The 255,957-nt window shown below is 46.6% G+C and overlaps 8 protein-coding genes across 18 annotated transcripts; 6 read left to right on the top strand and 2 right to left on the bottom strand.

Moving 5' to 3' along the window:
* Nucleotides 1–13,048: 13,048 nt before the first annotated feature.
* On the bottom strand, nt 13,049–16,601 carry GAL3ST3 (galactose-3-O-sulfotransferase 3). The gene is made up of 2 exons (XM_047824051.1): nt 16,477–16,601; nt 13,049–14,219 (listed from the first exon to the last, which is right to left on the bottom strand). Exons 1-2 carry the CDS (start codon nt 16,599–16,601, stop codon nt 13,049–13,051), a joined length of 1,296 nt encoding a protein of 431 aa, XP_047680007.1.
* Nucleotides 16,602–23,533: 6,932 nt separating this feature from the next.
* Nucleotides 23,534–39,967, top strand: SF3B2 (splicing factor 3b subunit 2). 3 transcript variants are annotated; one of them, XM_047879230.1, is made up of 22 exons: nt 23,534–23,700; nt 23,880–23,926; nt 24,227–24,304; nt 25,034–25,282; nt 25,499–25,549; nt 27,492–27,609; nt 28,117–28,217; nt 28,525–28,621; nt 28,803–28,894; nt 29,276–29,491; nt 29,641–29,778; nt 29,945–30,025; nt 30,241–30,468; nt 31,251–31,400; nt 32,332–32,421; nt 32,534–32,641; nt 34,143–34,250; nt 34,530–34,672; nt 34,756–34,857; nt 39,023–39,122; nt 39,213–39,398; nt 39,719–39,967. In XM_047879230.1, the coding sequence occupies exons 1-22, from the start codon at nt 23,568–23,570 to the stop codon at nt 39,788–39,790; spliced, it is 2,688 nt and encodes an 895-aa protein (XP_047735186.1). In that variant the 5' UTR covers nt 23,534–23,567; the 3' UTR covers nt 39,791–39,967. The 3 variants fall into 3 exon arrangements, with proteins under 3 accessions (XP_047735186.1, XP_047735187.1, XP_047735185.1); XM_047879231.1 differs by having other exon boundaries at nt 23,877–23,926; nt 25,502–25,549; XM_047879229.1 differs by having other exon boundaries at nt 23,877–23,926.
* A 1,733-nt stretch (nt 39,968–41,700) lies between these two features.
* On the top strand, nt 41,701–197,571 carry PACS1 (phosphofurin acidic cluster sorting protein 1). 3 transcript variants are annotated; one of them, XM_047877866.1, is made up of 24 exons: nt 41,701–42,198; nt 154,984–155,071; nt 166,100–166,189; nt 166,884–167,009; nt 172,487–172,631; nt 172,910–173,001; nt 173,098–173,178; nt 176,350–176,409; nt 177,395–177,555; nt 177,928–178,021; nt 182,478–182,558; nt 183,969–184,084; nt 184,262–184,397; nt 185,650–185,754; nt 186,483–186,589; nt 187,294–187,448; nt 187,584–187,694; nt 188,469–188,571; nt 189,276–189,318; nt 191,488–191,530; nt 191,789–191,924; nt 194,397–194,623; nt 195,841–195,960; nt 196,114–197,571. In XM_047877866.1, exons 1-24 carry the CDS (start codon nt 41,849–41,851, stop codon nt 196,227–196,229), a joined length of 2,886 nt encoding a protein of 961 aa, XP_047733822.1. In that variant the 5' UTR covers nt 41,701–41,848; the 3' UTR covers nt 196,230–197,571. The 3 variants fall into 3 exon arrangements, with proteins under 3 accessions (XP_047733822.1, XP_047733823.1, XP_047733824.1); XM_047877867.1 differs by lacking the exon at nt 41,701–42,198 and adding an exon at nt 53,763–53,961; XM_047877868.1 differs by lacking the exon at nt 41,701–42,198 and adding an exon at nt 54,348–54,370.
* Nucleotides 197,572–204,545: 6,974 nt separating this feature from the next.
* KLC2 (kinesin light chain 2) lies at nt 204,546–218,432 on the top strand. 6 transcript variants are annotated; one of them, XM_047877590.1, is made up of 16 exons: nt 204,601–204,662; nt 208,695–208,933; nt 211,929–212,159; nt 212,298–212,367; nt 213,141–213,363; nt 214,071–214,158; nt 214,257–214,358; nt 214,451–214,624; nt 214,713–214,812; nt 215,507–215,556; nt 215,664–215,731; nt 216,165–216,273; nt 216,376–216,534; nt 216,609–216,733; nt 217,001–217,058; nt 217,431–218,432. In XM_047877590.1, the coding sequence occupies exons 2-16, from the start codon at nt 208,706–208,708 to the stop codon at nt 217,512–217,514; spliced, it is 1,869 nt and encodes a 622-aa protein (XP_047733546.1). In that variant the 5' UTR covers nt 204,601–204,662; nt 208,695–208,705; the 3' UTR covers nt 217,515–218,432. The 6 variants fall into 6 exon arrangements, with proteins under 6 accessions (XP_047733548.1, XP_047733546.1, XP_047733545.1 ...); XM_047877589.1 differs by lacking the exon at nt 204,601–204,662 and adding an exon at nt 207,766–207,827; XM_047877588.1 differs by lacking the exon at nt 204,601–204,662 and adding an exon at nt 207,788–207,827 and having other exon boundaries at nt 208,658–208,933.
* A 686-nt stretch (nt 218,433–219,118) lies between these two features.
* RAB1B (RAB1B, member RAS oncogene family) lies at nt 219,119–226,454 on the top strand. Its single transcript, XM_047877595.1, has 6 exons — nt 219,119–219,257; nt 220,913–220,985; nt 221,241–221,336; nt 221,449–221,544; nt 224,761–224,892; nt 224,988–226,454. Exons 1-6 carry the CDS (start codon nt 219,244–219,246, stop codon nt 225,180–225,182), a joined length of 606 nt encoding a protein of 201 aa, XP_047733551.1. The 5' UTR covers nt 219,119–219,243; the 3' UTR covers nt 225,183–226,454.
* A 629-nt stretch (nt 226,455–227,083) lies between these two features.
* Nucleotides 227,084–233,357, top strand: CNIH2 (cornichon family AMPA receptor auxiliary protein 2). Of its 2 annotated transcripts, XM_047877597.1 has the most exons (6): nt 227,084–227,522; nt 231,260–231,328; nt 231,801–231,848; nt 232,107–232,219; nt 232,359–232,502; nt 232,700–233,357. In XM_047877597.1, the coding sequence occupies exons 1-6, from the start codon at nt 227,442–227,444 to the stop codon at nt 232,725–232,727; spliced, it is 483 nt and encodes a 160-aa protein (XP_047733553.1). In that variant the 5' UTR covers nt 227,084–227,441; the 3' UTR covers nt 232,728–233,357. The 2 variants fall into 2 exon arrangements, with proteins under 2 accessions (XP_047733553.1, XP_047733552.1); XM_047877596.1 differs by lacking the exon at nt 227,084–227,522 and having other exon boundaries at nt 230,318–231,328.
* Nucleotides 233,358–233,746: 389 nt separating this feature from the next.
* YIF1A (Yip1 interacting factor homolog A, membrane trafficking protein) lies at nt 233,747–237,994 on the bottom strand. The gene is made up of 8 exons (XM_047877594.1): nt 237,774–237,994; nt 236,868–237,079; nt 236,599–236,703; nt 236,384–236,462; nt 234,821–234,878; nt 234,490–234,645; nt 234,054–234,147; nt 233,747–233,954 (listed from the first exon to the last, which is right to left on the bottom strand). Exons 1-8 carry the CDS (start codon nt 237,802–237,804, stop codon nt 233,808–233,810), a joined length of 882 nt encoding a protein of 293 aa, XP_047733550.1. The 5' UTR covers nt 237,805–237,994; the 3' UTR covers nt 233,747–233,807.
* A 2,313-nt stretch (nt 237,995–240,307) lies between these two features.
* Nucleotides 240,308–245,241, top strand: TMEM151A (transmembrane protein 151A). The gene is made up of 2 exons (XM_047877593.1): nt 240,308–240,543; nt 242,787–245,241. The coding sequence occupies exons 1-2, from the start codon at nt 240,469–240,471 to the stop codon at nt 244,110–244,112; spliced, it is 1,401 nt and encodes a 466-aa protein (XP_047733549.1). The 5' UTR covers nt 240,308–240,468; the 3' UTR covers nt 244,113–245,241.
* Nucleotides 245,242–255,957: the final 10,716 nt, after the last annotated feature.

Raw genomic sequence — 255,957 nt, 5'->3', positions numbered from 1 at the left:
CTAACCTCTTTTTTTTTTTTTCCTTCCCCTCCCCCATGGGTTCCTGTTAAGTTTCTCAGGATCCACATAAGAGTGAAACCATATGGTATCTGTCTTTCCCTGTGTGGCTTATTTCACTTAGCATAACACTCTCCAGTTCCATCCATGTTGCTACAAAAGGCCATATTTCATTCTTTCTCATTGCCACGTAGTACTCCATTATGTATATAAACCACAATTTCTTTATCCATTCATCAGTTGATGGACATTTAGGCTCTTCCCATAATTTGACTATTGTTGAGAGTGCAAAGCAGCATTATTTTTGAACTTCATGTGCCCTGTGATGGACAGTCTCTAAGCAGCCTGAGAAACCACTAGAGGTCGTTCAACCCCATCTGGCAACGCACAGTGGAACTGTGTTCATCCAGGAATCTTGCCTGAGTTTTCAAGGTGAGCTCAGGAAATGTTGATCATTTGTGAACACTGGGTTGCCTGGACAGGAAGAGGTGAAGACTGATGCCATTAGCCCTGGCCCTCCTGAATTACTGCTCCCAACCTCCCCTTATGCACAGATGACTGACTTACAGGAGCAGATAAGCTTTTTGGTGTGATAGAAAATCAGAGGAGGGGAGCCTGGGTGGCTCAGTTGGTTAAGCGTCCGACTTCGGCTCAGGTCATGATCTCACAGTGAGTTTGAGCCCCGCGTCGGGCTCTGTGCTGAAAGCTCAGAGCCTGGAGCCTGCTTCGGATTCTGTGTTTCCCTCTCTCTCTGACCGTCCCCCGTTCATGCTCTGTGTCTGTCTCAAAAATAAATAAACATTCAAAGAAAATCAGAGGAAATCTTCCTTCTAAATAAATAATTTTTACACACTCTGACTCAGTTGCTTCCCTGCCACTTTGCTGTTGACGTACGCACTATAAAACGTGAATTATGCAGGTTAGAAGTGAATTTTAGCTTGATTTCACATTTTTGCAAGTTTCTTGTTTAGTGACTTATTATGCCCTACTATTGTGTATCTTATTAGCATTTGTGTTTTACAAATATGTCTAATGGTCCAGTGTGGTGATTTTTTTATCATGAGGTATGAAATGAAAGAGGAGAAGTTTAGGACTATGGACAAATCTGTAGTGTTAGTAGTAAAGAATTACAATGTACAAAGGCAGCAATGGCTTCAGCAATATTGAGAAGAACTTAACCACAAATTACAGCCATTTGACAAGTAAATGAGCTCATTGTTATCAATTAGTATCTCAAAGCAAACAGTAAAGGCTTTTATTTTAAAGGTCACATACAGTAAAAAGGCTCAAAGAGCAAGTTATTTGGTAGCAGAACTTACTGCCTAGAAAAGAGAACTTAATGCCAGCACATGAAATTAGTCAGTGAAATACTAGCACATGATACCAAATGAAAGTTGATGCACCGATGATGTCACATGATGCTGAAAAGCTGTTTGTTTGTTTGTTTGTTTGTTTGTTAATAAATTGAAAAATAAGGGTGCCTGGCTGGCCCAGTCAGAAGAGCATGTGACTCTTGATCTCCAGGTTGTGAGTTGGAGCCCCATGTTGGGTGCACCTGGGTGGCTCAGTCAGTCAAGCATCTGACTCTTGATTTCAGCTTAGGTCATGGTCCCAGGGTCATGGGATCAAGCCCTGTGTCAGGCTCTGTGCTGAGCGTGAAGCCTGCTTGGGATTTTCTCTCTCTCCCTCTCTCTCCGTCCCTCCCTGCTTTCTCTCTCAAAATAAATAAACATTTAACAAACAAACAAACTGAAAAAAAAACCCAGGTATTTGTCTAGGCTGATGAGTCCATGATTTCACCTATAAATGCTATGCTATATAGTACATGTAAGATTTGTAAGGGATGGCGATAATCAAGAGAATTTTCTGTGCTGTGAACAGCTTTGACAAACAAAGAAATAAACAGCCAAGCTATATTTAGCATTTTCTTCATATATGGACTCAAATGGTCTGTCTTAGAGAAACTGTCTTAGTGTTTGAAATGATGGTATTCCCATCAAGGATTTGCTCCATAAGACTTTTCACTGCTCTTGTTAAAACAAAACACAACCCAAACCCAACAAACAAAGGCTTGGTGTTGTCATACCTATTGCTTTCTTCACTGAGAGGCGCTGGTGTAAAAAACTCTTGGAAGGAAAATCAGTGGTGCTGCAAAATGGTTCACTGTATCAAACAAAGACCATTTTACTTGAGAGTGTTTAAAAAAACTGTGATATGATCCAGAATTCTACTTCTGTGTATGTACCAAAGAATCGAAAGCAGGGACTTGAACCTGTACCTGAAAACCCATGTTCATAGCAGCGTTACGCACAGTAGCCCAAGGCGGAAACAACAGAAATGTCCATGGACAGATGGGTGGATAAACAAAATTGGTATGCACATGTAATGGAATGGTACTCAACCTTAAAGAGGAAGGAACTGTGGACACCTGCTATAACACTGATGAACCCAGAAGATGGTAAGCTAAGTGAAATAAACCAGACACAAAAGGACAAATATTGTACGAGGTACCCGGAATAGGCAAATTCAGAGGCAGAAAGTTGAAGAGTGGTTATCAGGGGCTAGAGGTAGGGGATAAAGGGGAATTATTATTAAAAAGGCTACTTTCCCTTTGGGAAGATGAAAAGTGGGGATGAAGAGTGATGATGGTTACACAACATTGTGAGCGTACTCAACACCCCTAAATTGTGCACTTAAACATGTTTCACTGGTAAATTTTGTTACACATATTTTACCATGGTAACATTTTTTTAATTTTAAAAATTAAAAACAAAAAAAACCCCTGTAAAATCTGGGGAAAAGAGCACAGAAAATCTCCCGTCACATGTAGAAATCTGGTGGCTTCACACTTTGTACATGGGTCCATCAGGAAAGCACTCATTTGGTTGGGGAAAGCTGCTGAATGAATCTACAAGATGGGTTATCTTATCTAATTGGTGAGGACTCCTCCAATTAGATTGCCTTCTAATAGGAATTTACATGGGACACAAATGTCTTCCCATTCTGTGAGCATTTTAAGAAGCCATCCACACACCTGTCTCCCAGACCATCAAGTTATCAAGTTCTCAGTTGTGTTTTTTCCAAGTCTCTGCAAATGGCCAGCCCATCGTACTGCTCATGAGTGCCTATAAGTCTGCACCTCGGGCCCTCTTTCCTTCCCACACAAAGTGGATAGCATCTGCATTGCCCAACGTTCTGCCCACTGGGAGGCAGACATTCTGCCCACCACTTTCAGGGCCGCTCGTGAATGGGGTTGTGGTGAAACAGCTGACCACTTCCGGCTGTCACTAGCCTACTGTGCAGAGCCTTCTGTAAAGCAGGCTTGTACTTTTCCTTCATCCCCTTGAAGCCTTTGAGTATAAACCAAGGGAAAGGAAGGGAAACAGTAGAAGGAGGTGCCATGGGAGTCTGAACCACCTGCTCATGTGGTTCATTTGTACCTTCTGGATCTGCTCGGGCCCGGGATCATATACACCGCTTCAACTTCTAGTGGGATGCAACTGTGAAAATCCAATTTCATGAGTCTGTGGGCCAGATGACACCCGCAGAACATTTGGGTTCCAGATCAGGCATTCAGTCTTTACCGAGTCCCAGTAGCAAGCCAGAAGCTGCCTTTTAGAATGTAGACTAGTCATTAGTGGAGGATAGCATGGCCAACATTCCAAAGGTCTTAGCTGCAATGCTCCCATTTGGGGCTTCGCGTGGGTCTCCGCGTGGCATCTATGGCCGACACCTAAGCTGGGCAGCTTACATCACAGCCCAGACTTTTGAAGAGCCTTTCTTCGATCCAAACCAAACATTGTCGGATGTGCAGGTTACCTACTAAATGAGTCAGAGCAGCATGCCCAAATATGATACGTGCGGGCTCCAAAACCCAGAAGGCGCACATCATGCATCGCTCCTTGCTCCTCTTTCTTCATGATGCATAGTGGAAAGGGCAGCCACTGGGGTCTCTCTTAAAGACATAGGCAACATGCTCCAGACCTCTGGACCTTTAGGAACTTTCCTGATGTGCCAGGTCCTCGAACTTCCACAGGGTTTATCTCTGGCACACATATGTCTAAGGCACACAAGGTGTACCTTACTCTCTCCTACTCTCAGCATCCGGTTAACATATGGTGTCAACTGAGTTTATCAGCATGGTGTTCTCAAGACCGTCAGAGTCCCTCTGGACCTTGCGGTTTGTGGGAGGATGGCCTAAGCCACCAGGGTCAAGACAGTAAGATACTGTTATAACAGACACTGATGTGGCAGATACTGTTATCCCTGCTATGGACACGCAAACTCATTTTCCATACTCACGGGAATCTAAAAGAAAGCATTTCCTTTCTTATATATTTGCTTTCATATACCAGTTGTTGGCGTTTATATTGATTTTCTGCAATAAAAATATCAAATGTAGGGGCGCCTGGGTGGCTCAGTCGGTTGAGCGTCCGACTTCGGCTCAGGTCGCGATCTCGCGGTTCGTGGATTTGAGCCCCGCGTTGGGTTCTGTGCTGACAGCTCGGAGCCTAGAGTCCGCTTCAGACTCTGTGCCTCCCTCTCTCTCTGCCCCTTCCCCGCTTGTGCTCTGCCTCTCTGTCTCTCAAAAATAAATAAACATTAAAAATTTTTTTAAACTGTCAAATGTAGGATTGCAGCTGTGATTAACATTGCCACATCATTAAGTTTGCTTTTCTCCTGTCAAATAGGTAAGTGACTTGCCTGTCTCAAGTCACTAATAGTGGCCCTGATCTCTGCACTTTCTCCAGCTTTGGTACTGTTTTTGGTTTATAACTTCTCAGGGCTGGGAAAACAATTCCAGGGGTTTCCTTTTGCCCCGCCCCCACTTTTTTTTTTTTTTTTAACTATAATAGCTCACACTAGAGCAGCAGGAAACCATTGAAAGATTCTGCCAGCTACTGAGCATTAATATCACAACAAATTCTGGGATGGGGGAAATAACTATAGCACAAATCTGAGGGCCTTAGGAATGTGGCCTTTAACCTCTAAAGGCCTCCAGTGCTAATTGGTCTCCATGGGTAATAATAATTGAATTAACATCTGAAACGACAGTGAATTTGTACAGTGCCATTGTAGTGAATCTGGAACTATGATTCCCAGACCTCTCTTCCCTGCATAGTCCTGACTTAGTGTGGCCCACAGGTGACATTTGATGCAAGATTTGGAAAGTGGAAGTGAAACAGGAGCTATATCCTTTTTCCACTAGGAAGGTTGGTGTGGGGGCACCAGACATAATTTGCAACTCATCCGCAATGACCCTTATCATTTAGGGGGTCACCTTGTTGACGTGGGGCAGCGTGGTCTACAGCTCCTCTGGCTTATGCCAGATCCTCCTTCAACTTCTGTCACTTAAAAAAAAAAATTCATGTTTCTTTTTGAGAGAGAGAGACAGAGCATGAGTAGGGGAGGGACAGAGAGAGAGAGGGAGACACAGAATCTGAAGCAGGCTCCAGGCTCTGAGCTGTCAGCACAGAGCCCTACGCGGGGTTCGAACTCATGAACCGCGAGATCATGACTGGAGCTAAGGTTGGATGCTTAACCGACCGAGCCCCCCAGGTGCCCCATCTTCTGTCACTTCTGTTCTGGTGCAACTATGGCTTCCTGACAGAGTGCCATCTTCTCCTGTAGGTCACCTGAATCATCAAAGTTGGAAGCTTACACGCAGAGAGGAACTGATGTGGGTTCTGGTCTATCCTGTGGGTCTAGCTCAGCCTCACAAGTGCTAGTTTATTCTTACTGCCCCCACCTTACATTCATCTCAACTGCCTGCCTACTGTCTTTTGGCTCCAGTTCCAGATAAAAAGACACCAGTCTTATATAATCAGCTCTCACAATTATGTAGGGTCTCATCCTTCTAAGACATCTTCATTGTATATAATCACTCCCAGTAATTCTGTTTCTCTGATAAAATCCTGGCTGATAGAAAGTATCCCTTTTAAAAGTAATTTTGAAAAAGTCATTTTAAAAGAAACACAAACTGGGGCACCTGGGTGGCTCAGTCGGCTAAGCGTCTGACTCTTGGTTTTGGCTCAGGTCATGATCTTGCCATTGGTGGGTTCGAGTCCTGCATCGGGCTCTGCACTGACAGCGTGGAACCTGCTTGGGATTCTCTCTCCCTCCCTCCCTCTCTCTGCACCTCCCCTGCTTGCTTGCTTTGTTTCTCAAAATAAATAAATAAATAAATACATACATACATACATACATACATACATACATAAATAAGCATTTAAAAAAAAAGATACACAAACTGCCATTTTCTTTGTTAGAAGAAACTTTAAGTTCAGTCCACGTCTCTTGTCCCTTTGTAAACAAAGGTAAATAAATCAATGTCTCTGTAGATTTCTTATTTTAACAAAGCACTTTGGACAGGTTTTGTTTTGGCTTGCTTCTTAGCAGTGCTGCATGAACACAGAATCAGGAACAGCTCCTTTGCTTGAGGAAAGAGGGGAAGGTAGTGTGATAGATTGAATGTAAAAATCGCCCCCTCCTTCTATCCATAAGGCCCCTTGAAATGGGACTCTACACCATGTATTTCCCCACCCCTTAAATCTGGACTGGTCTTGTGACTTACTTTGGCCAATCAAATATGGCAGAAGTGATAGAGTGTCTCTTACAAGCCTCAGGACAGTTTTGTTTTTCTCTTGCTTTCTTGAACCCACACTTGGACAATGAGAACATGTCCAGGCTCATCTGCTAAAGATAAGAGAGACCATATAGAGCACAGCTGAATCATCTTGGTTGAGGCCATTCTACAGATCTCAGCAACCATGCCAGCTGGCCATGGACTGTGAGTGAGCACAGTTGAGGTCAATCAAGCCCAGCCCAGATCAGCAGTACCACCCAGATGAACAATAATCTAATGAATAATAAGTCTTTTAAAACCTTTATGTTTTGGAGTGGTTTGTTACACAGCACATTGCTAACTGATACAGGAGCGTGGGAAAAGGGACATGTTAAAAGAATGGGTAGGAACTCTCCAGGTGGATCAAAAGAGAAAAAGCATTGTGGTCAAAGGGGAGATCATGTGCAAAGAATGGAGGTAGGAATAGGCCCATCAGATTTTAGGCAGTGGTGTGGTGGTAAATGTTTAACACCATCTCTCCATGTTCAGTTCTGATGTGAATATTGGTTGATATTTTTGTTGTTGTTAATGAGAAACAAACTTTTTCCACGGAAGACAAAATAGTAAACATCTTAGACTTTGGGGGTCAGAGAGGCGCTATAGCCACTACACAGCTCTGCTATCGTTGTACAAAACAACCACAGAATAATAGGTACGTGAATGAGTGTAGTTGTGTTTCAATAAAACTTTATTTACAAAAATAGGTGATGGGCCAGATTCAGCTTGTAGTTTCCTGAACTCTGGTCTAGGTGACCAACAAAACAATAAATCAACTTGATTTGTAGTGTTTGTTGACTTGTAGTGTAATTATTCCTACCATGGCTGATTTTACACTGCCAATATAACATTTGGAAGAAATGTGCAGTAAGTAACACATCATTCTACCACCAGGCAGATAAGCTAGACATAGATAACCTTAAAAACATAAGCAATAGTAAAATATAGCAAACTAACTAGAAAGTAGTGAGTTGTCAGTGTTTATTAATTTTGCTCTTAAAAAACCCTTTGATGATAATTCTATAGAATTTAATAATTTAATTTAAATATTTTATTTTGGGGGGACACCTGGGTGGCTCAGTTGGTTAAGTGCCCTACTCTTGATTTAGGCTCAGGTCATGACCTCGCCATTGTAAGATCGAGCCCTGTTGATCTCAGCAGATTACTTTTTTAAAGTAATCTCTATGCCCAATGTGGGGCTCGAGCTCACAACCCACAACCCCAAGGTCAATAGTCATAGGCTCTACTGACTGAGCCAGCCAGGCACCCCTAATAATTTAATTTTAGTCTTTAATGTAATTTTATTGTGCTCAACAACTGGCTGACAAAGTTCAGCTTTCAAGAGCCAGTAAGAGTCAGACTTGGCATACCATTGCATTCAGAGAATGGTGTATAATCCGATGTGGCTGGAACATGATGGGGATAGAGGAGCAATGGGAGATATAGCTGAAAGGTTTTTGGGTAGGGGGATCAGACTAGGCTGGGCCCTGTGGGCTGGTAAGGAAGGCAGTGTTTCAGATGGGGGAGTGATAAGATCAGGTTGCTTTAAGAAGGATCACTCTGGATACAGAGAGGAGACTGTGTTTGCTGTGAGAAGCCTGAGGCAAGTAGGTCACTTAGGAGGCCATTGACATAACCATAGAGAAACTGATGGCTTGGACCAAGGCAGGTGGTGTGGTGAAGGAGATGTGGGTAGATTCTAGCTATACAGGAGTCAGAATCTGTAGGATGTGGTGACAGGTGGTATGGGGGAAAGTGGGAGGGAGACGCCAAGGAGACCCCAAGGACTGAGACTTGAGCATGTGCTTGAATGGACCGCCAGTCCCTGAAACTGAGAGCACTGGAGACGCTGGTTTGAGCAGAAGGTGAGATGTCTGGTTTTGAACATAATGCATTTGATGAATCTGGGGAACACTGAGGAGGGGAGTTCTAGGCTAGACTCAAAGTTGGGATAGAAGACCCAGGATCCTGCCTCTTGTGGCTCCAGCTCATGGGACAGTCCCCACTCTATCTCTGCCCTGGCTCTAGGCCACCTCTGGAAGCCACATGCCCACTCTGGGACTCAGTCTTCCCTTTTTTTTTTTTTTTTTAATTTGAGAGAGAGAGAGAGAGAGAGAGAGAGAGAGAGAGAGAGCAAGCAGTGGAGAGGGGCAGAGGGAGGGAGAGAGAAAATCTTAAGCAGGTCCACACTCAGTGTGGTGACTGATGCAGGGCTCAGTCCCATGACCTGAAATCATGACCTGAGCCAAAATCAAGAGTTGGATGCTCAAACGACTGAGTCTTTCCATTTGTAATGGGGTATTAGGCTCGGACTCCTGCTCCCCTGTTGCTTGAGTGTTGGGAAAATCCTATGAGATTTGTATGGCAGTGGAAAGTGGGGATGGAGGAGGCTGGTCTCATCCTGTCCTTTGCCCACCTGAAGGTGCAGGGGGATCTTTTGGAGAGGAGAGGAATGGCCAGCCTGGGCCCTCAGATTCCTGTAGCCGTTCTGGGTCGGAGGAGCAAATATCAGGTCTCTGAGATTGAGAATGGAAATGTCATGCTCACCTCCCTCCCCCGCAAGGCCTCTCCTTCTCCCGTCCTTCCTCTCATCTGGGTGCCCCCCGGGGGCTGCCCCTCTCCTCAGGTGCACAGCCCTGTAGTCCCTCTCTGCTTCTCTGGCACAGCCTGAGAAGCTGCCCAATCATGTTGGCAGGTTGCCACCTTCACCTCAGGCACCCAAAGCGCTTGGGCCCTCTACGTCTGTCTCCCACTCAAGCCTGCTCTCAGGAGGCTTCTACAAGGAGGCTCTTGAATAGAGCCAGTGGGACTCCTGAGTGTGTGTTTGATGGGGTGGGACAATGGATTCCAGTGACTGGGTGGTGCTTGGGAGTTCAAGCCCTCTGGGTTCTGTCCTGGTTCAGCCTCTCCCGGTCCAGTGAGCCTGGACACCACACCTTTTTGTACCTCAGTTTCCCCTTCTGTGAAAGGGGGATAAGAATAACACCTCTTTCCCAGGGTTGGTGGAAGGATCAAATGAGTGAAAACACATAGGCACAGAGAAAGGCACCCAGCCCATTGTAAGTGCTCAGGAAAGTTAGTTGGTGTCCCTGTTCTTAGCCATGTCCCTCTTCCCAGTAGCATTTGCAACTGGAGACCCTTCTCCTGCCTGTTTCAGTGACTCCTCTCCATCTACAACAGAGGTCCCCACCTGTGTGCTGCTGTGCCAGCCAGGAAGGGACTGCAGATGGGGAGAGATCATGACCCCTATGCTCTGGGGACAGTCCAGCCTCCCCTGAAGTTCATCTCAGCCATTCCATTCACTCCAGAGTCCCACATGGGACAATCCAAACTTCTAAGCAGGACATTCAAGGCCTTTCGTAAGTTGGTGCTGGTGTGCCTTTCCCACCGGGGAGCCCAGCACTCCCTGGCTCACAAAGGCCCCAGCTTTCTTACACCCAGTGCACGTGTGTGGTTCTCTGCGGGTAGCTGCTTCCACACCTGTCCCAGACCTTATTGTGAGCTCCTTGAGGCAGCGACCACATTTCACCCACTGCCCAGCTCTGGAAACGTGTAGAGTGGGCACAGAGTGGGTAGTACCACATGTGTGTTGATGGAAGAAGCCTCTTTGCAAGGCATTGGGACCCAGGGGCTGTTCCCTGTAGCTGAAGCTGGAGATGTTTGGATCAAGGAGTCCCAGAGGGCCCCTCCCCACCCCACCCCACCCCTGCTTAGTCACTGAAGGCTAATATTTGATTTGGTGCCTACTTAGGGTCTGCCTTTGCTTCTACAGAGAAACCCTCTCCCAGGACCTGATGATTCCAGATGCTTCCAGTTAGTTCTTGAATCCTGAATTGTGCTCTCTGCTGAAGCAGGGCAACGTTGATTAGAGAAAAAAAAAAAAAAAAGGCCTACCAGCCTGACGGTCTGGGAAGGCAGGAGAGGTCTATCAAGACAGATCTTACAGGCAAGTCTGAATTTTCCAGGAGGGCACAAGACAAGGTGAAGGATGTTCTTGGGAAAGGCATGATCAGAGGCTAGGGCCGGAGGTGGACAGACAGAAGGGCCGGAGGTAGCAGACAGGCACCTTCTTGGCCTGGGGGTCAGTCCATGCTTTTCTTTGGATAGACGACTTTGAGTCGAGTATAATTCTTTACTGCTGCTTAACGCCCGAAACCTAATTATGGCTTTGCATGTCTGTATTCTTTTGCCTTTTCCAGAGCTCTACTGGTAAAAAGTGGGGTGCGATAAAAGCAGCCACTTTTCCAGCCCAGAGACTGTCATCCAAACTGTCAACTAACCATTGCAATCTCTATTATCCAAACAGGTCAACAATGGTCTCTGTGAAAAATAAAATAAAGAGGAACTGATAGCAATGTCTTGGTTCCTTCACCTTACGTTCTTTTGGGGGAAGGTCCTGGAAGTCAGCCTAGGCTAGGGTACAGGAACTTCTTTTTTCAAATGGCAGTGTGATAGCACTTAGGGAGCATAGATTCTGAAGCTACACCGTCCAAGGCTTAGCTGTATGACCCCGAGTGTTAGTTAACCTTTCTAAGCCTCGGTTCCATCACCCATAGACGGTACCCATCTCATAAATTAGTGTATGTTAAAGTCTGTAAACTTTAGTGGCGGGCACACAGCACACCGTGTTAGCTATTATTTTTATTACTTGTCCGGATAGGTCAACACAGCTCTAAAGAAAGTAACAGAAAAAGTTGATTCTCTGCTAGTCTTGAGTTCCATTTTATTTAAAATTTTTTTTTGAGTTTAGGGGTGCCTGGGTGGCTCAGCTAACTAAGCATCCAACTTCCACTCAGGTCATGATATCACAGTTTGTGAGTTTGAGCCCCGTGCCGGACTCTGTGCTGACAGCGCAGAACCTGGAGCCTGCTTCGGATTCTGTGTCTCCCTCTCTCTCCGTCCCTCGCCTGTTCATTCTCTCTCTCCCTCTCTCTCTCTCTCCTGAGAGAGAGAGAGTCCCAAGTAGGCTCTGCGCTATCAGAGCAAGCCCACGTAGGCCTCAATCTTACGAACTGTGAGATCACGACCTGATCCTAAATCAGGAGTTGGACCTTAACCAACTGAACCACCCAGGTGCTCCTGGAGTTTCATTTTAAAGTGCTGGATGGGGCATCTGGGTGGCTCAGTCAGTTGAGCATCCAGCTTCAGCTCAGGTCATGATCTCACCATTTGTGAGTTCGAGCCCCGCATCAGTCTCACTGCTGTCAGCACAGAGCCTGCTTCGGGTCCTCCATCCCCCCTCTCCCCTCAAAAATAAATAAACATTGAAGTGCTGGATGTCTTGCTGTGCTGAAGAACACCAGGGGCGGGGAATGGACTTTATCTGAGACAGGGTGTCTTTTCCTTGTGGGGAGGACCCGTAGTGAAGTTGGTGACTCAAAAGGGGGAGTTGAGTACCTCCTTACTAGTATGATCCTCCATCTAGCCCCCGCTCAGCCCGAAGTGTTCCCCTCTACCCAGCTCCAGTCCCTCCTTCAGCTTACATGTCCCACTCCAGTTCCAATGTCTCCCCATGAGCCCTATGAGGCCCATGAACCCTATCTGCCTTGCCCACCTATGTCCCCAAATAAGAGACGACGTTCAGTACGTGGGGCTGAATTGAATGGAAAGGAATGATTTGGATTTTCTCAAAGGAAAAATAAGTCGAGCTGAGGTGGCCAGTCTGCACCAGGGAGCCCAGTCAAGAGGTTGTTGAGAATTGTAAGCCTCTGGGAAGGGCGGTGGAGGAGCTTGATTGAGCCTGGGCCCCTTCCTCATGGGGACAGTCACAGCTGCTATTCTTGGGCATCTGCCTCATCCTCAAGCGTGGGAAATCTGGCTTTCAATGACTGACAACCAACCTGTACCTTTTGAAAGTATTTTATTAAAAAAAAAAAAAAAGAAAGAAAGAAAGAAAGAAGGAAGGAAAGAAAAAAAGAAAAAGAAAACCCAACCAAACAAAAAACCCAACCCAAGAACTCTTGGTTCTGGGAGTCTGGGAGCAGCTTAGGTCTTTGGGGAGGGTGGAACCTGGAAGACAGATGGTGTGGGGGGTCTCTGACCCCTGAGAGGAAGAGCAGCCCGGGAAGCTGAAAAAGCAGCCTTTCCCAGGTCTCAGCCTCCCTCTGAGGCCTGGGCTCACCCACTTGAAAAAAGACAGGTGGGGCTCAACCCACAGAAGGCGGCAGGGTGGGCAGTTCTGGTCAGGCCTCAGACCTCTTGTCAAAGTTACCAACCAGTTAGGAAGGAGAAGAGGGTGGCCCGGGGCTCGATCGGGCCTATCAGCACCCACCACGAAGATGGGGTTCAACCCACCCTGGGGAGGCAGGCTCAGGTTGGGAGACAAGGCCCCAGGTACTGAGCAGAAGAGGCCCCGATGAGGCGGAGGGCCCGGGGGCAGTCCCAGGCAGGACCCCGGACGGGCAGTGTAAGATCCAGACTCTTGAGAGCTCAGTGGCCCTGGAGGCCGCGGGGCAGCGCCCGGATGGGCCGCGGCGGGGGATTGTCCAGGACCGGTTCCGGCCGGGCCCGCACGCCGCCCCGGCGCTTTTGCTTGCGCAGCAGGTAGTTCGAGTACTGCACCTCGGGCATGGCCAGCTTGAGGCAGGTCTCGGTGGCTGGACCGGCGCCGCCGCTGGGCAGGTCGTAGCCCATGATGTCCACCTTGCGGCTGGGCTGCCACGGCTGCAGCTGCTTGGTGCGGATCTGCGCGGCGGGCCGCAGCACGGGCTCCGCGCCGAAGCAGCGCCGCAGCAGGCGTTCGCGGGCCTCGCGCAGCTCGCGCGCCTCGCGCTCCACGCACGCGCGGCCGGCGCTGGCCACGCGGCGCCAGAACGTGGCGTTGAAGTGGTCGTAGAGGCCCGCGTCGAGCGCGTTCCAGGTGCGCGCGGCCCGCGCGAGCGCCGCGGGGATGGCGGCGAGGCGCGAGCTGGCGGCGCGCGCGTTGAGCTTGGCGTAGAGCACGTCGTCCAGGTCCCAGGCCAGCAGGCGCCGCAGCAGGACCAGCGACTCGTCGAAGTACTCGGCGATCATGACGAGCGAGAAGACCTCCTCCACCTGGCGGATGAGGCCGGCCAGGTAGGCGGCGTCATCGCGCGGGCTGCGCTCGTTGTCGCCGCCCAGGTCGTAGGCCAGCGTGTTGTGCGCGAACATGGCGAAGTGCTCGCCCGCGCGGTAGTAGGCCTCGGGCGCGCGCAGGAAGGCCTCGAGCGACGCGTTGGGCACGCGCCGGAAGGCCGGGCAGTACTGGTTGTAGTAGCTGAAGAGCGACTCGAACATGGCGGCCGGCTCGCGCAGGATGGTGACGTACACGGTGCCCGGCGGCATGAGGCGCTCGAGCTCGGCGCGGTCGAAGCGCAGGTGGCTGGCTAGCACGTGCGGTGGCCGCGTGGCTGGGTGCACGAAGTGTGCCGAGAAGTTGCGCGGGTAGCAGAACTGGTGCTCGCAGCTCGGGTGCGGCAGGGCCACCGTCAGGTTGTGGCGCTCGGCGAATCGGAACAGGATGTTCTGGACGGTCGTGCCCGCAGTCTTGTGCGTCTTCAGGAAGGCCACCGTCATGTGCTTGGGGCGGGGCGGTGAGTCTCGCAGAGGCGGGCAGCTCAGAGGAAACAGCTTGGGGTACCTGCAGAGTTCGGGAGGTGTGCGGGGCGGGGGTGGAGGGTGTGAGAGGGATGCTTCTCGACCCCTGCCCCTCCCCAAGGATGGTGAGATGGGCCACAGAATGGTCCAACCCGGACTATACCCATGAACCAGTAGAGGGATATGCCAGGCGGCCTTTAGTATGACGTCACCCCAGTGATCCCTGCTGGCCTCTGGGTATTCACGCCCTTGTGTATTTCCCTCCCCATGAGTATGAGCAGGACTTGATGCTGCTCGGGAATAGAATAGGGCAGAAATGATGGGATGCCACTCCTGAGATTACATTATAAAAAGACAGTGGCTTCTATCTTGGTCTCTCTGCCTCTCTCTGGGATGACTCATGCAAGGAGAAGCAAACTGCCATACTGTAAGCAGCTGTATGGGGAGGCACCGGGCTACAACAGTCCCTGAGGAACCGGGCCTCATTCTTTCAGCCTGCTTGAAGAACTGAATATTGCCAGCAACCACGTGAATGAGCTTGGAAGGGGAGCATTTCCAATCAGACCTTCAGATGAGACCGCATCCCTATCAGCCAGCTTGATTGCAATGCCATGTGACCTTTAGCCAGAGGAACCCAGGTAATCCACACCTGGATTCCTGGCCCACAGAAGCAAGATAATAACTGTTTTTTAAAATTATTTTTAAAGTTTTATTTATTTATTTTGAGAGAGACTGAGAGAGAGAACATGAGTGGGGGAGAGGCAGAGAGAGGTAGAAAGAGAGAATCCCAAGCAGGCTCTGCACTTTGAGCACAGAGCCTGATGCAGGGCTTGAACCCATGAACCCGTGAGATCATGACCTGAGCTGAAATCAAGAGTCCAACGCTTAACTGACTGAGCCACCCAGATGCCCCAAGATAATAAGTGTTTGATGTTTTCAGGTGCTAAGTTTTGAGGTAATTGGGTTACACAGAAACAACTAATACAAGGACAGAGGCCCTTGGAGATCTTTGAGAAAGTCTCCTCTACACATGTAGAAACTGAGGACCAGAAGGAGAAAAATCATTTACATTGTCTGGCAACTAAATAAAATCACCATATTCTCTTGTTCTCTAGCTTTTTTCTCATTTTTACTCTTTGGCTTCTCATCTTGTAGGTGAGTGGCACGGGCTTTGAGGCAATCTATTTGATTTGTGATTCTGTTAGATTCTCTGGAGCCTCATTCATTCAATAAGTTGTTTTTGTTTTGTTTTGTTTTGTTTTGTTTTGTTTTGTTTTGTTTTGAGCACCTACTATATGCCAGGCACTGTTCTAGGTTCAAGAAATATACTATAGTATAAAAACCAGACAACAATCCTAGCCTTCATGAAGCTTTCATTTGTTTCCTTATTCCTGAAACAAGGGTGTTTGGGATGACAGGTGACCTGTAAATTCCCTGCATATTTTGAGTTACTATTGTTTCTTTTCTACCCTAAGCATCATGTAATGAGGAGAACTCTAAGCAGCTCTGAGAACACCACTGAGATTTCTTATCTGTGGCCCATTTGGGCTCAGGATAATATCTACACAGATGCCCTACCAAAAGACTGTTAAATCATCCAACAAGAACTGGGCCTATTCACACCATTCTTATGGGCAGACCATGTAGAAAATGGGAATGAGGCCCTGAAGGGTGCAGGGACTTGGGTTCACACAGTGAATCATGGAGCAGGGTAAGGGCTACTGCTAGTCATCACGTATCCTGTATCACGGTGACTAACTGGGTCACCCATAGCATCATCCCCATTTTATAGATGAGGGAACAGGCTCAGAAAAGTGACGGGATTTGCCCAGCACAGCAGAAGTAATGAGAAGTTGTTGGCAGTCCTCTGGGGAGGCGCTCAGAATGTGATGCCACGGGAAGCATTTGGACGGGATTAGAATCCCAGTTGAAGTCACTAACTCTAGGACTTCAAGCAACCTTTCCGTGAAGACCAGTGCCTGCCCAAGCAGGTTGTGTGGATCTAAAGAGAATATATAGAAAGCACAACTCGAATGGAGGGAAGGAGGGGCGCCTGGCTGGCTCAGTCAGTGGAGCATGCGACACTCGTCTTTGGGGTCGTGAGTTCAAGCCTCATGTTGGGCATAGAGCCCATTAAAAAAAAATAAGTTTAGAAAAATGGAAGGAACAAAGCCCAGCAGAAGACAGAACCTTCCGGCAGATAGAAGGAGTAGGAAGGAGAGTTCCCAATTCCGTTGCCCACCAGGCAAGAATGCAACTCCCCTGGGTCCCGCCCATGCAGTGAGGCCCTGCCCCCTTACCAGCTGAGCTGTGCCCCCTGGTGGATGAGGAGGCTTAAGGTGCTGCACCCTAGCACCAGCAGCAGGATTTTTCTGCGGCTCATCATCTTGGAGGCCTGCTGCAGGTGCTGGAGGATGGGTGGCATGATGGGGTACCCACCCCTGGACCAGCCGGGACCTCGCTATCCAGGACTCCCTTCGCCAGCACTCATGGGGGCTCCTGGGGCTCTGGTAGCAGGGCCAGTATTCCTGAGAGGCCTGGCAGGAGAAGGAGGCAAACAGGTTTGCGGCGGGCAGAGGAGATGGACTGTGGGCCCCAGCAAGACTGGTGCAAAGGAGAGCTCCAAAGGGTGGGGTGCGCAGAGAAGCCAGAGAAGATCGGATTCCTACCTCCCGTTTCCAAGACCCTATCTCCGCACCCTCTAGATAACTTAGTCTTGGGTGGAATTACAGGCTCTGGGGTGTGGCCAGCCCTTCAAGCGGTAGCCACTCCTCCCTGGAGCCCTGTCTCAGCTTCTCGGCCTGCCCCTAATTCGTCTTTGTCTTGTGGTTATTTGTTTCTGTCTCCCCGCCCCCAGTAGACTTGCCTTAGCACCAGTGCTTGGCTTAAAGCACAGAAGTCTCAATTCAAGGTTTCCCTCCTCCAGGATTCCTTGCCTGACTGCTTCAGCCAAGAGTTGGTCTTGACTCCCCAGAGACCGAGCTCCTCAGAAACCACTGACTGGACCTATATCTTCTTGAGTCTCTTGACATGCGTAAGGCATCGATAGTGCAGGCTTACTACATGTACCACACTAGTACATACTTAATGCCGTTTAATCCCCACCACACCCTAACACAGGCATTATTCCCCATTTTATAGACAAGGAAACTGAGGCTCTATGACATGGTGCTACTTGTCCCTGGTCACACAGTTGTTGGCAGAATCAGGATTCAGACCTCTTCTTTCTGGTTCCAAAGCCCATCCTTCTAGATGCAATGTGTGCTGCTTCCACAGAACACGGATTTCTCCATCCCTGCTCTGGACTCTGGTAGTTCTACGTGTTTCTCAGCCCCGAGCCTTCCTAGCTGGGCTCCTGCCCTGAGGGCCCAAGACCAATAAATCCATGAGAGAAAGAAAGGAAGGACTTGAAATCCCAGAACCCTATCTGGATTCCATCCCTAGACACCTGAAACCTTGGCCACTTTGTCAGCTGACTCTGCAGTGAGAGGTGCCTGGCCAAGGCCATGACATGGTAGCCGGGGAGAGGGGAGTGGGGTGGGGTGTGGGGAATACAGAGGGGCTCCTGCTTGTTTCCCCGCTGAGATTCTCCAGAAGAAGATGGGCCTCCATCCCAGGTGAGTGGCAGGAGTGAGAGGCAGAAGCAGGGAGGGCCTGTTTTCCAGCCAGTCACCTGTCTCTGCACAAATGCCTTGGCTCAAGGGCAGCCTGGCCTTTGGCAGTCCTGGTGAAAAGACAGCTTCAGCAGCAATGTCTGTCTCCCCACTAGGGTGGTGTCTGTGTCTCAGGGGCCTTAGTCTCCAGGTCTGGGTTCAGCGTCAGCCTCACATTCACACCTCTCGAAAGGGGAGAGGGAGCCTGGAACCCTATGGGCATTTGCACTTACGTGGAACTAGGACACCTGGGTCCCAGGAGGGATGAGGTAACGTAAAAACTTTTGACCATCACTTCCTGCTGGGGCCTAGAGCTTGGTTTCTTTTTTTTTTTTTTTTTTTTTTTTAATTTTTTTTTTCAACGTTTATTTATTTTTTTGGGACAGAGAGAGACAGAGCATGAACGGGGGAGGGGCAGAGAGAGAGGGAGACACAGAATCGGAAACAGGCTCCAGGCTCTGAGCCATCAGCCCAGAGCCTGATGCGGGGCTCAAACTCACGGGCTGCGAGATCGTGACCTGGCTGAAGTCGGACACTTAACCGACTGCGCCACCCAGGCGCCCCTAGAGCTTGGTTTCTAGTTCCTCTTCTTTACCACTACCTTCCCCTCTCCTCTCATTAATCCTGGATTACATTTAAACCTGCTCGGGTGGAATGATGTGATGGTTAGGCCTTTCCTTTCTCTCCAGGCCGCATCACCTGGTTTCCTCCACCAGCCTGCAGACAGACTTAATCTGCCTGGAGCCGAGGGGGGTGAAGGGTCCACCACAGAGGGCAGCCAAGGGCATAGCAGAGAAAGCCTAAGGCCCTGCTGTCTTTTCAAGGATTGTTAAGGGCAGAGAAGGGCTGGCTATGCGAGGGTGAGGAAGCCTACAAGGGAAGTCAGAGCCTGTGGCCTCTGCCACTCGTCTTGCCTAGAGGAGTTGGTGACAAGATGGGAGTTTCCCAAGGGGGCAAAGTGGGAAGTCAACCTATTCACATCACTGCTAAACTCGCTAAAACTATTCTATTTTCAGAGGACTCTGGGTCAGCCAAGGAGGTTGAGCCCGGAGAGAGCACTGCGGGGACCTTCCCTGGGAAGTGCTTCAAGCAGGCCACACAGAGAAGGACAACAGGGTGCTTGGTGGTCTCCTCCGTCCCACTCCCCTCCATGTCTTAGCGCTGGGGACCCAGTCAGCCAGACCCTCGTCTAAGGTCCCCTTGAAATAGGGCATCGTTAGCGCAAGAACTTCATGGACACCACCTCTAAGGTGGGCACTGGTTTCTGCTTGGCCACCACCAGTGTCGGGAAGCTCACTACCTTCAGATACAGCCTGGTCCATTTCTGAGCAGCCTCAGCTGTTCAAAAGTTGTTTCTGGGACAGCTAGAATCAGCCTGCCACTATGAGTGCCCTGCTCAGCCTGTCCCCTTCCACCTTCCATCTACATGATTGCTAGTGTTGCTGTCCTAGACCACATGGATCATTTTTCTCCATGACAGACCTTCAGGTATTTGAAAGCAGTAACCTTGTCTCCTCTGGGTGGGCACTCGGCCAGGCTAAACATTCCAGGTCCTCAGAGAGGGTGCTGCTTGGACACTGGAAGCGGCCTCCCTTCCCTTGCCAAGTTCTCTCCATGATGCCTCCTCTGGAGATGGAGTCAGGGCACTGGCACCCGGGGAGGGGGCTGGCCAGGGCTGGATCTAACCTCTGTAATCTCCAGGCTGGTGTGGGGTGGGTGGTGGTCTCCTGGGGCCCTGGCTCCTGCCCCTTGTATTCTTCAAACTCCTCTGCCTCCCCTGTGTCTTCTCCATGGAGAGAGTTTCCCTCAGCCGTCCCAGACAGGTCAGGATGCCCAGCCTCATCAGAATATCAGTGCTAATTTTAGTCAGAACAATTTACCTCAGGCTGCTGCCTGGTTTTGCTGGTTTCTCCAGGGAGCCAAAGGAAAAAATGGTATAGCTAGGCAGAGCTTTGAAAACGGGCTTGGACACCCACCCACTCCCAAATGAGCCCTTTTCTCTCTCCCCTCCAGCTCTAGGGCCAATATGGGTGCCCTTAGAGGGGGAGGGTGTCCCGGCTTGGACCACCAGCTCTGACCATCAGGTGACCTGGAGACTCCGTCCTTACTAGAGCACGGCACAGCCCGGTGAGCAGGGAAACTGCCCAGGGCACTAGAGAGGAAGGGGCTGAGTGAGGGCTGAGGGGGTTGCCGATTAGTGGCTCAGGAGATCAAATATCTTTCCACCTCTCTCTTTTCCTGCCTTTTTCCTCCCAGCCTGCTGCCAGGTCCTCCCCAGCCCCCTCTCCCTGCCATCCACCCCCACGTCATCCCTGCCTCCAAATTCCCTTCATCCTTCTCTCTCCATCACTACCGCCCCTTCAGCCCCCATTCCCTCAATTTCATCCCCACCTACCCCAGGGATCCGGTCACTAGGATCTGGTCACCACAGGGGATAGGCCAGACTCGCCCTCTCACCCCGGCTTCTCTCGTTCCCCAGGGGGGTAGAGCGCCCCCCGCCCCCATGCTCTCCAGGCACCAGGCCCCCGCGACACTCTCCTGCCCACCCCTCGTCCCCTGTCCCGGCCCGGTCCACCCCAGTCCCCCTGCCCCACGCCGGCCACTGCAGTACTTACGCCGCGGGCTCTGCCTCCGACCCGGGTTTGGGGTGGTCGCCGCTATCTCTAAACCCTTGTCCCGAAATCCAATGCGGATCGCAGGGCGCCGGGGACCCTGAGCGCCGAGCGCCGGTTCGCTCTCCTCTCCGAGCCTGGATGGGATCAGGTGGCGACTCCGCTCTCCTCTCCGCTCTGCCCGCCGTCCGCCCCCCCATCGCACACCGGAGGCGGGGCGGGGGCGGGGGCCGGCAGCGTGCAGGGGAGGGGGAGGGGAAGGGGAGCGGGAAGAGGAGGGGGCAGCGCTGACTTGAAGGCTGCCCAGGAACAATCTCCGGGTGGCGTCTTCGGATGCGGGCATCGCCCGGCAGCCTTGCAGAGAGGTTCAGCAATGTGGCCAGCATCTTGCCCTCACTCTACAGAAGGGGAAACTGAGGCCTGGAAGGTACCTGGATACTCTGGCATTGCTGGGCATTCCTGGGCTCTATTGGGCGACCTTGGCCTAGTGGGTCCTAGGGGAGTTAGAGACACGGGTACCTTTACCAGCACCCACATACTCCCTCCCTCCTCTTCTCTGTCCACCTCCAGCAGAGAAGCACAGCTTCAGCCTGGGGGCTGGTCCCATTTGCCCTCCCACCCCTGAAGACCCTTTCCTTCCAGCCCCTGAGGCAATCCCCTTGCTGCTGACCCACTCCTACCCTACAGCAGGACTCCAGACTCACTTGTTCCTGACCAGAGCCTTAGCACTTTGTACTGGGAATCTGAGAACCCAAGTTCAACCCTTGTTGAACTTAAGACCCAGAGTCAAGAGCCAACTCCGTGGGCCTGGATACTTTCAGCTCTAGGATAGAGAGCTGTTCTTAGAGCTGCTCGGAGACTGCAGAGGTGATATGTGTGAAGGCTCTGTGTAAACTCCTGTGTGTCTGTGTGTGGGCGTACCCGGGTGGGGGGAGGGGGTGGTCCTGAATTTTCTACTCCCTTCTTAGACCCTAACTCCTACCACTTGGAGCTGGGCAGCAGCACCTCTCAAAGTCATGGCAGATACCAACAGCCCTACATTTAGTTCATTGGTTCTCATGGACTTCGGCTTTCTCCTACCCTCTTGACCTGTTAGGGCAAGAGCCTGGAGCTGGGACAGCCAGCCAAACTGGGACTGGAAGGAATTGGATTCCATTCTAGCCCCACACAGGTAGCTATTGTGCGAGGATCCTTGTTAAGAGGGTGAAGGGAATGGGGACTCTCGGAATCAGGAGAACTGCTTGTGCTCCAAGTTTGGCCTGTTGGGAATGTCATCTTCTCTCTGCCCCTCAGTGACCGCCTCTGCACAATGGGAGGTTCTGTCCTGCCTGGGTCCCAGAGCTGTTATAATGAGGTCCCACTTGTCCCTTTCTGGCCATAGCTACATTACCTCCTCACTTATCAGACTTCAGTTTATCTTGTCTCAGAGACCCCTATCACCGTCCCCAGCACATACACATGTCTAGGGCCCTTTGGCCTCAGGTGACCTGCGAGCAGCTCTCCAGTTACAGGAAGCAGAAAGATGCTTCCTTTGGGTCAGAATGGCTCTACCTGAGTGGGCTGACATGCTGGAGGGGAGAATACCACTGGTACTTCTTCTGCCCTTTCTGGGTTTGGCTTTTCCTTTGGGAGTGTCAGGAGACTGGGGTGGTGATGGTGATTTTAAGAGGAAGGATCAAGGCTTGGACAGGAGGAAAGAGAATTTCCTATCCAGGGCTAAGATGTGAGCAACCTTCCTGGCTCAGTCCTTTTCTGTTTCTCTTGAACCCACCTTCCCAAGACTTGGCACCCCATTATTTTTTCCTCGCCCTCAGCTACTTCTCTTTGGGGGGGGGGGGTCAGTCAATGACATGGAGCATGCTAGAAAGAAGATATGAAGGGTGTGGGTGTGGGGGGAAAATGAGACCATTTTATTTGAGTTTTCCAGCTCACTCGCCCAACACCACACACTCACACAGGCAGTGAGCCTGTCAGTGAGAGGGCAGGGCTAAAATGGGAAGGGGACCTTCAGAGCTAGTGGCGGAGGTGAGGACAGAAACTGAATTGACTGACAGATTAGGATAAGGAAAGGTGGGAGCTGGACAGGCAGGGGGCATCTGCACATTCCTCCCTCAGACGCACAGGCCACTGGTGGTCGCAGGGTGGGTAAGTGAGGCAGCGTCGACTCCTCTGGTAGGCCGGTGGGGATGAGGGGACAGAAAGTCCTCAGTTCATTTTCGGGACTAAAAATTACGCAAATCCTGTTGCCCAAAAGACCGTTTCGGTCCCCCTCACCCCCCATCAATCATTACGATGCAGCTCTTGAACGCCAGATGTTGCGAGACAGCAAAAAGACGAAGTCCCTGATCACGTTCTTGCGGAGGAGGTGGAGAAAAGGGGGCGAGGCTTTAAAACAAATGGTAGATGTTTGTACATGTTGTGGGAGCTCCAAGGAAGGAAAGGAAAGCGGGAGAAAGCTTAACGGAGACATTTGAGCGGAACTGGAGAAAGCTTAACAGGGACATTTGAGCGGAACTGATAGGTGGAAAAAGGGGCTTTACTGTGGCCCTTCCCCCAGGTCGGCAGCTGGAGCTCAGCCCGCTTCTTTCCCGGCTCCGATCCTCTTTCAGCCCATTCATCCCTCCGTGGGCCGGGGGTGGGCGGGCAGACAATCAGATACTGTTTTATCACAGGCATCGGCTGCAACCTCCCGCTTGGCGCCCGCAACCCGGCGGCCGCCGGGGAATGAGTCCTTTAGGACTCCCTAAGGAACGTAAGCGTCCGGGCCTCTCGCGCCTGAGCTCGGAGTCGGGCCGGAAGGCTGATCTGCGCTTGGGCGGGTCAGACGCAGATAGCACGCCTTTGGGCGGGGTCATCTTCGTCCATAGCCCCGCCCTCGCTCCAGCCCCAGTGTTCCCCGTGCTTCAGCTCTGATCATCCTCCCGGAGTCGGACCCTCAGAAAACGGGACCCGAGTACTACGACTCCCAGAAGACTTCGCGGCCAGGCCGCCTGGGGACCTGGGGATCCGAAGGGGCCTGCCAACCCTCCCCCGGACGTGACGTAAGACGCTGCCGGAATTTCCGGGAAGTGGGCACCAGGTCTGGCCCGAACTTCCGGGTTGGTCGCGCGCCTTCCTGCGGCTAAGATGGCGGCCGAGCATCCCGAGCCTCCCAAAGGAGAGTTGCAGCTGCCGCCGCCGCCACCTCCTGGGCATTATGGCGCTTGGGCTGCCCAGGAGCTTCAGGCCAAACTGGCAGAGATCGGAGCTCCGATCCAGGGTAAGGAGATCGGGAGGTCAAACGACGGGGCAGCGTAGGCCTAGCGAGAAGCGGAGCTTGGTTACCCCGGAGACCCGGAGGCGGTGGGGAGGGGCGGAGGCGGACCACTGGGGCTCGACTGGGTCAGGCGGGCCTGCTCGGCCTGACCTACCCCATTGATCCTTTGCTTTGCCCAGCAGGGAGTCGCGAGGAGCTGGTGGAGCGGCTGCAGACCTACACTCGCCAGGTAGGTGTTGGCGGCGGGACGTGGGGTTAGGCCGTTTCTGGAGGCCTTCGCGATCCGTCATGACTCGGTCTTAGTTTCTTACGTACCAAAACACAGTAAGCAAGGGCTCGCTGTTTTTGCCTGTTCTTGCCATTATCTGACGAGTTGTAATCGTTTCTGTATATGTATTAGTTCTCTTCAGTACCTAGCCCAAGCTCTGTCAGACAGGCGCTGGTTAAATTTTGTCGAATGAATGGAAGTGAATGTCGTTTTATGGAACAGCTCTTCTTGGACTGACCTGGAGTTCTTTCTCTTTTGCAGACTGGCATCGTGCTGAATCGGCCGGTTCTGAGAGGTGAAGATGGGGACAAAGCAGCTCCTCCTCCCATGTCGGCACAGGTAAGGAGGTTGTTCTGCTTTATAAGATGCCTTCTGTTCGGGCAACTAACAGATTGGGCAGAGAGGTAATGCAAAGACAGTTGGGAGCTCTTTAGTTTTCCGTTGGTCATGATCCTCGCCTCCTTCCTTAATCAATGTCTGTTTCTCCAAAGTCTGTCTGTCTTTTAAGATCCCAGCTTAAATAGTCTGGAAGCCAGACTTGATCCTCCTTCTACTGGAAATAACTCTTTTTTGCCTTTCCAGGACACAGTTCTTGTTTTATTTAACGAGACATTATGGCTCGCTCTCTGATTTGGTTTCATATCCTTTACGTTTAGTGAGTCATTGGGACACACTGTCTCCTGTGTTAAGTCTTCTCAACTTCCATGTCCTTTCTGAGCCAGGATGTGACTTTTTCTCTAGGACAGTGGCTCTGACGGGTTTTGTTGATTTTTGTGTGTGGGATGAGGAGTTCCCAGGTGGACTTTAGAGGTGTTCTTGAATCTCCTGAAACGGTATGCAAAATTTGTGTTCATGTTTTTCTGGGGAGAGAGTCTATAGCTTTCGTTGGTTGGTGCCCCAAAGTTAGCATCTTGTTTCGCCGATACTGCTATAGAGTATTCTCTTTTTGAGCGCAAGAACTATTTGTTATTTGACTTTGAATCCCAGCACCTGGCTCACAGTAGATCCCCGGCAAATATCTGCAGTAGAGAAATGTTTCCTAGTTGATGTTCACATTTTTTTCCACAGCTCTCTGGGATTCCCATGCCGCCACCACCCATGGGACTCCCCCCTCTGCAACCTCCTCCGCCACCCCCACCACCTCCACCAGGCCTTGGCCTTGGCTTTCCTATGGCAGTTGGACCTCGCCCACCAAACTTGGGACCCCCGCCTCCTCTCCGGGTGGGTGAGCCCGTGGCTCTGTCAGAGGAGGAGCGGCTAAAGCTGGCGCAGCAGCAGGCAGCATTGCTGATGCAGCAAGAGGAGCGTGCCAAGCAGGTGGGACAGGGGTCAGCTTGGGCCTGGGTCTCCTCAGGGTCCTAAAGGGGAAATGGAGCCTCAGAGAGAGTTGGATCCTGGGGCCAACTCCTCGGGGCAGGTCTGGACCAAAGACTAGAACATAGACCCTAGCCTGGAAGAACCCCAGGAAGCAGAGCTGTGGCGGTGTGGCCCGTGGGGTGGTGGTGCCAATGTAACCTTGTTTTGTTTTTTAAGCAGGGAGATCATTCACTGAAGGAACATGAGCTGTTGGAGCAGCAGAAGCGGGTAATGCCCCCCAACCTTTGGCCCCATGGTCCAGTCCACTGGCTGTCACGTTAGTGCTTAGTGTCCAAAACATGATGCACCATTCAGATTTTCCGTGGAGGTCATCTCATCCTTAAGTTCTAGTATCTCCCAGATAATCCCATCTTTTCTAGAGCCCAGGAGTTGATCAACTACAGACTATGATCTGTTTTTGTAGGGCTTGGGAGTTAAGAGTGGTTTTTCTCTTCTTTCTTTCTATTTACTTATTTATTTACTTATTATTAAAAAAAATTTTTTTTAAGTTTATTTATTTTGAGAGAGAGAGAGACTAATGGAGGGACAGAGAAAGACAGAGAATCCCAAGCAGTCTCTGCTCAGTCAGCACAGAGCCCGACACAGGGCTTGAACTCATGAAACTTGAGATCATGACTTGAGCCGAAATCAAGAGTCAGTGGCCAAACTGACTAAGCCACCCACTTGCCCCTCTTTTTTTTTTTTTTTTTAAAGTTTATTTACTTTGAGGGAAAGAGAGCATGTGCATGTGGGTGGGGAGGTGCAGAGACAGAGAGAGAGAGAGAGAGAGAGAGAGAGAGAGAGAGAGAAAATATCAAGCAGGCTCCATGCTGCCAGTGTGGAGCCCAACATGGGGCTCAATCCCACAAACTGTGAGACCATGACCTGAGCCGAAATCAAGAGTTGGACTCTCAACCGACTGAGCCACCCACCAAGAATGGCTTATCTGTCTTTAATTTTTTTTTTTTTATGTTTGTTTATTTTTGAGAGTGCCAATGAGGCAGGGGCAGAGAGGGGGATGGAGGATCCACAGGGGGCTCTGTGCTGACAGCAGTGAGCCCGATGTGGGGCTCGAACTCTTGAAATGTAAGATCGTGACCTGAGCTGAAGGTGGGTGCTCAACTGACTGAACCACCCGGGTGTCCCAGCTTATGTATCTTTAAAGGATTATTTAAAAAAAAAAGGAAACAAATCAGGAATATACTGTAGTCTTTTCAACAGTCCTTATAGCCTAAGATATTTACTATCTAGCCTATTACAGAAAAAAGTTTGCTAATCTCTCTTCTATGTGATGTCGTTTTTGGTACCTTGGGGAGGACTTTAGGTTAATTTTGCCATTTATTCGTATTTAGACTGTGGTAGGTGTAAGTTAGGGAATGATACATAAGACATTCAGTCCCAGAGATGGGTTTTATCAGTTGTTCCCAGTGGGTTACTGTGAGTATTAGAAAATAAGCATTAATAGGAGTGAATGTGGAATTGTTTACAAAGTGCTCTTTTTCCCTAGATTGTGCTAGATCTTGAGGAGCAGGTATAAGAAAAGTATTTATTGTTCCTTAAAGATAACTTAATGCCTTAGGGCACATGGGTGGCTCAGTTGGTTAACTGTCCACCTCTTGGTTTCAGCTCAGGTCATGATCTCACAGTTTGGGAGGTTGAACCCCGAGTTAAGCTGTGCACTGACAGCAAGGAGTCTGCTTGGGCTTCTCTGTCTTCCTCTCTCTGCTCCTCCCCCACTAGTACTCTCGCGTGCGCTCGTGTGTGCTCTTTCACTTTCCTTCTCAAAATTATAAAGAATAACTTCTTGGGGGAAAAAACCATTGTTAGAAAATAGAAGATAGTGTGTAGCTATCTAAGTTCTCTTAGGAGAAGTGTTAAGTGTTAAGCTAAGTGTTAAGTTCTCTTTTAGGAACCAGGAGTTTCCTGGGCTTTTTTGTTTGTTTGTTTGTTTTTGTTTTTTTATTTCCAGGGGTTTCCTTTTCTGACGGGAGGGGAGGCCTCCTCCGTGTGGATCAGTAGTCTAGAAAGGTGCAGGTGGTGAGGATGTCCAAACTCAGCCGTACCTGATTGTTCTCCATGGGCCTGTTACTTGACTTAAAGAATCCACTTGCCAGAGGCTGTCTGTTCGATGGATTTCCAAGCTGTGTCTTCACTCCCATGTCTCTGGCAGGCAGCTGTGCTCCTGGAGCAAGAACGGCAGCAGGAGATTGCAAAGATGGGCACCCCAGTCCCTCGGCCCCCACAAGACATGGGTCAGATTGGTGTTCGCACTCCTCTGGGTCCTCGAGGTAAGACCTTGGAAATGGAAGGGAAGGGAAAGGAACACGATCGAAAACTCTTGCACGTAAGTACATACCCCGTAAAGTGCATATATTGTAAGTGTACAGTCCAATGAATTGTTTAAAACTGACCGCTCATGCAACCAGCACCTGGACCAAGAACCAAAATATTACTAGCACCCCAAAAGCTCTCACTGACTCCCTGTCAGCCCCTCCCCCTAAGGGTGGCTATCACACCTTTAGCAAAGAAGATAATTTTTTTAATGTTTATTTTTGAGAGAGAGAGAGCTCACACTTGAATGAGTGGGAGAGGGGCAGAGAGAATCCTAAGCAGGCTCTGTGCTGTCAGCGCAGAGCGCGATGTGGGGCCCGAACTCATGAACCATGAGATCATGACCTGAGCCGAATCAAAAGTTGGGTGCTTAACCAACTGAACTGCTCGGGTGGCCCCAAAGAAGGTAATTTTTAAAATGGGTGTTTTGTCTCTTTTGACCTTGCATTTCTTTCTTCTCACAGTTGCTGCTCCGGTGGGCCCCACTCCCACTGTTTTGCCCATGGGGGCCCCAGTTCCCCGGCCTCGTGGTCCCCCACCACCCCCTGGAGATGAGAATAGAGAGGTGAGATTGGTGATTTCTTTCTAGGGACAGGAGAGGGTGGTTTAGGAGAATTCTGGGAGATGGGAGGACTTCTGGGGGTGGGAGGGTGAAGGAGGAAGCCATGCTTCGTTAAAGCATATCAAGATATGGGAGGAAATAGGGCCTGGGAGACATTTCTGGGGCAGAGGTTCACTCTGAGGGGCGCTGAAGGATGATTTGACGCAGTCAGTGTTGCTGTCTGCTGTTGACGTCCCCTGGCTGGCAGCCTTTCTGGTACAAGAGGCAGAAATCCTGGGATCATCCCCTCTGCCTGGGTTGTCTGTTGCAGATGGATGACCCCTCTGTGGGACCCAAGATCCCCCAGGCTTTGGAAAAGATCCTGCAGCTGAAGGAGAGCCGCCAGGAAGAGATGAACTCTCAGCAGGGTGAGTGTGTTGTGTCCCACGGACTGCAGGGACAGAGAGGCTGCGGCCGAGTCTGCATCCTTCCATCCCTTCCCCAAGGAGGGTTTGAGAGAGAAACTGGCTCTCGGTAAAGAGGAGTTACTGCGGGCGAGTGGCAGGGTACCAGTGTGGGGAGTCTGATAGCCACCTTCCTCCCTTACAGAGGAAGAGGAAATGGAAACGGACACTCGCTCGTCCCTGGGCCAGTCAGCGTCAGAGACTGAGGAGGACACAGTGTCTGTATCCAAGAAAGAGGTATGGGATGGAGCTGAGTCTGGAAGGAACGTCAGGAGACAGTATTTGGGCACTAAATTAGAACACCAGTTCTAATGTGTAGTAGCTGCTATTTTGTGCCATTTTCTGTCCTACGCATTTTAGGGATTTTTTTTTCATTTAATTGCCGTAAATCTTTGGAGTGCAGAGTACTGTGCATGCTTTTGTTTTATAGCTGCAAAAACTGAGGTTCTGAGAGGTGCAGCAATTTACTGAAAGGCACACAGCTTGAGAGGGGCAGAACTTTGGAGCCTGACTTCAAGGCCTCTTTTCTTAGCTCTTTGGGGAAATTGGATGAGGAAATTAGGCAGCAGGCATGGTACTTGGATTCTCTGACCAAGTTGGTTTTCCTCATTTTGGCAGAAAAATCGGAAACGTCGGAACCGAAAGAAGAAGAAAAAGCCCCAGCGGGTTCGGGGCGCATCCTCTGAGAGCTCTGGGGACCGAGAGAAAGAATCAACCCGGTCCCGTGGCTCTGACTCCCCGGCAGCTGATGTTGAAATTGAGTACGTGACCGAAGAACCTGAAATTTATGAGCCCAACTTCATCTTCTTCAAGAGGATTTTTGAAGCTTTCAAGGTACAAGGAGCAGCATACTCTGAAGGGGCAAAGCTGAGCGGGGAAGGGGCAGGGATGGGGAAAGACAGTAAGGAGGGCATCTTTACAGTGCTGGGTTCAAGAACTAGGGAGAGACACAGCTGGGGTTTCCGTGGTGTCTGTCTCCTCAGCTCACGGATGATGTGAAGAAGGAGAAAGAGAAGGAGCCAGAGAAACTTGACAAACTGGAGAACTCTGCAGCCCCTAAGAAGAAGGGCTTTGAGGAGGAGCACAAGGACAGTGACGACGATAGCAGTGATGATGAACAGGTGAGGTCCCCTCCACTGTCAGGGAGATAGGGACTTGAGATGGCTGAGATGCAACCCGTGAGGGACCATGGTGAACTCTTGGAAAGGAGAATCCCTCTGGGGTGAGCTGGGCAGTGTGATTCGCTCCTAATAGTCCTGCTCAAAAGAAGTGGTGGTTTTGTTCTAGGAGAAGAAGCCCGAGGCCCCCAAGTTGTCCAAGAAAAAGTTGCGCCGAATGAATCGCTTCACTGTGGCTGAACTCAAGCAGGTGAGACCCTAGATGATCCAGCAGAGCCCGGAGCCTGGCCGGGAGACCCCATGAGGAGCTCCTAGAAATCCATAGGGGTTTTCTTTGGGGGATAGGGAGGAGGGTTTTGAAGGAGGCCTGGGTGACTTAGGTATGTGTCCTTTGAAGAAGAGAAAGAGAAAGTTTTAGATTTGAGAGGTTGGGGCTTTCTAGCGGCACGTTGCTATGGTTTCCAGCTCGTGGCTCGGCCTGACGTTGTGGAGATGCATGATGTCACCGCACAGGACCCCAAGCTCTTGGTTCACCTCAAGGCCACCAGGAATTCTGTGCCTGTGCCACGCCACTGGTGTTTTAAGCGCAAGTACCTACAAGGCAAACGAGGCATTGAGAAGCCTCCCTTCGAGCTGCCAGACTTCATCAAACGCACAGGCATCCAGGAGATGCGGGAGGCCTTGCAGGAGAAGGTAAGGGACGGGGCAGGGCTCAGATTTGCCCTGCAGGATCCACATCCTTAATATCAGCCTGTTTGAAAATCAGGAATCTTGTTCCCCAAACCCGTCTACTTCTTAACTGTCTAATTATCTGTTCTCCAGAAGTCAGCACTGCATATGACACAGGATGAGAGGGAAAGACATCAATTCGTGAAGGGTAGACAGAGCTTGCCTCAGTGTTCCGAGCTAGGTGTCCGTCTTGTCTCCTCGTTCGTCCCCTGCCTGTACTACCAGCTCTTTGAGCTGTCTGCACACAGCGGCTCCTTTTCCTGCAGGCTGCCTTTGGCTGTGTCCACCGTTTTCTGTTACCAATGTGAGCCTGATACATTTTGTGGCTAGAGATCCATGGCAGCTATGTAACTTCTTAGATCCAAGTTTTTAAATTAAATTAAATTATCTACCTTGAGTAGCTAATACTTGTGTGTACTGCAAAAAATTCAGGAGGTACAGAAGTACGCGATGAAAACTGCCTCCCAGTTAGACTGCGGTCACCCAGTTCTCTCCGGAGGCAGCTAATGAGGTCAGTCTCTTGATCAGATGGTTTAAAAGAATATTTATCGACGTTCGTAGCCAAGGATGATTTTATAGGATACATCGATTTTGCGCAATATGGATTATGTAAGTTTGAGAGGTTTGAACGGGAAGGATTTTGGTGTGACTTGTGGAATGACGTAAATGAGGTTTTTCTTTATTTCTTTGGAAGTGTCAAACTTGGTGAATACCTTTTATGACCTATCTTCTGCCACTCTCCGCAGGAAGAACAGAAGACCATGAAGTCCAAAATGCGAGAGAAGGTTCGGCCCAAGATGGGGAAGATTGACATTGACTACCAGAAACTGCACGATGCTTTCTTCAAGTGGCAGACCAAGCCCAAACTGACCATCCACGGGGACCTATACTATGAGGTTCGGGTGCGGGGGCTGGGGAGCAAAGGCTGGGCCGTTGGTCATGGCTGTGTGACTCTTGGTTGGGAAGGCTTTCTAAGCTGGCGCAGTGGCTCCTACCCTCAGCCTTAGAATTGTTCATTAACTCCCCTTGGATGGAGTAGAATTTGAAATCTTAAAATGAGGTAGTTTTGGGGCGCCTGGGTGGCTCAGTCAGTTAAGGATCCGACTTCGGCTCAGGTCATGATCTCGCGGTCCGTGGGTTCGAGCCCCGCGTCGGGCTCTGTGCTGACTGCTCAGAGCCTGGAGCCTGTTTCAGATTCTGTGTCTCCCTCTCTCTCTGCCCCTCCCCCATTCATGCTCTGTCTCTGTCTCAAAAATAAATAAACGTTAAAAAAAATTAAAAAAAAAAAAATTAATTAAAAAAAAAAATAAAATAAAATAAAATGAGGTCGTTTTTTGGGAGGAGAGATCCAGACCATGTCTTTAAAAAGTGGTAATTGGTTAGGGACAGAGGGGCCAAGTGGTGGATGCTTGTATAAAACAATTAGGACCGAGGGTGGGAGAAAAGTTTTTATTTTTTTCCTGATCCTTGAAATAGTAGTCACCGTGATATTAGGGAATTTTCAAGGTGGAAGGATCTTGGAGATGATCTTGTCGAGTGCCCTCATTTTACAGAGGAGAAAGCAGGCCCTAAATCTGGCCATGTTTTTCTAGTGGGTTAATGTCAGCACTGGAAATCTTGGTTCTCCCCTCCTTCCTGGCCTTTCTTTTTCCTACGTTAGCCAGGGAAAGGAGTGCCGAGAATCGACAGGCACTAAGCAGCCCTCAGTGGGATTTTGTATCTGGTGTGGATTGGGACTTCTCATCTTTGTTCTCTTGTCCTCTTGCCATTGAACTCCCGGTGTGTGTCTGGCATTGATAATACAGCGTGCTCTGCTTTTTTTCTCAGGGGAAGGAGTTTGAAACACGACTGAAGGAGAAGAAGCCAGGAGATCTGTCTGATGAGCTGAGGATTTCCTTGGGGATGCCAGTAGGACCAGTGAGTGCCAGTTACCTTGACTGGGGAAGCCAAGAGGAGGGTGGGAATTAGGACAGAAGGGAGACAAAGGACAGGGTTGGGCAGATGATATCCTGTTCTCTTTTTCCTGCAGAATGCCCACAAGGTCCCCCCCCCGTGGCTGATTGCCATGCAGCGATATGGACCACCCCCGTCATACCCCAACCTGAAAATTCCTGGGCTGAACTCCCCCATCCCTGAGGTGAATGCTGTCCTTTCTTTCATTTTTAGCTGGCCCTGCTTGTTAACTAGAGGATGATGTAGTTTTCCTTCTCTCATCCCACCATGTCTCTCTTTCTCTTTTCTCTTCCCCCAAAAAAGGGTAATAGTTCTTGTTTTTCAAAAAATCTGACATGCTCATCATAAAATAATTAATTAGATTTAACAAGTTCAAAGATGAAAATAAATCACCCATAATTTCATCACTCAGAAATAGTCAAGATTTAAAATTTGGCGAATGTGTTTCTGATACATACATTGATAGAAATAATTTTATCTCAAGAATGGCATTAAGTTTTCATTTTTAAACATGAAGCGTTAAATTAAAACAATTTTAATGGGGTGCCTGGGTGGCTCAGTTGGTTAAGCACCGAGTTCGGCTCAGGTCATGATCTCACGGTTTGTGGGTTCGAGCCCTGCACTGGGCTGTGTGCTGACAGCTCAGAGCCTAGAGCCTGCTTTGCATTCTGTGTCTCCCTCTCTGTGTCTGCCCCTCCCCCGCTCATGCTTTGTTTCTCTCTGTCTCTCAAAAATAAATAAACGTCAAAATTTTAATAGATAGCAAACTCATTAAAGTGAAAAGAAGGAATTGTTAAACTTCAGATAAAAACTTCTGCCTTGGCTCAGTCGGTTAAGCATCCGACTTCAGCTCAGGTTATGATCTCACGGTTCGTGAGCTCGAGCCCCGCAGCTCGAGCCTGGAGCTCTGTGCTGACAGCTGAGAGCCTGGAGTCTGCTTCAGATTCTGTGTCTCTATCTGTCTCTGTCCCCCCTGCTTGTGCTCTGTTTCTCTCTCAAAAATAAACGAACATTTATTTTTTTTTTTTTTTTTTTTTTAAATTTTTTTTTTCAACGTTTATTTATTTTTGGGACAGAGAGAGACAGAGCATGAACGGGGGAGGGGCAGAGAGAGAGGGAGACACAGAATCAGAAACAGGCTCCAGGCTCTGAGCCATCAGCCCAGAGCCCGACGCGGGGCTCGAACTCACGGAGTGCAAGATCGTGACCTGGCTGAAGTCGGACGCTTAACCGACTGCGCCACCCAGGCGCCCCAAAAATAAACGAACATTTAAAGAAATTTCTGTTTATCTTTAGAGAGAAAGAGGGAGAGCACGTGAGAGCCCAGGAGAGGGAAAAGGGAGAGAGAGAATTTTCAAAGTTAGGAAAAAATCAGGTAGAAGTTAGAGTTCTGTTTTTTAAAGTACTTTTTTTAGTTTGAGACAGCATGGGCTCTACCCTGAAGGCTGAGGTTATTAGTCTACTTTCTGCTTCCCATCTTCCCATCCTATTGCCTCTGGATTTTTGTTGCTTATTACTTTTGCTTTATAATGCTTTATGATGTTTAATTCTTCTCTGAAATCATAGTTTCCAGAGTTACCGAGTGCTAGTTTCTATTCTTTGTAGTGTGACTTTTCTCCAGGGCTTCAGAGCTCCAGGGTTTTGGAGCTTAGGAGCAGAACTGACTTGCATTTCCTGTCTCGCAGAGCTGTTCCTTTGGGTACCACGCTGGTGGCTGGGGCAAACCCCCAGTAGACGAGACTGGGAAACCACTCTACGGTGATGTGTTCGGAACCAATGCTGCCGAATTTCAGGTATAGACCATGACTGTCTTACTTGAGGTCATGAAGTTTAGAGACAGTTGGTTTATAGATTCATTATCAGGGAGGAGCTGGGTGTTCTGAAGTTTCAAAGTCTGAAAAAGGGTATGCATTTCCTGAGATGTGTTGCAGGCTCTCCACTAGACTATGAGCTCTCCTTACACGGAGGCTATTGTCTGTCTGTTTACTTTTATATTCTTTCAGTTTGCAACAGCTTGACACATGATAGGCTTATAGTAAACATTTGCTGAATGAATGAATGATCTCTTTCAGACCAAGACCGAGGAGGAAGAGATTGATAGGACCCCTTGGGGGGAGCTGGAGCCATCCGATGAGGAGTCTTCGGAAGAAGAGGAAGAGGAAGAAAGTGATGAAGATAAACCAGATGAGACAGGCTTTATTACCCCTGCAGACAGGTGGGGAGAGCAGGGTCTGTCTCTAAAGTAGTCCGGCATTGCGGGCCTTCTGCTTACTTCAGAGCTTGTTTCTGTCTTCACAGTGGCCTCATCACTCCCGGAGGGTTCTCATCAGTGCCGGCTGGCATGGAGACCCCTGAGCTCATCGAGCTGAGGAAGAAGAAGATTGAGGAAGCGATGGACGGGTGAGGGAGCCAGGCAGGGCTGAGAGGGAAGGACTTTTCCCTTCAGCCTCTGGGTTGGCCAGCTGACTTTCCCCCCCCTTTCCTTCCCTTGTGAATCAGTTATTGAACACCAGGCACTGCTCTAGGCAGTGAAAAACGCTTGGTAAGCAGTTCTTTAGAGAACAAAGTAATTTCAGGTGGAGATAGGTGTAGCAACATAAGCTAGGGAGTGGGATGTAGAGAGATTTGGGGGGTGGGGAGGTCTTTGGGAAAGCCTCGATGAGGTATTTGAGCTGAGAGCTGAATGTTAGGAAAGAGCCAGCCACAGGGTGATCTGGGGCAGGAGGAACCAGAAGTGCCTAAGACAGGCATGGGTTTCACATGGTCCTGCCATGGAACTTTTCTTATTAGGGACATAAATGTGTAGGATTGTCCAGTCTTCTTGGTGAGTTGGTCCCTTTTCCATGAGATAATCTTCTTTTCTGCCCGTACAGTTCTTTGTTCCATCTTCCCATTTTCCTATGTTTTAGATTGATAGAATATTAAAAACATTTTTTTTAATGTTTGTTTATTTTTGAGAGCAAGAGAGGGAATGGAGAGGGACGGAGGGAGAGAAGGAGACACAGAATTTAAGCAGACTCCAGGCTCTGAGCTGTCAGCACAGGGCCTGACATGGGGCTTGAACTCGTGAACTGCGAGATCATGACATGAGCTGAAGTTGGATGCTTAACCGACTGAGCCACCCTGGCGCCTCAATAGAACCTTTTTCATGACTCCATTTTCTCTCTTTTGTTGACTTACTAACTGTAAAGCTCTGTTTTGTTATTTTTAGCGGTTGCTGTAGGGTTTATAGTATCCATCCTTATCACAGTCTGCCTTCAAGTGATATGCCGCTTCTGGAGAGTAGCAAGCACCTAACAACCGCACACTTCTATTTCTCTCTTCCCAACCTTTGTACTGTTGTCACGCTTTTTACTGTTACGTGGTATAAATCCTACACTGTGGTTATTTTCGTTTAAAAGGTCAGTTATCTTTTAAGTTATCTTTTAGAGAGATTTACATAATTAGTCATATATTAAGCTATGTAATTGCCATTTTCAGTGATCTTTCATTTCTTTGTGTACAAAGGCTTCCTTCAGCATTTCTTGTGTGGCTGCTGGTCATGAATTCTTTCAAGTGTTGGCAGTCTCAAAACTTCTTCACTTGTCCTTTTGAAAGATTTTTTTTTTTTAAGTGTTTATTTTTGAGAGAGAGACAGATAGAGCCTGAGTGGAGGAGGGGCAGAGAGTGAGGGAGACACAGAATCCAAAGCAGGCTCCAGGCTCTGTGCTGTCAACACAGAGCCTGATATGGGGCTTGAACTCACGAACTGTGAGATCATGACTTGAGACGAAGTCGGATGCTTAACTGACTAAGCCACCCAGGCGCCCCAGAATTTTTTTTTTTAATGTTTATTTTTGAGAGAGACAGAGAACAGAGGGCGAGCAGGGGGAGGGGCAGAGAAAGGGAGACGCAGATTCTGAAGCAGGCTCCAGGCTCTGAGCTGTCAGCACAGAGCCCTTTGTGGGGGCTCATATCCATGAACCGTGAAATCATGACCTGAGCCTAAGTCAGAGGCTTAACTGACTGAGCCGCCCAGGTACTCCTCAAAGATTTTTGGAAGATTTTGACCAGGTATAGGATTCTAGGTTGACAGTGTTTTATTAAATTTTTTTATTTCTTTCAGTATTTTAAAGATGTTGCTGTGGTGACTTTCTTGCATTGTTTCTGAGGAGAAGTCTGTTTTCCTTCCTTTCTTCTTTTTTTTTAAGAATTTTTTTTAATTTTAATTTTTTAAAATTTACATCCAAATTACTTGGCATATAGTGAAACAATGAAGTCCTCATATGAGTGAAGTCCTATGATTTTTGTCTTTCTCTGACTAATTTCACTTAGCATAATACCCTCCAGTTCCATCCACGTGGTTGCAAATGGCAAGATGTCATTCTTTTTGATTGCCGAGCAATACTCCATCGTATATATATCCCACATCTTCTTTATCCATTTATCCATCGATGGGCATTTGGGCTCTTTCCATACTTTGGCTATTGTTGGTAGTGCTGCTATAAACATGGGGGTGCATGTGTCCCTTCGAAACAGCACCCCTGTGTCCCGTGGATAAATGCCTCGTAGTGCCATTGCTGGGTCGTAGGGTAGTTCTATTTTTAGTTTTTTGAGGAACCTCCATCCTGTTTTCCAGAGTGGCTGCACCAGCTTGCATTCCCATTCCTTCCTTTATTCTGTATATAATGTGTCCTTTTATCTCTGGCAGCTTTTAAGATTTTCGCTTCCCCCATTTTGAACAATTTAATTCTGTGTGGTATGGTGTAGTTTCTTCATGTTTCTTTGTGCGGGGTTGGGTAAGTATCTTGAATTTGTGAGTTAATCATTTTTATGAATTTTGGAAAAAATCTGATTATTTCTACAAATATATTTTCTGTTCCCTTTGCTTTCTCCTCCCCTTTGGCAAGTCCAATTATACATGTATTAGGTCTGTTTGAAGTTGCCCTCCTGCTCATGAATGCTCTGCTCATTTCAAAATACCCCTTTTCTCTTTGTATTTCATTTTAGAAAATTTCTATTCCTGTTTCTTCAAGTTTTTTCCGTGGGTTCTAATCTGACAGTAATCCCATCCAGTGTCGTTTTCATCTCTAGCTGTATGATTTGGATCTTTTCATATGTTCTGGGTGTCTATTTTTGAACCAGATGGCAGGCAGTTATAATAACATGCTGGTTCTGGGTTGATTTAAATTGATTAATTATTTTTCTCATTAGGATTGTGTTTTCTGCTGCTGCTCATGCTTGTTTACTTTTGTTTGAAGGCCAGACTTGGTGAAATTTACCTTGTTGGGCCCAGGTTCTTTTATATCTTTTTTTTTTTTTTTTTTTACTTAAAAAAATTTTTTTTAATGTTTTAAGCGGGGGAGGGCAGAGAAAGGGGGAGACACAGAATCCTAAGCAGGCTCCAGGCTCTGAGCTGTCAGCATAGAGCCTGAGGTGGGGCTCGAACTCATGAATGGTGAGATCATGACCTGAGCTGAAATCGGACGCTTAACTGACTCAGCCACCCAGGTGCCCCTCTTTTGTATTTCTACAAATCTTCAGCTTTGTTCAGGAACACCATCAAGGTACTTGGAAACAGTTTGATTATCTCAAGTCTTGCTTTTCAGGTGGGTGGTTCTTTCCCTGGCTCTGGTACTTTCCTCACACAGAGTACTCCCTTGAGTACTTGAGGAGGGCCCTCTTTAGGTCTCTTGAGTTCTCAAGTCTCTGTTTTGCTGTCTCTTCCCTAAGACTCTGTCCTGTGATCTCTAGCTGCCTAGGCCTTTGTGGACTTTGGGGTTCATCCCTTCAACTCATGAAGTCCTCTGGGCTCTACATGGGTTCCCCCTCCTTGTTTCATGGCCTGCAGACTCTCTCACTGCAGTAGACAGGGCAACTGAAGGACATACCTCATTTGTTTCCTGTCTCTCATGAGTCGCTCCCCTTTGTTACCCCATGTCCTTTGTTTCTTGTGTTCTGCCCATTTTTTGGTTGTTTCAGGTGGGAGGGTAAATCTGGTCCCTGTTACTCCTTCTCCAGAAGCAGAAGTCTCAGGCTTTGCATATTCAAGGAAGAAAAGAAAGAAGGGTACTATGGTTGGAGTATAGGGAACAAGGATTAGGTAAGACTGGCTTGGATGGTTCTTGTACCCTAGGAAGTATTGGAAGTTTAAGTTCTCTGTGTTAGAACCCCAGGTACAACTTTGGGCAGGAGCTCTTGTAGTGTCTTCTCTCCTGCCATCTTCTGTGTACCAGAGTTCTTTCAGAAACTTTAAGCCTGACCCTTAGCCCTTCTTCACATATGGGAATCTTGGACTCTGATCTCTAAACTTGGTTCAGGGGATCCCTTAACTCAGTCTCTGTTTTCCTTCCAGGCTGTATTTCCTAGAATCAGTGCCATCCCACCCCTCTCCCCACTGACACAATCCTTTCTTCTTGTGGGTCTCCATAACCTGCAGAGGCGGCCTAAGCATTGTTTTTCCCCTGGGTGTCTTGGAATCTCTTCCGGGAGCTGGGTGGAGGTGCTGCTCATGTTCTTTTTGCTTCCTCTTCTGGAAACCCTTTTATCCCTTCCTTTTTGGGCCTGATCCCATTGTCCTCTGCAGAAGTGAGACACCTCAGCTGTTCACTGTGTTACCAGAGAAGAGAACGGCCACTGTTGGGGGAGCCATGATGGGATCAACCCATATCTATGACATGTCCACAGTGAGTATTCTTTTGGGGGCTGGAAAAGGGGGCGGAAACTAAGTCTTCTAAGCCTCTCTGTAGATGACAAGACTCTGATCCCTTTTCTAGGTTATGAGCCGGAAAGGCCCAGCTCCTGAGCTGCAAGGTGTGGAAGTGGCCCTGGCACCTGAAGAGTTGGAGCTGGATCCCATGGCCATGACCCAGAAGTATGAGGAGCATGTGCGGGAGCAGCAGGCACAGGTGGAGAAGGAAGACTTCAGTGACATGGTGGCTGAGCATGCTGCCAAACAGAAGGTAGGAGGTCACAGGGGAACCCGGCTGGGTGTGAGCCAGGAACTAGGTACCAGGGACTCCTTTTTCAGTGGAGTGGTGTCCTCTCTGTCTGCTGCCCTGAGCTTCCCTGGTGCTGGAAACCTTAGAAATCCTCTGGTGGGCTGCCCTCTTTAAGGATGATGAAACTAAGGCACAGGGAGGGGAGCTCATCCAAGTCTGAGAATCCAGTTTTAGCACTTTTTTCCACAGATCTGTGTGGCTGAGTCAGGCTGCCCACCCTTGTCTTGGGGATCAGTGGGTTGTTTCACTTGTTGTAACCTGTTTCTCTTTCTCTCCTCCAGCAAAAGAAACGGAAAGCTCAGCCCCAGGACAGCCGCGGGGGCAGCAAGAAATATAAGGAGTTCAAATTTTAGGTCCCCCTCGCATACCTGGCCCTCCTTTCAGCTCTTTGTCTGGATGCTTGGGCTTCACACATGGTCCCCGAGAGCCAGCTCTCCCACAGTTCCCAAGGGCTTGTCATTTCATGTTCTTATTTTAGATCTGTTTTGTAAATAAAGCTGTTTCCCAAGGAAAGAGATGCATATGCAACACTTCTGATCCTCCTTCGTTTTTTTTATGTGTTTTTTTTTTTTTTTTAAGTTTATTTATTTATTTTGAGAACAAGAGAGAGGGAGGGGCAGAGAGAGAAACTCAGGCAGGCTCTGCACTGTCAGCTCGGAGCCTGACATGGGGCTTGAACGGTGAGGTCACGACCTGAGCTGAAATCAAGAGTCAGATGCTTAACTGACTGAGCCACCCAGGTGTCTTTTAATCCCCTCGGGCAAAAGGACTAAAAAATGGGGGCAAAAGGACTAAAACATTGGCTTTTTCTGCAACCTCGGGGCTGCCCCAGTGCCAGGGGCATGCACCTGGGTCAGATGTTGCAGTTGAGACTGGTGATAACTCCAAAGCCATGCTGAAATTGTTTCACCACTACCTGCCTTTGTAGGAAGGCTCTGGGGCAAGTATCTCTAGGTCTGGTTTGACCTTACTACTTTGTCCTTGGGGACTAAAAATAGCCAGCTTAGCACCCTGGCTGGGCTGAGGAGGTGCAGTGGGCTTGGGAAGTAGGCCAGGTCAGGCCTTCCTAATAGACCTGTGGCCGAAAGAGTCCCAAGTCCTTACCTGGGAGGGAACACAGCCCCAAATCTAGATTGTCTGGAGTCCCCGTGAATCCCTGGGTGGTTTCAGCCACCCAGCCTCTAAGTTTGGTAGGGGGAGGGAGGGGGAGCTTGCTTTCTCCAGGTTCTAGTCTTCTGGTCTTCAGAAGTCTTCCCAACAGGCTAGACTAGGTTGGACTTAAGGGGCCCAACGGGCATTTGCCGGGTGCTGGGAGAGAAGTTCTGCTGTGGTGCTACTGGTGTTGCTTTGCTGGAAGTGCAGCAACTGAGATGTCGATGTCAGGAGATTTCAAGATGGTTTCTGGAGGTGATGGATGTGGGTGGTAGTGTGGGAGATCCCACGTTGGACGTGGCAATCGGGGTAGGCCTTGGGGGAGTAGGATTTTAGAAATTAAACGGTGAAGCAGAGAAAACGTTACAGGTGGAAGCAATTGAGGGCAGGGATGGGGGGCTTGGGACTCTATAATGCTTCATGGGGGGAAGGGTGGCTCCAGGTGGGCCAGGGCTTAGGTTCGTAATTCACCCTTGCCAGGGCCTTTTGGACTCCAGGTCCCTGAGCCCCCTGCCTTCCATGAAGAGCAGCAGGGACGGAAACTTCACGGCCCACAGACGCACCGGGCCGACGGTGGAGTCGCCACCCGCTCCCTTTGTAGGTTGTGAAGAAACCCCGGGGCGGCAGAGCAGGGGCCAAGCAGGATGCCGCGATGCAGGCTTCGGCCTCTCTGTAGGCTCCGGGGACCCAAGGGGCCCGAGGCGCGCTCCCGCGTCAAGCCCCCCCCCCCGCCAACCCCAGCCGGGGCCGCGCCCCGGAAAAGCGGAGTTTCCGCCGGCCTGGCTGTTGCTGCAGAGAGCACGACGGGGGAGGGGAGGACCGGGCCGGCTGGCTGCCGCTCGCACTGCGGATTTGAGGGGAGGGTCTGGCCGAGCCAGCCGGGGTCCAGGCCTCCTCTCCAGGGAAGCTAGAAGAGCGCGCCCACAGGCTCGCCTGGGGCGCGAGCGCGAGCGCGAACCCCGCCCCTTGGCGCTGGGTGGGGCCGGCGCGAGCCAGAGCTCCCCGCCCCCCCGGACACGCCCACCCAGTGTCTCGGCGGCGCGAGCCGCAACAGGCAGCGGCGGGCGAGCGCGAGGACCGCGCGCCGAGAGGCCCCGCGCGTGCGTGCAGCCTCTCGCTCGCTCGCTCGCTCGCGCGCTCGGGCGGGCGGGCTGAGGAGACGAGTCGAGCCCTCGCCGCCACCGTGGGAGAAGCCTGGGCGTCCTCTCTGCGTCGCCCCGATCCCCGTTATCCCCGCGCCCCCCACCCCCGGCCGGGCCATGGCGGAACGCGGAGGGGCGGGCGGTGGTCCTGGAGGCGCCGGGGGCGGCAGCGGCCAGCGGGGCTCTGGGGTCGCCCAGTCCCCGCAACAGCAGCAGCCGCCGCAGCAGCCGCCGCCTCAGCAGCCGACGCCCCCCAAGCTGGCCCAGGCCACCTCGTCGTCCTCGTCCACCTCGGCGGCGGCCGCCTCCTCCTCGTCCTCGTCCACCTCCACCTCCATGGCCGTCGCGGTGGCCTCCGGGTCCGCGCCTCCCGGCGGCCCGGGGCCAGGCCGCACCCCCGCCCCCGTGCAGATGAACCTGTACGCCACCTGGGAGGTGGACCGGAGCTCGTCCAGCTGCGTGCCCAGGTGAGCGGCGGGCGGGGGGACCGGGCCCTCGGGGCCGCAGGGCCAGGTCTGTGACAGGCCCCCGCCTTCTCATTCCTCTCCGTCCCAGCGCCCAAGGGAGCGCCCCCCCCTCCCTGGATTCCCCCCGGCTGCCCGGCCTGTTTCTAGGCGGGCCTCCCGGGACTCCTCTTGCGGGGACCCCGCCCTCTCCTGGCAGCCCCACCTTCTGCCTCGGGCCGGGACCACCCTCTTCCTCTCCCCCGATTGGGGCCTCCTGGACTCTCAGCCCTGGGCCTTCTCTCGTTGATCTGACCGAATCCGGCCTTCCTGACGGTCAGTTTCCCTGCGAATGTCACGGACTCTTTCCCCTGCCTCGTTGGCGCCCGTGGGCTGTACATATGTTACATAGATGTCCTTTGATATTATTATTTCCCAATATACTCAGCGTGTGCCAAAGTCGGTTGTCACCTTCTGCCAGATAAAGCCCATATAGTAAGTAACCCTGGAGGCTTCTAGTTGGTGTTCAGTACACACACACGTTCATTTGTGCTTCAGATTACACACATTCTGCCCCGGCCTCTGTGCGCTTGTAAAAGCCCTGTTTAGTGTGTCTTTAATTGTATTTTTCATCCCCTTCCTCCTCCCCAGTAGCTAGTCACAAATTCTCTTAGCCTTGCAGGGCTACATAAAATTACTGCCTTGTTCCTAAATTCAATCCATTCCTCTGCCTGTTGGAACCATCTGGGGACTTTCCTTTCATTGGTAAAATATGCCTGAGTTTGTGATGTTTTCTGTTTCTGTATTGGCAAAGCAGTCTTTCTCCAACTCTTTGGGGACAGTGTGCGGTGTCTTACAGTTTAGCCCTTGAGCAGACACTGTGGAGCTGGTTTCGCCTAGGAAGCCCAGAAAAGTGCCTGGAGGTGATCTTTTTGTCACCTCTAAACTGAGTTGATTCTGTTGTCTTGGAGTTTTGGACCCACTCCTTATTCTTTTAGCCCAGCCTTGGGTAGGTGGACGTGTCAGTAGGGGGTTAAGAAGCATTGTCTGGTTCCAGCCTCAACTCTATTTATTTCCCTCTCTCTTTATTTTGAATCATTTCATGCATACAAAATTATACACACACACAAAAATATATCTCCTGGTTAGGGCATTTTACAAAATGATGAAAAGTACATTTCTATACTTGACTCAGTTTAAGAAACAGAACATTATAAATTATGTTGAATGAGGCCCTCAGGATGCCCCTTCCTGACCACATGCCCTGCTTCCCTCCCCCCCCCCCCCCCCCCCCCCGCCCCAAAGGTAAACACTATTGTGTGTTTATTATTTCCCTTGTCTTTTAAAAATAGTTTTGCTGCATACATGCATCTGTAAACAATATGGTTTAGGGTGTTTTTGAAGTTTATATAAGTGCTATCATACTGTATGTGCTCTGGGACTTAGTGCATGTGTGTGTTTTAATTCAACATTAAGTTCGTGGGACTTGTCAGTGGGGTATGGTAGCTGTAGTTTAAATATTTTCACTAACGGATATAATTTCATTTTATGACTATATCATACTTCTTTTTTCGGTGAATATTTTGGGTTGTTTCTTGTTAGTTAATAGGAGCAGTAATGCCGTAAATAGTTTTGCCCAGGACTCCTAGTGATCCTTGCAAAAGTTTCTTTCTGTTTTTATATGTAGGGGTGGAATTGCTATTTGCAGGGTATACATCTGAAACTTTTTTAGATAATGCTAAATTGTGCCCTGTTCGTGCTCCTCCTCCCTCACTCTTCATGTCCTTTGTGTTTCAGCATTTACCTCACTGACTTACACTTTCTTTTTTTTCTTTGCCCTTCTTTTAGGGTAATCAGAAGCCATGTTAGTTTAGTTTGTTTTGGCCAGTGCCCTAGCACAACACCAAACTCAAGTGGGAGTTTAGTGTGTAATGGTCCTTAGCAGGCCTCTTTCTAGGTAGGTCCGTCTGTAGCTGAAGTATTCTAATCTACTTTCAAACGTAAAAGCACTGTGCCCCTTCCCACGTTGGTCCAGTGTTAGTAATACATGCTTGCCCATTCTTCATTTACATCTATCGCTATGTTTGACAGGTGACATCTGGACAATTGCCTTCTCTAGCTTGTTAGATTGAAAAGGCATTGAGCCAACTGGGAAGAAGCTGCTGTGCAACAGAGGGAGATAAATAAAATCACTGATAAATAAAATCTTTGATTTTTTTTTTTTCTGCACCTGTTGGTCACTGAGAAGTCTTATGTAATAAGTTATTAGCCAAAGAAACTGCCCATCTTCCTGAGTAAATCGGTAATTACTATGCTAACTTGGTGTGAGAGGCTTGGTTGGCTTGTTGTTTGCCCCTGCTGAGAGCATGCAGTTGTCATGTCTACTAACGAGTCTTTGAGATTGTCAGCTGTCCTGCTCTGACTTTGTTTTTCAGCTATCACCCTGTGCCTCCCAGCTCCTTGTGGAACACTTGTGCTCTCTGGAGCATGCTGTTTTATCTGCAGGATGGAAAATAACACCCTGTGGGGAGAAAATGTCCGCTATTGGCCCTTCCAATTACTAGAGTCATCTGGTTAATTTGAGGTCTCCTTGTTTACTTGTTCATGTTGTTTAAAATATATTGGCAATGTGCAACCTGTGTACATCACTCTGTAGATAGTCTAAGATTAATGTTCTTGTCTCATGTAACTCAAGTGAGAAGCGTGTGAAACGTGCACTTAAGAAATGTGAGGGGCGCCTGAGTGGCGCAGTCGGTTAAGCGTCCGACTTCAGCCAGGTCATGATCTCGCGGTCCGTGAGTTCGAGCCCCGCGTCAGGCTCTGGGCTGATGGCTCAGAGCCTGGAGCCTGTTTCTGATTCTGTGTCTCCCTCTCTCTCTGCCCCTCCCCCGTTCATGCTCTGTCTCTCTCTGTCCCAAAAATAAATAAACATTGAAAAAAAAATTTAATAAAAAAATTAAAAAAAAAAAGAAATGTGAACATGATTGTGGATCTAAGGCTATATATGTGTATATATATGCTGTGGGACTCAGTTTTAGCAAATGTGTTCCTCTACCTAGTACAGAGAAGAGAGAGTTGAAAGTTGTGTGTTAGGAAGGTCACTTTCCTTTTCTTTTTTTTTTTTTTAAATTTTTTTTTTTCAAAGTTTATTTATTTTTTGGGGGACAGAGAGAGACAGAGCATGAACGGGGGAGGGGCAGAGAGAGAGGGAGACACAGAATCGGAAACAGGCTCCAGGCTCCGAGCCGTCAGCCCAGAGCCTGACGCGGGGCTCGAACTCACGGACCGCGAGATCATGACCTGGCCGAAGTCGGACGCTTAACCGACTGCGCCACCCAGGCGCCCCTGTAGTATTTTTTAAAAACGTTTTATGGTTGGAGAGAATACTGATAGTTGGCTTTAAAGTAACTAAATTGGGGGCACCTGGGTGGCTCAGTCAGTTGAGTGTCGAACTCTTGATTTTGGCTCAGGTTGCGCTCCCAGGATCGTGGAATCAGGCTCCGAGCTGCTTGGGATTCTCTTTCTCTCTCCCTCTGCCGTGTGTGTGTGTGTGTGTGTGTGTGTGTGTGTGTGTGTGTGTGTGTGTGTGTGTGTGTGTGTGTGTGTGTGTGTGTGTGTGTGTGTGTGTGTGTGTGTGTGTGTGTGTGTGTGTGTGTGTGTGTGTGTGTGTGTGTGTCCGTCCGTCCCCGTCTCTCGTGTGTGTGTGTCCTCTGTGTGTGTGTGTGTGTGTGTGTGTGTCCGTCCCCGTCTCTCGTGTGTGTGTGTCCTCTGTGTGTGTGTGTGTGTCCCCGTTGCGCTCCCAGGATCGTGGAATCAGGCTCCGAGCTGCTTGGGATTCTCTTTCTCTCTCCCTCTGCCGTGTGTGTGTGTGTGTGTGTGTGTGTGTGTGTGTGTCCCCGTCTCTCGTGTGTGTGTGTCCTCTGTGTGTGTGTGTGTGTCCCCGTCCGTCCCCTCTGTCTCCCTCTCTCGTGTGTGTGTGTGTCCGTCCGTCCCCTTTGTCTCCCTCTCTCGTGTGTGTGTGTCCTCTGTCTCTTTCTCTCTCCCTCTGCCGTGTGTGTGTGTGTGTGTGTGTCCCCTCTGTCTCCCTCTCTCGTGTGTGTGCGTGTCCTCTGTCTCTTTCTCTCTCCCTCTGCCGTGTGTGTGTGTGTGTCCTCTGTCTCCCTCTCTCGTGTGTGTGTGTGTGTCCTCTGTCTCCCTCTCTCAAAACAAAAAAACAACAGAAAAAACAACCCACTAAATTGTTTTATTCATTGATTTAAAAAAAATTTTTTTTAATGTTTATTTTTGAGAGAGAGAAAGAGTATGAGCAGGGGAGGGGCAGAGAGAGAGAGACGTAGAATCCAAAGCAGACTCCAGGCTCCAAGCTGTCAGCACAGAGCCCGATGCAGGGCTGGAACTCATGAATGATGAGATCATGACCTGAGCTGAAGTCGGACTCTTAACTGACTGAGCCACCCAGGCGCCCCACTTTTTTTTTTTTATAAGTAGGCTCTATGCTGGGCATGGAGCCCAACTTGGGGCTTGAATTCATGGCCCCGAGATCAAGACCTGAGCTCAGATCAACAGTGAGAAGCTTAACTGACTGAGCCACTCAGATGCCCTTATTCATTGACATTTTTATCAACATTTTTTTAATTAAAATATTGATACATGTCCATGATTAGACATTCAAGCAGTACAGAAAGATGGGAATTATGAAGGAAAAAGCCCTAGTCTTGTCTCTGTTTTTGCTTTCCACAGGTGATCACTAGGAAATACAGTTGGCTTTTAAGATTCTGTTACAAGCAGGTGGATCTATTATAGCTCCTTTTTAAAATTCACAGCTTTAGATGTTGGCATTGTTTTCCCTCTGTACTAAGTAGTGCTTCCTCTCCTATGGCCCATGTTTTGGCTAGTGGTATGGTGACATTTGGCCAGGTGGCATGTTGTTTGATGTTATCTTTTTTTTAATGTTTGTTTATTTTTGAGAGAGAGTGAGCTCGCTTGTGAGAGTGGTGGAGGGACAGAGAGAAAGCGGGAGAGAGAGAATCCCAATCTGTGCTTTGTCAGCACAGAGCCTGATGTTGGGCTCAAACTCACAAACTGTGAGATCATGACCTGAGCTGAAATCAAGAATCTGATGCTTAACCAACTGAGCCACCCAGGTGCCTCAAGGGAAGAGTTTTAGAGTCTCATTGTTGATCTCTTCTCTTTGGTTCTTGTGTGGTATATGGTGAAGTTTCCCCTGGTGTTCTTTTCTCTATTTGAGATACTTCAGTAGGAGAGGCAGAAAAATCATTAAATTTCACAGGTATACAAAATGTCCTCAGTGGATTTTGTAAAACCAATTATTAGGAGATAAAATGTGCTCTGCTGTATCACTCACAAACTGTATCACATTTGTCTTTGAGTACAAAGCATATTTGCATATCCTTATCTGTATGTACACTTAGGGAAAGAGTTCAGGAGTTATGAGTCACATTTCTCCTTAGACCACATTTTTTTTTTTAAAGGGGGTACTGAAGTTAAGCCTGCTTGGACAAAACTGTTAGAACCAAAGGAGGTGGTCATGGCTAAGTTGGCATTACTAGTATACAGTAGAAGTGTTATTTTCATCAGGACACTTAGGGGCAGTTGCCCCTCTAACCACAAAAGCACTAGGCAAGCCAGGATATATTACCCTTGTATTCTTACTGGATGCCAAGGCAAACTCTTCCACACTTTAGTTTTTTTATCCATTAATTGGGAACACTTTTACTTGCCATTCATTCTAAAATGTGGGTGAAATAAATATATAATAGGACCTATAGATTGTAAGAGAAGGTACTTCTTAAATGATAGATATGAAGTAAATGAAATTGGTCAAATGAGAGAGACCTGGTGAAATTTCTATTATTGCCTTAGCATTAAAAGTCTTAAAAGCATCTTTGTATCTTAGATTTGAGTTTCACATTGTGAGTGTTGTAATAGAATATCTTCTCTATCGTGGTAATATTATCCATTGTCCCTGTGGAAGCTCAGATTCCTTGTCAGAAAGAGAATGACTTTCACAAGTCCGCTTTACAAGTATTGATTTACAGATCTTTTGGGCACATTAGTGGTTATGTGATTTCTTTTTAAACTAGTTTTCCAATTTCTTAGCTGAGCCAATAAGCTGTTACTGGGAGTGTTTGTCTCAGTGTGCATGAGGGAGGTACAAGTAAGAATATGGGCTGTGTCTTTTCACTGCTTCAACCTAGGAGGCTTGTCTTGTTTTGGCCTGGACTTGAAGGTTCAGTGGGTCCTCTGAAATTTGGAGTTGGCTTTGCTTGCATCTGTGGTGTCACATGCTGCGGGTACTTTAGACATCTAGAGTAGCTGTGGGAATGCTCACAAGAGCTGGTCTTTTTCCATTATGGATTCAGAGTGGTATTAGGGCTCTTGAGAAAAGAGAGTTTGAAGTTGGTCTTAGAATGTCTTTCAGAAGCCCCTTGGGCTGGATTGAGTGAGGTGGTTTGTTTCTAGATTGGCAAGCACTGATAGAATCCTCCATTCCCTAGGCCTTCCCTAGGCCTAGTTGGAAGAGCAACCAGCATAGCTTCTGATGGTTTTAGGGAATCACGATGTTTATGCCTAGGCACCAACTCTATAGAGTATTTTCCTTTTCCTGCCATTCATAGGGCAGTTGTCTGGTTAGAAAGCCTGCTGGACCTGTACTCCCTTTTTCCTTTTTACAAACCAGAGAATAGCTGTAGTCACAGCTCAGGTTGTCTCTTAGGCTGACCTAAACCTGGCCTCTACCTTGGGTAGAGAAGTAGAGTAGAAGAGCAGTAGAGAAGGCCAGTAAATGATGATAAATGGTTTCTTAGCTTGTGTATCTTCTAGAAAACAGTTTCTGAAAGCATTCCATTTGACATCCAATTACATCTTAACATCATAAGCTGTTTTCTCTTTAAAGCTGTGCTGTTCAGTACAGTAACCACTAGTTGCATGTGGCTATTTAAGTTAAAATTAATTAAAATTGAATAAAATTTTAAATTCCCTTTCTTAGTTTTATTAGCCACATTTCTTGTCACACTAGTCACATGTGATTAGCGGCTTTTGTATTAGACAAGGCAGATATAGAACATTTTCAGCACCATAGAAAGTTCTATTAGCTAACACTAAAATTTTTTTTATTTTTTTAATGTTTTTATTTATTTTTGAAGGAGAGAGAGAGACAGAGCATGAGCAGGAGAGGAGCAGAGAGAGAGGGACACACAGAATTTGAAGCAGGCTCCAGTCTCTAAGCTGTCAGCACAGAGCCCAGTGTGGGGCTCGAACTCACAAACTGTGAGATCATGACCTGAGCCGAAGTCAGACGCTTAACCGACGGAGCCACCCAGGTGCCCCAGCTAACACGATTTTAAAGAGAAAATTGCCTGTGATATTTCTAGTATTAATATCTGTGTGGTTTCTCCTTATTCATTTAATTAAACTGAATTCTTTTGTCCTCTTCCAAATTATTTTAATATGCCCCTTTTCTTCACTATTTCAAGGGCCTGTTAGTTTTCTTCTGTTAGTTGTTCTCCTTTAAAGATTTTTACCTTTTAATCTGCTCACTTCTTCCTGTAGGGAATTGCTTCCTGATGCCTTCCTGCCATTTGTTTCCCACAATTTTAGGTATTAGTCAATACCTATTGAGAAAACTAACTGGAGACATTAATTTTACAGACTTCATTATTATTTTTTTAATTTTAATTTTTTAAAAAAATATTTATTTATTTTGAGAGAGGGAGAGAGAATGAGTGCATGCATGGGGGAGGGGGAGAGAGAGAATCCCAAGTGGGCTCTGCGCTTTTTCCCATGAACTGTGAGATCATGAGCTGAGCCAAAATCAAGAGTCAGATGTTTAACTGACTGAGCCACCCAGGTGCCCCTGGAGTCATTAATTCTAAAATGACTTTAGATGATTGGATTATGTATGATAATAATTTTTGGCCTTATTTTTTTTTGTGTGATTTCTAAACTATGTAATAAACATGTTACAGAAAAGACCAGTGAATATTGTTTTAAAAAATATATATTTAAAAATACCTATCAACTGTACTCAATTGTATACCTTAAAGGAGTGAACCTTACAAATTTTATATTGTAATAAAGCTGTAAAAAAAGAACAGCTTTGTTTTTTAATGGATGAAGACATGGGGGACTAAAGTTTTGCTCTACCCATTACCTTTCTTGGTTCTAGAGTTGCGTATTTCTTTTTACTGATAGCAAATGTGGTAAATGGGGAATGTTCTAGACACTCATGGTGAGTGGATGATGAAGCATAGCTGACAAAGTAGTATTGTAAATGACACATTTATTTGTTTAAAAAAATTTTTTTTAATGTTTTATTTATTTTTGAGACAGAGAGAGACAGAACATGAACAGGGGAGGGGCACAGAGAGCGGGAGACACAGAATCCGAAGCAGGCTCCAGGCTCTGAGCTGTCAGCACAGAGCCCGCTGCGGGGCTCGAACTCACAAACTGTGAGATCATGACCTGAGCTGAAGTCGGACGCTTAACCGACTGAGCCACCCAGGCGCCCCAATTTATTTATTTGTTAAATATTTATGTAGATTCTTTTAGATAGTAAAGTGTTTTAAGATATACTCAAGGTGAGAATCTCTGAGTTTAGGTGCAGCTTCACACATTTTCTGGTCCTGAGTACTGTTTTTCCCTTTTTCTTTTTGGGAGCAATGGTCCAGATAAACCCACTCTTCATTCACCCTTTCAGCCCTCGTTGTGCTTCTAAGTTCTGTGAAAATGACACTAGGTAATATCCATAGAATGTTTTGGCCAAAAAATTTTTAGAACTGTGATGTGGATCTTAGTAGTTACACTGTAATTTACCTTGTATGTATTTTTTAGTGGCCTGATACAGATAAAGGTAGATACGAAGGGAGTGATGTTTTCAAACTTGATTCCTACCAGAGGAATACCTGTTCCTCTTTTTGTGGACTAACTCTTCCAAATGACAGCTTGCCTCTCAAAACCTTACTGTGAGCAAGATTTCCCCTAGGTCACATTGTGGGTATAATTAGCTTATGACTTGTCCCTGAGGAAATTTAGACTGCTTATTGTGCTTAGACATAAAAAGGTGTTTTTTCTTTACAGTTGTTCTCCAAAATATTTTGTGTGTGTCTTGAGTTTCCTTTCGTTCCTCTTTTCATAGGTGAGATAGAGATTCTTTGATGCAGTTTCTTTCTTTCTTTTTCTTTCTTTCTTTTCTTTCTTTCTTTCTTTCTTTCTTTCTTTCTTTCTTTCTTTCACTACAGAAAACACAAAAGGCTTAGGACATCAATTGTCATTTACTTCTTCCCTCCTCACTGACCTTTTCCTGTCTCTTGTTTAAAAACAACAAATGGCTTCAAGGTTTACAGAGCTGCTTTATTCTTCCGTTTCTTTGTATTACCATACCTCTCAAACCACACTGCACTCTGCTGTTTGTAATTCCACCCATCTTTTGCCACCTTAGTTTCCTCCAGAATGTAACCACTAGTAGTAGTTCAGGGTGATGTTTCAAAGGAAAATCAGCTTATGCCACTCCCTTCTTCATAATCTTCCCAGTTCATTCATTTAGCAAATGCTTATAGACCAGCTGGTGTGTTTCACAAACAGAATCCTTGATTTCATAAAATATACATTCTAGTGGGTGAAGATTAGTGACACTATCAAATAACTGTTCATCATACTTAGAATAAAACCCCTTTTCATGCCTTAGGAAAGACTTTAGGATGTGACCTCTTCCTGTGTCTTTGACCTTCTCTTCTGTCATTCTCCACCATGCTCACTTGGCTCTGGGGAAGCTGGGCCTTAGACAAGGTCATCTCCGCCTTTGGGCTTTTGCACTTATACCTGGGATGCCTTGTCCCACATCATCATATGGCTGGCTCCTGGGTATCATTCAGATCTCAGTTAATCCACCACCTTGGAAAGCTCTCATAACCTGCCTAGTCATTCTAGGAGTTTATAAATCTTCACAACTAGTTACTATCATCTGAAATAATCTTGTTCATTTATTAGTTACTTTATAGGTGCTCAATAAGTACATTTGTCACATAAACAGTACCTTTTTATTTATAATGTTTATTGAATGAAAATCTGTTATACACAGTTCTTTCATTCAGCAAATACTTACTGAATATTTCTATGTGCCAAGCACTGCTATGGGTGCTGAGGAAGCAGTAGCAAACAAGTTGACAAAATTAACTCTCTCCTAGAGTATACATTGTGGTGGAGGGAGAAAGATAATAAACAAATATATTTATAATAAATAGGTAATGAGTGAGTACCACGATGAAAAATAAAGCATAGTGAGGGAATTGAGAATGTTGGCAGAAGGGCACTTTTGGATAGGGCGGTCAGAGAAGGCCTCTGGGGAAGCCATGTTTTAGCTGATGCCTGAATGAAATAAACCTAACTAATTGAGCATTTACTGTGTGTCACAATAACCATCAGAGGCAGGTACTGAGATCCCTTTCCCAGAAAGGAAAATCAAGGCCCAGTGAGGTGAAGGCATTTTGTAAGGCTACACAGTTTAAAGGTAGGTGGAGCTGGGATTTGGCTCATGATTTATGATTATCTGACACCAGAACGATTTCTCTGTTTAAACTTGGTGTTCCCCGAGCCCTGGCTGGTTCTCATAGTTGACAAATAATATTTAATGTTTATATTTTGTCATATTAGAATTACAGAATGCTGCTCTATTACCAAATCATAGATAGTAAGAAATTTAATACTACAATGGCTATAAGTGCCAGTTCTGGAGCCAGTTAGCCAGGATTTTAATCCCGATTCTATCCTTTACCATTTAGTGATTTGGGCAAATTATTTAACCTCTCTAATGCTTTAATTTTCTCATTTGCAAAATAGGCCTAATGTCCCTACCCCTCATTAATTATGAGGATTAAATGATATTAATACAAGTAAATGCTTACGTAGCACATAGAAAACACTTAAAAATAATAGCTGTTACTACTATTACTATTGCTGTCTTTATTGCCAGTCCAGCTTCTCTGGTCTCTCCCTAGTACCCCTCCAAAGTCTGCTTTCTTTCTGCAGTCAGGGCAACTTTGTTGATATTACGATTTCCTCAGTGGGACTATCATAAGGTGTTGGATTCACTTTAGACACAGATCCTGCCAAACCCCAAGCTTAATAGTCTAGAAAGTCAAAACAAAATATTTTGGTTCTCTGAAGCAGTGGCTGGATCAGGATCCTGTTTCTACATCCTGCCAGCTTATATGAACGGAAGAGATGGTGCAGGCCCCGCCTGCAAACCACAACTTTGTTTTGAGCCAATTTGACTTGACAGCTTCCCTATTCTACCTGCTGACTTCTTTAGCTCTGGTTTGGCAGCCAGAAGAGCAACTAAACCGGTTTACAGCTAGTCATTTATTACCAATAAAAGCTAAGTGACTCCTAAGAAAATGAGGATTTAAATGGGGTTGATATTTTTTCTCTTGTCTCTTTAAGCTTTCTTTTTTATGTCTCAAACTATAGAAAAATTCTATTCTCTTACAGGAGAAACCTGATAATACATTTAAGGCCTGTCATGAAACATTTGGATGTGTGTGTGTGTGTGTGTGTGTGTGTGTGTGTGTGTGTGTTAATTCTCTCCTTTAATAATTACCAAGACTCTACTGTCTCATTTTAGTTGGAAATCTACAAATATATTAACATGTTTCTGTTCTTCCTTAAGAGTATGTAAAACACAGATTAACTTCTTTTCAAATGTGGATCATCATGATGAATGAGATCCTCATGGTTAACAACAGGGCTTGAGCTGAAGAGTGTAGACTGGTATGTGTTGCATATTTTTAAACTAATGTGTTTGCTTTTTTAGTTTTGTTTTTGTTTTATTTCCCCCATTGCTTCAATATGCCTTCTTTCTGCTTTACTGCTTTGATTAGACCATGGGCTAAAAACCAGACAATCAAATATGTTAGGAGTGAATGGCTCTGTGTTATGAAGGCTAAGAGGAATGGACAGTATCATTTGAATATGGGAGATTCACAGCCGGAGTGTTTTAGGGCTAGAAAGAAACATTTTACCTACTTCTCCGTCTGGGTTGTACTCCAAGGATGGGATTGCTGGTGAGTTAGGGTAGAGAGGGTTAATCTTCTAAAGTCTTAAGGAGTCAAAAACCCTTTTGAAGATGCAGTTCGAGATACAAGTCAAATTTTGCGTTTGGTTGGAGAATTATGAATTGGTAAGTAAAGCCCTATATCTATTGCTTGGTTAAATTTGTTTTGATTACATCTAGGCAAGTCACTTTTTTTCTCGTTTTTTAACAGCGAATACACCTTTTTTTTTTTTTTTTTTTTTTGCCTTGCTGATTTGTTATGAAGAGAAACAAAATGTTTGTAAAATGTTTGAGCATTTATATTCATAGAAATCATACCATTTTTGGGTAATGTCAGTGAAACTGTGAATTTGATGGTATAATATTTGTTGACCTGTGATAGACTGTGATAGATACATTAGTCATCTTTTACATTGTCTTCACAAGTAGGTTTTTTTATTTTTTTTATTTTTATTAAAAAAAAATTTTTTTTTTAACATTTATTTATTTGAGAGACAGAGCATGAACGGAGGGGGGGTCAGAGAGAGAGGGAGACACAGAATCTGAAACAGGCTCCAGGCTCTGAGATGTCAGCACTGAGCCCGACGTGGGGCTCGAACTCACCGACCGTGAGATCATGACCTGAGCCGAAGTCAGACGCTTAACCAACTGAGCCACCGAGGCACCCCTACAAGTAGGTTTTTTTAAAGTGTGTTTATTTATTTATTTAATTCGTTATTGAGAGAGAGAGAGAAGGCCCCCGTGCTGTCAGCACAGCCTGACACAGGCCTTGAACTCCTGAACCATGAAATCATGACCTAAGCTGAAGTCAAGAGTTGGATGCTTAACTGAGTGAGCCACCCAGATGCCCCACAAGTAGGTTTTTGTTTGTTTGTTTTGTTTTATTGTTTAATAAAATTGTCTCCTCAAAACTTAAGTATGTGGAAAGTAGTCTACAGAATTTGTCGTCTCTGCCATACACCATTTTTGCTGTGGATGAAAATGAATAAGCAACTCTGGAAACCAAGGTCCTTTGGGAACATAAAAACTCTTGTAGCTATTAATGGATTTAATTGTATTTCCTCTCTGTCACCAAAATGTGCAATAAATTGTTTATGCCCTTGTCTTTAATGGGGAGAAGTGTTCATTAACTGTATGTAATTATCATTATCGCTTTGTTTTTATTACTTGTAGATAATCCCCTCTATCTTTCCTTTAGAAAAACTTATAAAAAAAGGATAGCTATAATACTATTAAATATTACCCATTAATCTTTTTGGTGAGCTTTTTCTCTCCATGGAGAAAAAGGAAATTATCATTTCATTGTGGGGTGAATTTGGGCTTGAAATGGGACATGATCTCCTAAACTAAGATTTGTCATAAAATTAGTTTGGCATGCTTTGGACTTAGGCCAAGTGATATGTTTACTTAAGTTCAGCAAGGGCCTCGTTCTCAGGCAGCCTCACTGATGAATGAATGCATGTCTCAGTTGGTGAGGCTTCATCTTATTTGAGTCCATTTAAGATAACATTTTTAGAAAAATGTTTGGAATGATGGCTCTCTTTGGGTTTTGTTTTGTTTTGCTTTGCTTTGTTTTGTTTGATGCTCATTCAGGTATTTCCTCCTATTCTTATCACTGTAGGAAAGTCAGCAAATTGCTATAATCTGTTTAAAACCATATGCCAAAAATGTTTTGACTTTAGAATTTGGTTTCTTATTTGGCTTTACTTCATCATGTGGATTTGGATAAGTCTCTTTAACTCTTCCTCTACCTAATAGTCATGTAGTCAGCAAATAACTGTCGAGTATACATCATATGCTGGTCACTATTTCAGACACTGAGGAGAGAACAGTTAATAAAAGAGACACAATCTCAGCTCTTGTGGGGGTTACCTTCTAGGTGGGCAACAGACCATAAGCAGATGAATGAGCAAATGATAGGGTATGTCTGGTGGGGAAAAGTAAGGTAGGAAAGGGGGTTAAATGGGGCAGAGAGAGAGATAGTTTTTTTTTTTTTTTTTTTCAACGTTTATTTATTTTTTGGGACAGAGAGAGACAGAGCATGAACGGGGGAGGGGCAGAGAGAGAGGGAGACACAGAATCGGAAACAGGCTCCAGGCTCTGAGCCATCAGCCCAGAGCCCGACGCGGGGCTCGAACTCACAGACCGCGAGATCGTGACCTGGCTGAAGTCGGATGCTTAACCGACTGCGCCACCCAGGCGCCCCGAGAGAGATAGTTTTAAATAAGGTGTTCTACAAGATCTCAGAGAGGGGGAACAGTCCTTGTGGAGCACACATTTAAGCAAGCCAGTAGAGGGGACAGCAAGAACTGGTAGGTTCCAGAAACATCCAAGAGGCCAGTGCACTTGAGCCAAATGAATGAGGAGTGAGTAAGCAAAGGGGACCCAGATCTTATAGACCATTGTAAGACTTAGCTTTGACTTTGAGTGAGATGGGAAGCCTTTAGAGGTTTTAGCCACAGAAGAGGCATGATAATGACTTTCATATTAAAATACCCACTGACCGCTATGTATAGAATAGTCTATAAAGAAGGGTAGGGTGAAAGCAGGGAGTCTAGGTAGAGGTGTTGTGATGATGTCGTGGGAGCTAATATTGGCTTGGAACAGGTTGGTAGAGGTGGAGGAAAAGAGAATTCATCAGATTCTAGGTATATTTTCAAGCCTAAAGGATTTGTTTATGGGTTGGATTTGGGGTATGATGGAGCAAAAGGATTCAAAGATGACTTGAAAATTTCATTAACTTCCTTGTGTTGGTTTTCTGATTTTTATAAAAAAATTTACTATTATTGTCACCACTTTATCTTGCTTAAGTGACATTATATAAGAATGAGATCTGTATAACTGAACTCGTCAAGGTTCTTGAGGGAGTTTGTTTCTACTTTTTTTTAAATTATTTTTTTAATGTTTTATTTATTTATTTATTTTTATTAAATTTTTTTTTCAACATTTATTTATTTTTGGGACAGAGAGAGACAGAGCATGAACGGGGGAGGGGCAGAGAGAGAGGGAGACACAGAATCGGAAACAGGCTCCAGGCTCTGAGCCATCAGCCCAGAGCCTGACGCGGGGCTCGAACTCACGGACCGCGAGATCATGACCTGGCTGAAGTCGGACGCTTAACTGACTGCGCCACCCAGGCTCCCCTATGTTTTATTTATTCTTGAGAGAGAGAGAGAGAGCATGAGTGAGGGAGGGACAGGGAGAGAGCAGGACACAGAATCCGAAGCAGGCTCCAGTCTCTGAGCTATCAGCAGAGCCCAATGTGGGGCTCAAACCCACAAGCGGTGAGATCATGACCCGAGACAAAGTCGGACGCTCAACCGGCCGAGTCACCCAGGCGCCCCTGTTTCTACTTTTGCCATTTGCAATTAATTGGGAATAAATTTCCTTGGGAATTTACTGGGAGATGGAATAATCGATAGACTGGCAACTGATTGTGTTAATAAGTTAGATTAATTTCTTTTAGTGCTTAGGTCATCATGAAGCTATGATGGAGCAGCTGAGTCTCAACATCCCTGATTTTTCTGCTGTCATGCTTGCTTGGTCTGGTATCTCCTCTGTGATCCTTATTTATTTGATGGGTTTTAATGAGGGAGATCTGTTGCAGAAGCTATTGATACCTATAGCACATGTTCTTTGTCACTAACCCAGTGAAACTGAAAAGTCAAAAATATGTTTTTGTTTTTTGTTTTTTTTAATGAGTAATGTTCAACAGCAGACAGCCTGTCTGTGCTTCCTGGGAGCTGCTCTGTAAGGAGGAATCCTGCTGCAGAATGATCTAATTTGTATAATCTTGAAGGTGGAGCTATTTTTAAAAGAGAACAGGAAAATAATGGAGTCCTTTGCTTGTGAATGCCAAACTGGATCTTACTGATTTAAAAGGAAAGAAGCTTAGTTAGATCTTGTAGTTTGAACTCTTATTTCCCTTTTATTCTGTTTACCATGTCTAGATCAAATTTATGATAGATATATTTAGGAACTGCTTTTGGAGTGGCACCTGGGCACCCTTTTTTTTTTTTTGACATTTTAGGTAAGTATATTACTTAACTTGTGATTTGGATAATGTGAGTCACGTACAAGAGCAGATATTAAACTCAGGAATTAGAACTTATGGCCCTTTTTCTATCCTGAAATGAAATTCCCGGATAATAAAGCTTACCAACATGTCTACGATATCTTAACTGCAATATGAAGGAAAGATAAAAGGAAGGCTCTTTGTAATGCAATCTGTATTTCTATATGTGAATTCTCAGAAGACATTTGTAAATGGCATGGCACGTCAGAAACCATAGCTGTCAGGTGCTTGCAGGTACACATAGTTTTTCCTCTGTAAATATGACACCTATAAATAGAGACTGATACAGGTATATTGCGTGGGTGACTCAGATAATATGTGGCAATGCCATTGGTGATATGATTTTCTAGAATTCTGAATAAATCTTCATAAAGTTCTGAACAGAACAATATACAGCCCTTCCTGTATACACATAGTAGTTACATTCCTGGAAAGTTCCTTATAAAATGATGAAAAAACTGAAATTTCTGTGCAAAATCTATTTAGATACAGACTTAGGTCATTATAAGATAATTATTTACATATATATACATATATGTCTGGTGGGACCAAAGGCAAATTTATTATGAATCTAATGAAGCTTAAGCTTTAAGGCTTTTCGTGTGCACAGGTTACCTCATGGCCCTATACCAAATTACAAAAAAATACAACCTTTTATTGAAGTATAATCTATACTTAGAAAAGTATACATAATAAGTACAGTTAATGAATTTTTACACACTGGACATACCCACATAATTAGCATCCACATCGGGAAACAGAACATTGCCAACAACCCAAAACATTGCCTTGCCCGCTTCTAATCACTACCTCTCCCCCTACCAAAAATGACAAGTATCCTAGCTTATAGCAGTGTAAGGCAAGTTTTGCCTGCCTTTGTACTTCATATGTGTACACTCTTGTATCTGACTTTGTTCAACATGATGTTTGTGTGATTCATCCACATTGTTGCATGTAGTTGCAGTTCATGTATTCTTGTTGTGTAGTGTTCCCTGTGTGAATATATCACAGGTTATTTAACCATTCTGTGGTAATGGTCATGGAAAATTTCCAGTTTGAGGTGATGATGTATGGATAGTGCTGCTGTGAACATGCTTGTACATGTTTATTGGTTGATATAAGCACTCATATATTTCATTTCCTTTCCTTTGAGTATATAAGCAGGAGTGGAATTGCCAGATCGTGGGGTATGTGTATGCTCGGCTTAGCAATATGAGAGTTCCAGTTGTACCACATCTCCACCAAAAGGTGGTATTCTTTCTTTTTTGTTTTAATCCTTCTGGTTAGGGGTAAAATGGTTTCTCCAGTGTTTTTAATTTGCATTTCCCTCAAGATGTTGAATACTTTTTCATAAGCTTATTAGCTATCTGGATATTCTCTTTTATGAATTGTCTATTCAGGTTGTTTGCCCATTTTGCTATTGGGTTGTCTCTGTATCTTATTGACTTACAGTTCTTCTTCTTACAAATATCTGCTTATACCCCCATGGATTGCCTATTTATTTATTTAGCCTTTTTGCTCTTTTAATGGTGTCTTTCACTTAATTTTTTTCCACTTCATTTTTTTTAAATGTTTATTTATTTTGAGAGAGAGAGGGAGAGAGAGAGGGAGGGAGAGAGAGAGAGAAGGAGAGCATGAACAGGGGAGGGGCAGAGAGAGATGGAGAGAGAATCCCAAGCAGGCTCCATGCTGTCAGTGCAGAGCCTGATGTGGGGTTTGATCTCACAAACTGTGAGACCGTGTTCTGAGCCAAAATCAAGTTAGACACTTAACCAACTGGGCCACCCAGACGCACTTTCACTTCATTTTTTTTAAGTAGGTGCCACACCCGGTGTGGAACCCAATGCATGGCTTGAACTCACGACCCTGAGATCAAGACCTGAGCTGAAATCAAGAGTTGGATGCTTAACTGACTGAGCCACCCAGGCACCCCAGTGGTGTCTTTTGATGAACAGAAATTATTAATCTTAATTTAGTCCAATTTATCAATTTTCCCAGTTACATTTAGTGCCTTTTATGTCCTCTTTAAGAAATCTTAGCCTACCTCAGTATCATGAAGGTGTTCACTGATGCTTTCTTTTAAAAGCTGTATTGTTTTACTTTTTACAGTTAAATTTACAGTCCATATGGAAATGATATTTGTGTGTGGTGTAAGGGTTAAGATATATTTTCTTCCACATGGATATTCAGTTAACCCTGCAACATTTATTTAAAAAAATTTTTTTTTAAATGTTTATTTGAGAGAGACCAGAGACAGAGCGTGAATGTAGGAGGGGCAGAGAGAGGGGACACAGAATCTGAAGCAGGCTCCAGGCCCTGAGTTGTCAGCACAGAGCCCAGAGCGGGACTCGAACTCATGAACTGTGAGACCATGACCTGAGCCGAAGTCAAACGTTCAACTGACTGAGCCACCCAGGCGCTCCTGAATCATTTATTTTTTTATGACTTTTTAAAAATGTTTATTTATCTTGAGAAAGAGATAAGTAAAGACCGAGCAGGGGAAGGGCAGAGAGAGAGGGAGACGGGGAATCCCAAGCAGGCTCCGCACTGTCAGTATGGAGCCCAATGCAGGGCTCAAGCTCAAGAACCGTGAGATCATCACCTACATTGAAATCAAGAGTTGCATGCTTAACTGAATGAGCCACCCAGACACCCCCACCCTCCCTGCATCATTTATTTAAAAAGATTATCTTTTTTCCACTGCTCTGCATCGTAAATCACATGATGTTTTACATGTGGGTCTATTTTAGACTTTCTGTTTTGTATATGGGTGAGTCTGTCCATGCTTACACTAATGTTCCATGTCTCTATTACTATATCTTTATAATAGGCCTGTTACCTGGTGGTATAAGTTTTCCAGCTGTGTGTTCATGATTGCCTTGACTAGTCTTTGCTCTGTTGCATTTCCTTAGAAATTTTAGACCCAGCTTTTCAATTTCCTTTGTTTTTGAGAATTGTATTAGGATTGCTCTGAATCTGTGGATTAATTTGGAGAGAGTTGAAATCCTTAAAATATTGTCTTTCAATTAATGGATATATGTACCTCCATTTACTTAGATCGTCTTTAATTGATTCTGCACTTATTTGTGTAGAAATATTGTACATCTTTCTTTAGATGTAGTCCTACATATTTGGTATTTTAAAATTCTAGACCTAATTTTGTAATTGTGAACTTGTATGCTTTTTCTTATACAGGACCCTTCAAATGAAATAAGCTTTAGGCACTCTGAAACCTGGTTCTCCCTTTAGGTGGAATGCTTTCACTTACATGAATGTTGGAAACATGTAGAAGGTAGTCATATCTTAGTTGTGCAAGACTCACAGGGATTATGGGTTGTAGGATGTCTGGCATTCTTGGTTTTTCCACCATTAAATGTCAGTAAAGTTCCCAATCATTGTGACAATCCGGAAAGCACCTTAGAGGCATTACTACCATCATTACTATATTAAGACTCACTTAAAAAATTTTTTTTGATGTTTATTTACTTTTGAGAGAGACAGAGTGCAAGTGGATGAGGGCAGGAAGAAAGGGAGATACAGAATCCGAAGTAGGCTCCAGGCTCTAAGCTGTCTGCACAGAGCCTGACGTGGGGCTCAAACTCCTAAACCATGAGATCATGACCTGAGCCTAAGTCAGATGCTTAACCTACTGACCCACCCAGGCATCTCAAGACTCACTTATTACAACATTTTGTGTTTTGATTATAGTTATCATAGCCCATAAATGTAAGTGTGCTTGAATGTCCTCAAATATGTTGACCTTTTGTTTGTTTAGGAAGAGACCTAAGCGAACAGTTTCTTTTCTTTTCTTTTTTTAAATATTTATTTATTTATTTTGGAGACAGTACAAGTAGGGGAGGGGCAAAGAGAGGGGGAAAGAGGATCCAAAGTGGGCTCTATGCTGACAGGCTGTCAGCACAGAGACCAACGCGGGGCTTGAACTCAGGAACTGTGAGATCATGACTTGAGCCAAAGTCAGATATTTAACTGGCTGAGCCATCCAGGTGCCCCAAGCCAGTAGTTTCAAATGTTGCCATCTATAATCTAGACTTTAAAAATTAGCAAATGATTCATCTTCACAAACTTCTGTTTGCATAAATATACTGGTAGAGTGGATTGAACACTGGCTGTGGAGCCAGAAGAATTAAGTCTTCCTTTAATGAAAACTCTGTGATTTGGGATTAAGTTACCTTTTAATCTTCAATCTTCTCATTAGAATGGAAAGAAATAAAATAACTGCCTAGCTGACTATTCAAGATTGTTGGGAAGAACAGATGAGACAGTTTGTCTTAGAGTACAATAGAAATGCCATTGATGTTGATTTGTGAGTTTGGGACAGTTAGCACAGTCACCAAGGTGAAGCCTCTTAAATAGGCTGGATCTGCTCCACTGGGGTTCTTCTCGCATGGTCACTATAGCAATAAGTTGGTGGAAAGTGGTGTCTGTTTTCTAAAAGCTTGTGTGTTTATAGGAAGGTAAAAAGATCACTACTCTGTTGTGATTCCTATATCTTAATTTTGGTTTTCAGAATGAAAGTAGGCAAACCACTCACTTTCCATTTCCTTCATGATCTTACTGCTTAGAAATGCTTTGAAGATTATGGTAAAATCAACGCAAGTTTTATGTTCCTCAGTGAAAGTTTCCATGTGAATATAGGTGATACATTATTATAATTAAATCCTTATCCATATTAATTCACTATATGGTTTTCTAGCCAGTGGATTGAGAAATGCCTGGCCTACTACTGAATAAAAAGGTGATAAGACCTTGAAATGTAGTTGTGAGAGAGGAAGGATACTATCTCTGCGATTTTAATATGGAATATACATAATACTCAAATGATGCTGAATTTCAGTATGTTTCCCCCATGGTTAATATTCTCTCTAGACTGCAGCTGCTGCTGCTGCTGCTGCTGCTGCTGCTTCTTCTTCTTCTTCTTCTTCTTCTTCTTCTTCTTCTTCTTTTAAATGTTTATTTATTTTTGAGAGAGAGAAAGAGTGCTGGGGGGGGGGGCAGGGAGGGGCAGAGAGAGGGAGACAATCTGAAGCAGGCTCCGGGCTCTGTGCTGTCAGCATGTGGGGCTCGAACCCACAAATTGTTGAGATCATGACCTGTGCCAAAGTCGGACACTTAACAGACTGAGCCACCCAGGTGCCCCTAGACTTCTTATACAGTTAGATGCTTCTTTTAGTTGTGTTTTGGTTTCATTTAAGTGTCAGTACTTGATTATTTTCCTGTTTTGTTATATTTTAGTTTAGTTTAGATATTTTGAGAGAGACAGACACAGATCAAGTGGTGGAGAGACAGAGAGAGAGGGAGAGTGTGGATCTCAAGCAGGCTTCATGCTGCCGATGCAGAGCCTGATGTGGTGGGGTTTGAACTCGCGAAACCACAACATCATGACCTCAGCTGAAGCCAAGAGTTGGATGCCTGACCGATAGAGCCACCCAGATACCCCTTCCTACCTGGTTTTATTAATTTTTTAAAGTTTATTTATTTTGAGAGAGAGAGAGAGAGAATGTGTGTGCACATGTGCGTGTATGTGAGAGGGGCAGGAAGAGAGGGAGACACAGAATTCCAAGGAGGCTCCATGATGTCAGCTGTGAGATCAAGACCTAAGTCGAAATCAAGAGTCAGATGCTTAACTGAGTGAGCCATCCAGGCACCCCAGCCTGGTTTTATATTTTAATAGTCCACTTCCCCCTAATAGTTTTTTTTCCTTGTTGTATTTATTTTTAATCAGTGTTATACATATATTTTGGAGAGTCAGGTAGTTCTACAAGCCTTGTTTCTGAGACAGTCTTTTTTTATGGTGAATTCCATATGTGGAAGATCGCCACCATCACCACATTCTCCCAATAAAAGTGTAATTTTGGTTTTTATTATTATGACAATAGAAAGGCAAGTCACTGTTCAGTCATGTAGTAAACTGTGATTTTCCTTTCCTGGCCAACTTTTAATTTTTCCTAACAATAATTGTTTTTTTTTTTAATTTTTGTTTAATAATAGCTAACATTGAGTGCCTGATATATATTAGGTGCTGTTCTAATTGCTGTGTGTGTGTTAACTCATTTAATTATCAAATAGGTAGAGAGGTTAGGTAACTTGCCCAAGAAAGTAACATAGCCAGAGTCTAAACCTTGGCAGTGCAGCCTCAGAATCTGTTCTTTTAATTACCATGCTAAACTCTCTTTTCTATTAATATGTACATGAGTATTTCTTTTTTAGAAGTAAATTTAAGTGCAGTAAAATGCACAGATCTTGAGTTTATAGCTTGGTGAGTTTTGACAAATATATACATTTATGTAATCAATACTTGAATCAATATATAGAACATACTGATTACTTGCAGTCAGTCCCCACCTCTCATAGGCAGTAACTGTTCTGGTTTATATCACCAGAGATTAATTGGTATGTTCTTGAACCTCATATAAATGGAATCATATACAGTAAGATGTGTTTTTGTGTTGACCTTCTTTTGTCAGATTCATCCATGTCATGTGTGTTAGTAGTTCATTCTTTTTTGTTGCCAAGTAGTATTTCATTGAAAAAGAGACTACAATTTGTTTATATGTTTTTCTGTTGATGGACACAGAGGTTGTTTACAGTTTTTGGCTTTTATGAATAAAACTGCTATGAGTTTTCTTGTACAAGTCTTTATATGGGCATATATTTTCATTTCTTTGTGGGTAGATATGTAGGAGTAAAATGGTAGGTCTCAGTGTAGCTATTTGTTTAACTTTATAAGAAACTGCCATTTTACCAAAAGTGATTGTGTTAGTTTACATTCCTACTTGGTGTGGCAGACAGATTCTAAGGTGGCCCCCATGCCCCATCTCTTGGCATTTATGCCTAATGTAATTCCCTCCCCTTGAATATGGGTGGGACTTGTTCCTTCCTAATAGGCTATGACAAGAGTGACAAGATATACATCGTTATGTGTATGTGATGATGTTACATCAGATTGTAATGGCTATATTGTGAGGACACTCTCTCCTTGCCAGCTTTGAAGAAGCAAGTTGCCATGTTGTGAGCTACCTATGGAGAGGGCCGTATGGCAGGGAGCTGAGGGTAGCTTCAAGTTCACAGTCAGCAAAAACGCATGGTCCTCAGTCCAGTAGCCCACAAAGAACTGAATGCTGCCAATATCCATGTGAGCTTGGAAACTTAAGCCTCTCTTGAGACCATAGCCCCAGCCAACAGCTTGGTTGAAATCTTATTGAGGACCCACTTAAACTGTGCTTGGACTTCTAACCCATTGAAACTGTGAGATAATAAATGCCTGTTGTTTTAAACTGCTAAGTTCGTGGCACTGTTATTACACAGCAGTAGATAACTAAGACTAGTAATGTATGAAAGCTCCCATTGCTCCACATCCCTACTAGCATTTAGTTTGTCAGTCTTTAAAAAAATTTTTTTTAAATGTTTATTTATTTTTGAGAGACAGAACACGAGCACGGGAGGGGCAGAGAGAGACGGAGACACAGAATCAGAAGCAGCCTCCAGACTCTGAGCTGTCAGCACAGAACCTGACGTGGGGCTCGAATTCACGAACCGTGAGATCGTGACCTGAGCCCAAGTCGGTGCTCAGTGACTGAGCCACCCGGGCACCCCAAGTTTTGTCAGTCTTTTTAATTAGCCATGGTCATGGGTGCGAAATGGTAACTCCCTCTCATTTAATTTGCATTTCTTTTTTTTATTTTTAAGTTTTTTGTTTTTAGAGAGAGAACACATGCATGAGCGGGGAAGGGGCAGAGAGAGAGGGAGAGAGAGAGAGAATCCCAAGCAGGCTCTGCACTGTCATCATGGAACCTAATACAGGGCTTGACCTCCCAAACTGCGAGATCATGAGCTGAACCAAAACCAAGAGTTGGATTCTTAACCGACTGAGCCACCCAGGCACCCCTAATTTGCCTTTTTTTTTTTTAATTTTTTTTTCAACGTTTATCTATTTTTGGGACAGAGAGAGACAGAGCATGAATGGGGGAGGGGCAGAGAGAGAGGGAGACACAGAATCGGAAACAGGCTCCAGGCTCCGAGCCATCAGCCCAGAGCCTGACGCGGGGCTCGAACTCACGGACCGCGAGATCGTGACCTGGCTGAAGTCGGACGCTTAACCGACTGCGCCACCCAGGCGCCCCTAATTTGCCTTTCTTTAATATGACAGTGAGTACCTACTGACTGGCCATTTGGACAGATACCTTTTCTGTGAAAAATCTGTTTAAATCTTCCCTGTTTTATAAATTGGCATGTTTGTCTTTTAATAATTTATTTGTAGCAGTTATTTATATCTTACAGATCAGGTCCTTTTAGATACGTGTGTGTATATGTGAGTGTGTGTGCATGCATGTGTGTGCATCTGATATACACAGGCATATCTCAGAGATATTGTGGATTTAGTTCCAGACCACCCCACTGATACAAATATTGCAAGAAAGGGAGTCAAATGAATTTTTTGGTTTCCCAATAGATGTTAAAGTTGTGTTCATAGTCTATTAAGTGTGCAATACCATTATGTCTAAAAAACAACGTAAATACCTCGATTTAGAAATACTTTATTGCTGGGCGCCTTGAGTGGCTCAGTCAGGTTAAGTGTCTGACTTTAGATTTTGGCTCAGGTCGTGATCTCACAGTTTGTGAGAATGTGTTGGGCTCTGTGCTGACAGTGAAGAGCCTGCTTGGGATTCTCTTTACCTCTCTCTCTGCCCCTCCCCTGCTCAAGAGCGTGCGTGCACGTGCACTCCTTCTCTGTCTCAAAATAAATAAACATTAAAAAAAATACTTTATTGCTAAAAAAATGCTAACCATTACCTGAGCTTTTAGCAAGTCATAATCACTGATTACAGATCACCATAACAAATATAATAATAACAAAAGAGCTTGAAATATTGAGAGACTTACCAAAATGTGACAGAGACAGAAAGTGAGCAAGTACATTTGGAAAATGGTATGGACAGACTTGGTTGACACTGGGTTGTTACAAACCTTACATTCGTAAAAAATATTTTATCTGTGAAGCGCAGTAAAATGAAATATACTTGTACTATTTTCTTCCAGTCTGTGATTGGGAGGAACTTCCACATTCCTCTCACTTCAGCCAGATTCCCAAACTGTTAATATTTTACCATATTTACTCTATTAGACTATCTTTCTCTAAATTGGTTTTTCTGAGCCATTTGAAGTTTCGTATGTGTTGTCCTGTGATTCCATACTATTTCTGTGTGTATTTTCCCCAGTCAAGGGCACTCCTAATTAACTACTACATATCTAAGTCAGATAATTAACATCGATAAAAACCTACTCCTTTAGCAGCAGGCCCTGTTCACATTTTGCCAGCTGCCCCAACAATGTTTCCTTTTCCATTTTGGTCCAGGATCCCAGTGCAGAACATGCAGTGGACTTCATTGTCATGTCCTCCATGTCCTTCAGCCTGCAGTAACCCCTTAGTCTTTTACTGTCATTTTTGTCCTCAACAGTCCTATATTCAGGAGGATGATCTGCAAGCTGAATCCATTAATATTTCCTCATGACCAGACTCAGGTCATGATTTCTTGGCAAAAATATCATAGAAATGATGTGTAATATTCTCAGTACTTCATATCAAGGGACACACGATATTAAGCAATCCCATTACCAGTGATGTTAACCTTGATCATCTGGTCATGTTGGTGGCTGCCAGTTATCTCTGCTTTTCTTCACTGTAAAGTCATTGTTTTTCTTTTTATAACTGACAAGTATTTTATGTGTAGACAGTTTGAGATTATGCCAGTATATTATTCCTCATCAGATTCAAGCTACCAGCATTACTGTCCTCCCTAAATCAGCAGCCATGATATGTTTGCCAAGTGATGATTTTTGTTTGTTTCCATTATGCCTTCTGCATTTATAAATTGGCCTTCTGCTGTAAAGATGAGCTTTCTCATTCCTTCCCTCCCCACCTTTCTTTCAGTATGGACTCAGATTTATGATTTATTCATTGAGTTGTAATTTGTTAGTATTATTATTTATTTTGATGCTCAGATTACTCCAGTTTTGGTCAGCTGGAGCCCTTTCAAGCTGTTTCCCTTTTATATGTCCTTATCATTCTTTGAGCACTTCTAGATTTCTAGAACAACAGGATGTTCCAGGGTCATCTTGTATTTTCCCTGCCCTATCCCTGGAATCAGCCATTTCTCTAAGGAGTCCAGGTTCTTTTCATGGAGGATGGTATTTAGAAACCAACATTTGAGGGTTTGTTGTGCTCAGTGCTTTAGGATGTCATTGCTTTTAGGTGCTCTTTGCAGACAGAGCCCAGAAATATAGGTATGTATGTACAGCTCTCTCTCTCTCTCTCTCTCTCTCTCTCTCTCTCTCTCTCTCTCTCATTTCTTTCTTTATCTATTTCTGTATATATCTTTAAAAGCCGTGCATTCAAACTAGTATCTTATTTACTTGTTTGTTTAATTAGAGAGAGAGCATGTGCAGAGGGGGAAAGGGGGGAGAGGGAGAGAGAAAGAGAATCTTAAGCAGGCTCCCCACTCAACATGGAGCCCAATGTGGGGCTCAATCCCACGACCCTGGGATCACAACCTGAGCCGAAATCAAGAGTTGGATGCTCAACTGACTGAGCCACCAGATGCCTGTCAAGCTCATATCTTTAATTTCAACATAATACCTTGGGTTTCTCTCTAGCCTTACCACTTTTCATGTTTGTAAGTACCTTTTTTCAAGAATGAGAAATCTGGCTTTCATTAGTCTCAGAATATTTATTTATTTGCTCAATTCATTAACTTATTTGCTTATTGTAATTGACCTCCCAACCACCCTGGCCTTCTCCATTTGCCATGTATGTACCCCACTTGAGTACCTTGTGTCCTTGAACACTAGCAGACAGAAGCAGGAAAACAGAGAAATGGTAAACTTCTTTTTTTTTTTTTTTTTTTTTCTAATTTTTTTTTCAACGTTTATTTATTTTTGGGACAGAGAGAGACAGAGCATGAACGGGCGAGGGGCAGAGAGAGAGGGAGACACAGAAACGGAAACAGGCTCCAGGCTCCGAGCCATCAGCCCAGAGCCTGACGCGGGGCTCGAACTCATGGGCCGCGAGATCGTGACCTGGCTGAAGTCGGACGCTCAACCGACTACGCCACCCAGGCGCCCCGAAATGGTAAACTTCTTAACATGACTCCTAGGACAAAGAGGTGGAAAGTGAGAAGCAACCTAGTTTACTCTGTAAAATCTTAAATAGTATTTGTTCCTGTTATCTATTGTTATGTAAAAAAGCCGCTCCAAAACTTAGTCACTTGAAATATGGACAATGTTATTTTGCACACAAATCTGCAGTTTAGGCAGAGCTTGGCAAGAATTCTCTGCTCCGTTCAAGGAGCAGAATGGCTCAAAGGCTGGGTGGGAGCTGGAATCATATGTGGGCTCTTTCACTGCCATGTCTGGTGGCTAATGCTAGCTTGTTGGCTGGGACCTCAGCCAGGGCTGTGGCTAGAACATCTATAGGTGGCCTTCCATGTGGCTTTTTTCTTCTTACATCATAGTGGCTGGGTTCCAAGGGCACACATTACAAAAGAGAGCCAGGTGGAAGCCTTGTTGCCTTTTCTTACTTAGCCTATGAAGTCACAGTATCATTTTCACTGCATTCTGTTCCTTAGAAGTAAGTGCCTAAGCCCAGCCCCATATTTAAGGGGAGAGGAATTTGTTTCTACTTTTTCTTTCTTTTAATAAAAAAAATTTTTTTTGAGAGAGAGAGGGCTCAAGTGAGCGAGGAGCAGAGAGAGAATCCCAGGAGGGGCAGAGAGAGAGAGTGGAGAGAGAGAGAAGTGGGGCTTATCTGACTCAGGGCTTGAGTTCACCTGATGTGAGATCTGAACTCACAAACTGTGAGGTCATGACCTGAGCCCAAGTCAGATGTTTAATGACTGAGCCACCCAGGTGCCCCTGTTTCTACCTTTTCATGAGAGGACTGTCAAATAATTTGTAGACTTTTTTTTTTTTTAAGATTTTTGTAATTTTAAGTAATCTCTGCATTCAACATGGGGCTTGAACTCACAACTCTGAGATCAGGAGTTGCATGCTCTACCGACTAAGCCAGCCAGGTGCCCTGTAGACATGTTTTAAAATCAGTATCATATATTTTTCTGAATGAATAGAAGGTCCTTTCATTTGTACATTTGAATTTGTTTAATACTTTTCATTTTGTTTAAAACTTTAAAAAATAAATATATATATTTTTACACAGATACATAAAAGGGATCATATTTTCTATATATATTGTTTAGTGAAGTCTGTTGTTTTCTCTTTTGCTTGCCTTATTTCCCCCTTCTCTTTATTTTCTCATTTTGAATTATCTCCCTACCATGTAACTCATATCTTCATCCTTCTATATATTTTTTTCTTGTATAATATAAAAATGTATATACACATCATATAGTGGATTGGGGATATTGTTTTAAAAATAGCATCATATTGGGGAGCCTGGGTGGCTCAGTCAGTTAAGTGTCCGACTTTGGCTTAGGTCACGATCTTATGGTTCGTAAGTTTGAGCCCCATTGGGCTTGCTGTTGTCAGCACAGAGCCCGGTTTGGATCCTCTGTCCTCCTCTCTCTCTGCCCCTCCCCCCACTGGGGTGCGTGTGCATGCGCATGCGCTTGCTCTCAAAAATAAACATTGAAAAATAGAATCATAGGGGCACCTGGATGGCTCAGTCGGTTAAGCATCTGTCTTCAGCTCAGGTCATGATGTCATGGTTCGTGGGTTCAAGCCCTGCGTCAGCTCTCTGCTGTCAGCACAGAGTCTGCTTCGGATTCTCCATCTCCCTCTCTCTGCCTCTCCTCCGCCTCGCACATGCTCGCTCTTGCTCTCTCTGTCAAAAATAAACATTAAAAAATAGAATTATATTAAAATTGATTTTTGCATCTTGCTTTTCTTACTGAACACCTTGTAAAAATGCCTGTAAGTCAAGAGATTTTGTTCTACTCTTTTTAATAGCTGTGCACATATTCTGTTTTCTGATTTGGTTATTTAATTATGAAGGGATAAAGATTAGACTCAGAGAATAGGAACAAGAATAGGAATGGAGAGGGACAAGTTTTAAAGAAAAAGTGGTCAGGAATGAGGAAGAGAGAGGAGTACTCAATATTCCTGGAGTCTTAATTTTTTTTTAAATGTTTTTATTTATTTTTGAGACAGAGACAGAGCATGAGCAGGGGAGGGGCAGAGAGAGAGGGAGACACAGAATCGGAAGCAGGTTCCAGGCTCTGAGCTGTCAGCACAGAGCTCGACACGGGGCTCAAACTCACGAACTGCAAGATCATGACCTGAGCCGAAGTCGGCCGCTTCACCAACTGAGCCACCCAGGCGCCCTAATATTCCTGGAGTCTTAAAGCAGATGTGCCATCAAAGGAGACAAGGAGGGGAAAAATGGTAATGGGAAGGTGCATTGATGGCTTTTTTTTTTTTTTTTTGGAAATAAGTGTTTTTGCATTATAGTAAAATTGCCTATCAGGAAATTGGAGACACTTGGAGACATGGTAAGCACATGAGTCCATGGGCAGGATTGGAACTTACAGGCAAAGCTATAGGATAGATGATCACTTGAAAGAGTGTGGTGTCTTGCTCATTGTTTGCTATTTGTGGTAGACCCAGCAAATGAGATTTCTTCATTCCAGGCCAGGATCCTGGGTATTCACATTTTATCCATTAAGTTTTGTTTTTTTTTAAAGCTGGCCATCTTTCAGAAGCAGAGTTTTTATTTTCATTTTATATAATGTGGGTTGAGAGAACCTTTTGCTAAATATAGCAGTGTGTATTTGCTAGTCTTTCAGAGGCACTTAGGACATTTAAAATCTGAAGCCAGAGCTACCTGATTGGAACTTCTTTAATCTCTTTCACATCAAACCAACCTAGGTTCTTTGTGATAATTAGCATCATTGAATGGCTGAAGGAAGATTTTTTTCTCTCTTATGTTAGAGAGAGGATTTGCAGTATAGCTAAGTAATGGATGCATAATGAATAGGACAGACACATGATTCCACTGAAACTCTTGACCTGATAACCACTCTGATTTCATTGGGATGATGATGATGATGATGATGATGATGATTGAAAATACTAGTGGTGTTGAGGCGCCTGGGTGGCTCAGTCGGTTAAACATCTGACTTTGGCTCAGGTCATGATCTCATGGCTTGTGAGTTCAAGCCCCCCGTCGGGGTCTGTGCTGACAGCTCAGAGCCTGGAGCCTCTTCAGATTCTGTGTCTTTCTCTCTCTCTCTCTGCCCCTCCCCCGCTCATACTCTGTCTCTCAAAAATAAAGAAATATTAAAAAAAAATTTTTTAATAAAAAAAAAAAGAAAATACTAGTGGTGTTGAAGTCAGTAGTAGAGAATAATAATGCCATCTCCTTTTTAGGAACAAAAATCGTTCCCTCCCTGCCCTCTCCCCAGGCTCCAGGAATGTTGAAGGGAGTGATTGCAATTTTCTACTTGTAGTTTGGATGACTAAAGTTCAAAGCTACGGATAGCCCAAGAGCTCTATGTAAATGATCCAGTAGATATGATAAAAGTTTTTCAGATTGAATTTTGATCTGGAGTGTAAGGTGCTCCTGCTATTGTTTTTCTTTCTGGTCTCTTTGATTTTGGTCTTTTTTTCAGATAAACTTCAGCAGACAATAAAAGATCTCAATTATATGTAAAACATGTTGGGAAAGTTACAAAGATGAATGTGATATGAACCTGTCCTTAAAGAATTCACTGTCTTGGTATAAACAGCAAATAGGAGTACAAAGCAGATTGAAAGAAGTAACAAATGGAGGTACATGCTCATGTAGTACAGGAAAAAAAGACATTACTTCCTCTGTAGAATCTGGCATTTCAACTGGAATTTTTTCAACTTTCTTTCATGGAAAATTTTAAAAATAGAGAAAAATAGAGAAAATGTGCAGTGAATCCCTGTGAACTCAATACTCAGCTTCATTAACAGCTCAAGGTTGTTTCATCTGTATCCCCACTCCCTTCCCCCAGATTCACCCCTAGATTATTTTGAAATTTTTTAATGTTTATTTTTGAGAGAGAGTGAGAGAGAGAAAGAGAGCATGCGTGTGCGCACAGTGCCTGTGAGCAAGTTGGGGAGGGGCGGAGAGAGAGAGAAAGACACAGAATCCAAAGCAGGCTCCAGGCTCTGAGCTGTCAGCACAGAGCCCAATGCAGGGCTTGAACTCAAGGGCAAGATCATGACCTGAGCAGAAGTTGGAGGCTTAACTGACTGAGCCACCCTGGCGCCCCACCCCCCATTATTTTGGAGCAAATCTCAGATATCACAGCATTTCTTCTATAACAAATTTTTTTTAAATTTTTTTTTCAACGTTTATTTATTTTTGGGACAGAGAGAGACAGAGCATGAACGGGGGAGGGGCAGAGAGAGAGGGAGACACAGAATCGGAAGCAGGCTCCAGGCTCTGAGCCATCAGCCCAGAGCCCGACGCGGGGCTCGAACTCACGGACCGCGAGATCGTGACCTGGCTGAAGTCGGACGTTTAACCAACTGCGCCACCCAGGCGCCCCTCTTCTATAACAATTTTTATATATATCTCTAAAAGGCAACAACACTTTTTTTTTTCCTAAAAATGTTTATTTAGTTTTGAGAGAGAGAGAGCGGGGACAGAGGGTCCAAAACAGGTTCTGTGCTGACAACAGAGAGCCTGACGTGGGGCTTGAACTCCCTAACTGAGAGATTGTGTCCTGAGCCTAAGTGGATGCTTAACTGACAGAGCCACCCAGGTGTCCCAAGACAGGGACACATTTATTTATTTGTTTGTTTATTTAAAATGTTTTTGTTTATTTTTGAGACAGAGGTAGGGGAGGGAGAGAGTGGGGGAGGGGGAGAGAGAGAGAGGGAGACAGAATCTGAAGTGGACTCAAGGCTCTGAGTTGTCAGTATAGAGCCCGATGCGGGGCTTGGACTCATGAACCAGGAGATCATGACCTGAGCCAAAGTCAGACGCTCAACTGACTGAGCCACCCAAGCACCACTTATTTTTATTTTTTTTTAAGTTTTAATCTGTAAGTAATTTCTACACCCAGCATGGGCCTCAAACACACAATCCTGAGATCAAGAGTTGCACACTCCAGTGACTCAGCTAGCCAGGTGCCTCAGATAGGAACACTTATGAAAAATACACAACCTCAATGTTATCATCCTTCCTGAAATACTTAACAGTAAGTCCTCGATATTATCTAATTTATAGTTAGTTGAACTGGACTTTACAGAGAAGATTTTAATAGGTGGTGAATGGAAGAAAGGGAATGTGGGTTAAAGGAATAGCATATGCAAAAGCAGGGGGATGTACATAAGTGAAAGTGAAAGGTAATAAAGTGAAAGGTAATAAAAATCTGATTTGGGGATGTGGCAATGGAAGTGGAAAGGAAATGACAAAATGAGTCATTGCAGAGGAAAACTCAATGGAATTTTCCAGCTGAGGATTGCATATGTATCTTCTCTCTATTTCTGGTTAACAATGTTTGAGTGGATCTTATGAGCCATATAGAACTTGCGGGCCAAGTGTTATTCTCAGCTGGTGTTTGTTAAATAAAATTTTATTGGCCAACAGCTACATCCGTTCATTTTCACATTATCTATGAGAGCTTTCACCCTATAATGACACAGTTGGGTAGTTGCAACAGAGACCCTATGGCCTTCAAAGCCCCAGAATATTTACTGTCTGGCTTTTATAGGAAAAGTTTGCTCAGCCCTGATCTAGAAGAAACTGGTTTCTGGGTTTAGTACCCCCAGAAGACTGTGTTGAATGTATAGATTAGGAACAGCCATAGTTATGAATCAGAAGCTTTGGAATTTGTTTTGCTCTGTCTTTATCATTCACTCCATAGCTTGAGAAAGTAAGTTTCTCTAAGAATTCCTTTTTCCGTTTGTTACCTTGTTTATTGTCTTTTTCCTCCCACCCCCGCCCCCAACTAGAACTTAAACTGCGTGAAATTAGAGATCTTGTGGTTTTTTTGTTCACTACTCTATTCCCAGGGCCTGGATCAATGCTGGATACTTAGTAGGCACTCAGTAAATAATTGCTGAATAAATAATTATTGCCTTAGTCTTTTTGCTTCTCTTCTGCACTAGACACATTTAGAGCCTTTTGAGAGAATAAGAATGATATGTCTGTAGATGGCAGTGATGCTGTTAACGTAAATGTGTTATACTTTTTTCCCAACAAAGTTTAGAAAACCGCTTCATTGATACAATGGAGTAGTAAGCAGCAATTAAAACTAGTAACTACGAAGACACTAGAAATGTGGAACCATGTTTAGATGGGTCAAAATCTTACATGCACACTGCCTGTCTAAATTATATGTGGGTATAGACAAAGACTGCAAGATAATACCAACATGAAATCATTGTTTTCAGACAGTGGGTTTTGGGGTGTTTTTTTTCTCTCCAAAATTTTCTTTAATACTATTGTTTCCTCATGTTTTCAATAATGATTTTAAAATAAATAATTTTTCCATGTTTCTTTGCCTGCCCCTACCTCTGTACCATGTCCAGATATATAACCTTTAGTGTAGATCACAAATAATGCAGTAATCAGAAATAGGGGCTCATATTGAATCTCAGCATTGGAAAGGTTGATGGGTATTATGGATAGGTGTTTCTTTCACTTTATCCCATCATAAATTGTTACAGTATTCTTCCCAGCAGGAAGTATGCCTGTAAGCATCCTTGGTTAGAGCCTGATTTGAGGCTTACATTTAGAAAAAACTCCTCTTATTTAAAATAGAACATGAATAGGCAAGGTGGAAAGGAGTGGTTGGGTAAGGGTGTGTTTCTGAGAGCATGTCCCTTCTTTCCTCTTGGTCTGAGATGCACATTCTGGCTAGCTTTTCCTCTGTGCCTTAGAAAGGCAGTATTTCCTTTTGGCTGCACTCATTTGGAGTTCATTTGGTTTTCTTCCCATTTCACTTTCAGACTGCCTTTGAAAACATGGATAGGTCTTTTCTTTGTATCTCAGTTTTTCCATGTGCAAAATTGTTCTCTCTGTATCTCCCAAGAATATGATGAGTTTCCAATAGGTGTTTGTGTTTGTTCTACCAAACTACATTTCTAGGTTATATATAGCATCCCAGCCATTGCCTCGAGGCTTCATCTGAGTGTCTTGTTAGGAGCTGGAATTCTGCAGTACAAAACAAAATACAGAGGGATTCCACAATCTTAACCTCCCAAGTTTAACCAATGGGAAGATGATGAAGTACCTTTTCGCATTTAATTCAAAGTAAAAGTCAACATCCTTCTAAGTAGTCTACAAGAGCCTACCTAAAATGACTCCCTGCCTCTCTTACTAATTTGATCACCTACTGCTTCCTCATAGGTGCCTCCATTCTGTCAACAGAAATCTTGCCCTTCCTGGAAAATGTCAGACATGACCTGCTTCTTTGTCCTGCCTCTGCTGGGTAGATACACAGTTCATTCTTGCTCTTCCTCTAAGTGTTTGCCTAAGGGTCACCTTCCCAGTTAGGTCTGCCCTGAGCCCCCTGCCCCCATATCATTCCTACCTCTTTTTGTACATAGCACTTGTCAACTTCTAACACACTTTTTATATATTTTCTATATATATTTTATATATTTTTATATATTTTATATTTCCTTATAAAATATACTTATTGTTTACTATCTCCTCCACTCTGCCAACTAGAATGAAAGCTCCTCTGTGAGGGCAAGGGGTTTTGCTGTTGGATCCCTAGTGGTTAGATATGGGTCAGTTAGTTGTATGGTAAGCGCTTAGTAAATATTTGTTGAATGAGTGAAGTGGCTAGGACACTGAGTTTCACCTTCTACTTGGAATCTTCTTACTTATATGACTGTTACACCATACTACCTTGACCCCAGGGATACTGTTGTTCCCTTTTTAAAAATTTTTTTTTAATGTTTATATAATTTTCGGGAGAGAGAGAGTGAGGCAATGTGAGAGGACACAGAATCCGAAGCAGGCTTCAGGCTCTGAGCTGTCAGCTCAGATGCAGGGCTCAAACTCATGAACCATGAGATCATGACCTGTGCTAAAGTTGAATGCTCAACTGACTGAGCCACCCAGGTGCCCCTGTTTTTCCCTTTAATAAGCAAAAAGGAAAACACCTTCTCTTGGTCCTGCTTTGGCATAACTGAGATTGGCTAGAGATCTTCAGGAAATGTTTTAGTACCGAGACCAATAGGGAAATGAGTACAGAAAATGTCAGAAGTGCAACAGTCTGGCTTATGGTATATGGCTCTTGAATCTGCATAACTAGCTTGCAGGACCCACTTATAAAAAATCTAATTCTAGCATTAAAAAAAAATATATATATATATACATATATATATATATATATATATTTAGAAAGAGAGAACAACTGGGGGAAAGGAGCAGAGGGAGAGAGACAAAGAGAGACAATCCCAAGTAGGCTCCATGCTCAGCACAGAGCCTGACAAGAGGCTTGATCTCATGACCCTGGGATTGTGACCAGAGCCAAAATCAAGAGTTGGACACTCAACCGACTGAGCCACGCAGCTACCCCTCTAATTCTAGCTTTGAAGGACAAGTATTGATGTCCTTGATGTCCTGCACATGATACCATCTCATAGTCTCCTACTAAGGAGCTGCTTTCTTACAACTTACAATGAGACCAAGAGAACATCTGTATTCTAGTTTGAGTGTTGTATTAGTCATTGTGGGCTGCCATGACAAAACAACAAACATTCATTTTCTCATAGTTTTGGAGACTGGAAATCCAAGATCAAGGTGCTGTAAGGGCTGGTTTCTATTAAGACCTTTCTTCCTGACTTGGAGGCAGCCACCTTCTCACTGTGTCATCACATGGCCTTTCCTCTGTGCACACAGAGAGAGAGGGAAAGAGATGGATCTTTGGGGTCTCTTCTTATAAGGACATTAATCCTACCAGACTTCATTTAACTTTACCTCCCTAAAGGCCCTGTCTCCAAATATAGTCACATTGGAGGTTAGGCCATCAACATATGAATTTGAGGAGGGAGATACACAATTCAGTCCATAGCAAGTGTCATTTCTTTTACTGGAACAAATAACATTATGCTTCAGATGAGATGCCAAACCCATGTTAGATTCAGGGGATAGCCTGTACCTTGTCCTCATGAAGCTCAGTTTATACAGGAGACAGAGAAGGGTGATAAGTACTGTAGGGGTGTATACATGTGTCAAGGAAAGCTTCTTTGGGATGGTCGTGTATATTCTTGCACGTCTTTAAATAAATATATCCATGGTTTGTGCATAATAGCATAAAATATAGTAATATGAGGAAATCACGCATACAGTGACAAGAAGGCAGTTCCTTCGAACTCTGGGGCAAACCCTCTTTGTCTTCGCCTGGCTTTAGTCCTTTCAGCTATGGTTACTCCAGCCCCTCTTCTCAACCTCTACTTCTCAGACATTTAACTGTGTTAATTTAACAACCAATGATTTTCCTTTTCATACTCTATTGAAAATTACTGACTTTTTTTTTTTTCTTATTTGTTTTCTTCAAGTTGAGTTGAACCTTTGGTTCTCTTCCTTATCTCTTAGCTTTCTCCAAAGGCAATTCCTGGTGTTAAGTGAAAACTATCCCTGTCAGAGCCTACTGTTTGCCATTAATAAATGATAAAGGAGGTTGTCAGACAACAGTAATACTCTGTTTATGAAACTGCAATTACTGATGCAGCATTTTGTGAAGTTCTTACTATATAAATGGCATAAGTGGTTTGATACGTTATGACTCCAGAGAATTCCTTACATAATCAGCCAACATTTTCTCCTCTCAGGGGGATACATATAACATTAAATTAAGTTGGTCTTGGTTGCCATACACTTTAAACTGAGCTGGTTTTCCTGCCTGTGCTCAGACACGTTTATGAGAGTATAATTGATTTCTCTAACAGCATGGAGTTAGAGGGAGTAGCCTTTTCCTACACTGGTCTCACTGATGATTCATGGTCTTGAAATAATCAAAAAGCGCTTATTGCATGCCTTATTGCTTCATGATCTTTTGATAAAGTACTAAAGCTCTTACCAAATGCCTCCTGATTTTAATGGCATGTCTTTACTTCTTTTTTTCTTTTAATATTTTAGAGAGAGAGCATGCACTCATGCACATGAGTGGGAGAGAGGGCCAGAAGGAGAGAAAGAGAGAGGAAAAAAAACCCCAACACTCAAGCAGGCTCCACACTCAACTCAGAGCCTGAGATGGGGCTTGATCTCACAATCCCAGGATCATGACCTGAGCCAAAATCAAGAGTTGGGTGCTCAACCAACTGAGGCACCATGTCTTTACTTCTTAGCACACTCCACAAAATACTCACTCTCTGTGATCCTTCTCTTTTTGGATGCTTCTGTGCCCAGCTCTTTGTCTCTGATGTTTCTGGTCCTTGGGTTGTAAACTTCCCCAGACAGGTGACCTGCTGACATGTAAACTGAGCTAATTTTCAATTACTTCTATAATTTTGTAGTAGAGGCTTTTAAAAAGTTATTAAATATCTTTTTTGTTTTCTATTATCCTTCCTTTTATCTTTCTATTCCAAATGTGCTTGTTCATTCACCCATCTCTTCTGTCCTTCCACCTAACATGTATTGAACATTTACTAGGTGTTGGTTGTTGTGGGACTTTCTTGGTCTTCTTGATTGTAGTGCTGGCCTTATATATTTTTGGTTTCTTTATTCCATTTTTTTCTATCCTCATGTGGAATATTCCCTAATACTCTGCTAACTGTCCGTTGTAATTATTAAAGTTAATTTCTTCTGTAGATGGTTCTCTTTTTTATTAGCTGTATAATTTTATATTGCTTTTTAAATAGGTCCATCACAGGGGCGCCTGGGTGGCTCAGTCGGTTGGTTAGGCGTCCAACTTCAGCTCAGGTCATAATCTCACTGCGCGTGAGTTTGAGCCCCACATCGGGCTCTGTGCTGACAGCTCAGAGCCTGGAGCCTGCTTCCAATTCTGTGTTTCTCCCAGTCACACTCTTTTTCTCTCAAAAATAAATAAACGCTAAAAAAATTCAAAGGCTATGATATGACAGGAAATAAATGTGATTTTTCACCTTTTTTCTTCTTTTCTCATTATTACTAACTGACTCATGGTAACTTCAGAAATGGAGAAACTCACTGTGAAATAGAAATACAATACCAGCCACACATGTACTTTAAAAAAAACAAACCCAAAACAACTTTATTGAGATCTGACTCATATACCATGGAATTCACTCATTCAAAGTATATAATCCATTGACTTTTTAAAAATATTTGTTTATTTTTGAGAGAGACAGACAGAAGAGGAGTGGGAGAGGGGTGGAGAGAGCGCGAAACACAGAATCTGACGCAGGCTCCAGGCTCCAGGCTCCGAGCTGTCAGCACAGAGTCCGACTCCGGGCTCAAACCCACGAACCGTGAGATCATGACCTGAGTTGAAGTCAGATGCTTAACCAGCTGAGCCACCCAGGTGCCCCAATCTGTTGGCTTTTAGAATATTTACAGATATATGTACTTTAAATTTTCTAATAGCCACACAACAAAGGGAAAAATAAACTGGTGAAATTAATTGATCAGTATAAAAGAAATTTCCACTGTTTCTTTAACCTTGGACCATAAAAGAGAACATAAAATGCAGTCGATAGTCTTTTGAGAGGATAGAAGAGTTGGCAAAACATTTCACTTGGTCGTGTAGCTTTCCCATTCGTACACCTATCCTATATACATGGGTGCACTTAATTGATACTAAGCACCTCTTTTTCTCATTTCTCACAAATGACTATAATGTTGGCTTTTGTATCCAGTTTGTCCCAGGAAGTGTTCAGTTTTTTCAAGGAGGATGTAAAGGTATAGTGTTCTCTTTTACTGGCCTGTTGATCTGCTCTTTATTTTCTGCATGCTTACCTTTCCCTACAGACTTTTTACAACAAAATTAAAAACCATATAAACAATTTGAAAGTATGAAAAGTGATAGTAACTTCAGTTGCCCAGAAATGTTAGGTAATTAGTTACCGTCATTTTAATATTTGGAGCTGACCATGTTTCCTTTAACAGTTTGGGCAATTCTTCAAAAGACAAAGCAGTTTAACTGTAAAACTCAGCAATTCCACTCCTAGGTACAGCAGTCTCCTGTTATCCAAGGGGATACTTTCCAGGACCCCAGTGGATACCTGAAACCATGGAGTGTACTGAACCTTATGTATACTGTTTTTCCTATACATATATACCTGTGATAAAGTTTAATTTATACATGAGGCACAGTAACCACAATAACTAATAATAAAATAGACAACTATAATAATATACTGTAATAAAAGTTATGTGAATGTGGTCTCTCTCAAAATATCTTTTTTTTTTGGGCAGAGGGGAGCAGAGAGAGAGGGGGCCAGAATCCCAAGCGGGCTCCTTGCTGTCAATGTGCAGCCCGACTTGGGGCTCCCTGATCTCCATAAGATCATGATTTGAGCTGAAAACAAGAGTTGGAGCAGCACGCCTCTCTCAAAATATCTTACTGTACTGTACTCCCCCTTCTTGTGATGATGTGAGATGATAAAATGTCTACATGATGAGATGAAGCGAGATGAATGACATGGTTATTATGATGTGGTGTTAGGTAACTAACTATTGACTTTCTGACAGTACACCAGAGGAAGATCATCCACTTTTGGACCATGGTTCACTGCAGTTAACTGAAATCGTAGAAAGCATAACCATGGGTAAGTGGGGGGGAAGGGGGGGAGTCCTGTGTGTACTTAAGAAAAACGAAAACGTGTCCATATAAAACGTGTATGTGAGAGTTCATAGCAGCATTACTCATAATAGTTAAAAGGTGGAAATAACCCACATGTCCATCAACTGATGGATAGATAAATAAAATGTCTATCTATACAGTAGAATTTATTTGCCAAAAAAATGAAGTAAAGATTAAGGTACAACATAGATGAGCTCTGGAAACATTATGCTCAGTGAAAGGAGCCAGTCACATATTATATGATTCTATTTATATGAAGTTACCAGAATAGGAAAATCTGTAGAGTTAGAAAACAGATTAGTGTTTGCCAAGGGCTTGTAGAGTTGAGGGGAAATGGGGAGTGACTGCTAGCTGATGGGTATGGGGTTTCTTTTTGGGTTGAATAAAGCCTTCTAAAATGGATTGTGGTGATGGTTCCACAACTCTGTAAATACAGTAACAAAAATTGAATTATAAAATTTAAGTGAATGAATTGTATAGCATGTGAATTATATCTTAAAGAAATTTTTTTTTAAAAGAACTGATAAGCAAGAATTCTCAGTAAGTTCTCAGTAAATGGTAGTTCTCATCTTGTCCACATTTTTTCACTTCTTTCTTTTTTTAAATTATTCCCCCTCAAATAAAAATAAAAGTAAATAAAAGCTAAAAGCCTTCCTTTTTCTCTGTAATAATCTTCTTTACCCCAAATTTCAATGCTTCCTGACCACCCTACCAACCATGTTTAGCACTTTTCGTATGTAGTTTATATTATTGTTCTTTTAGAAATTTGTACTTTGTAGATTTCACTAGACAGTGAGACCATGGAGAGAGACAGTATTAGGGGTTAATGTTTAATCAGAGGCTATGGTTAAGTGCATTGTAAGTATTCCATCATTTAACCCTACAGTAACCTTATGAGAGTTATTGTTTCCACAGATAATAGGTAGCAAGGGTACGAGTCGAACCTAGATCTGTTTGGCTCTAAAGACTGTATGCAAGTCCATGTCCTTAACAATTGTACTACTCTATCTTTTTGTAATCCCCACAGCTACAGACACAGTGGTGCAGTCTGTATAGATAGTTGTTCATTGTTGCGTATTCTGATGCTTCTCCAGCTTTTTCCCTGAAATACTCAGAGAGAGATGAAAATGTATCTCTAGGGGTCTTTTACAGTCCAAAGACTGCCTGCTACAACCACAACATTTCTTTGAAATCTTATGCTTAATCTTTTTTTTTTTAATATTTACTTATTTTGAGAGAGAAGGAGGGAGAGAATCCCAAGCAGGCTCTGCGCCATCAGTGTGGAGGCAATGTGGGGCCTGATCTGACAAACCATGAGATCGTGACCTGAGCCTAAATCAAGAGCCAGATGCTTAACTGAGCCACCCAGGTATCCCTTATGTTTAGTCTTGAAAAATTGTTTAAATTCAGCATTTTGTGTGTGTGTTCAGATATAAAATTCATCCCTTCCTATCCCCCTTACCTCTGATTCCAAGTGAAATTGTTTTTGGAGTCCTATTTATCTGGTGTGATGGTGGGGCACCAAGGTATATGTATATTACTTTCAGAAGCAAAATTGTATAATCTGCTTCTTGGTTTCAGATACTATTCCCTAATACTATGTATCCAGCACTGACTTTTCCTCTTAACCACAAATTCATATATCCAAGTGCCTATTTGACATCTGCCTGTGGATGTTCAATTGGCATCATAAATTTAGCCTAACTAGCAAAGAACTCTTGATTCTCCCTACAACTCCAAACTTATTTTTCCTCTAGTTTTCCCCATTTCAGCAAATGACACTGTCATCCGCCCAGTTGCCCAAGTCTAACACAGGAATTGTCATAGATTCTTCTTTTTTATACTAACCATACCTAACATATTAGCAAGATCTGTTGATTCTACTTCTAGGATGTCTTAAAACCATCCTGATGTCTCATGTTTCCTTTGCTTTCCCTGTAGTCCCAAGTCAACACCACCTGCATTGTGCAGTAGCCACCCACCTGATCTGCTTCCACTCTTTCCCTTTACAATTGTGTACACAGCCAGTGTGGTCTTTTTTGAAATGCAAATCTGATTATTTTACTTTCCTGCTTAATACCCTCCAATAAAACCCAAACTTATTATTATGGCCTATAGGCCTTTGCCTACCTCTTCAGTTTCATCTCTTAGCCCTTCACCTAATCTGGTTCATTACATTTCTGTCACCCTGGCATTATCTCTACTTTTGGAGAGAAGTTCATTCTGTCCTTAGGACCTTTGCACTTGGAGTTCTCTTTGCCTAGAGTGCTTTAATCTCAGATGTTACATGGCTATCTCCTTTGTGTCTTCAGATCTCAGCTCAGATAGGCCTTCCCTGGCTGCTGGACTTGAATTTGGCACACTGTTAATATATTATTTTAACATTTGTTACGTATCCTATCTGAAATTATCCTGTTTATTTTTGTCTCCCCCAAAAGATTGTAAGTTGTACAGAAGAGGGATTGTACGGTCTTAATTATTACTGTATCCCAAGTGCCTGAATAGTTCCTGGCATACAGTAGGTTCTTAATATCTATTTGTTGAATGACTGATTCCTTTTCTCATGGTTATAGAGCCAGTGTATGTGTTGGAGCTGTGGTGAACTGAGAGTGTATGGACCGTACTGAGTTAGAAACTGAAAGCCATCAGAGTTGCTGGTGTTCGTATATTCATAGCAGACTGAATCATTATAATCCCAAACTGGAAACAACCCAAATGTCCATTGATAGATGAACAGATAAACAAATTGGGCTCCATACAATAGACTATTATTTGGCCATTAAAAGGAATGAAGCGCTGGAGTGCCTGACTGGCTCAGTTGGATGAACATGCAACTTTTTTTTTTTTTAACATTTATTGTTAGAGAGAGAGAGAGAGAGAGCAGGGGAGGGGCAGAAAGAGAGGGAGACACAGAATCTGAAGAGCATACGACTCTTGATCTTGGGGTTATGAGTTTGAGGTCCACTTTGGATATAGATATTACTTAAATAAATAAAAACTTTTTATAAAAAAAAGAATGATGTAACATGAATGAACCTTGAAAACATTATGCTGAGTAAAAGGAAGCCTTACACAAAAGAGCCATTTATATGAAATTTTAGAAAAGACAAATCTAGTCTATAGTGACAACAATGTGGGGCGTCTGGGTGGCTCAGTTGGTTAGGCGTCCGACTTCGGCTCAGGTCATGATCTCACAGCTCATGAGTTCGAGCCCCACGTTGGGCTCTGTGCTGACAGCTCAGAGCCTGGAGCCTGCTTCCCATTCTGTGTCTCCCTCTCTCTCTGCCCCTCCCTCGCTTGTGCTCTGTCTCTCTCTGTCTCTCAAAAACGAATAAATGTAAAAAAAAAAAAAAATTATAGTGACAAAAATGTTTAACTGGGGCCAGACATGGGAATAGTTTGACTCGGATGAGACACAAAAAACCTTCTGGGGTTTGGGAAATGTTCTGTGTCTTGAATATGGTGGTGATTGCACAAGTGTGTACATTTGTCAAAGCATCAAAATGTACAGTTAAAACGGGTCCATTTTATTGCATATAAACTATACCTCAGTAAAGTTAAAAAACTTCTGGTCTCTGCATCTAAGTGCATTTTGGATTTCTTTTGTCTTACTTTTCTACTTTTTGAGCCAATAACTTTAAATTTCAAGATCTCCTAGCTGTCTGCTGACTCATCCTAGACATGCAAGCATTCTTGTTTCTGAATCAGTACCAACATTCTTTGGGTCTCCTGTCCTCTAACTTTAGTTGGCAGAGCATCTTTTTAATTTCAGTGCTATTGGTAATTTTCAGATGGAACTTGCCATCAAGGCTAGTTGGATTTCAATTCCAAAGAACAAGTTCTTTCAATGGAAATATGGCTGTTTTACAATAAACAAGAAAATATTTGTAGTTCATTTGGCTTGATAGGAAGACATAAGAAGTGTACATTTTAAACTCTCAGTTCTGGGGTGCCTGGGTGGCTCAGTTGGTTAAGCATCCCACTTTGGCTCAGGTCATGATCTTGTAGTTTGTGGGTTCGAGTCCCACATCAGGTTCTGTGCTGATAGCTCAGATCCTGGAGCCTGTTTCAGATTCTGTGTCTCCCTCTTTCTCTGCCCCTCCCCTGCTCGCTTGCACTCTTTCTGTCTCTCTCTCAAAAATAAACATAAAAAAATTTTTTAAATAAACTCTCAGTTCTTTTAGATATGACTTGTATATATTCTTAATGAGGTATAATTGACATACTAGTTTCAAGTATACAACATGAACATTTGATATTTGTATATGTTGCAAAAATGGTTACCACAGTAAATCTAGTTTAACATCTATCATCATTTTTTTTAATATATGAAATTTATTGTCAAATTGGTTTCCATATCTATCATCATTTTGATCATAGTAGACTTACCACTTCAGAAATCTTATTCTTTATGATTCATCCTTTACTGTCAACATAATGGGTGAACTAAAAGCTATTTACATTGAGATATGGTAGCTAGAAGACTGTCTAATAGTCAAACTCTTGCTCTGACATTATACTTTATTTGTTATCAAACATATTTTCATCTTGTTTTTCTTTCCTTTAGTTCATAGAATCATCTAGTCCTTTCTTCCTTTTTTAAGACTTTTTGAGGGGCACCTGGGTGGCTCAGTCGTTAAGCATCTGACTTTGGGTCAGGTCATGATCTAACAGTTCGTGAGTTTGAGTCCCACATTGGGTGAATTCGAGCCCTTGGTGAATTCGAGCCCTACTTCAGGTGAGCTCAAGCCCTGCATTGGGTAAAAAACACAAGCCCTGCTTCTCTTTCTCTCTCTGCCCCTTGTGAGATTCTCAGTCTCTCTCTGTCCCTCACTCAGTTGCGCCCCCTTTTCAAAAAAAAAAAAGACTTTTTATACACAAGTGAAATATGACTACAGCCTTATAAAATATTTAGGCCATACGCAGAATATAATGTGAAAATCCTGGCAAAGCTCTCTCACTTCTCCCTGCTCCTCAGACAAAATCACTATTAAGAATTTGGCATGTATTCTTCTAGATCTTTTCCCAAGCATTCACATACAATATATATACACAGATTCACGTAAATATTTTACAGAAGTAGAATCAGTATGAATTGATCAGCTTACTCTTCCTGAACAAGGTATCTTGGAGATTTTTCCATTTTTTTTTTTTAACGTTTTATTTTTTTATTTTTGAGACAGAGAGAGACAGAGCATGAACGGGGGAGGGGCAGAGAGAGGGGGAGACACAGAATGGAAGCAGGCTCCAGGCTCTGAGCCATCAGCCCAGAGCCCGACGCGGGGCTCGAACTTACGGACCGCGAGATCGTGACCTGAGCCGAAGTCGGACGCTCAACCGACTGAGCCACCCAGGCGCCCCATCCATTTTTTAGTACTTAAAGGTCTCTCTCATTCTTTTTCTCTCTCTTTTTTTTAAGATTTTATTTTTAAGTAATCTCCACACACAGCATGGGGCTGGAACTCAGAATCCCGAGATCAAGAGTTGCACTCTCCAATGATTGAACCAGCCAGGTGCCCTTCTTTCATTCTTTTTAATGGCTATGTAGTATTCCACAGAATGGACCAAACACAGTTTATTTAACTAATACCCTAAATACTTAGTTTATTTTAGATTAATGTAAATTTGTGGTTGTAGCGTTTTTCATTTTTTGTTCATTTGTATAATTATACTACTTTAAGTTTATTTATTCATTTTGAGAGAGAGAGGGAGTGAGGACAAGCAGGCTCTGCACTGTCAGTGTGGAGCCTGATGTGGGTGTGGAACTCATGAACTGTGAGATCATCACCTGAGCCGAAACCAAGAGTCAGGCACTCAACCAACTGAGCCACCCAGGTGCCTCTATTTCTTTTTTTTTCATTTTTTTCATTTATTATTTTTTTTCTAATTTACATCCAAGTTAGTTAGCATATAGTGCAACAATGATTTTCAGGAGTAGATTCTTTAATGCCCCTTGTCCATTTAGCTCATCCCCCCTCGCACAGCCCCTCCAGCAACCCTCAGTTTGTTTGCTATATTTAATTGTCTCTTATGGTTTGTCCCCCTCCCTATTTTTATATTATTTTTGCTTTCCTTCCCTTATGTTCCTCTGTTTTATCTTTTAAATTCTACATATGAGTGAAGTCATGGTATTTGTCTTTCTGTGACTAATTTCGCTTAGCATAATACACTCTAGTTTCATCTACATTATTGGAAATGGCAAGATTATGTTATTGGAAATGGCGAGATTTCATTCTTTTTGATTGCTGAGTAATAGTCCATTATACATATATATGTGTGTGGGTGTGTATATATATACATATATATATATACACACACACACCCACACCCATACACACACACACACACATGCACACACACCACATCTTCATCTGTTGATGGACATTTGGACTCTTTCCGTACTTTGGCTATTGTCGATAGCTCCGCTGCTATAAACATTGGGGTGCATGTACCCCTTCAAAACAGCACTCCTGTATCCTTTGGATGGGTCGTAGGGTAGTTCTGTTTTTAATTTTTTGAGGAACCTCTATACTCTTTTCCAGAGTGGCTACACCAGTTTGCATTCCCACCAGCTATACTACCTTTTTTTTTTTTTTTTTTTTAATTTTAAGCTTATTGAGGTATGGCATACTTCACTGATGTTTTAATGTTGGGACACTATTTGAAATCTTTGCTTTGGAAGAATAGGTTAAATGTAAGTTCTGTGTGACCGTAGGTCTTAATTAGCCTTATGTCTTCAGGGCTTTCTTTTTAGGTGTGATTATAAAGCAACAGCACTATAAGTAGTTGCAAAATTATCTTACAGTTTTTAATTACCTAGTTAGTTAAAAAGAAGCATACATGGCTAAGGATTAGAACTAGAATGATATAAGAAATCAGCTGTTGGTGGTAATGGTTGCTCTAGGTTAATATTTTCTCGTTGAGCTGGAGTCAAGCATATGTGAAAAATGTTTTCTCTCTCCATTGGTGTGTGTGTGTATGTGTTTTAATTTGATATCCTGTCAGTGCATATCATCGCTGTGGAAGTTTCAGTCAGCCTCTGTTGATGACCAGCTGTTGCTAGTTTATTAGCAAACACACACCAAAAGGCTGCTTCTTCACATTTTCTTTTCCAGGATGTAGGCAGATGTACAAATATGAAAAGTTCTGATATTGAAGCAGAATTAGAAAGTTGCATTTTAAGCAGATGTGTTTGAGTATCTCAAAATCCCCATGATATAAGTGTGTTTTCTCAGCTCTACTTTTGGGCAAATAGAGGGGTGGAGAGCAGGCTGACGTTTGTTTTAACCACCCAAGGAGGTTAGCCCAAACTGCCTTCATGTTAGGTTTTGACGGCTTACTTAGTTATGAAACAGTCGGAGGACGCTGTTTTCTTTCATATTAACTGACCTCGTTGTTAACCTCATCTTTCCTCCCCCTCTTCCTTTTTTCGGTTTCTGATTTGTCATTCTAATTTGTTATCACGCTATAGAGTGAAGGTACTGCAGTTGGTAGAAATCATTACATTTCTCTGTGGGTTTAGTTGTCTTGGCTTTGAGCTTGCTTTCTCTTAGGATTTTATGAAACAAACAGTATAGGTAGCCCATCATGTCTGAGAGTTTTCATTCCTTTTACTTTATTGTGATTAAGATGAATTTTAAAAGAGAGGCGCCTGGGTGGCTCTTTCGGTTGGGCATCTGAATTTGGCTCAGGTCGTGATCTCATGGTTCATGAATTCGAGCCCCACTCGGGCCCTGTGCTGACAGCTTGGAGCCTGGAGCCTGCTTCAGTTTCTGCGTCACCCTCTCTCTCTCTGCCCCTTCCCCACTTGTGCTTTGACTCTCTCTCAAAAGTAAATAAACATTAAAAAAATGAACATTAAAACAAAGATTAATTTTAAAAGAAAACCATTTCCTCTATTTAAGAATTGCCTTTGGAAGAAGTTGGAAATTCTAGAACTTGGTTGCAAAGGAGCGTTTAACTATTTGTTACGAACGAGTCTTCTTGGATCCTGTGAAAGCCAGATCCCATGGAAGTGTCTCTTATTGGTAGTGTATAACTAGATAGATACCTTTAGCGGGAACAATTCTATACTTTAGGGTAATGCAGCAAAAGCTTCAGAAGGCAGTGGGTAAAGTGAAGGAACAGAGTTAAAAAGCAGACCTGGCCCATGGATTTTGTTCCCTGACGAAGCATTTGCCTTATCTACCTTATGTCATTTCTTTGCCTTTCATCATTAGATATTAAGTTTACTGTGAATGAATGAGATTGTGCTTATAAGAGGGTTCCAGTGTCTACCAAGAAGGTGTTTGTAAATATGAAGAATTATATATTATCTTTCTTAAGGATGACAGATTTCTAGTACAACTGGCTTTGATTTGTCCTTAGAGTATAGCTCTTAGGAGACAGGAATTTAATTTTTGTTTTTAATGTTTATTTTCAAGAGAGAAAGAGACAGAATGTGAGCAGGGGAGGGGCAGAGAGAGAGGGAGACACAGAGTCCGGAAGGAGGCTCCAGGCTCTGAGCTGTCAGCACAGAGCCCGACGCGAGGCTCTAACTCACAAACGGTGAGATCATGACCTGAGCCAAAGTCAGACATTTAGCCGACTGAGCCACCCAGGCGCCCCAGGAGACAGGAATTTTAATAATTCAACAAATATACATTAGGTATTACTATATGTCAGGCATTTTGTAGGTTTTGGGAATAGAGGGATGAACAAAATAGATAAACTTCTCTGCCCTCATGAAAATTAGGTTCTAGGGGCGCCTGGGTGGCGCAGTCGGTTAAGCGTCCGACTTCAGCCAGGTCACGATCTTGCGGTCCGTGAGTTCAAGCCCCGCGTCAGGCTCTGGGCTGATGGCTCAGAGCCTGGAGCCTGTTTCCGATTCTGTGTCTCCCTCTCTCTCTGCCCCTCCCCCGTTCATGCTCTGTCTCTCTCTGTCCCAAAAATAAAAATAAAAAATGTTGAAAAAAAATTAAAAAAAAAAAAGAAAATTAGGTTCTAGCTGTGGAGACAGCTACTAAATAACAAAACACGAAATAGTATAGTTTGTTAGTGACAAATGCTAAGCATAAAAATAAAGCAGCGAAAAAAGTCAGGATGTTACAGGGGAGGTAGTGTGGGTTAGTTATTATTGTAACTGGTTTCTTTTTTAAAACTGCATATTATTTTATATATTCACAAGCATTGTTCTGAGAAGGGGTCTGTTGGCTTCTGCATTCTACCAAAGGGACTCATGACAAAGGAAAGGTTAAGAACCCTGCAGTAGAGGGTCAGCCATCTGACTTTGTGTGATTAAAAGATGTTTATCCCTGTGATAGTGATGAGGTAGACTTTTCCATGTTGATTTTCTTTTTTTTTTTTAATTTTTAAAAGTTTATTTTGAGCCAGAGCCCACACGTATGTATGTGCACAAGTAAGGGGCAGAGAGAGAGAGAGAATCCCAAGCACCATGTCAGCGTGGAGCCAGATACAGGGCTCGATCTCACTCTCACAAACCGTGAAATCATGACCTGAGCCGAAATCAAGAATTGGATGCTTAACCAACTGAGCCACCCACACACCCTGATTTTCATATTGTATTGGGTAATGTGGCTTTTCATGTTTTCTTTAAATGATTTGAAGACGTCATTTCTTTTTTGAGGCTAGTTTGTAGGACAGGGATTTTTCCATTTGTGCTCTGTAGAACCCCAGAATACCCTGAAGTTTTTCTGGAGACCCTGGGGTCATTTTTTTTTTTTAATGTTTATTCATTCTTGGGGAGAGAGAAAGACAGAGTGTGATCAGAGGAGGAGCAGACACACACACACACACACACACACACACACACACACACACACAATCTGAAACAGGCTCCAAGCTCTGAGCTGTCCCTCAGACAGAGCCCGATGCAGGGATCAAACTCATGAACCGCAAGATCATGACCTGAGTGAGCCCAAGTCGGCGCTCAACCAACTGAGCCACCCAGGTGCCCTGACCCTGGGGTCATTTTAAATTTATGCCTAGATCCTTCTTATCTAGATTAGTCTAAACAAGTTAATCAGAGGCCTGGCCTTGAGCAGGTATAACAGTACGGAACAGATTGAAGTGTTTGTGCATATTTATGGGACGTAAACAACATATGCAAAAAGTATGTGCGCCACTGATTTACACCTCAGGTGTGTGCCATCAAATCTGTGTGACACAGAGGCTTGTATAAAGGTATACTGTATAAAGGTATGAATTTCTGAACTTGGGGGCGCCTGGGTGGCTTAGTCAGTTGAATGTCTGACTTTAGCTCAGGTCATGATCTCACGATTCATGGGTTTGAGCACCGCATCCGCATCCGGCGGTCTGCTGTCAGCATGGAGTGGGCTTTGGATCCTCTGTCCCCCTCTTTGCCCCTCCCCCGATCGCACATGCTCGCATGCTCTCTCTCTCTCAAAAATAAGTAGACATAAAATTTTTAAAAAATTTCTGAGCTTGTTCCTCTTTTATCTTTCCCACTTTTTTTGAGCATCCATGTCAGAATACAAATTAAAAAACAAATGAAAACATTGCTTGCCCTCATGCTTGGGGAAGTACAGACAATTGAATAATCAATCATAGTATGTTGTGATAAGTGCTAGAATAGATAGAGATAGGCCCAAGTTTGAGTGAGAACACAAAAGTGTGACACCTCCCCCAAGTGGGACTGAGGGATGGTCCCGAAGGCTTCCTGCATCGTTGGCATCAGAACTGAGATGAGAAAAAGACCATAGCCTTGCTATGTTGCTGGATGCTTTTCCTTTGCTCTCTTCTGAGGGAAGGTACTTGTTTAGTTTAATGTTTATTTATTTTTGAGACAGAGAGAGACAGAGCATGAACAGGGGAGGGTCAGAGAGAGAGGGAGACATAGAATCCAAAGCAGGCTCCAGGCTCTGAGCTGTCAGCACAGAGCCCAACGCGGAGCTCGAACTCACAGACCGTGAGATCGTGACCTGAGCTGAAGTCAGATGCTTAACTGATTGAGCCACCCAGGCACGCCTAAAGTACTTCTTTATTTTTTTTTAAATTTTTTTAATGTTTATTTATTTTGGAAACAGAGAGAGAGCATGAATGGGGGAGGGTCAGAGAGAGAGGGAGACACAGAAGCAGAAGCAGAAGCAGGCTCCAGGCTCCGAGCTGTCAGCACAGAGCCCAACGCAGGACTCGAACTCACGGACCGTGAGCTCATGACCTGAGCCGAAGTCGAAGGCTCAACCGACTGAGCCACCCAGGCGCCCCAGTACTTCTTTATTTTAATGCAGAATGGGGAGATGCCATCTGGTACACTGCCTTTTTCTGTAGCCCACAAGCCATATCTTTTTAAGAAGTTCAAAGAAATCACAAGAATGATAATATTTTGTGACATGAAAATTATATGAAATTCAAGTTTACATATCCATAAATTAAACTTTGTTGGAACACAACAACCGCGCTCATCTGTATTGTCTGTGGCTACTTTTTTTCTCCTTAAAACTATAGAGTATTTGCAACAGAAATGGCACAATCCACAAGGCCTCAAATATTTAGGCCCTTTATAGAAAAGGTTTTGCCAACTCCTGCTTTAATGCTGTCAATGCCCTACGGAAAAGCAGGAGGCTGAAAAGTTGATAGTAGTCAAAGGAATGCATACAATCCTGTTATCTTCTGTTAGCTGCTAGTTGCAACTAGCATGTATAGAAACTGAGACTTCTCCTATCTGCCACTAAAACATAATGCATACACACCTCAGTGCACAGTAACAGGCGTTTACATCATTCTTGTTTTGTCTATTTTGAATTTGTTTATGGGGGAATTTTTAATGTTTTTCAAAAAGATTTAGTGTGAGTCAAAATGAATACAGAATGTGCTTGTTTGAGGAGTAGGAAATATGGGGTTCACTTTCGGTTGTGTTGTAAACTAACCAGGGGACATTAGGAAAGTCCTTTAACCTGCCTACAAGTCTCTAAATGATAGGGTTGATTGGTGAGTAAATTAGTCACTAGGCATCTTTCAGCTCATTAAAGACATTGCTGCATTGTGGAAGGAGCATGCACTTTGGTGTCAGACAGATTTATGTGAATCCTGGCTCTGTCACTTGCTACTAATATGCCCTTGAGCAACTTACCTAAACTGTGTGTGCCTTAGTTCTCTCTAAAAATGTGGTTATAAGAATGACCCTGGAGGCGGGCTCTGTGCGGACAGCTCAGAGCCTGGAGCCTGCTTCAGATTCTGTGTGTCTCTCTCATGCCCTGTCTCTCTCTCTGTCAAAAATAAATTAACATTTAAAAAAAAATTTTTTTTTAAAGGAGGGGGGCACCTGGGTGGCTCAGTCGGTTGAGCGTCTGACTTCAGCTCAGGTCATGACCTCGCGGTCTGTGAGTTCGAGCCCCAAGTTGGGCTCTGTGCTGACAGCTCAGAGCCTGGAGCCTACTTTGGATTCTGTGTGTGTGTGTCTCTCTCTCTCTCTCTCTCTTTCTCTGCCCGTCCCCCACTCATGCTCTGTCTCTCTCTCTCTCTCTGTCAAAAATAAATAAACATTAAGAAAAAAAAAAATTTTTTTTTTAAAAGAACGACCCTGTAGGGCACCTGGGTTGTTCAGAGGTTAAGTGTCCAACTTCGGCTCAGGTCATGATCTCGTGGTTCCTGAGTTCGTGCCTGCTTCAGGTTCTGTGTCTCCTTCTCTCTCTCTGCCCCTCCCCCGCTCTCGCTCTGTCTCTGTCTCTGGAAAATAAACATTTAAAAAATTAAAAAAAAAAAAAAAAGAATGACCTTGTAAGAATTAAATGAGATTGTGTTCTTAAAACTCCTGGCACCAATAAGTGTTTAATGATTATTATCAGTCTGTGGACTCCTATTATATATTAGGAGACATTTTAAAAAGCAAAGAAGATTTCCCAGTAGTTTGTTTTAATGATTTATTAGAAGCCCATCAACTGTGACTTAATACATTTGCAGTTTTGCTGGTAACTGGTTTCCTAAAATACTAAGTTTTTTGAACTAAGACTTTCCCTGAGTGATACGTTTTCTAGCTCTGTTTTAACTTGAACTGGCATATAGAGTGTCTATCTTCGTACATTCAATCACATTGTCATTTCCCATGCTCGAGACAGATGATAGTAGGGAAAAGAGATTTTGTGTGTCATGCCATCTTTCCTCTGTACTAACTACTTTTTCCCTTTCCACTTGTTCTCAATAATTGATTGAGTTGTTTAATGAATAATTTTAATTCCCCTTAGGAAGGTTAGCTTTGATGAGAGAGAAGACAGACCGAGAAGTTCTAATGTTTGCTAAATGTAATTTTTGGTGGTGTAAAGGTAACACAGTTCTAGAGACCTTATTGAATTATCAGTCAGGGGGCACCTAGCTGGCCTAGTCGGGAGAACATGCAACTCTTGATCTTGGGGTCGTGAGTTTGAGCCCCATGTTAGGCATAGAGATTACTTAAACAACAACAATGGTAGCCCTGGATTATCAATCAGGACACTGCATTTTATGTCTTTGAATAACTTTCTTTTGATCTTCATCTATAAAAGTCTATTGAATACTAATTATATACTTTAAATAAAACCAACGTATAAAATATTTGTGTTTATGATTTGTATATGCTTAATGAGAAAAAAATATGGGGTTCCACTAAATAGCCAACTCTCCTGGTAGAATCAAGATAATTATTTGAATTACATGTAACTATGTAAGATCATATCGATGTATAGTAAGCTAGGCAACTATTAGACTGTAGTTAAGAGCACAGGCTTTGGAGTCCTGTATCATGGCTGTGGTTCAAGGCCTGGCTTGCCATTTACTTATTAGCTGTGTGTGGTCTGACTTCCTTATGGGAATAGTAATACTCAGGGTGGTTGTGAAGATGAAACAAAATTATACATGTGAAGTGCTTAGCATGGTGCCTGATGTACCGTGAGTGCCTCCATCATATCTATTGTCGTTAGATTATTTTAGAGGTCTCTGCAATATTTTGCTATCTTTAAATATGGAACTGAAACTTCCCTATCTCTCAGGTTTCATTTTTTTGCTACCTAGCATCAAGCTGTAGCCATAGTGAGTTAGTGGTAGTTTCCCTAAAGTTTCATAGCCTCTTTCTTTTCTCTACATCTCCTTAAGCTCTGTCTGCTTAGAACACCTTTCTCCTTTTTCTGCTTTTTCTTGCATTGCTATCCTTCAGAACTCAGTTCAAGGGACATCTTCTCCATGAAGCCTTCTTCACTCCCAGTCTTGTGTTTCCATGGAGTCTTATGCATGGCTTTCTGCCTCCCACATTACATTGTAAGGAACTATTTACTTGCTACCGCTCTATCAGACTGTGAGCCCCTTACGGGCGAGGCTTTCTACGCAGCTTTGGAAATACCCTATGGTGGCGGACAAGACAGAACTATTCTCAGGGTATGTGCACCCTAGTGGGGAAGACAGATATTTAAATAATCATGAGTGTACACTGTGCTGCAGTAGAGCACAGAATGCAGTGGAGTGTGTAACAGGGGCTTTGGACCTTGTCTGGACACATCGAAGAAGGCTTTTTGTCCTAAGGAAGTGATATTTACTTAAGTTGAAACTGACAGATGTGTAGGAGTTAGCTAAGTCAAAAGAGAGAAGAGTTCCTGGAGGAGAAGCTGCATGGATGAGGTGACTTTGGACAAGTGCTTCAGTTTCCTCATTTGTAAAATGAGGATAATATCACTACTTCATAGGGTTGTTGTAAACATAAAGACTATTTTCAGTCCTTATCTTCCAATTAGTATTTCTGAAATGAAGCACAGTCACCCATTCAGGCTAGTTTTGAGCCCATGTTTTCTTTCTTTCTTTTTGTTTTAAATTTTATTATTTTTTAAAATTTACATCCAAATTAGTTAGCATATAGTGCAACAATGATTTCAGGAGTAGATTCCTTAATGCCCCTGACCCATTGAGCCCCTTCCCCCCCACACCTCCTCTAGCAACCCTCTGTTTGTTCTCCATATTTATGAGTGTCTTCTGTTTTGTCCCCCTCCCTGTTTTTATATTATTTTTGTTTCCCTTCCCTGATGTTCGTCTGTTTTGTCTCTTAAAGTCCTCATATGAGTGAAGTCATATGATATTTGTCTTTCTCTGACTAATTTCACTTAGCATAATACCCTCCAGTTCCATCCACATAGTTGCAAATGGCAAGATGTCATTCTTTTTGATTGCCGAGTAATACTCCAGTGTGTGTGTGTGTGTGTGTGTGTGTGTGTGTGTGTGTGTGTGTGTATCTTATTATCCATTCATCCATTGATGGACATTTAGGCTCTCCATACTTTGGCTGTCGTTGATAGTGCTGCTATAAACATTGGGGTGCATGTGTCCCTTTGAAACAGCACACTTGTATCCCTTGGATAAATACCTAGTAATGCAATTGCTGGGTCTTTAGGGTAGTTCTATTTTTAGTTTTTTGAGGAAGCTCCATACTGTTTTCCAGAGTGGCTGCACCAACTTGCGTTCCCATCTGAGCCTGTGTTTTATCATCAGATTGTTAAATGTGTAGATCCACTTTGCTTTTCCTAATAACCTTGTTCTTTACTTGTTCTAAGCCTTTCTTATTAAAAAAAAAATTATTCGGGGCGCCTGGGTGGCTCAGTCGGTTGGGCATCCGACTTCAGCTCAGGTCATGATCTCGCACTCCGTGAGTTCGAGCCCCATGTCGGGCTCTGTGCTGAGAGCTCAGAGCCTGGAGCCTGTTTCGGATTCTGTGTCTCCCTCTCTCTCTGACCCTCCCCCGTTCATGCTCTGTCTCAAAAATAAATAAACGTTAAAAAAAATTATTCATTTTAGAGAGAGAGAGAGAATCTCCAAGCAGGCCCCACATTGACAGCACTTGAGCCTGCCGTAGGGCTCAATCTCACTGGGTTTGTGAGATCATGACTTGAGCCGAAATCAAGAGTTGGATGCTCAACTGACTGAACTACCCAGGTGCTCCTTGCCTTTCTCATGTTTTAATGACAAGAACAAGATTTTTTTGTTGTTGTTTTTATTTTAGAGATCATACTACCTTCCATTGTTGTATAAGTCTCACAGAGCGCAAAGCTTTTTAGGCCAATAAATGCTATCAGTCCTTCTTCAAGGAACAGAAACACCAACTCAATGACTTAAACACACAGACACTATTTCAGATAACAAGGAGTCTGGAGACAGGGTGACTCCAGTACTGGTTAATTTAGCAACGCAGCAAAGACATTGCTGTTCATTCCATCTTCCTGCCCTGCCATCTTCAGTGCATTCACTTGTCGTGGGTGGCTCCCCATGGTCTCAGGTAGTCTGTTGTGATTTCGGGTGACACAGATAGACATAAGACTGTCCAGGGGACGAAGAGGGACTGTTCCTTTCCACGTCTCTCTTTCTCGATGGACATTTGGGTTGTTTCCACCTTTTGGCCATTGTGAGTACTGCTGCTATGAACTTCAATGTACAGTAAATTCTGTTTAAAATGCAGCATCATTTCATTAATACATAGACCAAATCTTGTTGCAAGTAAATTTCTATTTCTGGCATCATTTGATATGATGAAATTTCAGTATTTGAAATATTTTGAGATAGTACCTTGATGCTCGATGGAATTTGATCCCATATTAAAAAAAATATGAACCAAATAACTGAAAGTGATCTTAGAAATAATTGTATTCCATCATCTATTTTGAGAGTAGATTCAGAGTGATTTTTAGGGTCAAAGGGCTAAGTCACATTAAGTAATTGAAAGTGAATGAGAGTATGCATTAGTTACTCTTATGAGTAGAGTTACCAGTGTATAATTTGTCTGTGGTCTTATTCTAACTAAAATCTAATTATGCCTATGTAAGGAAAACAAAATGGAGCACTGGGATAGTTTAAGTATGAAAGTAATTTAAGAAGAAAGCTATTCATTTTTGCTTGAAATATCTTGTCAGCTTTAGTGCTTGCATTTCAGATATTTGCCACTTATGTGTTAGTGTTCAGTCAGATTGACCAGTGGGGTTCTGTTTCTCATGCGCTATTTCCTGATTTCTTTTTTTTTTTTTAATTTTTTAATGTTTGTTTATTTTGATAGAGAGAAAGAACTCGAGTGGGGGAAGGGCAGAGAGAGAGGGAGAGAGAGAGAATCCCAAGCAGGCTCCATGTTGCCAACGTAGAGCGCAATGCGGGACTAGATTTCACAAACTGCGTGACCATGACCCGAACTAAAATCAAGAGTCAGACATTTAATGGACTAAGCCACCCAAGCACCCCTCTATTTTCTGATTTCTATCAACAGTGGTTTCACAGTTGAATACAGTTACCTCTGCCATATATAAGGAGATAATAAAGGACAGTTAACTTTCCATCTGAATAGAGGGGAGAGAGTATTGTTATTGCCCTGGCAAATTGCTAGCTTTGAATTTCTTCTTTTGCTTTTTTCCTTTTCTTTTTTTTCCCCTGTAGGCTCCATGCTCAACATGGGGCTTGAACTCACAACCCTGAGATCAAGAATCACATGCTCTACCAACTGAGCCAGCCAGGTGCCCTTGCTTTTTTCCTTAAAAAAATTTGTTTTTCTGATTGCAAAAGTAAAACATACTAGGAAAAAGGATTAAGTAGTAATTTCTAAAGTAGAAATTGGAAAAAAAATTAAGTAGAAATTGGAGGTTTCTTGGAGTCCTTCCCTGGGATAACCATTGTTGATAGTTAGCTATACTAATTTCCCTCCATACTTCATGAAGGATACATATATAACCATACATATGCACATATATTTTCCCTCACAGAAATAATTTTGTATTGTACTTTCTCTTCTGTGACTTTCTTTGTTCACTGAACACTATATCTTGTGTTAATTTAAGCCCTTGTTATGTACTACTATTCTGTCATGGACTTTCTTTTTTTAATGTTTATTTATTTATTTATTTAGAGAGAGCGCGTGTCAAGTGGAGGAGGGGCAGAGAGAGAGAGGGGGAGAGAGAATGCCAAGCAGGCTCTGTGCTATCAGTGTGGAGCCTGACATGGGGCTTGATCTCATGAATCGTGAGATCATGACCTGAGCTGAAATCAAGAGTTGGACACTCAGGCTCAACTGACTGAGCCACCCAGGCGCCCCTGTCATGGACTTTCTCTTCTTTGCATTTTATTTTTTGTACATGTCTCCTGTTGGCGGCTCTTCCAAGTTTACTTCTGATTTTTTGTGCACACTACTATGCTTAGCATATGATTTGCACATATTTGTCAAAAGAATTGTAGAATCTTGGGATAGAGATAGCTTTTAAAGATCAGCTGGTCTCACTTTTCTGAAGAGGAAATCAAGAACCTAGGTAGGTTGATTTTCAGACTTTACACAGTTGGTTCAAGACAATGGCAGTGGCCTGCTGGGGAAAGCACCAGACCAAGAGTGAGAGTTCCTTGTTGTGGGCTTTACTTTGCCCTTGACTCCTAGTAACCAGGGTGTTTCCTTGTTCTGAAACACATTGGTTAGTCACGACAGTTTTCAGTAGAGTGTTGACTGGAAAGAGATTCACAACTGGCAGACAGGTAATCCCTGAATGAGTAAATCCCAGTGGAACCAGAAAACTGGGTCTTGCTTTCCTTAATTGGAGTCTGACTTAGAATCAGATATTGAACTGAAAAGAAGGTATCAGCCATTAGAAAAAGAGTTTAAATTACTGATCTGTCCATATTTAGAATTTCTTACAATCATTTCCACTGTATGTAGCACTGAAATCCTTTGTGGTTGTCTGCTGAAAAAATGAATCTTTGACCTGGCAACTTTAAATGCTTTTGACACCATTGGGAATTTTGAGAATTCTTAATTTAATCTGTGCTTGTCCAGGGGTGGGGGCAGGGATGAGTGAGAGCTCTATCCTTTTGTTGGAGGTTATGCTGTTAGTAAGTATAGGCCTGTGCTTCTGGATTTTATGTTACCAGGTAGTGATTGCTGGCATAGCAAGTCTAATGTTCTAACTTTTATTTCTGGAGGCAGTAAAGAACCAGCCAAGCACAGAGATGAGTGGGAGGTGACTGGCAACGGAGGGCCCAGTAGCTATTAGTGCAACACTTTGCTGCAGGTGGCAGAGGGTTTTATCAAAATGGGAAGGAGAGGCCCCAGTGTTCTGCTAATGACTCTTAACTTCCTCTGCATAGTGCCGTAATAACATGCTTCAACACTGGACTTTGGTGAGGTGAGAATCTAAACTCTTCTTCCCCATCCCAAATTTCATGACTTATCTCCCCCCACCCCCAACCTTTTTTTAAAAGATTTTATTTTTAAGTAATCTCTACACCTAACATGGGCCTCAAACTCACAGTTTTGAGATCAAGAATCACATGTTCCACCGACTGAGCCAGCCAGGCACTCCTTATGGCCTGTCTCTTTAATTAAACTGATTCTTACTCCCATTTGTGATAACTTGGTTCTTGTCAAGCAGGGACTTGTCCTGCCAAAGAGAGCAGGAAGGTCCCATTACCGGCCCTCTGGTTCTTTGTCTACGCAATATCCACAGCTTTTTCTCTCAAAGACTCATATTGTGTAGACTCACATATTTCCCTGAAGGGAAGGAGGAGTCATTAAAGTAGAAACACTACTTAACTCAGCAGGTTTTCCTGAACGACCAGTGATTTTGAGTTATCGTAAGCTTCCATTGATTCACTGTTCATATTTCTATGTGCCTCTGCTTTCTGGTTGATAAAATGTGGATGGTGCAGACTCTGGAGGAAAGTTGTGAAGAATCAATAAAAGAAGCTGGACTGCACCAAGGATAGAGAAGGGCCTTTCCTCAGCTGAGAACTGCATGGTTATCATTCTCGTCTGTGTGCAGGGCTGTCTGTGTTAGGAACTGAGTAGAGGTGTAAGACTGTCTTTCTCTCAGGAGCTAAAAATATAACAGGAGGAGCTATGACATACACAAGATTTGAACATGGAAGTTTATGTTACGTATAACTTCAAATAAGTGACATGTGGATACAGTGGTTAGAACCATCTAAAATTTCAAACAATGACTCAGGGAGTACTGTTCTTTGTAGGAATGACTCTAGTCCAGAAGCAGTCTGTTTAATGGGGATTGATGTCTTGCATTTCTCTCGATAAAAGGAGTCTTATACCCTATAATAATTGCTTTTATTTTCAATTAGTTGAGGAAAAGACTATGTTTTTCCAAAAGTGAGACAAAAGAGAATATTAGACTGTATGTATGTGTGTGTGTGTATATATATATATATATATATATATCTCCTGATAGTAAAGCAGCCTTGCCAACCTGAGCTTGTTAAAACCTCTAGATCTTACTACAAATTTGTAGGGAATGCAAGGGAACAGAGAACATGGTAAATGTTTTGTACGGATGCAGTCAGTATATTCCAAACTATAAGGATTTCATAGGACAAATGAACTAGTTTCTTTAACAAATAAATTATAAGGGGGGAAAGGATAGAAGGGGTACTTCTAGATGAAAACAGACTTAAGAGATAAATGAGCCAATGGTAATATAGGGCTCTGATTTAGAAAACAAAATGAAGGAAAAAATGTGAGGCAACCTGAGAAATGTGTGAATATTGACCGATTATTTGATAGTCTTGAGAAACTTATGGTCAGTTTTTTTTTTTTTTTCAACGTTTATTTATTTTGGGGACAGAGAGAGACAGAGCATGAACGGGGGAGGGGCAGAGAGAGAGGGAGACACAGAATTGGAAACAGGCTCCAGGCTCTGAGCCATCAGCCCAGAGCCCGATGCGGGGCTCAAACTCACGGACCGTGAGATCGTGACCTGGCTGAAGTCGGTCGCTTAACCGACTGCGCCACCCAGGCGCCCCATGGTCAGTTTTTTTAAATGACGATGGTATTATGGATATGTTTTGAAAGAATATCTTTTAGAGCTACGTATTAAAATATTTACATATGAGGTGCCTGGGTGGCTCAGTTGGTTACGCATCCAACTCTTGATTTCAGCTCAGGTCATGCTCTTATAGTTGTGGGATGTGGGATTGAACCGGCATGGGGCTCTGTACTGAGCATGGAGCCTGCTTGGGATTCTCCCTCTCCCTCTGCTGCTCCCCTGCTTGTGTCCATATGCCCTTTCTCTTTCTCTCTCTCTCTCAATATAAAAAAAAAAATAGAGAAGAGAAATGGTGTCTAGGATTTGCTTAAGAACAATGCACGTAGGGGTGTGGGCAAGAGTATGGGTGATAACAGGATTGGTCATGCATTAAAAATTGTTGAAGCTGAGTGTTATATCAGGTTCATTATACCCTTCTACTGTGTGTTTGAAATTTTCCCAATATAAAATTAAACCTGTTTTATGTTAAGTATATAAAAATGGCTATCTTGACCTAAGGTAATCAGCGTTCACCTGGAGCCAGGGACAGAGGAGTGGACTATCTACAGAGGGACATGAAGAAACTTTTGGGGTGATAGAAGTGTTCTATATTTTGCCCGTGGTGGTAGTTACACAGGTGCATACATTTAAACTTACTAAACTGTTCATTTAAATGGGTACCTTTTATTGTATACAAGTTATGCTGTAATTAAGTTGATTTAAAATTTGATGAATTTTGGGGGCACCTGAGTGGCTTAGTCAGTTGAGCGTCCAACTCTCAGTTTCAGCTCAGGTCATGATGTCGCAGTTTCATGGGTCCAAGCCCCACATTGGGCTGTGAGCTGACGGTGCAGAGTCTGCTTGGGATTCATTCTCTCTCTCTCTGTCTCTCTCTCTCACTCTCTCCCTCTCCCTCTCTGTCCCTCCCCTATTCACACTGTCTCTGTCTCTCTCAAAATAAATATATAAAAATTTTAAAAGATGGATTAATTTTTAATTAATTAAAATTGATTAAATTTTTATACTGGATGGCTCAGTTGGTTGAGCTCTGACTCTTGGTTTTGGCTCAGGTCATGATCCCAGGGTTGTGGGATCAAGCCCTGGTTAGGCTCTGCACTGGGCATGGAAACTGCTTGGGATTCTGTCTCCCTCTGCCCCTCTTCCCTGCTTGCACATATGCTCTCTTTCTCTCAAATAAAAAAGAAAATTTTAATTTAAAAAAATTGATTAAAAGTTAGCACAGAGGGCTTTCCCATGTTGTACATACAGTGTCAAATAGTAATTTCAGGGGGCGCCTGGGTGGCGCAGTCGGTTAAGCGTCCGACTTCAGCCAGGTCACGATCTCGCGGTCCGTGAGTTCGAGCCCCGCGTCAGGCTCTGGGCTGATGGCTCAGAGCCTGGAGCCTGTTTCGGATTCTGTGTCTCCCTCTCTCTCTGCCCCTCCCCCGTTCATGCTCTGTCTCTCTCTGTCGCAAAAATAAATAAATGTTGAAAAAAAAAAATAGTAATTTCAGTGGTTTAATGCTACCTAGAACTGCCAGGTAGTAGGAATCATCTGACTTGTACTACATTTCTATTTTTCCCCCTACTTAAAATTTTTTGTCATTCACACTTCTGAGTTTGCTGTAGCATCTCTGATGTTTCCTTGAAGCCGTAGAGTTTACTTTTGTGATATGTTTGTTCATGTATCTGTCATCCAAATGGGCATGTGTTTTAATGCTAGAAGAAATAATGCTAGCAACCTAGGGACATCTAGCATCTAGATGACCTAGCCATCTCCAGTGATAACTTATTGAACATGCATTTGGCTACATTATAAGAGTCAAGAATTATAATAGCTGTACTAAATGTACACCTGAGTTGAAAACAGTTAAGTTGGTTTCTAATTTTGATTTTTCATCCAGTCTACCAAGCAACAAAACCGGTCACCCAGTCAGCATTTATACAATGTTTTTTGTCACATCCACTGTGCTGAGTTCTGGGTTTATGAAGTTGAGTTCTACCCTTAAGGATCTAACTCTCAGGGTGTGAAGATAATTGTGTATACACACACACACACACACACACACACATACACATACATATATACACACTCTCAGCACTCTGATAAATGCCGTGGTAAAGGTGGGTGCATGTTACAGTGTGGCCACATCTATACTATGACATGGTGCCCTCCTTTCTCCCTTCTGGCTCCCTTCCTTATCTAATGAATCAACTGCCGGAATGACAGGCACTTTGAGAAAGATAGTTGGAACAGAACGAACATTCCGTTGCCCTGCAAGTTTGTTATTTTTTTTTAGTTCTCAAATGCAGAGTTTATTATACAACTCAGTTCATAGAACTTTATATTGATACTACAAGACTGCTTCCTTGTTTTATTATTTCTCATTATTGTCATTTTCTGTCTTTTCTCCCACTTCTGTCCCCATTGGCATCTTTTCTCATGTGTTTAGTATTTTTCCTTGGATATGGTTTGTATCCCTATATGGTATTTTTTATAAATTTATATAGATAGTATTATGTCATAATTCTCATTCTGATCCTTTTTTTTTAAAATTTTTTTCAACGTTTTTTATTTATTTTTGGGACAGAGAGAGACAGAGCATGAACGGGAGAGGGGCAGAGAGAGAGGGAGACACAGAATCGGAAACAGGCTCCAGGCTCTGAGCCATCAGCCCAGAGCCCGATGCGGGGCTCGAACTCACGGACCGCGAGATCGTGACCTGGCTGAAGTTGGACGCTCAACCGACTGCGCCACCCAGGCGCCCCTGATCCTTTTTTATTTAACTCTGTTTTTTAAGTTCTGTCCATGTGATTGTGTTTACATGTTGCATTTAGCTGTTTCATTGTGTTTTATCACTAGCATCCACCACCTTTTATTTATTTGTTCCTTTAGCGATGGACACCTAATTTGTTCTCCTATTCTCTGCACCGCAAACAATGCTCTGATGAAAGCCCTCATGTATGTATCTATTTAAGGACTTGTACAAGAGTTTCTCTAGCTAAATACCAACAAGTGTAATTGTTAGGTCACAGAGAATACTCAGTTTCACTGATTATTACATGATTGCTCCCTTTAAATTCCCACTACAAAGTGCAGCACTTGCTATCTGTCTTTTGAACTTTTGTCAATTTGGTGGATGTAATGTATTATCTTGTTTTAATTTATATTTCTATGATTACTAGTGAGGACGAGGTCTCTGTATATATTCGTCTTTGGATATCTCTTTTAATGAATGACCTGGTCATGCCATTTTCTCATTTTTCCAGTGAAGTTTCTTATATGTTCTAGATATTAATCCTAGGTCAGTTGTCGACGTCTTCTCGTGGCCTTCCCTCATCTGTTAACTTTGTGCATAATGCCTTTTATTCAACAGAAGTCCTTCATTTTGATATAGTCATTTCCTTCAGTGTTTCTAAGTATAAAGATTTGTGCTTTTTTTTTTAATGTCTATTTTTGAGAGAGAGAAAGTGTGAGCAGGGGAGGGGCAGAGAGGGGACAGAGGATCTGAAGTGGGATCTGTGCTGATAGCAGAGAGCCTGATGCGGGGCTCTAACTCCCAAACCGTGAGATCATGACCTGAGTCGAAGTTGGATGCCGACTGAGCCACCCAGGCGCCCCAAGATTTGTGCTTTTTGATAACTTTTTAAAGAAATCTTTTCCTATCTTCAGGTCATTAAGAAATTACCCTAAAGTTTCTTCTAATTAGAAGAAACACATTAGGTTTTTAGGTGTCTCTTAAATTTATATCTCCAGTTTGATTTTTTCATCGATCTCTGAATCAGTTTACCCACTGCCTGCCTGATAGCTCCGAGTCTCTGATATCTCAAACTTAGCATTGCTAGGACAGACCTCTTTATTTTATCCTTTCCCTATTAAAAACAAAAAATCTCTTCCAGTCTTTATTCATCAAAGGAAATGGGCACCACCCTCCACCCCATTGCTTAAGCCAACAGCCTAAAAGTCATTGCTTCTTTCCTTTTTCATGTTCTTCACATCTAGTCTGTCAGCAAGTGCTATACATTCTAGCTCCAAAATATATCTTAAATATATCCCCGTCTTTTCCTTTTTTTAATGAAATTTTTTTTAGAGAGAGAGAGAGAGCGTGAGTGAGTGGGGGAGAGAGGCAGAGGGAGGGAGAGAGAGAGGAGAATCTTAAGAAGACTCCATGTTTAGCATGGAGCCCAACGCAGGGCTCAATCCCACAACCCTGGGATCATGACCTGAGCTGAAATCAAGAGTCAGATGCTCAACTGACTGAGCCACCCAGGTACCCCTGTCCCTGTCTTTTCAATGCCACCTGCTACTACTATAAACCTATCATCTGTCCTATGGACTCCAGCAATGGCCTTCCCACTGGCCTCCTTCCAGTTCATTAGGAGACAGAGTAACCTCTTATAAACACTGGTCAGAACATGTCACTTCCATGCTTAAAAAAAAAAATCTCTGTTCATTTCCAATCATGGAATAAAATGCAAGCACTTTAGCTTTGCCTCAAGACCAATATGACCTATCTCTGTGTATTCGTTTAACTTCACCTCTTATTCTCTCCCCTATTCTGCTCCAGCCAAATAGGTCTATTTTTTGTTTCATACCAACCCTCTTTCTTCCTCAGGGAATTTACTTGAAGTTCCCTTACCTCAAATATTCTGCCCCTAGTTATCTGCACAGCTGGTTCTTGCCTTCCATCCTCGGCTTTATGTTGCTCCCTCAAAGTAGCCTTCCCTGACTACTCAGTCTGAATTAGGACCCTTGCCCCATTCCCCTCTGTTTCTCACTCTTTGGTAGTCATTGTTACTCTCTGATATTATTTATGTTGCTTATTATATTTATTCACTGCATCACTCCCTCCCTCCCCCCACAGCTTCACAGCTAGGTTTATGAGAGTAGGGCATTGAATCTGGCTCATTCATGGTTGTATCTGTGTTCGCAACAGTGCTCTAGCACATGGTGGCAGTTAGTAAATCTATTTTGAATGAATGAATGGACTTTGGAGGCAGTATCTCTTGCAGTGCAGACAGTCCTAAGTAGCCCATATACTGCTGGTGGGAGGAATTGCTTTTTTGTTTCTCAGGGAGAGGAAGGCAGCTGTCATTTCAGCCTCCAGTTTGAATCTGGCTCTGCCAGTCACTGGTTTTAAAACTTTAGGTGAGTCATTTATCTTTTCTGTATGTGTTTTGTTGTTTATAGAGTGGAGATAATGACCCATTCCTTATTGATATTTTTGAAGATTAAGTGAAATAACTTATGAAAATGCCTAGCAGACACCCTGGCAGTGTGTGCCCATCCTGTCTCAGAACAAAGCTGCCCCCACAATTCTGAAAGCTCATTACCTCCTCTGGGAGAACTCCTAAACACCAAGTGTTGATGTAAAAACAGCATTTCTAACATTTCTGGTTATGTTACATAAATTTTAAGCCAATCTTATTAAAATTGCACAGATGAATAACCATTCTTATTCCACTGCAGGGACAGATGAAAGCAACTAGCAAGAGAGATCTCACTGAATGACAATTTGAGTGGCACTCTGTAAAGTAAACTACTATACCAGTTTCTTCTCTGTTTTTATACTTATGCTTCTCTCCTCTTTGTGTTTCCTTTGGCTGTCACTCCTCTAGGTCTCCTCTTTGGCTTCTCTAGTGACTGCTGGAAGCCTCGCTGTTGATTGACACTTAGGACTAAGGATGTTGCTAACCCTGGTACAGGTTATCAGAACAGCTAGTAAGGCTAATGGTTCCTGAGGTGATATAGGTGAAGAGATGTCTTAGATTTTGCCTGCCAGGAGGTCTGAGGTAGGAGGACCACACAGAGTAGCTTCTGAAGAAACAGATTTGCTTGTATGTATTGTCCAGGCCAGGATATTTAGCAGACTTTTTTTTGTTAAATGTACCTTAAAACAATGCTTTTTGCTTTTTTTTAAATCATGAATCTATCTATGTCTAGTGGAAAGAACCAGACAAGTGAAACCATTATACCAGTAATACTTGTCCTGATTAAGTGTGATACTGAGCAAGACATTTGACCTCCTTCTTTTTCAGATGCCGGTGACATCTACCCCATGTTTATTCTCATTTCTCAGAGATATGAAAAGCTAGCTTTAACATATCTATATCTATATTTATTCCTATGGTGAATATAAATTGTCACTGCTCTCGTCTCTTACCTCTGCCCTCATCTGAAATCCCCATTGGCTTAATCCCCCTACACCACAACCTGGGTCTGAGGGGCCCCAGCCATACTCTCTGCTGCCTTGACCATCCTGACTCCTTCCTAAGTTCAGAGCAGCAGAGCTCCATGAAGAAATTTCTTCAGCTTTCCCCGACCTTCCTTCCTTCTGGACACCAAATGGTACTGCTTATCACTGTCCTTTCTGATTTGGATAAGCTAATATAGAAACAAATGGCAGATAACTAGTTTTGTTTGTTTGTTTTTTTAATGTTTTTTTTCCCTCCATTAACCTGTCTATGAAAGCATTTCTCATGGTTTACAATTTACTATCGTATTCCCATTTTGGAATGTCTTATAAATATGAAAGTCCAGTTAGATTCTTCTCCCTACACCCTGGTAATAGCTGAGTTGTCCTGGAATCATGGTGCCCCCTGATGGCCTGGACAGAAATTTGGTCAGTGTCATCTTCTTTCCCTTTCCTGGAGAATTCTCTCCCTACCCCATCCTTTATGTACTTTTATTCTGTCTTGCATTTTGGGTAATTTTACTTGAGATAATCCTTCTTATCTCCTCTTTGGGATCTTCTTATTTGTTCTCTTACCTCAAAAGTATCTTCTTTCTTCTTCCCACTCATTTTCTTCATTACAGTTTTGAACTAAAAACTTTGCCCAATCACAGCTAAAAAGTATTTAGCAGAATGTCCTTATTAAGGTAAAAGGAAGCATTTAATTTTGGAGTGAAATTAGATACCTCAAGAAAGACTCACTGTTGCTGACTTGTAGAGCTTTTGAGATAACATAAGACATTCTTTTCAGAATCTTTACAGATTTTTGTTAACCTTCTCAGCTTTTGTCTTAAGCATTAGAATTCCAGGTAAATAAAACAGTTCTTCAACTTTACTTCACTTTATAAACTACTAATATTCCAGTGGTATTTCTATTTGGGAAAAATGCTGGTGCTCAGTATCTCAGATACGTTGTGGATTGAGTGTGCACTGATATAGGCTAGCTGAGGGACCCACCCTCCTCTTGGCTTTCCTTCTCTCCTGCTCTCCACATTCTTAGTGCTGTTGCAAATTCTATCCAACTGACTTGCAAACCAGCTTCTGGTTTGTAAGTTGAATTCTTGTATCATTTATTTGTTTGTGCTCTTTAGCTCATAATAAGACTGTAGTGAAAGTGACATTGATACCTAGGTAGCTCCCATGGGTTATGGGTTATGGGTTTTATGCAACAAAGAACCATACTACGGAGACTTCATACTTAACCCTCCAACACTAATTCACTCTCTTTCAAAACTCTGCTTTTAATGAAAACATGCCATTTGCAGTCACGTAGATGGAACTGGAAGGTATTATGCTGAGTGAAATAAATCAGTCAGAGAAGGACAGATATCATATGTTTTCACTCATGTGGATCTTGAGAAACTTAACAGAAGACCATAGGGGAAGGGAAGGGGGAAAAATTACAAATAGAGGGGGAGGGAGGCAGGCAAACCACAGGAGACTGTTAAATACAGAGAACAAACTGAGGGTGGATGGGGGTGGGGGAGAGGGGAAAATGGGTGATGGGCATTGAGGAGGACACTTGTTGGGATGAGCACTGAGTGTTGTGTGTAAGCCAACTTGACAATAAATTATATACATTAAAAAAAAAACTGCTTTCATTTTCAATAATGGAGGAGCCTAGGAGAGGAGAGTGAGTGAAACAGGATTGCTCAACCCCACTGCCACAAAAAAGCTCATCATACTCCTGAGTACAGGAAATCATGATTCAGCAAATCATTCATATCCTCTCCCCCTCCCCCCAGAGACTGCTGTACTTATGATAAAGAGTTATGAGTGATGAGCATATCGGAATATATCCACAATTGTTCTTGTGTTCAGTGTTTGTGGAGTTGTGAGAGCCTGTCATTATTTGATTTCATGCTCTTAATTTTCCAGAGCCAGTGTGATCTTTGGGATGGACTTACATAATTTTAGAGTTTGACAGAACCTCAATGATCACACAGCTTAGTTTCCCTTCTAATGTGGTCCTTCCTTCCAAAAATTTCCTGGAAGTTGGCTGTTTAGTCTTGGCCTGAATCCATTTATGGACTCTGCTAATTCTTAGAAAGTTCTTTTATATGTTCAGCTGACATTTAACTCATGGGAATTTCCACCCCCAATCCTGATTCAACCATTTATAGCAAGAAATGACTCAATTTTTTAATTCACAAGAATGCGCTTCAGCTATTGGAGGTCAGCTCTCAGCCTCAGTCTCTCCAGGTTAAGCTTTCTCTTGGCTTGTTGGTCTTTCTTTCTTTCTTTCGAGAGGGAGCGCATGCGCACATGCGCAGGGAATAGGCAAAGAGAGAAAGAAAGAAAATCCCGATGTGGAGCTCGAACCCATGAACTGTGAGATCATGACCTCGGTCAAAATCAAGGGTTAGATGCTTAACTGACTGAGCCACCAGGCGACCCTCCAGTACTATTTATTATTCATTTTCTCCTGCTGATTTGAAATCCCATTATGTTAAATTCATGACATACTTGTGGATATATTCCGAGGATTTTCCTATGTTTTGCTGCCAAGAATACCATCACACATCTTACACATTCATTATTGAAATTTTTAGCCTAAATGTAAAACTCTTTATATACTTACCATAGTTAAATGTTCAGCCTGTCAAGGTGGTTTGACTCTGTTACTTCTTGCATTAGCAGCTTCTTGCTTTGTGCCACCTGCAAATTAAGCATCTCTTTCATGTCGTTATCCAAGCCTTTGATGAGAAAGAGTGACAAAAATGTTGGCCAGTATCGGGCTGTCCTGTGGACATTAGTAGAGGGCCACCACTCACTCTTATATCAAGAGATGCAACATCATATATTAGAAAGAGATTAGGATTTTAGTGTCAGTTGTAAGACTTATTTGGGCATTGTTTATATTCTTTGTTTCCCCAACTTTAATGTACATAGGAATAACCAGGATCTATTGACATGCAGATTCTGATTCAGTAGGTCTGGGGTAGGGCCTGGGATTCTGCATTTTTCACAAGTTTCTGAAGTGATACTGAAGCTTCTCATCTAGAACACAAAAACAAGATTTTTAAAAAATTATTTATTTTAGTTTTTAAAGTTTATTCTTAAGGAGGAGACAGAGGGAGCACAAGCATGAGCAGGGGAGGGGCAGAGAGAGAGGGAGAGAGAGGTCCCAGGCAGGCTCCGCATCATCAGCGTGGAGCCCGATGCGGGGCTTGAACTCACTAACCGTGAGATCATGACTTGAGCCAAAACCAAGAGTTGGGCGCTTAACTGACTGAGCCACCCAGAGGCCCTGCAAAAACAAGATTTTTGACTGACCTTTAGTTAAGAACTTTTTCCTCCAGTATGAGGGGAATGTTTAGAGACTTCATGGATTTTATTTAGGAAAAAAGGAAAGATGCTTAAATTGTTTCAAATTTCTTACTATTGCAAACAATGCTGCAGAGAATAAATTCATCGCATTCATATATTTTGTGTACATTATACATTTTGTTGTCTGTTATGCTGCAGTATTATTCTATTTTATAAAGTCTTAAAATTTATTTACCTTGAACTTTTAATATATTTAATGCAATGTTATTATTTTTATATCTTTAAATTCTCTCTTGGTGGATTTGGAAGGTGTTTTCTCATCCCGAATATTATTAACATTGAAAAGATTTGTGAGATTATATATAGAGAGACAAATATATTCTTTTTCTATAGTCCAGGTAGAATGTTTTATCTCTTATGAACCAGCAGCTTATAAAAAAAGAGGAAGTAAATAATTTTTGTCAGATATAAACCTGATGCATTCTATAATTCAGAGCTGTTCGTTAAAGCCAAATGAGAATGGAAGTCTTGAAAAGAGCGGAGAAGGGTTCAGGCAAGCTGCCATCTAACACTACTTACACCATTAGCACAGCCCTGAGACACTGCATTGATCTGAATGATGTCCAGGGTTTTTACATTCTATCCACTTCATGTGGACACCTTCACTGGGAAAGCTCCAAATCCATGAATGATATTTGTATCTGGTATGCCATCACTGAGAAAATAAAATGACTCAACAAACCAAAGTTTAGCCTACTTTGACTCCGGCTGTGTGGTTTGACAAGAAATTGGTTTGGTTTTTTTTGTTTGTTTTTTTTTAACATTTATTTATTTTTGAGAGACAGAGACAGAGCATGAGTGGGGAGAGAGAGAGAGAGAGACAGAATCCGAAGCAGACTCCAGGCTCTGAACTGTCAGCACAGAGCCTCACACCAGTCCTGAGCCCATGAACTGTGAGATCATGACCTGAATTGAAGTCGGCTGCCCAGGCACCCCAACCAGAAATTGTTTTAAATTTCTTTTAATGTTTATTTATTTTTGAGAGAGAGAGAGAAAGAAAGTGTAACTGGGGGAGGGGCAGAGAGAGAGAGGGAGACACAGAATCCAAAGCAGGCTCCAGGCTTCCAGCTATCAGCACAGAGCCTAATGTGGGACTCGAACTCACGAACCGGGAGATCATGATACAAGCCAAAATCAGTCGCTTAACCCACTGAGCCACCCAGGCGCCCCGGCCAGAAATCGTTTTTATTTATAGATAGGTCAGGTCAATCTAACGACTAAAGACGATAAGAGGTTTTTTTATTCCTGATGGAATTAAAAAAATTTTTTTAATGTTTATTTATTTCTGAGACAGAGGAGACAGAGCATGAGTAGGGGAGGGGCAGAGAGAGAGGGAGACACAGAATCCCAAGCAGGCTCCAGGCTCTGAGCTGTCAGCACAGAGCCTGACGCGGGGCTCAAACTCACAAACTGTGAGATCGTGACCTGAGTCGAAGTTGGTCGCTCAACCGACTGAGCCACCCAGGTGCCCCTCCTGATGGAATTTTTAAAACTGCAGTCAGGTGGTTCTGTTAATGAATATGCCAAACAAAAAGAGTGATTTCCCTCCCAAGCAGTATTAGATTATGGTGTTGTCAAGAGTCTTGCAATTGAATTACCTTCTTGTAATCAATCCTACCTTATCAGTTAACTGTACTTGTAATGGACTACTGGCTTCGAGAGTCTTTGTGTGGATTATTTAAAGCATCTTGCTGTCTGGAAGAGATGCTATCTGAGGCATTTCCACCTTCTTCATTCCTCAGGTGGCTTATTTCTTACTCACTTGTGACGCTAATATGCTGGGAAAGCGTTTGGGAGCAGCCTCTGAGCATAAAGAATAGTGGATGTCTGGCTTGGGGATGTTTTGCGGCTGATGCCCTCACTGTATGTACTCAGCTACATTGGCTGTGGTTGCCTCAGAGTCCTTTATGCTGGTTGTTGCTCTTTTGTGTGCGTCTGTCATGTTGTACCACCAACCTAAGGGAAGAAATGGATGAGAAATTAGATTGCCATAGTGTTTGCCCTCATTTAGTTTATAATATTCAGTTTGGGAAGCCACTTGCTATTGGAGAATTTTGTGAGGAAAAAGCATTTTAAGAAATTCCAAAGTGATTTGGAATAATAAATGTTTTTTCACAAACTCAGCCAGTATCAGCATAGCAACAATATTGAAATTTGGGGGGGGAGGGATTGCATAATCGTAGAACTGAGTTAGAGATTCTTGAACTTTGATCCCCTTTGCCTCTTACTGATAACTAACTATATTTAGCTTTTTCTTGAGTTGGGTTCTTATCAAAGAATAGGAAGACTAACAAAAGTTAATAATAATACCTGTTTGCTGAATGACCAGAGCAAACCATGTGATATTTTGCAGTTTTAATAGGGTAAGGTACAGCAGTATGAGCCGTTTATATTACAAAAAGAAACGGGATCATGTTGAGGAAGAGAACAAAGTTTATTAGACAAGGGAAAAGAAGTTCTGGGTTTGTTATTTGTACAAAGAAACGTAAAAGGCTATCAGGGTAGTCTGTCTTCACTAGATATTGGGCAACCAGCTTTCGGTAGCTGATGGGTGATTTCAGATGCCAGCCAATAGAGAGAACACATAGCTGACAGGAAAGGAGAACAAGAAATAGCCAAGCAGCTTTCTTTCATGAAAGGGTCAAGGTGAAACCTGTTTATGGTAAGACTTGAAACACAAGGGCTTGGTTTATTTTTAGACCAGGTAGAGTTATATAGCCATCTTTTAAAAAGTTATATTTTGGGGGTGCCTGGGTAGCTCAGTTGGTTAAGCATCCGACTATTGATTTTGGCTCAGGTCATGATCTCACAGTTCATGGGATCGAGCCCCATGTGTAGGGCTCTGTGCTGTCAGCACAGAGCCTGCTTGGGATTATCTCTCTCCCTTTCTCTGTCCCTCCCCCACTCACTCTTTTTCTTTTCTCTCAAAGTAAATAAATAGATGTTTTTTAAAAACTAAAAAAAAGTTCTATTTTGTTCTTTCAACACCTAGAGGTATGTGGTAGAATAGCACAGGAAGACAATGGGATGTGAGGAATGTTCATTTTTCTTTATGTTGTCATATTTGACTTACAATGTAGTTTTATGTCATGAGACTGAGTGGTACACTTGAAGATGAAAGAAGATTCAAAAATAACCGATGGGTACCTGGGTGGCTCAGTCGGTTGAGCAGCCTGCTTGATCCTCTGTCCCCCTCTGTCTCTGCCCCTCCCCACTCTCCTCCCTCTCTGTCTCTTAGAAATAAACAAACATTAAAAAAAAGAAAAGTAGGTGAGGACGGAGGCAGGACTTTGATAGGTGGAATGAGGAAGCTGGCAAATCCCTTCTCAAAACCAACAATAAACTGGGCAAAATTGTCAAAAAAAACCCAAAACATTTCAGGGCTCTGGAAATAGAACAAATGCAAACAACAGATTGAGAAGTATTTGTCTGTGGGAAACTACTGATTTGAGGGTAATAACAGTGGGAGTTTTTGATGTCCTGCCTGGGACTGCCTGTCTCCCTAGTGTAGTAGTTCTCTAAGGGTGGAGCAGACCATGAAAACTAGCAACTTGGCTGCCAGAGGAGGCCCCCTTGATTTGGAACAGAAGATAAAACTCCCATGCCCATCGGTATTGTCCGTGAAAGTTGTGATCTCAGTGGCAGGCGAACAAGGCAGTTCTGGTAGCCTAAATAATCGTCCCTGTTGGGTCAAGCAATAGACTGGTGGACTAGCCAAAAACTTAATGGAGAATCTGGAAATGACACAGCTGTAGAAAGGCTTGAAAAGCTCTCTATGCAGTCCTGCCTGGAACCTATGCACACTTGTAGGTAAGACTAAAGAGGTCCCAAGCTATCCACATGTCCCTGCTGGGCTGAGAAGCTGAATGGATATAGATGGAGATGCAAGAGGGTCCAGCAGAAGGTAAAAGTTGGGGCACACCTACACTTTGTGTTCTGTAATCCCTCCATAGATCCTTGGGCAGAGGCTGGAAGCCTAGATATGAAAGCACAACCTTTAGCCAATCGTTGGCTGATTGTTAAACTGTATAGACACAGCAAGCCCTAGGAAGTCAGGTTTAAAAATAAAAACAAGAACTGGAGTGCCTGGGTGACTCAGTCAGTTTAGTGTCCAACTTCAGCTCAGCTCATGATATCACGGTTCGTGGGTTCAAGCCCCGCATCAGGCTCTGTGCTGACAGCTCAGAGCCTGGAGCCTGCTTCAGATTCTGTGTCTCCCTCTCTTTCTGCCCCTCCTCCACTCGCACTGTGTGTGTCTCTCTCTCAAAAATAAACAAACATTTTTAAACATTTTTTTAAATAATTTATAAAAAAAATAAAAACAAGAGTTAAAAAAAAAAGGGGGCAGTTAAGTGGAGACATCCTGGCTGCACACCATAGACCCCAAGAACCAGCAGTGCTGATGGCCAAGGGCAGGAGAAGATGGATACTTCAGCTCAAGCAGAGAGCAAATTTACCTTTTGTCCACCTTCTTGTTCTTTTTGATTTTTTTAAGATTTTTAAAAAGATTTTATTTTTTTATTTAATTTTTAAAATATGTTTTTATTTTTGTGAGAGAGAGTACGAGAGTGTGAACAGGGTAGAGGCAGAGAGAGAGGGGGACAAAGCAGGCTCTGTGCTGACAGCAGGAACCCCATTTTGGGGCTCAAACTCATGAACTGTGAGATCATGACTTGATCAGTGACCTAAGTCAGACGCTTAACCCACTGAGCCACCTTTATCTTAGGGGAGAGAAATTCTGCATGTTTAGTCCAGGAAGATTACTAACATGGAAAGACACCCACTTAATTAATATAAGTTGCAAGATATGAATAATATCCATTTTGTTAGAAAGAGGGAGAGAGAAGTACAAAAAGCATATGCTGAAAGGTTGATGGGCACACATTCACACATTTTTTTCCTTAGACTTTTAACAATAATCCTCTTTAGAGGGGCGCCTGGGTGGCGCAGTCGGTTAAGCGTCCGACTTCAGCCAGGTCACGATCTCGCAGTCCGTGAGTTCGAGCCCCGCGTCAGGCTCTGGGCTGATGGCTCAGAGCCTGAAGCCTGTTTCCGATTCTGTGTCTCCTTCTCTCTCTGCCCCTCCCCCGTTCATGCTCTGTCTCTCTCTGTCCCAAAAATAAATAAACGTTGAAAAAAAAAATTAAAAAAAAAATAATCCTCTTTAGAGGCATATGGGATATTTCTTTCACTCTCTTATATATTTCCAAAATAAATTAGATATTTTTTCGACAATGTACCAGTAATACTTTATAAACACACACACACACAGACTTTTTTTTTTTTAATTTTTTTTTCAACGTTTTTATTTATTTTTGGGACAGAGAGAGACAGAGCATGAACGGGGGAGGGGCACAGAGAGAGGGAGACACAGAATCGGAAACAGGCTCCAGGCTCTGAGCCATCAGCCCAGAGCCTGACGCGGGGCTCGAACTCACGGACCGCGAGATCGTGACCTGGCTGAAGTCGGACGCGTAACCGACTGCGCCACCCAGGCGCCCCCACACAGACTTTTTTAAAGAGCAACTCGCAGCATAATACTAACTGAGATTTGGAATTGGGAGGTTTACCAAAAAAATCTTTGGGGGCAAATTGATCTTACTCATATTTGTTTGCTTCTCCCTCATCCCATTTCTCTGTTCCTGTTTTATGTAGCGCATTGCACATAGCAGATCACCTGCAAATATTTATACTTTATTAGAGACATATAATACAGCAATTCTTCCATACAGTAATTGGAATCCAGTACTGTAATCAGTAATATAGCTATTCAATCCATGTTTTTTTTCTCCTGACTGCAAAAATACCCATTGAGACTATCAAAACAAAGCGAAACAAAACTAAAACAAAGAAGAGTTCTATTTTCCCCATGTCCTCCAGTTCCTAAATGTAGAACAGACTGAGTTGTGGCGAGTCCTAGGCAGGAAGAAGACTCATTTTCTAGGTTCAGAATTCCAGTTTCTAGCTAGCTTCTTTAATTTGGGGCATGGGCTATTTTTCTTTCATTTTATGTTGTTTCCTTTTCATTAAAATAGAAAAAAACAGTCCCAAGCCTTTTCTACCTTTGTTACATGTGGCCCATGGACTGTTTGACTCAATGAATTTCTGAAGACAATCAGGACTTTACCATTGAGATGTTATTGTTCCTTGTTTTAAAAATTTTATTACTTATAAATTTTTTGTATATAACACTATGCCTTTAAAGGTAGGGTATTATAAAGAAAATAAAGTTATATTTGATTGTAAATTCTTCTCCGTTGGATTAGGGGAGATTTCCAGTAAAGGAGATGGAATGAAGTGGTTGCTCAAACCTTCTATTCTATTAGAATAATAATAGAAAATCTGAACAAAATATAAGAAAACACTAAAAACTTCCAAGAGCAGATAGAAACTGGAGGAGAATTGATTCCTAAAAATTTGTAAGGTAAGGAGCAAGACTTTGCAAATTGGTGGCTTTTTTTTTTTTTTTTTTTTTTTTTTGCTCAAAGGCATATTCTAGTCCCCGTGGCGGCTACAGCAGAATGCAAGGACAGTGAAAAACTAGCCTACAGGTGAGAGGAGAAGAGACTGGGGATGGAAGAGCAGCTGGAAATTCAAGGGGAAATTCTGAAAGCAAGAGAGAATCACAGAAAGGATGAGGTTCAATATCTGAGTAAAACTGCTGCCAAATCCCTGGTTGACTGTTCTGTTAGGGTTCTCCAGAGAGACAAAATCAATAGGATGTGTTTAGATACATGTGAGGAGATTTACTGTAGGAATTGGCTCACTTAATTATGGAGGCCAAGAAGTCCCATGGAGTCTGGAAGTTGGAGGCCCAGGAAAGCTGGTGGTGTAATTCAGTCCAGGTCCAAAGGCCTGAGAATTAGAGGGCTGACGGTGAAAGTCCCAGTCTAAGCCCGAGACCCCAAGAACCAGCAGTGCTGATGGCCAAGGGCAGGAGAAGATGGATGCTTCAGCTCAAGCAGAGAGAGAGCAAATTTACCTTTCTTCTACCTTCTTGTTCTTTTTTGTTTTCTTAAGATTTTTTAAGAGATTTTATTTTTCATTTAATTTTTAAAATATGTTTTTATTTTTGTGGGAGAGTGTGAGAGTGTGAGCAGGGTAGAGGCAGAAAGAGAGGGGAACAAAGCAGGCTCTGTGCTGACAGCAGGAAGCCCATGGTGGGGCTCAAACTCACAAACTGTGAGATCATGACTTCTTCAGTGACCTAAGTCAGACACTTAACCCACTGAGCCACCCAGGCACCCCTAAGATGTTATTTTATTTTATTTTATTTTATTTTATTTTATTTTATTTTATTTTATTTTATTTTATTTTATTTTATTTTATTTCTTTGACATTTATTTATTTTTGAAAGAGAAGGAGACAGAATGAAAGCAGGGGAGGAGCAGAGAGCGAGATGCAGAATCTGAAGTAGGCTCTAGGCCTCTGAGCTGTTAGCACAGAGCCTGACATGGGGCTCAAACCCATGGACTGTGAGATTATGACCTGAGCCGAAGTCGGACACTTAACTGACTGAGCCACCCAAGCGCCCCAATTTTTAAGTAACCTCTATACCCAACATGAGGCTCGAACTTACAACCCTGAGATTAAGAGTCACTTGCTCTACTGACTGAGCCAGCCAAGGATACCCCCCCACCACTGCCCTTTTTGTTCTATTTAGGCCCTCAGTGGATTAGATGACACCCACCCACCCTCAATGAGGACTCTCTGCCTTACTTGGTCACCAATTTAAATGCTAACATCTTTTGGGGTGCCTGGGTGGCTCAGATCATGATCTCACGGCCCCCTGCAGGCCCTACATTGGGCTCTGTGCTGACAGCTCAGAGCCTGGAGCCTGCTTCAGATACTGTGTCTCCGTCTCTCTCTGCCCCTCTCCCATTCACACTCTGTCTGTCAAAAATGAAAAACGCTTAAAAAAAATTTAAATGCTAACGTCTTTTAGAAACACCTTACAGACACACTCAGAAATAATATTTTACCAGCTCTCTGGTAAAACAGCTAACCTAGTCAAGTTGATATGTAAAATTAGCCATCACAGTTGTTAAACTCCAGATGTGTAGGGGAGACCCCAAGGGACCCAGCAAAACAAAACAAAAATAAAAACCAACCAAACCAAACAAACAGGCAGAGGCAAGAGAAGAATCAGTCCTAGACTTACACTAGCTGAACTCTCTAAGTTTGTTTTTTGTTTTTTGTTTTTAATTTAACTGAATACATTCCTAAACTGTGCATAACTCAGGCAGTAGAAAGCTGAAGTACTGGCTTGTGGTGTCAGAAAACAGACCCTGAGACTGGCAGAGCATTTAGAAAATGAGGGGGAAATCACAGAAAACAAAATCACAGAGAGCATGAGCCCTCAAATCTGAGTAGAAGTGGCCCAAATCTTTGGCTACTCGCCAAATTATGCAGAGGAGGCCCTAGGGAGCCAGGCTAAAAAAGCAGTAGCTAGAAGCTGTAAGAACTGAACAGATTTATCAGCTGTGGTATACCACAGGAGAGACATATTTGTAGTTTGAATCTAGTCAAGTTAACTGCCTAGTAGAATTAAAAAGCAACAGTCCTCAAAAGGACATAGCAGAATCTAGAATTGCTGCAACATCTTATCTATAGTGTCTAGTTTTCAACCTGCAATTACTAGACATATAAAGAAACAGAAAAGTGTAACTCATAGGAAGAAAGGCAATCAGTAGAAATCAACTTGAGTGTCTAAGTAGGTACAGATGTTGGATTTTGCAGGCAAAGACTTGAACTATTACAGATACCAAGTATAGGAAACTATCAGAGAATTAAAGAAGAAAGTGGTTGAAGAGATAAATTACAGCAAAGAAATGGAAACTGAAAAATTGGAAATTTTAGGAATTAAATAAAATAGTAACTGAAATAAGAACTCACTAGATGTTCTCAACAGCAGAGCGGTTTTGAAATAATAGACAAGGGATGTCTGGGTGGCTCAGTGGGTAGAGCATGTGACTCTTGATCTCAAGGTTGTGCCCACATTGGGCATAGAGATTATGTAAAAAGAAAATAAGTAAGTAAATAAATAGGTTAATTGATTACTTTCAAAAATAATAGACAAAATAATCTGCCTTTGAAAACAGAACAATAGAAATTACTCTGTTAGGAGCACCTGGGTGGCTCAGTCAGTTGAGCGTCCAACTTCAGCTCAGGTCATAATCTCACAGTTCATGAGTTTGGGCCCCATATCAGGCTCACTGCTATCAGCGCAGAGCCAGCTTCAGATTCTCTGTCCCCCATTCTCTCTCGGCCTTCCCCGCTTGTGCTTGCTTTCTCTCTCTCAAAAATAAAATATTTTGAAAAATAAAAAAAATTACCCGGTTTAAAGAAGAGAGAAACGAAAAATATTGAAGAAAAGTGAACAGAACCTCAGAGACTTGTAGGACAATATGAAGTAGTTTGATGTAGCTGAAATTGAAGTTCCAAAAGGAGAGGGAAAAAATGGGCCAAAAACACTATTTGAAGAAACCAGTGGCCCCAAACTCCCCAAATATTAATTTGCAGATCCAAGAAATTCAGTATACTCTGAGGAGAACAAACACAAGAAAGGCAGTTGTAAGCACATCATTGTCAAACTGCTAAAACCACAGGTAAAAGAAAATCTTGAAAGCAGATAGAGAAAAATGACACATTACATATAGAACATCAGTGTTACAAATATGGCTAACTTATCGGAGACAGTGGAGACCAGACATTCACATACTGAAAGAAAAAAACCTACTAACCAAGAATCCAACATCCAGAGAAACTGTCTTTCAGAAATGAAGGATAAAGACATTTCCTGATAAACAAAAACAGAAAATTCATTATCAGCAGACTTACACTACTTACACTAAAGGAAGTTTTTGGAATGAAGGGAAATGACACCACCTGGTAGCTCAGATCTACAGAAAGAGATGAAGAGCACTAGAAATGGTAAATCCGTGAAATGGTAAAAGTAGAAGACTATATTTTTTCTTGAATTGCTCCAAAATACGATGTTAAACGAGACATTATAATACTGTGTTGTTGGGTTTATAATGTGTAGAGCTGTAGCATGATAACAGTAGCACCAAGATGGTATGGGGTAAATGGAAATTTACTCTTGTAAGGCTCTTATATTTTACCTTTTTGTGACAAGATAAATTTTAAATACAGAGATAGAGGTTGAAAGTAAAAGGATGCGGCAGTAGGGTGGCTTAGTTGGTTAAGTGTCTGACTCTTGATTTGGGCTCCGGTCATGATCTCACAGTCGTGAGACTGAGTCCTGCGCCGGGGTCTGTGCTGAGTGTGGAGCCTGCTTGGGGCTCTCTCTCTCCCTCTCTCTCTGCTAGAGCACCAACAGGGGAGGGACAGAGAGAAAGGGGGACAGAAGATCCCGATGTGGGGCTCAAACTCACTAGCCATGAGATTATGACCTGAGCCAAAGTCAGATGCTTAACCAACTGAGCTATCCAGGTGCCCCAAAATAAATAAACATTTTTTAAAAACCTTATAAAAAATAGAAAGTAAAAGGATGAAAGAAGATATACTATGTGAATAGCATAAGAAAGTTGAAGTAGCTATGTTAACATCAAACAAAATAGACTTCAAGACAAGGAATATTACTAGAGATAAAGAAAGACACTATAGGATAAAGGAATCCATACGGGGATGCCTGGGTGGCTCAGTCGGTTAAGTAGCCAACTCTTGATTTTGCCTCACATGATCTTGTGGTTCATGAGATGGAGCCCCACATCAGGCTCCATGCTGACAGCATGCGGCCTGCTTGGGATTCTTTCTCTCTCTCTCTGCCCCTCTCCCCCTCAAAATAAAGAAATAAACATTAAAAAAAAAAAAAAAAGAGTACATTAAGGAGATATAAAAGGAGATGTGTATGCCCATAACAGAGCCTCAAAATATTTAAGCAAAAACTGATGCAATTAAAGGGAGATATAGACAAATCCATAATCATTATTAGAGATGTTAACATTATTTTCTTAGTAACTGATTGAAAAATGAAACAAAAATCAGTAAAGACAAAGAAGATCTGAGTGACACTGCAACCAGCGTAACATAATTGTTACAGAGTAATATACAGAATACATTCCATTTTTACATGCATATGAAACAGTAACCAAGATTTAACCATGTGCTGGGCCATAAACAAATCTCCGTAGAATTAAAAGATTGATATCTGGGGTACCTGGCTGGCTCAGACAGGAGAGCATGCAACTCTTGATCTTGGAGATGTGAGTTCAAGCACCACGTTGTGTGTAGAGATTACTTAAAATAAAATCTTGAAAAAGTGATATAGGGTATATTCTCTGACTCCAAAAGAATTAAATGAGAAATCATGAATTATAGAGACATGTAGAAAAGCTCCAAATATATGGAAATTGATTTTTCAGCAACCTGGGGATCAAAGAAGAAATCACAAGGAAAGTTAGAAAATATTTTGAACTGAATAATAATGAAAATATAACATCAAAATTTGTGGGATGCAGCAAAAGCACTGCTCAGAGAAATTTACAGGTTTAAGTACTTATTAGAAAAGAAAAACTACTGTTGCTTCCATAGCATATATACTAAAATTAGAAAAGAAGAAAGATCTAAAGTTAATTATATAAGCTGTAACTTGGAATGCTTGAAAAAGTAGACTTTTTACTTAAACCTTGAGTAGAAAAGGATTAAAAGATTTGAACAGAAATCATTGAGAGAGAGAATATAAATATAGAAAAAAAATCAGTTGAACCAAGAGTTGATTACTAGAAAAGATAAATAAAATCAATAAACCTCTAATTATGGTGACCAAGAAAAAGGGAAGACACAGGTTATAAGCATTAGGGATGAAATAGGGGCACCACTACAGATCCACTAGACATTAGAAGGATAATAAGGAACTGTTATGAACAATTTTATGCCAATAAATTCGCAATTAAAATGAACAAGTTAATTTTTAGTTTTTTAAAAAGTATTCTATACCTGGAGCACCTGGGTTGCTCAGTTGGTCAAGTGTCTGATTCTTGGTTTCAGCTCAGGTCATGATCTCGTGGTTCGTGAGTCCAAGCCCCGTGTCGGGCTCTGTGCTGACAGTACGGAGCCTGCTGAGTTTTCTCTCTCCCCTTCTTTCTCTCTGCCCCTCCCCTGCTTGCTCTCTCTCAAAATAAATTTGAAAACTTTAAAAAATTGAATAAATAATAGTAATCTACACCCAACACGGGGCTTGAACTCATGACCCCAAGATCCAGAGTTGGATGCTTCACTCACTCAGCCAGCCAGGTGCCCCGGAACAAATTTCTTGAAAATCACAAATGACCGAAGCTGACACAAGAAGAAACAAGAAACTTGAATAATGAATAGCCCTATATTTACCAAATAAATTGAATTTTTAATTAAAAACTATGTCACAAAGCAAACTTCAGGTCCAGATGGATTCACTGTTTTATTCTGTTGAATGTAATATCTATTGCACATACTTCATAACTAATTTTGTGGGGCTGGTATTACTTTGGTACCAAAACCAAGCAAAAACAGTACAAAAAAGAAAACCACAGACCAATACCTTTCATGAATGTGGCTGTGAAAATACATGACAAAATATTAGCAAATAAAATCTAAAAATATATACAAAAGTATAATACATTGTGACCAAGTAGGGTTCATCTCATTAATGCAAGGTTGATTAGATGCCTGAAAATCAATCATGTAAATTATCATATTAACAGAATGAAGAAAAAAAAGCTATATAACTCAATAAGTTATTTGGAGGATTGGTAGCAAAGCACAGATGTTTACTTTATTATTTTTAAATGTTTATTTTTGAGAGAGAGAGAGCACGCTTGAGTCAGGGAGGGCAGAAAGAGAGAAGGACAGAGGATCTGAAGTGGGCTTTCACTGATAGCTGTGAACCCAATGCAGGGCTTGAACTCACAAACTGTGAAATCATGACCTGAGCTGAAGTCGGATGCTTAACCGATTGAGCTACCCAGGCATCCCCAGATGTTACTCTAAATGCATCTATTCAGCATTGTACTGGAAGTTGTAGTCGGTGCAATAAGGCAAGAAAAAGATGAAAAAGGCTAAGATTTGTAAAAGATAAATAAAATGGTTGCTATTTGCAGATGAAATGATCATGTATATAAAAATTCATTAAGAGATTACAAAAAAAAAGCATCTATGACTAATAAGTTAGTTTAACAAAGTTGTAGGATACAAGGTGAGTTTACCCAAACCAAATCATTGTTTATACACTAGCAACAAATAATTGGGGGTGGGGGAGTATAGTTCCATTTGCCTTATTATCCAGATACATGAGATACTTAGAGGTAAATTTAACAAAATGTGTGTGGAGCCTGTATACTGAAAACTACTGAACATTTCTGAGAGAAATAAAAAAAGACCTAAATGGGCCCATGGATTGGAAATCTCAATATCATAAAGATACTAATTTTCTACAAATCTATAGATATAATACAGTCTCAAAATTTTGTTTTATTTTTGTTGTAGAAATTGACACACCAGCTCTAAAATGCATATAGAAATGCAGGAGACCTAGAATAGGCAGATCCAGTTTTTACAAGCGCAAAGTGGAAGGACTTACGTGTAGTACCATTAAGTTATGGTTCTAGCAAAAGGACAGATATATAGATAAAACAAGACAGAATAGAGTTCAGAAGTTGACCTACATAGGGGCGTGCGGATGGCCCAATTGGTTAAGCATCTGACTTTTTTTTAAAGAAATTTTTAAACATTTATTTATCTTTGAGAAACAGAGACAGAGTGCAAGTGGGGGAGGGGCAGAGAGAGGGAGACAGAATCTGAAGCAGGCTCCAGGCTCTGAGCTGTCAGCACAGAGCTCGATGCGGGGCTCGAACCCGCGAACCATGAGATCATGACCTGAGCCGAAGTCGGACACCCAACCCACTGAGAGACCCAGGCGCCCCAAGCATCCGACTCTTGACCTTGGCTCACATCATGATCTCAGTTTGTGGGAGCGAGCCCCGCATCGGGGTCTGTGCTGACAGCATGGAGCCTGCTTGGGATTCTCTTTCTCTGCTCCTCCCCTGCTTGCTCTCTCTCTCAAAATAAACAAATAAACTTAAAAAAAAAAAAAAAAGAGTAGTCCTACATACATAGATCCACACATACGTAGACAAGAAGCTTTCTGCAGCAGTGTCAAAACGATTCAGTAGGGAAAGGAAAAGTCTTTTCCACAAATGATGCAGGGCCAACTGAATTTTTATATGAAAGCAAATCAACATTAGCCCTTACTGTATATCCTACACAGAAAATAAGTCAAAATGGATCAGAGGCCTAAAAGTAAGGTTTAAAACCATAAAGCTTCTGGAAGAAAACATAAGAGAAAATATTTATGACCTTTGGGTAAGAAAAGATTTCCTAAATAGGACACAACAAGCACAAACCATAAAAATAAATGAATGCTAAATTGGACTTTATAAAAATTTTAAATGTTGGTCTTTGGGACACCTGGGTGGCTCAGTCGGTTGAGCAGCCAACTGTTTAATTTCAGCTCAGGTCATGATCTCAAGCCCCATGTTGGGTTCCACACTAATGGTGTGGAGACCTCTTGGGATTCTCTCTCCTCGCTCTCTGCCCCTCTCCTCGCTCGCACACTCTCTCTTTTAAATAAATCAACATTTAAAATTAAGTAAAATGCTGGTCTTTGAAAACACTATTAAGAAAAGGAAAAAGCACACCATAGTGTGGGATAAAATATGTTCAACGTGTGTGCAATATATGTGTCTGACAAGGACTGTAAAGAAGTTGTAATCCAACAATAAGCTGGTAACCCCACTTTTCAAAATGGGCCAAAGATGTGACTACTTCACAAGTAAGCTATACTAATGGCCAGAAGTTACATGAAAAGATACTTCCAGTATTAGTCGTCAGGGAAAAACAGTTTAAAACCATAGTGAACTACCACTGTGCATCTACTAGCATAGCTAAAATTGACAAATGTGGAACAAGTGGAACTTTCTTAGTGTTCAGCCGAGAATGTAAAGCAAAGTGGTATGGCTTGTTCGGAAACAGGTGGCAGTTTCTTTTAATATTAAACATATACTTACCATAGGACCCAGTAATCCATTCCTAGATACTTACCTGAGAGAAAGGAAAACAAAAGCAGGCACAGGGACTATATGAAATACAGATGGAAGCTTATAATGGAACTAATGAGAAGCAAACTTCCAACTTACGGTGGAAGCTAATGAGAAGCAAACCCATTTTCAACTGTAAGTAGGCGATGTTCTGGGATACGTTTTAGGTATCTGTGAACGTGGGATATACATTGAGCCTGAAAATAGGAATATTAGTTGAAAGTCTGAAGTATGGAAGAGTTAGTACCCAGTTAGCACCTCACCCTTTCAGGTTACTACTTCCTTCCTATTCCTGCCAACTAAGAAGTAAGAAGGGATGAAGGAAACTTTTGCCGATTAAGCCTTGTAGTATGATTTGCTCTTTTAAATAGTGTATACTTGTTATTTTGATACAAATAAAAATTAAGTTTAAAAAAGTTTAAGCTGGGGCACCCGGGTACTGCCCAGTTCTTGGTTTGGGCTCAGGTCATGATCTCATGGTTTGTGAGTTCAAGCCCCACGTCAGGCTCTGTACTGGCAGTGCAGAGCCTGCTTTGGGATTCTGTCTCTCTCCCCCTCTCTCTTCCCCTCCCCTGCTCTCATGTGCTGTCTCTCAAAATACATAAATAAACTTTAAAAAGAAAATGAGACCGAAGAAAGTGAGTTCTTATTTTCTGCCTCTGGATGTTGATGCATGACAGATGTTGAGGACGTAGTGATGGGAGTTCCAGCTGTCATTGTTTAAGCGTGAGTAGAGTGAGGTAACATGCTATGTAAATGAGGGTTTGATTCTTTTTATTTATTTCCCTATTTTCAGAATGATGAGTTCATTCCCTGGCTACCTTCAAAGTTGGGGTGTGTGTGCGTGTGTGTGTGTTATGAACTCATGGATTTTTATATATTTGGTGATTTTCAATCTATTGCCATCATTATTTTGGATGTTCAAATTGTCCCATCTTTGGCCATTGAGATTTCTGTCAAGGTGGCTTCCATGGCATTTTGATACAATCCTAGTAGTCTTTGATGTCTTCCTTGCTTTCTGGTATGATAAGATTTTTCTAGGCTTATACACTTCCTGCCCCAGGTTTACAATCCATTACTTTCCTTTTAATGGGAAATAGTATTTAGAGACCACAATTGGGGTAATAGGGATACATAATGCAACTGAGATGATCATTGCTTCTAAGCCTTTTCAAGTGGTCAGAACTAAAGAATTCTCTTCTTAAAAAAACAAACAAACAAACAAACCTTGATTTGGGGCGCCTGGGTGGCTCAGTTGGTTAAGCCTCTGACCTCGGCTCAGGTCATGATCTCACGGCTCATGGGTTTGAGCCCCGCGTCAGGCTCTGTGCTGACAGCTTAGAGCCTGAAGCCTGCTTCAGATTCTGCGTCTCCCTCTCTCTCTCTCTCTCTCTCTCTCTGCCCCTCCCCCACTCATGCTCTCACTCTCTCTCAAAAATAAAAACATTAAAATTTTTTTTTTAAATCTTGATTTCAGGGTTTTAAACTTTTTTCTTTTAACTTGCATTTCTTTTATGCTAAAAATCTCAACATTATCATAATTACTTATGTCTTTTATCCTACACCATATATAATAGTTTTTAAATAATACCATGTTGTTACTAGTATGGTTACTTGATACAAGTTAAGATGTCTTTGCAGTTCTTTTTGTTCTTAGAATAAGACTAGCATCTTTGGGGCCACCTGGGTGGCTCAGTCGGTTAAGCATCTAACTTCGGATCAGGTCATGATATCACAGTTCATGCTCTCGAGCCCCACAGTGAGTGAGCTCAGACCCCGCTTCAGGTGAGCTCGAGCCCCACTTTGGGCTCCACTCTGTCTCCTCTCTCTCTCTGCCCCTCACTTACACTTTCTTTCTTTCTCTCTTATAAATATATACATACTAGCATCTTTGGATTAGACCAACCAAGAATCACCCCTTTAACCAGGGAGAGCCCCTCCCATGGGACATAACTGCACTTTTTTTTTGCCTCTCTTTGTTGAATTATAAAAGATTTATTGACTTTCTATTGTGAAAAATGAGAATTTAATGTGTAGCCCTTTATTTTCTTTCTTCTTCCTCCTACCTGTGTTTGGAAACTATCTTCAAATTTATTGTTGTTGTAGTTGTTGTTGTTAACTTTGTGACCTACGTGTTTTAGTTACACTTCTGTTTCTGCTTCCATTAATGCCATTACCTTTAGTTAGATATTATTCTCCTACTTTAAAATTGAAAGACATAATAAATAACATAATAAATAATTATCACTGTATAATTATTGTGACTGTAGTCCTACAAATCTAAGTATTTGCAGTACCAAGATTACATTTTCTATACTCCAAGGAGAGTTCCCAGGATAAGATCACATGACTTCTTTTTTCATAAATTTTACTTAAAATTGTATTTTGGGGCACCTGGGTTGCTCAGTAGGTTGAATATCCAGCTCTTGATTTTGGCTCAGGTCACGATCTCATGGGTTGGTGAGTTCGAGCCCTGTGTCAGGCTCTGCACTCACAGTGCAGAGCTTGCTTAGGATTCTCTGTCTGCCCCTCCCTCCCTCTATCTCTCTCTCAAAATAAATAAACTTAAAAAAATTATGTCATATTTTACCTTGCCTCATTTTGGGTCATTTCTTTTATGACTTTCCGGGTTTTATTCCTAGGATTTACCATTGCTTTTCTTTTTTCTTGTTGGCAGATTTAACATGCTTTTATTATATCCTCAAGTTTTTATGATACCTCTTTTTTTTTATTTTTATTTATTTATTTTGAGAGAGAGAGAGAGAGTACATGAAAGAGCAGGGGAGGGGCAGAGAGAGGGAGAGAGAGAATCCCAAGCAGCCTCCACACTATCAGCACAGAGCTTGTCACAAGGCTCAATCCCACGAACTGTAAGATCATGATCTGAGCCGAAATCAAGAGTCGGACACAACCTACAGAGCCATTCAGGCACCCCTGATATCTCATTTATACTATCGTTGCATGGAGTTCCCCTTTTACCCAAAAATTTATTTCTTAGAGGCCTTTTTCTCCTCATCTGGATTATTAGTGTATGAGCCTGCTATACAGCTATCGTCATGAGATTTACAATGTATATCTATAGAATCAATTCTTGGAGTAGAAAGCCTGAGTCAAACATTATATGCATTTGCAAGTTGGGTAGAAATTGTCCTCTGTAAAGGTGTGCCAAAGTAGGTTCCTACAAGCAGTGTATGAATGCCCATTTTCCCACAACCGTGCCCACAGTGCTCTAGGGCTTTTGTTTGTTTGTTTTAGGTGGTGGTGCTGGTGGTGGTGGTATTTGCTCACCTGATAGGTGAAGGATGGCAGCTATTTAGTGATGAGTCTATTCCTGTGAGGCTGCCATAGGAAGATTACCTCACTTTCACAAAAACAATGGAAAAAGTCCAACTGTCTTGACTTTTAACAAGATGCAAGGAGATGCTGACAGATTAAGAAATTAACCACAGGACCTAGTTAGAAAAAGATTTGGCAAAGTGCCCAATTTATCCAATGACAAAGGGAAAAAGTATTCTGCATTTGTGACACTGTTTAGAAAGGGGTAATTTAAATGCCCTCTAGGCACCTGTTGGAATGAGCACTGGGTTTTGTATGGAAACCAATTTGGCAATAAATTTCATATTAAAAAAAATAAATGCCCTCTAGTCTGGGCTAAAATTGTCCAATTAAGAAGTCTATTAGAATGAAAACACTTAGGTTTTTTATACTTAGTGTGGTGAAGCACATTTTTTTCCCTTAAAAATCTTCCTTTTAAATATATTTACATTGAATGGTAGAGATTACAGCTTAACTAAACAAACTGGACATCTGTTTTCTTCTAAACCACTGTGCTAGGAGTTAGAGGGATTTACGTCAGAGTAAGAACAGAGTCCTTGTCCTTCAGACACATTTAGTATGGGATGACTGTGATTCCAGGAAGCAGATGGTGAGTGCTGTAAGAGGTGGAAGCAGTGTGACCTATGGGAAGGGCAAAAGCCCCCTCAGTGGTGGGAGATCAGGAGAGAGGTGGTACTTAGGGTGGCCGTGCTAATGAGTAGCGATAGATACAGAGATTTAGTGGCAAAGGAACGTTTTCGAATAGTCTTTTATCTGGTTTGGGTGACAGGATGTGAAACACATCTTTTCTTGACATTCGTACACTCTAGCAGAGTCAGACTGGAGTTTAGCACGACACTTTTATATCTCATTTTAGGCAACGTAACCTAGTTAAGATCACAGACTCAAGCTAGACAACCGCTGCCACATGCTAGCGGTATGACCTTGGGCAAGCTATTTAACTTCTCTGTGCTTCTATTTTCTCATCTATAATTGAAGATCGTAATTGTTTTGAGGATTAAGTTAATGTATATAAATCACATATTGCAAACAGTGCCTGGCTCATAGTGTTCTATGCTTACTATTATGTTGTACCCTCACAAATGGATACTTTTTTTCCTTCTACTTAAATGAATATTTTTGGGTCACAGAATTAATCTATATAATTATTGTAGGAAATGTGGGATATATAGAGAAGCAGTTTTAAAAATTCACCTGTAACCTCACCACTATGGAACATTTTGGCACATTACATCAGAGGCAGTCTTGCATTTAAGAACATGGACTCTGGAGCCCACCTTCTTGGGTTCATATTCTGGTCTCACCATTTAATCTCTCAGTTTGTTCATTTGTATAACACAGATGATGATACTGTTCATAGAATGAGGATTAAGTTAATATACATAAAGCATTTAGAAGAGTGGAAGGCTATTTTTCTAAGGGCTGTACTGCTGCTGTTCTTTCTGTGTGTGTATGGCCAAGACTTAAAGAACTCCCATTAGCCTCTGAAATAGAAAATATAAATAGGGGCGCCTGTCGGGCTCAGTCAGAAGAGTGTGCAACTCTTGATTTTAGGATTGTGAGTTTAAGCCCCACATTGGGTATAGAGATTATTTAAATAAACAAACTTGAAGAAAAGAAAATATAAATAAGTAGGACTGATGAGGGGAAAGGCTATCAAGGAGTCCTACAGGGAATAAACGTGTGCACGTGCCCACACGCGTGCACGTGCACATGATTTGCATGACTTAGCGTAAAGGATGACACTGTGGGAGAGAAAGGGAACTAAAAGTAGTTACAGATTACCAAGAGGGGGTTACTGGATTAAATGGAACCTTAGTTCTCCCTAATGGAAAATAATTTCTTCCTGGATTTGGGGAAAAAAGGAATAAATCCATGGTTTTAAACTCAAGTAGAAAATCAGAATGTATATATTATGGGCAATAGTAATAATAAAATTCCATTGGGACAGTGAGTAAATTCTCACTTGAAATCTCAGCCAGATAAAGTAGAGATTCAATTGGCTATGTTTTTTTCCTATAGAAAAAAACTCTTATTTGAATTCAAAGTTAGCTAAATTAGGAAGTGAGCATTCCTAAGGGATTCATTATTGACTTCCTATAAATAATACCTTTTCTCAAGTCAAGCTGGATTCTAGGAAGAACATGACAAGTGCCATGAGAGGCAGACATATTTTATTTTAGGATCCCAGCCAGGTAGATACTAATCTATGTAGTGGGTTGAACCCTGGACCCTAAAAGATATGCCTAACCCCTGGTACCTTTGAATGTGACCTTATTTGGAAATACGGTCTTTGCAGATGTAATTAAGGATCTTAAGACAAGATCCTCCAGAATTTAGGGTGGACCCTAAATCCAATGACTGGTGTTCTTATATGGGAACAGAGAGAGAGATTTGAGACATAGAGAAACAGGATAAACACAGGGAGAAGTTTATGGTAAAGACAGTGATAGACATTGGAGTGATATATCTGCAAGCCAAGGAATGCCAGGGACTGCCAGCAGCCACCAGAAACTAAGAGGCAAGGAAGGACTCTCTCTCAGAGACTTTAGAGGGAATGAATACAGCCCTGCCGACACCTTAATTTTGGACTTCCGGCCAGTAGAGCTATGAGAGTATAGATTTCTGGTGTTTTTTGGTTTTGTATTTATGTTTTTTAAGGACTGCTGACCTGAAGAGTATATGTATTTTATTTTATTTTTTTAATTTTTTCTTTTTTTTTTTTTTGAGTGAGAGAGAGAGTGGGGGAGGGACAGACAGAGGGAGACACAGAATCCGAAGTAGGCTTCAGGCTCCAAGCTGTCAGCACAGAGCCCAGCACCTGGCTCAAACCCATAAACCGCGAGATCATGACCTGAGCTGAAGTTGGACGCTTACACGACTGAGGCACCCAGGCACCCGTAGGTGCTTTTGTTTTAAGTCAACAAGTTTGTGGTAATGTGTTATGACAGCCCTAGGAAACTAATACAGTGAAAGGTGAAAATAAGGCATATTTGAAGTTGTCAATGGGACGACTATTTTATGCAGACACACAAAAATATTTTCTTAAAATCTTGCATTTGTAGACTAAAGCCAAGTAAGAAATCTCAAAATATTATAGACAATAAATTTGGGGTGGAAAAAGTAAAAAATAACATTTTAGATATAAATAATCCTGAAAAGCATAATAAAACAACCCTTTTTATTTGGAGCCCTTAGGAAAGATGAAGAGAGAGGGAGAGTGTATGTCTGTGTGTCTGTGCATCAGGCAGACTTATAAATGTGTCCATTAAATTTGCCATTAGAGAATAACTAAAACAATACTAAAAACCATACAAGTAAGTTTTATTTTATTTTAATATAGGGGTGCCTGGGTGGCTCAGTTGGTTGAGCATCCGACTTCGGCTCAGGTCATGATCTCACGGTTCGTGAGTTCGAGCCCCACGTTGGGCTCTGTGCTGACAGCTCAGAGCCTGGAGCCTGCTTCAGAGTCTGTGTCTCCTTGTCTCTCTCTGCCCCTCCCCCGCTCATGCTCTGTCTCTGTCTCTCAAAAATGAATAAATGTTAAAAAAAATTATTTTGATATAAAAAAAAAAGATTGAAAATAGGCTTTGGTAGAGCCTGACCTGATACTCTTCTTATCCCAGTATCTTAATCTCACCTAACATTTATAATTACTTAGGGACCAGGCTTTATTTCATTTCATTTCGTTTCGTTTCGTTTCGTTTCATTTTTTAGTTTGTTGCTTCTAACATTTCTGATCTAAAAAAAAGTAAATGATTATTCAGATCTTAATCTGAATTTGTACTCCAGGTATTACAGCCCCAATAGTGGACTTTAAAGATGCTCATTCACATCCCCGCATTCTTTTCAAGGTGGAAGATCTCTGAATAGATAGCTGTGATGTGTCACATATTCTTATTTGAAGCCCTATGATTTCAAACAGTAAGATAATGGTAGTTCCTCTCTGTGAAGGCCTTTAACAAGAATGCCTAAGGATTATCCTGTTACCTCCCGCTGCCAGCAGCTGTTTGTTTCTGGAACAAAATGTGGCTCCTGCCTTGAGGTAGGATGGATGGAGAGATCAGAGAAAGATGGAACTATCTCTGGAAAAAAAAAAAAAAAAAAGAAAGAAACAGCTGGTTATACAGTACTTCAAAATGTATCATTTAAAGGTAAAATGGCAAGCTGTTTCAGACCCAGCGTGCCCTACTTTTAAAAATGTTAATTGTCTGGGGCGCCTGGGTGGCGCAGTCGGTTAAGCGTCCGACTTCAGCCAGGTCACGATCTCGCGGTCCGTGAGTTCGAGCCCCGCGTCGGGCTCTGGGCCGATGGCTCAGAGCCTGGAGCCTGTTTCCGATTCTGTGTCTCCCTCTCTCTGCCCCTCCCCCGTTCATGCTCTGTCTCTCTCTGTCCCAAAAATAAATAAACGTTGAAAAAAAAAATTTAAAAAAAAAAAAAAATAAAAATAAAAATGTTAATTGTCTTTGTAGAGAAAGACATCTTGAACCCAAATTACAGTTTTCCTGTTTTGTTATTTTAAACATTGTAAGAATCTGCCAGCGGCTGAATATTGGGAGAGAATAAAGGAAAGAGAAGGCAAACAAGAAAGGGAAACAGAATGGAGGTAACAGTTTGGGGTTTCCTTTCTGGCCTTTAGTGTGTGTGGAGCGGCAGGATTTGGATGGCTGAGTTACCTCTATAATTGGGACAAGAGGAGACAGAGAGAGATCTTTGTTTTTAGCGTTTTGCTTTCGTTATGCTTCTGAACTTCACAGAGTTAAAGATTTCTTCCTCATGTGTTGTTCAGTTTGTCTGTCAAGTCTCATTACAAAGGAAAGAAAGATCAACTCCTCACCTTTGTGATTTCAAAAATAGTACAGTGGTCCTGGGATAATGATATGGTAGCACATAATTGAAACATTCTGGGTACTTTTATGCTATATCATTTTTCTGTGTATAATTCTAGAGTCATACCAGAACTGGTTTTAAAAAATCTTTTCTATTTTGTTGACTTATTCTGTTCAGGTCCCCAGTCACTTCTCTTCCCTATATTCTCAGATAAACCTCCCTCTTTCCAGGGGAATTCTGAGAACCACAAGGACTTTAGACAAGACCATTTGGTCCCAACATCTTAGGAAGAAGCTGAATGTTAGGCAGTGGTAATTGTTACATTCACTTGCTAGTCAGTATGGAGACCAAGTTCTTTCTTCTGTACCACATTGCTCTTTTTTCCAGCTTGAAATCTTGTTCCCTGTTCTCCTCTTCATCTGCAACTGCTTTTCACCTTTCTTCCTTCCTTCTTTCCTTCCTTCTTTCCTTCCTTCTTTCCTTCCTTCCTTCCTTCCTTCCTTCCTTCCACTCTCCCTCCCTCCCTATCTTTCTTTCAGAGAGAAAGAGAGCACAAGCAGGGGAGAGGGGCGGGAAGAGAGAGAGAGAGAGAGAGAGAGAGAGAGAGAGAGGGAGGGAGGGAGAGAGAATCTTAAGCAGGCTCCATGCTCAGCACAGAGCCCGACACAGAGCTCGATCCCACAACCCTGGGATCATGACCTGAGCTGAAATCGAGAGTCCTCTGCTCAATTGACTGAGCCACCCAGGCGCCCTGCAACTGCTTGTATTTTTATGGAGAAAAAGTCCCTCAACCAAGCTTTTGTTTTTACTACATTGAAATGCCTAGTATTGTGGTCACTAGTATTCTCCATTTTCTGTCCTCAGTTTATTCTATTTCCCAGCAGTGTTTGATGCATCATCTTAAGCACTTTCTTCTCTAGGTTCATGAAGGCACATCCTTTTCCTACCTCACTGGAAGCTTTCTCTTCTGCTGCCATACTTGTATGTATACATTGGAATGCCCAGGGTTCCATCCTTGGCCTTTTTTGTTGTTGTTAAATGTTTATTTATTTTGAGAGTGAGAGAGAGAGAGAGTGCGTGTGTGTGTCACCAAGGAGGAGAGGGGCAGAGAGAGAGAGGAAGAGAGAGAATCCCAAGCAGGCGCTAAGCTGTCAGCACAGCCGACAATCTTACAGACCATGATGAGATCATGGCCTGAGCCAAGATCAAGAGTGAGTCACTTAACCAATGGGCCACCCAGGCATGCCAGCCTTTTCTCTTTTTATTTGACTTTGCTCTGGAAGATCTCAGCCATTGCCATTCTTCTAAATACCATCTTTATACCATGACCCCCAAATCTCTAGCTCTAGCCTGACCTTTCCCTTGAGCTCAAGACTCGTATAGCCAGTTGTCTACTTTAATTTTTCCACTCGGATATTCAGGATGTCTCAAACTTAGTAATCTCCTGACTTTTCCAAAACTTCCCCATCTCCCTCATCTCAGTAAACTGTAATGCCATCGCATACACTCAGTTACTCAAAAAACAAAACAAAACCCTATAAACATCTTTGAGCTTTCTTTGCTCCATCTCCTGCATTTAATCCATTAGCAAGATCTGTCAGTTCTACCAGAGTGTTCCTGAATTCTACCCTTCTATCCACCCCTGCTACTACTACTCCAGATCAAATCTTCTTCCTGTGTTACCTGGACCACTACAACAGCCTCCTAACTGGTCTTCCTGTTTCCACCCTCCCTTTTCTGTGGACAGTTATTCACATAACAGTAGGGTGATCTTGCACAAATTATTTTATATCATCCACTCGTTTATAATACTTCATTGGCTTCCCACGATCAAGTAAAGGTCTCTGCTGTATGGCCCAGCCTCCATTTGCCTTTCCAACCCCACATCTTCCTGCTCTCCTCACTCCCTGTGCCTTCTTTGTTTCCTTCACATACCCCAGCTTCCTTTTCTATTTCAGCCACATGCTCTTTATAGTTTTACTTTCATGTATGTCCCTAAACAATTAATAGTTTATTTTTGCTTGGTTTTGGATTTGATATTGTAACATACTATATGTAGTCTTCTGCAACTCAAAGTTATGTTTGGAGATCAATGTATGGTGAAGTGTAAGCTTATTAGTTCATACATTTTCACCGCTGGATAGCACTTGATTGTATAAATATACCCCAGTTTGTCTTTCTGCTCTTCAACAGTGTACGTATGGGTTCTAACGAGCATAATACAAATAATACCTCATTTGTAGAGGATATAACATGAGCCAGGCACTGTTCTCAGTGCTTTCGTATGTATGAATCGTCACAATGATGAGGTTGGCGTGACAGTCCTCATTTTACAGATGAGGAAATAGAGGTGTAGGAAGATGAAGTAGTTTGCCCAAGGTCACAGGGGTCATGAGTGCTGTGAATACTTTTGAACGTGTCTCCTGGTACACAAGGGTAAGAGTTTCCCTAAGAGAGGAAGTTCTGGATCATGGATTCTACACATGTTCAGCTTGACAAGATGATACCTAATAGTTTTCTCAGTGATTGTTCTAGTCGATGCTCCCACTAGCAGCATGTGACTTCCCATTGCACTGCGTCTTCACCCACATTTGGCTCTGCCAATTTTGTGGGTGTGAATGATATTTTGATTTTAATTTGCATTTCCCTGATTCATAATGAGGTTTAGCATATTTTTGTGTATCTATTAGCTATTAGTGTTTCCTCTTCTGGAAATATGAAACATCTGTTCATATCTTCTGCCCACAATTCTATTGATTTGTGAGTCTTTTCTTATGGAATTGTAGTTCTTTATATTCTAAACCCTTTCTCAGTATTATGAATTTCACATGTCTCCTCCAAGTTCATGAGAACTTTTTATTTTTTTTTTTAATTTTTTTTTCAACGTTTATTTATTTTGGGGACAGAGAGAGACAGAGCATGAACGGGGGAGGGGCACAGAGAGAGGGAGACACAGAATCGGAAACAGGCTCCAGGCTCTGAGCCATCAGCCCAGAGCCTGACGCGGGGCTCGAACTCACAGACCGCGAGATCGTGACCTGGCTGAAGTCGGACGCCTAACCGACTGTGCCACCCAGGCGCCCCTCATGAGAACTTTTTAATATGGGGTTGAATTTCTCAGTGTTTTCAGTATCTTGCTGAAGAAATCCATCGTTACCTCAGAGTAATGAAAGATAATATCCCATATTTCTCCTATAATTTTGCATTTCACATTTATTCCCCCTGGAGATTATTTTTTATATATAGTGTAAGATATGGATTCAGTTTTTCGCCTATTTCATAGTTATTCTTTTCTCAGTTGTTGAAATACTACTTTATTCTAACAAAGTCTCGGTATAATTGTAGGATTGGGGGCGCCTGGGTGGCTCAGTTGGTTAAGCATCCGACTCTTGATTTTGGCTCGGGTTGTGATCTCACAGTTTGTGAGCTCGAGCCCTGTGTCAGACTCTGCTCTGTCTGTGCAGAGTCTGCTTCAGATCCTCTCTTTCTACCTCTGTCCCTCTGCCCCTCCCCTGCTCACACTTTCTGTCTCAAAATAAATAAAGGAAACATTAAAAAAAATTAATTGTAGGATCGTTTCTAGGCACTCCGGTCTGTTATGTTGAGCTCTCTGTTACTGTACTAATCCATACTGTCTCAACTAATATTCCCTTGTAATAAATCTGGTTATCTGATAGGCTGACTTACCCACCTGTCTCTCTTCTTGAAGAGTATCTTGGTTTTTCTTTGCCTTTTTCCTTATAAATTTTAGAATTAGCATCTATGGAAAATCCTGTTGGAATTTTGATCAGTGTTCTATTAATTTTGTGTATCAATTTGGGGGAGTATTAAGATCTTGATGCTAGAATTTCCCTTATGCATGATCATGGCATTTCTTTTACCTCTTTAATGTCTCAGAACAATATTTATACATGTACAAAATATCCTGCAACTCCATGGAGGCCTTGCACATCTTGCAAAGGAAGGCAGTTTAGAGTAGTGATTAAGAGCAAAGGCTCTAGAACCAGACTGCCTGGGTTTAAATCCTCACTTAGCTGCTTACTAACTGCGATCTTAGGTAAATCAGCCTCTCTGTGCCTCAGTTTCCTCATCTGCAAAACAGTTAACAAGAGTCTCTTTTTCATAGGGATACATAATAAATGCTTAGTAATTGTTACCTCTTGCTATTATTGTTTTATTCCAGGTGTCTTAATTTTGGTTGCTTTGTGAATAGTATCTTTTTTTTAAATTACATTTTATTTCTTTGTTGCTGATGTTTAGAAATGAAGTTGATTTTTGGAAATCTAGCAACCTGGTTAAACTCTCATCAGTCTGATAATGAGAATTCTTCCAGATTTCCCAAATAAGCTAATGACTTTTGTTTCTTCCATTTTAATCCTTATATTTTTATGTGTTTTTGTTTTTGTGCTTTATTCTCTTACTGGGCTGACTAGCATATGACAGCATATGTCATAGAAGTGGAATTCCACTTGAATAGAAGTGGAAATGGATACCTTGTCATAGTCTTGCTTTTAAAGGGAATGTTCTAATACTTTATCGTTAAGGTCTTTGGTGTATATCCTTTATGTCAAGGAATGTTTTTCTATTCTAAGTTTGCTAAGAGCATTTACACGAAAGGATGTTTACTTTTACCAAGTGTTTAATATGATTTGATCATATTGATATGATATGATTGTATATTTTAGTCTTTAATCTGTTGATGAAGAAAATTACATTAGGTTTTCTAACCACCTTACATTTGTGCAGTTAACCCAAATGGGTCATGGTGTATTTTTTAGAATACATTACTAGGTTTTATTTGCTAATACTTTGTTTTGAAAGTTTATGTTTATGCTTATAAATGAGATTGGCTTTTAATTTTTCTCTTTTGTGGATTAGGATCCATGGTAATTTTATGAAATGAATTGGAAAGTATTCCCTTTTTTTATCCTCTGGAAAATGTGTATAAGGTTAAAATTATCTCTTCCTTGAATGTTGGATATAATTTGCCTTTAAAAATTATCTGGACCTGATGTTTTCTTTCTTAGCAGAGTTCAAAATTATTGCCCAGTGTCGTCAGTGGTTATAGGACCACTCAGGTTTTCTCCATCTTCCCTGGTCATTTCTCTTATGTTATATTTTTTAGGAATCTGCCTTTTTCATCTAAATTTCCAACTTAATTTGCATAAGTGGTTTGTGGCATGGTCTTGTAAGTCTCTGCTTTATCTGGAGTATGTCCTTTGAAAAACAATTCCAGGGACGCCTGGGTGGCTCAGTTGGTTAGGTGGCTGACTTCGGCTCAGGTCATGATATTGCAGTTCATGAATTCAAGCCCCACATCAGGCTCTCTGCTGTCAGCACAGAACCTGCTTCAGATCTTCTGTCTTCCTCTCTCTCTCTCCCTCCCTCCCCCCATTCTCTTTCTCTCTCAAATAAACATTTTTAAAAATGAAAAAAATAACAATTTCAGGTTTCTAAATTTTATTACTAAGACATGTATCTTATTGTCTATTTTATAAAATTAGTTTTGTCCTTATCATTTTCTTTTAGGTGTTTGGGTTTATTTATTTTCTTTAAATGTCTTAATGGCTGCTTAGCTCATTAGTTTCAGCATTCCTTCTTATCTAACATAACCACTTAAGACTGTTGTTTCCTGAAAAAATAATAATGAAATAAAATCTCCTCCAAGAACCTCTTTAGTTTTGATACATAATGTTTCATTAATGTTGGGTTCTGAGTATTTTCTCATTTCTTCTTTTTCCTGTGTTTCTGGGTAATTAATTTCTTAACCCTTTTTCTTTGTTTCCTTTTGAATTGGTGGAGGGTTTTTCTCACATACCGTTTAAACTATGAGTTTGAAAGATAGGTATTCAACTTTTAGTTTCTTCATGATTACTCTCAAACTTTGAGTGTTGACTACATAAGAGTTTAATGTTAGTTTCCCGTTTTTTCCCTCTGAAACAATTCAGGGACCTTTAAAACATTCTGTGATTGGGTCATTTCCTGTCTCCTGCATGCTGTAATATTTACAGTGTGTGAATCAAACATTATTTCATATTAGCCATGTTTGTTTAAATTTACCTACATTTTTGCGATTTTATTTTGTCCACCATTTCTTTTCCTATCCTGATATTTTAGGACCATTTTCTTATTTTTACAATAATCCTTAAGAAGTAGCATTAATGTTCAAGCCACTGTCCAAGGCACCTACAGTGATCCACCTTCTAGAATTCATACTCTTAAGTAGTTCCCTCCCACTCTATAGGGCCGACCATTCTAACCTGAAAGGGCATTGGTTACACTGTCCTAGTGGTTACACAGTGTAAGGAACATTCAGGAAATGATGGAGTGTGACTTCTGAGGCTGGGTCATAAGATACATTTCTCCCTTTACCTTGCTCTTTCTTGGAACATTCACTCTATGGGGAAGCCAGCTGCCATGTCATGAGGTTGTCAGTCAGCCCTGGAAAAGGAACTGTGGCCACCTGTCAATTGCCAGTACTTGTAAGTGAGCCACCTGGGAAGGGGATGCTGCAGCCCTGGGCAAGATGATTGCAGCCCTAACATCTTTTTTTTTTTTTTTTTATGTTTATTTATTTTTGAAAGAGAGAGAGACAAAGTGTGAGCAGGGGAGGGGCAGGGAAAGAAGAGACACAGAATCTGAAGCAGGCTCCAGACTCTAAGCTGTCAGCACAGCCCAACATGGGGCTTGAACCCACTTGAACCCACTCGCTTGAACTGCGAGATCATAACCCGAGCTGAAGTCGGACGCTTAATCAATGAAGCCACCCAGACACCTGAACCCTGACTAACATCTTGACAGCAACTTTTTGTTTACCTGAAAATGTTTTAACTAACCCTCATTTCTAAATATACTGTTTCTGTGTATGCAGTACCGTAAGGGGTGAGATAGCCATCACTGTTTTTATTCAAATAACTAGCCAGTTTTACGATACTATTTATTAATTGAGTAACTCAACTATTTCTTTCATAGAGTAAATTTTTGTTTATACTTAGGTCTAATTTTGGACTCTGTTCCCTTCCATTGATCTCTTTGTTTATTCTTTTCCCAATACCAAGACGTTTTAATTACTTTGGCTTTAGAATCCATGTTAATATCCTGTTGGATAAAGCCTTCTTCTTTACTCTTTTTTCCCCAAAAGTTTCTTGGCTGGATTCCTTTCCTTTCCTCCCCTCCCCTCCTCTCCCTTCCTTCCCTTCCCTTTCCAAGATTTTACTTAAATTCAAGTTAATTAACATATAGTATAGTATTGGTTTCAGGAATATTGGCCTTTCTTTCTTTCTTTCTTTCTTTCTTTCTTTCTTTCTTTTTCTTTCTTTTCTTTTCTTTTCTTTTCTTTTCTTTTCTTTTCTTTCTTGTTACTATGAAATTTTTTAAACGTACAAAAAAGTAAAGGGTTTAATGAGCCTCCATGAATATTCATCTCCTAGATTGAACAATTATTAAAATTCTTTTCTAAAGTATTGTGAAGTTAATTACAAAATAATTTCCCCCTTGAATACTGCTGTGTGCATCCTACTATGTGCATCTCTACTTTCTAATTATAGTTAATTATTATCGTTTGCATTAAGGACATTTTGTGTTTTTATATATTTATTTTGATATTTTCGTTATGATTCTCCTAGCTTTTTGGTTGATTCTCTTGAGTTCTAGTACACAGTCATATATGTGCAACTGGAAATTGTTTTCAGCTTTGGTATCATTTACAGTAAAACCTTGGATTGTAACTTGTTCTGCAAGTGTTCCACAAGACAAGCAAACCATTTCTAATAAATTTTAAGTTGATAAACAAGTGATGTCTTGCAACAAGCAGTATAGGATGCTGAACATCACATGATCACAACTGAGCCAATGGTTCTTCTCTCTCTCTCTCTCTCTCTCTCTCTCTCTCTCGCTGCAGGATTGTGGGTGATTGTCTTCTATGCTCAGTCTCAGGCCACGGTGTTTGGCAGAAATCAGTGATTTTTCAGAATGTTGGAAGGTGCCCACAACTGGCACTAGTGTATTTTTTGTCACTTCAAAGAAATTATGGACAGTCCTTTGCTTAAACTCACAAACTACAAGATCATGACCTGAGCTGAAGTCAGATGCTTAACTGACTGTGCCACTCAGTCGCGCCCCTATTTATTTTTTATTTTTTCTAAGTTCTCTCTATACTCAGTATGAGGCTCCAACTCAACCCAAGATCAAGAGTTGCAGGCTGTACAGACTGAGCCAGCCAGGTACCTCTTAAGGGTCTTTTTTAAAATTAGTAATGTATGTTGAATTTTATCAAATGCCTTTTTGGCATCTAATAAAGTAATTGCATTTTTTTCTTTCAAACCTATTAATGTGATAAGGTGTATTAATAAGTCCCTAATATTCAACCATGCTTGCCTTGGGAGTCTCTCTCAGATATGTTTATCTTTTTGTTTTAATGCACTTTATTGTTTCTTGCCTCTGACTCGGATGTGGTTTGAAGTGTTGGGGTTCAGAGCTGATGGCCAAGAAAGAATTCTTGAGACCTCTTCAATACAAAAAAGTGATTTTATTAAAGCACGGGGTCAGGACCCATGGGCAAAAAGAGCTGCACTTGGAGTGACTGATTAAGATTTTCTATCCTATGGAGGGAACAGTGATGTTAGGGCTCCAGGAAATTGAGTCTGTAGGTTTCTGGAGATTGCCTTTTTTCTTGTAAATCATTAAGACAGTTGCAAACTGATGGAGACTCGTGTCCTGACTGGGATCTCTGTCAGTTAAGGAGGGGGTTAGCTTGTGCTTTGCACTCAGCTTGCCTTTGTTTCTCACATCAAGATCACTTATTTTTGGCTGGACCAAAATTCAGAGGGTTTTTTGTTTGTTTTGTTCTTCCCATACACGTCTTCTGCCTCTGTCACTGAAACACTTGGATTAAGGGATTGTCATAATGAAGGAGTGTGATTTAAGTGACTAGGACTTGGCAGATGCTGATGGTATGTAGACTTCCTTTGAGCAAAGAAAGGTTAAGGAAGGAGGGCACTTAACCTTTTTGAGCACTTCTGATATGCCAGGCTCTACGCTTTGGTACTTCTCATACTTCTTAGTTCACACAGCAGTTCTATTTTATGGGTGAGAAAACTGTTCTGTATTACTGAAGGAACTACAGACTTGAGGATTTTCATGTGTAGTTTTAATAGCAAGAGCCCTCCTCTCCCCTCCCCCCCCCCCATATTTGAGGCCCTTTCCATTTAGATTATCATCAAGGAGATTGTAGAAAGGGGGGGGGGGGGTAATGTTATAAATCCTGTTGGCATGTGCAAGAAATTGGCATTTATGCCCCCAAAATAAACATATGCTAGGTGGCTGAAAATTAGGGGTTTACTTAACCTTATGTTCCTTTGCTTCACAGAAAGTCACATCCTATGGCTACAGAATAAAACATGCCAGAGCCTATTGTTGGGTAATGTTTTCTGTTTGGGTCTGAGTTTTTTCTCATTCTGTGGTGTTTTACCATGTGAACATTGCCTAGTTCCATCTGATTTCTTTGTGATACAATAACAAGCAAGAAGTCTTTTTTCCTCTTAACCCATTCATTGTAAAGTCCATTTCTCTCTATCTCATTCAAACCATCTCTCCCAAGTTGTGCCTTTCGGGATGACAACTGAGTTGGTTTGCTTTTTAAAAATCTGCTTTAGAGTTATTAATTTTAAAATATTACTGCTTTAATTCATTGTTTCTCAGTCTATGCTTATATAAAATTATAACTTTAATGTCCACATGTTCAAGTAACTTCTTAAGCAGTAAAAGTACACCACTGCGGGGGAAGGAGGGGGCACCTGGGTAGCTCAGTCGGTTAAGCGTCCGACTTTGGCTCAGGTCTTGATCTCACAGTTCATGGGTTGAAGTCCCGTGTCAGGCTCTGTGCTGACAGCTCAAAGCCTGGAGCCTGCTTTGGATTTTGTCTCCCTCTCTCTGTGCCCCTCCCCCCTCTCGTGCTTTGTCTGTCTTAAAAATAAATAAATGTTAAAAAAAATTTTTTTAAGTACACTGCTCAGAAATTTACCTTTTGTGTTATTGTGATTGAAGCTCATCCAGACATCTACAGGTGCCCTGTTAAAATTGAAGCAATTGTAGAAATGAAAATTACTCTCATAAAGGAACATTTTTTCCATAAATTTTTCTACTGATTTGCTCTTTGTCCTGATAAATGCTATTGCAGGGAGAAGGTAGAGCTTTTTTTTTTTTTTTTCCTCCCCATCTTGCGATTAAAGAACTGAAAGGGAGAAAAAATTGACTTGCTCATATAACATAGTCATTTCTTGGTAGGGCCAAAAATCATCCAGGTCACCAGTCTTCTGGTCCCAAAAGGACCATCAGTGTGATTCAGAGACTTACTATGCAGTTTATGATTCCATCCAGATCTTTGTTTCTCCTTTCTTCCCCCTTTTCTGTGCAAAATGTGGCCATTTCACTGTTCATTGATACCCTAGTACAGAATAGATTTGGGGAAAGGGGGTAGAATAGGACTGTCCTTTGGTGAGCCTCTCTAGTTCTGATTTACATGGAGTTAAGTTTGAAACAGCTGTGAAATACAGGTTGGGGACCATTTGTAGAAAACATTTAAGGCTGTTTCTCCTTTATCTTACAGTGAAGTACAAAATAGAATAATTTAGAAGGTTCAAAAGATTCTTGTTATAATATTGTATCATTCTCTATCCACTTATCAAGGAGACAGCTTTATTCTTTCAGATTCAGTCTAATGGAATCAAAGAAAGTAATTTCTTGAGAGAATTTATCTGGGCTCAAGTGATATGTCCTCCCTGAAGCTGTAGCACAATCACTCATAATCTTCTTGTATGTAATTTAGTACTTAATTTTGTATGCAGTTACAGTTGTTAGATAATTGTTTGATATACTTAAATCCTGTCTTCTCAACTAGGTTATAAAGTGCCCCAAAACAGAGATTATGCCTTATTTTTCTATGTACCTTATAGCTTCTAGTGTAGAGCTAAGTACAGTGAAGATCTATACAGTAAATGGTTGATGGAAATCTTGCTGAGCAAAAAGAAAATCTTTAACCCAGTTCTAGACTCCATCAGTGTTACTCTGACTATCCTTCGTGTGGGTGGTGGCAGTGAGGGTGTTCTCTTCAAGGGCTGCGGTGCCTGCAAAGCAGAAGGGAAATGACTTGGGCACAGGGGATGAGAGTAGAGGCCAGGAGCTCCCTCCCTGTTCATAATGGCTGTTGCCTCACTGCTCTGCTTGGAAGCAAGTTGATCCCCACATCCCCAAAGGAGATCAAATACAGCCTTAAACTGTGAACAAATAAATAATGGTGATTGCTGATGACAATTCCAAATGTGGCGGTTATAGCATCTTACCACGTGCCGGGCCTTGTTTCGCCTTCCATTCCCTCAATTAAACTATATTACAATGTTATTAAGTGGGGTACTGTTGTTGTCTTCATTTTATGTGGAAAAATTGAGGCACAGAGGTCACCAAAGGTTACCCAACAAGGAAAGAAAGGAGTGGGATCAGGAAGAGACCAAAATGCAGAAGGAAGAAGCACTTTGAGTAATCAGGGGACTTTGATTTGACATTTCATTGTTTTATTAATGCTGGACTTCACTAGCATTTACAAATGGAGTCTTAAAAAATGACAATAAACAAGTCCTATTACCAGTATAAGTTCAAAATGCCTTTGTAGAAGGGAAGATTATTTTTGAGCTGAATAACCTGGAATCCTCCTTTACAAGTCCTTTGGATTTCAGCCATCTTTGTGATATTCTGTTCTACTTTAAAGGCAGATGGTTGACTTCTTTGAGTTCTGGCACATAGAGGTGCATGTTTCTCTATCTGGCCTTTGACCGACATTTCAGAGGTGGACTAGCTGGGGAATCCCAGCCATACATTCCGTTTGAAACCTTTGGTTAAAAACTTTTAGCTAGAACTTCACTCTTGTCTCATCACCAGATGAGGAGACAAGTTGGAAGGGAAGTACAGAGGAGTCTTTAGCCAGCTCCCATGTTCCCAAGTTGTACCATGAGACTGGCTTCCAACCCATGGTACCACAGAGGTTCCTAGTGAGCTCTCTGGAATGCAGAAGTCTAGGAATTTGGTTCTTCTAAGGATCATGGAAAGAACCTTTTTTCCTTTAACTTGTGAGATATCTTCCCTTCCTTTCATAAGGGTGAGAGTCAGGATTTCTTGATAGGGCATCACTCTTTAAAATGGACTTTGGGAATAATTCATCTGGTTCTCTTAAAAGTATTTGGGAGCTGGTGACTGAGTCCTAACACTTTGGGAATCTGTTCCTGGTATATCACTTAAAAATAGGTTTACTTACATATAACACACACACACACACACACACCAGTTTATTTCTTCCTCACATAAAAAAATAAAAAGGGGTGCCTGGCTGGCTCAGTTGGTAGAGATCAGCTCTTATCTCGGAATTGTGAGCTCAAGCCCCACGTCGGATGTAGAGATTATTTAAAAATAAAAAATTACTGGGGCGCCTGGGTGGCGCAGTCGGTTAAGCGTCCGACTTCAGCCAGGTCACGATCTCGCGGTCCGTGAGTTCGAGCCCCGCGTCGGGCTCTGGGCTGATGGCTCGGAGCCTGGAGCCTGTTTCCGATTCTGTGTCTCCCTCTCTCTCTGCCCCTCCCCCGTTCATGCTCTGTCTCTCTCTGTCCCAAAAATAAATAAACGTTGAAAAAAAAATTAAAAAATAAAAAATTACTTATTTCACTTAGCATAACACTCTCCAGTTCCATCCACGTTGCTGCAAAAGGCCATATTTCATTCTTTCTCATTGCCAAGTAGTATTCCACTGTGTATATAAACCACAATTTCTTTATCCATTCATCAGTTGATGGACATTTAGGCTCTTTCCATAATTTGGCTATTGTTGAAAGTGCAGCTCTAAACAGAATAAACTGAGGGTTGATGGGGAGTGGGAGGGAGGGGAGGGTGGGTGATGGGCACTGAGGAGGGCACCTGTTGGAAGGAGCACTGGGTGTTGAATGGAAACCAATTTGACAATAAATTTCATATTAAAAAATAAGTAAACAAATAAAAATTAAAAAATTAAATGACAAAATTTAAAAATCCAGAGATAAACGATCCAGGGTTGATAATAGTAGCTCCTACAGTGTCATCAAAGATCCTGGCTCCTCTCTTTTTTTTTTTTTTTTTTTTAATTTTTTTTTTTAATGTTTATTTCTTTTTGAGACAGAGAGACAGAGCATGAACGGGGGAGGGGCAGAGAGAGATGAAGACACAGAATCGGAAGCAGGCTCCAGGCTCTGAGCCATCAGCCCAGAGCCCAACGCGGGGCTCGAACTCACGGACCGCGAGATCGTGACCTGAGCCGAAGTCGGACGCTCAACCGACTGAGCCACCCAGGCACCCCATGGCTCCTCTCTTTCTAATTCACATTCCTAGGGCACTTGGGTGGCTGAGTCCGCTAAGTGACTGACTTCGGCTCAGGTAATGATCTCACAGTTCATGAGTTCGAGCCCCGGGTCAGGGTCTGTGCTGACACCTCAGAGCCTGGAGCCTACTTCAGATTCTGTGTCTCCCTCTCTTTCTGCCTCTTCCTCTCTCTCTCTCTCTCTCTCTCTCTCTCTCTCAAAAATAAATAAACATTAAAAAAGAAATCTAATTCACATTCCTCACACATGGCTTGAATTATCAAGGTTCCCTCATGGTCCAAGTTAGCTGCAGGAGCTAGAGCCATCAGCCTACATTGCAGACCAGAAGGAGGAGAAAGAACCTGTTAGGTGAGTGGACTCCCTCTGAAAAATCTTCCCACTCGTCATACCTAGTATGTCCACTTATACACAGGCCAGATTTTATGCACGTGTTTCCACCTAACTGCAAAAGAAGCTGAGAAGTGTGGTCTTTTATTTTAGGAAGCCACATGCTTAGCTAAAAATTGGTGCTCTGTTATTAAGTAGAAAGGGGAAAATAGATGTTGGGCAGCCAATTAGCAGACTATAGCACAGTGGGTGGAACCTTCCTTTAAAAAAAAATCAGCTTTATTGAAGTGTAATTGACCTACAATCAACTGCACATATTTAAAGTGTTCAATTTGACAAGTTTTTACATAAATACATACTTGTGAAATCATCACCACAATTAAGGTAACGAACATATCCATCACCCCAAAAGTACCCTTTTGTAATTGTCCCTTTCTGCCCACTCTGGGCTGGGGGTCCCCCAGATCACCACCAGGTTCAAGGATTCCTAAGAGGACTCACAGGATTCAGAACATAGCCGTAGTCACAGCTATGACTTATTTCGGCAAAAGGAATACGAAAGCAAAGTCAGCAAAGAGGAAAGGTACATGGGCAAAGTCTGGAGAAAACCAGGTGCAATCTTTCAAGAGTTTTCACCCAGTGGAGTCACACAAGATGCACTGAATTGTGACAACACCTAGAGAATACTGTTACCAGGAAAGCTCATTAGAGATTTAGGGCCCAGGTCTTTACTGGGGGCTCGTTGGTTGGGTACCCTCTTCCTAGCACATAGCAAAATTACAGACTCCCAGAAAGGAAAGTTATACCTGTGGCTTGCACTGTATTTCTGTTGGACAAGAAGTTTACTACTCAGGATGCTGGGGGTAGAGCTAGGACTGAGACAGATTTGTGTCTTTATACTTTCTGTCTCCAGTTCTTTCCTCCCCTTCTCTTTCAAATTCATTCCAGTTATGCCTTCCTTTTCACTATTCTGTGAAATTGGTCTTGTTAAGGTCCGTGTGGCTAAATTGAGTCATCCGTTCTCAGTCTTTCTCTTGACCCATCAGCAGCATTTGATACAGCTGACCAGTCTCTCTTGACTTCTAGAATATCCCACTTATTTAGTGTTTCTCCTGCCTCCCTGGTGATCCTTCTTGATCGCTTTGTTAGTTCATCATCTTCACCTCTTGGTCCTTAATGTGGAAGTATTCTTGGGCTTGACCCTGGTGCTCTTGTCTTTGTATATGTGCTCAGTCTATGGATCATCTCATCCAGTTTCATTTCTTTATATTCCACCTTTATGCCACAGTTACATATTAATGTTTTCAGCCCAGAGGCAGACTTCTATATCTAACTCGCTGCTCATCATCTCTACTTAGAAATCTAAGAGACCTCTCAAATTTAAAGTGTCCAGTTGATCTTAAATTCCTCAAACCTGCTTTACCCAAAGTTTTACCCATCTCAGTTAATGATAACCGCACCGGCTTATTTCCAGATGTTCAGGCCCAAAACCCAGGAGTTGACCTACATCTTCAATAGTGTATTCAGAATTCAAACCATTTTTTACCACCTCCAGTGCTGCCACCCTGCTACACTACCCTCTGAACTACAAGTAGTCTACTGCTTGCACTCTGGTAGTTGCCTTCTGATTCAACTTTTCCCCCTTCCCCTCTGTTCTCCTTCATTCTATCCTATAGAACAGCTAGAACGATCCTATTAAAATGTAAAACAAGCCATGTCTCTCACTTAAAGCCAGTAGCTCCCCAGACTCCCCATTTCTTGCAGAATAAGAGCCAGTCCTTATTATGGTCTACACAGCCCCACATGGCTGGTAAGGCCCCCCACCCACCAAATATGTATTTGACTTTATCCCACACCACTCTTACCCTTGCTCACTCTGCTTCAGTTCCACTGGCCTCCTCTGTCTCAAACAGACCAGTGTGCTATACCTTAAGACCTTTGCACTTTTTTCCCTTAATGTAGAACTCCTCAGTGAGGTCTACCCTGACCAACTTACTTAAAATTACAACCCTCCTTGCCCTCTGCTTCACACTCACAATCCCCCTTACCTACTTCTGTTTTAACACATACTATGTATGTGTTAGTATCTAACATACTATGAAATTTTTAAAATATCTGTGTTTATTGTTTGTGACTCTTTTCACTAGAATATAAAAATTAAAGTTGTGACACAAATCTTTGTCTGTTTTGTTTACTGATAACGTCACAAATAACTAGAACAGCGCCTGGCTCATTGTAGGCTGATTGGATAAGTGAGAGTAATGTGACAGAACTGTAATTCAGACCTGGCTATGTCTGGCTCTAAAGCCTTCATTCTGGTCTTAAAAAAAAAAAAAAAAAAAAAGTATGTGTAGTTTGTATACAGTGGGCTGCATGGGTCTTGGATCTAAAGCTCTGTGGGGTTTTGCATGTGTGTATACCCACGTGGCCACCATGATGTATCAGTTACTCTAAAGGGTTCCCTTGCCTCATGTCCCTTCCCAATGAATGCCTCCACTTGCCTCAGTTACTGTGCTGTCACCTATCACCATGCATTGGTCTTATTGATTCTTGAACTTCATATGGATGGAATCATATGTTTGTAGTCTTTTGTGTCTGCCTTCTTTAGACCAACATAGCTAGTGTTTTTGAAATTCCTTCATGTTGTCCCATGTGTCAGTAGCTTGTTCTTTTTTGCATAGCACATTTGTTTGTCCATTCTTCTGTTGGTAGACATTTTAGTTATTTCTGATTTAGGGCTTTTATGAGTGGAGCTGCTCTGAACATTCCTGTACCTGTCTTTTTGTGGGGTCTGCCTTCATTTTCTTGGGTTCTCTTGGGAGCTTGGCGTAGGAATAGTCATATAATTAATGTCAACTGATAAACTACCAAGTGCTTTTCTTGAATGCAGTTGTACAATTTTACGCTCTCACCGGCCACACAGGGGACTTCGGTTATGCCACATCTTCACCAGCACTTGGAATTATTAGTTTTTATAATTTTAGTGTGAAGTTATTTTCTGCTGTAGAAAAACTGATTAAAACAGGAATGTGGTCAGGGAAGGACCCTTTCCTTTTAGGCCTTGGATTCTGTATTTTTACTGCATAAGAAGTACCCAACCAGTAAAACATATGGTAGCAAGAACATCTAGGATCATAATCTAATTCAGCCTCTTATGCATTGTGGCACCTCCAGTCAGAACATCTTGCCAGGCTCAGTCAGGCTTAGTCATCCTTGGAGCCATCTAGGACTGTTGCAGCCAACTGTGTGTGAGTGTGGTTTAAGCAGAAATGTATCTTATTTCTCCAGAGTTTTTCTATTATATTAAATGTATGTTGAAAATATTTACTTGTAATTAAAATACTGTCTTCTAACTTTCTAATAAAGTGCCTTGTAGTAACTTAAATTGGGTTCTGGGCTAAGATAGGCCTAAGTTTGCATCTTGGCTCGACCACTTTGTGTGAGCTCGGTCAAGTCGCTTAATCCTTCAGGCATCCTCATCTGTAAAATGGGTGGATATGTTACCCACCTGTTAGAATTATTATAAGACTTACATGAGATAATGCAGCATATAACAAGTACGTGTGACATGGTGGGTGCCTAATGAGTCATACACATTTTCTTACACTTTGAAGAACTAGAATGCATTTAAGTCCCCACATCCCTTTGAGTCATACCATTAAAAACAAACAAAAAATATCTATTGAACTATTGCCAGTAATATGGAAATCAGTGTGGTATATCTAGTTTCTAAGCAAACACTGAGAAAATCCAGTCTTGCTATTGCCTTGTTACCTCAGGTACTAAATCGTTCTTGGCTTTCTTGTTGACATAGGTGGTGTGGCATAAAGGTTTATGGAGTCAGTAAACACCTATTGGTCTATGATATGTTTTTCCTTCCTAACAAAATTCTGCTGCATTACCCGACAATTTTTACATGTTATGGAAAAGGAAAGATGGTCCAGAGCCTTATGGGACATGAAAAAGCTGAGGGCAAGGAGTGTAATGTAAGTCATTACTCGTCTTCCCCTCTGGTGTGTATAATCTCCACGAGGCTGAGAACCACATCCCTCTACAATTCCAACCACTAACCTGGTACCCAGAGTACAAGAAACGCTCACTTAATGTATGGAATGTGTAAACGGGTGAAGAAGGATAACAAGCAGAGGGGAAGAAGTGTGTGTCCCAGATTTAGTTCTGTGACTCTTTATATCTTGGATAGAGATCCATCAGTCAGAAGCTAGAAAATGTTTGCTTTGGAAGGAAACAAAAACTTAACCCATTGAAAGCGTTCATAAATAGCAGCCTTCAACGAGGAACAAAACAGCATATGCAGTCTCCTCCATTTGTTCATCCAGTCATGTTCCCTTTCCTTTCTAGCAGGGCTTGAAGATACATAGTTGAACAACATAGTTCATACGTTTCTTAATAGCCAGCTCTGTGGAATATAATAATCCCTTTGATGTTGGCAGAACCAGAGTTCCTTTTGGGCCAGCATGTCTCTGCTCTGAAGGGGAAAGAGAAACATATAATGCTGTGGGTAGGCATTGAGGGGGAGATTTTGGAGGAAAGAGCATGAACCCAGGTGATCCCAGTTTAACGAACCTGAGCATGTTTTAGGAGCGCAGGTGAGGTAGCTCTTGCTCCCAGCGCTAGTCGGTGAATGAGGAGGCATTAGGAAGTTATAACATTTTATCTAACAGATGTTTGCTGAGCAGCTATACTTTGCCAAGCCCTTTGGCAGAAGGCCAGAGGTGTGTGTCACCCAAGGACCTAAAGGAGACTCAGTATGACTGGAGTTTAGAGTATGAGGAAGGAGCGCAGAGAGGTAAGACAGACAGAAAGCAGGGGCAAGACAGCTGCAGCACGGGAGAGAGAGGAAGCATAAAATGGAGTCTGAGAACTCATGATGACTCTGGTAAGCAGCATCCTTTGTGTGACTCCCCATTTGTCAGAGCCTCTCCAAGGAAGAGAATGTGCTGGATTTGAACCACTTAAACCAGAAGTAGAAAGGCAGTATCCAAAGTTTCCCTCCCAACTCTTCCTAGAAGACCAGGGTAGGCCTGTTTTGGTAAGGCAAGGTCAAGTCAAATGACAGTTGCTGACTCCAGAGCAAGGGACAGTCCTGTCTCTTTCAGTTAGGGGGAACTTCCTCATTGGGTGGCACTGAGGATTTTCTGCACACCTCAAGCACAATTCAACTGAAACCCAAATTGTGGCCATTTAAATCATTTTCTGCAAATGGTATCTATTTTGTTTGTGCGGATTATCTCCTTGTTGCTACAGATGTACATCTGTAAATGTTTCAGGTGTGATTAGATGTAAATTAGAAGAGGGACTGGATAAGCAAAACAAACATCTGTACCTGTCCTTGGTCTCCCCTCAGAAATTTCTCCCACGTATTAGGGAAAAAGTGTGTCAGTTTTAGCTTGAGATCAATGGGCATCCACAGAGATTCATGGAATAATACACCTTTTGACACTTGTTTATAAAAGTTAAACAGGAGAGTGCTTTTTTACTAAAGGAGGACGCTGTTTGGCATTCCAACATTCTTTCTTTAGGTAGAGTGGTTTCCCCATCAGATCATCTATCACTTTTCTCCTAAATTCCTTACGTTTGACTGGATTGTCTTTCTCAAATTTTTTGTAGGCTATTCAGCTTGACCCTGAAGAAACTCGTCATGCTAAAAGAAATGGACAAAGATCTTAACTCGGTGGTCATTGCTGTGAAGCTACAGGTAAGTTGAGCCAGGATTGTTTGTTCAGGGTCCAAGGAAGCTGGATAGCTTTATGCCTGCTGTTGGGACTTGAGAAATACTGATGAGGGTCTGCCTCTCCCTTCCTCCCCTCCCCTCCCCTCCCCTCCCCTCCCCTCCCCTCCCCTCCCCTCCCCTCCCCTTCCCTTCCCTTCCCTTCCCTTCCTCCTTTCCTTTCCTTTCCCCTTTTCCCTTTCTTTTCCTTTTCCCCTTCCTTCCTTCCTTCCTTCCTTCCTTCCTTCCTTCCCTCCCTCCCTCCCTCCCTCAGCCAAGCAAGGAGCAGGAGTATAAGATGACTGAGCTCATGAGACTTAAGGAGTCCCAGTTCTGTCTCTTAAACCACTCAGTTTCTTTAAACTTTAGTGTCTTTGTCTGAAGATTTAAAACGGTTCTTCCTGCCTTGCATATCTAACAGGATTAGTATGAAGATCAAGTGATACAGATGCTAAAGTGTTGGATAAATGATCCAGAAACTGCTGTGGTGGCCAGTGTTTGTTTCGAGGTTTTCTATAGGGTAGAAGAAATTTATAGATTATTGTTTAAAATTTGGCAATTAGAAACTTACTGAACATTTTAGCTTCTGGGCAATCCACCCATTTATTCCTTATACTTATTCAGTATCTTAAAGGGACCCAAAATATTTCACAAACATTCGTACTCTAAGCATTCCCAAAGTTCAGGAAAGAAGGGAGAAACTGAACTACAGGAAGGTTAAGGAATTTACCTGTTGCCAGCTCATTACCAGGTAGCAGAAGTGGTACCAGAAACTAAAGAGCAGGTAATTTATGTAGTCATTAAACTCCACTACCAGGCCTTCCTTAACTGGTAAGTCCTTCCTAAGGATGACTCCCTAGAGTTTACTGAGATTCTAGAGTCATTAAATAATGATTGGATCCTTTAGCTTAAGAATGGTGTATTTAGTGAATTCTTACTGGTTGGAAAGTAGTGAACTGTATGGTAACTCCTACTAACCAGCACATTTTATTAGCTGGATCACCTATTATGAGCAGTCTATTGTTCTAATAGTGGCCTCATTAAAATCCACATCTGTGGCACTCCCAGTATGTGTCCCATACACTGAGATCCTCAGCTCGCTTTCTGAGATAAACACATTATCTTAATTTAGTCCTCAAAACTTAAAGTATTTTAATTACTCTTTATGAATGCCTGCATGTCCCACTTTATATTTTGATTTCCTGTTCATCTTTGTGCATGTAATTCCTCCCAATTCTGTGAAACATTCCCAGGCACCCTGAGTTGAAAAAACAAGTACACGGCAACGATGTGCAAGTGGAGACTTACAGTGTCTTTTCTTTCTGTCCTGATTTTATACCCATTTCTAGGTCATGGGCAGGGTTCCAGTTTTCAGGAACCATTGCCTTTGCTAAAAGCTGTTGCTTTCCAGTACAAACACTGTTGGTATGGTTTTGAAAGTTCCCTGCTGCTTTTGCCATCCCCACAGTCAAATGCCTTTGCCAAAAGAAATAATGTCCTTTATTTCCTGATTAAATATTTAACATTCTGTGAAATTTAAAATTATACCCAAAAACTATAAATATCCTGAATTTTTTATTGCTTTACTTCCAAGCAGCTGAAAGTAATTACAGATGTTATCATTTATCCAGTGGCTTGTTTATTCATTTATTCATTCATTTAATACATATTTACTGAGCACCTATTATATGCAAAGCATTGCTCTAGGCACAGGGGATACAGCAGTGAGGGGATAAAACAGAAATGGGAAACATGCATAAAGCACTTCTGCTCATGGTGAAGTATGCAGTTGTCTTGAACAAACACTTGTGCAGTTGAGTTGTGAATTAAAATAGTTGCTTTTGTAATGGAATAGCATTTTTATGTGAAAGAAGGGCTTACAGACAAACTGGTTATTCAGACTCGGCTACTTGGAAGACATTTTCTTGAAAATGAACAACCTATCACTTAAAGGGAAACAACTGAGAATATTTTTGGCCAATGATAAATAAAATTTGATCTTTCATGTGAAAATTAGAATTTTGGAAAATGTGTCAGTATAAGCCTGACAGCTTCCCAGTTCTTAAGGACTTTACTGAAGAGATCAGTGGTGATAGTAATGGCAGTGTTTTTCTCAGTTGTATAGTAAAATGTGTAGAAAGGTTTGCCTGATTCAGTGAACCCGTGTTTTCCAAATGACCAGTGCATGAGGTTACAAAATCATGCTGGGTAAAAGATCTGTTCAAAGAACAAAATAGACCAATGGATTGGGTTTTGTTTTTAACATTTTATTTTGAAATAATTTTAAATTTGCAGGAGAGATGCGGGGATAATATATAGAGTTTCTGTATTCCCCTCACCCACCTTCTCCCAATGTTAACATCTTTCTTAACCATGGTACCTTTATCAAAACTAAGAAATTATCATTAGTACAATACTATTAACTAAATTAAAGACTTTATTCAGATTTCTCAGTTTTGCCATTGATGTCCTTTTTCTGTTAATTGGATTTTAATATGTAACAGTGCTATAAAAGTCTCCTTTTTTTTTAACTTTGTATCTCTTTGAGTGTGGATTTTTTTCATATACCCAACCAAAACATTACTTTGCAACAAATTGAATACAGAAGCAGGTAGGAGAATCCAACTATTAGCCAGACATTAAAGAGATTTGCAGAGGGGCGCCTGGGTGGCTCAGTCGGTTGAGCGTCCGACTTCAGCTCAGGTCACGATCTCGCGGTGCGTGAGTTCGAGCCCCGCGTCGGGCTCTGGGCTGATGGCTCGGAGCCTGGAGCCTGCTTCCGATTCTGTGTCTCCCTCTCTCTCTGCCCCTCCCCCATTCATGCTCTGTCTCTCTCTGTCCCCAAAATAAATAAACATTAAAAAAAATTTTTTTTAAGAGATTTGCAGAAATGTAAAAGAATGCTATCTCCTTCATACTGCTGTTGGAAATGTAAAATCATGCAGCCACCTTAAAAATAGTCTGGCAGTTCCTGAAAAGGTGTGACATAGAGTCATAAGGTGGCCCAGCAATTCTACTCCTAGATATTACCCAAGGGAAATGAAAACATGTCTACATAAAACTGCACATAAATGTTCATTGGCGGGGCGCCTGGGTGGCGCAGTCGGTTAGGCGTCCGACTTCAGCCAGGTCACGATCTCGCGGTCCGTGAGTTCGAGCCCCGCGTCGGGCTCTGGGCTGATGGCTCGGAGCCTGGAGCCTGTTTCCGATTCTGTGTCTCCCTCTCTCTCTGCCCCTCCCCTGTTCATGCTCTGTCTCTCTCTGTCCCAAAAATAAATAAACGTTGAAAAAAAAAATGTTCATTGGCAGCATTTATTCATAATAGCTAAAAATTGGAAACAAACCAAGTCCATTGACTGACGAATGGATAAGTGAAAGGTGGTATATCCATGCTACAGCATGGATGAAGCTTGAAAACATTGTGCTAATAAATGAAAGAAGCCAGTCACAAAAGACCACATGTCGTATGATTCCATTTATATGAAATGTCCCTGATAGGTAGGTACATTGATAGAGTCAGAAAGTAAATTAGTGGTTGCCTGGGGTTGGGGGTAGAGGGTGAGAAGATTAGTAGGGTGACAGCTAAAGAGTATCGGGTTTCTTTTTGGGGTGATGAAAATGCTGTAGAACTTATTGTGGTAATGTTTGCACAACTCTGAATATACTAAAAGCTATTGAAATGTACACTTTAAATGGGTGAATTGTATAGTATTTGAATTCTATCCCAATGAAATTGTTTAAAAAAAAACATGCCATCTTCTTACTAAATCGTTTTTGTTTTGGAAAAGACATTTTTCATTAATGTAAACATGTGAAAGGTTTATTTTTAAGTGAATTAATACATATTTTTATTATATTTTTAAAATTTATTATTTATTTGAGAGAAAGAGAGCACGAGCAGGAGGGGCAGAGGGAGAGAGAGAGAGAATCCAAGCATGCCCCTGCGCTGTTAGTGTGAGCCTGATGCAGGGCTTGAACTCATGAACCAAGAGATCATACCCGAGCTGAAACCAAGAGTCGGACACTTAACCAGCTGAACCACCCAAGCACCCCTATACATATTTTTAAATGTCTCAGTTTAAATTCCTAATATGGTAAATACTGATAGTTGTACCTACATAAACAAAAGCTACTTGGGTGTATAATTTTTGTGTGTGGGGCTTGATCTCATGGTTCGTGAGTTCGTGACCTAAGCCGAAACCAAGGGTCCCAACTCTTTATAAATGTTTTTTTTAATGTTGATTTATTATTGAGAGAGAGACACAGAGCATGAGCAGGGGAAGAGCAGAGATGGGGGGAGACACAGAATCTGAAGCAGGCTTCAGGCTCTGAGCTGTCAGCAGAGAGCCCGATGCAGGGCTCGAACCCATAAACCGCGACATTGTGACCTGAGCCGAAGTCGGACACTTAACCAACTGAGCCACCCAGGTGCCCCTCTACCTATTTTCTCAAAAGATTACTACAGGACTCTTAAAATTGTAGGTGGCCATTCATGAATAATTTTGCATTTAAAAGGAAGCATTTAAAACACTAGGAACCCAGGTTCCTGGGTGGCTCAGTTAGTTGAGTGTCCGACTTGATTTCGGCTCCCGTCATGATCCCAGGGTTGTGGTATCGAGCCCCACATCAGGTTCTGCACTGAGCGTGGAGCCTGCTTAAGACTCTTTCTCTCTCTCCCTCTGCCCCTCTCCCCCACTCACACACACTCTCTCTCAAATAAAAAATAAAAAACACCAGGAACCTAATTTTTAATGCAGTAATAATACTCATTAATGGGTATTTTTATGCACTATAAGTAATGATATTGTAGAATCAGATATAAATTGTCTTGCTTCTATACTGTAAATGAAGATGTACTGTTATATAGCTTAAAGATGATATGTAAAGGTACTAAAGATAATTCTGAAATTGGACCCAAGTAGGTAGTGCCCTAGGCCCTGGAAGAGGCAAGTACTGTGGCCCATGAAGAGCAAATCTTTGGAGAAGGATGAGAAAGATGAGAAGAGTAGTGCACCATGCTTTGAAAGCACCAGTGCTCACTGTGATCCTGGGACTGCCCTGTACTCTATGTCCTGTTACCTGCACACACAGATTGGTTTTAACAGGTTTGCAATTCAGATAATGCAATTGGGATAGAAAGTTTTACAAGTATTTATAGCACATATTTGGATAGTGAGAGTTCAAATAATAAGGGCTGTTGCTATTGGAAGGAGGTATGTCCTGTGGGGAAATAAATAAGATAAAGGGATCTAGCATGCCAGAGGTGAGAGAAGTTAGGGTGGTCAGGGTAGGCCTCATTGAGACATGACATTTATGCAAAGACTTTGAAGGTGAAAGGAGGGAGCCATGCAATATCTGGAGAAAGAGCATTCTAGGCAGAGGGAAAAGGCAAAGCAAAGCCCTAAGGCAGGAATGTTTCTGACAGAACCAAGAGGAAGGAAGTGGTGGCCAGTGAGGCTGGAGAGGAACAAAAGCAGAAGGAGGTGAGGTCAAAGAAGTAAGGCGTAGTGGGGGTGCTTGGGTGGCTCAGTCAGTTAAGTGTCCAACTTCAGCTCATGATCTCAAGGTTCGTGAGTTCGAGCCCTGCATCAGGCTCTCTGCAATCAGCATGGAGCCCACGTCGGATCCTCTCTTTCTCTTCCCCTCCACCACTTGTGTTCTCTCTCTCTCTCTCTCTCTCTCTCTCTCTCTCTCTCTCTCTCAAAAATAATAAACATTTAAAAAAAAAAGTAAGGGAGGAACAGGATATGTGCAGATAATTACAAAGTCTCTGGCTTTCGATCTGTGTGAATTGGAGGGTTTTGAACAAAGAAGTGATGGGATCACTGTGGCTGTTGTATAGAGAAGAGACTGTAGGTAGGGAAGAGGAATCAGGAAGACCAGTTTGTTAATAGGCCATAACAGTGGTTGAGGCAAGAGATGAGGGTAGCACCGGATTGTTTTCTTTTCTTTTTAAAGTTTATTTAAGCAATCTCTGCACCCAACATGGTACTTGAAGTCACAACCCCAAGATCAAGAACGACATGCTCTACAGAATGAGCCAGGCAGGCACCCTGCCAGAGGTTTTCCCTAAACAACTAGCGGGTGGAAATGCCATTAAGTGAGATGGAGAAGACTGGCTGAAGCAGGTTCAAGGGAAAGATCCAAACAAAACTCAGCTTATCGTGTTATGTCTGAGATGCCTATTAAACATGCAGGAGGAGATGTTGAATAGATAATTGAATATATGGGTTTAGAGTCCAGGAGAGAGGTCTGGGATAGAGAGATAATTTGGAGAGTATATTTAATTAAGACCTTAAGATTGGATGAGATAATTAGGAGTGGAGTGAGTGACTGCAGAGAAGAGAACAAGTCTAAGGATTAAGGCCCCAGGCACTCCAGCATTAGGAAGTCTGAGAGGAGAGGAAGGACTGGAAATCGAAGCCAAGAGAGAGCAGCCGGAGGATAAGAGGAAATCAAAGAGAGTATGGGATCCTGGAAGCCAGATGAAGGAAGTGTTGCTGGAAGTCAAGAGTGACTATCAAAAGGCGCAGATAAGCCCAAGGAGATGAGAATGGGTCATCAGGTTCTTTAAAGTGAAGGTTATTTGAGACCTTGTCAGTAGCATTTGTGGTGGGATGGTGGAGATAGGAAAGTTGACTGGAATGCATTTACAAGAAAAATGAAAGCAGAGGACTTCAGGAGAGCAAAAATAGACAGCTCTTGAGTTTGCTAAGGGAAGGCAAGATAGGGGTTGGTAGCCAGCAGGGCACATGGTGACGAGAGGGTTTTTTGGGGTTGTTGTTTTGTTTTAAGATCAGAGAGATAACAACATGTTTGCTAATAGAAATGATCCAGAATAAAGAGGAAGGTTGATTATGTAGGACCTGAAAGACTGGGTAGAAGAGCATCTGAGCAGGTGAGGGGGGATGAGCTCTGGTGCCCAAGTGCAGTGGTTGACTTTAGATGGGAGTAGGGCCTCCATCTGTATAACAGGAGGGTCGGAGGGGACATGAGCACAAATGTGCTAAGTAGGTAAGTGTGCTGGGAGTTGTGGGAGCCCTTTTCCTAGTGCTTCCATCTTCTCAGCTAAGTAGGAATAAAGGTTATCAACTAAAGTGAGGAGAGGTTAGGAGGTGTTAGGGGTTTGAGGAAAAATGCATCATCAAGCAGAGCAGAAAAGGGGAAAGACTTGGGAAAATACAGAGTAATTGCCAGACTGTCTTGTCAGCCCACTACAGATTCGGGGACATGTATTAAAGACAGACCAGGCCGCCTGATTATATGATTCCTTCTGGGCGTGTTCAGCTAGTGCAGTTGGACTTCAACAGAGTTGTAATTTACCAAATGACTATGGCAGACTAGCAACAGAGTGTGTGCAAGAACCTGTTTATTTATAAAGATTGACTGTGGCATTTAAGCTGGGTAAGGAGGAAAGAGGGACAGCAGGGCCATGAGGAAAATTGAAACAATGGAAGGATCTTTGGATCATAGGCCCTGGCAGAAGAATTATTGTTGACAAACCTGAGAGAATGAGCTGAAAAGATAGGTGTAATCAGAGAGTGGGGTACATGAAACTGAGATTAGATATTGCTTGTAATTATTGGTAATGATAAGATTCAGCATGTGATCATGTGGGTGAGTAGCTAAGACAAGTGTGAGGACAAGATCATTGAAAGAGAGGGATTATGAGATTGAGGCAGCCAAGGTGTTGGAAAGAGCATATATTGAAACCATAGAGACTTATGGCTGAGATAGTACCGGGGAAAGGAACAGTGAGTGAGGAGCTGAAATCAAGAAATAAGCAGAAATGACTACAGTTAAAGATCCCAGCCACAGCAGGGAATAGAGGGTGGTATGAACTGAGGGTATCAATTCAGAATAGGGTTTTTGGCGAGGTGGAAGGGAGAATGTTCTAGAGCTGGTGATGAAAATAAGGAGGACATCTTCCTCATCTCCAAGCCAAGTGTGCGCATTATAGGAGAAAAGCAGCCACCGTTTGAGAGAACTACCTACCCAAGAAGCATGTCCTCAGTGGAGGTGAGGTTTCAGCTAGAACAGCGTTTCTCAGCGGCAGCACTCTAGACATTTGGGCCAGATCATTGTGTTGTGGGGTCTGCTCTGTACATCATAGGATGGTCAGCAACAACCTTGACCTCTACGCTCTAGAAATACCTCACATACACACAGATACCACCCCAGTTATAACAACCAAAAATATCTCTAAATATTGCCAAATGTTTCCTACCTTTTGTTGAAACCACCACTATATATATATATATATATATATATATATATATATATATATAAGCCACATTCTGAATTCTCTCAGCGTTTCTGAGATTCATTTTACAGAGATTTTAAAAATCAATGAACTCAGGTGAAAACTTTGTCAAGATTCTTGTTTGTAATAGCGGTTACTACAAAAAGTGTTTTCTAACAGACAAGGCAGAATTTCCTTTGTTATTTTAATTGGTATTCTATTCTAGTTACAAAACTATTCTAATTACAATTCTATTCTAGTTACAAAAACATTCTGAAATATTGTATTTAGATTTTCCTTCCTGCATTAAGCAAAATTTGCATTTTGTAAAAGCAAAAGTTAGGAGTGCTTGGGTGGCTCACTTGGTTAAGTGTCCCCACCTGAGCTCAGCTCATGATCTCACAGTTCACGAGTTCTAGCTCCACATTGGGCTCTCTGCTGTCAGCACAGCTCATATGCTCTCTCTCTCTCTCTCTCTCTCTCTCTCTCTCTCTCTCGCTCTCAAAAATAAATAAAAATATTTTTTAAAAATTAGAAACGGAGGGACGCCTAGGTGGCTCAGTCTAATTAAAAATAATTAGAAATGGATAAGAAACCTAAATATAAAAACTAAAATTATAAAAATTGTTTTTAAAAAAAATTTTAATGTTTATTTTTGAGAGAGAGTGACAGAGTGTGAGTGTAGGAGGGTTAGAGAGAGAGGGAGATGCAGAATCTGAAGCAGGTTACGGGCTCTGAGCTGTCAGCATAGAGCCCAACACAGGGCTCAAACCCATGGACTGCGAGATCATGACCTGAGCCAAAGTCAGAGGCTTAACCAACTGAGCCACCTAGTGCCCCAAAATTATAAAATTTCTACAAGGAAGCAGCAGAATATCTGCTCCAACATGGCAGAGTAACTTCACAGTCTTGGAGTAGGCAAAGATCTTTTAGATAGGAGCCAGAATGCATTAACCATTAAATAATAAAGTAGACTTGGTCAAAATTAAATACTTCATCCAAAGATACCATTAATAAACTGAATAGACAAGAAAATAATTTACAATACATATGTCTGACAAGTGACTTGTATAAATTAAAAAACTCTTACAACTCAAAAACAAGATAAAAAAACCTGGATGAAAATGTTTGACCAGGCACCTCATAGAGATTTACATGGAGATTTACAAATGATCAATAAACTAATGAAAATGTGCTTAATAGTATTAGTCATCAGGGAAATGCAAATCGTAACCACAGTGATATTCCACTGTGCGTACCCATTAGAATCCATGAATCAAGACCTGATCGCACCAACTGCTAGTGAAGATAAGGAGCAACTGGGGCTTTTAGACACTGCTGCTGGGGTGGGAATGGTACCAACACTTTGGAAACTGGTCTGGCAGTTTCTCATAAAGTTAAGCATACATCTACCCTAAGACCCAGCAATTCCTTTCTTAGGTGTTTGCCCTAGAAAAAGTAACACATATGTCTATAAAGACTTCTAACAAGAATGGCAGCTTTGGCCATAGTAGCCAAAAACTAGAAACAACACAAATGTGAATGTTCAGCAACAGTAGAATAGAATTCTACTCGGCAATAAAAAGGAATGAACTGCTAATATATGCAACACCCTGTATGAACCTCAAAGATGATGTTTGAAGAAGCCCAACCAGAATAGCGCATACCGTATGACCCCATTTATATGGAATGTTAGAATCGGTAAAACTAACCTATGGTGAAAGAAGTCAGAACAGTGCTTGCCTCTGAGAGAGCAGTGTAGGATTGTCTGGGCAGGATCACAGAGCTTTTCTGGAGCGATAGAAATGTACGTCTTTTTTCTTTTTAATTTTTAATTTTATTTTAGAGAGAGTATGAGCCAGGGAGTGGGGGGAGAGAGAGAGAGGGAGAGAGGGAGAGAGGGAGCGAGAGAGAATCTCAAGCAGGATCCATGCTCAGCATAGAGCCCAACATGGGGCTCAGTCTCACAACCCTGGGATCATGACCTGAGCCAAAATCAGGAGTCAGACACTCAACCGACTGAGCCACCCAGGCACCCCGGAAATGTTGCATATCTTGAGGCAGATGTGGGTTACGTAGGTATATGCATTTATCAACTCATTGATCCTGTGTGTTCAAGATCTAGACATTTCACGGTTTTTAAATCTCAATTTTTTTTGAAAAAGTAATTTATACAAGTTTATTGGCATTCCTCAGGCCCTCCTGCTGATCTCTTTTTGCACTTTAGGAATAGTTTGGCCCAACTTTAGAACTAAAAATGCTGGGGTATCTAACCCATTCTTAGGCTGGAAGAGGTGGAGCTGAAAGGAGAGGTTCCTGGGAAAACATTAAGCGGGGACCTGAAAGGGGAGTGCCTTAGCTGTGTGCAGAAGCACAAATGAGCATCCAAGAAGAGAAAGAAAAAGCATGTGAAAAGACAAGACAGTGCAAGTGAAGTGTCAATTTGCGAGGAAGAAGGGAGGCAGAGGTGAGCATGGTGCTGCTACCTGCCTGACTCTTCTGGGGAATGTTGGAAAAGTCACGTCCAAAAATAAACCACTTTTATGTGAAAATCTTTTATGAACATACAACATAATACATGTAAAATCATACTTCTGGTATGGCTTGATTTTAATGAGTATAATAAAAACCGATAAAATATTTGGTAAGAATGTTTGTAGAGTTTAAAAGTTGTTTGCAAACTTAGTATTTCTTTTGGTCTGATTTTTGATGACACAGATTTGACCTTTTTTTTTTTTGTTTGTTTTGTTTTGTTTTGTTTTGTTTTGTTTCAGGGTTCCAAAAGGATTCTTCGCTCCAACGAGATCATCCTTCCAGCTAGTGGACTTGTGGAAACAGAACTCCAATTAACCTTCTCCCTTCAGGTGAGAAGCTACTGAATCTTAGGTCACTAATGTCTAGTCTAGTCCCCAGGTAGTCCTGCAGTCTGGAGATTTTTCTATCCCAGAACAGCCACAGCCCAATGAATGAAAGTTACCCAATGAATTGAGCTTCTGTGGCTAGCCTGGAGGACTGAAGCAGTCACTCAGCCAGCCACAGTGAGGATGCTGAGACCCGAGTTCTTTTTTTTCCCTTTCCTTGGATAAGGCTGTTGTTCGCCCACCCAATCTCGCTCAGCCCCGTTACCTCTCCTTAGTAATCTGCGGCACACACTCCAGCTGAGTGTGTCCCCTTCAGTCTCATTCTGCCCCCATGTTGTAATCTCAATTCCTTCCCTTCTCCTTATGCCTCTTTAGTATGTCTCTCTCTCTCTCATCACAATCCCAGGATCCCAAATTGAAGCATATGGAGAAAACATTTGATCACTTGGCAAAGAAAGAGGCAAAGTTCTGAACACGTGTGTACCACAGAGCTACAGAATGGAAATCAGGCACCAAGGAGAATTGAAGCCTCAGCGGCAACTTAATGGTGTCTCCTTCACCCCTGATTCCCCCCACGCAGCTCCCTTGTACAGACAGGAGATAGTGAAGCACGGAAGGATTGCATATCTTCCAACAGGACCAGAACCCAAGGGCCCAGGAGCTCATTAACGATGCTTGACTCTTTTGTACTTGGCAGTACCCTCATTTCCTGAAGCGAGATGCCAACAAGCTACAGATCATGTTGCAAAGGAGAAAGCGTTACAAGAACCGGACCATCTTGGGCTATAAGACCCTGGCTGTGGGACTTATCAACATGGCAGAGGTGAGGGGCACAGTCGCCAGTCTTTAAGCCCGAGAGTTTGTGAGGCACACCAGGCCCAGCCAGTTGAGCCTGCTAGCAAATGATTTTGCCAGCCTAGTGGCTGGGTGTTTCATTTTCTTTTACAAGTTAATTCTGTTTTTGGAAATTCAGGATATCCCAAGTAATTGTTCTTTTTTTTTTTTTTTTAACATGTTTATTTATTTTTGAGACAGAGAGAGACAGAGCATGAATGGGGGAGGGGCAGAGAGAGAAGGAGACACAGAATCCGAAGCAGGCTCCAGGCTCTGAGCTGTCAGCACAGAGCCCGATGCGGGGGCTCAAACTCACGGACCGTGAGATCGTGACCTGAGCTGAAGTCAGATGCTTAACTGACTGAGCCACCCAGGCGCCCCAGTAATTGTTCTTTTTATCCCAAGTAATTTCTCCCTCACAAAATGTTTTTCTTTAAATTTCAAAGAAAATTCAAACTTACAGAAAAATTGTAAGAGTAGTGTAAAGAATGCCCATATACCCTGCACTCAGATTCTTCAGTGCTAACATATTACCACATTTGCCTTATTTTTCTCTCTATATATAAACATTTATGCATATTATTTTCTTTTCTGAACCACTGAGAGTAAGTTGCAGACATGATGCCCTACTACACGTTAATGCCGTACTATGTTAATTTCTTAAAAATAAGAATACTCTCCTGTGTAGTCAGCATCATGCCCGTCATAAAGGTCAGGACATCAACACGGATATAGGATCATCATCCAGCCCACGGCCCCTGCTCAAATTGTGCCAAGTGTCTCGATAATATCCATTACAGGCCCAGTATTTAATCTGGGATAGTGTTCATTTAATTGTCTTGCCTTTTTAGTCTCCTTCAATTTTCAACAGTCCCTCAGATTTTCCTTGTCTTTCATTCCTTTGACTTTTTTTAAGAGTACAGGCTAGAGGCACCTGGGTGGCTCAGTCAGTTGGGTGTCCAACTTCAGCTCAGGTCATGATCTCACGGCTCATGACTTTGAGCCTCACGACAGGCTCTCTGCCATCAGCACAGAGCCCGCTTCAGATCCTCTCTCCCTCTCAATAAATAAACTTAGGGAAGGGAAGGGAAGGGAAGGGAAGGGAAGGGAAGGGAAGGGAAGGGAAGAAGGAAGGGAAGAAGGAAGGAAGGGAAGAAGGAAGGAAGGAAGGAAGGGAAGAAGGAAGGAAGGAAGGAAGGGAAGAAGGAAGGAAGGAAGGAAGGAAGGAAAAAAAAAAGAGTACAGGCTAGTTACCTCGTTGAATGTTCCTCAGTTTGGGTTTGTCTGATGTTTTCTGAAGATTAGATTCAGCTTATGCATTTTTGGCAGAACTACCACAGAAGTAATGACGTGTTCTTCTAAGTGCTACACAGGCAATGCTCCATGCTGATTTGTTCCATTTCTGGCGAGGTTAGCTTTTATTGCTTGGTTAAGATGATGTCTGCCAGGATTTCCAACGTAAATTAACACTTTTTTTTGTATTTCCCAATTTAAAACAATATTTTATAGGGAGATGTTTTGAGACAGTGTAACAAACCTTTTTTCTCATCATATCTTCAACTAGTTTTAGCATCTATTAGTGATTCTTGCCTGGATCAATTATTACTTTGGTGCTTGCCAGTGAATTTCTAATCCCATCATTCCTGCTGTATATATTAATTCACTTTCTATTGTAAGGCAGAGCTTCCTCTTCTTCCCATTTATTGATCATTTCACTTATATGTATTAGTTATGGACCTGTGGATTCCTGTTTGCTTCAGTGGGGTTCAATCTGTTACTATCTTTCTTTTTTCTCATGCTTAAATTATCTCAGATTTGGCCAGTGGGAACCCCTCCAAGCTAGTCCCTATATCTTTTTTGATATGTGCCATCATTCTTTATACACTTCTTTACTTTCTGGTACAAAATAGCATCTTGCACTTTCCCTGACCCAGCCTTGGAGTGAACTGATTCTCCAAAGAGTCCTGGTTCCTTTTGGCGGAGAATAGTATTTAGAAACCATTGGTTTCTAAATGGGTTCCATGACTATTAAGAGTTATTTTCCCAGCTGGAGTGTCATTGCTTCTACTCCCCATGAACAGACAGAGCTGGGAAATGTATCTGCATATGTGCTTATGCTCTCATACATACATACATACATACACACCACACACATGTCATACCTGTTTCCCTGTCTGTCTGTCTGTCTGATCATGAGCTCACACATTCCAATCAATTCCAACCCAACACCATTGGGCTTATGCTTGCCTTTTCCCTGTCCATTGTTCTGATTCCCTCCTCCAGCAGGATGAAAGCAGGCTCCCATTATCTTCAATATGTTTGCTCATTTGTGTAGTTCCCTTATGTGCCAGATAAATCCTCTTAACCCTGACAAAGGGGAAAAAAAGGGGGCCACTTTTTTTTTTTTTTAAACTGAAGCAATGCTTTATTGCAATGACAAAGCACCAATTCAGTAAGGCATTGACACATGGAGATTCAAACAAATGTCTCTGAACAGAGATGTAGCAAGACTGCTTTTTCAAGTTCTTAAAAACAGGTTCTCAAATCAAAAATCAAAGCATCGGAGCAATCAAAAAAATAATACACCATCATGAAGAATATATATTTATAAACATTTATACTAGTAACAAGGCTTTGGATCTATAACTTTTGGCAAATTTCTTCAGAAAAAAATTAGTGTAGATACCAACCATAAAGTGAAAAAGTGTTTTCTTCCATGGAAACAAAGAGCCAATTTGAGAGTAAATCTATACAGAAAATACCATTATCCCCGGTGAAAAAAGCTGAATATGGATGGATATCTCCAAGACACAACAGATTTTCTCTTTTCAGAGGTTCCACCTGTAGGGGCCATGAAGCATGTTCATTTCAAACATCACAGTATAGCCCAGCAAAACCTTGGGGCACCTGGGTGGCTCCGTCGGTTGAGCGTCCGACTTCGGCTCAGGTCATGATCTCGCGGTTCGTGAGTTCAAGCCCCGCATCGGGCTCTGTGCTGACAGCTCAGAGCCTGGAGCCTGTTTCAGATTCTGTGTCTCCCTCTCTGTCTCTGACCCTCCCCCCCTCCTGCTCTGTCTCTCTCTGTCTCTCAAAAATAAATAAATGTTGGGGCGCCTGGGTGGCGCAGTCAGTTAAGCGTCCGACTTCAGCCAGGTCACGATCTCGCGGTCCGTGAGTTCGAGCCCCGCGTCAGGCTCTGGGCTGATGGCTCGGAGCCTGGAGCCTGTTTCCGATTCTGTGTCTCCCTCTCTCTCTGCCCCTCCCTCGTTCATGCTCTGTCTCTCTCTGTCCCAAAAATAAATAAACGTTAAAAAAAAAATTAAAAAAAAAAAAATAAATAAATAAATAAATAAATAAATAAATGTTAAAAAGAACTTTAAAAAAAAAAAACCTTAATAAGGTCAAGTGGAGGAGCCTCTATAAAAAGTAGTGTCAACAATTCCATCCAAATAATACAAGCTCTAAGAAGAAGAGGAATTCAAGGGAGACAGCAGTCTCTCTTTTTCCCCTTTTCCAAGTTTTCTTGTTTTTAATCTCCCTACATCTGAAACCAAAAGATGATTCAATTCAATCCTTTTTCAAAGATTTTGGAAAAGCAGTCTGTGAAGAAAATCCCTTTAGTGGGGAGGGAGGTCCAGTCATGTCAAAGATGACTCTCTTTGACAAGCTCCACAAGGAAAACCATCCTGTCCACAAGTTATCCTTGTTCCTCCTGGTTGAATTCAGGTCAGCTGATGGATTGCCTAGTTCACCCAAGACATTTCATTTGACTAAAATTCTTCACATCTACACATGTATGTATTCTGTTTACAAAGGTTCATCACATGAGGGGTGCCTGGGTGGCTCAGTCAGTTGAGCGTCCAACTCTTGATTTCGGCTCAGGTCAGATCCCGGGGTCGTGGGATCAAGGCCTGCATCAGTCTCCTCACTGAGCATGGAGCCTGTTTGAGATTCTTGCTCTCTCTCTCTCTCTGTCCCTCTACCCCACTCACGCTCTATCTAAAAAATAAACAAATATTTTTTTTAAGTTTTATCACATGAAACTAAATTATGTCAGTATGTTTTTTGAGGTGTAAGACCCCAGTTTGTACTATGAAGAGTTGTTCTTTAAATGCTTTGTCAGCAGAGGTTTTACATGATACTGGTAGATTTTCTTGTTTATTTTTTTTTTAATTTTTTTTTAACGTTTATTTATTTTTGAGAGAGAGAGAGACAGAGCATTAATGGGGGAGGGTCAGAGAGAGAAGACACAGAATCTGAAACAGGCTCCAGGCTCTGAGCTGTCAGCACAGAGCCCGACGGGGGGCTCGAACTCACGGACTGCAAGATCATGACCTGAGCCAAAGTCGGACGCTCATCCAACTGAGCCACCCAGGCACCCCGATACTGGTAGATTTTGAGAGCAGGCCCCCCTTTTAAAAACTGAAGTCCTATCAGTACATCATTTCTTGTCATCAGTAGCAGGGATTTTCCATCAATTTCCTGTTCCCAGAAAGCACTAGTTTGCTCCTCAAATCCTGCTGTTTGGAAATAGTTGACGACGTGCATGACATCAGGATCTAGTGGTCTCCCATTCTTCCATTCTCATGAAACACCCTGCATGGCTGGCATGTAGAGGTCTTCCCCCTGTGCAGAGCTCTGCGGCTGCCATGCTCCCAGCTCCTGTGTAGCTGGCCCACAGTCAGGTTTAAAACTTAGGTCTGGGGGCATCTGGGTGACTCCGTCAGTTAAACGCCCAGCCCTTGGTTTCAGCTCAGATCATGATCTCACAGTTCATGAGTTCGAGCCCCACGTCAGGCTCTGTACTGATGGTATGAAGCCTGCTTGGGATTCTTTCTCCCTCTCTCTCTGCCCCTCCCCTGCTCACTCACTCTTTCTCTCTCTCAAAATAAATAAATAAACTTAAAAAAAAAAAACTTATGTCTGTGCTTTAGTACATTAAATAGGAAAGTTTCTGTGACCTTAATAAATAGAATATATGAGATCGTGGCAGCCCATCTATCTTTCCTCTTCAGGTTTTGAATCAGTATGAGGGACTATGGGGAGTGAAGTATTATGGATGCCATATTTCCCCACCTGTGTTTTCTCAGGTACTATAGATCGTTTTTCCCATTGCCAGACACAGGTGATCACCATCTGCAGGCTGGCCCCAGCCTGGAGAACTAGTTCTCTGTCAAGGACTGAAACTAAAATGTAGTCCCAGAGATTAGCCATCATTTTCAGGCTCGAGCCTTGATTTTCTTTTAAGCACAAGGCCTGACCAGTGACTGGCACTTCTGGAGATAATTTTCAAGTAAGAGTTTGAAGGCAATGGGAGAAAAGTAGGCCTGGATTTGAAAGATAGTGAGAAAGAAAATGTATTAGCAGAATGTCATTCCCATCGGCTTGCACATCCATTTGGATTTATCAAAATGGACAACTCACCTCTCCTAGTAAGGCATTTGCATTACTGCCCTGTGCTCTCAGGTGATGCAGCACCCTAATGAAGGCGCTCTGGTGCTTGGCCTGCACAGTAACGTGAAGGATGTCTCTGTGCCTGTGGCAGAAATAAAGATCTACTCTCTGTCCAGCCAGCCCATTGACCATGAAGGAATCAAATCCAAGCTGTCTGGTAAGATGTATGTGGTATCTGGAGGCCCTGTGGGTCAAGAACAAGCCCATCACCTGTTCCCCATCCTGGGAAAGCTGAACTTGATGGGGCCTAAAATGTTCTTGTGAAAGAGAAGTTTAGAGATCCCTCAAAATAAAACATGGCTTACCATGGCTGTGGCCCTCGCCTCTCCCCCAGACCTATTTCCGCCTGACGAGAGCCCTGATTTCAGCCAACCAAATTCTCTTAGGCCAGATCTTCGCACTTCAAGGTTGTCTTACTAAGGTGTCTCTTTCCAGATCGTTCTCCTGATATTGACAATTATTCTGAGGAAGAGGAGGAGAGTTTCTCATCAGAACAGGAAGGCAGTGATGATCCATTGCACGGGCAGGTAACTTTCCACAGCCCCTCACATGTAGTGTCTCGAGAAATAATTCCAGACCCTCCTGGGGTTTCCTAACTTCATTCCATGCCTTTCCCCACTTAGGACCTGTTTTATGAAGATGAGGATCTACGGAAAGTAAAGAAGACCCGGAGGAAACTAACCTCAACCTCTGCCATCACAAGGGTGAGCCTCGAAGGTCTGGGGAATGTTTACCTGAGATTTTCAATTTGGAGGTAGGATGAGAGTGGTATATTGAAACCTCCTGGAGTCTTTTTAAAAATCTGCACATGGCCATTCCCTGAAGGTTCTGGTATACCCCTCTATCTCCTCCTCTTCCTCCCCCACCCCCACCCCACCCCCACCACTACCTAATTAAAAGTCACTGTTGTAGAGAAGCAGTGTTACTTATGGGAGTGTGTTATATTTTTCAGGTTATGTCAGGATAGAAAATAGGTTGAGAAACCTGTTTTAGACTTTAGAGCAGAAAATGCTTTATCGAGAAGCAGAACACCTCAGACACCCCATGTTCCCTCTCAAGGAGGTTACTTCAAATTACGTCCTGCCTACCACATAGACAGACCCAGTCTTCTCTAGGGGTATCAAATTTTTAATCATTTTAACCCAGAAATAATAAGCTAGTGCTTAGAACTGTAAGCAATTGGTAAGGTCTAATTCCATTGGATATAGTTGGAGAGATACAGACATATAGATATAGATACAGATATATTCTCTCTCTCTCTCTCTCTCTCTCTCTCTCTCTCTCTCTCTCTCTCACACACACACACACACACACACACACACACACACACACACTGGATATATATACATTGGATATACTTGGATCTTTAATGGATCTATAACCTTAGAGGCCAGATGCCTTTGAATTGTGTCTCCTACATAAGATTCCTCAAGAGTCACTATTTTGGTGAAATTAAGGGTCCTGGACTGAGATACTTAATACCTGGATTTCTAGGTTAACCTTGGTGGTTGGTTTTTTTTTTTTAACTTAATTTAATTTCCAGTATAGTTAACATACTGTTACATTAGTTTCAGGTGTACAGCATGGTAATTCAACAACTCTCTAAATTACTCAGAGTTCATCATGATAAGTGTACTCTTAATCCCCTTCACCTATTTCAGCCATCCCCCACCCACCTTCCCACTGGTAACCAGCAGTTTGTTCTATAGCTATAGTTAAGAGTCTGTTTCTTGGTCTGTTAACTTTGACTGATTCTGGAGTTCCTGTGCTAAAGTGTGGGAGAGTCAAAGTGCTAGAAACTCAGTTTCATTTTTCCTGACACATCCTGATTCTCTAGTACAGAGCTAGCCTAGGGACCCCAAGAACAGAGATTCCTATCACCTTCAGGAATGAACTAAATGTAGGCCAGACCTTCCAGATGTGTTGTATCTAAACCTGGCATTCACCATGAAACAACACTGTCATCTCCATGCCTCCTGAGGTATCATTGGGCTTAAATGTAAATTCTCAAGACTATGGTCTTGATTTCCCCCGTTGAATAATGACTAGAGAGTGTGAGAACTGCTTCATTGTCCTCAGGTATCTAATCCTTGATTGGCACTCCAAAATGACCTGGATAAGGCATGTCCCCAGAGCCTTAGACATCTTGTATCGTTGTACTCACAATGGGAAGAGACTGGAGGATCACTCTGTGTTGTACCTCCTTCTGTTAAGTTTTTCTTTTTCCTGCTCTGTAACCAAAGAGAGGTCCTACTTTCTTCCCATAGGATGCCTCCTGGAGCTTTATAAATCCCCTCTCCCTGTGGTCTCCTATGAACCAGCTTTACCCTGTTATATGACCAGAGTTCAGTGCTCCTATTAATAGCCTCTACCTCAAAGGTTGTTCTTTGTTTTTATTTTTTATTTTATTTTATTTTTTTTTAGCTCCAGGCATTTTCCAGTCAGATTACCAGAGACTTAGTAAGAGTTCTTTAGTTTCTGTCTCCTTTTGTACACATGCATTCTTCTCTCCCTACCAAGAATACTTTGTTCTAGACACACTAATTGACTTGCTGTTTGTTTGTTTTTTCTCTGCTGTGGATGCCCTTTCTACCTTTGGAGCCCCTGCTTTTTCTTGAAGGCCTGGCTCAGCCTTACTTGCAAGTTAGTCTCTTCCGTCCCCAGATGGCAAGTCTGTCATTCAGTCAGGAAGTACTTAAGACCCCAAGCTCATCACTGTGCCTGGAGTTTGAGACATTGAGATAAGAAAGGGCTCGTCCATACCATCAAGGAGGTCACAGTGTCTAGACACAAACGACGTCTAAACAAGTGGCTGCGACATAGTAGAGTAGGGGCTAGAAGATAGAGTTTGGTGTAAGGGACAGCGATGGCACTAAGGTGAAAGTGACCGACTCTGAGCAGAAGTGCCAAGAGAGCTTCACAGACTGGATGCAGAGAGATGGGTTTCTAAGGATAAACAGAGATTCGCCAAGTGGATTGGGAGAGAATGTTTAGTCAGGGCAGAAGGTACCGTGTGTAAAGGCCCAGAGGGGTACAGCAGCATGCCATTCCTTACAGAACTATAAGCAGTTTCCACTTGAATGCTGGTGTGGGGTGTTGGTTGGTGATGTGAGGCTAGAGACCGGCAGAGCAGCCTTCAGACACACATGGGCTCGATGCTGCAGCTCGTTCCCTGGGCACTGGGGACCAGTGAAGACCTCTAATTTGGGGAGAGTAACATTAGATTTGCATTTGTGATAATCACTATGGACTCTGGAGAGAACAAGACTGGAAACTGGCCGGGAGCGTGAGGGTTGGGGGAGTGTCGGTCAAAGGCCATTGCGGTGATCCCACAGAGTTGTGGGGACAAAAAGGCCTGGAGGAAAGCAGTGGTATTACAGATGAAAAAGAACATAGGAGTTAGTGAACACTCGGCTGTGAGGAGAAAGGGGAGGGGAGAGACTCGAGGTTCAGACTCCTACAATCAGTGGGGGATAATGGTACCCTGGATAGGAACACAGGGAGAAGGTGATGAATTCTTGGAAATGCTGGGTTTGAGGTGCCTGTATATGCAGGTGGAAATCACCAAGCAGCACCATGGATCTGAAGGACTGGAGAAATGGATGAGCTGGAGATGTGTGGGTGGTGGAGGGCCCTAGGGAGAGATGAGCCCTCCTTCCATCTATGCCCACAGCCCTGGGAACTGCCCCAGCATTAAATGCTCATGCCTGCTGCCCTGGTGGGTTTTATGTGCCAGAGGGGAGAAACTGTCTTCCCGTCTTCGTGTCCTCCCACAGCTCTTTACAAAAGCGGGCTCTGGATCACTCTGTTGACTTCACTTGATCAGTCCACAAATGGGTTTTGTTTGAGAATTATTGTGCAATTTGTCCCTACAGCAACCTAACATCAAACAGAAGTTTGTGGCCCTCCTGAAGCGGTTTAAAGTTTCAGATGAGGTACGACCCCTTACTCCCGAGGTTGATGGTGAGTAGAAGAATCCCCTGAGTTTCACCGTCGTTCCTGGGGTGTGCTCTTTCCTGCCACTAGGAGTCAGGATTGCAGGAACCCCAAGTGAGAACATAGCTAAAGAAGGGCTTTAAGCTACTTGAAAAGACAAAGGAAAGCTTTCCATGTAGCACCCAAAGTTTCATGGTACCTGGAAGCAAGGGTAGCATGGTTATGCTCAACTGTTGTTTAATACCACGCCTCTGCTATGGGGTGCCAGTAACAAATCTAGTTGTTGTTGTTGAATTTTCCCTCCTATTGGACGGGGAACATTGTGAGCAACAGCCTGTGAGGTAGGGGCGTCCTCGGTGGTCAGCTCTAGTTTGTGGGATTGAGCCCCACGTTGGGCTCTGCACTGTCAGTGTAGGAGCCTGCTCGGGATTCTCTATCTGCCCCTCCCCCACTTATGCTTGCACTCTCTCTCTCAAAATAAATAAATAACCTTAAAATAAAAACTAGAGATGCCGTGTCCTCCCTGGGCTCTGACCGGCCTGGTGCCAGTTTTCACAGGCTTCTCTTCTGAATGGACCGGAAAGAGATGGGGAAGAAAATTGTCTTGAGGTGTCTTTGTCCTTCTGTGGGCTCCTGGAAAATAGAACCGGCCTGCACAGAGTCACAGTCCTCTGGGTTTTCTTGTGCCCATGCTTTGGCAGAAGTACATTAGCACTTGTACTTTTCTTCTCATGCCAGGCCCATAGTGTGGAGTGGTAGGGAGGCACTGAAAGGGAAAGGTGGCCTCATCACATCCCTGCTCTCAGGATTAGATCACAGAAAGGACACTAAGATTACCCCGATGCATGCGAAGCTATGGCATTGCCCCTTAAGGACGACTAGTTAAGGAGGCCAGTTGGTACCTGTCCAGGAGGAAAGAGTTATGCATCTACCATAGTTGTTAATAGAGGTAACCCCAAACTCAAAGCTTTTTGTCCCCCACAGGTAGGCTTCGGGCTGGAACACGTATCCCGAGAGCAGATACGAGAGGTGGAAGAGGACTTGGATGAACTGTATGATAGTCTGGAGATGTACAATCCCAGCGACAGTGGCCCTGAAATGGAAGAGACGGAGAGCATCCTTAGCACTCCAAAGCCCAAGCTCAAGTGAGGCCCAAACCTCTTCTATCGAATTGTCTCCCTGCATATCTCCTTCCTAAGCCAGCACAGTCTCCTAGGCCCCCTCCCTCACTTCCCCTCCATTACCAGGGAGTTTGGCTCCTCACCCTGTTGAACCTCCAGCTGTCTGGATAAGGATCACTGTTTTTGCCTCTAGCTGGCAAAAGTCCTGATAGGACTTTTCCTGAAGTCCTTTGGTCCAGGTCCTCCTTGTCCACTCTGCTGTGTCCTTCCTCAGTGGGCATCCTTCAAGCCCGGGTTGTTGATCTTTCTTGAACACCGCATCGCCACCCAACCTTCCACAGGCTGCTGCTCCGGGCCCCGGTGGCCACTGACCCTGGCTGTGCTTCTTTGCCGCAGGCCCTTCTTTGAGGGGATGTCGCAGTCCAGCTCACAGACGGAGATTGGCAGCCTCAACAGCAAGGGTAGCCTCAGCAAAGACACCACCAGCCCTGTGAGCAAGACCGACGGATATGGGGGTTGGGGAGAGGGACCAGGGGAGTGTTGGGGCTTAACACTCTGAACACTCTGCTCTTGGCTCGTTTTGTGATCTTAGAAGAGCAGTCTTATCTTGTGTCGACCTTGGGTGTCCTCATCAGAGTCCTAGCTGGGAGCTTGGTTCTTTGTGGGCATTGCTGTGGCTGTTTGGGTGTTCTTTTTTGGTCAGTTCCTACCATGACTTGGAGCCTTCCTTCCCAGAACACACAGCGCCTCAGATTTCTCTCTCGACATCTGTAACATGGTAGCAGGGAGTGTGGCATCCTGCCAATGTTAAGCAGTTCTGCTTTCCAGCCTAGGTAAAGAACATAAAGAGGCAGGAAGCCCACTTACATAGGCTTTATTCCTAGAGGGGGGCAGTGCCCTCAAAGAATTAGGAATTTAGCAGGTAGATTTCCATTTTGTCTGATGACCGAAAGGAAAAAGTTTCTGTCTGCTGTAGCACCACGGGAGGCCAGCATCACCCTGGACCATGCTCTGTTCCTACTTGGGAAGGCTCCCCTAGCAGTGGATCAGGGGTTGGAGCCTGGGTTGATGCTGTATCTACCTCAGGCCCTACGAAGCTGTTCTCATTTACAGCTAAAGGGAAGATGTTGTGCATGATTTTAGTGTCGTTTACGGTGTGCTGTTGCAAGCCCAGTGTCTTTTCTTTAGATCTAAGAAACTGAGTCCTTTAAGTTCTGTTCGCTCCACTTCAACAGAGGGCATACAAAACTCACCTTGTGAATAGGTATTAATTGTGAAGAAATGATATGTGAGGTACTCCATCCCCTGAAAAGTACTGTGTCTGTGGAAGGGCTGCCATCCGTCCCAGGTGTCTGCAGACCCTGTGGCCGCTCCTGGGTCAGCTCTTGGGCTGCCTTACTGCTTGCTGCCACCAGGTGGGGCTGTCTCCCACCTCATCCCTCTTCCCAGTGAAGGCACAGCCGGCACTGTCTGGCCCTAGAACAGTGGCAGCAGGTGGCATTACTGAAGAAATGTGGGGTGGAAAACTGCAGCCCACAAGGAGAATCCCTCCACAGAGAAGCCTCTGGCATGCCATTTGAAGACCTTGCACTCTGATCTGGAGCCGAGGAGGCCTCACCTTACTATTTCTGTGGCTTGTAGCTGCTCTCTCTCATGGGCTTTCTAAACAGCCCTCCTGAATGGTCAGTGTCCACATGGACAGATTGTTGGCCACTACAGCCAGATTCCATCTCAAATATAAATACAAGGGATGACCCTTCTAGAGAGAAAACCGGCACCTGGCCAAAGGAGAACTGTTTCATAGTGTCCTAGGAATGCGGAACAAGGAATACTGTAACAAAATGCAATTATTAACTGAGATAACGCCCCCAAAACACTAAGCATAACACCTAACATATAATGAATTCTCAATAAACGGTAGGGATTGTTGTTATCACATCAATACATTATTTTATACTAATGAAGGTGTTTCTTGGTTGATAGAACTTGTCTGTAAGTTCTACTTCAGTCCCAGTTGTATGGCTAACACAGTTTAGAGAGAAGCACTGATCCTCTGAGCCTGAGGTGCCTTAGAGTTAGCATAGCTAACTCTAATTAGCTCAAAATTAGCTCAATTAGCTCAAAAGTCAACTGAGTATCAGTCTTTACAATATGATGGCCTCAGGGCCCTTATCTAAGCAGAACTTTTCTCTGGGCAGGGGGGGCACTGAAGTTGAGAGCATGTGTTCTGGAGTCAGACCTCTGAGTTTGAATCTTGACCCCATCCTTCCACTGACTGCGTGATCTGGGGCAGTTGCCAGGCCTTGGTTTCCTCGTCTACAGAGTACCTGCAAGAGGCACATGCCTTGTGGGGCAGTGTGAAGATACCATGAGAGAATGCGGGCAAATCCTCTGGCATGTGCTCGCCGGATAGATGCGTTGGCCCACCACGTGGGAACTATGCAGTCAAAGCGGCAAACGGAGGCTGCTGTTGCTGTTCTTATTATAGTCTCGGAACCATTTCGGTTCTGGTCTCCTGAAATTGTTAGAATGTCGATGTCTTTTTAACGAGCCCTTCAAACTCTGGCTCTGTTGGCCAGATTTCAGACTTGCTTTGCTGATTCTCTGTGATATTTCTGTTTTGAAGAGCTCCGTGTGTCTTGATGTGGATGTAGAGCTCTGGGATCCTTTAGTATGAAAGGCACTTGGGGAAATACATAGCAAGGCCATGCTTTTACAGGGAAGCTCCAAATATAGCAGGAAAAAAAATACTGAGATTACGCATATATAGGCAGGTATGCACATGCTGCCCAACTTTTATCCTCTCTTTCTGATTTCCTAGCATTGTTATTTGTTTTTCTTAATACTCTTTTTTGTTCCCCAGTTTCAGAGGATTCAGTGTATCACTAAAACCAGAAGGAATTTCTGCTGATACAAATTATTACAGTTGTTAGCTTTCCCAGGACTTGAGTACACAGTAGCAGCAGAATTTGGTTTTCCAGGCTAATAACAATAGACCCTGACGGTGCTTCAGTCGGGGAGGTCGGGAGATACAGCCTTTCAGCCGAGACTTCCTGCTGCTAAAAGTTGCTATTTCCATCGCACTGTAAATAACGGTGTTAGAGACTAGTACTTCATACAAATGAGAGCCTAAATACTTCCCCACTCTGCCCCCCTCACAGGAGCATGTACCCTCCCTGTAGCACCAACATTGCCCCGTGGGCACAGTACTTTGGACTGGTAGCATCTGCCTCCAGTGCTATCCAATTAGACACAGCTGCTGCACGGCTGTGTCCCAGGGTTCTGGGGTGAGAAAAGCCCTTCGTATTTATAGGAGCAAAACCAGAAATTTGGAGAACTGGGAGTTTGCTCCTAGTGGGACTGCTTGGAACATCTAGAAGAGTCCGTGAATAGCCAGCAGGTTCCCTTTAACCCCAGGCCAAGTGAAGGTTGTTGCAGCTTCACCATGGAAACAATTCTGTACTTGTCCCAGGCCTTGACATGCTACTTTAAAACCCTTCAGCAGAACGGTGTTATTGCTCCAGTTCATTCTCTTTAAATGTGTTTAATTCATTTGTGATACTGAAATCCAAAACTGAGTGAAATCGTCTTTAGTCTTAAATCTAACCAGGACTTTCCCATGACTCTGGACTCTGTTAACATTGGTTCTTCATGTAGACAATGTAATGAACTAGCTTGCAATCTGAGGCAAACTATTATGTTTGGTTCTGAGCCAAACCATCTCAAGATTTGGGGTCACAAGGTCTAGTTAAAGTATGTTGGTTAGTCTTGCAGATGGTTTAGAGCAGTGCCTCCCAACCAGGGGTGGTTTTTGCCTCCTTCTCAAGGAACATTTGGCGCTGGCAACGACCAGAGACAGTTTTGATTGTCACAACTTGAGGGGTTGGGGGTGCTGCTGCTGGCACTTAGTGGGTAGAGGCCAGGGATGCTGTTTAACATCCTGCTATGCACAGGACACATCCCCCACAACAAAGAAGGATCTGGCCAAAATGTCAGCAGGGCTGAGGTAGAGAAACCATATGGTGTAGGTAGAATATGACACAGGGCCTACATTTGCTATAGTTGTTCATTAGTTTTCCAAGTACCCCCTTGAATTTATAAGCCCAGTGTTTCTCAGTACTATTTAATTTACTCAGAGGAAGGAATTTGAGTGATTGGGAGAAGGTAGGATATCTTTGATCTTTCCTAACTCTCTGGTTTCCAAAAACATTCACTAAGGCCAGTACCTTCCCTACATCTAAGACCCACAACAACGCTCAAACTCTTGTGACTTTTACATGGACATCTGCACAGCCAGAAACAATGTTAGCAAATACGAAAAATATAGTTCTATGTGTCAGTTATTTACAAAGTAAATTTTTAATGTTTATGGAAAACGCTAATAAGAGTTGGGGACAGAGGGAGAATTAATTCACACCTAAATGGCGTAGCATTGGGTGTGTTTTGCTTCGTATATTCATTTATCTTGAGGGGTCTGTAGATGTTTCTACCAAGCAAAATAAATTTGGCTACCATGGATGTCTTTAGTCTCAAAGTCAAAGACCTGAACTGTAAGATTTTCCTTCCCAGCAACTTCTGAGAAGCAGAAGAGGCCCCGGATGTCCTCCGAGGGCATTTACTGTCCCCAGAGTTAGAGGCCTTGCGGGGCCCATACAAAGTCATCTAAACGCTGATCTTCTCTTCCCTGTGACATCTTGTGAGAGTCCGAGAGATGAGAGTTGCTGGGCTCTGAGTTGCACTGTGCTACTGATTTAATGATGACAGAATAGCTGATCCTTCTGACACTTAGTTTTCACCAAACACACTTCTTAGAAGATGGAAATTCCAAAGATTTTGATGAGATCTTCAAATTAAGTGGAAGCATTTTAAGCTTCTGAGGGACCAAGAGAACCAGTTAGAATGGTAGTTATTTGGATGGTGATGACTAATTATTCTAATTTTTGCAGATGGAATTGGCTGCTCTAGAAAAAGTCAAATCTGCTTGGATTAAAAATCAAGATGACAGCTTGACTGAAACAGACACTCTGGTATGTGCAGCTCAGTCTCCTGTGTAACTTAGGTTTTGTGCCTTTAGAAATAAAGCCAAAAGACCTTCAAGACCTCCCTGGGAATTTTGCCTGCATCTGTGGACTTGTGAACGTTCTGTGTTCTCTTTCTCCTAGAATCCTTACCCATGGAATATAACCTACCCTGGAGACCAGGTCATTCCCCAAATTAGCAAACCAGAAATGTCCCCATTCTGCTCTTTTATTAGATCTGATTAAATGCTAATTTGGATAATTTCTCACTATCTGTCATCCTTATTTACTTCTGCGAGATGACAACCAGTATCTTCCCCTGAAAAACCATCCCTTCCTCCAGAGTTGCTTTTAGTGTGAGCAGGCAGCCTACACGTTAAATCTCCAAGTGATTATTGGTCAAGTCCTTCCCCTAAGAGACTGGAGCTGCCCAGGAGGCCGAGCCAAGCCCTAGAGAAATGGAATGTATCGCTTGGAGTGCCCAATTTATACACTGGCTCCACACATACTTACTGGGTAACTACACGTGCTAAGCACTAAAGATGCGAAGGTGAGAACACCAAGGCCTCTGCCATCAAGACACCACCCTCCAGGAGGAGAGCCAAGCTATGCACACCTGAGGTTCTGTGGAGGCTCAGGGAAGGACAAGTGATTCTGACTGGAGGGGGACATCTGAGCTGGGCCTCTCAGAATAGACTGAAGTTCTTCCAGTGGGACCGGAGGCTGGACACAGTGGGTGGGAGGGAGCAGAGAACTTTACCAGGTATCACTCGGGGGTGTACTATGCATTAGCCTCACAGTGAGACCTGGTAGTTGATGGAGTCCAGGGAAGAATTATCTTAGGCTTCTGTTTCCTATAGTAAATAATGCTACATCAAAGATCCGGTGAATAACCAAACATTAGACTTGATGCAAGGTTAATTTAAAGCTTACTATACACTTGCACTTTATGGTTCACCAATAATCTGAAAACCCAGCTTCCGCTCTTGCCCGACTGTGGTCTATACTGCAGTGGTCATTTCAAAATGAAATTCCAAGAAACAGAGAGGGGAGGGGGAGAGGGAGGGAGGAAAGGAGGAAGGGAAGGAAGGAAAGAAAAAGAAATTCTAATCATGTCATGTCACGATTAAAATTCTCCTCCCCACCTAAAGAAGCCAGGTCATCAGCCCAGGTTTGTGTGTTGACAAATAATAGTTCATAAATGCAGAGGACAGATCGAGTAGCAAGAGACAGTACCCAGCAGAGTGGGTACACTGCATTAAATTAAACAGTAAACTTCCTCATTGGAGAGATAGGTGCAGAACCATGTGCTTCTAGGAAAAGAGAGCGAGAGACTGACCCTCATTGTGAGACTCTCCAGGCTCCTGGGTGGTCATTGAGGGGGAAGTAACCCTCGCTGTTTCCTTTCCTCGCTGGCAGGAAATTACTGACCAGGACATGTTTGGAGATATGAGCACAAGTCTGGTTGTGCCAGAGAAGGTCAAAACTCCCATGAAGTCCAGCAAAACAGATCTCCAAGGTTCTGCTTCTCCCAGGTACTCGAGATTGGAAGAAAATCCTAAAACAGGGAGGGTAGAATTAAGGAAACCAAGCAGATGGTGTGAGGCTTGTGACCATAGTTAGCATAGGCTCATGGGCGGGGGAAGAGTGGCTGATAATGGCTTTGGGGTCACGGGGGCTATTTAACTACCTCCTTTCCACATCTCTGGCAGCAAAGTGGATGGGGTACACACGCCCCGGCAGAAGCGGAGCACACCCCTGAAGGAGCGGCAGCTCTCCAAGCCCCTGAGTGAGAGAACCAACAGCTCCGACAGTGAGAGGTCCCCCGACTTGGGCCACAGCACGCAGGTACCCCCTCCCTCTCAAGGCCAGGGCCCTCTGAGCATCCCTAGACCTTGGCTTCTGTTCTGACATCTTCCTTGGGCAGTTAGGTAGAGAGAAAAGAGGGAATACTGTGGAATGTTCTGAATAAAAGTCTTGAAGACAGATCTAAATCAGAGAAGTCTAACATATGTGTTACTTACTACTAGTGCGGAATTGGCTTCGGGGCTGATCTGCAGGGAGCGGAGGAGGGAGCAGGAAATGCCAGCATTGTCACAGCCTGCCATCACCCCCAAGTGGCAGTTCCACACCTGATTTGTTCTGCCTCCATCAGACCTCAGTCTAGAGATTGTGTGGTGAATCAGTTATTCTAGAGGACAGCAACCGTCAGTATCTCATTGGACATCACCCACCTGGACTCAGATACCCTTCGTACTACTATGGGCCGGTTAATGTGATTTCAGGCTGGCAAATCAACAATATTAAAATATTTTGATTAAAAGACCCAAGAGTAGGCTGGAATAGAAGCAGAAGAAACCAGACCTCAGGAATTATTTTCTCTTTCTGAAGGCCAGTGGGATCGGGGCTTGGGGAAGGAACCTTTCTAAACTGGCACCTCACACAACTACACTTCCTCCAGAGCTAACAGCAAGCCTGTTCGCTTACCTGATAAATAGCACCAAGAGAAAAGTTTGTGTCAACGTGGCTTCCTGAGTTTGCCGCTATTGCATAGCTGAAAATGAACTGGCGACCAGAATAGCCTGTGCCTGGGGCGAGGTGTCAGGTGTCGTCCTCCTTGCTAATCACTGTTCCTGAAGTACCTTTTGTTCCCTGTGACAGTGGGGCTCCCCACACAGTACCCACTGCCGCTCTCCTTGGTTCTCTCCCCATTGCCCTCAATTTCGTTTCTGTGAGCGAGCACACCTGGTAACTGTTACCGCCCTCCTCCTCTCCTGGTACTTCGGCTGCATCATTACCCTTCAGGGCATGCTGATCGTGTTTCTAGCTTAGTCTGCCCTCCCCCTCCTCCGTCAGGACTACTGCTGGGGCTTTGTTCCTGGTGTCTGAGTGTGTTCTCTGAGGACTCTCTGCTTACTCTTTATCCTTGTCCTTTCCATTTTGCTCTGGCCAGTGGCATACTGGGTCTCCTCCAGAAATTCCCAGTGTCTCCCTGTATTCTCCCTGAATACCCCTGCCCCAGAGATTCTCTATCCTAGTGCACCCTGCTGTCCCCTCACGCTCCCTGGGGACTACCTGATAGGCACATTTGTCCCTGCAGATTCCAAGAAAGGTTGTATATGACCAACTGAATCAGATCCTGGTATCAGATGCAGCTCTCCCAGAAAATGTCATCCTTGTCAACACTGCGGACTGGCAGGGCCAGGTAAAGCACTAAAGATGGCAGGGCTGGGGAGGAGAGGTTCTGGGGAGCAAGAGGCAGGACGTGGAGAAACAGGAAAATGATCCCCATGTCTCAGGCCCCTCTTCCCTGACTGAACTCAGCCTGTAGTTCTAGACTCCTGTCCCAGTTCTGTCATTTTCCGGCCCGTGGGACCTCACGTCACTAACTTTTTGTACCTCAGCTTCCTCGTCTGTAGAAAAGTGATAGTATTACTGGTCCTGCCTTCCTTCCAGGGTGGTCGTGTGTGGTTTTTCTGTCAGCATAACAGAACACAGGTATCTTGAAAGGTACAAAGTGCTATAAAATGCCAGAGGTTGCCCTAGTTCCCAGGAAGGCAGTTCAGAAGAGGCAGAGCAATACCCTCTGGCCCCCAGTCACCGCTGCCCCCTGCCCCCGGGTAGATCCTGGCGCCAGAATCCCTCTTTCCTAGTGGCCCCGACACCCAGAACATACGCTACAGAGGCAACATGAGAATCTAAAGATTCCTTAACCTTCCCACATTTCCTGGTTAGCATGTCTATGTGGGGTCTAGCCCCACCTCTTCACTGGCAGCCAGAGACCTGACCTTTGCCCGGCTTTGATCTCAAGGACAGAGGATGGGCCCTGCCACTCAAGCTGGGCCTAGCCTGCTCCTTGGTGCCTGTGGGGGAGCTGCGTTCTTGCTGCGTGGACTCACCTGTGTCCCTGCCCTTTCCCTCCCTGCCTCCCAGTACGTGGCAGAGCTGCTCCAGGACCAACGGAAGCCTGTCGTGTGTACCTGCTCCACCGTGGAGGTCCAGGCCGTGCTGTCTGCCTTGCTCACCCGTATTCAGCGCTAGTAAGGGCTCTGCTTGTCTCCTGCCCTTTGGGGCTCCCTCTGACTTCATCCTCCCACCCTGACTTCTAAGCAGTGACAGGAGTGCCCTGCCTCACCAGCCCAAAACTCCTCAGTCGCCGTGTGGTTTACAGTGGCGGGCCACGGTGCTCTGTTGTCCCTGCTGGCCCCAGAGGTCAGGGTGTGAAAATGTCATTCTCCTGCTCTCCCTGCCTCCCAACTTGTACTCTTGACCTGCCACATCTTCTCCTTAAACCCAGGACGAAGAAGACCAGGGAGAAAACCAGGGTTTTACAAAGGCCTTTTACTCTCATCCCTCTAACTGTGCCACGATACTTGGCATCCAGAGTCAGGACCTCCCCAGAGGGGCCCAGAGTCCCCGCCAATGGAAATGAGAACCGCAGGTCCTCCAGGCATCTGGGCTCACGCCCACCGCTGACCCCTGGCAGCACTGCCAGATTGTCTCCCGTTAGCCTAAGCTAATTCTTTCTTCCTTCTAGACAGTCACCTGCCTCTCTGATCCCAGGTTTCTCTCCTTATTGCAAAAGCACTGTGGTTCATTGCCTCTCTGTGTATTATTTTGTTTATTGGCTTATTTTCCCTCTGTGGGTTGTGGAATCAAGTGAAGTCAAAGCTTGGGGCCTTTGTCCGAGTAGGATGCTGGTGAACCCCCTAAATGTGGTTGTGCCTCTTCCCTTGCTCCCCAGCTGCAACTGCAACTCCTCCATGCCGAGGCCGGTGAAGGTGGCAGCAGTGGGAGGCCAGAGTTACCTGAGCTCCATCCTCCGGTTCTTTGTCAAGTCGCTGGCCAGCAAGACCTCCGACTGGCTTGGCTACATGCGCTTTCTCATCATTCCCCTCGGTAAAAATGGAGTAGATTTCACTCCTGAAGCAGCATGTTGGGGCTGGGCCCTAAGAAGGGACAGTTAGGGAGCTCAAAGGCCAGGCCGTACTTTGTCCCTTAACCACTTTACCTTCTCTGGTTTCCATCTCCTAGGTTCTCACCCTGTGGCCAAATACTTGGGCTCAGTCGACAGTAGATACAGCAGTAACTTCCTTGATTCTGGCTGGAGAGACCTCTTCAGTCGCTCGGAGCCCCCAGTGTCAGGTAATGGCCGCTTGTGAGGGATTGAGGCAAAATGCCACCTGGTTCATGGAGGGCCAGTCTTGGCCAAAGGAGGGGCCAAGAGAGCTTACTTTTTTTCCTCCCTATGGTTCTACCACTCCCAATCCCTTTGCATGTTTATTTTCGCAGTGAGTATTTAGTAGGAGGAGGCCCATTATGTGCAGTCCCGCTTCACTCTGGACATTTTTAAGCTCTGCTGTTTGCTGTGCTCCTATGCATCTAGAAATAAGGAGGGCCACGAGGAGGTGATGAGGAGGACATTTCTAGTTGTAGAAATCAAGCATAAGAAACAGAGAAGAGTTACTAAGCAATCTGTTTATAAGCTAATAACACTGTGCTGACCACGTCTTTTCTCTGAAATACAGAGTAAAAGTGGCAGCGCTTAGAGTGAGCTTGAGTTCTGCAAGGCTGAGGAGTAGCAAATGTGTCGCCAGACCTTGAAGGAAGTGATAGGCACAGATTGGTAGAGTGGAGGAGTCCCTCTAGGTTACGAGATTGGTATGAACAAAATAGAAGCGTGAGCACGATTAGCCTGGAGGAGAGCGGAGCTTTGAGGAACTGCAAACGGAGATCGGAAGGGAGAGAACAGCGCTTTGGTTCTTCGTTCCTTATATTCAAAACCAGAGGATCTTTAGAACCCTTTCTCTCCCTCGACTCCGAGGGTCTTCTGATGGGTCTCAACAAGGGGATCTCTCAGAAGGTTTTCAGGTTTGCCTGCTGAAATAAACCGGCAGTTATCTCTTGTCTTTTCTGCAGAGCAACTGGACGTGGTCGGGCGGGTCATGCAGTATGTCAGTGGGGCAGGTGTCACACACCAGCTCCCCGTAGCTGAAGCCATGCTGACCTGCAGGCATAAGTTGTAAGTTTCACTTCAGGGGATTTCTTGAAACTGCTAGGGTGGGTGGGCTAGCTAAATCTTGAGTTTTCTTTGCTTTTCTGTATTTTCCTTCTCCCCACCTGTTTCTCTTTGTAGCAACTCAAGAGAATATGAGAGGCAATGTTTTTACCGCCTTCCATCCAGGCCCCGCCATCCTTGTCCTGGGCCTCCCCACCCAAATAGATGCCCCCTTAGCATAAGAGAAGCCCATCCTAGGGGCTGAAATCCGCACGTGGGAGCAGGTGGTGAAGTATGCAGAATCAGATCTTTTGCCTCTATCTTTGGCTCCTCTGCCATCCTGAGACATGATGGAAAGTGTCATGTAGTGTCTGGACTCCCTTGAAGCCACAATAAAATATCAAAAGCTGGGGCACCTGGGTGGCTCAGTCAGTTAAGCATCTGACTTCGGTTCAAGTCAGGATTTCATGGTTCGTGGGTTCGAGCCCCACATCAGGCTCTGTGCTGAGAGCTCGGAGCCTGGAGCCTGCTTCAGATTCTCTTTCTCCCTCCCTCCCTCCCTCCCTCTCTCTCTCTGCCCCTCCCCGGCTTGTATTCTGTTTCTCTCTGTCTCTCAAAAATGAATAAACATTGAAAAAAAAAATTTTTTAAATATCAAAAGCTTGTATCCCCAGCTCTCCATGCAGTATCACCCACTAACTATAAAGCTTTTCTTTCTCTTCCAACAGCCCTGATGAAGACTCCTATCAGAAGTTTATCCCCTTCATTGGCGTGAGTACTGACTCCCCACTCCTCTGTACCCCATCCATTCTCCTGGCCTCCCCACATACACATACACAAATAAAAGATTCATCTAGACAGTAGTTCTCATCCAGAGGTGATTCTGTCCCGAGGGGACATCTGGCCATGCCCGGAGACATTTTTGGCTGTCACAGCTGGAAGTTGGGGTGCTAGTGGCATCCAGTGGGTAGAGACCAGGGATGCCGCTAAACTTCCTACAGGGCACCAGACAGCTCCCCAGCCCCGCCAAACAGATTAATCTGGCCCCAATGTCAATAATGCCAAAGTGGAGAAACCCTGGGCTGGAACATGTACTGAGCTGTTCCTTTCAGTATCCTCTTTTCCTGAATCATGGGCTACCCCAGATCATCACTAGTATCCTCATATTTATTACACCAAGCCCAGAACCTGGTGCCTTGGCCTAGGGAGGGACATCCAGAGCATAGGTTCTGCAGTCTCCAGGGAAAAGAAGGCTGCCTCAGAAATGAAATAATGATAGATGATATTCTGAAGAGAAGTCCAAGAAGTAGGTATTTCTGTCTTCAGGGTCAAATGTACCACTGAGAAGAAGGATCCCTCCTTTCCCTTCCTATTTAGTCAAAGGAGAATCTCTAGATGAGTTCATTGATTTTGAAAACAAAAGGGAAATGTCTCAAATATCCCTGATGTCAGGTGGCACTGGCCTTTGTTTCATTTGGCAGTAGCTCGGCCATAAGGCAGAGACCAACCAAGAAAGGGACCCCAGAGGTGACAGAGCTGACACCCTGTGGGGCCAAAGCACTCCACAAAAGCATGGCTGAAAATTCAGATTTCCATGTATGAGACAATTGAATTTCACTTCCAGGTCAGCTTGTATCTTTTCCTATACTCTCCTAGCTTTGGGTAGGGGGACATAAGCAGATGAAGGGCTTATTCTTTGCTCGTCCCAGACTCTGGATGTCTAGAGTGATCATGGGAGATCCCTGAGCCTGGAGAAATTCGGTTGCCCTTTCTTGTGCCTCGCTAAAGCCTACTGTCTGAATGATCCACTCAGTTCCTGTTAGCCACTGGGGCTACTTCCATTGCCATGTTGGAGGCTCCAGACCACAGCCTGTAGCCTAAGCTGATGGTTTGATACACATCTTTGTGGAGCTATGGGTTGCTGCACACTCTGGCCTCACAGACAAGAGAGAAATACTAAAAATTTAAAATTTAAACCAACAAAGGAACTGGCAGCCTCATATAATGCCAGGGGAGCAAGGGAGTTGTGTCCAGGAAGTTCAGAGTGTCGGTATGTTACTTTCCGAGAACTAAAATAAGGATGCATAGAGAATTTGGGACAAACTTCAGTGAATAGCAGCACTGTGTTCTAAGTAGCCATGACGGGACCATTTGCACGTCATCTCCACTCCCTGTCAGTCCCCAGGGTGCAGCTTCTGTGACCTCTCAGCTCTGCTGCACCTCTGCCGGGTGCTAGGCCCTTGGCCTGCTACTTCACAGGAATTCGCCTGTCACTTCAAGTCACAGCTGTAACATTTAGTCTGTTTCTAGCTGTGCCCTTTGCTGGCCGCTGGAGGGCCCCCTCTGTCCTTCCCAGAATTCTCTATGAGCAATCTAAAATCCTTTGGGAAGCTGAAATTAATACCACTTCCTTGAGGCAGGAAAGGGGCAGGAAGGTGCCTGGGATCACCTCCTTATCCATATTGTCCCAGATTCCAACAGATCTGGAAAGGAGGAAGCTGGTATCAGCACATCAGCATGTTCCCCTGCTTGGTGCAACAGGCAGGCTTTCAGAGAGCTCCTCCCCTGCAACACCCTGTCTTACTAAGCTTTCTCAGAGCGGTTCTTTACTTCTCTGACATGGGAAAATGGCCTCCTACCCACGTGATCTTAGAAGAAATGAGATCAGAATACTGAAATGGTTCCTGCCTTCAAGGTGGCTTTTTGCCCTCCCTAGAGATGAGCCACAAGGCCTCATGTGCCCCCACATCATTGTTTGGAACTGGGCTTTTATACGTATCTTACAGATCTGGGCTGCTCTGGATTTGCAAAGATTTTAAAAGCCTCTGATCAAATAATATATAGTAATGGCTGTTGTGTCCAAACACCTGCTTCCAACTGGATCAAAATGTGTCCAGCTTTAGTGAGAGGACTTAATGCGGTATCTCTTCTTTCTCTCAGGTGGTGAAGGTGGGTCTGGTTGAAGATTCTCCCTCTACTGCAGGTGAGGCTGGGATTCTTTTGCTTCTGTGAAGTGAGGTGATGCCTTCTAGGCTCATCTCTAGTCCAGCAGGCCAGAAGGTGAAGATTTGGGGGCTCCTAAGGTTAAGTCAGAATTTGAGCAGGAAAACTGTGGCCACCTTCACTTCCTGGGTGAAGCGGCGGCAGGGGGTGGTGGGGAGGTGTTAAAAGCTCAGCTACAGCTGAGACAGAGGGGTACCTTGACCCCTTGGCTGTCCCCCTGTGCTTGTCCCCCTGACAGGTGATGGGGATGACTCACCTGTGGTCAGCCTTACTGTGCCCTCCACATCACCGCCTTCCAGCTCAGGCCTGAGCCGAGATACCACAGCCACTCCTCCTTCGTCCCCGTCCATGAGCAGTGCCCTCGCCGTTGTGGGGTAAGGCTCTTGCCCATACCTCTCCTTCCCACCGACCCTCTCCCTCAGGGCCCAGGAACCGTACTGACTGCCCCCTCACCCCCGCCTGCAGCATTGTATAACAGTGATGTTACACTGAGTGTAGAAGGCAGGTTAGTGGCAAGGACGTAGGCGTTCGAATTCAGAGCCTTCGGTCACTAGCCGGGCAAGTGGAACAGCCCTGAACAATGGAGGATACTCTCTACCCTGTCTCCCAGGTAAAAGAATTGAATGAGACAAATGACAGAGAGACCCTCTGTAACCTGTAAAGTGCTGTACGGGAGTCTTGCTGGGGGACTGTCCAGCGAGGGGGAAAGAGTGTGGGCATGGGAGTCCTGCACACCTGGGTTCGAGTCGTGGTTCTGTGTTAGGTCCGCTACATTAGCTTTTGGTAAAGAACTAACTACTCAACGACACTTTCTAAGCTAAGGCTCAGTGAGAGAGACCACATCGAGGTGTGATCATTGAGACAGGTGTAGGGAGCACTGCCATGGATTTTGCAGGGGCGGTGGCTCAACTCCAACACAACCGAAACAAGTGGGGATTTCTACCCAGGGAGCAGGTGTGGATGGAAAATGACTAAGAAGAAACATTAGGGGTCGGGAGATTCTTGCTGAAGACAGGTCAGGGTGTCAGACATCTTCTGGGGGTGGTGGCGGATGAGGAACCTGAGCAGGTATCCCAGGTGATCAGACGGGGAGGGTGGGGGGCTCTTGCCAACTGTCTTAGCAGGGTTCTTGCTAACTGGATTTTACAAAGATGTACACAAACGAGCCTAGGAAAATGTTTGGGAGCCAGACTAAAGTTTCTAAAGTTTGGTCAAGCAAAGAATCTGTCATTTGGACAAATTACTAAGCTTCATTTTCATCTTTGTCAGTAGAGTGAAATAGCCATGTCACAGTTTGTGAGGCTTAAATAAGAACCTGTATGGTTTGGTACCTGGCACATGGGAGGTATTATTGCCTTCTCTCATGCATTCAGTCTGTCTGTCAGCAGAGTGCCCGTTTGAGGCACTGGAGCTGTAGCAGCAAATAAGAAAGGCTCATCCTAGTCCCGGAGCTCAGGCTTCTGGGTCCTGGCAATGCCAGAGCAGCAAAAACTTTCAAATTGTGTAGGTTGCAGTAAGTGCTATGAAAAAATAGTAGGGGGATGGTTCTGAAAGGAGAAGGAATTTCTTTAGGATCTCGAGTACCCATAGTTTAGATCAGGCAGTCAGGGTGGCCTCTCAGAAGGCACCTCTCATGCCAGGCCTGAGAACAGGAGGAGATGACAGACGGAGTGTGGAGCAGAATGCTCCTGCAGGGGGCTTGAGGGAGCAGGCTGGGAGGTGAGAAAAGGGCAGGTGTGAGTCAGGAACAGAAATGGGCTCCTGCACCTTCTTCCTCCCTGTTTCCCTTTTTCTGCCTTACCTCTTTGTGTTTCTCCTGGGAATGGTCCTCAGCAGCAGAGAGCGGAGGCACTAGCCTGTGGTTGTCCCAGAAACACCAATGACAGGGTCATGGTCCCTGAAGAACATGAATGTTCTTAGATGGCGAGAAGCCTGCATTGCACCTCGGATCCCAACCCTCATCGTCCCTCACCCTCTCCTCCCCTTTTCACTTCCCATCATGTGGTCTCTACTGGTTTATGGAAGGGACGGTGCAGGAAAGGAGGAAGTCCCACACAGCCGGTAATGCCTCATGGTTCCAGGCTTCCTGAGGGTCTGGGGACCAGCCCTTAACTTCGACCTCCTTTTCTATCCCATTTAAGCTGGTTTTTAATGGAATCACTGAAAGTAGGCAGAAAGAAATGTCAGATGACTTTTGTAGCCTGTGTACCTATTGTGTCTGACGCCTCCTTTCAAGAAAACATCAGCCCTTTTTCCCCTCGGAGCTAAAATTATCCCTGAGCCAGAAGTGCCATAAATAAGAGAAAGCTGCAGGTCAGCAACCATCAGCTCTCCCTCCTGGGGCTGCTGTGGAGCTGGCCAAGGTGTTTCTGTCTCTGCCCCACTTAATCTCTCCAGCCCTTGGCTGGGTTTTGCCTGGGCTCTGCTTGTTGGGTGTGTACATATGTGTGCATGTGTATGTGCACGTGTATGTATATGTGTGCATACGTGCTTGCTGGGGGGGTGTATGTGTGTGCATATGAGTGTGTGTATGTATGCGTGCAGGCAGGCTTTCTTCCTAAAGCTCCTTTCCTCTCTGCTTCCCTTATCGCCCTGTGACTTTGTATTTGGCTCCCTCACAGTGTCTCAGGTCTTTATCTGCTCCTGGCTTTGTCCTCCGATCAGCCTGTCTCTCCCTTCCCACACGAACCAATTCCATGAGACTGGAGGGAACCCAGAGCCGTTTAATCTGCCGCCTCCTCTCACCCCTCCCAGAGCCTGGCAGTCTCCCCCGGGCCCTCCAACCTGGCCATGTAGTTGGGAACTGAAGGCAGAGCCTACTCTCCATTACTGTTCCCCTTCCTCAGGAGCCCCAACAGCCCATATGGGGACGTGATTGGCCTCCAGGTGGACTACTGGCTGGGCCACCCTGGTGAGCGGAGAAGGGAAGGTGACAAGAGGGACGCCAGTTCCAAGAACACCCTCAAGAGCGTCTTCCGCTCAGTGCAGGTTTCCCGCCTGCCCCATGGTGGGGAGGCCCAGCTTTCCGGTACCATGGCAATGACTGTGGTCACCAAAGAGAAGAACAAGAAAGGTAAGTGACATCTGAGGCCAGGGACAGTCGGGGCCACCGGGGTTCCCCATCTCCTCTCAGGGCCTGGGACAGAATCTGCTTCTGGGAGATCTTTGGATGAAGGTGAAGAGCACACATATCATGGGGTCCAGCCCAGGGACCTGCATCACCTGCGAGACAAGGCCGTTCCTTCTTTAACAAAGGAAATGGATGTTCCCAGTGAGCAGTTGGTCCCTACCTGCTGAACATCAGCACCTTAGGGGCCAAGGCAGTTAGTGCTGCCATAATGTAGGGAGCCTTTCCAGCCACTACCCTCAGGGATGGACCATGTGACAGAGGAGGACATCACTGTGTCCCCATGAAGCAGAATGTTTGTTGTTTAAGAATTAAGAGGAGTACAGCCCATTTTGGATAAGATGGGGCACTTAAGTCACTAGAGGTAGAGTTGGGGGTGGCCTGGGTCCTATGCTCTGAGAGTATGAGGCAGGAATCCCCACAACCAGGCCAGGGCTAGGGCAGAGCTTGCTGCCGTCTGTTCTGCTGATTTGGCTGTGCACCTGCCATAGCAGACAAGTCTGCCAGGTGACCCGTGGGCCCTCCCAGCCCCACGCATCGCCCAGCTGTCAGGGGCTTTCTCTAATCGCTGGACCCTTCCTCCTCAGAGCATTCCCAAAGCAGCTGGGCCCCTTTCTGTCCGTGCCTCTGTTCCACAGAGTTCCTCTTGAGGGCAAGCGGGGGACTGTGCCAGGCCAAAAGCCAGAGCAACAAGGGCAGGCCTGACAGCTCTATGTGTTCTCCTTGCTGCCCCGACATCCTTAGAACAGAGATGGTGCAGACACTCTGGTGTGGCCTCCCTCCTCCTAGCCGCAGCAGACTCGGCCCTACGTGGGTGCGAGTGAGTAGGCAGGAGCCCAAGGGCACAGGCTCCTTGCCCTACAGGCTACCTAGAACACCCAAGCTGGAAGGGACCTCAGAGACCCAACTGGCCCCAGGTCCTCGTTACACAGTTGATGATACTGAAGCTCAAGGAGAGGCCTATGCTGGGAGGGGGCAGGACTCAAAGATCCTGGTACGTGCTGCCTGCCTGCCTACCCAGAGCTGGGGAGAGAGGATGTCCATCAGCAGATCATCTCCCCCACCACACACACACAGGAAGAGGGGCCGGTGGGGCTGAGAGAGGGGAGGGGGTGAATACTTTTCCAAGGGTTGTGACAGAGGTGGTTCTGCTTGCTTTCCAGTTCCCACGATCTTCCTGAGCAAGAAACCTCGAGAAAAGGAGGTAGATTCCAAGAGCCAGGTCATCGAGGGCATCAGCCGCCTCATCTGCTCTGCCAAGCAGCAGCAGACCATGCTGAGAGGTACGGGGAGACACGGGAGGAGGGGTGCTGGGCAGGGCGGGAAGAAGAGGGGCAGGGGACTCTGCGGGGAGGGAGGCGATGGCCCTCCCCGAGGGACCCTGGGGAGGTGGCCTTAGCAGCCCTGGTCACCCCCTCCTTCCCCTGTCACCCCAGTGTCCATCGACGGAGTCGAGTGGAGTGACATCAAGTTCTTCCAGCTGGCGGCCCAGTGGCCCACCCATGTCAAGCACTTTCCAGTGGGACTATTCAGTGGCAGCAAGGCCACCTGAGGGCACTATCTCCTGGCCACTCTCCCTCCTGGCACTGCCACCAGCCTCACCGCCTGCGGGCAGGGGGAGGCCAGCAGGCCTGGGTCCAGCGTCCCCTTTCCTGGCCCTGAGGCCTGTATCTCTCTTGCCCAGTCCTGAAGGACACTGCCAGTGGGGACGCTGCTCCCCTCCCTCCTGCTCAGTCCTCTCCCTCCCATTCCGGGCCGGGGCGTGTCGATTTTGCCTTTTGGCACCCATCCCTGGAATTGAGTCCTCTGGGCCTCCCTTCACCGACTTCCAGTCTCCCCACATGGCACCAGTTCCTTCCTGGAAATAGGAAACCTGGAACCCTGGCCCACAGCAGGGAATCCAGCCCTCCCCATCCCTCTGCCAGCTGCCCAACCTGTCGCCCCCTCAAGTGGGGCCCAGGGCCACTTCCCACTCCGGTGGGTTCTCCCAGTGTGGGATAGGAGGGGCACCCTGAGCCCAAGGGACCCCCTCCCCTCCACAATCACAGGAGCAGCCCCACCCCTCCCTCACCCCCAGAACCGCATTTCTGTGGTGATGCCATGTATTTCTGGGGTGGAGGGGCCTTCCTGGTCTCCCCCATGCACGACTTCCTCACTGACCCCCAGGTCCCCCCTAGATGTCACGAGCATCCTTGAGTGTTTCTTTGGTTCTCTGCACAGCCAGTCTCTTGGTGGTTCCATGTGACTCGCTTGGGCACCAGTCGCTGTCCTTGTGGCTCCCCCTTGTTGATGACTCTCCTCCCTCTGCCTCCCACCCCCTGCCCTCCAGCACAGCCTGCCTCTTCCTGAACTCCAGACTGGGACAGATGGGAGGCAGACCCCCACCGGCATATTGTCTGTGACCCTACATCTCCCCGTGCCCACCATGTCCATTTGTGTCCCATTCCCTAGTGTGTTCTTCCCCACCTCCCACCTGGACAGAGAGCCCACCTTCCCAGCCAGGTCTCTCTCCAGCAGGCTCCAAACCCTCCCTCTTGCCATGGGGGTCTGAGCCAACTCCTCAGCCTCGACCATCAGCCTTCTCAGGAGAAGCTGAGCACGCAGGGCCGCCATCCCAGCCGCAGCCCTCTGTCCACCACCCCAGCACCTCCAGAGCTTTACCGTTGCCCTCACCCCTTCTAGAAGTTTTTGCACAGAACTTCATTTTGAAAAGTGTTTTTCTCATTCTCCATACCTCCCCAAACTCCTCCAGCCCTTATACCCCTGCTCAGCCCTGCTGTCCAGAGCATCTCCTGGGCTGAGCTGCTCTCTTGGGGCCGGAGAGGGGTGGGGTTTGGGGGACTGAGTGGATGTTGGGTTTTTCATTCAATAAACTGGTGATTTCTTACCAACTAGCAAGGCTTGGGCTTCTATGCCTCTCACTGTGATGCAGGATCTATCCGACCCTCTCCCCTCTGCACAACACAGCCGACTCCTCTCAAAATCAACTCCTCTCAAATGGCTGGAAGAAGCGCATTCTCATTTCCTTAATTATAGAAACAGGCATGAAGCTGTCTTTCCCGGTATGAGGCAAGCAGAGGTCAGAAACAGAAATAACACTCTTCTCACACCAAAATAACCTTTTTTCTCTGGGACTCACCATCCCCAAATCCCACTTCCCAAGACAGTGACATGTCAAGGGCAGTTTCTGTCTTCTGATTGATAATTAGAACTTGGGTTCTTTCCGTCTACTAGGCTGATGTCCTGCCATAGTTTTTGGATGCTGGTGAAGTCTGAGGCCTAGGGGGAGAGGGTGGAGCTGGGGTCTGTCATTAGGTTGGCTTTCCTGCCTGCCTTTAACTTAGAGGTGGAACACAGTCACAGCCCCTGCTCTCTGGGTGCCTGGTTCTTTGCACACTCCCAGGAGAGAGGCCTGCACACCAACCTTCCTCTCGTGGTGAAGTGCCCAGAGATTGGGACTTGGCATCCTTGCCCTGCAGGACACAGCCACAGAGGAGTGTATGACCGGGTAGGATGGGCTGTCACTGGTTCCCCAAGCCCTGTGGTCTAATGACCTATTGGAGGGAGACTCTGGGACCCAGCAGTGTGGCCCTGCACCAAACTCTCTGAGCCTGAAACATGGAAATAATGCCTGCCTCCCAAGGGGAAGAGTCCAGTGAGGTCTATGAAAGTGTCCCAGAAATGCAGTCTGCATGTTAGTTACCGAACAAGTTTGGTTCGTGAGAGGAAATGCCAGAAGTCAGATTGTGTCTAAGGTGAGCTAGAGAAGATGTGAGTGTGGCCTCGGGGCAGAGTGGAAGCTCCAGGAGAGGCCTCCAGGGTGGGAGGCAGTGGGAGAGGGCTCAGGCAGTGCAGGGGCCGCGGGGACCTGGGGGCTCACGGGAGTCCCAGGCGGGAGAGGTGTGGGTCCAGCTTAGAACTGAGGAGACCGAGCAGATGATGGGAAAGATGAGGGTGAGGAAGAGGCATAAACCCCCAGCCTGCTGCGTCTGACTCCACGTCCTGGGCCTCCCCTCCTCCCACCTCCAGGGCTTTGCTCTTGCAGTTGCCCCCTTTCTCCTGCCGTCATCGTCATCTCTACCGGATCTTTCACATCTGCACACCAACACGCAGGAACGGCTCCCTGGTTGAAAACAACTTCTCTGCTTCTAGATCCCCTCTGACTGCCACGCCATGGCTCTGCTCCCTTTAAAGTGAGATTCTCCAAGCGTTGTTCATGCTCCCCGCCTCCACTTGCACTCCTGCAAGCTTTTCTCCTCAACAGCCCCGTCAGAAGCTCCCTTACCAAGGTCACCAGTGACCCGAGTGGCCACATCCAAGGGTCTGTTTTCTTGCTTGACCTGTCCTGTACATGCCCACTGCCTGCTAGAATGACTTTCTCCACTTGACCTGTGGACAGCGCTCTGCTCTCCTTCCACTTCTCTGACCCGCCCTTTCTTGACCTCCCTTAAGTTACCCTCTTCAGCTTCCCAGCCTCAGCACACTGGGGAACACAGAGCTCCGGCCTCTGGTCTTCTCTCTCCCACACTCAGCCCTGTGGTATGAAATGCTCCCCTGTGCACAGACTTCTCCCTTTATTCTTCCATTCTGAGGCGAAACCCTTTGGAAGCACCACTGACTCTTGTCTCTCATACCCAACATCCAGTCCACCAGCAAATCCTGTAGGCTTTCCTGAGACAGATCCAGAACCCAACAGCTCCCTACCCCTCTCACTGCTGCTGTTATCTCTTGTCTGGATGTTCTAATAGCCTCTTAACTATCTGTGCTTCCACCTACTCTCCCTGTAGTCTGTTCTCCACACAACAGCCAGAGAGAGCTTTTTAAAATGTTAATCAGTCTGTGTTAAACTGTCCAATGGCTTTCCATCCCACTAAGACTATAATCCAAAGCCCTCATCATAACCCACAAAGCCTATATGATCTGACCTCCTCGCTTGATCTCTCTTCTCACTCTGCCCTTCTCCCGCTGGCCTCTTTTACATGCCTCGGACACACCGGGCACGTTCTGCCTCAGGGTCTTTGCACAAGCTGTTGCACCTGCCTCTAGGTCCATGCAGCTTGCTCCCTCATTGAAGTCTTGGCTTAAATGTCACCTCAGAGAAGCCTTCCCTGCTCAACCTGTCTAAAATAGCACCTCCCTTTTCTCTCACCCTTCTTTATTTTTCCTTATTAGCACGTCTCACTCCTTGGCACTTAATTATTCATTTGTTTGTCTCTCCCCACTGGAGAGTAAGCTCCAAGAAAACAGGAATTTTTTTTTTTTTTTTACCTGCTATATCCTTGGTACCCAGGATACTTCTTGGCTCATCATAGGTACACAATGAATATCTGTTGACAGAGTGAATGAAGAGGCCCGTGCTGCTAGAATGGAGTCCCCAGTCCAGATGCACCACTCAGACACTTTAATGCCTCAGCCCCAAGCATACCTGAGTTTTCTCATAGGCCCTGGAGTAAGAAGACAGACTCCAAAGAGAAGGAAAAAGGTTGTGTAGGAATGGTTTCCAGAATTCCAAAAACAAGGCAACTCCTATCTACGCATTGAGATGGCTTGCTCAGTCCTCAAGGGTGAAAGCTGGACTGGGCTGCCAGAAACGTTCTCTAAAGATGAAGGCTGGCATTTGGGTGCAGAAGGTGGAAGGACCTCTGTCTAACCTGTATACCAACTCTAGGCTGCTTTTATTATTAATTTAAAAACAAACTTCTATTTTAGAATAGTTTTAGACTTACAGAAAAGTTACAAGGATGGAACAGAGAGTTTCTGTATCCCCTCACCTAGTTTTTCCTGTTGTTAACATGGTATGTTTATCCGAACTAATGACCCAACATCGACACATTATTATAAACTAAAGTCCATATTTAACTCCAATTCCTTAGTTTTTTCCTGAAGCCTTTTATGCATTCCAGAATCCAAGATATCCGGTATCCAAGATACCACGCTACATGTAATCTTTTGGGCTGTGACATTTTCCTAGACTCTCCCTAATTTTGATAACCTTGACAGTTTTGAAGATACCGGTCAGGTATTTTGTAGAATGCCCCTCGACTGGAATTTGCCAGCACATCATGCCAAGGGTCCCTGCCATCAACACGATTTGTCAGCCAAGGTAGTGTTGACTAGTAAAGTCACACCCCCTTCCATACTGTGCTCTTAGGAAGGAAGCCACTAAGCATAGCCTACACTTAAGGAATGAGAGGTTTTCCTCGATATCCAATATTTGGAATTCTTCTAGATAGCAGATTTCAGATCCCTGTTGTTAAACTACTTCTCATCACCCACTGCCATGTCCAGGGATGGACGGCACGGACAGCCCTCTCAACATCGTCCGAGGGCATTTTTCTTTAGTCAGCCTGCTGCCAGAGTGCTTCATGTGGTTTATTTCATGGACTACTTCAAGCAGCCCTAGGAAATCAATCCAGCTGATACTTCCTTGTTACCAAAGAGGAAGCTCAAGGTCAGAGAGCTCCCCCTACCCTCTCTGTCCCAACTCTAACTCTCATTTTTAAGCATTTACATGACTTCAATACTCACAGACATCTCAAACCTAGCACGGCCCAAACAGAACTCTTGATTTCCCTTTATCCTCCCCAGTTTTGGTAATAACACAGGATCCATCCTGTTACTTAAGCCAGAAGCTGCCTAGTTGTCCTGTGTCACCACAGTGACCCCTGTCCATTCTGCCTCTCAGAGAGTTCCCAAACATAAGCCAGAGTGCCTTACTCCCTTGCTAGAGCCCTTCAGTGGCTATCTATAGCCACCCAACCCGTGGTCTGTTGGGCCTGCACATCCAGCCCCACTACCCCTCACTTCACTTCCAGCTGCTCTCTCCCCCACGCTCATCACCCTTGAACCACACCTGATCTTGCAGTAATCACATCCCTCTTCCCTGCACCAGGCCCAAACACGTGGCTCTTCCCACCTTAAATGCTCTCCCACCCCACAGAGCTACCTCCTTTGCCTTTAGGATACCTCCTCAGAGAGGCTTTCCCAACCTCCCTTCCCAAAGCCCAGTTGTTAGCCTTTACTTGAGCCCTTTCTGCAGTCCTGGCATTCACCGTCACCTGCAACAAATGTCTTTGTACCCCATTAGAATGGGAGCTCCAGGTGGGCAGAGACTCAGGCTACATCTCCAGCATCCATCACTCTGGCGTATGGCAGACACTAAAAGGCTAGCCAAAGGGTTGAGTGAGACATTAAATCACTTGTCCAATGCACACAGATCGGCTGAGAAGGAGCCGGATTTCTAACTCCGGTCATCTGACTCCAGACCATCTCTCGAGGCCGCACTCAGATCCCAAGTTTCCCATCATCCATACATCCTACATGTATTCCTACCATGGGCCAGTTCCTGTCCTAGGTATGATGGTACAAGGATGAACGCGGGGCTGGGTTCTTCCCTATATGGGAACTCTGAGGTGAGCAGGGAAGACAGACAAATAGACAATTGCCACAGAGCATGACACATTGCATGGGAACATGCCAGAAGGGCATCTAATGTAGCCTGGGGAAAGGGGTATCCAAGAATATGTCACAAAGGAAACGACACCTGAGTGGCATCTTAAAGATGCCTGACATGATGGATGTTCTGGATGCAGGAAATAGCAAAAACTAGAGATAAGAGAGAATCTGGCTTCTTCTCAGACCCCCATGTGGTTTAGCGTGGCCGAAAAGCAATGGGCATGGTGAGTAATAGGGCGGAAGAGAAAGGAAGTGGCTGGGGCACTGAGGAGCCTTGTAGCTGTGATTATCATTACTCTGTGCCTGAGCGAGGACTGTCGCTTTATCCTGGGATCAGTGGAAAGCCAGTAAAGGGCTTTAGGCAGAAACGTGAGGTGAGGGAATTTAGCAAGATCACCTTGTGACAGCAGATTGGAGGAAACAAGACTGAAGACCAGAAGAGTTTGAAGGGTGTTGCAGCAATTGAGAAAGGATGGGACAGAGACGTAGACTATGGTGAAGGTAGGAGCAGTGCAGGAAAATGGAGACTGTAGTCCAGTTTAAGAGGCAGGATCAACAGGTTTAGGGCCAAAAGAGAAGAGCCAAGGATAGGGACTGGCCGGCTGCTCTAGGTGAACAGGCAGCTGGTGGTACATCCCTGGAGGAGATTTGGGCAGGAGATGGTGCTTTTGGGGCAAGGGTGGTGTGTGCTGTTCAGAGGTTAGTGTCCAATTGGAGTTGAATATATAGGTCCGGATGGAGCTCAGGGAAATGATCTGGGTTGGATGAAGATTGGAGCTTCCTTAACATGCGGGAGAGCTGCCAGGAGGGAGAAGGTGAGAACACCCCTTCTCCCTGGGGAGCCTGGGCCGGGCTCCCTCCATCCTGACCATGTAGGGCACCTATTACGAGCACCAAACATCTCGGCCCTCGTATTCAGACGTGCCTTTCCATTTGCTGCCTTGTTTATTGCTCGCTTTCATCCCAAATGTGTTTTCCCTCCAGCAACACCGTAAGAGACTGCCCAACATTTCATATACTTTCTCCCCACCCTCCATTCACTAGCACGGGGTCTACCAAATAGTAAGCTTGGTGGTGATAATATTAATAAATAACTACTAGTGACTGTGTCTGTTATGTACCAGGCATAATGTTAAGATCTTAACTCTGCTGTTTTATTCCGTTCTCTCAAGGACCCAAAGAGGTAAGTATTAGGAACTTTATTTTACAAATGAGGAAACAGATGAAGTTACAGAGCATGCCTAAAGGCCCACAGCCGGCAGACGGAGAAACATGGCACTGAACTTAGCCAAGTATGACCCCAAAGCCTGTGTGCCCTCTCACTGAGCGGCTTGATGACACTTCTAGTCTAGCTGGGAGGTCACAAGGTAGAGAGGATGCAGGTTTGCCAAGTGGCTACAAGGATAGGAACCAGGAGCCTCTCAGGGGAGCTCTAAGCAGCTTTGATTCTTGACCTGGTGGCAGAAAGAACTGACAACCAGGGATGTTCACAGTGGAACAGGCCCCTCAGGAAGCGGTGAGCCACTCGTCATGTGAAGGAGGCATGACCTTTAAGAATCCTCCAGTCTTGAGCACTTAAGGGTGAACCTGCTGACATTTCAGGGTAGATGTATGCTTGGAAAAAGTGCCCCCCAGAAGGGAAGGGGAGAAAAATAGTTTCAAACAGAGAGGGGGACAGACCCTAAGAGACTCTTAAATACAGAGAACAAACTGAGGGTTGATGAGAACAAACTGAGGGGGCAGGGGAGGGGGGCAAATGAGTGGTATGGATTGAGGAGGGCTCTTGTTGGGATGAGCACTGGTTGTTATATGTAAGCGATGAATCATGGGAATCTACTCCCGAAGCCAAGAGCACACTGTATACACCGTATGTTAGCTAACTTGACAATAAATTATACTTAAAAAAAAAAAGTGCCCCCCAAACACTTCAAAGAAAAGTAGTGAAACTAGCCAAGGAAAAAAGAATAAGAACACAGATTTCAATGGGATGCGTGCTTCTGGGGATCCGAGGGGAAGGGGCAGAACAGCGGGAGTGATTTCAAGAGAGAAAACATTAAAAGTAGCAAGAACAACTTGCCCAGGCATGGGACAGGCGGGGGCAAGCTGATAAGCTCTGCGGAAAATGGCATAAGGAGCTGAATCACCACTGGGACAGACTCCTCCCTTTTTCTCCATCAACAGAGCACCCATCAGCAGCCTGGCATGAGACCAGCAGCTGTGGGGGGAATGCAGAACAGAGCAGGATAAGTAACAGTCTCTTCCCCTGGGAGATGCACAGTAGAATCCTCAGGGACAAGATAAAAAGCCAAGTGGCTAAAAAGGTTGGACACATTCAAGATTAAGCACTGAAAGCAAGATAAGGCCCTGAGAACCCAGCAGGGCAGACCCTGCCTTCCTCCACTCAGTACACAGGGAGGAGCAGGGCCAGATGCCTAAAGAGAATCACAAAGAAAGCACCAAAGACTGCAGGGAGCAGGAAAGCCAGAGCAAGGATCCAGGAGAAGTCATAAAGGGCGACAGGAAAAAGATGGTAAGAGGAATGTGCTCCTTTATTAGACGGAGAGAAAGCACAAGGAGAAAGCAGAGGTTGTGGATGTGTGTTTGTGCTTGGTTATGTATGGTATGCACCTACGTGGACCTATCAACACACGCACGTGGAGGTGTGCATGTGGCAGACAGGTGTCTGTTCAGTGCCTCTGGATGGACCTGCCTGAGGCCATGTTGAGGGCGTGTACAACTGTGCTTTTGCATGGGTGTGAACCAGCCATCTGACCTCAGTTCTCTTGACCTCTGCCCCATGTGGTCAGTCTGCCTTATACATGGGGACAAAATAACCAGACTGTAGATTAGAGAAAGACATGGTGGTCCCTGGGAGCCTGAGCTCCCCAAGAACAGCAGGCTCTGTCTGCACATGCAGCTGCCTTCACCTCTCTGGGCCATAGTCTCCTTACCTGTAAAAACGTCTCAGCAGAAGCTTTCAACCCAGGGCGCACAGCACAGGCGCCACTGAAGTTTTGAAATAATAAGAGATGCCCAGGATCCACCCTTGCACCAATGAATCCCAATCTCTAGAAGAGCCTTCTAGGGGCGCCTGGGTGGCTCGGTTAAGCATCTGACCAGATCTCAGCTCTGGTCGTGATCTCATGGGTTCGGGAGTTTGAGCCCCACGTTGGGCTCTAATGCTGACAGTGCAGAGCCAGCTTGGGATTCTGTCTCTCCCTTACTCTTTGTCCCTCCCTCACTTTCTCTCTCACTCTCTCTCTCTAAATAAATAAACTCAAAAACTTTTATTTAAAAAAAAAAAAAGAGCCTTCTAATAAAGTCCCTGCACAAGAGATTCAGAAACGGAGACTCAATAAAAATGACAAAGGGGCCCTGAGCTCCAGATTCCATTTCCTCCCCAGGAACTTGCTGGCAAGTTGGGAATGCAGTCATGATCTGATGGGAGTCTCCCTGCATGGGAGGTTGGATTATCACACCCTAGCCAGCACTCCTCCGGAGAAAAGGCTGAAGTAAGGACTAAGGAAGACAGATCCCAAACACAAAAGACTCCTACCTGCAGGGCCCTGGAAGAACACTGACCAGATGAAACCGACAGGATAAACCAGCTCTGCACTAATGCAAACAGCCTAAAGGATGAGCACCAGACACTGGTCACCGTAGGAGATCCTGGGGAGGAGAGCTGAAGGGCCGAGGACAGTGGTCAGAGAGAAAGAAGTACAGTTCTTGTATGTGCCTTTTGAATTTTGCATCATAGGACTATATTAGCTACCTTTAAAAATCACAGGGAGAAAAAGTAACTGGCAGAGGCACAGGATCTGGGATAACCTGGCTGGATATGACCAGGATGTACACAATCTAGGTTTAGCTGACCAGTTGACCCCAAGCAGATAGTGTGGTGGCTGTCAAAATTAGCCTGACTTGCAACTTCACAGTGGACAGGGGGCACTCTCATTAAGCGGGGGGACCATCCCTCTATGATCTGTGAAGTTCACTCCCTGTCTGGCTCCCTGAGCTCTGGACTGAACACCAACCACATTCTGAGCAGTGTATGGACTGACACCTAAAATACACCCTGAAAAGAGAAATTAGGATGGAGAAGGGTCAGGAACCTTGGGGCAAGGGTGGGGAAAGAGATCGTGTTTGTCAGTCTAGGCAAGGCAAAGATTGCGTGGGGCACCATTGTCATCTCCAAGTATCTCCATCGGCAAAAGAGAAAAGCTGTCCTTCCTGAAGACAGCTTCAGTTTGGTGTCCATGCACACTGCAGGAAGGTGCTTTTGGGGCTAAGGAAAAACTTCCTAGCCTTTAGAGCAGTCTCACAGCAGAATGTAGTGAGCTCCTTGTCCTGGGACATACTTGACCTAGAGGTCAAGTCCTGTAGGACCATCTCTCCATCAGATGGTGCCAAAGGGATTCTTGCATCCACCAGGACACTGAACCTGGTGGACTCTGAGTCTGAGCCCACCCTGACTCAAGGAACACCCAAGTTCCTCGGGTACCAGTGCCAGGCCTTGTTGTGCAGGTTTTGCCCCTCAGGTGGTTATCCTGCTGTCACTCACCAGTGACACTGACCTAGAAGCAGTTGGGGCAGTGCCAGAGTAGCTTCCAATCCAGGGCTGCAGAGCATCTGATCAAAACCTGGGCCTGGAAGGGGTTCGGCAAGGCCAATAGGTGCACCCTTCCACCCTTTTTAAGAAACCAACATTTACTGAGTGCAGCTATGTGGCTGGTCAGGGGCTACTGTGGGAGTGAACAAGACAGACAGGCCTTGGCCTGTATTCTAGGGAGGAGACAGAAAATCAACAAGAAAAAAATTAGAAGGGATGAATGTTATAGAGAGATGGACTGGAGGGGGCTCTATGGAGGGGACTCTATGGGGGGTTGGGAATCAAAGAAGGCTCTCTGAGGAGGTGACATTTAATCTGAGCCCTGAATGACATCACCTTGTCTTGGGCATCCGGTTGACGAACAGCACTTGTGGTGTTCAACCACAGGGGCATGAGTCTCTGTTTCAGCAGATGCCCAGCTGCTCTTTGCTATCCTTTTCTCCCTTAGTGTCAGAAGCCTTTCCCCCAGAAAGCAGCCCCAAGACACCGCGAATCCCACAGGGACATAGTTCTGAAAGAGTTGGGTGAGGGGCAAAACCAGTCTCTAGAGACAAATGAGCCTGGGGCCATATCCGTGAGATGCAGATAAAAGCAGTGCTCGCTTCATTGGGTCTTTGTGAGCAGTAAATGAGTAAACGCATTTAAAGCATCAAAGCGCCCGACACACAGTAAGCGCTCAGAAAGTGGCAACTACCTCAATAGCCGTCAATAAATGTCAATACATGTCAAAAGTCTCTGGGTCTCTGGACTCAGAGGAGGCTGAGCCTCCCGGCGCCTCGGTTTCTCCCGACGTCCTTTCTGGCTGTGGCACTGCGTGCATTCAGGCTCTACAGGCTCACGATCTTCCGAGCCTCTCCACATCCCTGCGGCCTCGGCCAGGTTTACAGTCGATGAATCCTAGGCCGCGGGGTTGTGGGTGGTGGCAGCTGGAACCAGGTGCCTGGGGGGAGCCCACGCCCCGCCCTCCACACAGGATGGCCCCGCCCCAGTCCCCCTCCTAGCCTGGAGCGGGCCCGGCTTGCACGCTCCTTTAAGGCAGCCTGCGGGAAGAGAAGAGCGTGTTTCGCCCCCTCCGACGCCGCCGAGGTAGAGGCTTCACCTTTAAGGCGGCGCAGGGACTGCTGGGAAGGCCGGCGGGATGGAGGCGGCGGGACCGGCTCACGGCTGCCGGTCCGGGTGAAGCGGGGCGGGAGCCGGAACCTGAGCCGGAGCCCGGCGGGAGCGGGAGGCGCAGGTCTGCGCGGGCCGATCCGGCCGGGAGAGGGACCTCTGGGTTGGCCTAGGGGTGGGGGCGTCGTGGGTGCGGCCTGTGGGAGAACAGGGCCGGTCTGCTGGGAGGGGGCGCGGTCCTGCGTGGCCGGGGGCGGGAGTTCGACCTTTCCAGGAGGAGGGGTCCTCGGGGCGTTGCGCCGACCTATGGGGAAGGGTCATTGTGGGCGCGACCCCGGGTGGGGAGACGTCGTAGCAGCCGAGATCTCCAGCTCCTTTAGGGGGAGGGTTCCCCTCCCCCCCCCCCCCCCCCCCCCCCAATGATCGGCCTGCCTGTTGGGGAAGGGGCCGCCGGGGCGGTTGGGACTGGATCTCCTGGAGGGACGGGGGTCTCCCATACGGGAGTGAGCCTGCACGATCCCCGTAGGACCGTCCTCCGGTGCTCCCTGTCCTGGCTAAGGGAGTCGCCGGGGCAGTCCCGAGTCTGGGCCGCCTAAACCGGCCTGAGCCCGTGGTCTGGACGGAATCCGGGTCCGGCCTCACCGCATTGCGTCTCCCCGGCCGAGACGACCTGGGCGCGCCCCCTGTAGGCCGAGCGCGGGCACGGTGCGGGCTGTCGGCTGGGGGACCCGGGCACCCTGGGGACCCAGGCGTCCGGGGACTGAAGGTGTTTACCTAATCCGGGGTGGACGGCGGTGTGGCCCCAGGCCCGGCACCCGCCTGCCCGCCTCCTCGCCTTCACAGGCGGCACAGCCATGGCTACGATGGTGCTTCCGCGGGAGGAGAAGCTGAGCCAGGATGAGATCGTGCTGGGCACCAAGGCCGTCATCCAAGGCCTGGAGACCCTGCGCGGGGAGCATCGTGCCCTTCTCGCTCCCTTGGTAGCACATGAAGCTGGCGAGGCAGAGCCCGGCTCACAGGAGCGCTGTGTTCTCCTGCGTCGCTCCCTAGAAGCCATCGAGCTGGGTCTGGGGGAGGCCCAGGTAGGCTGGTCTGGGATGCCGAGGTGGGAGGTCAAGGGAGGGATGGAGCCTGACAGAGGAAACCTGGCAGTGTAGGAACAGAATCTGAGCAGGGAACCATGTGGCCTCTGGAGCCCCATGGTAAGATTCCAGTAATATCTGTTGAACAAACAAATGGGCTTTGGAGACCCCAGCTGTGCCTTGCCTCAGGAGAGTCTGATCATCCTTTAGCCCCGACACAGAACCCTGTTCCTGGCTTCTCTGATGGGTAGCAGAGACTGAATGACATAAGAAAACAAAAAGGAAATCCTTAAGAACCGCCCCCGCCCCCATTCATTCTCTTATTTGTTCCTTCACAGGTAAATTACCAAGTGCCTACTATGTGTCAGGCAATCTGTTATGTGCCAGACAGACAGCCCCAACAAGACAGACGGGTCCACTGGGGAGAGAGTCAGAAACACATATACATTTGTTACATATTGTGATAAGTTCTCCAAAGAAAAGAACAAGGTCTTGGATAGCTTATAGGAAGAGGTGTAATTTATTGGTCAGGCAAGACTTCTGAGCAAGTGACATTTAAACCACGACCTGGAGGAAGGAATGAACCAGCCTCCAGAGAAGGGAGGAAGGCGAGAGGTTGCATGTGCAAAGGTCCTGAGGTAGGAAAGCTCTTGTAGTGGGAGAATTGAGAGAAGACCTGTCTAACTAGATCTTCATGGGGAAGGAGAGGGAGAGAAGAGGCCTGTGGAGAAGGCAGGGACCAGATCATGCTGGAGCTTATTAGTTTGGGTTGTATTCTCAGGAAAGCAGGAAGCCTTTGGAGGGCTTTAGGAGTCAAGAGACACAGTCTGACTTAGATTTTGAAAGGTCCCTTCGGGGCACCTGGCTGGCTCGGTCGTTAGAGCATGCGACTTGATCTCAGGTTTGTGGGTTCGAGTCCCACGTTGGGTATAGAGGTTACTTTTTAAAAAAATCTTTAATTTTTTTTTTTTTTTTTTTTTAATTTTTTAATTTTTTTTTTTTTTTCAACATTTTATTTTTTTTGGGACAGAGAGAGACAGAGCATGAACGGGGGAGGGGCAGAGAGAGAGGGAGACACAGAATCGGAAACAGGCTCCAGGCTCTGAGCCATCAGCCCAGAGCCCGACGCGGGGCTCGAACTCACGGACCGCGAGATCGTGACCTGGCTGAAGTCGGATGCTTAACCGACTGCGCCACCCAGGCGCCCCTAAAAAAATCTTTAAAAAATAAAAAAATGAGTAAAAGTTCCCTTTGGCTGAGGTGTGGAGAATGAACTTTGGTGAGTCAAGGGTGGAGGCAGGTAGCAGGTAGTTAGGAAGGCACTGCCGGAATTCAAATGAGAAACAGTAGCTTGGACTAAGGGGTGGCCACGAGGGAAGCGAGAGGACCAGTTCTAGATGTTCTAGAGGTGGGTCCAGCAGGACCTGGGGATGAAGTAAGGGAGAGGAAGGAGGGCAGAATAACTCTCAGATTTGTGCTTTGAGCAAGTGAAGGTGATGAGAGAGCCTAGGTGATCAGGGGTTCGGTTTTGGTCCTCTTAAGTTGGGGCTGCCAGGACGAGGTGCAGATGGAGATATTCACGAGGCACTGGGGTACACAAGGAGTACACGCTTTCTCTGGGGGAAAGAGTCTTGGCCCTTCAAATCTTGGCTGAGACACCGCCTGGCTCTATGCATCCTGGGCAGGTGGTAACATCTCGGTTTCCTTGTCTTTAAGGATCATGCAATCTGCCGTATATATACTTCCAGGCTGTGAAGGGAATTTTTCAAAAAGCCAGTGGTTGTGAGCACACCTGTCACTTACGCATTTTGCTAACGAATAGAAAGTGCAGGGTGCCAGACAGCTCGGTCCTCTGGCAGGACAGCCTGCTGGTCATTCCCTCCTTGGCCAGGTGGCTGCCAGGTACAGAGATAAACACACAGGGGTCCCCCTCCTGGTGTGCACAGGCACCCACACAGATGGGTAAGAGGGTGGCACGGAGGGAGAGGAAAGTGCCTTCCTTTCCTGGGGCTGCAGAAACGACCCTGGCTGTGCAGGATGGAGAAAGAGTAGATCCTATGCAAGGCTCCCAGGCAGGAAGAGCCTAAATGCTCAGGAAAAGAGTCCTAGAGGTTGGAGAGAGGGGTAAGGACAGAAGCTGAGGCCTCTGGGTCCCCTTCCCCTGGGTTCCCAGACCATCTGAAGGCTTGGGACATGGACACCTCTCCTCTCTGGGAACTGCAAAAGGGCAAGGGCTTACCTTGGCAGAAGTCAGGATGGGGCCTTTCAGTGGCCCTTCGGCCATTTATCAGAGTTCTTAGGAAAGTGCTAGCCCTGGAGCAGGGGGCAGTGCTATAGCGGCTGTGGCCACAGGGCTTGAGTCCAAGCCCCCAGGAGAGACAAAGGAAGAGAAAGGCTAATTCAGAGAAAACGCAACACCCCAACAAGCCGTCTTCATGATAAACCCAGTGAGATGGGAACTGGTTTTTTGTTTTGTTTTGTTTTGTTTTGTTTTTAAGTTTATTTACTTATTTTTAACAGAGAGAGAAAAAGCACGAGTGGGGGAGGGGCAGAGAGAGAGAGAGGAGAGAGCAAGGATCCCAAGCAGGCTCCACACCATCCGTACAGAGCCCGACGTGGGGTTCGAACCCCCGAGCCTCAAGCTCACGACCTAAACCAAAGTTGGACGCTTAACTGAGCCACCCAGGCACCTCGGGAACTGGATTTTTAATGCAGAGGACTAGCTGGAGGCCCAGGAAAGTGGATGGGCTATCTCAGAGTCCAGCAGAGCCGGCCTGGGAGCCCAGGGCTCCCCACCCCAGAAGGAAGGAACTGGGGGGTCTCCAAATCTCCTGGGTTTAGGTCTTGGACGAGGGTCCGTTTGGGGCCCTGCGGGAACACCCCCTTGATGATCAGCCCTGTAGCTCCTCATAGGCAGGGCCAGGCCCCAGTACCCCGGGAGGCCCAGGCTGGGGGTGCACAAGGCTCTAAGCCTCATCCTGGCTGGCCGGCACAGGTGATCCTGGCGCTGTCGAGCCACCTGGGGGCCGTGGAGTCGGAAAAGCAGAAGCTGCGGGCTCAGGTGCGGCGCCTGGTGCAGGAGAACCAGTGGCTGCGCGAGGAGCTGGCGGGAACACAGCAGAAGCTGCAGCGCAGCGAGCAGGCTGTGGCCCAGCTGGAGGAGGAGAAGCAGCATTTGCTGTTCATGAGCCAGATCCGCAAGCTGGATGAGGACACATCCCCCAGTGTGAGCCCCTAGGGCCATCGGGCAGGGGGGCCTGGGAGGGGGAGGGGCAGCGTGGCTGGCTCTGACCCAGCCACTGACACTTGGGCTACCGCGCCCCGCCTTCCCTGCCTTCCCTGACACTCGTTCTGTCCTCCCCAGGAAGAGAAGGGGGACGTCCCCAAAGACTCTCTGGATGACCTGTTCCCCAACGAGGAGGAGCAGAGCCCAGGTGCAGAGGGACAGCTGGTTCTGGGGGCAGGGGGAGGGAGGGCTGTGCAAACTCCTTGTCCTTGGGACCCAGAGGTCACCAGAAACAGGGACCAAAAGGCAACTGTGTTCTTTCCCGCCTCATTTCTGATCATCACATCCCAGCATGTTAGAGTTTTTAATTTTTTTTTTTTGAGAGAAACAGAGCATGAGCGGGGGAGGGGCAGAGAGAAGGGGAGACGCAGAATCCGAAGCAGAGTCCAGGCTCTGAGCTGTCAGCTCAAACTCAAACGAAGCATAAGGTCACAACCTGAGCTGAAATCAAGAGTCGGACCCTCAACACACTGAGCCCCCCAGCATGTTAGAGTTTAAAAGTGCTTTTCTCCCCCTAAGCCTTGAGGAGCAGTTATCACAGTTCAGAGCTTTGGAGCTGCCTAGCCTAGGTTTAAGTCCTGCTCTGCCGCCAGTTGTTCTGGGGCCACAGGCTTCTTTCCCTCTCTAAGCCTCTGAGGGTTAATGGAGGATGTGTGCACAGTACTGAGCCCTGGGCCAGCGCTTACAGTGTCAAGTGTCCCTTCTGCAGATGGGAGGCCGAGGCTTGGAGGTTAGGTGGCTTGCTCTAGAACACATAGCTTGAGGCATTGCGGCCCGGATTCTACCCACTCTACAGACGGGGAAACTAAGGCAGAATAGTAAGTGACTAGCCCAGGGCCACATGTCAGGTAGGTCAAAGACATGGCTGGTGTGTGCCAGCTCAACCCAGTTGGTACATCTTATCTGCCCTTGGCCTTGCAGCCCCCAGCCCTGGAGGAGGGGATGTGGCTGCCCAGCACGGGGGCTATGAGATCCCAGCACGGCTCCGCACCCTGCACAACCTGGTGATTCAGTACGCCTCACAGGGCCGCTACGAGGTGGCCGTGCCACTCTGCAAGCAGGCGCTCGAGGACCTGGAGAAGACATCGGGCCACGACCACCCTGATGTTGCCACCATGCTGAACATCCTGGCTTTGGTCTATCGGTGAGGGCTCCTCTGGCCACAGTCGTCCATGGGAGTGCCTGCACACTTTCTGAAAGCTCCAGCCCTGGTCACAAACCCTTAGGCCCTGGTGACGGTCAGGACTCAGCTCCACTGGGCAGTTGGGCAGAGAGAAGGAGCATGTGTCCAGAGGGTGCGGAGTCCACAGGATGCCTAGGCCCCTGTGAACCTGGGCTACAGATGTGAATAAGGCTTAGTCCATTGGAGGAGAAAGACTTGGGCGTAAGTAGGGACCAGGGCAGCACATGGAGACCCTAAGGATACCAGGGAGTCAGCACCGCTTCTCCAGGCATTAAGGCTTAAGTAGGATCTTTGGTGAAAGATGAGTTGCCCAGAACATGAGAGTGTTGGAAACGTTTCCCCTGGCAGAAAGAGGAGTATGAGCAAAGGCCCTGAGGAACAGACAACAAGGTGCCCTGGGCACGAGGCAGTGGGGTGGGGGTGGGGTGGCAGATCTAGGGGAATCTGGCTCACACCCTGGCACTCTGTGCCCTGGTGAATTGTGAGTGAACTGTCCAAAGTCCCCCGCCCCAATCTGCTGGCTGAACGGGTCTCCCGAAGCTCTGGGTCATAATCATGCCCACTCCCCAGTAAATACAAGAGGAGTGACCGTGGAGATCTGGACCACTAGGGGGAGGGCCTTGGGCTGGAGGACAACCCTTACTTACCATGCTTCTACCTGCACCCAGGGACCAGAACAAGTACAAAGAGGCTGCCCACCTGCTCAACGATGCCCTGGCCATCCGTGAAAAGACACTGGGCAAGGACCACCCGGCTGTGAGTGAGGGCGGGGGGGGGGGGGGGGGGGGGGGGGGGAGCCGCCCCTGCCCCAGGCAGCGCCCTGGGTCTTTGACCTCCACTCTCCCACCCACCAGGTGGCTGCAACGTTAAACAACCTAGCAGTTCTGTATGGCAAGCGGGGCAAGTACAAAGAGGCCGAGCCACTGTGCAAACGGGCATTAGAAATCCGGGAGAAGGTGAGAGCGGGCAGGGCTGGGCAGCTCAAGGCTGGCACGTGGGGGCCCAGGCCAGCCTTGAGCCCAGCCATTGGCTCCCACTCCCATCGCAGGTCCTGGGCAAGTTTCATCCAGATGTGGCCAAGCAGCTGAGCAACCTGGCCCTGCTGTGCCAGAACCAGGGCAAAGCTGAAGAGGTGGAATACTACTACCGGCGGGCGCTGGAGATCTATGCCACACGCCTCGGGCCTGATGACCCCAACGTGGCCAAAACCAAGAATAACCTGGTACCCTGGGCCACGAATGGGGTGGGAGGAAGGAAGGAAAAGGCTCGACTCTCTGCATTCTGCTCACCCTCTGGCCGCTTCCCTCCAGGCCTCCTGCTACCTGAAACAGGGCAAGTACCAGGACGCAGAGACCCTGTACAAGGAGATCCTCACCCGGGCTCATGAGAAGGAGTTCGGCTCTGTCAATGGTGAGTCTGTGACCACCCTGTGCCCCACCCCCCACTCACGCAGCACAGGCCCCCTCAGCCATCAGCATCCAGGGTAAATACCTCAGCTGGACGGGCCCTCGTGGGGTCCGGCTGGTCCCCAGCCATTTGTGTGCACGTGTGAACACACACACCCAACGCACACGGCCTCCTGGGTCGTGCTGGTACCACACGCAGCTTTTGCATACGCCGTGCCCTGGGCCCCAAGTCTTTTCCCCTCCCCTGCTGGGCAATTCCTGCCCCTCATGAGGCCCCACTCCAAATGTCTCCCTCCCCCCCCGGCGAAGCCACCTTCTGGCCCCCCATGGTTGGTCATTCCCTGCCGTGTGATCCCTCAGCCTGGCCTATCATTTAGGCCTGGCACATGTCTCGGGCTGTGGGCTTGAGGTGTTTAAGGATCCGCTGCCCCCAACCCTCAATCGCAAGCCCCACAAGCATAGGCCTGTGCCCCGTCATCTCTTTGCTCCAGAAGAGGGTCAGTAATGTTCTGAGTCTGTTTCTTTGTTCACCCATTCATTCATTCATTCATTCATTCATTCATACATTCATTCATTCAACAAAGCCCAACCCTGATCCTTCCTGGGTACCCCTGACCTCCTCCCCAGACCCCAGTCCTATGTTTCAACCAGGAGAAGCCTATATGGGAGGCTGGTGACAGCCCCCTTTCTCCCCCCAGGGGACAACAAGCCCATCTGGATGCACGCAGAAGAACGGGAAGAGAGCAAGGTAGCTCTATGGGCAGGGCTGGGGTGGCCTGGGGAGGGAGGGTGAGGCTAGGGATGTCTAGAGGGGAGGGACTTCTGCCACCTCTGCTGACCATTCCTTCCCCCTAGGACAAACGCCGGGACAGCACCCCCTATGGGGAATATGGCAGCTGGTACAAGGCCTGTAAAGTAGACAGGTGAGGACAGTGGGGCAGGGCTGGCAATAGAGCAGCTGGCAGGGAAACAGCATCCTGAGCGGGGGCCAAGTCCAGGCTCTGGACTCCATCCTGCTCACCCCCAGAACACACACCTCTTCTTTGTCACCTTGGCTTTCAAGAGGCTTTCACGACCTGGGTCACGGGCCGCCTGTCCCAGAAAGGCTTTCTGTGTTGGGATGGCCGATTATCTTGCTCTTGGGTCTCCCAGCTTTTAGTCCTGGTGGCAGCATCCCACGTAGGGCCGGGGTTGGGGTGATTCCGAGCCAGGAGAGTCTAGCACAAGCACAGGGCTTGACACAGGAGGGGAGAGATCCTGGTTGGCTGGATGGCTCGTCAGGGCCCAATGTGGGCTGGATGGGCCTGGTTCCTGGGGAACATGGAGTTTGAGACTATCCCGCTCTCCCATCCACAGCCCCACAGTCAACACTACCCTGCGCAGCTTGGGGGCCCTGTACCGGCGCCAGGGCAAGCTAGAAGCTGCACACACACTGGAGGACTGCGCCAGCCGAAGCCGCAAGCAGGTGAGGCAACAGGCCCGAGGGGTGTGGGCAGGGACCTGTGTGGCCCTGTGTGTTCCAGTCAGGATTCACGGCTCCATCCGATGTGCCCTGCCTCTCCCTCAGGGCCTGGACCCTGCAAGCCAGACCAGGGTGGTGGAACTGCTGAAAGATAGCAGCGGTGGACGGGGAGACCGCCATGGCAGCCGGGACGTGACCGGGGGTGCTGGGGCTCGGCCTGAGTCTGAACTCGAGGAGGCAGGGCCTGCAGCCGAATGGAGCGGGGTGAGTCTAGGGTCTTGGGTGGGCCAGGAGGCTGTGTAGTCAGTGTGCCATAGAGACAAACGTCTGCCCCACAGGATGGCAGTGGCTCCTTGCGGCGCAGTGGCTCCTTTGGGAAGCTCCGAGATGCCCTGAGGCGGAGCAGTGAGATGCTGGTGAAGAAGCTGCAGGGTGGTGGCCCGCAGGAGCCGCCTAATCCCAGGTGAGCCTCTGCCCCTGATCGCCCCCACTCCCCCCGCTGCCCACCCAGAGTGAGCCTCTCAGGAACCCACCCAATAACCCACCAACCCCAGAGGAGCTTCTGATCCACACGAACTCCCTTGTCTCTCTCAAGCTCCGCCACCCACCAGATCTGCTCCCTTCCCGTGAGCCTCCCTTTCCAGCCCCAACCTGCCCCCTTCCCACGTCTCCCCCTCCCCCAGCCCACCCCATTCACCCTGGGCAAATCCAGGCATTCCTTTCCCCTCAGGATGAAGCGGGCTAGTTCTCTCAACTTCCTCAACAAGAGTGTGGAAGAGCCTGTCCAGGTATGGCTGGGTGGGTGTTTGGGCACTGGGTAGCTGAAGCCCAGGCCCCAGGGCCCAAAGGCTGCATGTCCTGTGCACTGGCCAAGCTTGCCAATCACGTCTACTTACCTAGCAACATTTCCAGCTCTGTGCCAGGCCCGGCTTTGGGCTGGACACAGGGAAGACAAATGAGGGAAACCCAGCTCCTGCCTGGGATGGATGTGCACGTGGCCAGGGCCAACACGGTAACCGCTGAGGTGGGCAGGAGTGTCAGAGCACCACGACATGGTCGGGGGCCCAGCTCAGGGCCTATGGCTGATCAGGCCCCTTCTGCCGGGGAAGTACAGACTGGCAGCAGCAGGAAGCTGAGCCACCTGCCCCTTCTGCCCACAGCCTGGAGGCACAGGTTTCTCTGACAGCCGCACCCTCAGCTCCAGCTCCATGGACCTCTCCCGACGAAGCTCCCTCGTGGGCTAATCCTGAAGGGGCAGCCAGTTGCCAGAGCCTCCACCCAGCACTGTCCCCATCCCCAGCCCTTCGCATGGGCCTGCTGCTTGCCCCACGTGTCTTTCCCAAGGACCCCTGTCTTTTCTGTTCAATCTCAGGGTAACCTCCTCCCTTGTCATCTCAGCCCTAAGCCCTGGAGGCAGGGCCCGTCTGCTCCAGCTCTACCCCTTATTTATTCCATCCAGCAGGGCCCCCTCTTCTTTAGGTTCAGGGCCAGCGTGAGGGGCTGGCCAGGGTCTCCAAGGTAGAGACACAGCGGCCCGCCCTCCCCAGGCCCCGGAGACAAGAACACTGAGCACCTGCCGTCCCTTCAGCACTCCTCCCCCCCCCCCCCCCGTCCCCCGCCCCCGGCCGTTGCTTCTGTATATAGAGAAATAAGTTATTGGCCGCGCCCCCCCCTCAGTCCACGGTACTCCCCGGTTCTCCCCTCACCCTGTCCTCCTCTAGTGGTACCGCCCAGGCCTTAATCACTCCCATTCCGCGCGGTGGTATCTTCCAAGCTCTACATCTTGGGGGGCAGCGCCTCCCCAAAGGGTTCCCTGGGCCTTCTCGCGCTCCTCCTCGCCTCTCAGGGGCGCGTTGAGCCCCACCATCGCCCCGTGCCCCAGGACGGAGAGCCCTCCCCTTGCCCGTCCTCTCACCGCCGGGCCCTGCCCAGCATCCCGGCCTATGCACTGCCCCTCCCGCCCGGCCCCGCCCAGGCACGGCCTGTCCCCGCCCCGGGCACCGCCCGTCGAGCCATCCTGCCACGCCTCATCCCACGCCTGCAGCTTCTCGCGAGGGGCAGTGATGACCCCCTGTGGCAGGAGGGGCTGTCCCTGTTGGGGGTGAGGCGGTCGCTTTCTATTTTCAAATGTTGCTGTAGAAATAAAGACCGTTTGAATCTGAGCCGGGCTTGTTTTGGAGCGGAGGCCGAGGTCTCCTAGCGTCTCTAGATTGGGGGTGAGGGCGGGAGAGGCTGCGAGCGAGCGAGCGAGCGAGCGAGCGTTTGTGTGTGTCTCTCACGTCCGGTCCCGTGCAGCCGAAGCCCAGATATTTTGCTCCTATCCCGGATTTGTTAGGGGGCCTCGCAAGTTCAGGGTTTTTTCTAACCTTCATCTCTGAGGTTCTAGAGACAGCGGTCTTTGAACTCTTCCCCTTACAAGGCTGTTTCACCTTGAGCGAATTACCGAGAGTCGACTTTTCCATCTATAAAATGTGGGTGACGACACCCTCCCGGGGCTGCATCTGAATTAACAGTACCAGCACACCAAGAACCCCAAATAAATGAACTTCTAATGCTAACAGCTCCGGGAGCTGAGAGGGTAGGGATGACCACCTCTGCCAGGCAGACACGAAACGTGTCAACCCCAGCCCTAAATTGAGTTTTCCTGGTGGGGACACAGTCAGGCTCCTGGGCGCTCTCATCAAGCCCAGGTACGGCTACGGGGAACGAACTACAAGCCCCAGAAGGCATCGCGCGGCGATGATGGGGCGTGAGCTAGGAGACACAACCTCGGGTTTACGCCTGCGCAGCGGGGGTGAGTTGGGAAAAGCAAGGAGACTACAAGTTCCGAGAAGCAACGCAGCAAGACCCAAGTCGGGAATGTTTGCGCCTGCGCGTCGCGGGCGGGGCCTGTGGGGCGGAGCGGCCACCATCTTGGAACGGGAGGCGGAGCAGAGCTGACTGGGAGCGACCGAGCGGGCCACCGCCGCCGCCATGAACCCCGAATAGTGAGTGAGCCCCGCCCGCGCCGTCCGGCGCAGCCTCGATCCCGAGTACGGGGCTGTACGCTTACCGGGGTTGTCCGGCCTGGGTCAGGACTGCGCGGCGCCCCCACATCCGGGTCCCTCTTCCGCTGACCCCCCCCCCCCACATCCGGGTCCTGCCCCTCCCCCCGGGGGCCCCCGGACCCCGGCTCGGCACCCCGAGTTCTTGCACCCGGCGCCCTGGCGCTGCGACCCCGAGGAGCACTACTTGGAGTCCGAAGCACCGGCCCCTACCAGGCCTTATCGGTCAGGTGACCCTGCAGCCTCGGTCTCTCCCGGCCTCAGTTTCCCCACCTGCTGCTTGAGAGAGTGGCGGTCTGGGTGCTGACGACTGTCCCGGCGTTTTGGAGCGGGTCCAGACTCGGGCGCCCTTTAGGTCAGACAGTCAGCCTTTCTGTTCTTCCCGTTCTCCCGGAATCCTGTTTCAGGGGCTGGTCAGGCGCGGGAAGCCTCGAGGCACCGCGCTGGGTCGCTCTCCCGTGGGTCCTCCCCTCCGGGACCGCCGCTTTGCCCCTTGCCTGGGTCTAGCCGTCCTGCCGCTCCTGGAGGCCAGTCCCTTCCCGCCCTCTCCTCACCTTTGCGCAGGCCCCCAGCGCCATCGTCACACCCCTTCCCTTCCCCGTCACGCTGCCGGTGAAGTTTAGATGAATGTGGCATTTGTTTCTCCCTTCCAGTGGGATTCTCTGTACCTCAGACTCTCCTCACTTCTTGGTCACTCCCCCTGCGGGTAGGTGGCCCACATCTCTGTCCCGGACTTCTCATTGACAGATTTCCCCAAGTGTCAGTTACCTTCTTCCTCTTCCGCCACTTGCTTTTTCTCCTCCAGATCCAGGCCTCAGATTTCCTTGGGGAAGGGTGAAGCTCTGAGCTGGCTTATCAGGGACACAGAAGGGAACCAGCAGGCTCTCACAGAGACTTTGGAGTCTGAACCTGGTTTCCAGTCTTAAAGTTAACAGCTGTGTAACTTAGGGCAAGTCACACTTCCCTCTTCTGACCTCTGGTTTCCTCATTAGTTGGGAATCACACCGTCCGCTTCACAGGGCTGTTGTGAGGCTTAAACGAGATGATGTGTCTCAAGTGTTCCGCCCAGGGCCAGGCACACTTAGGAACTCAGTGCCGTTTAACTGCTCTCGTTGCTACTTGTTGACCACCTCTTCTTACCAGGCTCCTTACATAGAGGTTCACTTAAGTTCTAGGCTGGGCCCTAGCTTCCACTTCTGGGGCCTCCCCTGCCAAGCCACGTGGGCCCCAGGGAAGTGTGGGGGATTCCCTAGATGGTCCCTACTGGCCGCGAGACCATGGAGCCTGCCAGGAGTCAGGAAAGGATGTCCAGCTTTTTCCCCTTAATGACTGTGATCCTTGGCAAGTCATGTTTCTCTCCGTGCCTCAGTTTCCTTCCCTGTAGGGTGGGAATTTAGACAGTCCTTTGGGCCAGCTGTAATATGGGCGGTGGTCCGCCCTCCCCTGCCCAGGACTTGCGGGAGGATCTTGTGAGCACCTTAATACTCTAAACCAAGGCAAGCCTCACGGCGTGGGAGAGTGTCGTAGTTGTGACTGCAGGATGGCGGGGCGGGTGGGCTCTTTGCCTTCCTTCACGTCTTCCCATCCTTTCTTGCCAGTGACTACCTGTTTAAGCTGCTTCTGATTGGTGATTCGGGCGTGGGCAAGTCATGCCTGCTTCTGCGGTTTGCTGTGAGTAAGAAGCCTCCCATACCGTCCATCTGGGGTCCTGGCTGGTGGCAGGAGGGAGAGGGGACAGCCCAGAGCCCAGTAGTTGCAAGACCTTAGACCCCAAGGATGAAAGACACAGGGCTGGCAGGTTGGGGTGCTGAGAGTGGGGGCTTGGCAGTTACAAGCTCAGCTGGGGGCAGAGACCTGGAGGGAGGTTTTCCAGATGGGCCCTGGCCCTGTTCACCCAGGCCATTTCACTGGTCCCCGCTTTTCCAGGATGACACATACACAGAGAGCTACATCAGCACTATCGGGGTGGACTTCAAGATCCGAACCATTGAGCTGGATGGCAAAACCATCAAACTTCAGATCGTGAGTGTTGCTCTGCCCAGTCCCTGGTGCAGGGGCAGCCGCCTTGGGACGGGGTTCTCGGCACGTGGCCCAGAGCTGACCTGTCCTTCCCTTCTCTCCTACTTTCTTTCAGTGGGACACAGCTGGTCAGGAGCGGTTCCGGACCATCACTTCCAGCTACTACCGGGGGGCTCATGGCATCATTGTGGTGTACGATGTCACCGACCAGGTAGGTACTCCTGGGGCCACATTCCCGGCTTTGCCTCCTCTGTTTTGGATCTTTGTTCCCTTTTTTTTTTTTTCTTTTTTTTCCCCAAAGGTCTTATTTTTTTAAGTAATCTCCACACCCAATTTGGGGGTCAAATTCACAACCCCGAGATCAACAGTCGCATGTTCTGACTGAACCAGTCAGGTGCCCCCGGTCTTTGGTTCTTGTTTCTTTTTACTCTTCCCATCCTCTCTTCCGGATGCTGCCTGGAAAGGAGACTATACTCGGACTCATTTCACAAGGAGGGAAGCAGCCGCAGAAGTGCATCCTCCTGAGGCCCTGCTGCAGGGTGTTGCAGAACCAGGCCTCACAACTCTTGGCCAAACTTGCCACCTTATTCTAGAGTCGGGGCACCTGTGTTTTGTAGGGGTTTGGTCAGCCGATCAGCTGCCTTGCTGGGCCCATGGCTTCCTGTGTGAAGATCCTGTGGAGAAGCGATTGGAGGGCTTTAGACAAGGAGGTGGGGGAGCCCTGCACTCGGGGCACGTTGTGAGCCAAGGTAGAAGCCCAGTATCTGCTGTGGCAGCATTAGTCATGTGTCACTGGCAGCAGTGGTGGCATTAGAACCTGAAACAGTCCCACCATACCTTATAGTTTTTAGAGAACCTGCCACAGTCTCATGACACTCTAAAGGAGTCTGCATTAGGTTCCCACTTTACAGATGAGGAAACGGGTCAGCATGGTGAGGAGACTTGCCTGGGGCCACGCAGTTCATTGAGTGACAGACAGAAAACCTGATTCTGCCCCCTTTGTTCTTTCAACTAAACCTTGTTGCTTAGTGGGGGGCCTGGTCCTGGGCACATGGAGATACTTATATCAGCCCTGGGCCTGGAGGGGTTCCCGCTCTGAAGGGCAGCTGGGCCCTTGGGCTCACTGGGAACTCATGATGTCTTTTGGACAACAGGCTGTGGGTGAACTGTGCTCTACTCAGACAGAGGTCGCCAAGGACCTCTAGCTGCCAAGTCCCATGACCTCATTTCAGTTCTTGCCCTGATTGACCTTTCATGGCTTTTACCTTCATTCTCTTCCCTCTCCTTGGAAAGTTTACTATCTCCAGCTCGCCTACCTTTTGCTGCATTAGATTCTCTTTTGAGTGAATTTTTACAGGTTTGCTCTGTACTACCACCTCCTGCCCCCATCGTCATCTTGTGTTTCTTGACTCTCCCTGCATGGGTCTGGCCGCTTTGTGGTTTGGTTCCTGTCTTATGTTCTGTGAGTCCTGTGCAAACGGCTATCACTGTGGGTCTTTTCTTCTGTGTTCTGCCTTGCTGGCACTTTGTCCAGTGAACTGAGTGCTGGGGTCCCTGTTTTCTGGCTGAGATACGTTTAGGGAGGTGTTAGGTAACTTGCCCATGGTCTCATAGCCAGAAAGGGCAAAGCCAGTGTTTGAACCAGGGTTCTTGGCTTCCAAGCCAACCCTTCCCTTCCCCTAGCCAACCTCTCAGCTCCGGATCATCTTCAGAACTCAGTGTATCCAGCACGGCCCTCACTGTCTCTCTCCGTGCTATCTCCCACAACCCCATCTTTGTAACAGAGTTCCTGTTGGTCTGACCAGAAAACTCTTCCTTCCCCCAGTTCTCTTCTCTGTCTTCTTTCTCAGGTCCATTCCCTTGTAATAATAGCAGTGATGAGGATAATAGCAGCTCCTGCTAATTAAGCACTTGTCATGAGACAGGCCTGCATTCATTATCTCATGTTCACAACAGCCCCATCGGGAGATACTGTTTTATAGAAGTGAGGAAGTTGAAGCTCAGAGAGGTCAGGTGACAAATCTAGGGTCTCACAGTAAATATTTGGCAGAGCTGGGGACTTAACCCAGGATGGTCTTGACTCTGAATCCTGCACTCTTCCTTGCCTCACTCCTTGGCTCAGGGCGCACATTTCTTCCCTAGAATATTCCAGCCACCTCCCAGTTGGTCTCCATCTTCTCACCAGGCTGAACTGGCCTCTACACTCCTACCTGGACTGTCTTCCCAGAACACAGGTGTGCTTCTGCTGCTCCCTTCCTGAGAAAACTCTCGTGGGCTCCTGGTTGTCTAGATTCAGCCAAGCTAAGACCTTCCATCTTCTGGCCTGCCTCCTTTCCCCTTCCTTCTGTGCCCGAGGCCTGTAGCCAGCAACCTTCAGCTTCCCCCTGCTCTCCAAAGGCACTGCGCCCCCTCACCCCCCTACCCCATTCCTTGACCTGGTGTGTGTCATCTCCTCCCCTCGCACCTTTCCCATTCCTCCACTTGCTTCCACACAAGGCCAGTTTGTACCTTCGGACGTAGGTCAGCTGCAGTCTCTCTGGGCAGAAGCAGTCCTAGGGCGGCAGCGGCTCCTGCCTTCCATCCCTACAGCGCTCCTCTCCCTGTCTTGCCATCGTGTGTGTCCTGCTCTAGTTCTCCACTGTCTCCTGAGTGCCTTAGGGTAGGACCTAGGTATGTGTCCCATCCTTGTCCACAGGGCCCCAGCCTAGGACACGCAGGAGGTGTAAGTTCGAGTCCAGTGGGATAGCCCCCCACGTTCTGATTCCTAAGAGGGGAAAGTGGCTCTGGCTCACGCGTGTTCCTGAAAGATCTGTCTTTGTCTGTGAGCCAGGGGTAGGGGGAAGGGAGTGGCCAGCTGTTGGGAAGGCTGGTCTGAGTGAGGAGGCTGTTGGTGCCAGAAGCAGAATGCATGTCTGGCCTTGTTCCCGGGTATGTGTCTCTCTCAATAGGCCAGGGTCTCCTCTGCGAGGACCCTCCACCTGCCATTGGGCTGTAAGACTTCAGACCTTACAGGGATTTTAAGGCCACCATGGGAACTTTGCTAACCTGTTCCACTCCATTTCCGTCTCCTCTCTGGTCTCTCTTTCGTTATTTGCTCCCTGCGGGTTTTCAACCTTTTCTGCGTCTCAGGGAGAGACCAACAGCATGAAGCAGAGCTGGCTGGCCCTTAGGCCTGGGCTGTTTTATGTACTGGGGCTGTTAGCAGATAGCTGGTGCCAGGCTTGGCTTTGGGGGTCTCAGACGGAGGGCATCAGAGAGGACACCTAAACCTGGAGGAGAAAGCTTCTTCTGTCTGGTTCCCTGAGCTCTCAGGGCTCCTGCCTCTCTCAGGAGCCCAGGGAAGCCCCCTTTAACAGCCCTGGTTCTCCTGGCCTTGGGTAGGGATGGGAGTTGAGAGCAAAATAACTTCTGATTCTGGCTCCTCTAGGAATCCTACGCCAATGTGAAGCAGTGGCTACAGGAAATCGACCGCTATGCCAGTGAGAACGTCAATAAGCTCCTGGTGGGCAACAAGAGCGACCTCACCACCAAGAAAGTGGTGGATAACACCACAGCCAAGGTGAGCGGGGCCTGGGTCAGGCCGCCCAGGATGGGCTGGTGTCTGCTGCCTCTCACCCCTCCTTCCCCTCCTCTTCTCTTTTCTCCCCTTGTCAGGAGTTTGCAGACTCTCTGGGCATCCCCTTCCTGGAGACGAGTGCCAAGAACGCTACCAATGTCGAGCAGGCATTCATGACCATGGCTGCTGAGATCAAAAAGCGGATGGGGCCTGGGGCAGCCTCAGGGGGTGAGCGGCCCAACCTCAAGATTGACAGCACCCCCGTGAAGCCGGCTGGTGGTGGCTGTTGCTAGGAGGGGCACATGGGGTGGGACAGGAGGGGGCACCTTCTCCAGATGATGCCCCTGGAGGGGACAGGAGGTGCCTCCCTGTCCTGGGGCATTTGAGTCTGTGGCTTTGGGGTGTCCTGGGCTCCCCATCTCCCTCTGGCCCATCTGCCTGCTGCCCTGAGCCCCGGTTTTGTCAAGGCCCCCAAGGGAGGACACCCAGGACCTTTGGCTGGGGTGGGGATGTGGGCTTGCTCTGCTGCTGCCTCTAGGTAACTTTAAAAGGTACCCCACCACACACCTTTCTTTGGGATGAGGGCTCCTCTGTTCCCCTCCCTTGCCCCCCATGTATGCTGCAGTGGGTTTCTTTCCTTACCCTTTTTCCTTCCCACACCACCCCACCCCACCCCCCCCTTCCCCAAGAGCTGAGAGCCTCCCTGGCCGCTGCAGTCCCTGTCAGCAGTCAGCACCCAGGGCCAGGAATGGGACCAGGGGATCCAGGACCCAGGATCCAGGGCCCTGGGCTGGACCTCAGGAAGGGCATGGGGGCCACAGGGGCCCAGCAGCCCACCCTTTCCTCCCTGCCTCCCCTCCCCTCCCCTTCCACACTTCACAGCTCGAGCCGTCCAGCTGCGGTGGGGTCTGAGCACATCTAGAGCAGGTGGGCGGGCAGCCATGCTGGGCCTGTGTCTTGAGCCCAGAGGGAGCCTGCTCCTGCCACCCCCTGCCCTGCCAGAGCCAGGCCCATGTGCTGCCTGCCCACCGTGCCCCTTTGTCCCCAAGGCAGGCAGAGGCGGAAGGCCCACCGTGCCAGAGGCCGGGCGCGCCAGCCTTAACCCTCACTCTGCCAGCACCTCCCTGTCCCTGAGGCAGCACATCTGGCTTATTCTCCCCCTTCTGTTCTTGGAAACCTATGAGGGCAGGTCCTCATACCCTGGTGCTGCTTCTCCTCTGGGGAATGTGGGTGCAAACCCAGGGTTGAGGGTCTCCCCATTCCCGCCCCCCCCCCCCACCGGGATCCTAGCCCCCTGCCCTCTGGCACAGCTTCTTCCTGCAGAAAAACAAACCTTTGGTCTCTACCTGAGAAGCCATGTCCCTTGTGCTGTCTCTCGCCTGTCCCATCTGTGCCCTGCCCTCCAGCTTGTATTTAAGTCCCTGGGGTGCCCCCCACTCCCAGGTTCCCCTCTGGTGTCATGTCAGGCATTTTGCAAGGAAAAGCCACTTGGGGAAAGACAGAAAGGACAAAAAATAAATAAATTTCCACTGGCCCTCCGGTGAGCCGAGGGTTTTTGCAAGGAAGTTGTGGTGGTTGAGTGTGGTCTGTGGCGGGAGCTGTCTTGGGGTGGGGAAATGGAGCTGGGGCCCTGGGCTTGGCTGGCAGTACAGGGGTCCTGGCTTGGGCTGTGTGTCCTGGGGTTGCTATTGAAAGCCCTTGACCCACTTCCTAAAGCCAGGAGGGCTGCCTGCTTTTGCTTCTGTGGTGTGTCCCTACGGGCCCAGCACGGTTCCGGCTGCAAGGGAGGCAGGCGGACATCGGCGAGTACCTGGTGAGCCGCCGCCAACACCCACACAGGCGCACATCCATCCATGCTGTGAGGTTGGGCCGCAGATGTGCCCCATCATGCCTGGCCCGCATCCCCTTCAGCCCGTCTCCCAGCTTTGCCCTGGATTCAAGCCAGGTGTTCCCCCCCCACCCCCCACCCCCCCCCCCCAGTGCCAAGTTCCTCCCACTTAAGACCTCTTAGCCTGGCCTCGCGGCCAAAGTACAAAACACGTATGTGAGGGTAGGGGTGTGTGTGTGTGTGTGCTCGTCCGAGTGGACCGAGCTCGTTGTGTGACGCGGGGGGCGGGGGCGGGCACTTGCCAGAGATGTGCGTCCGTGCCTACGTGTCCCTGAGGTTGGGGCGGGGAGGTGGCTCCCGGGCCGGGCTTTGCAAGCGGAGGGGCGCGCGGAGACCCAGCCCCGCCCGAGGCCGCTAGCACGGCGGCCCCGCCCCCGGCTCCGCCCCGCCGGCTTCGCGGGCTGGAGAGCGAGGGAGCCGCGGGCGAGGGATCGCAGGATGAGCGATCGGGGCCCGGGCAGCCGGCAGCGGACGCGCCCCCAGAGCCCACCGGCCCGCGCCCCGCGCGCCCCACGGCCCCGCGGCCCCGGTCCCGGCCGCGCCGCCCGCGTCCCCCGAGGCCTGCGGGCCATGCCCGGCCGGCCCTAAACGCGGACCGGGGGGCGTCCCCTTGCGCCCGGGCCCCGCGCTGGCGCCCCCCGGGCCGCCGCCCGGCGCGGGGGCCATGGCGTTCACCTTCGCCGCGTTCTGCTACATGCTCACCCTGGTGCTGTGCGCCTCCCTCATCTTCTTTGTCATCTGGCACGTAAGGCCGGGCTGGGGCTGGGGGCGGGGTGGGGGACCGGGGGCGCACAGAGCGGGAGGGTCCGGGAGGATGGGCTCAGGGCCTGGGGAAACTTGGAGCCTCGTCTCCTCTATCCCCCTTTGGTCGGCTTCTGGTCGCCCCCATGAACACCCCCTCCCATCGTCGGCTTCCTTCCCGGAGCCCCCTTCCTCCGCCGCCCCCGCCTGTCTGTGGGTATGTCAGTTGGTCTCTGACCCACTTCCCCTGCCCCATGCCGTCTTGGGGAGTGGGGCAGAATTCTGGGATTCTTGCTCCCTTCTCTCCTACCCCCGAATCCAGTCGCCCCCGTTTGTCTGTCGGGCAGTTTGTCTGTCTGCTTGCCCCCCCTTTGTGGGTTTTTCCAGCCAGGAGTGATGGAGCCGGTTGCCATGGCAACTGCATCTGTTTACAGGACCCACGGATCGCAGAGCCTGTTAACCCTTTCCCTCTCACTCACCTCCCTGACCCAGCTGCGATTGGCTCTAAGCGGCCCCAGAGATCTAGTCCCCACCACCAGCTCCCCTCGGGCTTCCCTGCCCCCTCCTTTACCGGCTTCCTCTCAGCAGGTTTCCTCCCCACTTCTCCTTTTCCCCTCCTCTTCCTGCCCACTTTCCCCTTTGTCTAGTGTGCCCCCTTTGGTCTGTCTCTCACTCTGGTGTGGCTTCACACCTGATCTTTCAGAATGTCCATTTCTCATCCTTTATCCTAATCACCTCCCCTTAGAGAGAGTCCCTCTCCCTCATTCTGTCTGGGGCCCTCTCCTCAGCAGCCCTCTCTGCCTGGCTCCCTTCCTCTCACCAAGAACTATCGCTCAGTCTCCAGCTCATTGTTTGGGGCCCTTGGCCACCCTCCCTCCTCCAGCCCTCGGAGGTTGTGGCCCCCACCCCGATCCCCTCAATGAGGACTGCCCGTCTCGGTCAGCGCTGGCCCGTCCATCTCGGCATCCTCTGCTCCCATGACCAAGACATGTCTTCCCGATCTCCATCCTCTCTAGGGGGATTCCCTCACCCTCTCCAGTCTCTCCCCCCGTATCCCCTTCTTTCCTTCCTATCGCTTCCTCCTCATACCTCACCTGCTTCCTTCCTGGTCTCCCCACTTCCTCTCTCTTTTCCTGGGACCTGCTGCCTGGCCCCGGATCCTCCCTGGCCCTTGACCAAGCTCTCCCTTCACAATCCCCCTTGCCCTGCAGCTGCCTGTCTCCTTGACATCAGGATTCCGTGGACTCTGCACCCTTCCTGTGTGAGGAGTGAGGCCCTACAGGCACTTTGCAACATGCACCACCCCCCATCTCCAGCCTTAAGCCTGGCTTTGTGCCTCTCTCTCTCTCTCTCATTCTGTGGGTCTCTTAGTTGCTTTTTCTTATCTTCCTCTTTCTCTGCCTCCATACTGCACCCCCCCCCCCCTTTCCATCTCGATCTCTCCTATCTCATCCCAGGGCAGTGGACAATCCTATGTGTGGTCTGGGGACAGGAGGGCTGGGGTCCTGTAGATTGGAAGAAATTGAGGGTCGCAGGCTGGGAACACAGAGCCAAACAGCTCCTGGGAGAAAGTTTCCTGGAATTCAAGAAGCCCCTTTCCACACCCCTGCCCACCCAGAGGCCTCCCGCAGACCCTCTGGTGGTCCCTATCCTTAGGGACCACTCGGAGCAGCCCTCCATTCAACACACCTGTGTCAATAGGAAGCACTGAGACAACCAGGCTCTAGGTAGCTGTGGGGGAGTCAAGGATGAATAAGACTCAGGCTTTGCCCTTGTGGGGCTCCTAGGCTGGGGGAAAGAGCTCAACAAATATTTATTGAGCACCTATTATGTGTCAAGCACTGTGTTCACTTAACTATTTAATTGGGTGGTCTTAGCAAGTCACCCATGCTAGGTCTGTTTGTTTCCTTGTGGGCAAAATGGGTTTGTCGTATTTACATCATAGTGCCCGGAACATGTCCTACTAAGGGAGTTGGGGGATGGGCATAGGAGGTGTGGTCCTGAATCCAAATTGGTAAGAACTAGAAACTTCCAGGGCAGGACCCCAGATCCCACCCCAGACCCTGATCCAGTCCCCACTGGTTGCTAGGCATCCCTGATGGTGACTGACGTGTGTCAGCTGTCATCGTGGGGGATTGTTTGTTCCAGGGGGCTGAGTCAGCGCCAGGCAGCCTGGGGGGTGGGAGGCATGACACCCGCTGCCTGCTGGTGGTGCCAGCTCTGGGGCAGACAGACGGCACCCTTCCGCTCCCTGCTGGACCCTGTTGCTGTGTCTGGCGGGCAGGTGGCTGCCCAGAGTTCATGGGGAGAGGGGTGCTGCTCCAGATGGCCCAGCTCCCTCCAGGAAGCCCATGTTCTCTCCCTCCAAGCCGTCTGGGGTCTGAGATGCTTGGGGGTGTGGGCCCTGTGCGTGCCTCGTCCTAGGGCTGGTGCTGAGAGGAGGGGATCTCAGAAGGCTTTTCTTCCAGACCTCTTCCCATGCTAGCTGCACCCACCCACCCCCCACCCAGGTCTGTCCCATCATCCCCTCAAACACCTGTTCCTCCCAGGAGTTCCCCATCCCAATGAGGACACTGCCATCTACCAGATGCCCGAACACCCAAAGGCAACTTGGGCCCCTCTGCCTCCACCCCGCTGCCATTCAAGCCCTCTGGAGTCTGGCTTCTAAATAGCTCTGGAATCCGTCCACACCTCTCCACCCTCACTGCCATTCTCCTCACTCAGATCACTATCAACGTGAGTCCTCCCCCCACCCACCCCCAACAGTTCTCTGGCCTGGCCTAAGCAGTTAAGAATTTTAACTCTGGAGTCTGGGTTAGAATCCATTCTTACCACTGACTAGCTATGTGTAGCCTTGGACAAGTCACTTAACCAGTCTCAGTTTCTTTATCTGCAGAATGGATATGGCAGTACCTACGTCATCAGGTTGTTGCAAGCATTAAATGAGTTAGTAAACATGAAGCTGCTGGCATAGAGTAAGCGTCATGTATGTCTTGGTGGGACTGTTAGCCAATGTGTACCTCCTGCTTCATCTATCCTAAAACATTAGCCTGACCGCCCTACTCTGCTGCTTTATACCCCTCAATGGCTCCCATTACTTTTAGAATTAAAGTCCAAACATCTGGTCTGAGCTTACAGCATCTGCAGCCCATCTCTCACATTCCCATCTTCCTTCCCACTTTTCACTCTGGCCCCATGAAATCTGCAGCTTCCTGAATGTTCCTTAGTCTTTCAACCTTCTGCCTTTGTACCTGCTGTCCCTGATGTTTGGACTCCCTTCCCCCATTTGTTCACCGAACACCCACTCCGAGTCCAGCCTGACCACCCCCCCCCCATCACTTCTAACGCTGGACCAAGCACCCCAGTAGTCCTGATCACCCTGGAATATAGTTCACAGTCCTCCCAAGCATATGAGGTCCTCTCAAGCAAGGGCTGTGCCCCAGGCTTCTGGGGCCCCAGTGGTCAGCACAGGGCAGATTAAGACACCATCTCTTGGAATGTTTTGGGTGGAGGCATCGTGAACATGGCTTGACTTGGGCATTAGCACACTAGGACTCTGTTCCAGACTGTTGTGTGACCTTGAGCCAGGCCCTGCCCTTCCCTCAGCCTCAGTTTCTCCACCTGTGCAGCAAGCTTCCATCTGGTCCAGTCCCCATGTGTGAATTCCTATCCCACAGAAGGGTGGGTGGGGGACTCATAAACTGTTGCCCCTGCCCTGACGGGCACACGCCCCTCTCCCAGATCATAGCCTTTGACGAGCTGCGGACCGACTTCAAGAACCCCATCGATCAGGGGAACCCAGCGCGGGCAGTAAGTGATACATGTGCTGTGCTGAGGTGTGTTCGTCCGTCTGTCTTTCCATCTGTCGCAGGCGAAGGGGGGTGGGTGGGGAACGGGAAGAAGGGGGTGTGAGGGGGGGACCGGCGGCTGTGCCCCTTCCTGTCTGTCCCCGCCCCCAGCAAACACCTGGCGCGGGCTCAGGGCTCGGGTTCCTCCTGGCGGAGCGGCCGTTGCCAGGCTCTGGGCCGTTGCCGTGGAGACGCGGGTGAAGGTCCCTCCATGGCGACGGTTGCCATGGGGACGGCGCGGCTGCTGCCCTGCCGCAAGCTGCTCTGGCGCCCCCTGGCGGCCACGTGCAGGTCGGCCGGGGACGTGGGGACGTGGGGACGTAGGGACGGCGGTGGCGGTGGCGGTGGGGGGGGGGCACCCCGGGGGGGGGGGGGAGCGCCCCTATTGCCCGCTCCTCCGCCTCCCCCATGGCGGCCTTTTCCTCCCCCTACAGCGCGAGCGTTTAAAAAACATCGAACGCATCTGCTGCCTCCTGAGGAAGGTCAGTGTCAGGGCTGGTAGCAGGAGGCTTCTAGCCCAGCTCAGCCCTCCTCTCCTGTGACCCGCACCAGGGCCTTACCCCTCTGGGACCTGCTTGATCAGCTCTGCCACCGGGAGGGAGTGGGAGGCTAGAGACCCCTTTAATCCCAAGGTCACGGTGGGGAAGGGGGCACCTCCCGAATCCCAGCTCCCCTCTGTGCCCTTGAAGCTGGGGTCTGTCCTGGCACCGGGCAGCTGACCTCTCATCCTCCCTCCCCAGCTGGTGGTCCCAGAATACTCCATCCACGGCCTCTTCTGTCTGATGTTTCTGTGTGCAGCAGAGTGGGTGACCCTGGGCCTCAACATCCCCCTCCTCTTCTACCACCTCTGGAGGTGAGGACCTCAACATCCCCCTCCACTCCCACCTCTGGAAACTGTCCTGGTGGGGCGTGGGGGAGTGAGGTGGAGAAGCAGGGGCAAGATGGGGGTGGACGCTTTGATGGTGGGCGCTCAGGCCCCTCCTTCACCCCAGGTACTTCCATCGTCCTGCGGATGGCTCCGAGGTCATGTATGATGCGGTCTCCATCATGAATGCTGACATCCTCAACTACTGCCAGAAGGAGTCCTGGTGCAAACTCGCCTTCTACCTGCTCTCCTTCTTCTATTACCTGTACAGGTGAGGAGGCCCTGCTCATGGCAGTCAGAAGTCAGGGAAGGGATGCTCTAGGTCCCATGCTTCCAATCCTAGGGGTGGTTGGGCCCCAAGTTTCTGCCTTTTTCCCTTGAGGACTGAGGGCAACCCAGGGTATGATGGGGGGGTGGCCAGTAGCTGGGCCTACTCAGGATTTGGCTCATTGCCTCATCTCCCCACAGTATGGTTTATACGTTGGTGAGTTTCTAAGGGGGAAGCCGGCCAGGGAGCAAGCCCAGAATGGACCGGACGCCTGTGCACCCCCAGCCCTGCCCCTCGGCCGCAGAGGCCTCAGCCCCGGGGAGGGAGGGGGCACTGGTGCCCCCAGCCTCCTCTCCACGCCCCCCCCCCCCCAAACTGCTGCTGCGGGGACCTCCCGCCTTCAGAGCCCCCTCCCCTTGGACTAGGGCTGGGCAGAGCTCTAAATAGGGGCAGGGGCTCCTCTGCCAGCCTGTAGGCATGGCAGTCAGTCTTGGAAGGGGTGGAACCTCCAGCCTTGTCCACTTCGGTGGGGCAGGGGGGGAGGGACAACGGGCCCTGCCAACGGGCAGGGCTTGACCCTGGAAGTTCTAGGCCACCCCCCTCCACCCCCACCCTGAGGCTCCCCCTGCAGGTGGGGGGGTACCCACACCAGGAATGAGCAGGCTCAGCAGGGGGGCAGCCCCACCCCTAGTCTGCCCTCTCCCCTCCCCCAGGCTCTCTCTCCAGATCTCCCCCTTCCCCATTCCCACTTGCCCCAACCCCAGCCTGTCCTGTCTCTTGGACCTATTTTCTATGTTGCCTGGAGGAGTCCGGCACCCCCTCCCCGGCCATTTGTGACAAAATATGAATAAACTACTGCAAACACGTGGGCCCCAGTTCTGCTCCTGAAAGGCTTGAAGAGGACATGGGGGCAAAGGGACTTATAGGGGACAGCCCTGGGCTAAATCCTCAGGACAGAGGCTCAAACCACTGGCCCATCGAACCCTCCAGGGACCCCCTCAGATGGATCAGAGAGGCCTTCGAGGTCTCCTTGGCAGCTGCTCCCTTCTGTCCTCACTTTCCTCGTCACAGCCAAACAGCTATTGCTGCTAAAACCCTTCCATCTGCCTTTCAAAGCAGTATCAAGACCACCAACTCCAGGAAGCCCTCCCCTGGGTCCCTAGAGCCTGATAAACCCTGGGCAATGGAGACCACCCCCCCCCCTCCCACCACCACCACCACCTCAGGCCCCAGGAACGAGGGTCAAATACAATCAAGGAAATCAAATCTTCAATGTATGGAAAAATCAGTGCCAGTGGGAGCCAAAGGTCACCGGACCAGGTGGAAGGTCAGCCAGTATATGATGAGGGGCTGGAAGGCTGCAGCTCCCAGAGTCAGGTAGAGCTGGAGACGCTGCCGGGGAGCTGGGCCCCCCATAGTGTCGGGGCCCAGGGCTGCTGTTCGCAAAGAGCGCACCTAGAAGAAAGGAGAGAGCTGAAGCTGTGCCAGGATGGGGAGGCTCGGCCCCAGCTCCAACCCCGGGGGAAGAGGCGGGAGGGGCAGCCCCAGACTCACGATGAAGTACATGAGTGAAGATGAAGTCCAGGCCAGTGCCACATAGTAGCCATCGCTGCCGAAAAGCAGCCCTGTGAGCACACTGAGGATCATCCTGCAGGGGTGTGGGGTGTTGGGAGGGGTGGGGGGAGAGGAGAAAGAAGATGCTGGAGACCTTCCAAGGATCCAGGCCTGAGACCGGCCCCACCACCCAGCCTAGACCCTGACCACCACCTCTGGGGCCCTTTATCTCCAATCTATCCCCACAGGGTCCTAGACTCAAAATGAATCTGGCAGGCCTAGGACTCAGCCCTAGCACCTGGGTCTGAGACCTCCTTCACGACCCCAGCTCAAGGCCCTTCTCCCCTGTGTTCCCGGAGTGGCTCTCCATACATTCTTGATCTAACAACGGTACACAGTTCCCGAGACGAGTGCAGAAGAGTGCAGGGGTACTCACCCCACATATTTGTAGCCGCTGTAGGCTAGCAGGTGGAAGGTGCTCAGGTCACTGCGCACGGTGGCCAGGTAGACGCCCAGGAGCAGGGCTAGCACCTCCATCACGACCCACACCAGCGCCGTGCTTGCACACAGGCCCAGCACTTCTGGGGAGAACCTGTGGCCACGTAGGGGTGGGGGTGGGGGTGAGTTCAGACACCAGCCATCTTGTTTGGCAGGTTGAGCCTGAGGACATGGGGTGGGCTTAGGACCCGCCACAGGTCCCCTGGGGAGGTGAGGAGAGCAGTCAGGAGGGAAAGCTGGTAGGAACGGAGGAGGGCCTTGGCACTGACCTTTTCTGAATGCCCAGTGCCATCCCAGCCAACAGCACGTAGGTGATGAAGGCCATTGCTGCCAAGAGCCAGAGAGATGCCGTCAGCCTGTTTTCCTCAATCAGAACCCCCTAACTAGGTATTTGAGGCCATTACACTCCCCACCTTCTCCCTATACTTCCTTCCCTGCATATCCCCTCATGCTCAGCCTCCATAGTCAGCTCCCCAATACCCTGCCTGCTCAGCTCTCTCTCCCTGTGTAAATGCTACCTGACCCTTCTCTCAGGACCACCAAGCTGCCTCCTTCCCTATCCCTGTGCTAGGAAATTTACCAGCTTCCTGCTGTGACTCTAACTACACCACAGGCCAAGGCCATTGCTAATCCTAGATGAGCTGGCAGGGGCCAAACTGATCTCACACAAGACTACAGGACCAAAATACAGGCTTGAAGACAACTCGGGCTGTTCCTGGAGTCCAGGCCATGAGGATGCCTTCTTCTTGCGTCTGGCCATTGGCACTGGCCATGGCTCTGGCCATCCTGCCAACATAGAGGGCTCCGGGTTTACCTCTGCTGTTTGCACAAAAGCTCAGAGCCAGTGGGAGCTGGGCTTTCACAGCAACTGTAACTCCTCAGCCCTGTTCCCTGCCCCCTGAAGCACCAGAACTGATGTGCCCACCAAAGAGCACAGGGTCTGGAGTCAGGAGCCAGCTCTATCACCTATAAGCTACGTGGCTTCAAAGAGATTCGAGTCTCTCTGATCCTTGGCTTCAACATGGAAAACAGAGATGGCAGTTCCTGCCTTACCAGGTGGCTCTGAGAGAAAATGGAATGAAGGATGGAAGAACGTGTGGCCCTCCCAGAGCAACTGGGCTGACTGGCTGCCCTCACTAGCACTGGCTGCCCTAGCAACCCCTCTGAGGGCTGACCCGGGCACACTCACCCCTACTCTAGGGTACCCACCACGGGCTTCGCCTTGTACAGGCCCCGGGACAGAGAGGAGTCAAATGCAGAGTCTGCCAGCCGCTAGACAACGTGGGCGGCCTGACCCCGTGCCATGTGCCAGGTGGACGGGCGGTTATGGGAGCCCAGAAGGGAGTGATCACTTCCTCAGAGGAGGAAATGTTGGAGCAGGACTTGGGGGGTAAGTAACAACAATGACAGTAATGATTTAAAGTGTGCTTCCTGCTGAGCACACATCACCTCACTGAAGCTCCACGGCAATCCTTTGTGGTAGAGACTGTTGTTATTCCTGGTTTCCGGAAGAATAAAAGTAGCCAGCCTGAGGTCCCATAGCTGGAAGTTGCAGGGCCAGGTCTAAACCCAGAGCTCCAGGCTGGAGAGGGACATGGTCCCAGTCAAGAGGCAAGAAGGTCTCCAAAGGGAACACCCTGAGGGCACTGAAGGCACAGCCCGGAAATTCCTCACTGGTCCCCCTACTCTCGCCTACCTGGCGTCTAGCAACCGCCACACACAAAAGCACCAAAAGCAGATGCTGAATCAACGCGTGAGCCTCTCTCTTCTCACTGGTGCCTCGAGGCACAGGTCCCCCCACAACTCCCAGCCCCGGTCAAAGAAAGACTCACTGGGGATATAGAGGTCAGGGGCGTTGAGATCTTGCCGTGGTGGTAGAGGCATGTCGCGACTGTACTGCACTTCCCAGTTCTGGCGGCAGCGGCGGCGGCCAGGTCAGGAGTAAAAGATGAGAAGAGAAGAAAGGGCGTTGAGGTCTGGGGGCCAAACTCTGGGAAAGGATGAGGGAGGCACAGGGCCCCGCCAGTTCACCTGGTAGGCAGCTCACCTGGTGTGTGTAGGGGAAGACCAGTAGCCCCAACTTCTTGGCCACATAGGCTGTGTCCACAGCAAAAAAATACTTGAGTTTGTTCACAGACACAAAACGGTGCAGCTGGGAGAGGAGAGAGGAGGCTGTGGGCAAGCTGCACACCAAACCTCAGGGTGCTCCAGGGTGTGCTCCTTCCCTGAGGGCTGCTGTGACAATTAGGTGGGATCCCGTGATGCCCCAGCCCTGGCCAGAAATCTTGCCACCCTTGCCCTGGGGGCAGGCCACACCTCCTTGTGCACCATGTCCTTCCCATGGGATGCGATGGAGCTGCCATAGGCCATAGCCACGTTGGCCATGGGGTCCCCAAGCAAGTGGTTGACATTGAAGGCCACGTCGGCTCCTGGGGCTGGGTATCCCCCTGGCTGGCTGGAGTAACCACCGCTTGTGTCATCGAAGAGGGGAGGGGGATCTGGAGCTGCCCGGGCCCTGTGCTTGGAGCCTGTGGGTTTGTAGGTACTAGAGTAGGTGACAGGAATACCAAGCATGAGCCCAAACCACCACCCCCTCCCCAGACTGCACAGCCCTGTATGGGTCCTGGGGGCACCAAGCAATCAGTTAGTGAAATACATGCTGGATGGGGATAGGTAATCCAGAAAGAACTTTGAAGAAGGACCCTTTCCCAGAGGTGTTAAATGTAGGCAAAGAAAGAGCTAAGGCAGCACCTGGAAGTGGTTGCCCACCTGGGGGCTTCTGGGGGTCGTCTCAAGGGAAGTGATCTCTGAATTGAGCCTTGGGAGAGTGAGTAGAAGTTTACTAGGTGGAGAAGATAACTGGGAAGGCATCCCGCATAAACAAGAGTGGGAAAGAAGACAGCTGAGTACCCAAAGGCCCTGGGCAGTGGTGAGGGCCCCTACCAGGGTCATGACAGGTAAAGAAAGTTCTGGAGGCAGACTCCGTTTGTGCTGGTCTAGAATGGGCAATCCAGCTGTGCTGTCACCGCCCGATCTCGGGATTGGGCCGAGAGGGCGAAGTCCGGGACGCGTTGCTGAGTCGCGCAGGGCGAAAACCCGAAAGACACCCGCCGCCCTGGGGAGCGGTCACGGCTGCCCCTCTCCCTCGGGGTGAGAGGGCCGCGCCGCCGACCCTCCTCCGGCCGGTCGGGCCGCGTCCCACCCGCCCCGCGCCCCACGCACCGTGGGCTCCGTATCCCGAGTGATAAGCCATGGCCGCGATGCTGGCTCTCCCCAGGGGCCTGCTGCGCCGCCTCGTGGGTGAGAATACTAATAAGGCAGCAGCTCCGCACCCTGGGCACCGACTGAGGTTATGGAGAAGCCCGACACGTCCGCGAGCTCTTCGACCACAGCCGCCATGTCCGCAGCGTTATCCTCCGTCGCCTGCCATTGGCTCCTTGGCGGCGCCAACTCGCCCCTCCCTTATCCCAATTGGCTGCTGGCGCGGCCTCGCTGAATTGGATTCGGCAGTAGTCAACTTCCGGGAGGAGGATAGGCGGAGCAATTCGAGGCACTCTCGGATTGGATGTTGCGTTTGCCAGTTTGTGCCCAGAACAGCCAATAGTTGGGTTAAAGTAAGAGGGTGTTGAGAATTATTTCCGCGCCTGCGCAGTGGGGCACTTGACGCTCGCCCTGCCACGACTACACCGGTTGGAGACCTGGAGGAGGCGGGAGTCCGGGAACCAAGTTTCGCTCGCCGGATGTACTCCAGGAGGGGATGGGTCGGTGGGGTTCTAGCAAGTCCCACCCCTCGGGGCTCCTGCCTCTCCCTCTCAATGCTCTCTTTCCTCTCCCGTCCTCCATACTCCCCCCAGCCCTGGAGCGGAGCCCAGGCAACCCGCGAGGTGTTAGTAGGAGGCCGCGCCGGGTAGTGACAGCCCGGCCAAGCGAGCCCCGGAAGCTGGCTCCTCCCCCCCGCTCCCACCCCTCCTTCCCGCGCGGGTGCTGTCCGTTGTCCGGTGCTGAAATATCCCACAGCCACTGACGGCTATGCTGCAGACCCCGGGACCCTGCTGCTCTTGAGACACACGTACACACTACACATATTGAAAATTCCAGAAGGTCTGAAGTCCCAGAGATTGGGTCTGAGCTCTTGATTGAGGGTCTGGGCTCTTGAGACACACGTACATTACAAATATTGAAAAATCCAGAAGGTCTGAAGTCCCAGAGATTGGATGGTATCGTTCGTTGGGACAGGATCCTGCACCAGTCCTGGCCCGTCAACTCTCCCGTGGTCCAACCGATTTAGGGGGTGGAGGTGTGCTGATCCACCTCCTGAAGCTGCAGCTGATACTCCTGAGTCATTGCTGCCCTTGCCGCCCATCTTAAAGTGAAGCTGGGGTTTCCTTTCTCTCCGCCCAGTTTCTGACCACTCGCACCCTCCTCGGCAACAGTCTTCAGGGGCCTCTCTCACACACTTTCAGCCACCACTTTCTAGAGAGCAAAATCAGGTCCTCTGCGATCTGCCTCTCGTTAACTAGCCAGTGTCTGGTTACACCAGGTTACTCTCCTACTCTCTGAACACAACCCACGTGGTCTAATCGCAGTGTCTTTGCTCAAAAGTCCCCTCCACCTGGGATGCCCTTCCTCCTCATATCCATTTGTCGAAAGTCTAGTTATCCTTTAAGAATCAGTTTGACTTGTGTCTCAGAGAGACAAAGGGAACAGAGGAATGACCTGGCTGGGGGTTGAACCTGGAGGCCGAGTTCTAGGCTCCCTCTGGGAACACCACTTTGCCCTGTATGTAAATTCCATTAGGACAGGGCCTGTGTCTTTCTCCACTCCTACCCTTGTCTTCACAGTGCCAAGCGCAGTACTTGGATATAGAAGATATCCAATAAACACCTGTGCCCAATAAATAAATAATCAATAATTAAATGTAGCCCTGGGTCAGTCCTTTACTCTCTCGACCATTTCAATTACCTCATCTTCAAATGGGTAGGGATATTAAACTGAATGGTCTTTGAGTTCCCTTTGCAAAAAAAAAAAAAGAAAAGAAAAAAAAAAGTCGAAAAGCAACCCAACCTAGCATTGCAGTTCCCTGTGTCCCGCCAACTGATTGTCTACCTTGAGGGCTAGGTCCAGACCCAGAGGCAGATGGGCTGAGGCCCCTGAGGGCCAGGGAACAACACTGGGGCCACCACGTGGAATGAGGGTGTCCTCCCATGAAGGACAGATCCCGTTCCCCTGTACGTCACGATGAATGCTTGTGCACCTTTCTACTCCCCTTTCTCAGATGGGAAAACGGAGGTTGAGCCGAAAAGTGCAGGCCCAAGGTCACGAAGCTTGGGGCCCTGGGTGTCCTGGCCTGCGCAACCTGCCCGCTCTACGTGAAGCCCGCCCCTCGGGCCAGCAAATGAGGCGTCTCTCACCTTTCTGGGTTGTAACCGCTTTCTCCCCTACGCGCGAGGCTTCCGGGGTGGGGTCCAGGTGGGCTTAGGCTTGGGCCTACACCTCAGAGACGGGACCGCGGCGGGTATTACCCCTCTTTGAGATTCCCTGCCTTCACTTTACAGCAGGGGAAACAGGCTCTGAGAGCAAGGACTCGGCCAAGGTCGCAAGCGCCAGCTCGGCGGGAGGGGAACCCAAGCTTGGGTCCGCCAGACCGGGGTTCTCGGGGGCGGAGGCAGCGCCCGCCGGTGCCAGGCGCTGCCGGCGGCGCCGCCGGTGCCGCGGGGGCGGGGTCAGCGGAGGGCGGGGCGCCGGGCACCGCGGCCGCCAACGCTGCCGCCGCCACCGCGCTCGAGCTCGAGCTCCGCGCACTCCCTGTGCGGCCGCCGAGCCGAGCGGACGCCCTCGGGGCCGCGCCGCAGCCCTCTGCGCTCCCCCCTATCATGCCCGGGGCCCGGGCCCGGGCCGCCCAAGCAGCCAGGACACCATGCCCGAGGGCGGCGGAGGAGACAGCGGGGAGGTGCCCGCGTTCATCCCGGACGGCGAGCCGCTGCGGGAGGAGGTACGGCCACTGTGTGTTGGGGGGGGGCCGGAGCCGGGGCTGGAACAGGGTGAGGGGGACAAGGGAAGGGGCCAACCCCAGGACAGGGGCTGAGGAGGGAAGTCCCCAAACCCCTGTTGCCAATGACGTCATTAGGGTAGCCGGCGCCCTGCGAGGCTAGGGGCTCGCGTGGGGGTCGGGGTGGGGCTGCTGGAAAGGGAGGAGGGGGAGATTCCAACCCCGGGCGCCCCTTCTTCCCGCCCCCCGCCCTCCTGTGACGTCAGCGCCCGGCTCCTGCGCGCCCTCCCTCCGCAGCGCTGCCCCTCACCCCCAAGGCCCCGGGGTCAGGCCCCCGGCCCAGCCCAGCGGCTCACGAGGTGCCCGGGCGGCGCCTGCAATGCAGCAGCGGTGGCCGGGACTTGGGGGGGGGGGGGGGGGGAGCGGAGGGAGGAGGGGAAAGAGGAAAGGAGGAGGCCTCCGGTTCCCCTTTTCCCTCTCCCCGTGCTGAGGCCACAGGGCCCATCCTGCTGGCTGGGCCCCCCAGGGTGGCCCCTCCTCAGCCCTAGCCAGGAAGAGGGTCCGCAGGGGCCTGGAGCCCCGTGTGGGGTGCTGGGCTGATAGGTGGTGAGTGGCTCTGTGTGTTTGGGCGGCTGTGGTGCGCCTGCGGGCGTGTGAATGTTAGTCCGCGCCCCTCACACCTCCGGTGAGCTAAAGTCGGGTGACGGCGGGGGCCTTGGCTTGAGCGATGCGGTCATGCGTGCATGTGTTCCGTCGTGGGTGGGTTTCTTCTGCGGAGTCTAGGGTGGGTGTCAGGTGGCAGTAGGGGTGGGGTTGGGGGTTGCGCACTGTGGTCAGGTGAGGGTCTGGCGTGTAGCCGGGCCTCCGTCGGTGTGTCATTGGTATTTGCGTGTGTGTCCTGTGGTGGGCGGGTCTGGGTGGGGTGTGTGCCTGTGTGCGTGGGCGAGCGCGTGCGCCTGGGCACCACGTTCCGGTTTGAGGGGTTGTGCCCCGGGCACTGGGGAGGGTCTGGTGCCTGGGATGAAGGGGCAGCGCGCACGTCTGTGGCTGGTGGGTCTGTGACAAACACGGTGGGGGTGCGGAGGTGTGGGTGCGTGCATCCGACTGGCCCTGCGGGTCGTGGTGGCGATGTGTACCTGTGGTGGGTGACTGGCGGGGTAGGACAGGCCACCCTGGGCTGGGCGGGGCGGAGGGGGTGGCGTTTCCTCTCCTCTTGGGTCCCAGAGTTTGGAGACGTGGCCCCTTGACTCCACCTCTGCTGTCTCCACCAGGCCACCTCTCCCTTCTCTTTCTTTTTCCCCTCCTTTCCCCACCCCCTCCCCACTTCTGTCTCCACAGGCCCCCTGGAGGTGAGGTGGGGGCTGGGAGGGCAGGCCAAACCCTCTGGGCCCTGGAGTGGCCCCTGCTGCCCAGCAGCTGTGTTCCACCCCCTCGGTCTCGGCGCAGATGGGGAATGGAGGGATGGAGGACGGGGGACGCGCTCCATCTGCTCCCCCCCAGACTCACACCTCCTCCGTTCCCAGCTCTTCCTCTTTCTCACTTAAGAGCTTCTCCCGAGTCTCCAAGTTGGAACCAAAGGACCAGAGGGAGTCTCAGGGAAACGGTAATAATATTTATTCCCGTGGCCAGACCCTGTGCTGAGATCGCCACGCGGACGATCTCGTCGAATCCTCACAAACGCCCCAGTTTACAGATGAGGAGACCGAGGTCCAGAGAGGGACCTGCCCGAGTCATACGGTCAGTGGTGGAGCCGGCACTGCCTCCTGAGCGGTGGGGCTCTAAAGCGCATGCTCTTCCCCCTCAGGACCCCTGCCGCCCTGGCCTCCCGTGCCAACAGGTCCAGGAACCGGGGCCCAGCGAGGGCAGGAACGTGGCCACGGCCACGCAGCAAGTTAAGGGTAGAGCTGGGGCCGGCGCTCAGTTTTCTCAGTGGCCAGTGGCGTCCTTTCTTCTCTTGGCAGAGATGGGTCTGTCTTGTCCCTAGGTGCCCTTGGCGGAGATGATGGGGCACAGTAGAGGACGGGCTCGGGGCAGATGGGCCCGAGTTGGACTCCTGCGGCTCCACGGCGAGTTAGAGCTAGCAGGGTGAGGCACGGAGCAGGGGGCTCGCTCCCTCGGAGCCTCGGTTTCCTCCTCCGTGGAGTGGGGAGCGTCGCCCCGCCTCCCTCGCGGGGCTTCGGCAGAGGGCCAGGCGCGGCGGCCGAGGCCCCGTCCTGACCCGCGCCTCTCCTCTCTCCGCCCCGCAGCAGCGGCCCTTGAAACAGTCCCTGGGAAGCTCCCTGTGCCGCGAGTCGCACTGGAAGTGCCTGCTGCTCACCCTGCTCATCCATGCCTGTGGCGCCGTGGTGGCCTGGTGTCGCCTGGCCACGGTGCCGCGGCTGGTCCTGGGGCCCGAGGCGGCTCTGGCCCGCGGGGCCGGGGGCCCGCCGCCCACCTACCCGGCCAGCCCTTGCTCTGACGGCTACCTGTACATCCCGCTGGCCTTCGTGTCCCTCCTCTACCTCCTCTACCTGGCCGAGTGCTGGCACTGCCACGTGCGGTCGTGCCAGGCGCCGCGCACCGACGCCAACACCGTGCTCGCCCTGATCCGCCGGCTGCAGCAGGCGCCGCCCTGCGTCTGGTGGAAGGCCACCAGCTACCACTACGTGCGGCGCACCCGCCAGATCACCCGCTACCGGAACGGCGACGCCTACACCACCACGCAGGTCTACCACGAGCGGGCGGACAGCCGCACGGCCCGCGGCGAGTTTGACTACTCGGCCCACGGCGTCCGCGACGTCTCCAAGGAGCTCGTGGGCCTGGCCGACCACGCGGCCACGCGGCTGCGCTTCACCAAGTGCTTCAGCTTCGGCAGCGCCGAGGCCGAGGCCTCGTACCTCACGCAGAGGGCCCACTTCTTCAGCGCCAACGAGGGCCTGGACGACTACCTGGAGGCCCGCGAGGGCATGCACCTGAAGGACGTGGACTTCCGCGAGTCCCTCATGGTCTTCGCGGACCCCCGCAGCCCGCCCTGGTACGCCCGCGCCTGGGTCTTCTGGCTGGTGTCCGCGGCCACGCTGTCCTGGCCGCTGCGCGTCGTGGCGGCCTACGGCACGGCCCACGTGCACTACCAGGTGGAGAAGCTCTTTGGCGCCGGCTCGCCCCCGCCCGGGGCCGTGCCCAGCGGGCCCCCGCTCTCCCGCGTGGCCACGGTGGACTTCACCGAGCTCGAGTGGCACATCTGCTCCAACCGGCAGCTGGTGCCCAGCTACTCGGAGGCCGTGGTCATGGGCGCCGGCGCCTACCTCCGCGGCTGCCAGCGCTGCCGTCGCTCCCTCAGCAGCAACTCGCTGCCCCCCGCCCGGCCCAGCGGGCCCCGCCTGCCTTTCAGCCGCAGCCGGCTCTCCCTGGGAGCCGGGGGCCGGGCCACCCCGGGGGTCTTCCGGAGCCTGAGCGGGGGGCCGCTGGGGCGCCGGGCAGAGGACACGGAGCCCCTGGAAAGCCCACCGTGTTACGAGGACGCCCTCTACTTCCCGGTGCTCATCGTCCACGGCGACGGCGGCTGCCAGGGGGACGGGCAGGGTGCGCTCTGAGACCCGCGCGGTCCCCGGAGCGGCCTCCTCCCCGCCGTCCCACCGTGGGCTCCGACGCCCGAGCGGTCGGTCGTTGTCCAAGACGGGAGGGAAAACAGACCAGCGCACGAGGGGTGGGGGGTGGGGCCAGGCCCTTAAACAGACTGAAGGACCGGAGGGCGTAAGCGGACGCGGCCGAAGTTGAGTCTCTGAACTGTCCCAGCATGGCTCCCGCCCCCCCCCCCCCCACGGCCACGTTCCACCCCTGCACTGTCTGGTGATCTGGCTTAGGGCCCTCTCGGGCAGGGCAGGGGGGCGAGTTTCCAGAGAGCCTGAGATGGGGGACGAGTCCCGGGGACAGCTGTTGCATGCAGCGCAGGGCCGCCTCTGGGCTCCGCCCTACGTGGCTGAGGCCGCCCTGGGAGCCCTCGAGCGACCCAGAAGCACAAATTGGTGGTTTGGGGCCATGCCCAGTTGGGCTGGCCTCCACGAAGCGGAGGAGCTGGCCGTGGGGTGGCACCGTAGCCTTGGCCCCACTACTGGCCCGAAGTCCCCCTCCTCCTGCCCTGACAAGCCCTTCGCTGCCTGCCCTCTGGTCTCCGCTGAGGGCCGGTCCCTGATCACACTCCGCAGCACAGCCCCTCTACTGGGAGCCCGGTTCTTAGAGCACAGCCTCGTCCCCCACCCCCAGCCCCCAGTTTTTCCCTGGTACACCCTCCCCCCACCTCCAGCTCCCCTGTGACCTGGGGTTCCTTCTCAGGGCCCTACCTTAAGCCCACATCCCCTGGTCTCGGCCCCTGTCCCTCACGAAGTCCACATCTGCCTCTGCCAGCCACGCGCACACACCCCGGGCTTGGCCCTCCCACTGCCCCCACCCCCAACTTCTCTGCTCTTCACCTTCCTGATGACCCACGGGGCCCCGGGCCACGGGGCATCCGAGGGACCTCGGCCTTGGCCACAGCCTCTTGGACGATGCACCTGCTCGGCCATGGAGGCGCCTGCCTCTCCCATCAGTGGGGCCTGGCCCAGGAGACACCGTCCCTCCTCCAGGGAGGAGAGAGAAGTCCCTTCCCTTCCAAATGGGGTTTCCACCCCCTCTGAGGGGCCGGTGGGGGGAGGGGGGAGAGGAGGCAGAGAAGATGCAGATAAAATAAAAGGTATGAAATGGAAGGTCTTCTCACGTGCGTTCCTGAGCGGTGGGTCCAAGGCCACTACTGGCACAACGGGCTACCCCGGGTCAGCGATGCAATGCTCTGTCGTGGAAGGGGACACAGGGTCGGACTCCAGTGTTCCCAGGAGCAAGGTAAGCCGAGAGGGAACCCCCTGCCCAGCCTAGGGCCTGAGACTCGGGTTTGAGTCGCTGCAGCTGACTCCAACCGACCGGCACCCGGGGCACTTCTAAGGCGGTGTCCAAGAGGTCCCCCTTCTAGCCCGGGGCGGGGTGGGGGGGTGGGGGGTCTTCATTCTGCCGCTGGGCCTGCTGGGGACTAAGGGACTGGTGACTGCTCCCCAAAGTGGGGGTGGGGGGGAAGAGCCACGATCTGTGGTGCGAATTCAGCTCCCCTGATGGCTGTCAGCGTTAGTGGTTCAGGGGAACGGGCACCGAGATGTTGGAGGACACAAGGTGGGAGACAGCCAGCCCCCAGTCGGCGCGTGGGATCTGAAGGCCAAGAGGAAGGTCAAAGCAAGGGCCTCCCTCACGCCCGGAAGTGGCATCTTCGCACGTATGCCTGTGCCGGGTGTGCACCGGGCCGAGGGGCAAATGTGGGTGGGATCCACTGTGGGCCACCCCTCAAGCCCTGACGTGGATCTGCGTCCACCTGGAGAAAGGCACCCTTTTCTGATTTGCGCAGAGGCACCATAAGGACTCACGGTGGCCCTAGAAGGGGGCCGAGCATGGGTGCGATTCCCCTGGGCGGAGACAGGGCAGGGTGTGTTCCGGGCCATGGGAGCTGCATTCCCAAAGGCACGGGGGCAGGGCATGAAGCGTGAAGAGGGGTAGAAGCAGACTGCCCTGGGAGAGTTGGCTGAGGCCTTCGGTACCAAACCCCAGGACTCATCTGAAAGCTGGAGCAAACTGGAGCCTCCAAGGTGGTTGAGCAGGTAAGCGACAAGGTCAGGCCCACATGTTAGCATCTTAGAGTCCAGCTGCTTGCTGGCCGGGGGCGGGGGGGGAGGAGGGTGGTGGTAGAGACCAAAGCTTTCCCTGGGCATCACTGCCTCGCTTCTTTGGGAGTGAGTTCAGGTCTTTGTCCAGAACCCACTTGAAGAAACTCCATGGTGCCCAAACATTTGAGGAAGCTGCATGGGCAGTGTGTGTGTGGGCCGGGGGCAGGGGGGTGGTTACTGGCTCCAGCTCCTTCCCGTGGAGATTGCGTCTTCCACCGTCCTCTGTCCACGGCCACCAGCTACCTGCTAGCCGTGATCTACTCTCCTCTCCTCCTCAGCAGCAGAACCCCAGTTTTACTTCCGATGGCAGTGAGCCCAGCTGAAAGGCCACATTTCCAGCCTCCCTGGCACATACAATGTGACTGCGTGACTGAATTTTAGGATTGGAGATGTAAGGAGAAGGTGTTGGAAAAGATTTTTAAGAATCCTCCTTGAAATAGAAATAATCTTGGTGAAGGCTAGTTCTATCTCCTTGTTTCCTCCCGCATTCCGCCTGGGATGCAGATGTGATGGTTGGAACTCCAGCAGCAATGTTGGGCCAGGAGGTGACCTTGAGAATTAGAGCCATGTGGTGAGGAGAGTAGAACAAGATAAAAGCCCCCGGGCTTCCTGTGACACCATAGGAGCTTCCTTGTGTCGCCTGCTTCCAGAGTCTCAATAGAAGGAGACATAAGCTTCTAGTTTGTTTGAGCTACTGGTTTTTTCCCTTGTTTCTATTACTGGCATCCTATGTTCATTATCTACTATTACATAACAAGTTACCCCCAAATTTAGTGCCTTAAAACATCAATAATCACTATTATCGCTCCTGGTTTCTGTCGGTGAAGAATTCAGACGGAGAAAACAGGTACGGTTTCTCTCTGCTCTGGGACACTTAAGGGGCCTCTGCTGGAAGACTCTGAAGCCAGGGGTGGCTGTTAGAGCCAACACTGAGCCGGGAGAATTCTTAAAAGGAAAAGAATGTCTGAGGAAAGGGACAGAGCCTTGTTCCAAAAAGCTCAAAGCTCTCTGCCTTTGCTCTCTGCTTGAAAGCTGACACAGCACGGCCAAAACAGAGCAAAGGTAGAGACGTGGGTGCACGTGGGCTCTTTGTCCTCAGCGCCCAGCTCTCCAGCCGTCCCCTACCGTGACCGCTCCTACCCCATCCGCGCACACGCACCCCCACTGGGTTATTTTGAAGAAGATCTGCAGGCTGTAGCATTTCATCCACGGACGCCTTCCTCACTTCCCCGCGTGAAAGATATCACCCAGGACTCTCCCTACACCAGCTCTCTAAGCAGCCCCCGGGTCTTCTCCATCTGAGGCCACCACCTTGCTTTGGGCCCCCAGGGGCCCTCCCCCAGTGACTACCACAGACTCCATCAGGCGTCCGCTTCACCTCGTCCCTTCCGGCCCATGTAGCGTCATCTTGGAATGTCACTCAGATCACACCTCTACCTCACTCAAAATACGCTGGTGCCTCCCACCAAACATCAAATATAGCCCAGGCTTCTGCCCCAGCCCTCGGACCCCTGTGGGCTCTGGCAGATGCCCCACGCTCACCTGGAGCCTGATCCCCTTTCCTTAAAAAGTCTCAGCCACGGTGGCCTCGTACCCGATCCTGGAACAACCTGCTTCCCTCGAGGTCTTGGCACACACTGTTCTCCCTCCTAGAGCACTGTTCCTTCCCCTGGTTCTCCCCTCGCTCCACTCAACACTTAGGGCGCAGCCTGTGTGTGAGCCCTGACCGTCTAAATCCACCTCCCGCCAGCCCCGCTGCTATCCTTCGCCTTGGCTCGCTGTGTGCAAGTTCATTATCTGTTTCTTCTGTGCGAACTAAGGCTCTGGGAGGTGGGGGGGGGCAGGGCAAGGGGCACCTGAGTGGCTCAGTCAGCTGAGCGTCCAAGTCTTGGTTTAGGCGCAGGTCACGATCTCACAGTTCATAGGTTCGAGCCCCGTGTTGGGCTCTGCACTGACGGTGCGGAGCCCGCTTGGGATCTTCTCTCTCCCTCTCTCTCTATCACTCCCCTGCTCAGGCTCGCTCGCCCTCTCTCAAAATACATAAGTAAGTAAATAAATGGAGTCCCCCATTCCCTGACGAAAAAAAAAAAGCTATGGGAGGCAGATGGTCACAGATGCAGATCTTTGAGTTGGACAAAGTGCCAATTCTGCCGCTACGACCTGGGTGATACCACACTTAAAAGAGGGCTCAAATATAGTAAATGCTCAGTAAATTTAGCGATAATCACCACTAGTACTGTTCTTGTTATGAATCATCAACAGACACTCCCTATCGCATAGACACGCGCTTCACCAGCTGCCAGCTCACGCAGTAGATGTCCAGTGAGCTTGGGCTAAGTGAATGATTCTTGAGCTCCTACTGAGACCTCCAACATCCCGGGGTTCCTGTGTCCCGAGGATGGAGCAGCGGAACCCCTTAGCCAGTGGCCCAGGCCAAAGGAGCTTTATGATCCCAGGAAGGCGAACGGGCCCAAGAAGGGCACCCAAGGAAACGTGGGCTGCGCCCCCCACCCCCCCGCCCCGCCGTCCAGAGCAAACCACGAAGCTTTGTGTCTCCTTGATGCAGGCCCAGGACCCCTGGCCCCTCAGAGCTTCCCCCAGGTGGCTGGCCCCCGCATTTTTCACGAGTTTCATCTTCTCTCTTACGTCACCCACGCTGCCGTCTATTCTCCGGGGCTCGTGAGTATGAAGTCATCGCCGAGGTGGCCAGGATGTATCTGGAAAGGGTAAGGAGCATCAGGCGTCCAGCCCCAAACTGGCCACACCCCTCAGTCAGGGCTGGCAGCGAGTGCTGTTGTCCTGCCAGGTGAAGGCAAAAAGCTCCTACGAGTCCGATTCGAGAGACAGAAAGAAAAACAGGCTGGCCAACTTCACAAATGCACATCAAGGGCCGGAGGCGGTAGGACTCCAAAGAGGAGTACTCCTCTGCTCCAAAGAGAAGTTTCTATCCAGGGGCGCCTGGGCAGCTCACTGCTTGAGCATCTGACTTCAGCTCAGGTCATGATCATGATCTCACGGTTCGGGTTCTTGGGTTCGAGCCCTGCTCTTCGCGCAGAGCCTGCTTCAGATCTTCTGTCCCCCTCTCTCTCTGCCCCTCCCCTGCTCACGCTCTCTCAAAAATAAATAAGCATTAAAAAAAAAAAGAGGGAAAAGAAAGAGAGGAGTTTCTGTCCAGAATGTCAGCTGAGACCAAAATCAGCTGGTTTTCAGTAACCGATGGGTATATTCCAAAAGATAGGTGTATTTTTCTTCTCTTTGCTATTTAAAAAACTTGTAAAATGAAAGAGACCAAAATAAAAATACTGAATTCTTTCAGTGGAAAAATTTCACTGGATGTGTTATAAAAGCACCATATGTTACGAAAGACTACAACAGTATAAAGACTAACATTTTAATAAGCCTCCAAAAAACCTAAGAAGTGAATACAGGAGCCTTTAAAAATGCAAGCAGTGTGGACATTTATGAAGTTAGGGTCTGAGTTGCCCTCCTGAAATGCTTGCTTAGCTCAGTCTGTTTCCGGAGTCGAACCCGGAAAGCGACGGGCCGTGAGCGCTGGTACTCGCCAGGCAGTTTCTGTAAGGCCTCCAGCCGTGGGGCAGATGGAAACTCAAATCTCTGTCTTCGGCCTGGACCTCTGTCTTGAGTTCTGGCTTCCGGCATCCAGTTGCCTTCTTGAGGCATCCACTCAGGTGACCTTCCAGTCCCTGGAGATGCAAAACTGACCGTGTCATTTATCTCCCCAGACCGGCTTCGTCTTTTTTGTTCTTTTTTAATGTTTGTTTATTTGGTTTTTTTTTTTTTTAGATTTTTTATTATTTTTTTCAACGTTTATTTATTTTTGGGACAGAGAGAGACAGAGCATGAACGGGGGAGGGGCAGAGAGAGAGGGAGACACAGAATCGGAAACAGGCTCCAGGCTCCGAGCCATCAGCCCAGAGCCCGACGCGGGGCTCGAACTCACGGAGCGCGAGATCGTGACCTGGCTGAAGTCGGACGCTTAACCGACTGCACCACCCAGGCGCCCCTATTTTTTATTTTTAAGAGAGAGAGCGAGAGAGCGTGAGCAGGGGAGGGGGAGGGGGAGGGGCAGAGAGAGAAGGGGACAGAGGACCCAAAGCGGGCTCCACGATGACGGCGGCGAGCCCGATGTGGGCTTTTAACCCAGATCGTGATCTGAGCCCAAGTCGGACGGTCTACCACCTGAGCCACCCAGGCGCTCCTGGCTTCTTCTCCTATGTCCCTGCCTCCATGAATAGCACCTTCCGGGAGCCAAAACCCTTCAGCCACCATTCCTCTCCTTCACAGTCAGCCAGTCACGGAGTCCTGTTCATATCTGCTCGCCAACCACCTCCCAGTTTTGCTCTCTCCTCCTGTGCCAACCCTGCCTCTGCCTAGGTTCGCATCCCACCCCCTCCTGCCTGGGCAGTGCCCCAAGTGGTCCGCCATATGTATTCTTGCTGTTCTCCCTTGTGATCCCTTGATCCCTTGATCCCTTGCGGACTCTCTGATGCACAGTAGGGCTCTCAATAAATATTGGACAAAAGAGCGAATGGTTTATTATTTTAGTGGGCAGGGGGTTCCTGTGGCATCCACCTGACACTTCCCTCTGCGGTAGCTTTTATTCCCACGGGGATACGGCGCTTTGTATTGTGTCCAAATGTCCCAAGTCACATACACAGGAACCAGGAAAATAGCCCTGGGTGAGTACTCTGTGAGACTGTCCCACAGCGGGGCACCTACTAGGGCAGAAAATAAAATCTATGTAATTTTTATTATTTGTTTATTAGTGAAAGAAACTGCCACTTAAAAGTTGCCTGCTTGGGGAGCCTGGGTGGCTCGGTCGGTTAAGCGTCCGACTTCGGCTCAGGTCACGATCTCGCGGTCCGTGAGTTCGAGCCCCGCGTCGGGCTCTGGGCTGACGGCTCAGAGCCTCGAGCCTGCTTCGGATTCTGTGTCTCCCTCTCTGTCTCTGCACCTGCCTCGCTCACACTCTGTCTGTCTCTCTCTCTCAAAAATAAATCATTTTAAAAAAGGTGGCTGGCAACTTTCAAGCAGCAGGGTCTCTCACGAATAAACAAACCAACAATAAACAAATAGATTTTTCTCTTCTGTCGCACTTACCAGATGCTCCACGACAGGACCTGCACCCTGTGGCTAGAGGAATCTCACCCTGACCTAGAATTCTCTTCCTGGTCCCTAAGCGTGGTGGGCCGAACGGTGGCCCCAAGTAAATATGTCCACTCTCTAGTCTCTGACACCTGTGAACATGTTATCTTGCACAGAGAAAGGGGCTTCGCAGACGGGATTGAAGTTAAGGACCTTGAAGTGGAGAGGGGGTTATTGTGAGCTATCCAGGTGGAGACACATTTCAACCAGTCCTTCGGGGACTTCTTTGATCTCCTATTTTCAGCGGCCACAGAGCGTGGAGAATGACTGGAGCCTGGGGAAGCGTCAGTCTGTGGGTTGGGCAGCTAATGGGTGGGATGGACTGCTCTTCCCATTCCTTCCTCCGAAAGTCTTGTAATTCTCTCCTCTGTAGCATTCCAAGGGAAGTCTGACCCTTCCAGTGAAGGCCAGTGCTAGGTCTCGGCTGGAGTGAGCCCTCCGGAAAAAGCCACCGCCAGATGTCTGTGTTAGAGCAAGAAAATCCACCTTCCCCTGAGAACCAGCCCCCCCCACCCCGACCGCCCCCGCCGCCAAATTGCAGGTGTGCGTGTTCCTCATAGGCCTCCACCAGCCACCCTGGATGTGACATGGCCTTCCCAATCTGACTCTGCAAGGCACCCACGGGTCCCTATTCACCTGTCATCAGCCACCAGGGGCAAATCTGGCAGCGGAGTGGAGAAAGCGGGGAGGGGAAGGGTTATAGGCATCCCCAGTCCCAAACCTTCTTCCCAGTTCTCCCAGCGTACCTCCATCAGGATCCCGCTGTCTAACAAGGCCCTTCCTTTGATGTAGGACCTGCCACCCTGCAGCAAACTCACAGGAAGCCCCAGAATATTATGAAACTTTGAAAGAAACACAGAGACACCAGACATCTGTCAGACAACTGGCAAACCGCTAGCTTGAGGCTGTTCACAGTTTCAACATTGGATCACCCTGCGTTCCTTCGATGACATAATATCTTTGTGAATCTGGGGTTTTGGCAGCTGCCGGATCAAAAGCAAGTCCTATTGGGAAAGTCGATGCGTAACAGGAAATGAAGGTGACGATGTCCAATCTGATTCCAAGTTTTGAGAAGCTGTGCAGTGTCCAACAGGCACATACTTCACTAGCAAGCAATTGTGATTACTTAAGAATGAAAAGATGCTTGCATCCTTCGAAACTTTGTTTAATGTTTATTTATTTCTGAGAGACAGACAGAGAGAGACAGAGCATGAGCAGGGGAGGGGCAGAGAGAGAGAGGGAGACAGAAACTGAAGCAGGCTCCAGGCTCCGAGCTGTCAGCACAGAGCCCGGCGAGGGGCTTGAACTCACGAACCACGAGATCATGACCTGAGCTGAAGTTGGTCACTCAACCAACCGAGCCATCCAGGCGCCCCAGTTCTTGTATCTTTCAATGTATGCATATTATTTTTTCAAATGACTGCTGAGTTATTAAACTACAAGTACCTCTTATATTGTTTGGACTTAACTATTAAATGAAACTGTTAGGCATTTAAAAAAAATTTTTTAAGTACGCTTCACACCCAAAGTGGGACTTGAACTCACCACCCTGAGATCCAGAGTCACACGCTCCACCAACTGAGCCAGCCAGGTGCTCCTGTTAGAGGTTTGTGTGTGTGTGTGTGTGTGTGTGTGTGTGTGTGTTTTGTCATTGTTGTTGTTTTGTTTTAGTTTTTGTTTCGGCCCGGGGTGCCATGAAAAACTCACTGAGGTACTCAGATACCGTGAACCCAGGGAGTTTAAGAGCCTCTGCCATGGGAATTTGATGGGTTTGGGACTTCAGTGTTTGCCGATTCATCTCTCCTGTGATCAGTTTCTGGACCCTGTGTTCAGGGCTCTCTGGTGCGAGCCGAGGCAGACGGAGCTTCTTGTAGCAGGTTCGTGCAACCACCCTGAACTTGCTCACTGGCTTCCAGCAGGAAACCTTGACGCTCCCCATAAAGAGTCCTTTTTCTCTCTGCCAGATTATTGTGGCTCTGGTTGACACTTTAGAATGCCCCTTTTTCCAAATGAGGAGCCAAACATCGAGCCACCAGAGACCCTGCCTCAGGTTCCCCAGCCCTCGCGTAGTGAAGCTGGAATCAAAGCAAGGCTGCCTGGTGCAGGGTGACTGCCCTCAGCCACTACTAGCTGACTCCCAGGAAGAACTAGATCCCTGAACTCACCAAAACCATGCTAAAGCATGGCCACCACCAGATGCCCTAAAACTGCACCACGACCTGACTCCGCCCCTCTTGTCTGCATCCCACAAGGTCACAGACCTCAGAATCCTCTGCCAGAATCACAGCTGACCCCTCCTGGGTTAGGAAGACGTCATGAATCCCACCCCCGCCCCCCACTACTGCCCCCAAATCACAGCACAATCAGCCCAAGAGGTTACACCTTGCAGCTTCTGGCTGAAAGCAAGTTCCCTCTGTCCAGGTCAATCCCGATGGGGCTTTTTCTGTAGACCTGCATCGTTGGGAACACCTCAGAGATATATGTGTGGTTTTCTTTATTCACAGAACTAGATTTCTGAAGTATGTCCGTATTCAAGTGGAGCTCAAAGAAGCCCACCCGAAAGAATTGTGGACTGACAGTGAACTGTGGATTGAACAAAAGTTCTCCTTGAAAGGGCTATTTTGAAGATTTCGATTCTGACTTTGGAGGAGCTAAGATGATTGGCAGTGGAAGGAATCACGTAAAATGCCCTAAGTAAAAACGTATTGACTTAAAAAAAAAAAGCAAGTCCCCTGAGAGGTGGGAATTTTCTAATCAGAGACACGGCTGTCACTGTGGCCTGGCTCAGCTCCAGGGATGAAGATCACAGAATCTACTGGGGTTCAAACCTCCACTTACTAACTTGGTCAAATGGGGCGGTGGCTTAACACAAGGCACACAGGCTAAAGTGCCTTCGGCCTCCTCGTCCGTCAATCACGGTGGGAATGGCACTCACTGCATGGGGGTTGTTACGGGCCTCAAATGGGTGAAGACATTTAAAGCCCTTAGAATAGGACTAGGCATATAATAGCTGCTGCAAGCTCTTATTATTATTTTCACTATGATTTGCCACCAAACGTTACTCCCATTCATAGTGGCCAGGGCGCCTGCGTCGGAATCTCATCTGGAAAGCATCTTATTCTCCAGGCTTTGGGTTGGTTGGGGGGTCGCTCCACCAAATGCCTAACGCAGGCTGTCTAGCTGGGTGTTGGTACCTACTGGAATCCGGTAGGTGTTAGTTCTGCCCCTCTTTAACCTCAGCTCCCCAGTCTGTCCCAATAACCTTTGAAAAACAGTTCATTGAGCCCCTGGCACTGACTCCTGGAGCCCCGGTCTAGTGCGGGAGTGAGCAAGGGAATACTTTCAAATGTAGTGATGAGCGGTGAGATCAATTCTGCGCCAAAAACTGTGACTCTCAGCTTCTACATGAGGGTCTCTGAGCCCGAACCCACTCCCTCCTGCCAAATGCACACCCCTGAGGAACGTGTCCACAGTTTGGAGGGCTAGTTGGGGGAGGGGAGCACCCAACATTAACAATTTAGGTGACAGTTTGTGCTTTCACCCCTGGGAAACAGGATTCGTCCATAAAGAACAGCTAGAGTCCCACCAGCCACTGCAAAGACTGGCAGGGGCCGCCTCTGCTCACAGAGGCCTCCTTGGGGGTCTTCCAAATATGATGGAGGACACGTGAGTGGATCTGCTATTTTGCCGGTCTGGGGGCAAATATTTGCCAAGGCGGCCAGTATTTGAATAACACAAACACGTAATAAATACTTTAAGGAAGTATTTATTGAACCCTAGTGTGCTTTGGGAGAGGGGCCGGGCTTCCCGGTGCCTGCAAGTCCCGGCGCTGAAAGCAGGTGGCGCCAAAGGCCCATTCATCGACGCCATCCACCAGACTCTCGACCTCGTCTCGGAGCTCCCCCCAGAGAACCTGCAATCTAGACGACCGCAAGCCGTGCGTAGGGAAGGAGAGGGTGCCAGGGCTAGGTTCAGGGGCATCCTGGTCAGGGACAGGAGTTCGGATCCACTAGTCTGAGCATACTCAGAAGGCGAGTCCTGGGCCCCGGAGTCCCGAGAAGGTGGAACGCGTCGGTGGGCGTGGCTATGCATTCACAGTAGGTGGAGCCTGAGAGAAGTCGGGGCTACGCTCTCTGTGTGGGCGGTACTTGTGCTCAGAGCCCCCAACAGGGGGCGCTCTGGGTGGGCGGGACTTAAGGGATCTTCAGGGATGGGGTTTGTGAGTATTCTTAGCGGGCGGACCCGAAGACTCTGTAGGTGGGCCGTTATCTCAGTGAGAAGTAAGGGTGTTAGCAGCTGTATGTGGGCGGAGCTTTCCCCAGTGAGATGGTCCTGGGCACCGCCCCTATCGTTTAAAACTCTGCGAGGGGCGGGGCTTATAGCTGGGGGCGGAGCCCGACGAGGCTCTTAAGGGCAACGCGTAACCACGGGAAGGCGGAATTTGCAGGTCTCCTGGACTTGGGGCAAGTCTCTGCGGGATGTTCTGCACTGCTGAACTGGGTCTCAAGCTCCGAAGAGGGGCGGGCCTTGT

This window comes from Prionailurus viverrinus, chromosome D1, assembly GCF_022837055.1.
Source record: "Prionailurus viverrinus isolate Anna chromosome D1, UM_Priviv_1.0, whole genome shotgun sequence".
NCBI lineage: Eukaryota > Metazoa > Chordata > Mammalia > Carnivora > Felidae > Prionailurus > Prionailurus viverrinus.
The sequence above is the reverse complement of the archived record's forward strand: the minus strand, read 5'-3'. Positions and strand labels throughout refer to the sequence as shown.

Coding starts and splice junctions, on each gene's coding strand:
- PACS1 (XM_047877866.1), top strand. CDS start 41,849: ATGGCGGAACGCGGAGGGGCGGGCGGTGGTCCTGGAGGCGCCGGGGGC. Junction 176,410..177,394: donor GGTTTAAAGTTTCAGATGAG/GTACGACCCCTT, acceptor TGTCCCCCACAG/GTAGGCTTCGGGCTGGAACA. Junction 184,398..185,649: donor ACTTGGGCCACAGCACGCAG/GTACCCCCTCCC, acceptor TTGTCCCTGCAG/ATTCCAAGAAAGGTTGTATA.
- GAL3ST3 (XM_047824051.1), bottom strand. CDS start 16,601: ATGCCACCCATCCTCCAGCACCTGCAGCAGGCCTCCAAGATGATGAGC. Junction 14,220..16,476: donor CAGGGGGCACAGCTCAGCTG/GTAAGGGGGCAG, acceptor CGAACTCTGCAG/GTACCCCAAGCTGTTTCCTC.
- SF3B2 (XM_047879229.1), top strand. CDS start 23,568: ATGGCGGCCGAGCATCCCGAGCCTCCCAAAGGAGAGTTGCAGCTGCCG. Junction 31,401..32,331: donor ACGGGGACCTATACTATGAG/GTTCGGGTGCGG, acceptor TTTTTTTCTCAG/GGGAAGGAGTTTGAAACACG. Junction 34,251..34,529: donor CCAATGCTGCCGAATTTCAG/GTATAGACCATG, acceptor GATCTCTTTCAG/ACCAAGACCGAGGAGGAAGA.
- TMEM151A (XM_047877593.1), top strand. CDS start 240,469: ATGCCCGAGGGCGGCGGAGGAGACAGCGGGGAGGTGCCCGCGTTCATC. Junction 240,544..242,786: donor GCGAGCCGCTGCGGGAGGAG/GTACGGCCACTG, acceptor TCCGCCCCGCAG/CAGCGGCCCTTGAAACAGTC.
- RAB1B (XM_047877595.1), top strand. Junction 220,986..221,240: donor GCCTGCTTCTGCGGTTTGCT/GTGAGTAAGAAG, acceptor CCGCTTTTCCAG/GATGACACATACACAGAGAG. Junction 221,545..224,760: donor TGTACGATGTCACCGACCAG/GTAGGTACTCCT, acceptor TGGCTCCTCTAG/GAATCCTACGCCAATGTGAA.
- YIF1A (XM_047877594.1), bottom strand. CDS start 237,804: ATGGCTTATCACTCGGGATACGGAGCCCACG. Junction 237,080..237,773: donor CTCGGGATACGGAGCCCACG/GTGCGTGGGGCG, acceptor ACAAACCCACAG/GCTCCAAGCACAGGGCCCGG. Junction 234,148..234,489: donor AGCGGCTACAAATATGTGGG/GTGAGTACCCCT, acceptor ACACCCCTGCAG/GATGATCCTCAGTGTGCTCA.
- KLC2 (XM_047877590.1), top strand. CDS start 208,706: ATGGCTACGATGGTGCTTCCGCGGGAGGAGAAGCTGAGCCAGGATGAG. Junction 208,934..211,928: donor TGGGTCTGGGGGAGGCCCAG/GTAGGCTGGTCT, acceptor TGGCCGGCACAG/GTGATCCTGGCGCTGTCGAG. Junction 215,557..215,663: donor AAGAACGGGAAGAGAGCAAG/GTAGCTCTATGG, acceptor CCTTCCCCCTAG/GACAAACGCCGGGACAGCAC.
- CNIH2 (XM_047877596.1), top strand. CDS start 231,173: ATGTGTGAATTCCTATCCCACAGAAGGGTGGGTGGGGGACTCATAAAC. Junction 231,849..232,106: donor TCTGCTGCCTCCTGAGGAAG/GTCAGTGTCAGG, acceptor CTCCCTCCCCAG/CTGGTGGTCCCAGAATACTC. Junction 232,503..232,699: donor TTCTTCTATTACCTGTACAG/GTGAGGAGGCCC, acceptor ATCTCCCCACAG/TATGGTTTATACGTTGGTGA.